General features: G+C 44.1%; 2 protein-coding genes across 5 annotated transcripts; one reads left to right on the top strand and one right to left on the bottom strand.

The window, feature by feature from the left end:
• Window positions 1-51318: 51318 nt before the first annotated feature.
• fam13c (family with sequence similarity 13 member C) lies at window positions 51319-149705 on the top strand. 2 transcript variants are annotated; one of them, XM_033034341.1, is made up of 13 exons: window positions 51319-51364; window positions 61156-61314; window positions 85695-85805; window positions 97835-97907; window positions 109802-109937; window positions 118613-118823; window positions 126246-126384; window positions 131633-131714; window positions 135689-135891; window positions 138637-138732; window positions 142093-142295; window positions 144790-144891; window positions 145890-149705. In XM_033034341.1, the coding sequence occupies exons 3-13, from the start codon at window positions 85699-85701 to the stop codon at window positions 146020-146022; spliced, it is 1485 nt and encodes a 494-aa protein (XP_032890232.1). In that variant the 5' UTR covers window positions 51319-51364; window positions 61156-61314; window positions 85695-85698; the 3' UTR covers window positions 146023-149705. The 2 variants fall into 2 exon arrangements, with proteins under 2 accessions (XP_032890232.1, XP_032890231.1); XM_033034340.1 differs by lacking the exons at window positions 51319-51364; window positions 61156-61314; window positions 85695-85805; window positions 97835-97907 and adding an exon at window positions 110810-110872 and having other exon boundaries at window positions 109432-109937.
• phyhipl (phytanoyl-CoA 2-hydroxylase interacting protein like) lies at window positions 149693-218411 on the bottom strand. 3 transcript variants are annotated; one of them, XM_033034342.1, is made up of 6 exons: window positions 218329-218411; window positions 208292-208533; window positions 162327-162523; window positions 159702-159876; window positions 156489-156606; window positions 149693-150713 (listed from the first exon to the last, which is right to left on the bottom strand). In XM_033034342.1, exons 2-6 carry the CDS (start codon window positions 208395-208397, stop codon window positions 150179-150181), a joined length of 1131 nt encoding a protein of 376 aa, XP_032890233.1. In that variant the 5' UTR covers window positions 208398-208533; window positions 218329-218411; the 3' UTR covers window positions 149693-150178. The 3 variants fall into 3 exon arrangements, with proteins under 3 accessions (XP_032890233.1, XP_032890234.1, XP_032890235.1); XM_033034343.1 differs by lacking the exon at window positions 218329-218411 and adding an exon at window positions 208704-208718; XM_033034344.1 differs by lacking the exons at window positions 208292-208533; window positions 218329-218411 and adding an exon at window positions 167329-167333.
• Window positions 218412-218640: the final 229 nt, after the last annotated feature.

Here is a 218640-nt window from a genome sequence, read left to right on the forward strand (position 1 = left end):
GGGTGGGAGCAAGATTGAGATAAATTGTGATGGGATTTTTTCCTGTTATCATCGTCCTCAAAGTGGCCCAACACTTCTGCTTTATCACCATCATCCTGTGAATGAAACGTACCTGAAGACCTTGGGAAGCAAGTAGAATATTGTTGAAGGAATAGGTGCCCTTACTGCAACAACATTTCTGCTGCAACTTACCCTGAGATATATGTTCATGTTTGGCATGCATCTGCTATACAAAAGCATAAATGGTCATTCAGCAATTGATGTGCATTCGAGCACTCAATTATATTATGTATCTCAAATCCTTTTACCCACTTTATTTATACATTCTACAGTAGATTATGGTCAGGCATCATTATTTAGTTTCTTAAGCCACAACTGCTCTTTCAAACCCTTGTATGAAAGATGCTTCCTGACTTAGAAGTACATTTTCTGACATAGAAATGTTAATTTTCTATCCCATTTTTATGACTCTGCATTGCAAAGGGAATAGTTTATCATTAATCTTTTTAAATCAATTAATCCCTCGGTGAAATCGCCGAGAAATATCCCGCCCCAGGTGAATTTATAAAATATCGCTTCTTAGAACTTGGGCTTAATTCAGTTTCTCAAATCGGATTCCCCTAGATGGAAGCTTATAAGCTTTGTCTGTTGCATCACAACTTACACTCACACCTTTGTATTTAAATCCATTATCTCCCCACAATTTATTAGCTTTGCTCATAATATTGTTTAAAGTTTAATTTATATTAAGAACTGTAGTCAATTTCTACTGCTTTTTCATTTTATCCCAAAGTTCTTCAGAGCTCATTAATATTATGCAGGGAAACCAACAGTGACAATCTTGGTTTTCACTTTGAAGAAAGAATGGTGTTTGAAGACCAAGAACTCAAAATGGAATTAGTTGGATTATGTAACTCCATGCATTCTATTACGATCAATGGTGAAATTGGAGGCTGGAAAATGGGCATTGTTTTGGACAGAATGTGCCCTAAAGTCAAAAATTGCACATGTTTACCGGCCAAAATGGGCTTGGTGCCATAGGGCCGAATGGCCTACTCCTGCACCTATTGTCTATTAGAGAAGGCTATCATTGACAAACAGTGAATGTAAATATGAAGACCAGAAAGATATACATCATTATGTAATGATAATTTGACATTAGGGCTCGACCTTCCAGCTACCACCCACTCTTACCCATGCATGGGTGGACACCCTTAGATGAGTGTGCAGTTCATAAATTCATAAGTTATAGAAACAGAATTAGGCCATTCAGCCCATTGAGTCTCTTCCGCCATTCAATCATGGCTGACCCACCTTTCCCTCTTAATCCCATTCTCCTGCCTTCTCCCCATAACCCCTAACACCTGTACTAATGAAGAATCTGTACATCTTAGCCTTAAAAAGTGTTCATTGACTTGGCCGCCATAGCCTTCTGTGGCAGTGATTCTACAGATTCACCGCCCTCTGACTAAAGAAATTTCCCTCCATCTCCATTCTAAAGGTACATCTAAGGCTCTGGCATCTGGTGCTAGGCTCCACCACTGGTGGAAATATTGTCTCCACATCCACTCTATCCAGGCCTTTCACTATTCGGTAAGTTTCATTGAGATTCCCCCCCCTCATCCTTCTAAACTCCAGGCCAAGTTCCGTCAAAGTTCCAGCAAATGTTCACCCACTCGTTCCTGAGATCATTCTCGTAAACCTCCTCTGGACCCTCTCCAACGCCAGCACATCCTTCCCCAGATATGGGGCACAAAACTGCTTACAGTTTGATTATTAAGAGGAACTTCCATGCCTTCCAGGTTTGCCAGTTTGATTGGTGCATGTTCTGCCTGCTTTGATGGTGATTTCAGGACCTGGAAGTCTACAGTGGGCGATGTAGCTGTTGAATGACCTGATTTCTACACAAACCATCTGCTTTGGGCAGTGGATTTTTGCAGGCATTCCCCGAGAAGTCTTTAGTGTCAGTGAGGAAAAGAGAAAAGCGGGTCAAGCTGCAGGAGTCGTTGCACCTTCAACATACACAGTGGCGGCACGGTGGCGCAGCAGTAGAGCTGCTGCCTTACCGCGCCAGAGACCCGGTTTCGATCCTGACTACGGATGCTAGTCTATATGGAGTTTGTAGGTTCTCCCCGTGACCTGCATGGGTTTTCTCCGAGATCTTCGGGTTCCTCCCACAATCCAAGGATGCACAGGTTTGTGGGTTAATTGGCTTGGTGTAAATGTAAAATTGGCCCCAGTGTGTGTTCGATAGTCTTAATGTGCAGGGATCGTTGGTCGGTGCAGACCTAGTGGACCGAATGACCTGTTTCTGCACTAAAGATCTCTAAACTAAACTGTTCATGAGTGCTCCACAGAAATATAGGCTTGGGTCTCTTCATGCTTGAGATTCTGGAGGAAGTTATGAACCCGGAGATTTTAGTACCGCAAGCCCTATCAAAACTGGCATGATTTGGTTGGTATCAGAAGAGGTAACTTATCTGGACAAGCAGGCGTAGAGAGAAAAGTTTCTTACTGGGCCAATATTTTCAGGTTAGCTGTCAATAATCTGCAACAATTTGATCATATTAAAGTGTTGTGAAAATCCTAATTGTTGAGATGTTTTCGCCTTATTCAAGGAAACTGGTTTCCCAGCCAAGTCACATTTGAGTTTGAAGAGTGTTGCTCTACTACAGAGGATCACGATGGCCAAATTAAAACACACAATGCTGTTGTCTAGAGCCTGGAATGCCAAGACTCTACAGATACTGTCTGACCTTTTTTTACATCAGATTTTTGCTATCTTAATAGTTTTCCTAACTTCTGTTTTACCGTGTAAACTGCAGATCAGGGATTAAAAAAAAAGAAAAATAATCCTCTTTTATCTTGGCTTACTTTTAAATATCAGACATAAAATTGGCCTGTCAACACAAATTCAGGTTAAGGTTTTGAATGTTGAATTGCCCCAAAGCAAGGTACATGTCCAAGCATCCCACTTTCCCATGCACAAACATCCCTCTTTCCCATGCCCTTCCCACCGTCCAAAATGAGTCCACAAAGATTTTTGTTTAAGAAGGAACTGCAAATGCTGGAAAATCGAAGGTAGACAAAAATGCTGGAGAAACTCAGCGGGTGCGGCAGCATCTATGGAGCGAAGGAAATAGGCAACGTTTCGGGCCGAAACGTTGCCTATTTCCTTCGCTCCATAGATGCTACCGCACCCACAAAGATTTTCCACCTGTTTCCATATGTACCAAATTTGTTAGGCTTGAGAGTCCCAACACATAGTTGTGGTGCAAGAGAAACTAAAATGTTAGGCTGTTGTAAGTGTACTCGCATTGCAGGGATTCTTTCCACTTTGGATAGAGACAATTGAGTTGCCTGTGACCCATTAATTTATGTACATGAATTTTGCTGATGAAGCCTCTTGCATTCTTACTGGACTACAATATGGGGATCACATCTATCTATTATCCCAAAGCCCAACAGTCCCCGGCCAAACATGACAGCCAACCTCGTTACACTAATCCCCTTAGCCTACATTAGCCCCATGCTTCATTTCTCCTTTCCTATTGAAGTATTTGCACAAATGCTCTTTGAACACTTCTTCTTGCGTATGGCGTGCACAGCCTAAAGTTGTAGGACAACTTGTTCTATTTGATCTTACTTGATTGTGCACACCAGGTTGATTGCATTCGTCGAAACAGGGCGGACCACGTGAAGGTTGCAATCTCCCACCCCTCTTTGAACACTGAATGTTTCTGCCTTTACCTCCTGCTCTGACAGCCCATTCCAGACAACCACTACCTTCTGTGTGGAAAAGCTTGCCCCTTAAATCTCCCTTAGGGTTTTTCCCTTTTGACACATTGGGGGAACAGTAGATGAGATGCACGTGAACTATGTGGTATGTAGTAGAGACTTAAAAGTAGGAGAAAGGGGATTGGAGAGATAGCTTATGACCCAAGATAGATACTAAAAGCTGGAGTAACTCAGCCGGTCAGACAGCATCTCTGGAGAAAAGCAATAGGCGACGTTTCGGGTCGAGACCCTTCTTCAGACCCACCTTTTTGCTGCACCATGTCTATTATCCTATATCATTTACGATGCGATGCATCCCTGGAGGGAAATTGGTCTGCCGACAGTTAACACACAACGTACACAAAAACATGAAATTAAAAGTGAAAACAAAAAGAAAAAGACTGTTGGCTGGCTGCCAAATGCACAGTGCCGTCACCAGAACAAACAGACTTATCCCCTGGGCAGAGGATTCTAAACTAGAGTGCCCCCCCCCCCACCCCACACTGCTTTGGCCATCGGTGTTGAGTATATAACAGAGCCCTGGAAAAAATATTAAAACCATGTAGGTCAATCCTTATCAAGTATTAATGATGGAAATAAGGCCGAGCGTTTGATACAATCTATAATTTGTAGCTTCTCTTCACCACTTGCGAATCTAAATGGGTCTAAATGCTCCTAACCTAAAAGATTTGCCTTGATTTTGGCGACAAAAATAATTGCAACTGTCGGTTTTATTACAAAAAATGCTGCCAATGAAGTTTTGAGTTCAATTTAGTGTGCAGAGTTACGATGCGGATAATTTTAGCTTTGGAAGCTAAACATTTTGCCCATCCTTCAGAAAATATGTTGAAATACGCAAGTAACTTTTCAACCCAAATCTATGCAGGATGGAGGGGCCGGACAGTCAAAATGTGACGAGACAAGCTGATGCATTAGTTTGCAAGAATCTTTTTATATGCAGCCACATCTATTATTTTATTTTATTTGTTTATTTGTTCCGAACAAGTAAAGACATAAATAGGAATAAATAACAACAACAAAATCGAAATAGTCAAACATTTGGACATTCCAGGCAATATTTGCAAAGCAATGAAAAGCATAAAGCAAAATTTAAATGTCCAACACTTTCTCTTTACAAGCTCGAATTATGCAATCTAATGTAGTTTTATATTTAAGTGATATCCAAAGGGTTTTTTTTGGTGATTATATATTATTTGGACTGGAAATTGTGAAGCATTTCAGATTTTTGATAGTTCTTTTCAATATTGATGCTATCAAATGCTCTTCTGTAATTGCTAATCATTTTCAATTTTGGGTTAGAAGTGGAATATCAAATACGGTAGATGAGTCGGTCACGAGTTCTGGACTCTCGTCTGTATTCATAATCCCGTCATATAATTGAAATAGCATGATTTTTTTTTTACACTAGTTCGATAATTTTCGCTGATAAAAGGCTGATGAGACTTTGTCCCAGAAAATGTCGAAAAAATAATTGTTGATTTTTTTGAATGCTTGTGCTTTAAGTGACAGTATTTAAATATGATATCTCCACTGTAAAATAGTATTAATTTAAATCTGAGAGTTGCCCATATTTCTGGATCTTCCTAATCAATATTATTCAATGGGACAAAACTGCATCTGTGATATGCATGAGTTGCTAAATGGGCCTACATTTCTAAGATTGAAGGCTTGGGTAACATTTAACAAAGTGGCATAATGTATTTCATAAATCAGAGTTCTGTCTTTTGTAAGCTGAGAAGCTTTAGAATGTATTTTACCTACTAGTAATGCGTAAAGAAAATAAGACATGCTCATTAACCTGTGTCTCCTGTTCAATAAAATAACTTGAGTCTGTATAGCTCATCTCATTCAGAGGCAAACAGCTTTGTAAGCAATTGCACCACATCTCTTGCCATGCAGACAAACATAAGGTCATGAGGAATAGGAGTAGAATTAGGCCATTCGGCCCATCAAGTCCACTCCGGCCATTCAATCATGGTTGATCTATCTCTCCCTCCTGACCCCATTCTCCCCATAACTCTGACACTTGTACTAATTAAGAAATATCAAGAAATCGACTTAGTATAGCATGACCTTTTTCCAAAGTTGAAGAATTTACTTTTGAAATCTGCTGGAACTGAATCATATTCTTGCCTGGATCAGCAGTGGTAGAATCGATTCCTTAAAAATATGAGTAATCCTGCACTTTATATGCACGTAGAAAATGACATCTGACCAAAAATATCATAAGTCCTGTTTTGCACTTACACAAATGATTTTGTTTTTGGTTAATTGTATTTTAAATCTGCATCTTTCATTTCCCTTAGTCATACAGCGTGGAAACAGGCTTTTCCGCCCAACTTGCCCACGTTGATCAGGATGCCCCATCTGCCTGGGTTCGGCCCATATCCTTCTAAACCTTTTCTATTTGTGTACCTGTCCAATCTTTACTCTGAAGCCAAAAGATCTGTTATCTGTCTAGTACAGTCCTTGCTCCAAACATTTTATAAATGAATACGGATGTAATTGTGTTTTTTTGAAAAATAGAAGTCCCAAGTTGAGGCATCAGGTGCGGGAATCTACAGCAAAACACACAAATGCTGGTGGATCTCAGCGGGCCAGGCAGCATCTGTGGAAGCAGACAAAATGCTGGAGTAACTCAGCGGGCAGGCAGCATCTCTGGATCCAAGGAGTGGGTGACGTTACGGGTCGTGACCTGTCTGAAGAAGGGTCTTGACCTAAAATGTTACCCATTCCCTCTAATCAGAGGTGCTGCCTGTCCAGCATTTTATGTGTACAGTGTAAACCAGCACCTGCCGTTCCTTCCTACACATATGGAGGTAGTGTCTGTGTCACTGTGCTGCCCAAATATTAAATTTTCTGCCACACAGACTTTCTTCCACCACTGCCCCACCCCTTCAATGTTATGCTTGCTCTTTGCACTAAGTTTAATGGGTGTGAACATGTACTGTAGCAACTGATCTCGCTGCGGTTGAAACATGTCCATTAGATAAATACAAGTTGGGGCAAATTACTGGTATCATTGTTATGCACCTGCATCCAGGCTAAGTATCTTGAGTACTGGTATCAAAAAACTGCAAATGTTGCCAAATGCAGAAATGTTATTTGTTTAAATAACAAAAATGTATTTCGTAACCGTTGAGCATAACTTCTGATCATTCTGAACAAACTTGGTCATGCTCTGAAGATTTTTTGAAGTCTTCAAAATTAAAACAGTTGAGATTTTAAACATATTTTGGAACATAAGAGCATTTTTTCCATCATTTCCATGTAAAGTGACAGGCTAATTATACCTATTGATGAGTATTGCAAATGTACTTCTCAGTAGTTGGCCTAAAAGATTAAACATTTTAATTGTATTAATGATGCAGTCATCTGCATTTTGATTAAACCCTTATAAATAGCATCAACTGAACTGCAGTATTTGTTTAAATTAACAGACTCCTTGTGTAGCTGATGCCACGTTAAGACGACCCATGTATGAAACGAATGGCTTTTGTAACTGAAAATGCTAATGAAAATTTTCAAAATGCTATAATGAGAACCATATCCTCTATTTTAATGTAAAATAGGCTATTGGCTGTTTTACTGGGGCTAACGACATATTGATGCTTTTATCAATAGACTAGTTAATAACTGTAAATGTCTGCTGGATCTATTCCTGTAGTATGAACCAAAATTCTATTTAATACAGAGAAATGTAACGTGTTACATTTTGGGAAGTCTACCATGGGCAGGACCTACACAGTGAATGGTAGGGCTCCGGAGAGTGCTACAGAGCAGAAGGATCTAGGGGTGCAGGTACATAGTTCTGAAGTGAAGTCACAGCTAGATAAGGCTTTTGGCACATTGGTCTTCATCAGTCAGAGTATTGAGTATAAAAGTTGCAGTTTTATGGCATCGGTTAGGCCGCATTTAGAGTACTAGGTTCCGTTCTGGTCACCATGTTAGAGGAAAGATGTTGTTAAACTGGAAAGAGTACAGAAAAGCTTTACGAAGATGTTGCCAGGAGGGTCTGAGCTGATAGGGAGAGGTTGAGTAGGCTGGGACTCTATTCCTTGGAATGCAGGAGGATGAAGGGTGATCTTATAGTGGTGTATAAAATCATTACAGTCCCTTGCCCAGAGTGGGGGAGTTAAGGACCAGAGGGCATAAGCTTAAGGTGAAGGGAAATGATTGAGTAGGAATCCGAGGGGTAACTTTTAACACAAAAAGAGTGATGGGTGTATGGAAGGAGCTGCCAGAGGCGGTAGTTGAGACTGGGACTATTGCAATGTTTAAGAAAAAATGAGACAGGTGCAGGTGCTTGTCCCTCTCGCAGGCAGGAGGGACAAGTGTAGTTGGGATACGTTGGTTGGTGTGGGCAGGTTGGGCCGAAGGACCTGTTTCCATGCTGTATGATTCTGTGACTGACCAGTCCACAGTTAGATCATAAGGTGTAACACAATGCTCATTAAAATTTTATCTTTTATTTTTGTAACTCTTTTTTTTTGTAAAAGTGATCTTGTGTTTGGATGATCACTCAAGGCAAAAATAACCAGAACCAGGGGCCACAGTTTAAGAATAAGGGGTAAGCCATTTCGAACGGAGATGAGGAAACACTTTTTCACACAGAGTTGTGAGTCTGTGGAATTCTCTGCCTCAGAGGGTGGAATCAGGGGATCTGGGGAGAATGGTGGTGCTGGCTCGAAGGGCTGAATGGCCTACCCCTGCACCTATTGTCTATTGTCTAATACTTGGAAGTGAATTATATATGCGGCCTAAAGATGTAAACAAAATTCATAACAATGCAGCCGCGGTAAATGGTGCAACTTATTATTGAACTGGGATGAATGTTGAACGATAATGAAGGCTAGCTGGGAATCTGCAATACAATCACTTTAGACTTAATGAGGGTACACAAAAATGCTGGAGAAACTCAGCGGGTGCAGCAGCATCTATGGAGCGAAGGAAATAGGCAACGTTTCGGGCCGAAACCCTCTCTATTTCCTTCGCTCCATAGATGCTGCTGCACCCGCTGAGTTTCTCCAGCATTTTTGTGTACCTTCGATTTTCCAGCATCTGCAGTTCCTTCTTAAACACTTTAGACTTAATGAGCCTTGGAAGGAAAATTGTTAGGCAATCACCTTGATTTTAAGGCATTTTCCTTGGTGTAAAACCTTTTGACATGTATGCATATTTGGTTCAATATTAATCAGATTATTTTGAACCAAAATGTTTAGACAGTCATCATCGATTTTTATTAAAAAAAGGAAATTGGGCTGCAACATCAAACAACGAGCATGCAAAAAAAAACCTCTGAAATCAAGGAGCTATCTTGAGTCCTCGGAAGCTAAACTCAAAGATACCCAAGGAAATCAATATTGGAACACATACTGTAAAATGCTGTAAAGTTCCTACCCACAATGTCCATTAAACCCATCAGAAAAAATGAAGGCATGCTCATTAAGTGTACGTAAATTTTTAATGCAGTAAGCCTTAATTTTTGTAAGCCACGTTATTGACACTGAAATATAAAATTAGTAAATGAAGTCACTTTCTTCCAGATTTCAGATATAATATTGGATTGTTTTAAATAAATGTTCTTAATTCTTTTTTTTGTGCATTCTTAATTCTTTATTTCCTTTTATTTTCTTTTGTGTACATAATAATTATTAAATTATCTACTCCCTAAAATATGTGTTTCACTTGTGGTTATGTGATGTGCGGTTGCTTGTCTTATTCATACAGGTCCCAGATGCCCTGTTGAGGCTGCTGTATTAAAATGTATTTAATGACCCAAAGTTCCAGTGCATAAGCTGAAATGTTTCCCAGGTAAGCCTAATGCAATGAGTGAGCATTTGATATACATAAGTTCTCGGAGCAGAATTCGTCCATTCGGCCCATCAAGTCTACTCCGCCATTCAATCATGGCTGATCTATCTTTTCTTAACCCCGTTCTCCTGCCTTCACCCCATAACCTCTGGCTAATACCCATACTAATCAAGAATCTATCTACCTCTGCCATAAAAATATCAATTGACGGTCTCCACAACCGTCTGTGGCAATGAATTCCACAGATTCACCACCCTCTGACAAAAGAATATTGACTGAAAAATCGCAGCCATTATCCATGAGATGTTTGCGGGCATATTTTACCTCAGAAAAAAAATTCTAAGGCAGTCCCATGGGCCAGTGAGTCAATATGATGAGCAATCAAGGCAGTTAAGATTGCCTTAATGCCTTTCCTGCAAAGGCTGGGAGGCTCCTTGAAGATGAAATAAACCTTTGAACTGGATCTTGATGCAAACCTGCCGACAAACCTCTTTTAGAATTGGCCATTTTCCTTTCTTGCTCCGAGAGTATACATATGACCTTGTAATGACTGAGAATGAAGTGGGGAAAGGTAGGAAATGTAGGGCACCCATCATTGGGTTGGGGGGAGTTGAGCAATTGGAGGAGGTGATGGGGCCCATTGGGAGTGGTGGGGGGGGGGGGGGGGTCAGCAGGAGGGGCGCACCTAGATCTTGCCTAGTCTACACTTGTCTCACCGATGTGGAGGAGGCCACATTGAGTGAACCAAATGTAATTGACCGTGCATAGTCTAGGATGGTGACCATATTACTAAACACTTGCGCCATTTGGCCAGGGCATGCTGGAGCTATCGTCTGCAAGCCACTGTAATTCCTCTTCCCATTTCCTTCTCATCCTTTCTGTCTTGGACCCCACTGCGAGAGCGAGGACCAAACTGTGTATTCCACCTGGGTAGCTTACAACCCTCCTCCCACCCAGCTCCATGTTTCCAACATGCAATTCCTTTCCCCACCTCCCCCTCCATCCACTCATCTCTCACCCTTCTCTCCACCTGTTCCCATCCACCCACCATCTCTCCCTTTCACGTAATTTTCAATCCCTCTCTTCTTTCCTTATCAGATTCCACCATTTGCACCTTTTTGCCTTCTCCGTTTATCACTACATCCAGACGCTGCTGAGTTTTTCCATTTATTTAATCGGTTTCCTTGATTGGAGAGTCTAGTCTCTGTGAAGGGATAGTCATCGTGGCACATGTGGATAGTCTCTGAACAATATATTGGCTATTTGATATTGCTGAGGAAAGATTTCCTTCACCCAGTGAGTTGCAACTCTTTGGAATTCTGTTGGAATGCTATGGGTGCTTTGCCATTGAACATGATCAAGTCTGTAATCTATACCGAGCGGTAGACACAAAATGCTGGAGTAACTCAGCGGGTGAGGCAGCATCTATGGAGAAAAAGACTGGTCAACGTTTCGTGTCGAGACCCTTCTTCAGACTGAGACTAATCTATACCGAACGTTGCGTATGTAGTCCAGTACATTGTGAGGAAAGGTTTTTCACCCAGAGAGTGGTATGAGGAAAAACCTTTGTGTTGTGAGTTGTGAGTCTGTGGAATTCTTTGCCACAAAAGGCAGTGGAAGACAATTCACTGGATGTTTTCAAGACATATTTCGATATAGCTCTTGGAGCTAATGGAATCAAGGGATATGGGGAGATAGCAAGAACTGATTTTGGATGATCAGCCATGATCATATCGAATGGCAGTGCTGGCTCGAAGAGTCAAATGGCCCATTTTCTATGTTTCTATCATACGGACCAAACAAAGAAAAGTCTCGATCCGAAACGTCACCCATTCCTTCTCTCCAGAGATGCTGCCTGTCCCGCTCAGTTACTCCAGCTATTTGTGTCTATCCCCACCATCGATTCCATCTACACTTCACAGCGCCTTTGAAAAGCAGCCAACATAGATTTGCCCCATCCCGATCATTCCTTCTTGCTCCTGTCCGGCAGAAGGTACAGAAGCTTGCAAGCGCACACCACCAAACTCGGGGACAGTTACTTTGCTTCTGTTATCGGGCTAATAAGTGATCTTTTCATCAACTAGGATTCTGTCCGAGTCGCCTCTATCCCATTGTGGCCATTGGTCTTTGACAATGCTGAGAACTATATCCTGTACTTTGTATCTTCCCATTTGCTCTATCTATAGTACTTCAGTTTGACCTGATTGTATTTACATATGGTAATTTAGTTTCAAGATACAGCGGGGAAACAGGCCCTTCGGCCCACCGAGTCCGCACCGACCAGCAATTCCTGCACATTAACACTATCCTACACACACTATTGACAACTTACACTTATACTAAATCAATGAATCTACAAATCTGTACGTCTTTGGAGAGTGGGAGGAAACCAAAGATCTCGGGGAAAACCCACGCAGGTCACGGGGCGAACGTACAAACTCCGTACAGACAGCACCCAAGTTCGGGATTGATCCCGGGTCCCTGGCGCTGTAATGCGGCTTTTTCACGGGGCGACTTGACGCAAGAGTTAACCAGAGTTTAACATCGTGGGAACCTCGTGCGATAACAGTACGGCATTCGTGGACCACCGTGGTCCACCGTGGCGCTAACGGCAGGTAATCGTGTAACTTGGTGACTCGGGAGAAAATTCAAGCAAGTTTGAATTTCTCCAAGAGTGACTTGTACACTTGTGGTTGAGTATTGCAACATTATATGAACGAAGTGGCCAGTGCGATATCCGTATTAACTCTTGCGGTTACCGTGGGAACTCCTGCGAACGGTAAACCCGGAAGCTGGACAGAGGGGACAGAAGGTGAGTAAAAAAGGTGGTCCCAATATCGACAAGGGAACATGTGTCCTTCGAGGACGTCCCACCTAATTGTCATTGTTGGATAATCTTTTTAACAGGAACACTTGCAGAGATGGCTCCCAGAAAATCTCAAAGAAAGGGGGTAAAGCGTGTCAGAGATGTTTTTGCCATGCAGGAGAATGAGGAGGAGACGCAGCAAGAGAGACAGGTGGAGAGGCAACAGGAGATGCCACAGATACCACTGCCTGTGGGCTCCTTGGAGCAGGGACAGGGTGAGCAAGGTGGATTTCAGATTGCCTCCCCAGTAGCTGTTGTAGGAATAGCTTCTGCAGACGCTTATGTAAAGGGAAGATGGCAGAAGGTAAGGCCATATTACTTCACCAGGGGACAAGAGGGGGAACTTGTAGAATGGTACCAATTTAACGAGATTCTCTACGATAAATCCAGAGAGGATTATAGAAACAGGGAGAGAAAAAGGAACCTGCTGGAGACGAAGGCTGCCGAGTTTCCCGGGTGCTCATGTGAGTATATATAACGATAAATTAGTTCATCAAGAGGAGAACCATTTAATGTTATCCAAGATTTAAAAACATACATTGCTATTGATGTAAAAGTGCTGTTTTTGCAGTTAACTTAAACTTCTCTTATAAGTCTGTCCGTGCCCTGCAGCTGCAAAGTAAAAAAGTCGCAGACAGCTTTTACACCCTCTGTGTTTGAAGTTGGAATTATGTCTCTAAGAGCCATAAAAAGAATTATGCATGAGGGCAGGCAATTCTCACTTGTAATGCTTGCCTTAAAAAAGGCCATCTGTATTTACAAACTTGTGCTCAGGTATCCAAGAAGCACAAGAAATAGCACATTAAATGTGGAGGGCAGGCTCTTAAACAGGCCTCTATTTACTGTCCAGAACTTTTAATATAACGGAATACATCCAATGCTTGAAGTTCTATTTAATTCCACCACTCTACTGTAATGCAGATGACCAACTCATGCAATGGTTCACTAATCAGAGGACCATCTATGGAAAGGTCACCGCACTTGGGACCAGAACAGGGTCAGCTGGCAGCACACTGACAGAGAGGAATAGGTGGATCGAGGAGAGGTGGCGGTTCCTATCGGGGCATATTGTGCGTGTAGTGACCAGGACTAGCGCACCCAAGGTACTTTTATGACAACAGATTTTTGACGTCATGAGGCTCTGGACACTATGTCTAAATGGTTTTATGTGATTCCTACAGGAACAACACATCATTGACCATGCGTTGGATGATCCTCAGGAAGGGACTCCCACGCCGAGCCCATCCACCAGCCAACAGCACCGCAGTAGGCACATTTGCAGCATCGACCTCACCACACCCGGAGGTGCTGAAGAAGGGACAGATGGAAACAGCATTAAAAGTGTGAGTATATGAACTTGATGCTTATTGGACAATGCACCCACCCAGCATTTTTCTGTTCTTTATATTTGCGCTGTGAATTTTCAGCTCCATAATACTGTTCGAGACGGTATAAAATTGTTGGAGGAAGGACGCCTGAGACCAAACAGCTTTACGCAGAGGGCATTCGACTTCTGTCAAGCTATGACGGAAGAAGGAATCAATGAGGGAGATTGGGATTTTGTATGGAATATGATCACTGGGGCAATCACTAGGCGAAATAAAATGGTATAGATCTATTCTTAATCTTCTTCTCTTCATTCAGCGTTTCTGTTAAAACTCTTTATTTCTCACATCATAAAGCAACATAGTTTTAATGTCTGGTGTTGTTTGTGCAGTTAATGGAAGCACGTGTACCTGAGGCGCAGCGTCCACTGGTTCCTCAGCCTCGCCAGCCTCACTTCTATGACCAGGTATTTAACAAATATATGTGCGCTTCCCAAACTTAATTCATAATCTGTCTTCTTTTTATGCATTGACTAATACATCACTCTGTGATTCGAAAGTATACAGATACAACATATGGATTGCCGCGTGCAATGGGAGCACGCCCACCATTCCGTGCTGAGCAGGTAAACAATTGTGTTTTGTGGGATAGAATTTAAAAAATAAAGATTTGCATCCCCATATGGACAACAACTTATTCATGAGTTATGTTAATGAGATTCAAGAAAAGAACTCTAATCTTTAAAAGGGACTTTAATGAAAGGTCCCGCAATTTTATGGTCCGTGAGAAAATTTTCACATGTACTTCTTAATTTCCTTCTAGAGACACTCACCATCGCCACTGATGTTTACAGAGCAGCAGCCTGCTAGAAATTCACCTTTGCCTTTCGTTTACGGAGAGGGCCGTGCACAAACACCAAGAAGGGGCAGATGGTTTCGCTGACGTCATTTAGTCCAGTATAACCCTCGGACGTTGAGAATTATTTATGTGGTGTTTAATTCACCGTTTGAGTTTAAGTTTATTTTAGTTGTTGGCCACTCAACATTTGGTGTGACATCTAGAGTCCTTTATAAATGTCTGTATGTTAATATGTGTGTCTTTTACTCTTGGGCATTACTTAGTTTCTGTCGGTGGCTCCACATTTTATGATAGCCTGAAGTGTGATAAAGCTTTTACCTCAGCAGTTTGATTGTCAGTGCTTGTTTACCTCATTGTTAAATAAATATAATTTTTACTATCAGCTTGATGTCTGCAATTCTTCATTAACACATCACTACAAGATGAATGTCTCTAATGTTATAATCCCTCTCATGCTGAAACACAAAATAGTTGAAGGGAGGTGATATAATCACATGTTCATTAATTTTCAGTTTTGAATGTTCAGGTCCATCAATTGTTGAGCTATTTAAACGTTTGAAAGTTTCACCTCTCGGTAGAAAATAAAATAAGCCAATCAGCACGGTAAATGTGAGACAAAGTCTTTATTCCTATTTGACAATATAAAAAGACGACTTCTTGCACATATTGAGAGAAGGTGCATCACACCAAACATTAGTCTATAAAAGGGCCTCGCAAACACGAAAATCAAAAAATTAGGCACGCTAGATTATTTTAAACACATTATATTAATTGACCTCCGCAACAAGCCTAAACCCAGGCATTAAAAGGGACAATGCAATGTGCTAAATGGCAGGTTTTGCGGACGAACATCTTATAGGAAGCACTTTTCAGAGGACAACACTAGAAAGTCAGCTTATTTGCGATGCATTTCTGCTAACATGCAGTAGTGTTCCTGTGGTCGGCTACCCATCAATAGAGCTGTCCTGCCATGGCACACTCCCCAATTGTGAATTGTAGTAAGCGCAGAGATGGCCTCTTTGCTCTTTCACACTGGATGTGCCCGAGTTACCTTTGAAACGCTGCAGTGGGACCATTTCCGACTTGGTCACACCACTTCTCCATGTCCCTAGTGTTATTCCCCCTGTGTCACTGTCCACTATGTCACCGTCCTGGATGGATGTTGCTGATCCTGCAGCTGCACCTCTCATTCGGATCAGGTTGTGCAGAACACATGCTGCATATACTATACTCTCCACATTCTTGGGCTTCTGCTCCATTTTCTTGAGCAAGTATCTAAATCTGTTTGCCAAGATGCCAAAATAATTTTCTACAACCCTCCTGGCCCTTGACAGCCTGTAATTGAAGATCCTCTGTTCGCTAGTTAGATTCCTCTGTGGATATGGCTTCATAATCCAGGGCCGTAGTGCAAATGCTTCGTCAGCAACCATCGCATATGGGATGTCCGGGCTGTCTTCTCCTGGCAGAGGTTCTGGATCAGGCATGCCTGCTGTTCCACCTTCCATTTTCTTTCCAAGCCAGGTTTCTTTCCAAATCCGGCCATCACCAACACTTCCAGGTGTGCCCACATCCACATACAGGAAGTTGTAGTTATGATCAACCACCACCAAGAGTACAATTGAGTGGAATTTCTTGTAATTGAAATAATTTGAGCCACCTCTGGGTGGACAACGAATTGCCACATGCTTGCCATCCAAAGCCCCACATGTGTGAACAAAGTTCCACCTGTTTTCAAACCCCAGCGCCACTCTCTTCCAGGCATCTGGTGTACTGGGGCATTCCATCACTTCAGCTGCATAAAATTTGATGATCGCCTCACAGGTTTCTCGGACAATAACACAGATGGTGTTGGTGGCGACAAGAAAGTCGTAAGATAGACTTGTATAAGAATCGCCTGAGGCCAAGTAGCGGAGGGTGATTGCTATGCGCAACCCTGGTTCCAGTGCCTTTCTCATCACAGTGTCAGTCTTCTTCAGCAGAGGTCCCAAATTATTCTTCAGCTCATTAAAGAGCTCGGGTGAAATTCTGACAAAGTTTGTGAATGCACTTTTATCCTCTTCGCACATCACATTAACCAGTTGATCATATTGTCCAAATTGAGGTCTCCGTTGAAAGATGGGCTTCACCCAGTGAGACTTCCTCTTAATTCTCTTTTTAATTAATCTCTCCCTTCTGCCTTCACGCAAGCGTCCTCGATGCACATAGTGGGCTGCTGCATGCAGCGCGTCAATGAAAAAACCACCATCCTGTACTCGAAACTACTTAGTATAGGCATGTCTCCAAATGAGCCAATTCAACCAAGGGAGGATATTTATAGTGTGTGAAAAAAAAAGTTGCATCATTTGTGCCACGTGTAGTTCACAATGTTCATTCAAGATTTAACGGGAAAGCTCGGGAGACGGACAAGTCACTCGCACAAATAACGGAAATGCCGAGTACCGTGGGAACTCTTTATCTACCCCCCGTTATATCGTGTGATATCGTGCTAGACCACAACCACTTCACTCTGGTTACATCTTGCGTCAAGTCGCCCCGTGAAAAAGCCGCTTAAGGCAGCAACTCTACCGCTGCGCCACCGTGCCGCCCTGCATCAAATCTGTTTGGGTAGCATGGAAAACAAAGCTTTTCTCTGTATCTCTATACACGTGACTGGTAGTGTGTTTGTTTTATCTTCTGTGTCTAACATGGAACATGTGGCAAGTTCTTTTCCTTTGCACCCTCACGTAGACAGTGGTTGTGCTGATTTAGTTAGGTGAATCTGGAAGCTATTTGGCTAAAAGCAATTCAGTGAAATAGTCTTCACCCTTCTGACCCGCTGAGTAGTTACTCCAGCTTATGTGGTTGGCTAGGAAGGGGAAATGGTGCCATCATGTGGCGAGATGGTGCAAGTGGTCAGAAACAAGAAAGTCTTGCACTGCCGCACAGTGTGCCAGTTCAGAAGGATGGAAGAACATTTGATTAAGTCCAGATTATAACTTTTAACAGATAATTTTTATTTCCCAGGCTTCTCTTATACTGGCTGGGCTTCACAGGTGAGATGAGAAGAGCTGTGGGTATATCTTACCCAGCTCTGACTCATTGTCTTGGTTTAAAGCCTCTGCAATCCTTTTAGTTTATATGTTTACTCACATCTTTTCTCCCACTTTACTACGTCTAGACATCCATTGTTCATAAGACATAGGAGCAGAATTAGGCCTTTCGGCCCATCAAGTCTATTCCGCCATCCAATCAAGGCTGATTTATCCCTCTCAACCCTATTCTCCTGCCTTCTCCCCATTACCTTTGACACCCTTACTAAACAAGAATCAATCCATCTCCACTTTAAAAATACCCAAATAACCTGGCCTCCACAGCAATCTGTGGTAATGAATTTCACAGATTCACCACCCGCTGACTAAAGAAATTCCTCCTCATATTTCTAAAGGGATGTCCTTTTACTCTGAGGCTCTGCCCTCTAGTCCTAGACTCTCCCTCTAGTGGAAACATTGTCTCCACATCTACTCTATCCAGACCTTTCACTATTTCAACGACGTTTTCCTCTCATCCTTCAAACCTCCAGTGAGTACAGGCCCAGTGCTATCAAAAGCTCTTCATACGCTAATCCAATCATGCCTGGGATCATCCTCATGAATCTCCTCTGGACCCTCTTCAGTGCCAGCCCACCCCTCCTCAAATATGGGTCCCTAAACTGCTCACAATACTCCAAATGTGATCTAACCAGTGCCTTATAAAGCCTCAACATTACATCCCTTTTTTTTTTAATATTCTCATCCTCAAAATAAATGCTAACATTGGCATCTGACTTCCCTACTACTGATTAAACTTGCAAATTAACCTTTTGGGAATCCTGCACTCTCAAGTCCATTTGCACCTCCAATTTCTGGATTCTCTCCCCATTTAGAAAATAGTCCATGCATTTATGTATTCCTACTACCAAAGTGCATGACTGCACGTATTTCTATGCTGTATTGCATCTGACACTTCTTTGCCCGCTCTCCCAGCCTGTCTAAGTCCTTCTGCAGAGTCCCTGCTTCCTCCACACTACTTGCCCCCCCCCCCCCACCTATATTTGTATCATCCACAAAGCCTTCAATTCCCTCATCCATATCATTGATAGACAACGTGAAGAGTAACGGCCCCAGCACCTACTATCCATGCTGGTATTTTACCTCTCATACTTTGGGCTCTCATCTTGTTTAGCAATACTTGTTCCTTGTTATCAGAGTCTCAACAAAATCAGCAAATTCTTGATAGACTCAGTGACATATGAGATGAGAAAAGGTATTTTAGGTCACAACCTTGCTCCAGTGTGTTCATTGATATGAGGGATTAACTTATTCAGTGTATTATCAACATTTTATATTGTTTAAGAAAGAACTGCAGATTCTGGAAAAATCGAAGGTAGACAAAAATGCTGGAGCAACTCAGCGGGTGAGGCAGCATCTATGGAACGAAGGAATAGGTGACATTCTGGGTCGAGACCCTTCTTCAGACTGATGTGGGGGTGGGGGGTGGGAAGAAGAAAGGAAGGCGGAGACAGTGGGCTGTGGGAGAGCTGGGAAGGGGAGGGGAAAGAGGGAGAAAGCAAGGACTGGGTCAGTTTGTGGACCTTTCTCGCAAAGGGTGGTGGGTATATGAAATGAGCTGCCAGAGGAGGTTAGTTGAGGCAGGCACTATAATGGCATTTAAGAAACATTTGCATAGGTACATGGATATGAAAGGTTTAGTGGGAGATGGGGCAATGGGACCAGCTTAGATGGGGCATCTTGGTTGGCATGGACGGGCTGGGTCAAAGGCCAAGTTTCTGTACTCCGTGACTGTAACACTCTTTAACTTATCTAGTTAACCACAATCGTACCACATCATGGACATTTTATTCTTCCAGTGCATGCAAGTGAAAATTGTTATATCCTTTAGGAGGGAGATGAGGAATTTCTTTAGTCAGAGGGTGGTGAATCTGTGGAATTCTTTGCCACAGAAGGCTGTGGAGGCCAAGTCAGTGGATATTTTTAAGGCAAGAATAGATTCTTGATTAGTACGGGTGTCAGAGGATATGAGGAGAAGACAGGAGAATGGGGTTGAGGAAAAGATAGATCAGCCATGATTGAATGGCGGGGCAGACTTGATGGGCCGAATAGACTAATTCTGCTCCTATCATTTATGAACATATGAATATAGATTGTTCTTATCTATTGTACGGTCTTGTTATGTATTATTTGAGTTTCTCAGTCAATTTGCCTCCCCTGACTCCATAATTTCAGTAAATTTAATATTTTATAAGATTAAATCGTTGACCAGTTCAGTTTCAGTTCAGTTTAGTTTATTGTCAGGTGCAGTGAAAAGCCTTTGTTGCTTACTACCCAGACAGTGGAAAGACAATGGTACACAAAATTGCTGGGGAAACTCAGCGGGTGCAGCAGCATCTATGGAGCGAAGGAAATAGGCGACGTTTCGGGCCGAAACCCTTCCGGAGAGAGGAGGAGAACTTCTTCAAAGTAGGCATACCTTGAGGAGATATCGCAGTGAAGTAGACAAAGTGTTCAAAAGGGAACTGCAGATGCTGGAATATCGAAGGTACACAAAATTGCTGGGGAAACTCAGCGGGTGCAGCAGCATCTATGGAGCGAAGGAAACGTCGCCTATTTCCTTCGCTCCATAGATGCTGCTGCACCCGCTGAGTTTCCCCAGCAATTTTGTGTACCTTCGATATTCCAGCATCTGCAGTTCCCTTTTGAACACAGTGGAAAGACAATACATGATTACAATCGAGCCATTCACAGTGTATAGATACATGATAAGGTAACATAATTCGCATCAATACTTGCATATCATCTTTAGTCAGTACGAGAGAATGTTTCACTAATTAACCCTGTCTCCTGGGACAAATGCAAGTGATCATTATTGCATTTTCTCCTTGTGCTTCTTTAGGTTGAGGTGCACAAGGCGTAAGACCGCTGTCGCATTGAATCCGATCTCTGAATTCTTCTGGCCCCAATGTCATTGTCTGTGTGGTTCCCAGTTATCGTCCCTCTTCTGATCATAAGGTATCTTTGTACGAACAATGTTTCCAAAAAAGAGGGACAGCTCCTCATATTTCGTTTAAAGCCCAGCGGTATGAATATTGACCCTGAGAAAGGATGTCGACCAGAAACGTCACCCAGTCCTTCTCTCCAGATCTGCTGCCTGTCCTGCTGAGTTACTCCAGCATTTTGTATCTATCTTCGGTATGAATATTGATTTCTATAACTTCAAGTAACTCTTGCTTTCCCTCTCTCTCCGTCCCTCCCCCACCCTAGTTGGCTGACTAGTTTCACTGTCCTTCTGATTAATGTTACTGATGTTATGGACTGTAAACTCCTATCTCACCAGGAACTAACTTTACTGAACGTTTTTCCTACCGCCCACAATATTTAATATGTAAAAGAATATGTGATTGTGTGTATAGTTTGTTTGGTTGTTTGTTTGTTTGTATTTTTGCACATAGTCCGCGAGCATTGCCACTTTTCATTTCACTGCACATCTCGTATGTGTATGTGACGAATAAACTTGACTTGACTTGATTGTATGCCTCATTATCACCTTCCCCTCAGCGAACAATGAACTATTCTACATTTCCTTATCGTCTGCTTTGACCTGCCGTTTTCACACCATGCCCTTCCATATCTCTGGACTCCCTCTTCCCTGAGTCTCAGTCTGAAGAAGTATCTCGACCCGAAACATCACCCAATCCTTCTCTCCAGAGATGCTGCCAGTCCCGCTGAGTTACCCCAGCATTTTGTGTCTGTTTCCAAAAAGGTTTCGCTTTGAGCTTCAATTTGCCCCCTTTGCACAAAACTGCAGAATGTCATTCTGCATGGGCCCCAGCTATGCCTGGGCATTCGCATGGGCCCTAGCTAGGCCTGCCTCTTTGTTGGGTATGTCCCCAAACCCTATCCCCGAACTCTACCTCCTCTACATTGATGACTGCATTGGTGCTGCCTCCTGCACCCATGCAGAACTCACTGACTTCATCAACTTCATGACTAATTTCCATCCTGCACTCAAATTCACTTGGACCATCTCCGACATCTCCCCACCGTTTCTGGATCTCACCGTCTCCATCACAGGAGACAGACTATTGACCGACATCTAATACAAACCTATTGACTCCAATAGTTATCTAGACTACACTTCTTCCCACCCTGCTTCCTGTAAAGTCTCTATCCCCTACTCCCAATTCCTCTGTCTATGCTGCATCTGCGACCAGGTTGAGTTTTTCCATACTCGATAATCAGAGATATCCTCATTCTTTAGGAAACAAGGGTTACCCTCTTCCATTATAGATGACGCTCGCACTAGGGTCTCCTCGATGGCCTGCAGCTCCACTCTAGCTCCCCCTCCCCCCCATTCGCAACTTGGCTTCACCTTCCACCCCATGCAGCATATAATCCTATAACATTTTCGCCACCTCCAACGGGATCCCACTAATGGCCACATCTTCCCATCTCCAGCCCTTTCTGCTTTCTGCAGAGACTGTTCCCTCCGCAACTCCCTGGTCAACTCGCCCCATCCCACCCAAACCACCCCCTCCCCAGGTACTCTCCCCTGCAACCGCAGGAGATGCAACACCTGTCCCTTTATCTCCCACCTCGACTACATCGAAGGACCCCGACAGTCTTTTCAGATGAGGCAAAGGTTCACTCCTCCAAACTCATCTACTGTATCCGCTGTTCCAGGTGTCAACTTCTGTACATCGGCGAGACCAAGCGCAGGCTTGGCGATCGTTTCACTGAACACCTCCACTCAGTCCACCTTAACATACCTGATCTCCCGGTTGCTCAGCGTTCTAACTCCCCCTCCCATTCCCAATCTGACCTTTGCGTCCTGGGCCTCCTCCATTGTCAGAGTGAGCTCCAACACAAATTGGAGGGACAGCATCTCATATTTCGCTTGGGTAGCTTGCACCCCAGCGGTATGAACATTGACTTCTCTAACTTCAAATAGCCCTTGCTTTCCCTCTCTCTCCATCCCCTGCCCCTTCCCAGTTTTCCCACCAGTCTTACTGACTCCGACTACATACTATCTCTGTCCCGCCCACTCCCCTGACATCAGTCTGAAGCAAAGATCCTATAGCAGAGCTCCGCTATAGGATCTTTGGTCTGAAGAAGGGTCCCGACCCGAAATGTTACCCATTCCTTCTCTCCAGAGAAGATGCTTCCTGTCCCGCTGAGTTACTCCAGCATTTTGTGATCTACCTTAGATCACCAGAAACCAGCATCTGCCATTCTTTTGTACACACCATGCAGAATGTAATTCTCAGCAACTGTCCCAGTGGACAAGATTTAGTGTAATGAATGGCAAGAACCTTTCATAAATAAAGTGACTCAGTTATGAATCCTGATAGCTTCCCAAATATTTCAAGGCACTTCATAGCCTCGGGCCAAAGCACGGACATTTTGCGTACAGTAAGTTACTACAAGCAATGGGAGTAGTGAGGGGGGGAGGAGCATGGGGACTGGAACAGGTTAGTCCTGGGCGGAATATGTTTCTAATCCTTTAGTCAGACATGAAAGAGCCTTGGAGGAAAAGATGCTTATGTTGGGCAATAAAAATCGTTGAACGAATAATTTCAGACTGTTAATTTAATATATGACTATGATATGGCAAGTGAAGTTTCATGTGTCTGCTACTGAAAGCGGTACATCTCTGTATTGCAACGGTTCTTGTACCTGGCATTAGAAAGACAAATCTTGAATATTGGTTCCACAGTAGTGTAAATGACTTGGACATTTGGGGGAATCTATAGAGTTGATGAGTGTGCTTGTGACAATACTGCTTTCATGTAAGGATTTGGGGTGAGTAGTGGCGGCATGGTGGCGCAGCGGTAGAGTTGGTGCCTAACAGCGCCAGGGACTCTGGTTCGATCCTGACTACAGGTGCTGTCTGTAAGGAGTTTGCATGATCTCCCTGTTACCACCTCACCTACTCCCTGTTTTCTCCAAGCTGTACAGGTTTGGTAAGTTAATTAGCATCTGGGGATTGCAAATTATCCCACGTGTGTGTAGGATAGTGTTAGTGTACGGGTTGATTGTTGGTCTGAGCGGAGTCAGCGTGGCTGCAGCTATAGCTGTATACTTTAGCTATAACAGGCATAGAAACAGGTCCTGCAGCCTGCAGGACCTGTTTCCATGCCTGTTATAGCTAAAGTCTAAAGTCCTCTTTAAATCACCTTGGTGCATCTGTTGATTGTATAGACAGCAACCACTAGGTGCCACTAATGGAGAGAATAATTGCCAGGCACCACTGACTGGGGTGAGCAGCAGCTCCATTGCTCCAAGCTGTTTATGTGTCAAGTTTCTTGAACGGTATTGCAAAAACATTCCTCTAAATAAGTGACTAGTTTACCAGCCAACATTTATTTTAAAAGAAGCTAACGTATTTTACATAGATACATAGACACATAGACAATGGGTGCAGGAGCAGGCCATTTGGCCCTTTGAGCCAGCACCACCATTCAATGTGATCATGGCTGATCATCCACAATCAATACTGACTTCTCCCCATACCCCTTGATTCCGCTAGCCCTAAGAGCTCTATCTACCTCTCTTTTGAATGAATTCTATTGCTTAGTACGTCAAAGTGATAGATGCAGAAAGAGGAGCAGAGAAGAAAGTCGCTCAAAATTTAGATTTTGTTTCTTTGGTGCTCAGGAAAACAAAACCATGTAGATTTTGGAAACTCCCAATGGAGACACATTTGTGGAAATAATTAGGTGACGTTTTGGGTCGAGATCCGAGTCGTGTTTCGGGTCGAGGCTGAAGTGGGTCTCGACCCAAAACGTCACCTATTCCTTTTCTCCAGAGATGCGGCCTGTCCCGCTGAGTCACTCCAGCTTTTTGTGCCCATCTATGCAACAGTCCCTATGCAATGCTGGAAGAGAAGGGAAGATTTGTTTGGTGACAGTGATCCACCGTATGATTTATCCAGCATATCTTATCACAAGGCTTCTGACACCATTGGCAATCGTGTTTCTGCAGTGGTTGAAGCGGAATGTGTTTCTGTAGACTGCAACCTTCCTCTGACAATTCTACTCCCACCCTGGATAGATTGAATCCACTCATAACTGTCTGACCTTTCCTTTGCAACTCCAAGCCCCTGTGTATTAACAATAGTGGAAATCAGACAAAGCAGTAGTATCTGTCTAGATGGACACAAAGCTGGAGTATCTCAGCGGCACAGGCAGCATCTCAGGAGAGAAGGAATGGGTGACGTTCGGGTCGAGACCCTTCTTCTGACAACTATCTAGTTTATGGTGTAGGAAAGAACTGCAGATGCTGGTTTAAATCGAAGGTACACCCAAAATGTTGGAGTAACTCAGCACTTAAGAATATCCATTGCCTTGGGCTCCATGGCCTTCTGTGGCAGAGAATTCCACCGATTCACCACCCTCTGACTAAATGGTACGGGTGACTTGGAAGCTTTTTACCACTGAGATATTCGTTTTGCCAAATGTACATGAAATTATAATAATTAGCTGCTCTGATAACTGAATAGTCTCAACATTGTGTGGCACTGTCTAAGGGGGTGGTGGATCTGGAAGTCATTGACCTGTAATGTCTCTCTGGACATGGGGCTTGACCCACTGAGCATTTCCAAGAATTTCCATTGCTAGATTTTGGCCGGTGAACCGGATTTTTCTTTTTCATTTTGTACTTATTTAAGATTTTAATTCTTATAGCTTTCCAGGCCTTGGTTGTGACGATGGCATTCTTAGTTTACACTCAATCATAGAGCAGAAAACTGCTGGAAGATCCTACAAAGTAAGAAAAGCCTTTGTTTACTTAGGTAGACACAAAAAGCTGGAGTAACTCAATGCGCCAGGCAACATCTCTGGAGAGAAGGAATGGGTAACGTTTAGGGTCGAGACTCTTCTTCTTCCTCACTTTGGCCGGCCTGATGATGATTTCAGTACCACAAGAGGGGCCGTGGCTTTTGCAACGGTTAGAATAGTTCTTCAGCCCTTCTTTCTCACAAATTAATTCTTAATAAGGGCAGCATTCGTTGCCTTGCCTAACTCCCCACACTACCTGTGGTACGTGTGTATGGAAGATAGACACAAATGCTGGAGTAACTCTGCGGGCCAGGCGGCATCTCTGGGGAGAAGGAATGGGTGACGTTTCGGGTCAGAGCCCTTCTTCAGCGTGAAAGAGAGAGAGAAGGCCAGAACAAAACAGGGCTGGCATCAGATGACCTCGCGAAGGGTGGAGTCCATAATGGCCCATTGTCGGCTGGGGAAGAGGTGCTAAGGACAGGGATACAAGGATGCGAACAGTGGAACTGGTATGACTCTTTGGGGGGGGAGAGGTGGTGGTGGGGGGGGGGGGGGGGTGGGGGGGGGAATAAATGCAGGAGTTACTTGAAATTAAATAAATTTTCATTCATACTGCTGGGTTGTAAGCTGCCCAAGTGAAATATGAAGGTAGACAAAAATGCTGGAGAAACTCAACAGGTGAGACAACATCTATGGAGCGAAGGAAATAGGCAATGTTTCGGGTCGAAACCCTTCTTCAGAAGTCTGAAGAAGGGTTTCGGCCCGAAACGTCGCCTATTTCCTTCGCTCCATAGATGCTGCTGCACCCGCTGAGTTTCCCCAGCAATTTTGTGTACCTTCGATATTCCAGCATCTGCAGTTCCCTTTTGAACAAATATGAGGTGCTGTTCCTCGTATTTGCATGTGGCCTCACTCTGACAGTGGAGGAGGCCCAAGACAGAAAGGTCGGTGTGGGAATGGGAACGGGTGTCGGAATGTTTGGCAACTGGGAGATTGGCTCGGCCGAGGCAGACTGAGCTTTAAGTGTTCAGCAAAATGATCGCCGAGCCTGCGCTTTGTCGCTGATATATAGGAGCCCACATCAGGAGTACTGGATACAGTAGATGAGGTTGGAGGTGGTGCAAGTGAACCTCTGCCTCACCTGAAAGGACTATCGGGGTCACTGGATGAAGTGGCTTGGTCGTGTACATGTACGGTATGATTTCACTGGATAGAATGAAAGCAAAGCTTTACCTTGTATCAGTAGACAGGACAACAATAATAAACCAATTCAAATACCATTTCAGAGACATGCACTTAAAAAAAACTTAACAGTTAGTCACCAACATGAAGATTCAGATTGCCTAAGCAGATAGCAATGACTGGTTTCCTTTCTACAACACATCAATATTTCAATTGCACTTTTAGGGCAATCTGGCAACCTGCAGTCCTTTCATTCGATTTATTTCCCTTTGTTTCTATATTAAGATTTATATTGTAACTGTCGCAATGGATTTGCATTTGGATTGTGAACTATTTTCTACCCAACAAAACAAAATCAGCTGTTCGTTGCAATCTATTGCGTTGACTGGGAAGTAATCCTGTAATGTATCAAATTATCTGTTTGGACGAATTAGAGAACCAGTTGGCCTTTTAGTTTGGTCATGAATAAAAGCTGCCAAAGGGGAATTGAAAAAGTGAATCCAATTACCCAAAGGTGCTCCAATGTTCTGCGGTCCAATAAGGTGGGAGGAGGGGTGGGTGGTGGGGGTGAACTTTGGGCACAAGGTTCCCCTTCCAAGCTCTAATGTGCTACTTGGTTCTGGTGTCCATTTTATAATTTCCATGAGCTTCTAAATCACTGAGGTAAATTAAATATTTATTTGGGGGGATTTTGATTAATAGTCCCAGCAGCATTGGGTATTTGGGGCTTTGTTGCAGAAATCATTGCAACCCCACCTGCACAGTGAAAAGGAAGGAAGAAATGAGGCTGATGTCTGTGGCGCAGCTGGTAGTGCTGCTGTCTTGCAGCGCCGGAGCCCCAAGTTCGATCCTGACCTCGGGTGCTGTCTGTGTGGAGTTTGCATGTTCTCCCTGTGACCGCGTGGGTTTTGTTCAGGTGCTCCAGCTTCTGCCCGCATCCCAAAGACACACTGGTTTGTAGTTTAATTGGCCCTCTGTAAATGGCCCTTCGTGTGTTGGAATGGATGTTAATGTGGGATAGTAAAGAACTAGTGTGAACGGGTAGAAAGAAACTGCAGATGTTTCTTTACAGCATGGTGATCGATGGACACAAAGTGCTGGAGTAACTCAGCGGGTCAGGCAGCATCTCTGGAGAAAAAGGAATAGGTGACGTTTTGTGTCGGAACCCTTCTTCAGATAGGTTCCGACCCGAAACGCCACCTATTCCTTTTCTCCAGAGATGCTGCCTGACCCGTTGTGATACTCCAGCACTTTGTGTCTATCTTTAGTGTGAATGTGTGATAAATGGTAGGCACGGACTCAGTGAGCCGAGGGGCTTGTTTCCATTCTGTATCTTTCAATCAATGTCCATCAAAAGTGAGATTAAAATATAGGTGCACAGTACACTGAAAGGGAAAATAGTCCGTGGAAAAAAGGACACGAAAAAAATATTGATGTCAGTTCTTGATGGAGGACTCTGCCATTGAGAGTTTCCAGTAACTTTAACAAAACTGAGAGAATCTTAACTCTTTGCATTTGCAATACCAATTTTCAAATCCAAGTGGATAATTGCAGAATCAATAGAGTTTTAGGGATCATCCTCCACACTTATCCCATTCATTTTTAAAACTGGAGGAACGTTTTTGCATCCAGAAGATTTGCCTTTCTTTAACTTTTATTAGTTAAGAATCCATTTAAAGTTTTATTAAATGCAGTTCAGTCCTCTGATCTATTTTTAATTTTACTTCTACCTCTGATATTTTATCCCTGTCCTCTAAAATGTAGACTAATACAACGTTTTTAAGTAAATCTGCTTTATATTAATTGTCAATAAAATCCTGGAATACTTATCTGTCATGCACAGTTTGTGGTCAGGTTTCTGCGATGGTCCCTACATTATGTCCATATTGGTGCAATTTGTCTGAAGATCTTTTCTCCTTTCAGCTAAGGTATTCCCTTCAGTTGGATTCAATGGGCGCCATTCTCAATTTATGAAGAAGGCTCATAACCCAAAACATCCCCATTCTTTATCTCCTGAGATGCTGCCTGACCCATTGAGTTGCTCCAGCACTATGTGTCTATCTACAGTTTACCATTCACACATTGAACTAGTTGCCTTCACCTATGCTGCCCGCAGGTAATGTGCAGCCATTGTGCATTCATTCCCATCAAACGAATGTTAAAAATTGGCTTCAGAAGATCTTAGGATCTTGTCAGGGCCTCAAAGGGATATGAGCAATGAATATGACATAAAAATGTGCATTCATGCTGTTTCTTTTATGAGCAGCAATTATATAGATGATTTAATGGGTCTGTAATTGGATAAGTTGGAATGAGGGAATTTTAATCGGGTGTCCAAAGTGAACATAGTTCTATTTTATATTTTCCCAAATCATATTCTGGTGCCATATCTTTGCCTGCTCACATACCCAACCTATTTCCCTCCAAAACCTCCTTCAGTCCCCTTCACCCCCACCCCCCCCTCCCCTGCCACCCCCACCAACCCCCTTCCAAACCCCCCCCCCCCCCCCGCCCCCCTGCTCCTAAGAGAGTAGCTCTACCGCTCCACCACCATGCTGCCGTTTTGTCTCCAGAGATGCTGCCTGACCCGCTGAGTTACTCAGGCACTTTGTGTCTATCCTTGGTATAAAGCAGCATCTGCAGTTCTTTGTTTCTGAATACTCACTGTGATTGACTGGAATGTTGAGTTGAGGACACAGTCCGATTAGGTCTGAGTTTATTAAAATGACAAAGCAGGGAGCAGACATCAAGTGCCAGATGGTTAATCTTGCTAATCCTCCTGCATGAATGAGATGTGTCACATTCCCATCGGTATTCAGAGCCAAAGCAATTAATATTGCAGGTGTATCTGCAATGATCAAGGGAAAAACCGTAATCCCGCTCGGAATATTATTGTATGATGTTTTGTGCTGCGGTCCCATTTAGGACTATCTGTTGCATAACACTGCACCTAATCTCTGCATCAGTGCAATTATCCTATTCATGAAGGACATCGCCATTCCTTTCCCTACAGTTTTGCACTAATTCTATTTTTTTTTACGGTAGGTCTGTTCTTCCTGTACAAACTAGCATTTAAATTAACCATGAAGTGTTCCTTCCCCCTTTGCGGCCTAACAACGTTGAGTGGTGAAGACTTTCCTGGAGACCGGCCCGGAGCTTCAAGCCGCGGGCGAGGCGCGGACTTACCATCGTGGAGCCGGGTATCCTTTGCCGAGGATCGCCAGAAGAAGAGCTCCGACCGCGAGGCCTGTGGACTTTAACACCGTGAAGCCCGCGGTCTCCGGTAAGTTTGCCTTCCGTATTGCCTTCCATCACAGTGAGGAATGTTGATTCCACTGTGGTGAATGTTCATGTTAAATTTATTTTATGTGTGTATTGTGTTCTTTTCACCTAGTATGGCTGCATGGTAACTCAAGTTTCACCGTACCTTGGTTGGTTAAGTGACAATAAACGCGAACTTGAACTCAATTCTCAGCAATTCTCGACAAAAGCAAAACTTTTGCTGAAAGCCACACACTGTGCCAATTGTAACACTGACCTGATGGATCTGTAACTTGATGGTGTCAGCCAACAGGAAACAAGAGGCTAACAGGTTAGACACTCAAAAAATACTTCCCAATGTCTAGGAAGGTACTGCAAATGTTGGTTTACACTGAAGATAGACCCAAAATGCTGGAATATCTCAGCAGGACAGGCAGCATCTCTTGATAGAAGGAATGGGTCTCGACCCGAAACGTCATCCATTCCTTCTCTCCAGAGATGCTGCCTGTCCTGCTGAGATACGCCAGCATTTTATGACTATCTTCCCAATATCTAGTTTTGTTGTTGCACCAAACAATCATCACTGTAATCTTCTGACAATTTGCCATTCCATATATGTTGATGTCTTCCATTAGAAACATTTCGTATGTAATATTTCATATGGCATGGATAGGAAAGGTTCACAGGGATATTGGTCAAATGTGGGCAGGTGGGACTGTCGTAGATGGGGCTTCTTTGGGGCCTGTTTCCGTGCTGTGTGACTCTATGAATCTACGATGTCTATGCTAGCTCCCCTATGAATCCCATCCCCTTACTTACTGTACTTTCTTGCACACTGTTCCCCCTTGTATGCCCATTAGCATCCTTCCACCCCCTCTCCCCAGGGGTAATTTATAGTAACTGAACAATCAGCATGTTAGAGGAAACCAGAACACCCTGGGTAATCTGAAACATCGTCCGTCCATTTTCTCCATAGATGCTGCCTGACCTGCTAGGTTACCCCAGCACTTTGTGTCTATCTTTGATACAGACCACATGATGACTGATATGCCCGAGTGTTTTTATCAGATTAACCTCGCCCAAGCAACTAAGAAATATCATCAGAAAAATTCTCAAACAGCATGAGACTTGCCTTCATGATTCAATACCTTCAAGGACTAGTGTACTATGTTTACATACTCTGTGTAAGAAGGAACTGCAGATGCTGGTTTAAACCGAAATAGACATAAAATGCTGGAGTGAGTCAGCCTCGCTGGAGAGAAGGAATGGGTGACGTTTCGGGTCGAGACCCTATAGATTGAAGAAGGGTCTCAGCCCAAAGCGTCACCCATTCCTTCTCTCCAGAGACGCTGCCTGTCCCGCTGATTTACACCAGCATTTGTGTGTCCGTCTTATGTTTACATATCCTGTTGTGCTGCTGCAAGTAAGAATGGGTGAGGCGGTGGGCGGCGCGACTCTCGTCAGCAGCGGCCTCTGCAGTCCGTCTGCGTTTTTATTATTTTATGTCTATGTTTTTATGTAGTTTTTGTTATTTTTTGTTGGGGTATGTGTGTGGGGGGGGTGGGGGTGGGGTGGGAGGGAGGGGGTAACTTTTAAATCTCTCCCTGCACGGGAGACCCGACCTTTTCTTTGTCGGATCTCCGTTGTCGTTGGGGCTGCAACGAGGAGCGGCCTCCAACAGGAAGACCGGGGGCTCTGGTGCCGACTACTCACCTCACCGTCGTGGAGCTGGCCGAGTCCAGAGCGGGTGGAGCGGTGGTGGAGCGCTGCTGCGGCCCGACCTCCGGAGCTTCGGAGGCTGCAACTGCGGGTCTGGCGGACGGCGGCACCGGGAGCCCGCGGGTCCCTGGAGGGAGACCGCCTTTCAGGGCTTCCGCAACGGCGACTTCTCCCGCCCGAGTTGCGGTGTTGAAGAGCTCCTGGAGCGGGGCCTTACATCATCGCCCCGCGCAGCTTGGAATGGCTGCGGGACTCTGCGAGCGCACGCCGGGGGCTCTAACATCAAGAACCCGGTGTGCAACCTTGCATCACCCGGCGTGGCTTTAATGGCCGCGGGACAATTCGCCATCGCCAGCCGGGGGCTTTGACTTTGACTCTGACATCGGGGGGGAGAGTGCAGTGGAGAGATAAGTTTTTTGGCCTTCCATCACAGCAATGTGATGGATGTTTATGTAAATTATGTTGTGTCTTGGGTCTATTTGTTTGTAATGTATGGCTGCAGAAACGTCATTTCGTTTGGACCTCAAGGGGTCCAAATGACAAATAAATTGTATCGTATCGTATCGTAATGTCACGGTTCTGTCTGGGACATATGACAATAAAACACAAAGATAGACACAAAATGCTGGAGTAACTCGGCGGGACAGGCAGCATCTCTCGACCCGAAATGTTACCCCTTCCTTCTCTCCAGAGATGCTGCCTCTCCCACTGAGTCACTCCAGAATTTTGGTCCATCTTCGGTTTAAACCAGCATCTGCAGTTCCTCCCTGCACATGACAATCAAACACTCGGCTCTTGAATAATCATCTTTGTTTTCTCATTGTTTGACACGCTTCAAGCTCCTTAAATATACCAAACAATGGTGTCGTTCCAATGAGTGTTTTAGAAAGGAATTCTATCTTTCACTTTTTTTAACCATAAAAGGCAGCGAGACAAATTCATTACCATTCTTTGGATTTTGTTCGTACGTTGGTAAAGGTCTAGAATAATGGAGAGGAATTAATTGCTTCAGTAGTGTAACTATTTGAGATGAGATCCTGATTCTTGAATTCTACTTACCAGGGGGAATTGCGGAGACGATTGGCTATTTCTTCTCTCTCTCCCCCCCCCCCCCCCAAGCTGACCTCTTGCACAAATTAAATTTGGGCAGAGAAAGGCCTGAAAGAAATGTATCGCCCTATTTTAACTGTGACTTAAGGCAGGACGATTTCAAGATTCCGGTTGCCAAGAGCTGGAATCCTGATTATAGGAAGACAGAATTATTAGTTGCTTTGAAGGTTCCTGTTAGTTATGGTTCCTGTTGTTCTTCAAGAGAGAGATGTATTCAAGAGAGAGTTAGATATAGCTCTTCTGGCTAAGGGAATTAAGGGATATGGGAAGAAAGCAGGAACAGGTCACCGATTCTGGATGATCAGCCATGATCAAATTGAACAGTGGTGCTGGCCTGAAGAGCCGAATGTCCTACTCCTGCACCTAATTTCTATGTTTCGATGTTTCTATGTTTCTACTTCTGGCTTCGCAAGAGTTTGTGTAACCTCTGTCTGTCCCTGTTGGTGCATCTATTGCCCACTCACCTGCATCAGTCCTGGCCACTTACCACTGCCAGTAACTGTTTCCACCACCCGCTCTTCAGTACATCAGTGCATTAGTAGTTATGCTTCCCTTACCACCCATCCCAAACCATTCATTTAACTTTTATAGCCTCTTTCCCCTCCCATTCCACCTATATCCCTCCTCCAGCTGACTCCTATTCTCCTCTTATCTGACACACCTTTGTTTCTTCTTTTACATCTAGCTTTTGTCACCTGCAAATAATCCCTCCCCCCACCTGTACCCACCTATCAATTGCCAGACTTTGTCCTGGGCCCACCTCTCTTTTCCAGCTTTCACCCCTCCCCACTACCATCAATCCGAAGTAGGGTCCTGACCTGAAATGTTGGTTGTCCATTTTCTCTGTAGATGCTGCGTGACCTGGTTGAGATCCTCCATCACTTTGTGTTTTGCACAAACTTCCAACATCTGCAGTTCCTTGTGTGTCCACAAGTTGTCATCGCTAGGACAGACACAAAATGCTGAAGTAACTCAGCGGGTCAGGCAGCACCTCTGGAGAGAAGGAATGGGTGACGTTTCGGGTCGAGACCCTTCAGTCTAAAGAAGAGTCTCGACCCGAAATGTCACCCATTCCTTCACTCCAGAGATGCTGCCTGTCCTGCTGAGTTATTCCAGCTTTTTGTGCCTATCTTCGGTTTAAACCAGCATCCGCAGTTCTTCCCTATACGCTTGTATTCTCTGGAGCCTTGCACTAATACAGTGGCGAATAGATTCTATATTTTGCAAGCGCAGCCCATAGTTTTAGCCCAGATATTGTTTTGTGCAGATAAATGTTGTGAGGTGAACGACCTTGTTTGATCATTGCTTATCTCAAAATCTTTGTTTTCTATTTGGTGTTGATTTAGGTTCACCTCTTCTTTCCAGAGGTTATAAAGATATCTATTCTCATCTATCCAAGGACAATATGAATATACAAACATAAATCATATGATGTGAGCTATGCAGAAAAGCCGTTCACACACGAGAGAGTTAGCTGTGGGAAAAAGGCATAAAACAAATATCAACAATTGCCTGGTTTATATTTGGTCAGCGTATATAATAAGCCCACAAAAAGCTGGAGTTAGAGCAAAAATAAGCCACTTGACTGCAACATAGAATGCTATTAATGGTTTTATGTCTATCTTATTCTTGTAACGTTCTTTCCCACGACTGGCACTCTCACTGTTTCTACGATGAACTTAGAGTGACTGTCTTTAAATGGCTGATCTCGTCAGCTCAGTTTGTCAATACTTTTGGGTGTTCTGCACCATGTGGACTGTTGCTTTCCAGGCTTTTGAGAGAGTTTTTTTCAGTGATATAAGGAGAGATTAGGTATTAAAGTCGTAAAGCACAGAAGTGGGCCCCACGCTTTACCTTGCCCATTGGCCATCTACACTAATACCATTTGCCTGCACTCCGTAGCCTTCCATGTGCCTTGTGTAGGAAGGAACTGCAGATTCTGGTTTCAACCAAAGATAGGCACAAAAAAAGCTGGAGTAACTCAGCTGATCGGACAGCATCTCTGGAGAAAAGGAATAGGTGACGTTTCGGGTCGAGACCAGGGAAATGAGAGATACAGACGGTGATGTAGCATGATATAGAACAACCGAATGAAAGGTATGCAAAAAAAGTAACGATGATGAAGGGAACAGGCCTTTGTTAACTGTGGCCAAGGTGAAAACGAGTTAGACAATGAGACTCAACAAGACGGCTTTGAAACTAGTACAAAGTTAGAGAAATCAATATTCATACTGATGGGTCTTATCTTCTATGCCTTGCTTGTTTAAGTGCCAGACCAAATGTCTCGTACACCTTGTGATTATATCTGAGTCTACCGCCAACACTGGTAGTTCCATACATTAATCACCCCCTCCCTCCATAACTCCTCTCCCCTCCTTACACCCCTGACCCGTTGGGCCCTGTTCCCCATCACAATATTCCACCACTCACCCATTCCCCCAATGCAACCTGTTTCCACCACTCACCCATTCCCCCAACGCAACCCGTTTCCACCACTCACCCATTCCCCCAACGCAACCCGTTCCCCCAACGCACTATTCCATCACTCACCCATAGCCCGCCACTGCGCAGGCACGGCTCATTTCCCCCTCATCCCCCAACACTCTCTCTCCCTCCTTTTCACCCTCCTTCTTTGCTCTCCTCTCCTTCTCCCCTCCTCCACTTCCTCCCTCATATCTCCCTCCCTCTCCTCTTCCCTACCCTCAGTCACTCCCTCCCTCCCTCCCTCCCTCCATAGCCCCTCTACCCTCCCTACCCCCTCCTCTCCCTCTATCCCCCTGCTCCCCCACTCCTCACCTCTTCCCATCTCACTCCGCCACTAAATACAATGTTTAAATAGCATTTCTCCTCCTCCCCTCCCCCACTCCCCCCCCCCCCCCCTCTCCTTACAACAATGTAACAAATCCCTCATTGCACTTGGTGGAACACTGTTGACGGGAAGTTTATGTAAATGAGATCCCATTGTGACATTATACGTTGCTAACTGCCAGTGGAACACTGCTGGTGGGCAGTTTATGTAAATGAGATCCCTTTGTGATTTCATAGCTGCTAACTGCCAGCGCAGATGGAAGAAACTTATCTCAAAGTGGGATTTTGTTAAGTAAAAAATGTAAATAACTTGTAAAATATAACATCAATCTGAACAAAACTTTTATACACCATACCACATGACAATGGTGAGTAAGGTGGTCCAAAAATTGTAGCTCTATTCTATACCGTTTTGGCGTAATTCAGGGCATGACAGACACACACGCGCACACACAAGATGAGAGTTTTAGTAATATATGTAGATAGATAAACTTCAATCAGGTCACCTCTTAACCTTGATAGATCCATGGAAAACAAAACTATTCTATCCGATCTCTTCCAGTAACTGAAGTTGTCCAATGACACGCGTATTGAGAAGGGGGAGTAAAAGCATGACAAATAGCTCTGCTGTTATACGACCAGCAATCCTCGCATTTTAACACGACCCTACACACATTAGGCACAATTTGACATTTTATACCAAGCCAATTAACCTGCAAACCTGTACATCTTTGGAGTGTGAGGAGAAACCGAAGATCTCAGAGAAAACCCATACAGGTCATGGGGAGAATGTACAAATTCCGTACAGACAAGCACCTGTAGTCAGGATCGAATCTGGTCCTCTGGTGCTGTAAGGCAGTAGCTCTACCATTGCTCCACCGTGCCACCCCTGTGTTATAGAAAATCACATTATAAAAACAATTGTGTCAATGGGGAAAAGGGGGTGAGAGGGACTAGAGGGTTTCAGACGCACAATAACAGTTATTTTTCCCTGCAGGATCTTCAAAAATAAATGTATTTTTAACAGCTACAAGTTTATTGTTGTTACTGCAAGCTAAAAATACTAAATGCTGTGTGTTACATTGTTTAATGGAGCATTGTTTCACAAGTGCTCATAGAATCGATCGCTGGTAAGTTTCAATGGCCACACTTGGTGAAAGTGTTGTTAAGATTCAATGGTTCTTAGTTTAGTTTGGTTTATTGTCACGTGTACCGAGGTACAGCGCAAAATGTTGTTGCGAGCTATCCAGTCAACGGTAAGCCAACACATGATTACAACCGATCCATTGTGGTTCTGATTACTGTGTGGGAAGGGAACATGTGAACCTTTGCCAAGACTCCTTTTTTACTGCTTGGCAAGCAGCTTTTAAGATGTTCTCATGTTCTCAATCGGAATCACGTTGTAAACAAATACGATACAATTGAACTTTATTTGTCCCAGGAGGGAAAGTGATCCGCCAACAGTCATAAAAACACAACAAGATGCATGGAACATGAAATTAAAGTGACGAGAAAAGTCCAGGATTGGGGATGTACAAAGATTGGGGGAGGGGAGGGGGGGGCGTGAAGGGGAGTCGGTCTACCCCACGACAGAAGGGGGAGGATTTGTACGGTTTGATAGCCACAGGGAAGAGGGATCTCCTGTGGCGTGCTGTCCTGCATCTTGGTGGAACCAGTCTGTTGCTGAAGGTGCTCCTCAGGTTGACCAGTGTGTCATGGAGGGGGGGGGGGGTGGGCTGTATTGTCCAAGATGCTCTGCAGTTTGAGGAGCATCCTCCCCTCCAAGACCACCACCCGTGAATCCAACTCCACCTCCAGGACGGAGCCAGTCTTTCTGAGGAGTTTGTTCATTCTGTTGGTGTCCATAGCCTTCGCCTATAACACAAATGGCTATATTGTAATCATGTATTGTCTTTCCGCTGACTGGTTAGCACACAACAAAAGTTTTTCACCATACCCTGGTACATCTGACAATAAACTAATTTGAGACTGACTGAACTGGTGTCCCCTAATTAATCGGTCGCGTGATATTTAATTTGCCTTCTGAAAGCGGATGCAGCAGAACTACCTGTACAGAAAATAGAGGATGCAATTGAATCCCTTTTCCAAGAGTTGGCACAGATATATTGTGTTGACTGGCCTCCACTGCTGAAAATAACTTATTTTTAATTTTTTTTTGTTTCATTTGAGAATTAGTTGATGATCAGATTCATAGATCGACGCAAGATGCTGGAGTTACTCAGCGGGTCCTGCAGCACCTCCGAAGAAAAATAATAGGTGATGTAAAGAGTGGAATAAGTTTTTGGTTGGAACCATCGTTTCAGCAACTTCAGTCTGAATCTTCGTAACTCGCTCCACAAAAACAGTTTCTCATTTCATCGCTCGAGTGATACAGTGTGGAAACAGATCCCTTCAGCAGAGATGGAAACCACTTTCAAAACATGGAGGGGACCGGGGGAGCAGGGGGGACACAATTTATTGGCGGCGGCCGCGCGCGCGCGCACACATACACACACACACACACACACACACACACACACACACACACACACACACACACACACACACACACACACACACACACGCGAGGCATCGGAAGCTTCAGCCGTGCGCCCTGTGAACGGTAATTAGCTCGGGATTCTTCCAGTTTCCTGCCCCGTGACGTGGATGCTTCTACTACGGGGCCGTTACCGTTAGAATGAGTCAATTACTGCAGATCTGTACCACAGATTTAAAGCTTGTAACATGAGGGGGACCGTCCTCCACCTCTGAAGACATTGAGGGGACACGTCCCCCCTGGCCCCCCCGGGTTTTCTGCCAATGCTTCAGCCCAACTTGCCCACACCAGCCAACATCTCCCAGCTACACTAATCCCGCCAGGCCGCGTTTGGCCAATATCTCTCCAAACCTGCCCTATCCATGTACCGGTCCATCTACTTCTTAAACATTGGGATAGTCCCCACCCCAGCCACCTCCTCTGGCAGCTGGTTCCATACACCCACCGCCCTTTGTGTGTAAAAGTTGCCCCTCGGATTCCTATTTAAACCTTTTCACCTTCGTGCTCAACCCATGTCCTCTGGCCCGCAAAGTGGACCCGATTGCTAGTTACCAAGTTACCAAGCAAGGTGAGCAATGTTAAGTGCAGTGGACCTGTGGCCATGAATGAATATCTACAGATTTCCACCTGTAGATTCTTTTTGCCTCAGCCCAAAGTCACCACAGACACCTAACACTCTGTTCCACTGAGTTACGTGTATTAAAACACAAGCAGGCAGCCACTTCAGTGTTTTTAGAATGAGCATTGATTTGTTTGGATTAATAGACAATCATTCTCTGTTTTAAGTAATCATTAAACAGTAAATATATTTGCCAGCAGTACAAAGGGTAATCCGCTGGTGTAAATTGGCTGGCCTGGTATCGGTTAATTCCTGGAAATGGATGATTTAAACAACTAGATTAAAACTGCGATCAAGATTGTAACACCGCCTCAGGGTGATGATAATTTGGTCTGGTCATAAATGATCGGAGCAGAATTAGGCCATTCGGCCAGCCAAGCCTACTCCGCCATTCAATTATATAACCATATAACCATATAACAATTACAGCACGGAAACAGGCCATCTCGGCCCTACAAGTCCGTGCCGAACAACTTTTTTCCCTTAGTCCCACCTGCCTGCACTCATACCATAACCCTCCATTCCCTTCTCATCCATATGCCTATCCAATTTATTCTTAAATGATACCAACGAACCTGCCGCCACCACTTCCACTGGAAGCTCATTCCACACCGCTACCACTCTCTGAGTAAAGAAGTTCCCCCTCATGTTACCCCTAAACTTCTGTCCCTTAATTCTGAAGTCATGTCCTCTTGTTTGAATCTTCCCTATTCTCAAAGGGAAAAGCTTGATCACATCAACTCTGTCTATCCCTCTCATCATTTTAAAGACCTCTATCAAGTCCCCCCTTAACCTTCTGCGCTCCAGAGAATAAAGACCTAACTTATTCAACCTATCTCTGTAACTTAGTTGTTGAAACCCAGGCAACATTCTAGTAAATCTCCTCTGTACTCTCTCTATTTTGTTGACAAATTGTGTCTGATCTATTTCTCCCTCCTAACCCCATTCTCTTGTCTTCTCCCCCGACACCCGTACCAATCAAGAATCTATCTATCTAAAGTGTGTGTGTACATTAAATATAACATGAATCCATTTATTAAAAATCCTATAGTTTAAGAAACAGTTGGACAGGTACATGGATAGGAGAGGTTTGGAGGGTTATGGACCAAGCGCACGAAAGTGGGACTAGTGTATCTGAGACGTTGTTGGCCGGTGTGGGCGTGTTGGGCCGAAGGGCCTGTTTCCACACTGTATCACTCTTTGACTCCATGTGCAACGTTGAGATTGTCCAACTGACCATTTGCACTTTGTCCCATGGCATGGAGGAAGCATTTGAAAGGAACACCTATATTTCAGCAAAGTTACCTTATTTTAACTATTTCGAAAAAAGATGATCCCATGGAATGTGTCAAAATGTACAACTTCTAGCAGCCCACAGGTGCTGAGAATCTGAAATAAAAGAACATTTTGGAAATACTCAGCAATATTTGTGGAGAAGGAGCGAATGTTTCTGGTGGATGACTTTAAACTTGGACTTTAAAAATACAACGTGGAAATGGGCCCTTTGGCCCACCGGCCCAGCGATTATCCCATACACTAAAGTGCCTGTCCCACCAGCATGCGATTGCATGCGTCTTGCGCGACCAAACGTGGTTGCTTGAGGCGTACGGCCACACGGGGCCGATCCCACATCAGACCGCGGAGGCGTATGGAGTTGTGCAGGGCTGGTCCCGACATCGCGCGGAGCTCCGAAAATCCTGCACTGTCCGAAAATTCCGCGCGCCAACGGCCTATCGGCCCGCAGCGCATTGAAGGCGTACGTAGCGTTTTGACGGCGTACGCAGCGTCTTCACGATTTACGCAGCATCTTGACGGCGTACGCCTAGTGCGTGGCGTTGCGCAATTACGTCATGGCCCGGCGTGCCGTTGCATGATGACATCACCGCCCGACGTCCAAATTCAGTCGGCCAACCTCCTGCTCAGTTGATTGGTGAGTATGATGTCGGGACCAGCCCCGCACAACTCCATACGCCTCCGCGGTTCGAAGTGGGACCAGCCCCGCACGGCCGTACGCCTCAAGCGACCACGTTTGGTCGCGCTAGACGCATGCAATCGCAAGCTAGTGGGACTGGCCCTTAACACTATCCTAACAAACACTAGGGACAATTTACAACTTACCAAAGCCAATTAACCTACAAACCTGTACGCCTTTGGCGTGGGGGAGGAAACCGGAGCACCTGGAGAAAATCCTCTTGGTCAAAGGGAGAAGGTACAAGCTCCACGGACAGCACCTATAGTCAGGATCGAACTTGGGTCTCTGGCGCTGTAAGACAGCAACTCTACAGTGCGCCACTGTGATGCCCCAAGTGTCAGGCTCTTGTGAACAGTCATCAACTGGAGAGCGTTCACTGTTTTTCTCTCCACATGACCTGCTGAGCAATTCCTGCTTTTATTACAAGGAGTGACTCATCAGCTGGTTGGTAGCTTTGTGATCAATAAGTGCCACATCCATTTTGAGGAGAATACAAAGTCTCATCTGGATTAATATCAGGCTTTTCATGTCATGGATGCAATACGTATAAATGTGCTTCCTGCATTTACAGGCATCATTGATTTTTTGTTTTTGTTTTGTAAGATGCTGCATGGGATCAGGCCCTTCAGCCCATCGAGGCCAGGCCACCATCAATCACGAAGGGTCTCGACTCGAAACGTCACCCATTCCTTCTATCCAGAGATGCTGCCTGTCCCGCTGAGTTACTCCAGCATTTTGTGTCCATCTCATTTGTTCTATATTATGTCACTTTTGCATTCACTTCCTCTACGCGCTAGTTTGTAGACCCGGTTTAGTTTCTAGCTTAAAGATACAGCATGGAAAAAGGCCCTTCGGCCCACCAAGTTCACGTAGGCCATTGATCATCCATTCACATTATGTCTATGTTATCCCATTTGCTTGCCCACTCCCTGCACACAAGGGGCAATTTACAAGGTAAATTAACCTACAAACCTGCAGGTCTTTGGTATGTGGAAGGAAACTGAAGCACCACGGGGGGGGGGGTAAAACATGCAGTCATGGGGAGAACGTGCAAACTCCCCAAAGACAGCACCCGAGGTCAGGTCTCTAACGTTGTGAGGTAATAGCTCTACTGCTGCGCCATCGTGCTGCTTGAACGAGTTCTAACAGTGGAGCTTCCCACAGGCCTTGTTGGAAAACATTCCCACTCCCAAGATCCACTTCCTAGCTCTATAAACCGTCATCAGGGGAGAGGAAGATGGACAAAATGCTGGAGTAACCCTGCCGCTCGGGCAGCATCTCTGGAGAAAAGGAATGGGTGACCTTTCGGGTCGAGGCCCTTCTTTGGGCTGAGTCAGAGGAGAGGGAAAGTAGTCAAGTCAAGTCACATTTATTTATATAGCACATTTAAAAAACAACTCTTGTTGACCAAAGAGCTTTACATTTGTTATAACTAGAGATATGTAAAGGTATTTATGGCAGCACGGTGGCGCAGTGGTAGAGTTGCTGCCTTACTGCGCCAGAGACCAGGTCGATCCTGACTACCGTTGCTGACTGTATGGAGTTTGAACGTTCTCCCTGAGACCGCGTGGGTTTTCCGCGGGTGCTCCGGTTTCCTTCCACACTCTAAAGGAGTAACGATTTGTTGGTAAATTGGATTTGGTAAAGATTGAAAATTGTCCATAGTGTGTAGCGTAGTGCTAGTATTGGTCGGTGAAGACTCAGTGGGCCGAAGGTCCCGTTTCCGTGCTGTAACTCTAAACTGAACTAAACTGATGATTGCCTGACTCTGTCCCAATTTGCTCCTTGGCCAGGAGGCTGGAAAACTTGCTAAGGGGATATATTTTTGCGAAAGGTTTTCTCCGACATCTCCGGTTTCCTCCCACGCTCTAAAGATGTACAGGTTTGTATGTTAATTGGCTTGGTATAAAAAGTAAAATTGTCTTTCGTGTGCGTACGGAAGTATTATTGTGCTGGGATCGCTGGTCAGTGCGGACTCGGTGGGCCGAATGGCCTGTTTCCGCGCTGTATCTCTAAAACTAAACTAAAACTGAAACTAGACATTTCTTTAACCTTGAATGACAGAACATAACCAAATAGTTCCATAAATACCGACTTGTTATTTTTTGGTGCAGCGTTGGGCAAGTCTATACAACATTATGCAGTGAGATACTGAGACACAAGTTCAGTGTAACCAGTTAAGGAATGCAGCATTCAGCAGCCTTGAGCACTGTTGGAGATAAGAGTTGGAACTGCAAATTCACAGCCTCCTGCCAAAGCCTTCTGCCGATTCGGGATCAGTGTCAGTTGCAAACAACGAACGTGTGCGTGGAGTTCCATTTCAATATTATTACTTAAACCCTCCATATTAGAAGCAGCCTGGAATGATGGTCGTCGGGGGCATTGCCCGATGAGCTTGCTTTTGGTGAGTGTGGAGGAGGAGTGCTCTCTGATAGTGTAAGTGTGTGCTGCGTTCAGTCCAACATGTCCAGAGACCATGGTGGTGCAGCGGTAGAGTTGCTGCCTCACAGTGCCAGAGACCCCTGGTTCGATCCTGACTACGGGTGCTTGTCTGTACGGAGTTTGTACTTTCTCCCCGTGACCGTGTGGGATTTTCTCCGAGACCTACGGTTTCCTCCCACGTGCGGGTTTGCCGGTTAATTGTCCTGGTATCATTGTAAATTGTCCATACTGTGTGTGGGATAGTGTTAGTGTGCGGGGATCGCTGGTTGGCGCGGGCTCTGTGAGACGAATGGCCTGTTTCCACCTTGTATCTCCAGACGCTTCACCAAAATCTGATTTAGCTCTAGAGCCTTAATTCATTGTTTGTGTGACGTGGACTTTCCTCACGGATTCACAGGGCACTGAAAGCACTTTGATGTGTGTTTTCGGGGACGGTCAGCTGCTAAGGCCTGGTAAGTTGGCGAATTCAATGTAGGCCCAGCACCTAATTTCAGTGTTGCCACCCCCTCCCCAGGTACTTTCTCTTGCAACCGCAGGAGATGCAACACCTGACGCTATACCTCCCCCCCTCGACTCCGTCCAAGGACCCTGACAGTGTTTTCAGGTGAGGCAGAGGTTCACTTGCACCTCCTCCAACCTCATCTACTGTATCTGCTGTTCCAGGTGTGGACTCCTGTATATCGGCGAGACCAAGCACAGGGTCGGCGATCGTTTTGCTGAACACCTCCACTCAGTCCACCTAAACCTATCTGATCTGCCGGTTGCTAAACGCTTTAACTCCCCCTCCCATTCCCACACTGATCTTTCTGTCCTGGGCCTCCTCCGTTGTCAGAGTGAGTACAAATTGGAGGAACAGTACCTCATATTTTGCTTGGGTAGCTTACAACCCCGTGGTATGAATATTGACATCTCTAACTTCAAGTAATCCTTGCTTTCTCCCTCTCTCCATCCCTCCCCCTCCCAGTTCTCTGACCAGTCTGACTGTCCTCGGCTACATTTTATCTGTTTGCTTTGTTGTTAGCTTCACCCAGCTGACAATGATCTATTCTACATTCTCCTTGATCTCCATCCCCTTTGTCTTGTTTTCACACCTCGCACTTCCTTATCTCTGCATCTCCCTCTCCCATGAAGAAGGGTCCCATACCAAAGTGTTGCCCATTCCTTCTATGAAGAGATGCTGCTTGTCCCGCTGAGTTGCTCCAGCATTTTGTGTCTAACTTGGGTTGAAGCCTTCACACACAATTAACCTACAAACCTGTGTGCCTTTGGAGTGTGGGAGAAAACCCACATGGTCATGGGGAGAATGTAGAAATTCCATGCAGCCAGTACCCGTGGTTGGGATTGAAACCAGGTCTCTGGCGCTGTAAGCTATACAAGGCATATTAAGGGGTTGGACAGGCTAGATGCAGGAAGATTGTTCCCGATGTTGGGGAAGCCCAGAACAAGGGGTCACAGTTTAAGGATAAGGGGGAAATCTTTTAATAATAATAATAATAATAATACATTTTATTTATGGGCGCCTTTCAAGAGTCTCAAGGACACCTTATAAAAATTTAGCAGGTAGAGGAAAAACATGTAAGGGGATTGAAATAAATAGTAGAGACATGACTAGTACACAAAGTAAAGACAGAATTCAATACAAAACACAATATGAGGCAATTAATGCACAGATGAAAAGGGATGGGGACGTGGGGCTAAGGATAGGCAGAGGTGAAGAGATGGGTCTTGAGGCGGGACTGGAAGATGGTGAGGGACACGGAATTGCGGATCAGTTGGGGGAGGGAGTTCCAGAGCCTGGGAGCTGCCCTGGAGAAGGCTCTGTCCCCAAAACTGCGGAGGTTGGACTTGTGGATGGAGAGGAGACCGGCTGATGTGGATCTGAGGGACCGTGAGGGTTGGTAGGGGGAGAGGAGGTCAGTGAGATATGGGGGGGCCAGATGGTGGAGGGCTTTGTAGGTGAGGATCAGGATTTTGTAGTTGATCTGGTGGGAGATGGGAAGCCAGTGAAGTTGTTTGAGGACTGGAGTGATGTGATGCCAGGATTTGGTGTGGGTGATGAGTCGGGCTGGCTGCGTTCTGGACCAGTTGGAGTCGGTTGATGTAGGTGGAGCTGATGCCAAGGAGAAGTGAGTTGCAATAGTCCAGTCGGGAGGAGATGAAGGCATGGATGAGTCTTTCAGCAGCGGGAGGTGTGAGAGAGGGTCTGAGTTTGGCCGATGTTGCGGAGATGAAAGAAGGAGGTTTTAATGACATGGCGGATGTGAGGCTCAAGGGAGAGGGTGGAATCAAAGATCACGCCAAGGTTGCGGGCCTGGGGAGATGGGGAGACAGTGGTGCCGTCGATGGTGAGAGTGGGGTTATTGATTTTGCTGAGTGTGGCTTTGGAGCCTATGAGGAGGAATTCTGTCTTATCGCTGTTGAGTTTGAGGAAATTATGTTGCATCCAGGTTTTTATAGCTGACAAACAGGAGTTGATATGGGAGAGGGGGGGGTTGTGGGGGGATTTGGTGCCGAGGTAGATCTGGGTGTCATCAGCGTAACAGTGGAAGTCCAGGTTGAAGTGGCGGAGTATCTGACCAAGGGGGAGGATGTAGATGATGAAGAGGAGGGGGCCGAGTACGGAGCCTTGGGGAAAGCCTTGAGTGACTGTGGCTATAGCAGAGGTGTGGTTGTGGAGAGAGATGAAGTGGGATCTGTTGGAAAGGTAGGAACGGAGCCAGCTGAGTGCAGAGCCTTCAATGCCGAGGTCTTTGAGTCTGGTGAGCAGGATGTTATGGTTCACTGTATCGAAGGCTGCGCTCAGGTCGAGGAGGATGAGGATGTTGAGGGAACCAGTGTCAGCAGAGGTGAGGAGGTCGTTGAGGACTTTGAGGAGAGCAGTTTCTGTGCTATGGAGGGGGCGAAAGCCAGATTGGAGGGGTTCAAGTAGGTTATACGCAAGGAGGTGGGAATGAAGTTGCGACGCAACGATACGCTCCAGGGTTTTTGAAAGAAAGGGGAGGTTTGAGATTGGGCGGTAGTTAATGAGAGAGGAGGGATCAAGACCAGGTTTCTTTAAGATTGGTGTGACAGCAGCAGTTTTGAAAGTGGAGGGGACAATTCCTTGGGACAATGAGGAGTTGAAGAGATTAGTGAGGTAGGGGCAGAGAACGGGGAGGCAGGACTTCAGCAGGGGAGTGGAGAGAGGGTCGAGGGAGCAGGTAGTGGGTTTGGAAGAGCTGATGAGTTTGGAGATTTCAGTAGGGGTGACCAGGTCAAACTGGGAGAGGAAGCAGTGTGGAGGAGGGGTAAGGAGGTCAGTGGAGATGTTGAAAGGAGGGGCATTGGTAGGTGGTGGAGTAGATGCTGGGGAGTAGGGTACAGGGGATAAAGATTGATAGATGGTGCTGATTTTATCAGCGAAAAAGTGGAGGAATGAGTTGCAGAGAACCGGAGTAGAGGTAGGGAGAGTGTTGGCTCGAGGCTTGAGGAGGTTGCCCACTGTGGAGAAGAGGGTTCTGTGGTTTAGGCAGGGATCGGTGAATATGGAGGAGAGGTAGGCAGATTTTGCAGCAATGAGGGCATCTTTGTAATCAGTGAGGTGGAGTTTGTAAGCTTCAAGGTGGACTGTGAGAGATGATTTCTTTGTGAGTCGTTCAAGTCGGCGACCAGTCTGTTTCAGTTTACGAAGTGCAGGTGTGTACCAGGGTGAAGATGTGTTGAAAGTTACGGTTCTTGTTTTGAGGGGGGCCATAGTGTTAAGGGAGGTAGACAAGGTGGAGTTGAGATGGTTTGTGAGATCATCAGGTGAGATATGGGTTGAGTCCAGGGGGAGAGTGGTGGAGAGGAGGTCAGAGAGATGGTGGGGATCGATGGATTTTAGATTACGGAAGGTGATTTCTCGGAGGAAGCGGGGGCGAGGTGTCGGAGAAGGGATGGTGAACCGTATAAGCTTATGATCAGAGAGGGGGAAGAGGCATGGATGGAGGTCGAGTACCGGTTGATTTGTGGAGCAGACCAGGTCAAGGATGTGACCTTTGTCATGGGTGGGAAAGGTGACGTGCTGAGTGAGAGAGAAGTTGTCAAGTAAAAAGGCGAATTCAGATGCGAGCTTGCAGGTGGGGGAGTCCATGTGAATATTTAAGTCACCAAGTAGCAGCAGACGTGGGGAGAGGGATGAGGCAAGTGTGAGGAGTTCAGTGAAGTCAGATAGGAAGGAGGGGTTTGGTTTATGTGGCCGGTAAATGAGGATGACTGTCATGGAGGAAAGGGCTTTTGAAGGCGAGGAATTCAAATGATGCTACTGGGGGGAAGGTGAGTTCAGTGATACGAAAATTCTGGTTGGAAAATAACAGCTAGGCCACCTCCATGGCGGGATGGGGCGGGGCTTGGAAATGTAATTAAATCCAGGTGGGGATGTTTGATTGAGGGAGAAGAAGACATTGGGTTGTTGCCAGGTCTCAGTGAGCAGAAGGAAGTCCAGAGTGTTGTCAAGGATTAGTTCATGTAGGGCAAGGGCTTTGTTGTTGAGCGACCTGGTGTTGAGGAGGGCAAAGTTGGCATTATGAGAGGGTGGGGGGATGGGGGCAGGCTGGAGAGATCTGAGGTTGTCCCGGTTGACAGTGCGTGCGGTCAGCTGGGATGGGGGTGACGCGGGTGAGGGGGGGGCAGAGCGTGGTAATGAGCAGACGGATGGAATGGAATGTCCGTGGTTGAAGCAAACACGCCTGCGCCGAGAGCCTCTGTGGATGAAACGGGGTCGATGCAGAAGTCCAAGCTGTTTAACGACCTGGATGCAGGATGGGATGTTGTTGTTGCAGAAACCAGCCATCTGCACAGTTGAGTATTTGAGCATGATGATGAGGGTGCAGAGAGGTGTCCAGCGGTGCAGGTGCAGGTGGAGAGAGTATCCAGCGGTGAGGGAGTAGAGAGGTTGTCCAGCAGTGCAGATGCAGCGAGGTGTCCAGCAATTGAGGGAGCAAATAGGTTGTCCAGCAGTGCAGGTGTAGAGAGGTGTCCAGCAGAGCGGGTGCAGCGAGGTGTCGAGCAGTGAGGGAGCAAAGAGGTTGACCAGCAGTGCAGATGCAGCGAGGTGTCCAGCATTGAGGGAGCAGATAGGTTGTCCAGCAGTGCAGGTGTAGAGAGGTTGTCCAGCGGTGCGGGTGCAGAGAGGATCCAGCTCCCTCACTGGTGCAGGGAGGTGTCCAGCATCGATGGTGCACAGGCACAGGAGGTGTCCAGCATCCAGCATCGATGGTGCACAGGCACAGGTACAGGCAGGGAACAGACAGGCAGGTAGGTAACAGGTAACAGGTAGGTAACAGACAGGGGGGGGGGAACAGCAGGCGGAGAAGCGGCGAACAGTCAACGCCAGCGTCCTCTCTGGGCAGCGTGCAGGGATTCTAGCGGTTCTGGCGGCTAGCAGCTAGACGCTAGCAGTATAGGCCGCAGGGGGACGATCGTTCAACGGCCGAAAACGGCCAAAAAACACCACAGACCACCGCAACCGGAGCGACCCTCCAGTGGTCCCACGTCAGGTGGTAAGTCAAGACCTCGTCCAGGATGGAAATAAACCGCAGTCGGCAGATGAAGCCGATTCGCGGTAAGGGACCGTTGTTAATTTGAATTTCTCGCCGCCGCCATTTTAACCCATTTTAGGACCGAGATGAGAAAAAAAAATTCACACAGAGAGTGGTGAATCTCTGGAACTCTCTGCCACAGAAGGTAGTTGAGGCCAGTTCATTGGCTATATTTAAGAGGGAGTTAGATGTGGCCCTTGTGGCTAAAGGGATCAGGGGGTATGGAGAGAAGGCAGGTACAGGATACTGAGTTGGATGATCAGCCATGATCATATTGAATGGCGGTGGAGGCTCGAAGGGCCGAATGACCTACTCCTGCACCTATTTTCTACGTTTCTATGTTTCTAAGGCAGCAAGGCAGCAACCACTGCGCCACTGTACAGCCCTGCCTTAGCAATACAACAGATAAACTGCTTCATGATCAACCTCTCACTCCAGGTTTTAGATTGTTAGACTGGAAGTATTGTAAATGCAACCTGCCGTTCCAGTCCTTTACGCAAGCCTATTCAATTCATGGTTAGGATCTTGAATGCTCTGAGATTGTGAAGGGTGCAAAATAATCCTGTAAACCATTGCTTTTCTTTTGACTTTCAGCCATTCAGTAAGATCCCCATCCAAAGTGCTTCTACCCCTTCGAGTCCATCCCAGTATGTATCTGGAGCAGTTTCCATATTTTGGTAAGTGTCAAAGCTCTGTGAATTATTGCGATCAGCAAACATGTTTGGGCTGTCTCTGTTGCCACTATGGGTCACTCCCTCTGCATGTACTTCAAGGTACGGCACGCTGGCTCAGCGATAGAGTGCCAGAGACCTGTGCTCCATCCTGACAATGGGTGCTGTCTGTACGTGGTTTGTACGCTCTCCCCGTGACCTGCGTGGGTTTACTCCGGGTGCTGGGATGTCGGGACTTTCATATGAAGAAAGACTGGATAGACTCGGCTTGTACTCGCTAGAATTTAGAAGACTGAGGGGGGATCTTATAGAAACTTACAAAATTCTTAAGGGGTTGGACAGGCTAGATGCAGGAAGATTGTTCCCGATGTTGGGGAAGTCCTGAACAAGGGGTCACAGTTTAAGGATCAGGGGGAAATCTTTTAGGACCGAGATGAGAAAAACATTTTTCACACAGAGAGTGGTGAATCTCTGGAACTCTCTGCCACAGAAGGTAGTTGAGGCCAGTTCATTGGCTAAATTTAAGAGGGAGTTAGATGTGGCCCTTGTGGCTAAAGGGATCAGGGGGTATGGAGAGAAGGCAGGTACAGGATACTGAGTTGGATGATCAGCCATGATCATATTGAATGGCGGTGCAGGCTCGAAGGGCCGAATGGCCTACTCCTGCACCTATTTTCTACGTTTCTATGTTTCTAAGGCAGCAAGGCAGCAACCACTGCGCCACTGTACAGCCCTGCCTTAGCCTACTTCTATGTTTCTATGTCTATGTTTCTATGTGCTCTGTTTTCATCCCACACTCTAAAGACGTCCAGGTTTGGAGGTTAATTGGCATTGGTAAAATTGTAAATTGTCCTTGGTGTGTGTTGGATAGTGTTAGTTTACGGGGATAGCTGTCCCGTGAGGACTCCGCTCTGTATGTCTAAACTAAACTAGACTACTTGATGTGAGACATATCTATCATACAGGTCTCGAGGCAATGCAGCATTCCCGAAACACACAATCTGAGGAAATGAGGAATGCTGCCAGTTCTAAATCCATCCACTTTTCTTAGATTTCGTTTTTCATTTCAGAGATACAGCGTGCAAACAGGCCCTTCGGCCCACCGAGTTCACGCTGACCAGCGATCACCCGTACACTAGTTCTATGTTATCCTACACTCTAGGGGCAATTTACCTACAAACCATGCAGTTCTTTGGGATGTAGGAGAAAACTAGAGTACCCGGGGAAAATCCTAGTCACAGGGAGAACGTGCAAACTCCGTACAGATAGCAGCCGTAGTCAGGATCGAACCGAGGTCTCTGTAAGGCAGCAACTCTACCACTGCACCACTGTGCTGCCCACAAATTCCAACTATCCCAATTGTGGAAAAGGAAGGGACTGCAGATGCTGGTTTAGACCAAAGATAGACACAAAAAGCTGGAGTAACTCAGCAGTGACAGGCAGCATCTCGGGAGAGAAGGAATGGCTGACGTTTCGGCTCGAGACTCTTCTTCAGACTGAAAGTCACAGGAAAGGGTAACAAGATATATAGACGGTGATGTGGGGAGATATAGAACAATGAATGGAAGATATGCATAAAAGCAACGATGTCAAAGGAAACAGGCCATTGTTAGCTGTTTGTTGGATGAAAACAAGAAGCTAGTGCGACTTGGGTGGGGGAGGGTTAGAGAGAGAGGGAATGCAGCGGCCACCAGAAGTGAGAGAAATCAATATTCATACCTCTGTGCTGTAAGCTGCCCAAGCGAAATATGAGAATCTGTTGCTCCAATTTGCGTTTAGCCTCACTCTGACAATGGAGGAGACCGAGGACAGAAAGGTCAGTGCGGCAATGAGAAGGAGCATTAAAGTGTTTGGCAACCGGAAGATTAGGTAGGTTCAAGTGGACTGAGCAAAGGTGTTCAGCGAAACGATCGCCCAGTCTGCGCTTGGTCTCGCCGATGTATAAGAGTCCACATCTTGAACAACGGATACAGTAGATGATGTTGGAGGAGGTGTAAGTTAAACTCTGCCTCACCTGAAAAGACTGTCGGGGTCCTTGGTCAGAGTCGAGGGAGGAGGTATAGCAACAGGTGTTGCATCTCCTGCGGTTGCGGAGGAAGATACCTGGGGAGGGAGTGGTTTGGGTGAGAAGGCATGAGTTAACCAGGGAATTGTGGAGGGAACGGGGCTCTGCGGAAGGTGGAAAGGGATAGGATGATGTGATTTGTGGTGGGCCCCCGTTGGAGGTGGCAAAAATGTCAGAGGATAATATGTGTATGTGATGGCTGGTGGGGTGAAAGGTAAGGACTAGAGGGACGCGGTCTCTGTTGCGACTAGGGGGAGGGGGAGCAAGGGTGGAGCTGCAGGGTACCGAGGAGACACAGGTGAGGGCCTCATCTATAATTGGAGAGGAGAACCCCCATTCCCTAAAGAATGAGGACATCTCAGATGGTCCAAAGGTACTGCACTTATGCGGTTGTCTGGAACTCGGAGGGGGCATTGGGTTTAGAAGCTGGAACGTTATGTTGCAGTTGTACAAGACCTTTCTTAGGCCGCACTGAGAATATTGTTTTCAGTTGTTGTTACCTTGCGAAATAAAATATACCACTAAGTTGGAAAGAGTGCAGAGAAAAATTGAGGGTGTTGCCAAGACTTGAAGGGCTGAGTTATAGGGGGGAGATCTTGGGCAGGCAAAGACTGAAAAAGGGTCTCGACCTGAAACGTCACCGATGCCTTCTCTCCAGAGATGCTGTCTGACACGCTGAGTTACTCCAGCTTTTTGTGTCTATCTTTGGTGTAATGCAGCATCTGCAGTTCCTTCCTGCACAAAGTATTGCCTGGAGTGCAGGAGGCTTAGAGCTCTTCTCATTGAGATGTATAAAATCATGAGGGCCGTACTCCAGTTTTTCTCACCATGGTTGGGTAATAAATAACTGGAGGGCATGGGTTTCAGGTGAGAGGGGAATGATTTCATCGGAACCAGTGGGTCATTGTTTTCTCACTGAGGGTGGTTGGTATATTGAAAGAGCTGCCTGAGGAAGTGATTAAGGCAATAATATTTTAGTTTAGTCTACAGATACAGTGCGGAAACAGGCCCTTCGGCCCACCAAATCCACAGCAACCAGTCTTCCTCTTATCTAGAGGTGGGCAACATCCCAGCCAGGTTAACCTGGCGGGGATACCAGCACTGGTATCCCATCAGTCCAGACAGGGCTGTTAGTTAACCCGGTGAGACAGGCAGTTGAGCTGCATTTAGCACTGGATTGAGCCTCCGAAGCCTCGCGCGCGTGTGTGTGAGTGTGCGCATGCGTGCGCGGCCGCCAAAAAATTGTGTCCCCCGTCCCCCCCCCATGTTTTGATAGCGAGTTCCGCTCTTGTCTTGTTACAAATGTTGGCCTCGCTGTCATGGTCCATCCTGAAAAGGGCTCAAGCTTCCGGCGACAATCAGTGGAAGCCATCACTTGTCGCAGTAGATGATGGTGGTAGCAGAATTAGCTCAGGATACTTCCAGTTTCCAGCCCCGTGACGTGGACGCTTCTGTTCTGGGGCCGCACCAACCTGTGACACCTGCACATTAACACTACCCTACGCACACTAGAGACATTATTATACAATTATACCAAGCCAATTAACCTACAAACCTGTCCGTCTTTGGGGTGTGGGAAGCAATCAAAGATCTCAGAGAAAACCCACTAAGGTCACGGGGAGAACTCTGTTACCTTCACTCAGCTGACAATGATCGATTCTACATTCTCCTTGATCTCCATTCCCTTTGTCTTGTTTTCACACCTCACACTTCCTCGCCTCTGCATCTTGTGCATCTCTGTACGAACTCCGTACAGACAATCAGGATCAAACCCGGGTCTCTGGCGCTGTGAGGCAGTAGGTCTACCGCTATGCCACCGTGCTGCCCGTAAAGGACATTTGGACAGATCCATAGATAGGAAAGATTTAGAGGGACACGGGTGCAAAGGCAAGCGAATGGGACGAGGATGAATGGATGTTTTGTGTGGCATGGACGAGTTGGGCCGAAGGGCCTGTTTCCGTGCTGTGTGACTCCGTGACTCTAATCAATGAATGATTTATGTTGCAAGCTTCTTCCGAGCGTAACAATTCCAGCAGGAAGTTGGGAAACACCGTTTGGATCATCTCTTCCATGAAATCTGGCTCGCTTTGAGCACATATTAACTATATTACAGTATATACAACAACAAAAAAACGACTCCACATTGGCACTTTGGTCTCTGCACCCATTGTTCAGAGGTGGTGGGAACATACAGGATAGGAAGAGTGGATGGCAGCCACCAGACAAGTCCGGCTGTGATCCTTGTCATTCTTGAGGGTTACCTGCATCATGTTATAGCTTTCTGCATTGTGAGTAACTAAACAAGACTGTGATTCATAATTCACACCGAGGTCAACTCGCCAAGCAACATTAAAGCCTCCTGACTGACATTGCATCTGAATCTGGCAGAACCACAGGAGAGAATCTTATTTTTAGCTGCCCGAGTTAAATTAAAATATTGTCACAAGTTCACAAGTTTTTGGAGTAGAATTAGGCCATTCGGCCCATCGAGTCCACTCCGCCATTCAATCATGGCTGATCTCTGCCTCCTAACCCCACCTTCCTGCCTTCTCCCCATAAACCTTGACACCCGTTCTAATCAAGAATTTGGCCATCTCTACCTTAAAAATATCCACTGACTTGGCCTCCACAGCCCTCTGTGGCAATGAGTTCCACAGATTAACTATCCTCTGACGAAAGAAGTTCCTCTCATCTCCTTTCTAAAAGAGCACCCTTTAATTCTGAGGCTATGACCTCTGGCCCGAGGCTCTCCCACCAGTGGAAACATCCTTTCCACATCCACTCTGTCTATGCCTTTCATTTTTCTGTAAGTTTCAATGAGGTCCCCCCTCAACCTTGTAAACTCCAGCGAGTAGAGGCCCAGTGCTGTTAAACGCTCATCATGTGCTAACCTACTCATTCCTGGGATCATTCTTGTAAACTGTCTCTGGACCCTCTCCAGAGCCAGCACATCCTTCCTCAGATATGGTGTCCAAATGTGCTCACAGTACTCCAAATGCGGCCTGACCAGCGCCTTATAGAGCCTCAGAATCACATCTCTGTTTTTGTGTTCTAGTTCTCTTGATATAAATGCTAGAATTGAATTTGCCTTCCTCACTACCGATTCGACTTGCAAATTAATCTTTTGGGAGTCCTGCACCAGCATTCCCATGTCTCTTTGCTCCTCCGATTTCTGGATTCTCTCTCCATTGGGAACTAACTGTACTTGGCATAGCATATACAGTTTAAAGTCTGAAGAAGGGCCCCGACCCAAAACATCTCCAATCCTTTTCCTCTAGAGATGCTGCATGACCTGCTGAGATACTCCAGCACTTTGTGTCTATCTTCGGTATATACCTGTATCTGCAGTTCTTCTCAACACAGTTCAAATCAGAGATCAGTGCCGAACTACTATCTACCTCTTTGGTGATCCTCGAGCTATCCTTGATTGGACTTTGCTGATTTTACCTTGCACTAAACGTTATTCCCTTATCATGTATCTATACACTGTAAATTATCTGTTTATATACACTGTAAATACACTGTGTTGTCTTAGCTGCTGACTGGTTAGCACGCAACAAAAGCTTTTCACTGTACCTCGGTACACGTGACAATAAACTGAACAGAAATTGAAACTAATATTGTCCACGGACTGTACTAGTCACAGCACATACAGTTTAAATATATTCAATAATTTATTAGTCATGTATGTAAACATCCAAAGAATTTGATTTGCCAACAGTCATACAAAAAATCAACAATATACATAATCACGTAAAAATTAAACATGGACTTAAACAGCCAGGGCACACAGCATAAGCGGAGACCCACAGCCATCAGTTCAATGTCCGGACCACACGCACGCTCCTTCACCGTGATGTGAGCAGAGTTGTATCGACCGCTGTCACTCTCTCTGCAGTCCCTGTCCGCCCGAACAGTCAGAAAGCCGTCCACACTCGCACTAGACCTCGGGATGTCTTCACGGAGTCATGCCCCGCAAACACCAAGATCACTGCACTCCTCCCGAGTCCTCACCAGTGCAGGAAGCAGGTCCATCTTGGTTTTTTTTGGCGACCTCACATTGTGATGGAAGGCAAATAACTTATACCTTCTTTCCACCTTTTCTCCCGCAGTCAGAGCAATCAGAACTTCCGCAGTTTGCAGTCGAAACTCCCGGATCGGGGCGAAGCTCCTGCGGTTGGAGCTCCCGCAGTCGATCCCCAACAAAGGGACCACCAGCCCCATAATGTTAAAGCCGCAGTGCGGACGGAGATACGATGAAAAAGTCAAATCTCCGTCGAGGAAAGAGATAAAAAAAGGTTCTCCCCAACCCCCTGCCCCATCCTCCACATGAAACAAAAACTAAAGGTACTCTAAAACATACAAACACAGACCAAAACAAAGAAGAAAAAGAGGTGACAGGTTGTTTGCACGACTGCCGTGTACCTATTGTTACACTTGTGGTCAAATCCTTCCAGGGACTTGATCTCTCAGTCTCTGCAACCATCTCCAATTCTACTTAGTTTACTTGATTGCCTTCATCCAATCAAGATTGCTTTGCCTGGATCATGTGTCGGAAGGAACTGCAGATGTTGGTTCAAACCGAGGATAGACACAAAAAGCTGGAGTGACTCAGCAGGTCCGACAGCACCTCTGGAGAAAAAGAATAGGAGGCATTTCGTGTCGGGTCTCATTCTTATTCTTACCACTTATTCTTAAACTGTGACCCCTGGTTCTGGACTCCCCCAACATCAGGGACATATTTCCTGCATCGAGCCTGTCCAATGCCTTAAGAATTTTACCTTTCTATAACATGCCCTCTCATCCTTCTAAATTCCAGTCACTCCATTCTTTCATCCAATGTCAGTCCTGCCATCCCAGGAATTAACCTGCTGAACCTACGCTGCACTCTCTCAATAGCAAGAATTTGGGGCTAATGTGGGCTCAAGGGATTAGTGTAAATAGATCGGCTATCATCGATGGCTTGGGAGAGTTGGGCTGAAGGATCCATTTCTGTGCTGTCTTCTTAGGCCCCCTTCGGTTTTGCCTGACCATGGATGTCTCCAGGGTGCTATTCCCTATATGGAGGACACCTGTGCGTGACTTTGTTTAACATGGGGAGACTAGTGCACAGCCAGCCACCATACGGTCCTTGACAGATCTGGGTCAGGATCCAGTGGCATGGAGTCCAAGACGACCGGAGACCCTTTTCTGCTGCAGCCTTCATCCGCCTTCCCAGCCGTTGTGACGCTCCACTAAGGTCAGCCATCGTCCTCATCCTGTTCCACCGTTGAGGTCTTGGGTGGATTGCTCTTTGTCAGGGACCTCCCCCTCGACCTTACCGCAATGGGTGGCCCTACCAGGGGCATAGCTCCAGACGGCATCGCTCACAGGATCTCAGGTCCACACAAGCTTCTCCACCACAACAAGGTGACAATCTATGTAGGTTGAGCTGTACAACTACATAATCTATGGCTATTATCGCCTGCTGCCTGGAAATGATGGTGTTAATTGTTTCGATGACATCGAAGCAGAAGGATGCCCCTTTAGTCCCATGAGCTGTTCTACCATTTATTGAGATTTTGGCTGATCAGTCACCGCACTCGTAACACATCTTTAGTTAACAAATATATAAAAGTTAACAATTGACTGAGCCATCCATAATCATTTTTTTTTCCAGAGGTTTTGCAAACTTCTCTCGCACTTGACAAATGGAAGAGTTTCCTGACTTCCAATGGCTGCTTCTAATCTTTTTGTTCGTGGCTCCAGTCCAAGACACTCCATCCAGCTGATAATTTTTTTTTCTATTCATCCCATTAGTTTAATTTTAATATTTAAAAATTCCAATCAAATCACCCTTAACTTTGGTGATTCAAGTGAATGGATCCCATGATCGTATTTAATCTCTCCACACTATCGCTAGTCTTCAAGATTTATATTATGGGTTTATATATCCTGGAGCCTGGTTTATAAATTCCTGTTTAATGTACTCATTTATTTATTTTCAGATTAAAAGTTGTGCGCTGCTGAGATACAAATGCATGATTTCTCTTGAATAATGTGCGCCTTTAAGTGATCTAGTGTGATAAATACAAATGGTGCCCGATAACAATGCAGATAATCACTGTTTTATCAGTGCTGATGTTGGCTGGAGTTGAATTCCAACCTCTGTTAGGCCTCCTCAGTCTCGATAATATGTGTGACTTTGGAGTACGAACTTGATTGGTAACTTCACCTGTGACCACATCCACACTAGTCGCTACTTACAATGGTTTTGTTTATTGTCACGTGTACCGAGGTACAGTGAGTGCTAACCAGTCAGCGAAAAAACAATGCCATGGAACTCATTGCCACAGAGGGCTGTGGTGGCCAAGTCGGTGGATATTTTTAAGGCAGAGATGGACAAATTCTTGATTAGAACGGGTGTCAAGGGTTATGGGGAGAAGGCAGGAAGATGGGATTAGGGGGCAGAGATCAGCCACGATTGAATGGCGGAGTGGACACGATGGGCCGAATAGCCTAATTCTACTCCTATAACTCGTGACCTTGTGAAGTCATGATCACAATCGAGCCATCCACAGTGTACAGGTAGCATAGTTTACACTAAAAAAAAGTGCTGCCTCAGTAGAGGTTTAAAAAAGTTGAGCGATTGTAATGCCTGATTGTAGATCCACTTCTGTGACCAGCACATGAAGAGTCGCCTGGCTTGGCCGCCATCTTGGATTACTTAAAAAACACTTGCCCTCACAGTCGCCTCTAACTGAGCATCATTGTTGTAGCATTTGCTTCCTTTTTACTAATTCCTGAGTCCAAATCTTTCTCCTGTAGAGCATCTGTTATAGTTGACAATGTTGTCTTGTATTTTCTCCTATTCAGTACCTGATGGAAAGGCAAGTTTGGGTTTTCAGTCTGTGCCCCCCCTTTGTTAAGGAACCCTTGCAACTGTTTGGATAGGTCACCCCATGACATCGGGTACTCTAGGAAATTGAGGGGATAACGTCACAATGGTTAACCCCAGCTGCTCTGGAAACTCTCTAGACTTTCCCGAGATCACCTGCAGCACATCAGTTATAGAGTCATAGAGTGATATGGTGTGGAAACAGGGCCTTCGGCCCATCCATATCCCTCCAAACTTGTCCAGTCCATGTACCTGTATAACTGTGTACAGGGAGAACGTACAAACTCGGCACAGACAGCACCCGTTGTCAGGATCGAACCTGGTCTCTGGTGCTGTGAGGCGTCAACTCTACCGCTGTGCCACATTGCCGCCCTATTTATTTGCTGAGGAAACCACCAGCAGGCTTGACTGTCTCTTGCCCCAGGCTTTGGCACTTACATTCGGGGCAAATTATTTCATTCTGGCTCAAGGATTTTGCTGAATATTTTTAGGATTTTGTCGGGACTTTTACCTCCGAATCGCTGATTAACCAGCTGTTCTTGCACCCAGAACCCGTTGTAATTGTCATTCTGGTCACCCTCGCTGTCCATCTCAAGGGTGTAACGTGTAGTGCTGCTGCACCACAGTTCCAGTGATCCAGGTTCAATCCTGTCCTCCACTGCTGTCTATGTGGAGTCTGCACAACCGCAGTTCTTCCCACGTCCCAATGACATGGATCGGTAGGTTATTTGGTCGCCATATATCACTTCAAATGTGCAAGTAAAATCTGGGGGCAGTTGAGGGGAATGAGGGGAGAATAAATTTACGATCATTGTTAAAATCCTAATATTTGTAGGATAATTACAATAGTGTAATAATCCTATTAATCGTAGGATAATTACAATATTGTCCTACGTTGTAATATAATATTGTACAACATTTTTATTTCGTTTTTAGTTAATATAGAGATACAGTGAAGAAGCAGGCCCTTCGGCCCACTGAGTCTGCACCGACTAGCGATCCGCGCATATTAACACTACCCTGCACACACTAGGGACAATTTACAATTTTACCTAAGCCAATTAGCCTACAAACCTCTGTGTCTTTGGAGTGTGGGAGGAAACCGGAGCATCCGGAGAAAACCCATGCCAGTCACAGAGAGAACGTGCAAACTCCGCACAGGCAGCACCCGTAGTCAGGATCGAACACGGGTCTCTGGCGCTGTAAAACAGTAGCTCTACCGCTGCGCCGCCGTAATTAATTGTAATTAATTGGGTGCTTAATTTTTGGCATGTTCTTGCTAGGATGAAAGGCCTATCTCTGTGCTGTATGACTCTAACTCAAAGTAGTGGTTCACTAGGGCAGCACGGTGGCACAGCGGTAGAGTTGATGCCTTACAGAGCTTGCAGCGCCGGAGACCCGGGTTCGATCACGACTACGGGCGCTGTGTGTACGGAGTTTGTACGTTCTCCCCGTGACCGCATGGGTTTTTTCTGAGATCTCCGGTTTCCTCCCACACTCCAAAGACGTACAGGTATGTAGGTTAATTGGCCTGGTGTATGCGTAAATTGTCCCTGGTGTGTGTGGGGTGGTGATGATGTGCGGGGATCGCTGGTCGGTGCGGACTCGGTGGGCCGAAGGGCCTGTTTCTGCGCTGTATCTCTGAACTAAACTAAACTAATAGTTACTTTCAGGTAATCACTCACCCCTTTAAGGACGGTGTCCCCTCATTCCCCTCAACTGCCCCCAGATTTTACTTGCACATTTGAAGTGATATATGGCGACCAAATAACCTACCGATCCATGTCATTGGGACGTGGGAAGAACTGCGGTTGTGCAGACTCCACATAGACAGCAGTGGAGGACAGGATTGAACCTGGATCACTGGAACTGTGGTGCAGCAGCACTACACATTACACCCTTGAGATGGACAGCGAGGGTGACCAGAATGACAATTACAACGGGTTCTGGGTGCAAGAACAGCTGGTTAATCAGCGATTCGGAGGTTTTTGTGTTTTGGTGTTGAATGCTATGTTGTATTTTTATTAGTGTGCTGCAAGGATATCTGAATTTCCCCTGAATAAGGGGATTAATAAAGTAAATCTAATCTAATCTCATCTAAAAGTCTATGGTTTGCAGCAACTCTTGCGGAAAATTCCAGAAATAGTTGTGATGAACCTTCAAATTTAACCACACACACTTTGTTTAAATTTATCACGCTTCATGTCAACAAGCCCCTACATCTTGCAATGACTTTGTTAGAGGTCACGAGTCCGTTCAGTGCACATGCTGCACAGTGTTGGTGACCTTGTAAACATTGGAAGCTGTCAACATGCCAGTTGTCACTGCCCTTATTAGAATGAGTGAGTAGGGGCAGGTTATTGGCAGTGCAAAGTGCGAAAACAATGGCCTAGATGGCTTGAAGCATGTAGATTGGAAGCAGGCCGTTCTTTCTTAGTTTAGTTTAGTTTAGTTTAGAGATACAGATATTCGGCCCATCGAGTCCGCTCCGCCATTCAATCATGGCTGATCTCTCTCTCTCCCTCTCAACCCCATTCTCCTGCCTTCTCCCTGTAACCCTAGTGGAATTCTTTGCCACAGAAGGCTGTGGAGGCCAAGCTAGTGGATAATTTTAAGGCAGAGATTGATAGATTTTTGATTAGTACAGGTGTGTCAGAGGTTATGGGAGAAGGCAGGAGAATGGGGTTAGGAGGCAAGGTAGATCAGCCATAATTGAATGGCGGAGTAGACGTGAAGGGCCAAATGACCTAATTCTACTCCTGTTCCTTATGACCTTATGACCTGATGATCCTGACAACTGAGTGCAACATGTAACTGGGTTTCCGTGTCTTTGATCATTTAGAAGCAGCGGAAAAGGCCTTGGAGGGTGCCGGCTGCCAGAGGACTGCCAGGACCTTGCGTGCATGGCATGAGCGGCCCTCTCACTGCTGACAGTGCTGCGCTTCCCCAGGCGTTGCCGCAGTGACACCGGGAGAAGGCTGGAACTGCACCATTGTCACAGGTAAGCCTGACCTCGCGGCTCTTAATACGGGTTTAGTGCAGTTTAGAGATACAGCACGGAAACAGGCCCTTCGGCCCACTGCGTTCGCGACGACCAGCGATCCCTGCACTCTAACACAACCCTACACACACACTGGGGACAATTTTACACTTATACCAAGCCAATTTACTTACAAACTTTGGAGTCCGTCTTTGGAGTGATCCATTTCTCTCCTGATGTTGTGTACCTCTGTAAGATCGCCCCTACGCTGCAAGGAATTGCTGCCTTACATATGTTGCTGACAGACACACACACAGACAGACACACAGACACACACACACAGACACACACACAGACACAGAGACAAACAGACACAGACACACACACACACAGACACACACACAGACACACACACAGACACAGAGACAAACAGACACAGACACACACACACAGAGACAGACACAGAGACAGACACACACACAGACACAGAGACAAACAGACACAGACACACACACACAGACACACACAGACACACACACAGACACACACACAGACACACACACAGACAGACACACAGACACACACACACAGACACACGCACAGACACAGAGACAAACAGACACAGACACACACACACAGACACACACAGACACACACACAGACACACACACAGACACACACACACAGACAGACACACAGACACACACACACAGACACACACACAGACACAGAGACAAACAGACACAGACACACACACACACACACAGAGACAGACACAGAGACAGACAGACACAGACACACAAACAGAGACACACCCAGACACACAATTTTACCGAAGTCAAATAACCTACAAACCTGCACGTCTTTGGAGTGTGGGAGGAAACTGGGGATCCCTGAGAATACCAACGCTGGTCACGGAGAGAGCGTACAAACTTCATACAGATAGCACCCGTAGTCAGGATCGAACCCAGGTCTCTGGCGCTGTAAGGCAGTAACTCTACGTCACTTAAAAGGTATTTGGATAGGTACATGGATGGGAAAGGGTTTCGAGGGATATGGGCCAAACATGGGCTATCTTATATGGGCCATGTTGGTCAACATGGACGAGTTGTGCTGAAGAGCCAGTTTCCATGCAGTGTGACCGTGTCTCTGACAGTTTTTATACCTTTACTGAAAATTTCCCTTTGAGCATAGCCATTATGAACATATGAAGACCATGCCAGAACGTATGTAGCTTTATGTTAAATCTTAAATTGTCCCGTGTTTTCCCATGTAATTGTATCAGAAGGTGTTCGTTACTACAACTAACATTTGAGATCATTGATTTTTCCATCAGAATATCAGAAGAACTTTTACAGAATAAGTAAAAAATTATCTCTATCCAATCACTTTGCCTGCAGTAAATAGAAAAATGTGATAATAAGTAGCTTTGCCTGATCAAATCATCAAGACCCGGGTTCGATCCTGACTACGGGTGCTATTTGTATAGAATTCATACAGATGAATACTAATTCTTGAATGGACAAAGATCTAAACAACGTTACCATATTATTCTATGATTTAATTTAAATTGCCAGAATAGTTCAATACTGTATTAGGTGTGAATGACAAAATATCCTTCAGGATTGCACCAAATACAGAATCATTTCACATGGGGCCTGTTTCAATGCTCCATGTCTCTCTGACTTATAAATTTCATTTCTAAAAAAAAGGAACTTTGTATTGAAGATAAACACAAAAAGCTGGAGTAACTCAGCGGGACAGGCAGCATCTCGGGAGAGAAGGAATGGGTGACGTTTCGGGTCGAGACCCTTCTTCAGACTGAGAGTCAGGGGAAAGTCTGAAGAAGGTTTCGACCCAAAAGGTCACTCATTCCTTCTCTCCAGAGATGCTGCCTGTTCCGCTGAGTTACTCCAGCTTTTTGTGCCTAACTTCGGTTTAAACCAGCATCTGCAGTTCCTTCCGACACATAGTATTATCTTGATCCTTCTGTCATTCTGACTAGTGTTAACTTGTGTGTATTCATCATTACAAATGCATCAACCAGAAATTCAGGTGTTAAACTAACAAAAGGTTAAACAAAGACAACCATAGGTAATGCCCACCTTGAACAGAGGAGAGGTTAGTTATGATCAAACAGATAAGTTTTTGTTTAAGAACACGGGCTAATGCTTAGAATCATGCCACTTAAAGCATCAGAACTCTGGTGTTCATCTAGAAGCTGGTGTTATTTCCAAATTGTAAACACCTTAACCTAATGACAACTAAGGTAAGATATTGTTATCTTTATTACTCTTTCCTGAGCCATCCGCATTACTACTGTAAGATAAGCAACTAGGTGTTAAATGTGTGTAAAATTGAATGCTTTGGACGTGACATGTCATTTTATGAGTTTTCAGTAACATGAGGTCAAGAACTGTGATTCATATATCCGTGCATGTGTTGGAAGGAACTGCAGATGCTGGTTTAAACTGGGTAGACACAAAATGCTGGAGCAACTCAGCGGGTCAGGCAGCATCCCCGGAGAAAAAGAATGGGTGACGTTTCCAGTCGAGACCCCACTTCCGACTGAGCGGCAGGGGAAAGGGAATGAGAGATACACGGGTGCTGTCTGTACGGCGTTTGTACGTTCTCCCCGTGACCTGCGTGGGTTCTCTCCGAGATCGTCAGTTTCCTCCCACACTCCAAAGACGTACAGGTTTGTAGGTTAATTGTGGAAAAAAAATGTCCCTGGTGTGCGTAGGGTAGGTAGTGTTATTGTGTGGGGATCGCCGGTCGGTGCAGATAACCACTTATGAGGTGTTTGCGCAGTAATCAACCAGAACCAGACTTGGTGGGCCGAAGGGTCTGTTTCCGTGCTGTATCTCTAAACTAAACTAAACAAAATATCAAATTGTTCATGGATTGTTGATTTACGGAAAGAAGCAGAGTCATGAGAACTGGTTGCGTTTAATAAAGGAAGGGGCTATCCAGTCCTTGGAATGATGGATTACATTCCAAATATTCGCCGATACCATCTTCTGAACGTGGTCATTGTCTCAGATCAGAGCTGGTACAAATTGTTCCTGATGTCATGCAACTGGTTTGCGTGGCTGCTCATCGGCCAAATGGCTTGAAATCTCCCAGGCAGTGTTCAGCATCATCGGAGTTCTGAATCCCCCACTGCTTCCCAGAATATCATGGCAGTGTCGTGGGTGTAATAGTTTCATTGGACCAGAGATCCCTTGCCGAGAATTGCTGACTTGTTCATTGTAATTATTTTTTTCGGATTTCTGAACATTGATAGGATTAACCTTTGACAAACTTATTGCTCTTCTCTGGTGATCTCCCTCCTCCCCCCCCATCACATCCTTTCTTGTCTGGCACCTACATAACATTTCTCTGAGAGTGGAAAATTCCCTTCACTGCCCAACTTGAATCATTGACTTTGCGATTTTCATGTTGTGTAACCCCCTACAACATCGCTAAATTGTCAGGGCAATCCAGAAGTTGCCAATGCTGCTGCAGATGACTAATCTTTCCTTCATAAGTAAGTAAGTAAGTAAGTAAGTATGTTTATTGGCTAAGTATTCACATACAAGGAATTTGCCTTGGTGCTCCGCCCACAAGTAACAACATGACATACAGTGACAGTTACGAGTGACTCAGAAAACACTAAACATTAATAATAATAAAACATTAATGATGAAACACCATTGATCAAGCATGTGAACCAACAAAATACCAGATCAAAGGGAGTCTACAGATTTTTGGTTATTGAGTAGAGCAACTACTCGTGGATAAAAACTGTTTTTATGTCTGGCTGTGGCAGCTTTGACAGTCCGGAGTCGCCTTCCAGAGGGAAGTGATTCAAAGAGTTTGTGGCCAGGGTGAGAGGGGTCAGAGATCTTGCCCGCTCGCTTCCTGGCCCTGGCAGTGTACAGTTCATAAATGGAGGGAAAGTTGCAGCCAATAACCTTCCTGTATGAAAAGTTAATAGCACTAAGATATCTATGGACAGACACAAAATGCTGGAGTGACTCAGCAGGACAGGCAGCATCGCTGGAGAGAAGGAATGTTTGACGTTTCGGGTCGAGACCTTTCTTCAGACCCTTCTTCTCGATCCGAAACGTCACCCATTCCTTCTACCCAGAGATGCTGCCTATCCCGCGGAGTTACTCCAGCATTTTGTGTCTATCTACGGTTTAAACCAGTTCCTTCCTACAAGATATCTAATAGAAGAACTGGTGCAGTGAACTATATTCTGCACAAAGTGCTGGAGTAACTCAGCAGGACAGGCAGCATCTATGGAGAGATATTGACCAGTGTTTTGGGTCAAGACTGAAGAAGGGTCTCGACCCGAAACATCACCCATTCCTTCTCTCCAGAGATGCTGCCCGTCCCGTTGAGTTACTCCAGCACTTTGTGTCTACCTTTGGTTTAAACCAGCATCTGCAGTTCCTTCCTACACTATATTTTGCACTCTGTAACTTCCCCTTTGCTCTATCTATTGTACTTGAATTTGACTTGATTGTACTTATCTATAGTATTATCTGATCTGATTGTTTAGGTTAGAGGTACAACGCAGAAACCAGCCCTTCGACCCACCGTGTCTGTGCCGACCAGCAATTCCCACACACTAACACGATCCCATACACACTAGGGACAATTTTCAATTTTATCCATAAGTGATAGGAGGAGAATTAGGCCATTCAGCCCATCAATTCTACTCCACCATTCGTTCATGCCTGGTCAATCTCTCCTTCCTAACCCCATTCTCCTGCCTTCTCCCCATAATCCCTGACACCGGGACTAATCAGCCAGCAACTGAAAGTGGTCTTCAGTCTGAAGAAGGGTCTGGACCCGAAACGTCACCCATTCCTTCTCTCCAGAGATGCTGCCTGTCCCGCTGAGTTACTCCGGCTTTTTGTGTCTATCTTTGGTTTAAACCAGTATCTGCGGTTCCTTCCTACACAACTGAAAGCGGTTGAATGTTAACCACAGCAGTGGTGAGTAGAGGTTGTTTTATATTTAGGAAATAATCAGTACAGTGCGGCTATTAATTTACCAAGTATGCACTTCAATCAGCATCTTTTGTTGACACAAGCTTATCGCTTGTCACAGTTACTGGGATGCAGACAAAGGCTTCTCTGTTCAGAAGCTTGATTCAAAGGAGTTGCAGCCTTAGTAGAGTCAGAGTCATAGAGTGATGAAGTGGGGAAACAGGCCCTTCAGCCCGACCAGGAATGAGTAGGTTAACCTATGATGAGTGTTTGTCGGCACTGGGCTTGTACTCGCTGGAGTTTAGAGGAATGAGGGGGAACCTCATTGAAACATACAGAATAGTGAAAGGCTTGGATAGAGTGGATGTGGAGAGGATGTTTCCACTAGTGGGAGAGTCTAGGGCTAGAGGTCATAGCCTCAGAATTAAAGGATGTTCTTTTAGAAAGATGAGGAGAAATGCATTTTTGAGGCAGAGATGGATAGATTCTTGATTAGTACGGGTGTCAGAGGTTAAGAGGAGAAGGCAGGAGAATGGGGTTAGGAGGGAGAGATAGATCAGCCATGATTGAATGGCGGAGTGGACTTGAAGGACCGAATGGCCTAATTCTGCTCCTATCACTTCTGACCTTATCACATAAAATGCTGGACAGTTTACAGAACCCAATGAACCCACAAACCCGCACGTTTCTCGGGACGTGGGAGGAAACTCACGCGGTCACAAGGAGAACGTGCCAACTCCACACAGACAGCACCGCCGAGGTCTGTCTCGAGCGTGGGTCACTAGCGCTGTGAGGCAGCAGCTCTATCGGCTCTGCCACTGTGTCGTATCTTCTTCCTCTGCAAATTGTCACTTTACGTATCTTTATTCAATTCCCTTTTCCAAGTTACAATCAATAATATATAATTGTTTCTGAGGTAGAGATGGGTTGGGCTGCTGAGAGCATATCAGCTTTCACATCCATAGATTAATATCAGTGTCAGATCCTTGATTAGTACAGGTGCCAGAGGTTATGGGGAGAAGGCAGGAGAATGGGATTAGGAGGGAGAGATAGATCAGTCATGATTGAATGGCAGAGTAGATTGTAGGGCCGAATGGCCTAATTCTACTCCCATCACTTATGATCCCTGACCTCATCTGTACTTCGGGAAAACGGTCCACACTATTCAAGGAAATCATCACCTTTCACTTTTATTTTCAATGAAGACACCTCAGACCGTAAACCTTGATAATGACTCGGGAGTAATAAAAAAAAACTCACAATTGCCTTGTGTTAAAACATTCGGTGTCTGAAAGCTTTAAAATGCCGTGGTGTTCTTGCCACTGCTGCCTGTTGGTCTGTTCAAAGCAAGACTACAGCAACTCGCAGGCAACTGATGGGGTAGATGCTAGTCACAAGTTCACAAGTTATAGGAGTAGAATTAGGCCAATTGGCCCATCCAGTCCACTCCGCCATTCAATCGTGGGTGATCTCTTCCTCCTAATCCCAGTTTCCTGCCATCTCACCATAACCCTTGACACACGTTCTAATCAAGAATTTGTCTCTCTCCGCCTTAAAAATATCGACTGACTTGGCCTCCACAGCCCTCTGAGTTCCACGGATTAACCACACTCTGACTAAAGCAGTTCCTCCTCACCTTTCTAAAAGAGCGCCCTTTAATTCTGAGACGATGACCTCTGGTCCTAGACTCTCCCACCAGTGGAAACATCCTTTCCACATCCACTCTATCTATGCCTTTCATTATTCTGTAAGCTTCAATGAAGTCCCCCCTCAACCTCCTAAACTCCAGTGAGTAGAGGCCCAGTGCTGTCAAACACTCATCATGTGCTAACTCAGTCATTCCTGGAATCATTCTTGTAAATCTCCTCTGGATCCTCTCCAGAGCCAGCACATCCTTCCTCATCTATGGGGCCCAAATTTGCTCAGAATACTCCACATGTGGCCTGGCCAGCACCTTATAGAGCCTCACCATTACATCTCTGGTTTTTTTTGTACTCCAACCCTCCTGATATAAATGCCCGCATTGAATTTGCCTTCCTTCCTACTGATTCGGACAAATGCCAGGAAGGCAATGAATGATCCTGATTGAACTTTGTGTGATGCATTGCACAACCTGCAGTGTTTTGAAACACTAACGATAACCCTGCCCAGCCGCAGTACTTGGACAACTGCCAGCGAAACTATCCTGAAGTACTCGCTGCCCGTGGATCTGCTGAGATCCTGGCCGACGCTGGCTTCTGGGACGACAGCTAAGGTGACCTCTCAACGTTGATGATCTTGTGAACGTGTCCAAATAGGGATCCACTGCCAGCCCGATTGGAGTTTTAACACTGCCCTGAGTGCTGTGGTTTACTCTCCAGCGCCGAGACGATCTGGGGCAAGAGAGCCTGCGTAAGGTAGGATTTCCCATTTGACCTGCCATGACATTGACAACTCCAGACCTCACAAGGGTAGTGTTAAGCCACTGTCCCACTTAGGAAACCTGAACGGAAACCTCTGGAGACTTTGCGCCCCACCCAAGGTTTCCGTGCGGTTCCCGGAGGTTGCAGGTGGTTGCAGAAGGTTGCAGGTAGTGGAAGTAGGTAGGGAGACTGACAAAAACCTCTGGGAACCGCACGCAAAGTCTCCAGAGGTTTCCGTTCACGTTTCCTAAGTGGGACAGGGGCATTAGGAAGGAACTGCAGATGCTGGTTTAAACCAAAGGTAGACGCAAAATGTTGGAGTAACTCAGCGGGGCAGGCAGCATCTCTGGAGAGAAGGAATGGGTGACGTTTCGGGTTACTCCGACACTTTGTGTCTATCTTCCGACAAGGGTAGTTTTGTTCTCAAATGTAAGCTCTCCCTTCTTTTCATACCCTGAGTCCTCTGCTGCCCTCCCCACACCCTCTGTCAACAAGCTGAATGCTGTATGAAGGCCGTGGGCTGCCTGACCTTCACAAAGCTGAGCTATAGGGAGAGGTTGGTCAGGCTAGGACTCTATTCCTTAGAGCGCAGGAGGATGAGGCGCGATCTTATGGTGGTATCCAATATCACGAGAGGAATAGATTGGGGAATCGAGAACCAGGGGATATACGTTTAAGGTGAGGAGGGGTGGGGGGGGGGGGGGAGGTGTATCATCCTGAGGGGTATCATTTTCACATAGGCAGAGAGGTGGGTGTATGGAACAAGCTGCCAGAGGAGGTAGTTGAGACAGGTACTATCGCAATGGTTTAAGATACATTTGGACAGGTACATGGATAGGACAGGTTTAGAGGGATCTGGGCCAAAGGCAGGACTAGTGTAGATGTGATATGTTGGCCGGTGTAGGCAGGTTGGGCCAAATGGCCTGTTTCCACACTGTGAGACTCTATGACCATGATTCTAAACATTATTTTTCTACCCGAGTTAAATGGGGGGCCCATGTATTTTACCTACTTCATTGTAAGCGATGCAGTGGGAAATTGCCTATTGCATTATCTTGACTGTCCGGTGAAGGAAAAGTGCCCAACGTATTTCCTGTAATTATGGAGGGAGAGGTGAAAGCATGAGCAACAAAGCACTGGATGCATCTATTGATGGTGAAATGTTGTAAGGTGAGCTTAAGCCCTCCTTACAACAAAAGCACAAATATTTTTTTTCTTGCATCTTGTTCGTACCTCTCTGGTTTCGCGTGCATTTTGTGTCTATCGCTCATATCCATGCATTTTGCTCCGACCAGTCTGGCTGTCCGTGCATTTTGTTCTTGCTACTACGGTTTCCATGCATTTCGTTACCAGCACTCCAGTTGTTTAGTTTAGTCAAGTCAAGTCAAGAGAGTTTATTGTCATGTGTCCCAGATAGGACAATGAAATTCGTGCTTGCTGCAACACAACAGAATATTGTAAGCAAAAATACAGAGCAGTTCAGTTCAATATATACATGAATAAGCAGATAAAGTGCAATAGGCTGTTACAGTTCAGAGTCTGTTTGTTGGCGCGTTTAATAGCCTGTTAGCTGTGGGGAAGTAGCTGCTCCTGAACCTGGATGTAACAGATTTCAGGCTCCTGTACCTTCTGCCCGATGGTAGCGGAGTGATGAGTGCGTGGCCAGGGTGGTGTGGGTCCTTGATGATGTTGGCTGCCTTTTTGAGGCAACGACTGCGATAGATCCCTTCGATGGTGGAGAGGTCAGAGCCAATGATGGACTGGGCGGCAGTGTTCACAACTTTCTGCATCCTTTTCCGCTCCTGGACCCTCAGGTTGGCGAACCAAGCCACGATGCAACCAGTCAGTATTGTTTATTTTAGAGATACAGCATGGAAACAGACCCTTCGGCCCACCAAGTCTGTGCCAACCATGGGAGCACCGGGCACCGGGAGAAAACCTATGCGGTCACAGGGAGAACGTACAGACTCCATACAGACAGCACCCGAGATCAGGATCAAACCCGGGTCTCTGGAGCTGTAAGGCAGCAACTACACTGCTGCACCTCATTAGTAATCTACAATTTATATCTTTAGAGGTCCCAGTTTTCAACGTAACACCTGACTGCTTGTATCCTTAACCTAGACTCCTTGCCTCCTTGGTTCTGTGTCGCTGTTCACAATATGCTTCATCCTCTTTCTGCACCTCAGCAAGTTGGATCCTCTTCCAACTTCCACTGTTGAACCCGTTTAGATATCGCTTCAGATATCGCTCATCCCAGTTCGACCAAGTGATCTGGGACCATAACAATCCCTCTTGTTCAGAGAAGAGCTATGGACAATGGAGGTCCCGGTGTGGGGGGACAGCCATGGGGGGGGGGGGGGGGGGAAGAACGAAGGGGGAATTGGGTGGGGGGGTGGGTGATTTGTAACTTTGTAAACGCCCTTTATGGGCGACTATTGGCATACCTTTGCAAGGTACGTAAGCAAAGAATTTCACTGTGATTTGTCACGGGCAATAAAGTATTTAATTCAATTCATGAGTTGAGTAACTCCAGCCGAGAAACGTTTTGTGAACGTTGGGTCACCCATTCCCCCCCAGCAACATTCCACTTCATTCATGATTCATTTGAAGGAATGATCTGATTCATGGCAGGTTGCTGATGATTAGTATCGGTTTATTATAATCATGTGTGCTGAGATACTTTGAAGAGCCTCTGCCATCCAATTAAACCAGATCACACTCTGCATTGTTGTGTCGCAGTTCCAGAGAAAAAAGTTCAAAGTCTACATTGTGGTTGGTTGGAAGATCAGGGCTTCTGGGAGGATTGTTCGTGGGCTGATAACATTGGGGAAGAAGCTGTTCCTAGGTCTGGTTGTGTGTTCTTTCCAGTTTTTATATCTTCTGCCTGGTGGGGAAGTGACCGGGGTAAACAAAGGTCCTTGATTATGTTAACTGCTTTCCAGAGGTAGTGTGGTGTAGATGGAGTCGGTGGTGGGGAGTGGTTTGTGTGATGGACCAGGCTGCATCCAGAATGATCTGCAATTTCTTGTGGCTTTGGGACAGAGTTGTTTCTAAACCAAGCCGTGAGGCATCCCGACAGTACGCCTTTGTTGGGGCATCTGAAGAGGTTGAGCTGAAACATCAAGTTGGGCCACTGTTCTTGGGGTGGGAAGGCAGACAGATTCTTGGTGGGTAGGAAGGAACTGCAGATACTGGTTTAACCGAAGATAGACACAAAATGCTGGAGTAACCCAGCGGGACAGGCATCATCTCTGGAGAGAAGGAATGGGTGACATTTCGGCTCGACATCATTCTTCTGGATTCTTGGTGGGAGTGTCTTTGGCCCACAAACCTCCAATCTAAATGGGTGGATCACTTTTAATGTGGAACAAGAGGTGGAATTTTCTGTTTTCGTCAGCTTGGTGCATCATATAATTCTGCAACGAGTCAATCATTCCTCAACCACTCAGGTCATTTGAGCTGACTTGGTTGTATTTTTTTCCCCTCTAATCCCTTTATCCCACCAGCCAACTTAGTGCCTTTAATCAAGGAATCACAATTGAGTTACTTACAACATGTGTATTTATTAATAAGGGAAGTAAATAAGCTACGGTTTACAGGCAACCTTGTGTTTCAGGGGATTTAATGAGCAGACGAGGTGATAAAGTCATTAATTTCACAATGGCACATGTAACCACCTGAATTATTGAAGATAGACACAAAATGCTGGAGCAACTCAGCGGGACAGGCAGCATCTCTAGATGGAAGGAACGGGTGACGTTTCGGGTCGAGACTTTTCTTCAGGCCGAGAGTCAGGAGAGAGGGAGACATAGATATATGGAAGAGTGTGGTGTGAAAACGAGAGATCAAAGGGGGCGAAGCTCAAGGAAAATGTAGAATGGATCATTGTTAGTGGAGGGGAAGGTGACAACGAGGCGTACAATCAGTAAAATTTAATCAGGGGGACAGTGAAACTAGTCAGAGAACTAGGATGGGTAGGGATGAAGAGAGTGGGAAAGCAAGTGTTAGAGAAGTCAATATCAATGGGTTAACTGGCAGAGGCTGTGAGGAATGCAGAGAATATATATTTATCAAAATGTTAAAACTTGGCTACTTACCGGTATATTTTGAGCTTTGACTATGAACGTGTCTTAGCCTTTCCCTTTGAGGGACCAGCACCTGAATCCTATGAAGCACCAAAGCGTTAACAATGTGAAACTGTCCAGTTGGCATCTGTTCTTTGATATATGTTTCGCAGTGCACTAACCTTTTGAACTGCACGCCCTTTGATCGGCGCGGTGCTGAAACGATGCCGAACACACAAAGTTCAATCTTCATGCCACAGTTATCATGTGTTGTTGAGTAAACACAGCTCCAGAGTAACAGCGGAGAGAACACCCCCATCAATTATTGTTTGCTGTTGCTTTTAAAAGCAAAACAAAATTAGCTTTTAAAATTGAAAACTAGGGGGGTTTGACTAATAAAAACTGTGCTTGACTACACAGGAATACTTTGCAACAGCACGGCACTTCATGTGCTCTGTACACAAAGTACCCGTTCTGGTATTTGATAACGAAATACATGATAAAGAGAATATCTTCAGCCTGGTGTGCTTTGTCAGCCACTCCTGGGCGATGTTTCTCCCAGAGTCATTTTGTTTTTCTCCCATATGGAAAAAGAAGCCAAGGAATTCTCGGGATTAACACATTCACAGAGAGAAGGTGAAGATTCAGCACACACCATATTATAAGTGCGATCAATGTCCAGCCACATCAGAGCTTTTATTATTTAATCATTGGTGGATCAAACAGAAATTTAATTAAATGGCAATTGTAGATGCAAATAATAGTGAGGCATTACTTAATTAAAGGAATAGGTGACATTTCGGGTCAGACTGAAGAAGGGTCTCGACCCAAAATGTCACCTGTTCCTTTTCTCCAGAGATGAATGAATGATGAATAGATGAATAAGTTTATTGGCCAAGTATTCACATACAAGGAAATTGCCTTGGTGCTCCACCCACAAGTGACAACATGACATACAGTGATGCTGCCTGACCTGCTGAGTTACTTCAGCTGTTTGTGTCTATCTTCGGTGTAAACCAGCATCTATAGTTCCTTCCTACACATGACCTAATTAAATGTCACCATTTCAAAGGGATCAACAATATAGTGCTCCAAGTGAAAACACTTTCCTATGTTTACAACCTTATATAAATTAATGTAATAAAAAGGAACTGCAGATGCTGGTTTATACCAAAGATAGACACAAAATGCTGGAGTAACTCAGCGGGTCAAGCAGCATCTCTGGAGAAAGTGGATAGGTAACGTGTCAGGTCAGGACGGTTTTTGCCATTTTCGCCAGAGATGCTGTCTGACCTGCTGAGTTACTCCAGCATTTTGTGCCTATCTTTACCACATATATTTTGTCTCTTTAAAAAGTTAGTTGAAGCGATTTGCATGGTCGATCATTCTACGCCGATTACCAGATTGCTTGATGATGATCTTTAGATGTCAGTGGCAAGACCAGCATTTGTTATCCATCCCTTATTTATACTGAATTTCGGGGCATGTCACTTCATAGACCACTAAATGTCATCACCGGTGTTTCTAGAATCCCATGGATGTGAAATTGAGTAAGAACATCACATTTCCTCCCCTGAAAGATATAATGGAAGAACCAGCAGTGTCTTGTAATCTTTATTGATGCTAACCTTTTATACCCAGTTTCAATGATGAGAATTTGAATTCTCGGCTGCCTGGCAGAATTCAGACGTGTCTCTAAACAGTAAGTCTTGGCCCCTGATTAATCCAGTAACTTAACAATACATGATGAGTAGAAGTATTATAACGTCTCCTCCTAAAACTAAAAATCTGTTTGAAACGATATCACAGTGGCTCAGTGGTAGAGTTGCTGCCTTAAAGCGCTCGCAGCGCTAGAGATCCGGGTTTGATCCCGACTACAGGTGCTGTCCGTATGGAGTTTGTACGTTCTCCCCGTGACCGCGTGGGTTTTCTCTGAGATCTTTGGTTTCCTCTCACACTACAAAGACGTACAGGTTTGTAGGCTAATTGGCTTGGTTTAAATGTAAATTGTCCCTCGTTGTGTGTACGGAGGTCGGTGGGTCGAAAGGCCTATTTCCGAGCTCTATAGCTAAACTAAACTAAACTGAACATGACCATTGAAACCATGGACATATTTCATTTTTTTTTTAATGTTGATTTACATCATGCTATCTCTAAATCTGGGCCAACCTGATAATATTTAGGCATTTGGCAAAGAATTTGGTTTCTATTTATGCCCTTTGCATGTGACGCGTCGTCATGTAAAAGATTATTTAAATGCCCTCATGGAAAAATAGAAACTGGCGCACTTGAACTTGGAGGTGAGCCAGCCCGGATTTACTTGCTTCAGAACAGGTCAGAAGCCAGCAGAAATATTTCATCTTTCTCAAAGGTTACTGCAGAGCGGTAAACATTCGGAGAGGTTGAGAAGCGTGTGTGAAAAATGCCAACTTAAACTGACAGGTGCGCTGACGAAATGTAATTGCTTAAACATTGAATGTTCGACTAAAAGTTCAGATATGTTGTTTGCAGGTTTCTGCTGATTAATATTGTAAAACGCCGTGTAAAATGATCTTGGGATCGACTATCTTGTTTGATTTACTGCTGGGTAGAGCAATAAATCCCGCAGTAAATTAAGAAGGATCAATCTTTATAAGATTTGTTGTTGTTATACGATCAACTTGGAGTGCAAGTGGACTCGTACGTTATGCTTGGTATTAAATTAGGTCGTTCCTCGTTGACTGTACAAGTTGATTGCAACATGAAATGACATGCAGTTTTGGATGTTGTTGCTAAGTACTTTGGCTGTGTGTTTCAGAGCATGTCTGAGATTTAGTGCTTAGGAAACTGACCTCATTAAATTGCCAACAGGTTGATCGAAACATTTGTGCTAATAGAATCATATTACATATTCGAACAACTTTGTACATACTTGTTTTGTGTAAGTTTTCTACTTGATTTATTTCTGCACATGAATGTAACTCTCTTCATGAATTTCTCTCTTTGGTGGTGTGTTCAGGAAATGATTGCATAAATAGTCTGGAGGTCAAGCACAGTGATAGGAGGTTTCAAGTGAACATTATCTTTCACTTCATAAATGAAAGAATTAATGGCTTGATAACTTTTATCTTCAGAACCTTGAACATTAACAATCCTTAAGTCATCAAATGAACTTAAACTTGTACGGATCGACCATTGGCTCGGACTTATTTTGGTACATTGCTACTTGTAGTTTACACAAGGTAGAATGACTTTTTTTAAAGGGCAGCACGGTGGCGCAGCGGTAGAGTTGCTGCCTTAACGCGCTTTCTGCGCCAGAGACACGGATTCGATCCCGACTATGGATGCTGTCAGTGTGGAGTTTGTACGTTCACCCCGTGACCCGCGTGGGCTTTCAGCGAGATCTTCGGTTTCCTCCCACACTCCAAAGACGTACAAGTTTGTAGGTTAATTGGCTTGGTATAAAAATGTAAATTGTCCCAAGTGTGTGTAGGATATTGTTAAAGTGAGGGGATGGCAGGTCGGTGTGGACTCGGTGGGCCGAAGGGCCTGTTTCCACGTTGTATCTCTAAACTAAAATAAACGAAAGTAATTTTCTTATTAGCCAACAAATCTTATGAGTCGGGACTAAATGAACATTTGCAACTGCAAGCGTTAAAACCTAGTGTTGGTGTTGTAGGAGTATCATACAAGTTATTAGTTGGACAGTCAGCCCATCTTTCAGTGCTATCTCTGCAGTTGAACCCATCCATTGTAATGAAAGTAGAAAATGCTGGGATAATCCACAGGTCAGGCAGCATCGATAAAGTGAAAAACATAATTAACATTTCAAATCAATCCTCTTTCACCTGGAACTTATTAGTAATCTATTGTAAATCCATTTTCCTGAATTCTCCCCAAATAGGTACTTTCCCCAAAAAATGTAATTAATGTTCCCTGTACTAATTTTTCCCAAGTATTAATTCCCCCTCAAAATACATCATATTCTTTTACGGGATATTGACTTTGCATTAATAATGATTTGTAATATTCGTATTCCGATAATCTGGTGTATGCTAAAATGAACTAACCGTCCTCCAGTACCTAGTTGCCAACTGGTTTTTACTTCATTGTACCCTCACAATACATTTCATTGCTTTGAAATATCACAGGAGCTTTTCTAATCTATACCATTTTCATAAATATGCCTGACTTTTGAGTCAACAATAGATAATAGCCTCTTTCTTGGCAAGTTCTCTCTGTGATTCAATGGATTCCTCCGGTTGCCCCAGATTCCTCCCACTTCGTGCCCGGGTGGCGCAGCGGTAGAGTTGCTGCCTTACAGCGCTTGCAGCGCCGGCGACCCAGGTTCTATCCGAACTACGGGTGCAGTCTCTTACGGAGTTTGTGCGTTCACCCCGTGACCACGTGGGTTTTCTCCGGGATCTTCGGTTCCCTCCCACACTTCAAAGACGTACAGATATGCAAGTTAATTGGCTTGGTGTATGTGTTAAATGTCCCTAGTGCGTGTCGGATGGTTTTAATGTGTGGGGATCGCTGGTCGGCGCGGACTTAGTGGGCCGAAGGGCCTGTTTCCGTGCTATATCTCTAAACTAAACCAAACTAAAAAAATCCCATCAATGCCTAGCTTGCAGTAAGCGAGTAAGTTACTTGTTTACTGTAAATCGCACCTAATTTTTGTTTAGTTTAGATATACAGTGCAGAACCAGGTCCTTGGGCCCACTGAGTCCATGCCGACCAGCAATCCCTGCACATTAAAGCTATCCTGCACACGCTAGGGACAATTTACAATTATATCAAGCCAATGAACCTGCAAACCTGTATGCCCTTGGAGTGTGGGAGGAAACCGGAGAGCCTGGAGAAACTCCAAGCATGGCACGGGGAGAACGTGCAAACTCCGTACTGACAGCACCCGTGGTCAGGATCGTGCCCGGGGTCTCTAGCGCCGCAGGGCAGCAACTCTACCGCTGCGCCACCGCACATGATGTAGGTGAGGGGTGGAATCTGGGGGGAGTCAATGGAAATGTGTGGAGATTAAAATGGGGTCAATGTATTCAGAAACCCTGATGAGGACTAAGTGTCGATATTCATGCTGTATGTCTGTACGAAACCAACTACTGGAATTCATACTGTGGATGCAGGCAGAGCAATCCTGAAAACACCAGAGGTGTGTGCAAGGCCCTTTGTTTAACATCAGCACCATGATGTTAAACTCATTATGTTGGTTTACTGGTCACGTGTACTGACACAGTGAAAAACCGTACGTGCTTTCCAGTCAAACTGCACTGTACATTCATACATCCAGGTCTTGCAAGAGAGAAGTAACAGAATGACGACCGTAGTGTTACAGCGACAAAGTGCAGATTAAAAAAAGTGCAAGGCCCGCAATGAGGTAGATAGGGAGATCATAAGTTCATGCTTGACATGTGAGAGGTCCGTTCAAATGTCTGATAACAGCGGGAAAGAAGCTGACCTTGAATCTGGTGGTAGATGCAAAATGCTGGAGTAATTAGACGGGTCAGGCAGCATCTCTGGGGAAAAGGTTTTGGATCGAGACCCTTCTTCAGACTCTGGTGGTACGTCTTTTTGACCTATTGTATCTTCTGCCCGACGGGAGAGGAGAAGAGAGAGAAAGACTGTGGTGTGAGTGGTCTTTGATTATGTTGGCTGCTTTCCCAAGTGTAGATGGAGTTGGTGGAGGAACTGGTTTACATGAAGGACGGGGAAGTCAAGAGTCAAGTCATGTGTCCCAGATAGGACAATGAAATTCTCGCATTGCTGCAGCACAACAGGATATTGTAGTCATAAATACACATCAGATCAGTGAACACAGTGAATACAGATACAGTAAGTGAACACAACTCTCTTCAATCCTTACACTGAAACTGAAACAACTTCTCTCCTTTCCTAATCCTTACACTGAAACTAAAACCACTTCTCTCAGTGGAATCCGAGAGAAGTGGTTTCAGTTTCAGTTTAGTTTATTGTTAAGGATTGAGATGAGGAAAAATGTTTTCACCCAGAGAGTTGTGAGGCCAATACACTGGATATTTTCAAGAGAGAGTTAGATTTAGCTCTTAGGGCTAAAGGAATCAAGGGATTTGGGTAAAAAGCAGGAACGGGGTATTGATTTTAGGTGATCAGCCATGATCATATTGAATGGCGGTGCTGGCTCGAGGGGCCGAATGGCCTCCTCCTGCATCTATTTTTCTTTGTTTCAATGTTTCTATGTCCCGTGAACCGAGGTAAAGCGAAAAGCTTTTGTTTGCGCGCTATCCAGTCAGCAGAAAGACAAGAAGGGTTTCGGCCCGAAACGTCGCCTATTTCCTTTGCTCCATAGATGCTGCTGCACCCGCTGAGTTTCTCCAGCTTTTTTGTGTACCAGCAGAAATACAATACAGGGATGCAATCGAGCCATTTACAGTGTATCGATACATAATAAGGGAATAATGTTTAGTGTCAGGTAAAGCCAGCAATGTCCGATCAAGGATAGTCCAAGAGTCACCAAATAGTAATTCAGCACTGCTCTCAGGTTGTGGTTGGACGATTCAGTTGCCTGATACCAGCTGGGAACTGACTCATCCTACCACAACAGTATCTGCCCACCACTATCCATGAGTGTCGTTTCAGAAGTTAACGCCGCTATGATTTTGATATGGGTGATTTCCGAGCCAAGGTTGTAAATGATCTGCCCAGCAGACAGAATGGCCCGTAGACTGAGAGGTGTCGTGAGTAGTTACGTAGTGAGGTTTGGGAAATCCTTTCGAATGTCAACAGTTCTTAAAATAGCGAAGCGGAGATTTTGAGTGTTTGTTTAATACACCGACCATATGACTAGATACTAACTTTTCATTGAATCTAGAACCTGTGGTGCCATTTCAGGTCTTTAATTGCAACACAGGGGGAATGCAAATGACTGTGGTAATGGTGAAGATGAAGTGACAAACTACACAAAGGCAGTCGAGTAATTGCTGCTTCAATTCTTGGAACAACTGAGCTCAAGTTGAAAATGATCATTAACTCTGCATGCCAGTGGCAGGAAAAGCCCCGTATATATTTGTACAGTTATGGAGAGTTCCACCTTTGCAAATCAAGTCCATCTTATTTCTCACTTCGTTTCTGTGTCTCAGCCTTACTAGCGCTGAAGATAGACACAAAAAGCTGGAGCAACTCAGCGAGTCAGGCAGTATCTCTGGAGAAAAGGAATAGGTGACATTTCGGGTCAAGACTACCTTTTCAGAAGGGTCTGAAGAACGGTCTCGACCCAAAACTATCTCACCCGTTCCTTTTCTCCAGACACGCTGCCTGACCTGCTGAGTTACTCCAGCATTTTGTGTCTATCTTTGGTTTAAACCAGCATCTGCGGCCACCTATTCCTTTTCTCCAGAGATGCTGTCTGACGAGCTGAGTTACACCAGCATTTTGTGTCTGTCTACACCTTCCTACACTTACTAAAGCAGTAGGAAAGAACTTCTGTCCTGGGCCTCCTCCATCGTCAGAGTGAGGCCCAGCGCAAATTGGAGGAACAGCACCTCCTATTTCGCTTGGGTAGCTTACACCCCAGCGGTTTGAACATTGACTTCTCTAACTTCAAATAGCCCTTGCTTTCCCTCTCGCTCCACCCCTCCCCCTTCCCAGTTCGCCCACCAGTCTTATTGTCTCCGACTACATTCTATCCCTGTCCCGCTCACTCCCCTGACATCAGTCTGAAGAAGGGTCTCGACCCGAAGCGTCACCCATTCCTCTCCAGAGACGCTGCCTGACCAGCTGAGTTGCTCCAGCATTTTGTGTCTATCGTTGTTTATATGCAACTTGGTTTGTTTATCTCTAAATATATTTTTAAAAGTCTAGACTCGGTCAAGGTTTGGTCTCCTATTGTCTGGTGGAGCATCAATCTGGCTTAATAATCTATAGCCTTCTACATTGCAAGCGACCCGAAACGTCACCCATTCCTTCTCTCCAGAGTTGCCCGCTGAGTTACTCCAGCATTTTATGTCTATCTAGGGACAATTTACACTTATACCGCGCAAATTAACCGACAAACCCGTACGTCTTTGGAGTGTGGGAGGAAGCCAAAGATCTCAGAGAAAAACCCACGCGGTCACGGGGAGAACGTACAAACTCCGTACAGACAAGCTCCCGTAGCCGGGATTGAACCGGGTTTTCTGGCGCTGTGAGGCAGCACCACTACCGTGTGCCACCGTGTCGCCCAATAGTGAAATACTAGTGAAAATACTAACAGTGAAAATAAATATTGTGCCAATTTACAGTCCTCGTGGAAAGCACAGCATTTTGCAAATTAACCGTTGCTGTTTGCCAAGCCCTTGGTTATACCAGCAATACAGCTTTGTCAAGCTTGTGTCATTGCAGCAGCAGGTTTGTGGCGGCCACGGTGGCGCAGCGGTAGAGTTGCTGCCTTACAACGCTTGCAGCGCCGAAGACCCGGGTTCGATCCAAACCACGGGTGCTGTCTGTATGGAGTTTGTACGTTCTCCCCGTGACCCGCGTGGGTGTTCTCCGAGATCTTCGGCTTCCTCCCACACTCCAAAGACGTATTGGCGTACAGGTTAATTGGCTTGGTGTATGTGTAAATTGTTCCTAGTGTGTGGAGGATTGTGTTAATGTGTGGGGATCGCTGGTCGATGCCGACTCGGGCCTGTTTCCACGCTGTACCTCTAAACTAAACTAAACTAAGGGTTGCCAAACTAAAAATATCCAAGCAACTGCAAGCAAACATCAGTGTCCCCTCTCCTTCTGCCCCTTTCTCATGGCCTCCATTGTCAGAGCACGAAGCTGCATTTATTCTGCTACATTTATTACAAATCTGGTTGTACACATTGTGCATTAAGTATTGTTCATCAACCTTTCTTTGTATCTATCTGTAATAACAAGGAACTGCAGATATTGGTTTATATCAATGATAGACACAAATGCTGGAGTAACTCAGCGGGTCAGGCAGCATCTCCGGAGAAAAGTGGATAGGTGTTGTTTCAGGTTGAGTCTGAAGAAGGGTCCCGACCCAAAACGTCACCTTTTCATTTCCATCGGATATGCTGCCTGACCCGCTCTGAGTTACTCTGGCGTTTTGTGTCTATCTTTTGCATTTGTCTATCCAGTTCAATTTGCAAATAATTTCTGGCAAACAGCGTATATATATTAGACATCCAGCATCTGCAGTTCTTGCTGTTTTAGATAATATACGGGTCATTTGGTCAATCTTCAAATTGCAAGATGCCAACGAGATATATATACACCCTCCAATAGTTTTATAATTGAGTTGTCTCTTTATGATTTAATGCTTAACTCTTTTATTAATTCAATGATACTGATGCCGGCCGGCACGGTGGCGCAGCGGTAGAGTTGCTATCTTATGGTGACGCGGGTTTCGATCCTGACCACGGGTGCTTGTCTGTACGGAGTTTGTCCGTTTTCCCTGCGACCAATGTGGGCTTTCTCCAGGAGCTCCGGTTTCCTCCCGCACTCCAAAGAGGAACAGATTTGTAGGCTAAGGTACACAAAATTGCTGGGGAAACTCAGCGGGTGCAGCAGCACCTATGGAGCGAAGGAAATAGGCGACGTTTCGGGCCGAAACCCTTCTTCAGACCCTTCTTCGGCCCGAAACGTCGCCTATTTCCTTCGCTCCATAGATGCTGCTGCACCCGCTGAGTTTCCCCAGCAATTTTGTGTACCTTCGATATTCCAGCATCTGCAGTTCCCTTTTGAACAGGTTTGTAGGCTAATTGGCTTCGGTATAATTGCAAATTGGCCCTAGTATGTGCAGGGTAGTGTTAGCGTGTACGGGGATCGGTGGTCGGCGTGGACACGGTGGGGCGAAGGGCATGTTTCCGCACTGTATCTCCAAACTAAACTAAACTAAACTAAACCAGACGGCAGTCGTGCCCTCATATAATGGACCAGTCCAATATGACATCACTCAAGTAGTAGCTTGTCATTGACTTGTCTAAGCCAATGGGCATACAATATGCTAATATGCGGTGAGTGGCCATGATGAGAAGTTGCACATTGTGTTGTGGACGTCACCAACTTGTGAGCTCCTTGGTACGGGTCCAGTACAAATTCACCAACATCCCTCTCTGCTTCCATGCAAAGGTACAGCTTCCATCTAAGACCCACCGTTTCTATTCGCGTGAACGACCCCTCAGGTTCGAGCCGTTCCGGGTTCGGGGATCTGGAGAATTGATTTTTGTTCTGCTCTCCGGCGAAGGTGTGAAGGTCAAGTTGTCCGAGTTGCCCAAGGGACGTCTAGCATCTCCGACAATCAGCGCCGGCTAACGGTCGTTGGAAGGTCCAGACCCAGGTCCCAAGGCTCACTCATCTACTGCTGCCAATCAACGAGTGGTGACGACAGCAGAGCCAACAAGGCCATGAGCGCAGGTTCAAAGAAATGTAAGATTGATTATGCGTATATTGGTGCCCGATTTCACACCCTCGCTGGATATGCCCTCGGGTTCCTTTCACAGGTTTCCCTAGACTGCAGACCCTGAATTCCATTCACCAGCAGCTCCTAATGTTACTGTCCTACCACTGAAGGCCCAATGCCTCAGCACAGGTACTGCTCTCCTACGATTGACTCAAGAAGCTGGAGTAACTAGTTTAGATATAAATAATAACCAGCTTCCCCATGCATCAAATTTAAGTTGCTTGCAATTAATATGCTGCCTGGCCTGGCAAGTTCCTTCAGCACTTTGTGTTTTGGTTACTGAGGTGTCAGAACTTACATATGAAGAAAGACTGGATAGACTCGGTTTGTACTCGCTAGAATTTAGAAGATTGAGGGGGGATCTTATAGAAACTTACAAAATTCTTAAGGGGTTGGACAGGCTAGATGCAGGAAGATTGTTCCCGATATTGGGGAAGTCCAGAACAAGGGGTCTCAGTTTAAGGATAAGGGGGAAATCTTTTACGACCGAGATGAGGAAAACATTTTTCACACAGAGAGTGGTGAATGTCTGGAATTCTCTGCCACAGAAGGTAGTTGAGGCCAGTTCATTGGCTATATTTAAGAGGGAGTTAGATGTGGCCCTTGTGGCTAAAGGGATCAGGGGGTATGGAGAGAAGGCAGGTACAGGATACTGAGTTGGATGATCAGCCATGATCATATTGAATGGCGGTGCAGGCTCGAAGGGCCGAATGGCCTACTCCTGTTTTCTATGTTTCTATGTATTCTTTGCGTCTCCACATTAAAACAGTGAATAGACACAAAATGCTGGAGTGACTCAGCGGGACAGGCAGCATCCCTGGAGAGAAGGAATGGGTGACGTTTTGGGTCGAGACTAGACCCTTCTTCAGACTACGAGCTTTAGTCAGCCACCGCTTGCTCCACACCTCATGCTTTCCCTTTCTCTATCACCGCTTTTATTCGCTGCTTTTTATTGGTGTACCATTGGTGACCATGTCTTCCGCTACCTAAGCCCTCAAATCGAGAATTCTCTTCCTGAGCTTTTAGACAAGCTTTTTCTGCAAACAAGTCTTTAAAATCCATGACTTCAGTTTTGGGTTTCTTATTTATATCACATTGGCCTCCCCGTTTCTGACCCCACCAAAGATTGCAGTCTCTTGAAATCTAACAATTTCCAGACTTCTGCGTCTGTAGCCCTCTGGGACAACGTTCCTTGCCAAATAATTGACGATCATCGTAAGGCTTTCAACTGCATTTTCCCTGCATTCCCTTGGGATCCCCTACACATGGGTTAGTTGAAGGTGACTTCGAGTGAAGCCTGCTGTCCTTTGGACAATGGAAACTGAGTGAAGAAAGAATCCCAATGGAATTGTCATGGCTTGCTGTGCAGTTTCCCAAACATTGTTCCACTTTAGTTGAGTTTACTTTAGTTTCGATATACATAGTTCAAGCGCTTTTGATTGCAACATGCACCTTAATTTAGTTCAAAAAAGAAATTGACAAGTTACTAAAAAACAGGCCCTTCGGCCCACCGAGTCCACACCAACCAGCGATCCCTGCACATTAACACTATCCTACACAGACTAGGGACAATTTACACATACACCAAGCCAATTAACCTGCAAACCTCTACATCTTTGGAGTGTGGGAGGGATCCAAAGATCTCGGAGAAAACCCACGCGGTCATGGGGAGAATGTACAAACTCCGTACAGATAGCACCCGTAGTCTGGATCGAACCCGGGTCTCCGGTGCTGCAAGCGCTATAAGGCTGCAACTCTACCGCTGCGCCACCATACCACCCGGCCTTATAGAGTCATAGAGTGATACAGTGTGGAAACAGGCCCTTCGGCCCAACTTGCCCACACCGGCCAACATATCCCAGCTACACTAGTCCCACCTGCCCGTGTTTGGCCCATCTCCCTCCAAACCTGTCCTATCCAGTTTAGATGAATGAGGGGGGACCTCATTGAAACATACAGAATAGTGAAAGGCTTGGATAGAGTGGATGTGGAGAGGATGTTTCCACTAGTGGGAGAGACTATGACTGGAGGTCATAGCCCCAGAATTAAAGGACATTCTTTTAGGAAGGAGATGAGGAGAAATTTCTTTAGTCAGAGGGTGGTGAATCTGTGGAATTCTTTGCCGCAGAAGGCTGTGGAGGCAATGTCAGTGGAAAATTTGAAAGCTGAGGTAGATAAATTCTTGATTAGTCACGAGTGTCTCAAGGGACAGGCAGCATCTCTGGAGAGAAGGAACGGGAGACGTTTCACGTCGAGGCCCTTCTTTAGACAAATCTTCAGACAATCCTTAAACTAATCTTCTCTGCCCCCAAGTGATCCATATCCCTCTGTACACTGCATTGTCACGTGCCTATCTAAAAGCCTCTTAAGTGCGACTATATTATCTAGCCTCCGCCACCACAACGGCAGCACGTTCCAGACACCCACTGCTCTCTGTGCGAAATAAAAACCTTCCCCCGCACATTGAAGCCAAACCTTTGGAGCCGGGGTGAGGCAGACATTGATGGTCTGTTACTCTTTCATTCTGCAGGAGAATGGAAAGGGGTTATCTTTCGCTGGCAGACTGTCGGAGGAGTGCAGAGAGTGGCCTGGCCGTACACACTGAAGAGATGGCTCTAAAGCAAAGGGAACAATACAGGAGGTAGGGTTGCAGGCTGTTTGGCCGGCAAGGATATAGCTGACGAAATATGTGAGAAGGAACTGCAGATGCTGGTTTAAACCGAAGATAGACACAAAAAGCTGGAGGAACTCAGCGGGTCAAGCAGTATCCCTGGAGAGAAGGAACGGGTCTGAAGAAGGGTCTCGACCCGAAACATCACCCATTCCTTCTCTCCAGGGATGCTGCCTGTCCTGCTGAGTTACTCCAGCTTTTGGTGTCTATCTAAGGATATCGCTGAGGTTTTCTGAGAGAATAAACCTCCATTGCCCGTGATCTTGTGTCCATTACAAAACTAGCGTGATACTAACAATGTCCCCACTGCTGTCAGATTCATCATGTCATGGAGTGATACAGTGTGGAAACAGGCCCTTTGCCCCAACTTGCCCACTAGTCCCACCTGCCCGCGTTTGGTCTATATACCTCCAAACCTGCCCACCTGTCCTATCCATGTACTTGCCTAACTGCCTCTTAAATGTTATAGACAATAGACAATACACAATCGGCGCAGAAGTAGGCCATTCGGCCCTTCGAGCCAGCACCGCCATTCAATGTGATCATGGCTGATCATCCCCAATCAGTACCCCGTTCCTGCCTTGTCCCTATATCCCCTGACTCCGTTATCTTTAAGAACCCTATCTGGCTCTCTCTTGAAACTCTAAAGACATGCAGGTTTGTAGGTTAATTGGCTTTGGGTAAAATTGTAAATTGTTCCTAGTGCGTACGAGAGTGCTAGTGTACGGGGTGATCGCTGGTCGGCGCGGACTCAGGGAGCCGTAGGTTTCGTTCTCCATTTCTGAAGTCTTAAGCCCAAATGAATCTGAACGTGAACTTGGTTAATGATGTGTTCTGGGAGATATCAGACCCCAAGTGTAAAAATGTTGTATATTGACCAATTTGCATAAGGTATTTTGATTGTCCGATTGTAGTGAAATCATCGCTGTGTTCATTGTGTTCGGACAATTGGAATCATGTGACACGTGCTCAGTGAGTTCTCTGCAGCCCGATGCACGTGACACTCCCTGCGCACAAACAAGCACGCACCCTTGTTCAAGCGCTGCTCATAGACAGACTCTGGAACTTTCTGTAACCAGTATATCAAGCTCAGTGAACCATTAGTCACCTGTCTCAGTGCAAGGTAAGAATTATTGTTCGCAAGCGACATTACATTTTCTTTTATAGCTTTGTAAATGAAGTTTTGCTAGTTACACGCTCTAGGAAAATAAAATATACAAGCAGTCTTGAAAAGTTATTGTGTAGGAAAGAACTGCAGACGCTGGCTTAAATCGAAGGTAGAACACAGCATGCTGGAGTAACTCTGCGGGATCTCTGGAAAGAAGGAATGGGTGATGTTTTGGGTCGAGACCCTTCTTCGGACTTGAAAAGTTATTGTTTAGCATCAGGATTGTTTCTGATGCTGTCCGGGACAAATGGGCTCAGCTTTTCTTTTTCGTCCAAGATTGCGTCGGAATGTGGCAACTCTTTGCGCGCCAATCCCAGAAGCGAGACACAAAAAAACGGAGTAACTCAGCATCTCGATGCTGCCTGACCCACTGAGTTACTCTAGCTTTTTGTGTCTATCTTCGGTTTAGATAGATTCTTGATTGGTACGGGTGTCAGGAGTTATGGGCAGAAGGCAGGAGAATGGGGTTAGGAGGGAGAGATAGATCAGCCATGAGCGAATGGTGAAATACAGTGCAGTGCAGCGTAGGTTCATGAGATTGATCCCTGGGATGGCGGGACTGTCATATCAGGAAAGATTGAAAAGACTAGGCTTGTATTCACTGGAGTTTAGAAGGATGAGGGGGCATCTTATAGATACATATAAAATTATAAAAGGACTGGACAAGCTAAATGTAGGAAAAATGTTCCCAATGTTGGGCGAGTCCAGAACCAGGGGCCACAGTCTTAGAATAAAAGGGAGGTCATTTAAGGCTGAGGTGAGAAAAAACATTTTCACCCAGAGAGTTGTGAATTTATGGAATTCCCTGCCACAGAGGGCAGTGGAGGCCAAATCACTGGATGGATTTAAGAGAGAGGTCTAGGGGCTAGTGAAGTCAAGGGATATGGGGAGAAGGCAGGCATGGGTTATTGATAGGGGACGATCAGCCATGATCACAATTAATGGCGGTGCTGGCTCGAAGGGCCGAATGGCCTCCTCCTGCACCTATTTTCTATGTTTCTATGTTAAACTTGATGGGCCGAGTGGCCTAATTTTATTACTATTCCTTAAGACCTTATGGCCTTTAAACCAGCATCTGCAATTCCTTCCAACACTGTCCCGGAAGAGAATCTGCTATCATCCATTCCAGTCGTTCCACTCTTCTCCTTAACTGTATACTGTGGACGGCTTGATTGTATCCATGTATACTTGTCTCTTTGGCTGGGTAGCAGGCAAACAAAAGCTTTTCACTGTACTTTGGTACACGTGACAATAATAAATGGAACTAAAACTAAACTTTCATCCTTGCTCGAGAGAATTAGGGGGAACTTCATTGAAATGTACAGAATAGTGAAAGGCTTGGATAGAGTGGATATAGAGAGGATGTTTCCACTAGTGGGAGAGTCTAGGACTAGAGGCCATAGCCTCAGAATTAAAGGACGTTCTTTTAGGAAGGACATGAGAAGATATTTCTTCAGTCAGAGGGTGGTGAATCTGTGGAATTCTTTGCCACAGAGGGCTGTGGAGGCCAAGTCAGTGGATATTTTTAAGGCAGAGATAGTTAGATTCTTGATTAATACAGGTGTCAGAGGTTATGGGGAGAAGGTAGGAGAATGGGGTTAGGAGGGAGAGATAGATTAGCCATGATTGAATGGCAGAGTAGACTTGATGGGCCGAACGGCCTAATTCTACTCATATCACTTATGACCTTATAAAATCCACATGGTCACGGGGAGAACGTACAAACTCTGTACAAACAGCAACTCTACCTCTGTGCCACAGTGCTGCCCCCGATTAGTCAGCTTCAGATTAATGATCAGGTGTACCAGGGTGCAATGAAATTCCTTGTCCGCCTGAAGCTCAGGGTAAACATGATAGGTTCAGTAATGATAAAAGCAGCAATAAGCACAAGTGCAAAGCTGCAGAATGGTGCATGATTGTAGTGAGAAAATACAGTGCAATATCAGAATAACTGAACGAGGGAGAGTTAAGGGGGAACGATAGAAACATAGAAAATAGGTGCAGGAGTAGGCCATTCGGCCCTTCGAGCCTGCACTGCCATTCAATATGATCATGGCTGATCATCCAACTCAGTATCCTGTACCTGCCTTCTCTCCATACCCCCTGATCCCTTTAGCCACAAGGGCCACATCTAACTCCCTCTTAAATATAGCCAATGAACTGGCCTCAACTACCTTCAGTGGCAGAGAATTCCAGAGATTCACCACTCTCTGTGTGAAAAATGTTTTCCTCATCTCGGTCCTAAAAGATTTCCCCCTTATCCTTAAACTGTGACCCCTTGTTCTGGACTTCCCCAACATCGGGAACAATCTTCCTGCATCTAGCCTGTCCAACCCCTTAAGAATTTTGTAAGTTTCTATAAGATCCCCCCTTAATCTTCTATATTCTAGCGAATACAAGCCGAGTGTATCCAGTCTTTCTTCATATGAAAGTCCTGACATCCCAGGAATCAGTCTGGTGAACCTTCTCTGTACTCCCTCTATGGCACGAATGTCTTTCCTCCGATTAGGAGACCAAAACTGTACGCGATACTCCAGGTGTGGTCTCACCAAGACCCTGTACAACTGCAGTAGAACCTCCCTGCTCCTATACTCAAATACATGGCAGCACCTTTGGAAATCGGGTGTGAAAGAGTCACGCTGACCCTGAATGTTCCTCACACGGTTCCATGGATTCAAAGCGCCGAGAAGTGCCTTCTGAAGAAGGGTCTCGACCCGAAACATCACCCGTTCCTTCTATCCAAAGAGTCTGAAGAAGGGGCTCGGAATATTAAGAATGAGAAATCTCTAAAAGGTCTGGCTGTCCACTTTTTTTTTTGTTCACCCTGCTGAGCTTGTGCAAGAGTCTCTTCGGGCAACTATTCCCAAAGTGAGGGAGACCATTTCCGATCCTTAGCTATTGGCTCCTGGTCGACCTGCCAACGTGTCGGATCTGACTGTTTGATAAATAAAGAGTTGCACCCAAGGTTTTAGAACAATGAACATAGAACAGGCACGGCGGTAGAGTTGCAACTTTACAGCACCAGACACCCGGTTTACATCCTGACTACGGGTGCTTGTCTGCGCTGAATTTGTACGTTCTCCCCGTGACTTGCGTGGATTTTCTCCCAGATCTTTGGTTTCCCCCCCCCCCACACACTCCAAAGACTTACAGGCTTGTCGGTTAATTGGCTTGGTATAAATGTAAAATTGTCCCTAGTGTGTGTAGGATAGTGTTAATATGCGGGGATCGCCGGCCGCTGCTAACTCGGTGGGCCGAAGGGCCTGTTTCCGCGCTATGAATCTACACTAAACTAGACAGCGTTACGTTTTCTCATATAGGCAACAAAAGAAGGATAGATTGAATGAATGTGCAACTTACGGGCTCCTGAAACCATCCATGCGGGAAGAGCATCCCTATTACAGCAGTGAAGGTCGAGAAGAGATAAAGTACTGAAAATTGAAGGAGGTTTGGATATGACATTGAGGAAATGCTTAGTGCAGGCAAAACAGTAGCCAGTGAAAACTTAAATGGAAGATGATTAAAGGGCATTTTAATTTCACACATTGAATTAGCCTGGGATTGTGTTTGGCATGTACACTGTGGGCTGAAGGGCCTGTTCCTGGGCTGTACTGTTCTATGTTCTATGAATAACTAGAATCTGCTGTGCTGAGAGAGGGGTGAACTAGTTTAGTTTAGAGATACAGTGCGGAAACAGGCCCTTCAGCCCTCTGTGTCGACCTGTGACCCCCACATGCTATCACTGTCCGACACCCACTAGGGGCAATTTACAATTATTCCAAGCCAAATAACCTACAAACCTGTGTGTCTTTGGAGTGCGGAGGGAAACCGGAGAAAACCCACGCAGGTCACGGGGAGAAAGTACAAACCCCATACAGACAGCACCCGTAGTCGGGATCGAACCCGCGTCCCTGGTGCTGTAAGGCAGCAACTCTGCCGCTGCCCCACCGTGCCACCCATGCGGCTTCATTAGCTACCTTTGACAATTAGGGATAGGGGAGTTCATGCAGGTGAATGAGCATGTTAGAGTGTGGATTGAATTGGAGTGGGCGTACAGAGAGGCAAATCACCACAATCTCATGTGATTTTAAGCCAACAATGCCACCTCACATAATATTCACCATCATAAATGTTCATCGCCACTAAGCAGCTGAGGTACTAAATCCCAATAATCCTAATGTAATTCTAATAATTCCAAATTCCAATAACAAGCACAAATTCTTCAGTTCAGTTCACGATGCGAGCGATTGATATCCCCATTTGTGGTATCAGTGAATCACTGAATATAGAACCAAGACGACTGATTAAAATATTCTTACGAAGCATTAATTGAGCATTTGTTTGGAAACAAGATGATTCCGAGTCCCCATTCCTAATCGAAGAGACGTGGAATGATTTTGTTTCCAGAACTCTTTCGATTTGTCACTCATAATATGTGGAGGCAAGGAACTGCAGATGCTGGCTTGTACCAAAGATAGACACAAATGTGGTGGAGTAACAACTCAGCAGGTCAGGCAGCATCCCTGGAGAAAGAGAATGGGTGACGTTTCGGGTCGGGGCATGTCTGAAGAAGGGTCCCAAATCTGTGGGGGGGGGGTGGTTGTGGGAGAGTCTAGGACCAAAGGTCAAAGCCTTAGAATTAAAGGACGTTCCTTTAGGAAGATAAGGAGGAATGTATTTAGTCAGAAGGTGGCAAACATGTGGAATTCATAGTCACAGAAGGCGGTGCAGGCCAAGTCAATGTATATGTTTAAGTCAGAGATAGATAGATTCTTGATTAGTACAGGTGTCAGGAGTTATGAGGAGAAAGCAGGAGAATGGGGTTAGGAGGGAAAGATAGATCAGCTCTGTTTGAATGGCGGAGTAGAATTAATAGGCCGAATGGTCTAATTCTGCGCCTATCACTTACGAACTGATGAAGTTATGAAATGTCACCCATCCTTTTTCTCCAGAGATGCTCCATGTCTCACTGTGTTACTCCAGCACTTTATGTCTATCTTTTGTTACACACAATATGTATTTACTGTAGGGGCTAAAAAACGTCCTCAAATTTCTTGCCTTCATTTTAAATTCTCAACGTTAAAAGGAACACTGATTATTTATTCATATGGCACGGGTATTGTTGGAAAGGTCGTCATTAATCACCCAACTTGAAATTCCCTTGGGAAGGGTTGCAGAACTGCTGCCTGTATTTGGTTGGACTTTCAGAGATGCAGCGCAGAAACAGGCCCTTCGGCCCACCGAGTCCGCACCAGCCAGCGATTTCCGCATGCTAACACTATCGCTATCCTACACATACTAGGGTCAATTTTACATTTATACCAAGCCAATTAACCTACAAACTTACACGTCTTTAGCTCCTGGAGAAAACCCCTGTAGGTCCTGGGGAGAACGTACAGGCGGGGACCCGTAGTCGGGATCGAACCCGGGTCTCTGACGCTGTAAGGCAGCAACTCTGCCACTGTGCCACATATATAAACGACTTTATAAATGATAACAATGTTGACGTGCTTTTGGGGGCACCCCAACCATGGACTGTTTACCCTCCTACCATCCGGGAGGCGCTACAGGTCTCTCCGTTGCCGGACCAGCAGGTCCAGGAACAGCTTCTTCCCGGCGGCTGTCACTCTACTCAACAACGTACCTCGGTGACTGCCAATCACCCCCCCCCCCCCCGGACACTCCTCCCACAGGAAAAACACTATGTCTGTATATATGCTAATGTAAATATTTATTCAAATCATATACTATGTCGCTCTTCCAGGGAGATGCTAAATGCATTTTGTTGTCTCTGTACTGTACACGGACAATGACAATTAAAGTTGAATCTGAATCTGAATCATGGTGGTGTGAAGGCACTTGGGTGCTGAATGAAGCTGCATGCAGCTAAGTGGAGAGAACCTGCCCTGTGCCTCGCAGGTCATGAAATGCAGTAGCCAGTCAGTCTAGGTGTTTGCTGCAGGAAGACAAGCCTCTGTCCTGCTCAGTACTAACTTTGCTGGTGCAGTGGTGATGCTCAGAGTGTTGGTGTGGGACCTGGTGAATGTCAAGGGTGATGGTTTCAGCAATTTTATCGGGAAAGGAAAGTGTGTGTAGTTTGGCACTAATGTTACTCATCAGCCATTGCCCACATTGATTGATTGATACTTTATTATCGCAAGTGACCAGTCATAGCAACATTCTTTGTTTTGCGTACACGGTGCAAAATATACAAAGAGTAGCCACGTATAAAAGTTACAAGTTGCAAAGATGCGTGTTCAAAGTAGTCCCAAAGGTCCATCTTTGTTCTCCGCCTACCCCCTCCTTCCCTCACCCTCCCCCCACGCCAGGCCCCTCTTTGTTCATCCAGGCCTTGTTGCATACAGGAAGAAAGGTCCCGACCCGAAACGTCACCCATCATTTTTCTCCAAAAATGCTGCCTGGCCCGCTGAGTTACTCCAGCACTCAGTGTCTCTCTTAAATAGATTCTGTTTGTCACAGAGTGGACACAGGCCCTTCAGCCCAACTTGCTCACACTGACCAATATGTCCCACCTACACTAGTCCCACTTGCCTGCATTTGGCCCATAACCCTCAAAACTTGCCCTATCCACGTACCTGCTGAATTGTTTCTTAAACATTGTGATCTTTATTCTCTTTATCTACTTCAGGTAAAATTTGTGAGTTGTATACTTCTGGACTTGGTTAGCGGTGGAGCTACTGAGTTATTACTCAGTGTTTGACATTGAAGTCATCCACTTAGAGTCCTTTCTATTTTGCCTATGAGGCCCGTACTGGCACGGTGGCGCAGCGGTAGAGTTGCTGCCTTCTGGCGCCGGAGACCCGGGTTCGATCCCGGCTACGGGTGCTGTCTGTACGGAGTTTGCACGTTCCCCCCGTGTCCTGCGGGATCTTCGGTTTCCTCCAACACTCCAAAGACGTGCAGGTTTGTACTGTGGGTTAATTGGCTTGGTGTATGAGTAATATTTTCCCCAGTGTGTGTGTAGGATAGTGTTGGTGTGTGGGGTGATCGCTGGTCGGCGCGGACTCGGTGGGCCGATAGGCCTGTTTCCGCACTGTATCTCTAAACAAGACTAAACTCAATGCTTTCAGACAGCGTTCAATTTGGAGAAATGCCAGTTCGTGGCTTGAGGGAAGGCGGTAGTGCGCAAACAGGATTTCTGTCCCGTGTTTGGGGAAACCGGTGCAGCTTATTCGTTGCTAGGTGACAACAACTGCTAGCGGCCACTGGCTCGGATCTCACAAAGGAGCCGTTGCAAAAACTATTGAGATCAGAAAAGCGACCGACAGGCTGAGCATGTTTCATTCAGTTTTAAAAGGAGTCAGCAGGAAACATTCTGCTGGGGGATACTCTGCAGGTCGAGCAGCATCTGCCGGAGGGGGAGTGTAGAGGATCCGTCAGTGTTTGCCGGTCCAAGCCCTCCTTCGGGACTAGGGAATGGAGAAGGTGGATGGAGCCAGTGATAAAGACGGGGAGGACGGGCAGATCGAGGCAGGTAGGGGAGGGAGAGTGGTGTGGTTAGCAGATTGTGAGGTGGAGGGGGACAGAGAGATGGAGGAGGGGGGGGGGGGCAGACAGAGAGATGGTGGGAGAACACAGAGGGAGGGGGAAGACAGATGGAGGGAGGGACGGAGAGAGGGGGGATGGGACGGAGGGAGAGGGAGGGGGGGATGGGACAGGGAGGAACAGAAAGGAGGGGGGACAGAATGCAGGGGGGAAGGGACAGGGGGGAGGGACAGGACGGAGGGACTGACTAACGAGGTTGAAAAGAAGGAACATAAAGGCTCCCAGTGGTAGGATCTGATAAGTATAGAAAGTGATAATGGGAACCATTAAGAGCCTGTCCCACTAACACAACCTAATTCACGACTTCTGTCGAGTTTGCCCTTGACTCACACTCGCAGGATCTTTGCTCGCAGCATGGTCGTCAGGAAAGTCGTAGGAAATCGTAGGTAGGTCGTAGCAGGTCGTGATCCTAGTCGTAGGTGCTCGTGGCATCAAAGTAGGTCGGGACGTTTTTTCAACATGATGAAAAATGTCCACGAGTAAAAAAGGTCGTGAATTAGGTTGTGAAAGTGGGACAGGCCCTTTCGGGAAGAGGTGAAGGGTAAATGAGACCAGAACCATAACCAGATAGTCGAGAGGAGGGATCCTACCGGTCAATTGTGTGGGTGACGTGTGGATAGAACCAGGAAGGGGAAGGGGACAGGATGGTGTGTGTGTGGGAGGGGGGAGGGGAGGGGGTTGGGTTGGATGGGAAGTGTGGGAAAGGGAACTTAAATGGGAGGAGTGGAGTTGGACGACAAGGAGGTGGGTAGGAGCGGGAGGTAAAGAAGCGTACAGGAGGTGGTACAAGTTATCTGAAATTGAAGTAACTGCCTGTATTCATTCGCTGGATGAAATTGTCAAAAGCTAACAATTGAAATTGAATCTGTGGCTCGTTGAGATGTAAAGGACAGATCTTACAACCTTTTGTAGGGTTAGCTTGTCTAAACGCTAGTCTGCGCCGACCAGCGATCCCCGCACACTAGCACTGTCCTACACACACTAGGGCCAATTTACAATTGTACCAAGGCAATTAACCTACAAACCTGTACGTCTTTGGATGTGTGGGGAGGAAACCGGGGGGAAATGACAAATTCCGTACCGACAGCATCCGTAGTCAGGATGGAATGCGGGTCTCTGGTGCTGTAAGGTAGCGACTCTACCGCTGGGCCACCGTGCCTGCCGCACGTCACGGCAGATGGTGCAATTTGCCACACCACTGTTATAATGCAGAAAATGTGACGGCTGATTCGTACGTGATACGACCACAGATTTCGACAGAGTTGTGACCATACCAAGCGCAGGCTCGGCGATCGTGTGGCTGAACACCTCCGCCCAGTCCGCCTAAACCTACCTGATCTCCCGGTTGCTCAACACTTTACCTCCCCCTCCCATTCCCACACTGACCTTTCTGTCCTGGGCCTCCTCCATTGTCAGAGTGAGGCCCAGCTCAAAGTGGAGGAACAGCAGCTCATATTTCACTTGGGCAGCTTACACCCCAGCGGTATGAACATTGACTTCTCTAACTTCAAGTAGCCCTTGCTTTCCCCCTCTCTCCATCCCCTCCCCCTTCCCAGTTCCCCTGCCAGTCTTACTGTCACCGACTACATTTTATCTCTGTACCGCCCACTCCCCTGACATTAGTCTGAAGAAGGGGTCCCGACCCGAAAAGTTACCCATTCCTTCTCGTCAGAGAAGCTGCCAGTCCCGCTGAGTCACCCAGGCATTTTGTGTCTATCTTTGTTGCAACTTGGTTTGTTTATTTCTAAATATATTTTTTTTAAAGTCTAGTCTCGGTCAAATATTGTCTGGTGGCGCGGAGCACATGAACATCAATCTGGCTTAATAATTTATTGCCTTCTACATTGCAAGCGACGACATGCAGGGGAGAAAAATTAACTCGAATTACTGCTGGAAATAATTATATTTAGAAAACTGAACATTTCCATGGCACAACCTGGACCTGTGGAGGAAGAAACTTAATGTTCGGGCCAGTCACCTTTCATCCTTGAAAGGTCAAGATGCACGGCTTTTTTTTTTACTAAGTAAGGATCCGTGGACAGAGTAGGGCTTGGGGCAGAGTAAACAATGGGCAGGTTTGGAATAAGGCAGAGGACAGGAGATATTCAATATAAATGGGGAGACGTTAAATGGAACATGAATTAAAGATGATGCTAACGAGAGCTGTGAGCTGTTATAGCAAAGCAAGCGAATCGAAAGTGGAAACAAGGAACTGCAGAAGCTGGTTTATACCAAAGATAGACAAAAGGTGCTGGAGCATCTCAGCAGGCCAGGCAGCATCTCTGGAGAATAAGGTTTGGGTGATGTTTCGGGTTTATTTTAGTTTAGTTTATTGTCACGTGCACAGAGGTACAATGAAACGCTTTTTTCACTGTCTGCAGAATGGCCGTGACCCGAAATGTCGCCCATCCATTTTCTCCAGAGATGCTGCCTTAGTTACTCCAGCACTTTGTGTCTGTCTTTGAACCAGTGGAAAGGATTGAAAGGGCGGTAGTGTTGATGGTTCCTGGGGAAGCAGATTGTTCTGTTTGCTGTTATACTAATCAGGCATCCTCACTGCAAATACTTCCTTGAGTTGCAGTCATTCTGGTGTCGGGACAATTTGGATTTTTACCAAAGCCAATTAACAATTCTTACCAATCCAATTAAAACATGTTCGTCTTTGGAGTGTGGGAGGAATCCGGAGTTCCTGGAGAAAACCCACGCAGGTCACGGGGAGAGCGTACAAACTCCGCGCAGACAGCACCCATAGTCAGGATCGAACCCGGGTCTCTGATGCTGTAAAATGCCCCTGTCCCGCTTAGGAAACCTGAACGGAGACCTCTGGAGGCTTTGCACCCCACCCCACCCAAGATTTCCGTGCGGTTCCTGGAGGTTTTTGTCAGTCTCCCTACCTGCTTCCACTACCTGCAACCTCCGGCAACCACCTGCAACCTCCGGGAACCGCACGGAAACCTTGGGTGGGGCGCGAAGTCTCCAGAGGTTTCCGTTCAGGTTTCCTAAGTGGGACAGGGGCATAAAAAGACAGCAACTCTACCACTGTGCCACCGAGCCACCAAAGTCTCGTTAGTCTTGTTGCAAGAAAGTGACCTATATGATTTCCCCCCGTACTAACAACGCCATCTCAGTGCCAATAGATGTGTGATTTTGTTATCTTCGATTAATATCTGTATGTTTCTCAGTCTTGTATAGCTTTCCCCATAACATCTCAGTGACACTATTCCCTCGCGACTTGATTATAAACTCAATCTCATCTCTGTTCCAGAGGGAAGATCAACAACATGTCTCCAGTGGAAGTGGGACAAGAAACCTCAGCCGTTGTGCATGAATCCAGTGAGGTACGTCACAAGCAGTAAAGCTATTCAGTGTCGCCACTTGTATGCAGTCTTCCGAATTGTTAAGAAGCCATTTTAGAATACAAAGTCTGGCATGTTTCTCAGACCACTGGTGCTTCCCGTGTTGTATTCACACTGTGCCATCAAAGAGATGAGTAATATGTTGTGTTGGCATAAAACCCCACGTTCATGTCGTCCAGCTCTGATGACAAAGAATAAAGAACATTATTTCATAAGATCATAAATTCTCGGAGCAAAATTAGGCCATTCGGCCCATTAAGTCTACTCCGCCATTCAAGCATGGCTGATCTATCTTTCATAGAAACATAGAAACATAGAAAATAGGTGCAGGAGTAGGCCATTCGGCCCTTTGAGCCTGCACCGCCATTCAATATGATCATGGCTGATCATCCAACTCAGTATCCTGTACCTGCCTTCTCTCTATACCCCCTGATCCTTTTAGCCACAAGGGCCACATCTAACTCCCTCTTAAATATAGCCAATGAACTGGCCTCAACTCCCTTCTGTGGCAGAGAATTCCAGAGATTCACCACTCTCTGTGTGAAAAATTTCCCCCTCAACCCAATTCTCCTGCCTTCACCCCATAACCCCTGGCACCCGTACTAACCAAAAACCTGTCAAATTCCAGTAGTCTGAAGAAGGGTCTCGGCCCTGAAACTTCACCCATTCCTTCTCTCCAGAGATGCTGCCTGTCCCACTGAGTTACTCCAACATTTTGTGTCTATCATAGTGAGAAGGAATGCTAACTGAAACGGTCGATAAGACATTGGACATAAATGTCTAGACATAATAGGACAGTCAAAACTGCGAATGGGTGTATACAGGATATAACATATCTAAAGAAGGTCAAGTGAAAGAAAACAGCATAGAATAGTGGTGCATAAGAGGAACAATCTAATGCAAGAAAGAAGAGAACCACAAAAATAGCACTCCATGTAGATTGAGTAAACATTGTAAAGAAAGTTTTGATCATCCGAATAAGTAAAGTCTACAAGTCACTAAGTAGTGGAAAAGAATCAAGAAAGAAATTTGGAGACGACATGATCATATTGAATGGCGGTGCTGGCTCGAAGGGCCGAATGGACTTCTCCTGCCCTATTTTCTATGTTTCTATGTTTAAGATATTGGAAACTAAAATAGCCAACAATGTAGGAATACAACAGAAGCTTTTAAATGATTGTAAATGTATATTTAGGCAAATGGAATTATGAACTAATTATTTGCATGATTTAATGAAGGGAAGAATCGTAGGTTTATAGTGCCAGAGGACTGCATGATAAACTGCATGCATGCAATCCTAACCACCAGGAGTGATGGATTATTCAGTGTCTAGACTATACGGGTCCACCATAGCTAGCACTTGCGAAGCAACTTGACCCTTCCCTCCAAGAAATGACCAGGGGTGACTTGAGAAGAATGACTAGGAACTTCTTATCGAGTCCACATCACAAGATTAGAAATTGTTCAGCCAGAGCTGAGCACACTCCTCGGCATCTGCATACAATGGCATCTTGCTCTTCTAGTGCTCCTTGCGCTTCTTACGCATGGTGGAGGAAAGATTGGTGGAGACAGGGCCGCGCGACGTGAATGCTCTTTCCTTGACACCCACTAGGAACTAATTGACCACAAACACAAGGTGTGCTTAGATTGGAAATTCCAACGTATCTCAAGCGAAAAGAAAAGCAGTTCTCTTGGCATCTGAAGTGAATGCAACACTTCTGTTGTCTTCTAACATTGTTGGCTACTCTATTTTCCAATGTTTTATTCTGAGCCATCAAAATAAACTATTTCCCTGACCGATGAATTTAACTGAAAGAAAAAATGAACTAAAGCACATATTGTAGGCTTAAGGGGCTGTCCCACTGTACGAGGTAATTCAAGAGTTCTCCCGAGTTCTCCCCTGATTCAAGCTTGTGTAATGTACGTAGCAGGTACGTAGGGGCTCGTACGAGTAAAAAGTAGAAAAATTTTTAATCACAAGTATTTTTTTATTCGTGGACATTTTTGAATTGATTCATCACAGTGATGAAAAAAAGGCACGAGTTTACCGGATTTCCCGAGTACCTATCTTTACTCGTATGAGGCGCTACGTGACATTCACGAACTCTTAAGTACCCGCTACGTACATTACACGAGCTCAGGAGAACTCTTGAATTACCTCGTACAGTGGGACAGGCCCTTTAAAGAGTCCAGGAGGTCCAGGAGCTCGCTGGTAACCATTAATTATACAATACAATACAATACAATTCAATTTACTGTCATTTGGACCCCTTGAGGTCCAAACGAAATGCCGTTTCTGCAGCCATACATTACAAACAAATAGACCCAAGACACAACATAATTTACATAAACATCCATCACATTGCTGTGATGGAAGGCCAAAAAAACTTCTCTCTCCACTGCACTTTCCCCCCCGATGTCAGAGTCAAAGTCAAAGCCCCCGGCTGGCGATGGCGAATTGTCCCGTGGCCATTAAAGCCACGTCGGGTAATGCAAGGTCGCACACCGGGTTCTAGATGTTAGAGCCCCCGGCGCGCGCTCGCAGTCCCGCAGCCATTCCAAGCCGCGCGGGGCGGTGCTGTAAGGCCCCGCTCCAGGAGCTCTTCAACCCCGCAACTCGGGCGGGAGAAGTCGCCGTTGCGGAAGCCCCGAAAAGCGGTCACCCTCCAGGGACCCGCGGGCTCCCGGTGCCGTCCGCCAAACCCGCAGTTGCAGCCACCGAATCTCCGGGGGTCGGGTCGCAGCAGCGTCCACCACAGCTCCACCCGCTCTGGACTCGGCCAGCTCCGCGACGGTGAGGTGAGTGTCGGCACTGGAGTCCCCGGTCTTCCTGTTGGAGGCCGCTCCTCGTTGCAGCCCCAACGACAACGGAGACCCAACAAAGAAAAGGTCGGGTCTCCCGTGCAGGGAGAGATTTAAAAGTTACCCCCAACCCCCCCACACCACCCCCACCCCCCCACACACATACCCCAACAAAAATAACAAAACTACATAAAAACATAGACATAAAATAATAAAAACGCAGACGGACTGCAGAGGCCGCTGCTGACGAGAGCCGCGCCGCCTACCGGAAGTTCTTTCTAATTCTTTCCTAATTACAGCAGACCAGGAGGTTGTTCGGCCCAATGGGCTCATGCTGGCTCCCAGCAAAGCAATCCCATGGGAATGCCTAAAAGGATAAGAAAGATTACAAGGGGAATAGAAAAGAAGTGGGGGAAATAAATCACGGAGGGCCAAGAAAATTTGTGTGCTTAAATTATCAAGGAATACATAATAAGACATTAAATATTTTACGAACGCATCAATAAAAAATGTCAGATGGCAGTAGAATAATTAAGGGTTTGAAAGAATTATGCCATAGGCAACAACCGGAACAATACTGAAAGATTAAATCATTATCTTGCTTCAATATTTACCCAGAAGGTCGAACATGCAGACATTGTAATAGGAAGGGAAGGAAGTGTGCCCTTAAAATAAAATAAATAAAAGGCGATGTAGTAAACAAGCAAATCAACCTGGAAGATAAAACCGTTGTCTGCATTGATTAGCAGCCATCCATTTTAAAAGAATCCCAAGGAAGAGATTATTTCTGCATGTTTCGTGGTTATGTATAAAATGATGTACGCCAGAGGGCTGGTGTATACCTAATGCGATTCCTACATTAGGACGAGGAACAGAACATGTTCAGACAATCATTAACCAGTCAGCTGAGAGGTAGTGGAGAGAAAAATAATGTAATTCCCACCCAAGGATCGAACAGAAGAACATTGAGTGTCAAAAAAAGTGTGATAATGAATAGAGAGAATGGATTTCAAAACTGCAGATGCTGGTAAAATCGAAGGTAGACACAAAATGCTGGAGAAACTCAGCGGGTGAGACAGCATCTATCTGTCTGAAGAAGGGTCTCGACCCGAAACGTCGCCAATTCCTTCTCTCCGTAGACGCTGAGTTTCTACAGCATGTTGTGTCTACCAACCTACAAATCTGCACGTCTTTGGAATGTGGGAGGAAACCGGAGCACCCTGAGAAAATCCACGGAGGCCACGGGGAGAACGTACATAACACCGTACGGAAAACATCTCTAGTCAGGATTGAACCCGGGTCTCTGGCGCTGTAAGACAGCAGCTCTACCACAGCGCCACTGTGCTGCACTAGATGCAATTCTGGATGTAATTTATCTAGAATCTCAAAAGGTTTTAATAAAGGGTAACCCCCAATAGACGAATGAATGGCATCACGCAACCAGAGATTATTTGGCAGAATGGGTCTTAAAGCAAAGGCAAAAATTGTAGGAAATACTCAATGGATGGAGAGAGTTAATACTTCCAATCGGTGTCCTTTGATCTCATGGATTGCTGGTTGATTTAAAGACTGACAGCAGGGTGGGAGTAAAGACTAGCTGTTCACAGTGGAAGTGGCAGTGGTGCTCCACAAGTACTAAGGAGAATGGTAATATATTATGTGAGGGCATTAATAAACTTGTAGAATTAGCAAGTAATTGGGAAATGATCAACACAGTTAAATGCATGCTGGGTCATTTTCATTGTTAGGTCGAAAGAGATTACATTTCTTGTATCTCATATTCCGCTTGGGCAGCTTACAACCCAGTGGTATGAATATTGATTTCTCTAACTTCAAGTAACCCCTACATTCCCTCTTTCCATCCCTCCCCCCCCCCCCCCCCCCCCCAAGTCGCACCAGGTTCCCGTTCTCAACTAGCAAACAGCTGACAGCCTGTTTCCTTTATCATTGTTACCTTTTTGTATATCTTTTATTCATTTGTTCTATGAGTGGTGAATCTCTGGAATTCTCTGCCACAGAAGGTAGTTGAGGCCAGTTCATTGGCTATATTTAAGAGGGAGTTAGATGTGGCCCTTGTGGCTAAAGGTATCGGGGGTATGGAGAGAAGGCAGGTATAGGATACCGAGTTGGATGATCAGCCATGATCATATTGAATGGCGGTGCAGGTTCGAAGGGCCGAATGGCCTACTCCTGCACCTATTTTCTATGTTTCTATATCTCTCTACATCACCATCTTTATCTCTAGTTTAGGTGTCCTTGAGACTCTTGAAAGGCGCCCATAAATAAAATTTATTATTATTATTATTATTAGTTTCCCTTTCCCCTGACTGGTCCGAAGAAGGGTCTCAACCCGAAACGTCACCCATTCCTTCTCTCCAGAGATGCTGCCTGCCCCGCTGAGTTACTCCAGCATTTTGTGTCTATCTTCAGTTTAAACCAGCATCTGCAGTTCCTTCCTGCACATTTCTTGCCAGGTGAGACTCTGAACCAATGAACAGCAGATGACGGTTTACAAGAAAAGATAAAGTGGAGGAGTAACTCAGTGGGTCAGGTAGCACCTCTGGAGCACATAGAAAGCTGACATTTTAGGTCGGACCTCTTTTCAGACTGATAGATTTAGATAAGGAGAGATGGGAGGTTACAATTCAGATGGTGATTTTCAGTCGAATGATACGGGCAAACCAAAGCATACTGTGAACTCATCCAATAGTTTCTTCAGTTGAAGGAATAATCCAAAATTCTTCAACTCAAATCCAAAAGGAATAAATTCTATAGCTAAGATAGACACAAAATGCTGGAGTAATTCAGCGAGTCAGGCAGCATCTCTGGAGAAAAGGAAAAGGCGAAGTTTCGAGTCGAGAGCCACCGAGTTACTCCAGCTTTTTGTGTCAATCTTCGGTGTAAACCAGCGTCTGATGCTCATTCCTACAAATTCTATATCTAATCCAGCGGTTCCAACTCCGGAAATGTTTCCCAGAAAATGTTGAAGCAAGGTCCCATCCATGAAACTGAAAAACGCACATTTGTGTTTAGTTTAGTGATGCAGCGCGGAAACAGGCCCTTCGGCCCACCAAGTCCGCACTGGCCAGCGATCCCCGCATGTTAACACAACCAACCCTACACACTAGGGACAATTTAACATTTATATTAAGACAATTAACCTACAAACCTGTATGTCTTTGGTGTGTGGGAAGAAACCGAAGATCTCGGAGAAAACCCATGCAGGTCACGGGGAGAACGTACAAAACTCCATATAGACAGCACCCGTAGTCAGGATGAAACCCGGGTCTCTGGCGCTGTAAGGCAGCAACTCTGCAGCTGCGCCACCATGCCTTTGGAGAGGAACAAGTCCAGAGCTATAAATTTGACGACCTTTCAGGCTCTTGGACGATGTTTCCTTCTTTGAAATATCCTAAAGAAAGAAAAGATGCAACTGCTGGAGCTGCTGTCTCACAGTGCCAGAGACCCAGGTTCGAGACTGACCTCGGGTGCTGCCTGTGTTAGCACGGTGGGCCAAAGGGGCTGTTTCTATCCTGTATCTCTCTACGAAACCAAACTGATTCAATATTGCCGTATAAAAGCAGCATCTGTGATGACATAGAATTCCTGCACACCATGCTCAGATCATGAACCTGCACACACAAGATAGTTCACTAAGTCACAGCGGCCACAGTAAAGAAATAAGGCAAGGATTATTTTAATTCCCTTTTTACCAAATGTGAAAACTATAGAAAGATGGTCACTTGGGAAAAGTTGCAGTGAATGCCAGACGATTACTGTTGATAATTTCATATAAAGATAAATCCAGAGGGAACTATCAATTCAATGGGAAATCCATAGAAATCTTTATTTGAACAGAATGGCTGAATTCCAGGACTCTCATCTATAAAAGGCACATTTTCCCAAAACATTGGAATGGTTCCCATCACTACTCCAGAATTCTCTGCCACAGAAGGCAGTGGAGGCCAATTCACTGGATGTTTTCAAGAGAGAGTTAGATATAGCTCTTAGGGCTAACGGAATCGAGGGATATGGGGAAAAGGCAGGAACAGGGTACTGATTTTGGATGATCAATCATGATCATATTGAATGGTCGAGTTGGCTCAAAGGGCTGAATGGCCTACTCCTGCAACTATTCTCTATGTTTCTACTCCACTTATCCATGTTAGCAGTGTTACACTTTTACACTGATCACTTGACGTTACTGTAAGCATTGCTACCAAGTGGAGTGGCTTAAGTCTGTATTTGGGGCCATTGTTTGCAGGTAGCTTAAGGTGGGAAGTAGGCATGCAGGTGCAGCAGGCAGTGAAGAAAGCGAATGGCATGTTGGCCTTCATAACAAGAGGAGTTGAGTACAGGAGCAAAGAGGTCCTTCTGCAGTTGTACAGGGCCCTAGTGATACCACACCTGGAGTATTGTGTGCAGTTTTGGTCCCCTAATTTGAGGAAGGACATTCTTGCTATTGAGGCAGGAACAGGGTACTGATTGGGGATGATCAGCCATGATCTCATTGAATGGCAGTGCTGGCTCGAAGGGCCGAATGGCCTACTCCTGCACCTATTGTCTATTGTCTTTCCACAGGTAACTTAAATAGCATTAAACAGTTATATTTACAAAACTTGGGACTTGAAAATGGCGCCAAATTGGTTATTATATATCGTCTCAGTGTAATGCCTCTATACACTTGTGCTGTAACTAAGATACCTATCTAATATAGAAACATAGAAACATAGAAAATAGGTGCAGGAGTAGGCCATTCGGCCCTTCGAGCTTGCACCGCCATTCAATATGAGCATGGCTGATCATCCAACTCAGTATCCTGTACCTGCCTTCTCTCCATACCCCCTGATCCCTTTAGCCACAAGGGCCACATCTAACTCCCTCTTAAATATAGCCAATGAACTGGCCTCAACTACCTTCTGTGGGAGAGAGTTCCACAGATTCACCACTCTCTGTGTGAAAAAAGTTTTCCTCATCTCGGTCCTAAAAGATTTCCCCTTTATCCTTAAACTGTGACCCCTTGTTCTGGACTTCCCCAACATCGGGAACAATCTTCCTGCATCTAGCCTGTCCAACCCCTTAAGAATTTTGTACGTTTCTATAAGATCCCCCCTCAATCTTCTAAATTCTAGCGAGTACTAACCGAGTCTATCCAGTCTTTCTTCATATGAAAGTCCTGACATCCCAGGAATCAGTCTGGTGCACCTTCTCTGTACTCCCTCTATGGCAAGAATGTCTTTCCTCAGATTAGGAGACCAAAACTGTACGCAATACTCCAGGTGTGGTCTCACCAAGACCCTGTATAACTGCAGTAGAACCTCCCTGCTCCTATACTCAAATCCTTTTGCTATGAATGCTAACATACCATTCGCCTTCTTCACTGCCTGCTGCACCTGCATGCCTACTTTTAATGACTGGTGTACCACGACACCCAGGTCTCGTTGCATCTCCCCCTTTCCTAATCGGCCACCATTCAGATAATAATCTACTTTCCTGTTTTTGCCACCAAAGTGGATAACCTCACATTTATCCACATTATACTGCATCTGCCATGCATTTGCCCACTCACCCAGCCTATCCAAGTCACCTTGCAGCCTCCTAGCATCCTCCTCACAGCTAACACTGCCCCCCAGCTTCGTGTCATCCGCAAACTTGGAGATGTTGCATTCAATTCCCTCGTCCAAATCATTAATATATATCGTAAATAGCTGGGGTCCCAGAACTGAGCCTTGTGGTACCCCACTAGTCACTGCCTGCCATTGTGAAAAGGACCCGTTTACTCCTACTCTTTGCTTCCTGTCTGCCAGCCAGTTCTCTATCCACATCAATACTGAACCCCCAATACCGTATGCTTTAAGTTTGTATACTAATCTCTTATGTGGGACCTTGTCGAAAGCCTTCTGAAAGTCCAGATATAACACATCCACTGGTTCTCCCTTATCCACTCTACTAGTTACATCCTCGAAAAATTCTATAAGATTCGTCAGACATGATTTACCCTTCATAAATCCATGCTGACTTTGTCCAATGATTTCACCACTTTCCAAATGTGCTGCTATCCCATCTTTAATAACTGATTCTAGCAGTTTCCCCACTACCGACGTTAGACTAACTGGTCTGTAATTCCCAGTTTTCTCTCTCCCTCCCTTTTTAAAAAGTGGTGTTACATTAGCTACCCTCCAATCCTCAGGAACTACTCCAGAATCTAAAGAGTTTTGAAAAATTATCACTAATGCATCCACTATTTCTGGGGCTACTTCCTTAAGTACTCTAGGACGCAGCCTATCTGGCCCTGGGGATTTATCGGCCTTTAATCCATTCAATTTACCTAACACCACTTCCCGGCTAACCTGGATTTCGCTCAGTTCCTCCATCTCATTTGACCCCCGGTCCCCTGCTATTTCCGGCAGATTATTTATGTCTTCCTTAGTGAAGACAGAACCAAAGTAGTTATTCAATTGGTCTGCCATGTCCTTGTACCCCATGATCAATTCACCCGTTTCTGACTGCAAGGGACCTACATTTGTTTTAACTAATCTTTTTCTCTTCACATATCTATAAAAGCTTTTGCAGTCAGTCAGTAATATATATCTAAGTGCTTATGTATAGTGATACTCGTACTGAACTGTATACAAAAGTGAATTTCTGTACAAAGGTACATGTGACAAAGTACCATACTTAAACCAATTTTCTTAAACATTGATTTAAAAACACAAAATATTTGAATTCATTCTTTGAACCTTCAGGCCAACAGCACTTGGTGGGTATTTTCTGCTTTGAATCATATTAAAGAGGCCACACAAGGAAGGGAGAAAGTTAATGGAATATTCTGATTGAATTGTGTGAAGGGAAATGGGAGGCGGTGCATGTGGGGTATAAACAGTGGTGTGCATGAATGGTCTGTGTGTGTGTTGGTCATTCAATGTGGAGGGTAAAAGCTCGGATATTTTATCACTAATTTAAATCAATGCATCAGATCCTGAGGGCATTGGGATGAAAGCAAACTAGCTAGAGAGCTGAGAGTGAAATGGACCTTGTGTCCTGGCAGGCCAGTGATAGCAGAAGGATTTTGTGCTTGACAGTGCTAACATGAGGACAGGTATTTGTGCTATGGACTCTCAGTCTCGCCATGCCCTTAAAGTGGATCTCAATAGTGGACAACTCAATACTAGGGTACTGTGGCGCAGCGGTAGAGTTGCTGCCCTACCGCGCCAGAGACCCGGGTTCGATCCTGACTACGGACGCTGTCTGTGTGGAGTTTGTACGTTCTCCCTGCGTGGGTTTTCTTTGGAATCTCTGTATTTCCTCCCACACTCCAGAGGTGTACAGGTTTACAGGATCATTGGCTTGGTATAATTGTAAATTGTCCCTAGTGTGTGTAGGATAATGTTCGTGTGCGGGGATTGCGCGGATCCAATGTGCCAAAGGGCCTGGTTCCGTGTTGTATCTCTAAACTAAACAACGATTAGGTGCAATTTACAGTAAACAGATAACTTACTTGACATACAGGTTCTGCGGTTAATTGGCTTTGGTAAAATTGAAAAATTGTCCCTAGTGTGTGCAGGATAATGGTAGTGTGTGGCGATTACTGGTTGGCGTGGACTCGGTGGGCCAAATGGCCTCTTTCTGTGCTTATCTCTAAATTAATCATCAAACTGCATTTGATGTCCTAGCAAAGATATCAAAAGGAAAATAGAACAAATAGAAAGATATGCAAAGCCAGATATCTTTCGTTAATTTGTTCGTGTGTATCTTTTCATATCTCTCGTTTCCCTCTCCCCTGTCAGTCTGAAGAAGGGTCTCAACGCGAAAGGTCACCTATTCCCTTTCTCCAGAGATGCTGCCCCACCCGCTGAGTTTCTCGAACATTTTGTGTCTAACTTCGATGTGAACCAGCATGTACCGCAGATCCTTCCTTCCTTCCTTCCTTCCTACACACGCTTTGAGTTGAGTCTGGTTGCAGACTGGGATGGATTGGGTTGCTGCTGCTGGCGTGGGCGCCGGGATGAAGACGTGCTGTAGTACACATAAACCGACACGCGTTGTGCAGGTTCCCCCCCACCTTTCCCCCTCCCCACCCCGACTGAAAACAGCCGTGCACGACGCTGTGAACAGCTTAACACACTGTCCTGCACTGGTCGCTCGCCTGTATTCGAGCAAAACGCTTTAAAATAAAACAGCTGTCTGAGCTGTTTGCACAAGGACGTACAGAATGCAGGGCGGGCTTTAGGAGCTGTCGTGTAGGTAGCTCCATTTACAATACTGCATCGAAATGGGTGGAACATTTGAAAAATCTCCTCAGTCTGAAAAAGGGTCTCGACCCGAAACATCACCCGTTCCTTCTCTCCAGAGATGCTGCCTGAGTTACTCCAGCATTTTGTGTCTATCTTCGGTTTAAACCAGCATCTGCAGTTCCTTCCTACACACACACACACACAATCTCCAGCTAATGGCAGCTGACGCGGGTAGATCTGAGCCCACAGAGCCGAAACAACGGTCAATAATTTATTTTTTTGCCCACTATCAATTTCCTGCAAAGACGTACTCTCCGGGAAGATAATCCTTTGTCTGATTCATTTTTTTTTCGCAGAGGCAGCAACTGCACCTGATCTGTGTGTGTGTGTGTGTGTGTGTGTGGTTTTGTGAATGAGCTGCGCTGGGAGGGGCGTATTGTCACCAGAGATGATGTCAGAAGCTAACATGAAACTACAGCGCCCAGGATAGGGTTTGATTTCCAAGCGCGGCTTTGTTAGATTGGTTGGCGGACAAATCACGGGCTGCTGACGGAATAGATGTTCCCACTGGACTCCGGTCACGATTCAGCCCTGATGCAAAGATGTGCTTCAACTGCGGAACCCAGAGCAACACGTTAACCCATTAGTCATCCTGGTTAGATGGCTTTAAGAGCGACCCGGCGCCGCTGGCCATCACCACACAAGTGTTGTTGCAGGATCTCGCCGCGGACTCCCCTCGCTCCGGGGCCAGCAAGGCGGCAGCAACAGCAACAGCAACAGCAGCTGAGGGCAGGCTCGCCGGCGTTGCATGGCATCACCATGTTCTGCTTTTGTCTGCAGAACTCCCTGATGAAGCTGCAAGCTCTCGACGTCGATCTGTGCTCGGCTTTTACGCCCAGTCCGGAGGAAAATCCCGCGACACAGTGTAGCAAGGAGCTGCCTCGGAACGGGCCACCGGACGAAGGCAGCAGCGGTGGTAAGATATTCCACATCTCTCCGACCCACTCTCACTGCCCCCCGGTTACATTTCGTTCCCGTTTGCTTTCTTCTTACCTGCTCCTAGCTAACAATGGTAATAATAAAGCCAACCAGATAATAATAATAATAATAATAATTCTACATTTTCCTTGAGCTGCTCCCCCTTTGATGTATCGTTCTCACATCTTACTCTTCCTTGTCTCTGTATCTCCCTCTCCCCTGACTCTCTGTCTGAAGAAAGGGCTCGACCCGAAGCGTCACCCATTGCTTCTCTCCAGAGATGCTGCCTGTCCACGCTGAGTTACTCCAGCATTTTGTGTCTTCAATCTTGTACATTTCCTTGATCACCGTCCGCTTTGATATTTCCTTTTTCACACCTTGCATGCTCTTTGCACCCTTCCATGTCTCTCCTCTCTCCCCTCACCCTCAGTCTGAAGAAGGGTCTCGGCCCGAAATGTCGCCTGTTTATTGATTCTCTCCAGAGATGCTGCATTTGTGTTTCTGTCTGTGATATGTTTTATTCTTGTATCTGGAACGGTGTGCAATAATTCGGAAACTATGGCACATACATACTGTGTAACAGATCTTAAGTCCTCTGGAAGAAAAACTGGGCAGGTAGATGGGCAGGAAGGGCTTAGAGGGATATGGACAAAGCTCGGGAAGGTAGGACTAGTATAGATGGGGCAAGTTGGGCCGAAGGGCCTGTTTCCGTGCTGTATGACTATGACGCTCCAGGGGCTTTCATTCGTGTCCCTTTTACGTTCAATTCGTTTTACCATTAATAAAAGTGCAATTTAAATTCCCCTCGTTATTATAAGCAAGGTTTGCTGCATTCTCCTTTATTTTTGTACATTGTCTTTGTTTTGTCAGAACACAGCATCATAGCCCCTATCATTGATTTCAAATTAATGCATCAGCAAAGAGATGGTGATGGTGAGTACATTTTCACACTTTCAATTAAAAAGGCACTTTTTCTGAGATCTGCCCTTTAAACCAGCCGTGACATTCCCTTCGAAGATAGACACAAAATGCTGGAGTAACTCAGGCATCATCTCTGGAGAGAAGGAATGGATGACGTTTTAGGTTGAGACCAGTCTGAAGAAGGGTCTGGACCCGAAGCGTCACCCATCCCTTCTCTCCAGAGACGCTGCCTGTCCCGTTCGAGTTACTCCAGCTTTTTGTGTCTATCTTCGGTTTAAATCAGCATCTGTAGTTCCTTCCTACTCTTGATAGTCCCTTCCACAGTGGGAAGTGCGTGCGAGGAAATAACCATGTTTATTCCCGCAACAGTCAGTATCCAAGGCTAGAGGGTGGTTTGCTTGTTCACTGACAACACCCGCGGCAAATTGTCATTTCTGATTAATATCGACCTACATTCTTGATCGAGTTAGTGATATATTTGCATTGGATGAAAATTGCTGTTTTTATCCCATTTGGGAAGGTTTGTAAGCTCGGCTGGGATATGGTCATGGCTTCTGTCAATGGGTCTTACAGAACTGTTGCAAGGGGGGGGGGGGGGCATAGACAGGGTGAATGGACGTAGTCTTTGACCCAGGGCATGGGAATCCAGAGCAAGAGTGAGAGTAGTGTAGAAACAAGGAACTGCAGATGCTGGTCTATGGGGGGAAAAAGACACAAAGTGATGGAGTTACTCAGCGGAGATAGACACCAATGCTGGTGAAACTCGGTCTAGAGGAGAGGAATAGGTGACTTTTCGGGTCCAGACCCTTCTTCAGTCAAGGGGAGAGGGAAAGGAAGGTACAGAACAAAGCAGAGCCTGCACTGATGACTGGAAAGGTGAGCCCACAAAGGTCCACTGTTTCCTGGAGACAAGGTGAGAATGAAGGGTTACAATCAGTCGCAAGCCGACTAGGGTGGGGGAGGGATAGAGAGCGAGGGGATGCAAGGGTTACTTGAAGTTAGAGAAATCAATTATTCATGCTGCTGGGGATAAGCTGCCCAAGTGAAATATGAGGTGCTGTTCCTCCAATTTGCATGTGAATAACCGGTGTGAATGCCTGAGTAATTCAGCGGGTCAGGCAGCATCCCTGAGACAAGTTGAGAGTGGGAAAGATCTAATAGGAACCTGAGGGGCAACCTTTTCACAAAGAAGATGATGGGTAAATGGAATGAGCTGCCAGAGGAACTAGTTGAGGTTGGTACAATGACAGCATTTAAAAGTCAGTTGAGGTACATGGATAGAGAAGGTTGTGAGAGAGACGGGCCAAACACAGGCAAATAGGACCAGCTTGAATGGGGGGGGGGGTCTTGGTCGGCATGAAGGAGTTGGGCCGAAGGGCCTGTTTCTCTGCTGCGTGACTCAATGACAAATTACACCACTGTCTTCTCTTTGGCCGTCCCTTGTGGTTAAGCCTGACCTAGTGGAAACTCTAGGTCGGAGGCTGCTGAACCAATGTGGGACCCTGCGACCAAACCTCGCTGGGGCAGGCCGTTGTTAATGTGGCAGGATGGATGGATGGGCAGCTTGGGAGGTGGTGCATGTCATCTGAGATTTACACCATTCTTAATGCCATCCCATTTTCCTGTTTTGTGCCGTCCAGGGCCAGGGACTCCCACAAATTGGTGGGCATGTTAGACGTTTCCAGGTGGCTTAGAGAACACCCTCGAACTGTTTCCTTTGGCCAGCTGGTAATCTCGTGCCACGATGGAGCTCGGAGTTACAGTCATGTTTGAGGGATCTGTGTCAGTGTCTGCCTAGGGGCGCCGACTGAGTTCCATTTGACCCTTGTTACTGGAATGTTGAACTGTGAGAGAGGCGGCTTGTTTGTTAAGTCAATGGATTTGGAAGACTTTGTGGAGAGGTGCCTGCTGCTGATAGTCCATGTCTCAGAACTGTAGAGAAGTGGAGGTTTGTTTCAAAATACCTAGTCAGAGAGTCGTACAGTGTGGAAACAGGCCCTTCGGCCCAACTTGCCCAACTTGCAAATCTGTGCGTCCTTGGAGTGTGGGAGGAAACTGGAGCTCATGGAGAAAATCCACTAGGTCGCAGAGAGGCCAAACAAACTCCGCGCAGACAGCACCCATAGTCAGGATCGAGCCCGGGTCTCTGGCGCTGTAAGTCAGCAACACTACTGCCGCGCCACTGTGCCGCCATTGATCAAATGTAAATTGGACAAGGAATGCACAAAAATCACACTTGACCTGACTAAACACGTAAGGATTTGTGTAAAGAGAAACTAGTTTGTTGATAGCAGAGCACCTTGGAAGCTGGGGCGTCAAAGAAGAATGAACTTATTGCAGACTCCCACTTGTAAATTGAGAGTGTGCATTTAGTTAGTTTATTTTAGAGATGCAGTGTGGATACAGGCCCTTCGGCCCACTGAGCCCACGCCGACCACCGATATCCGACACAATTTTACTGGAGCACCTGGGAAAACCCATAGAGGTCACGGGGAGAACTACAAACTCCATGACAGACAAACACTTGCAGTCAGCATCGAACCCGGGTCTCTGGCGCTGTAAGGCAGCAACTCTACCGCTGTGCCACCGTGCCAGTGATGGCTGGATTCATGTCGCATTTATGCGGCTATTAGGTTCTTTGCGACTCGGGTCTGAGTGGTGCGAACTATCGTTTCAAGAGTACTGGGAATTTATATTTAACCTGGCACAAAAGAAGAAAGCGTTTTCACTGGAGTACTCCATGATTGTAGAGTGCTTTGTATATTTGAAAGAGCAAAGGAGGATTTTTTTTTAAAATCAGATGCAGCGAGCACTTTACTGAAAGGGAAGCCACTGGCTTTTAAGGTCCAGACAATGCCTGTCATTGTCAGAGGGTTTGAAGTGGATATTTGAGGAGAAGGTTCTATACAAGACCCCATTTAAACCTGAAACTGTTGGCGGTGAAACATATCATTCATGAATCAAAGGTACACAAAATTGCTGGAGGAACTCAGCGGGTGCAGCAGCATCTATGGAGCGAAGGAAATAGGCGACGTTTCGGGCCGAAACCCTTCATGAATCAGATAGGTTGCCAGGCTTAAATTAGCCGAGCCCATTCAGAAAGAAAATAATCATTAAATGCTACAAATGCTACAATATCCTACGACTGTTTGAAATTCCGAGGACTAACAGAAGGTGGGAGCCGGAGTCTATCTGGGGTCATGGTGTCACAGTTGGCACGGTGGCGCAGCGGTAGGGTTGCTTGCAGCGCTGGAGATCTGCATTTGATCCTGACTACGGGTACTATCTGTACAGAGTTTGCACGTTCTCCCCGTGACTGCGTGGGTTTTCTCCGAGATCTGCGGTTTCCTCCCACACTCCAAAGACGTACAGGTTTGTAGGTTAATTGGCTTGCCATAAGTGTAAATTAACCATATAACAATTACAGCACGGAAACAGGCCATCTCGGCCCTACAAGTCCGTGCCGAACACTTATTTTCCCCTAGTCCCATCTACCTGCACTCAGACCATAACCCTCCATTCCTTTCCCATCCATATACCTATCGGGACGACAGATGGCACAATGGGCTAAGTGTTCGGCTGGCGACCGGAAGGTAGCCGGTTCGAATCCCGCTTGGAGTGCATACTGTCGTTGTGTCCTTGGGCAAGACACTTCACCCACCTTTGCCTGTGTGTGAATGTGTGTGAGTGATTGGTGGTGGTCGGAGGGGCCGTAGGCGCAGATTAGCAGCCACGCTTCCGTCAGTCTGCCACAGGGCAGCTGTGGCTACAGAAGTAGCTCACCACCACCGAGTGTGACTGAGGAATGTATGAATAATGCGATGTAAAGCGCCGTGAGTATTCTAGAAAGGCGCTATATAAATCCCATCCATTATTATTATTATTATTATTATTATTATCCAATTCATTTTTAAATGATAAAATTGAACCTGCCTCCACCACTTCCACTGGAAGCTCATTCCACACAGCTACCACTCTCTGAGTAAAGAAGTTCCCCCTCATGTTACCCCTAAACTTCTGTCCCTTAATTCTCAAATCATGTCCTCTTGTTTGAATCTTCTCAATTGTCCTGAGTGTGTGTAGGATAGTGTTAATCTACGGGGATTGTTGGTCGGCACGGACACGGTGGGCCGAAGGGCCTGTTTCCGCGCTGTATCTCTAAACTAAACTATCCTGGAGGAGAATCAGCACAAGGAATCCAGCATCTAGTGGGAGTGGGGAAGGCAAAGACTTTGGGATGGGGGACTACCATCCTCAATATGACTCGGGAAGGATGTGGTCACCACTAATTCAGCATGTGTCAGGTTTCCATTTACAGGTGCAGGTTTAACACAAAACACAAAATGATGGAGTAACTCAGCAGTTCAGGAAGCAGCTGTGGAAGGAATGGATAGGTGACGCTTCGGAACGGGACCCTTCTCCAGTCTGAAGAAGGGTCCCAACCCAAATTGTCGTCTGCCCATTCCTTCCGCAGATGCTGCCTGACCCGTCGAGTTACTCCAGCACTTTGTCTTTGACACAGAAGTCTAGCATATGCAGTTCATTGTGTCAGCATGTTGGCTGCAAAAATTCTATTAAAAACAAATAGTAATTTTATTTGATTGGATTCCATTTTAAATTTAAAGCTTTATCTCGTATTGTGTCTTGTTTTGGACAGGTTTTCTGATCGTGCATAATATCTGCCAATATTGATGGGTAAATAAGTGAGGCCACGCTTGTGTGTAAGAGAGTAGGGTTGAGATCGATCATAATGTACACTCTGCCCTTGAATCCTATTTGAGATTGAGTTTCTCTCTGATCCCCAGTGTATTACAGTTCATTATGTATTGGATGGAGCTGTTGTAACCTGCTGCCTGCTTCATGCATGCCCGAATGCTAAATTTAGCTCAAACCAATAATCTCACTCCAGGAAGTATCTCCAAATCAGCATGTGCGTTTTCTGAGTTTAAAGACATTTTGGACCCATTCCATCCTCTCCATCTGTACTGCAGAACATTCGTAACTTCATGAACAGAACCTATCTACATTTCCAAATTCGGGTGATGTTTTTTATTTTTGGTGTTTCTTCCTGGAGAACCTATTCCATGCACCTACAGCTCATAAATTCATAAATCACAGAACCAGAAATAGGCCATTCGGCCCATCAAGTGTACTCCGCCATTCAATCATGGTTGATCTAGCTTTCCCTCTCAGCACCACTCTCCTGTCTTCTCCCCATAACCCCTGGCACCCCTGACTGTGGGTGCTGTCTGTACAGAGTTTGTACATTCTCCCCGTGACCTGCGTGGGTTTTCCCCGAGATCTTCGGTTTCCTCCCACACCCCAAAGACATACAGGTTTGTAGGTTAATTGGCTTGGTATTAACGTATACAAATGTAAAATTGCCCCTCGTGTGTGTGTAGGGTAGTGTTAATGTGCGGGGATCGCTGGGCGGAGTGGACTCAGTGGGACGAAGGGTCTCTTTCTGCACTGTATCTCTAAACTAAACTAAACAAAACCCGTACTAATCAAGAACCTAGCAATCTCCACCTTAAAAATATCCATTGACTTGGCCTCCACAGTCTTCTGTGGCAATGATTGCCACCAACTGGTGATGTGATGCAAATTTCCTTACAGTAACTGGCTTTGCGTTCTTGTGCATGCAGTTCATTAACTGTAGGTTGCTTACTCCCTCCTGATATGTGTTTGACCCCACAATCTGCTAGATTATCCTTTAGCATTTACTATAACTGGCTGTTATCAGGCAACTGAATCATCCTACCACAACCAGAGAGCAGTGTTGAACTACGGTACACAAAAATGCTGGAGAAACTCAGCGGGTGCAGCAGCATCTATGGAGCGAAGGAAATAGGCGACGTTTCGAGCCGAAACCCTTCAATAGGCGATGTTTCGAGCCGAAACCCTTCAGTGCAGTGCAGTGTTGAACTACTATCTACCTCATTGGTGACCCTCGGACTATCCTTGATCGGACTTTGCTGACTTTACCTTGCACTAAACATTGTTCCCTTATCCATGAATCTACATTGTAAATGGCTCAATTGTAATCATGTATTATCTTTCTGCTGACTGGATAGCACGCAACAAAAGCTTTTTTCACTGTACCTCGGTACACATGATAATAAACTAAACTGAACGTAATTACAATAGAACTCCATCGTGGAGCATTGCCCATATCTTTGGGACACAAACGTGTAAGTGCAGGAATGGAACTCTCTCAAGGATCCACAGGGGGAGAAAGACAAAATGAAGGAAAAGCCTGGGTCAAAGCCTGACGCTGGGCAGTTGTTTTCATCGGAGACAGATTTCCTCTTGCTTTCTTGACCAGACAATGAATCTGTATCCAAGATCCCAAGGATGGTTGTGGTGCAGTATTCCAGGGTGGGTGAGACCCGGGTGTTCAGGAGGCAGGATCTAAAGTGGGAAGTCGCTGCCTTGAGAAGGACACCCAAGGATAGTCTGAAGAAGGGTCTCGACCCATTGGGCCCCATATCTGAGGAAGGATGTGCTGGCTCAGGAGAGGGTGCAGAGGAGGTTTACAGGAATGATCCCAGGAAAGAGTGGATTAGCACATGATGAGTGATTGACAGCACTGGGCCTCTACTCGCTGGAGTTTAGAAGGGTGATGGGGGGGGGGGGACCTCGTTGAAACTTACAGAATAATGAAAGGCATAGATAGAGTGGATGTGGGAAGGATGTTTCCACTGGTGGGAGAGCCTAGGACCAGAGGTCATAGCCTCAGAATTAAAGGGCGCTCTTTTAGAAAGGAGGTGAGGAGGAACTTCTTTAGTCAGAGTGCAGTTAATCTGTGGAACTCATTGCCACAGAGGACTGTGGAGGCCGCCTGTGGCAATTTCTAAGGCAGAGATAAACATTTTTTTAATTAGATCGGGTGTCGAGGGTTATGGGTGAAGGCAGGAAAATGGGATTAGGTGGCAGAGATCAGCCATGATTGAATGGCGCAGTAGACTCGATGGGCCGAATGGGGTTTCGTCCCGAAACGTTGCCTATTTCCTTCGCTCCATAGATGCTGCCTCACCCGCTGAGTTTCTCCAGCACTTTTGTCTACCTTCTACTCCTAGAACTTGTGAAAACGTCACCTATCCATGCTCTCCAGAGATGCTGCCTGACCTGCTGAGTTACTCCAGCAGTTTGTGTCATTTGGTGTATTAACCTGCGTCTGCAGTTCTTTGTTTCAACAAGGATACCCCGAGACCCTGGATAGAGTGGTCCGTGAACGAGTTATTTATTGTTGTGACACAAGAGAATGACGATGCTCTCTGCCAGCTTTCTCCCATCTACCCCATCCGTTTGAAGGTTCTCCGCCCAAAACGACGTCCGTCCATTTCCCTCCACAGATGCTGCCTGATCGAGCAGTTTGTTTTGTTTTTCATCATAGTCATTCATACATCCTGGGATCAGTTGTCAAGGGGGGGTGACTGCCGTGAGGGAGGGGGAAGAATAATGGACAATGGAGGACCCTGTGTGGGGGAACTGCTGTGGGGGAGGGGGTTGGAGTGGGTGGGTGGGGGGAGGGTAGAACAAAGGAGAAGCCGGCGTGCTTTGTCAGTCGGTGGCCTTAGGAGGTCCCAATGCATTTAGCATGAACATGATTCTGACTATGCAAGCATAATGCTGCTCTTGTTCCCCCCCCCTCTCCCCCGTACAGGATGATTATTGATCTGATAACGTGATGCAACCACACCAGGGCGTGCATTGAACCAAACCTCATGATGTCTGTTTTGAATGTTGCAGAACCGATTCCGGCCTTTGAGAGCTGGCAGAGCGAGCTGGAGAACGGAAGAGAAGCCCATCGATCGCCGGGGGCTGGCAGGCTGCTGCACCACGTTGCTGAAGGGGACAATCCGCTTATATCACCACGATGCTCAAGTTTCAGCAAGAGCCAAAGATTTGTACTGGACACAGAGGCTGCTCCATCCCCGCCGAGTGCTCAACTCTTCATCATGTGAGGGCGGGAGAGGCTTCCTCCTTTTATTTATGCATTATATATATATATATATATCGCGGTTTAGTTTAGAGATACAGCGCGGAAACAGGCCCTTCGGCCCATCGTGTCTGCGCCAACTAGCGACCCCAGTACGTTAACATTATCACACACACACACACACTAGTATTTTTTGCATTTATACTAATGCCAATTAACCTGCAAACCTGTATGGCTTTGGAGCGTGGGAGGAAACCGAACATCCCGGAGAAAACCCGCGCAGGTCACGGGAAAAACGTACAACCTCCATGCAGACAAGCACCCGTAGCCAGGATCGAACCCGGGTCTCTGGCGCCGTAAGACAGCAGCTCTACCGCTGCGCCACCGCATGTCTTTGCAATGTAGTAATAATTTAAACTGTTTTACCCTGTGCAAAGTTTGTGGGTTCACCGTGTCACCGCGTGGGTTTCCTTGTGTGCTCCTCCTCTGTACTCCATCAGCATTGCCTCTCCTCCTCTGCTGTTGATGAGACCCTTGCGATGCTTTCACTGCCTCTAGCCTTGAACTGATTCGTCAAATACTTGACTGGCGTTCAGTTCCACCAGTCTCCTCTCAGCCATCAATGAAACAATGGAAAGTGCTGTTGACAGTGTTATCACTGGCAGTACTTGCTCACCAGTACCCGTCTCACTGGTCCTTGGATTGAGTTTTGCCAGGAAGCAATCAATCCGCGTAAATACTCCTTTCATAAGGTTATAAGTAATAGGAGCAGAATTAGGCCATGCCTTCTCCGCCATTCAATCATGGCTGATCTATCTCTCCCTCCGAACCCCATTCTCCTGCCTTCTCCCCATAGCCCCTGACACCCGCACTAATCAAGAATCTATCGATCTATCTCCGCTTTAAAAATATCCACTGAATTGGCCTCCACAGCCTTCTGTAAGTAGTGCAGTGGTGTACTCCTTTAAGTAGCGTAGCTATCTAATTAGCAGAATGGGATGATAACAGTGTATTAAGTCGGGCAGTGAAAAAGCATTTCCCGAAAGGGTTAAATATATAGTGGTCTTTAGTTTCATTATTATCATCTGGTTTTTCAAAAGTTCTTGAGCAATTGAGGATTCCGCCTTACCTCTTAGACAGTTGGGGACATGTTGAATGTCTGCAAATGGAGATCGTGTGATCGCATTTCTAACCCAATTATTATAAAATGGAATTATGCAGTTGGAAAGAGAGCAGATGAACTCATCCAGGTAGACGATCTCCAATAACTGTCAGGCAGCCCGCAGCGCAGGCACCAAATTGTCCATGAAATTGAGTCAGATCACTGACATGCCGTCAGAATCGACATCAAAGTAATTGCACAGTGTTGCCTGTGAGCAGTAATGTTGTATTCAAGAGAAATCTTCTGTAACGCGGGACGCTTAACTCATAGATTGCCCTCGTAATGTAAAAACCCCCCTCCACATCTTTCAGAGACCCTGCAGGCCATACCTGCTGTGAATTGTGGACGCAGCCCAGACCATCACACAAACCAACCTCCCTTCTATTGACTCCCATATATACCTCAGGCTGCCTCGGCAAGGCCAGCAGCCTTGGAATCACGGACGAGTCGCACCACGCCCGCTCCCTCTTCTCCCCTCTCCCCTCTCCCATCGGGCAAAAGGTATAGAAGTGTGAAAACGCTCACCTCCAGATTCAGGGACAGTTTCTTCCCAGCTGTGATCAGGCAACTGAATCATCCAGCCACAACCAGAGGGCAGTGCAGAACTACTATCTACCTCTTTGGTGACCCTCGGACTATCCTTGATCGGACTTTGCTGGCTTTACCTTGCACTAAACTTTATTCCATTATCATGTATCTATACACTGTAAATGGATCCATTGTAATCATGCATTGTCTTTCTGTTGACTGGTTAGCACACACCAAAAGCTTTTTACTGTACCTCGGTACATGTGACAATAAACTAAACTGAAAGAAAGGGTAGGGATTTTGCATGCACTGCCTGAGGTTGTTGGAGATGTTGCATTAAACTGTTGCATTCAGAAGGGGGTTGGATAGGTACAGGAACAGGAAATATTTGTAAAGCTATGAGGAAAAGGGTGAGTGGAGCAGATTCCAGCTCAGGTTCCAGACCTCCCAGTTCGGACCCAGCCCGATTTACAGATACCTGCAGCCAATCCCCGCTTTATGCAACAGTTTTCCTTCCATGCACCGCGTTCCACACGGGCCACCATGCACCGGAACCAGCAGACCCTTGCCCTGTCTCTCCCGCAGTTCCGGGCCTCGCTCACCCAGACCTGCAATGGACCCCGACTTTACTCCATTCTACGCCAGATCCACGCCCTCAACAAATGCTTACCTGGACGCTCCTAAGGATCACAAGCTTGCCCGCCTCCAGACCGGTCCCTCCACCGACACTCCTCGACTCGACCGCCCGCAGGGGTTCTTTGTACCTTTTCCTACCTCTAGTTTCCCTCTCCCCTGACTCTCAATCTGGGCCAGTTTCCCTCTCCCCTGACTCTCAGTCTGAAGAACCCAGAGCGTCATCTATTCCTTCTCTCCAGAGATGCTGCCTGACCCGTTGAGATACTCCAGCATTTTGTGTCTATCTTTGGAGTGTAGACAGTTGGATTGCTCTTCTCTGCTCCTCTGGTGAGGTCTTAGTTTAGTTTAGAGATACAGCACAGAAACAGCACCTTCGGCCTAACCGAGTCCGCGCCGACCAGGGATCTCCGCACACTTGCACTATCCTACACATGCTGGCAACATTTTACAATTATACCAAGCCAATTAGCCTACAAACCTGTTGGTCTATGGAGTGTGGGAGGAAACCAGAGATCCGGGAGAAAACACATTCAGTTCACGGGGAGTACATACAAACTACGTACAGACAGGTCGGGATTGAACCTAGGTCTCTGGCGCTGTAAGGCAGCAACTCTACCTCTGCGCCACCGTGCCGCCCAACTCCTCCCGTGTTGTGACTGTGTGCAACCTTCTAAAGTACTCACCAGCCATGAGACGTACAGTTCGTCCTTCGAAAACTGAGTCTCTAAAATTGAAGGCTCCCTGATTCTTCCATTTGCCCTTTAGTTAAATGTTATCAAATTCAAGCAAAGACATCTGAGGAATAAATTGAGACTAATTGCCATTAAAACAAAATCTGTGCAACACAAAATAACCACATGTGATCCGTAATTCTCCAATTAAGTTTTATGTTGGTACATGAAAATAGCTTTATCGGTCAAAAATTCCCTTAGTACTCATTAATCTTTTGTTATCTCAGTGCATGAAGATGGTAGGGAACATCTCTAAGCTGCTGAGGCAGCACATCTATCTCTGCATTACTGTAGAAGCACAGACACAGAACATAGAACAATACAGCACAAAAACTGGTGCTTTAGCCAGTGCTGTCTGTGTTTAACATGATGCCAATTTAAACTATTCCCGTCAGCCTGCTCGTGATCTATGCTCCACTTTCTTCTGCCCCCTCGTGTTCTGTCTAAATGCCTCTTAAACATTCCTATTGTGTCTACTTCCACCACCTCTCCTGGCAGCGCATTCCAAGCAACTACCATATTCTGTATTAAAAAAATGTTGGAACATCCCTTCCCATCTGAAACCCTCTAGTGTTTGCAATTTCCACCATGGGATGAAGGCACTAGTCTACCTATGCCTCTCATCATTTTACCTACCTCCATCAGGTTGCTCCTTAAGGGCCTGTCCCACGAGTATGCGACCTGCATGCGGCAAGCGCGACCAAACCGGAAGCGGGGGCCGCGCGGAGGTCGAGTGAGTGACGTGAAGTTCGAGCGAAGTCCGCGGGAAGTTCGCGCGTGACGTACGGCGTCGAGACGCTGCGTGTGCCCGTCGAGGCGGTGCGTGCGGCGTTGAGGCGGCTGCGGGCCGACAGGCCGTTGCCGCGCCGAATCTTTGAACACGGTCAGTTTTTCGGAGCCCCGCGCGATGTCGGGACCAGCTCCGCACAACTCCATACGGCTCCGGCGATCGAAGTGGGACCGGCCCCGCGAGGCCGTACGGCTCAGCGACCACGTTAGGTCGCGCTTGCCGCATGGAGTCGCATGTTCGTGTGACCGGCCCTTAAGCCTCTGGTACCCCAGAGAAAAAATCATCCACGTTTGTCCAATTTCTCCATACAATATCTCTTTACAACATTCTGATGAACCTTCTCTACACCCTTTCCAAATCCTCCACATCCTTCCTGTAATCATAAGGGCAGAAGTGATAGGAGCAGAATTAGGCCATTTGGCTATTCAAGTCTACTCTGCCATTCAATCATGGCTGATCCCTTTCTCTCTCCTCACCCCATACTCCTGCATTCTCCCCATAATCTCTGACACCCTTACTAATCAAGATATGTTTGTAATAGGGTGAACAGAACAGCACACGATACTTCAAATGTGGCCGAGCCAAGGTTTTATGAAGCTGCACCATGACTTCCCAATTTGTTCTATTCTAGGGCCAGGATCTCGAGGTTGTAATCTAGGGACCAGCACTTGTGCTCCATATTGGTGTGTTTATTCCGTGTCTTGTTTAGCTCAGATTGGTTTAGATTAGAGAAACAGGTCCTTCTGCCCACCGAGTTTGCGCCAACCATTGATCCCTGTACAGGGAGAATTTACATTTATACCTAGCCAATTAGCCTACAAACCTTTGGAGTGTGCGAGGAACTGGAGATCCTGGCAAATACTCACGCACGTCACGGGGAAAACATACAGACTCCGTACAGACAAGCGCCCATAGTCGGGATCGAACCTGGGTCCCTGGCGCTGTATGGAATCAACTCTACTGCTGCGGACACGTTTCTAATACAGGTGTTGAATGCTGACTTCCAAGCAACAGTATTGCTGATTCCAATACTCCTGTCAGCCCTGGCACATCTATGCAGCTTCAGTCCAGGTCACTCTATCACTCAAGGCCAGCTTGGTCCGAAACCCTCCGTGTGACACAAACTAACTCTCAGCAATCAGCTTAATCTATTCTTACAGCACACAGAGAGATGAATCCGTTTTACTGTAATCAGCTAATTTGTAACTAAGTTTGCGCCTAATCCACTCCTTTTCCAGGAAACCCATTCATAATCATTCTTACACAACCTCCAGTCTCTTAACTCACGCTGCACCCTGCCTAGAAGAGAGCTGTTGGCATACAGTGAGTTGTTTAGCTTGAAGAAGGCTCCAACCCGAACCGTCGCCCAGAGATGCTGCCTGACTCGCAGAGTTACTCCAGCACTGTGTGTCTTGTTTTTTTTTTTTGTTTTTTTTTTGCAAACCAGCATCTGCAGTTCCTTGTGTCCAGTGAATTTTCTCGTACTTCGATGATGCACTGCGGACATAATCTCACTTCACTTTTCATTCCAAGGACAATATTTTCTCCTCTTGAAAAGGTCACCTGCCTTTCCATTGATGAACAGTTGGACTCTTTCCAACAACACCCTGCTACGTTGGAATGAGTTTCCTTGCAGTGACTCATTTCCCTTTGAGTGGAATTATTGCACATTCAACCCGTTGCGTCTCGGCCAGATCCCTGATGGGAAAATTTGTCAGTCCTGCTCACTTGCTGCTTCAACATTACCTTGTAAATGATTCTCTCTCATGTTGTATTCAATTCCCCTTTGGAGCCAGTCATTGATTCTATCGCTTTCATTTGGTTTTGGGATTGTAACTGTTCCCTGTGCTTAAGAAGAAAAATATGTTTTGCCTTCACGTTCTGTTCTCTGCATACAATTTTGGATCCATGCCCCCGAAACCTTTCACCATCCCTCACTCTATTCCAATTAAACTTAATCACGGTGGTGCAGCGGTGGAGACACTCCCTTACAGCGCTTTCAGCGCCAGAACCCAGGTTCGATCCCGACTACGGGTGCTGTCCGTACGGAGATTGTGCGCTCTTCCTGTGACTGCGTGGGTTTTCTCCGAGATCTTTGGTTTCCTCCCACACTCCAAAGACGTACTGGTTTGTAGGTTAATTGGCTTTCTATAAAAAAATGTAAATTGTCCCTAGTGTGTGTTGGATTGTGTATTAATATGCACGGACTCGGTGGGCCCAAGGGCCTGTTTCAGCACTGCATCTCGAAACTAAAGTAAACCAAACAATGTACTTACTTTTATAAGCCTCGTGCCTTTATCACCTTTATCACTCATTTCCCAAACAAGTGTCTTTTCCTATTTGCTCCAGGATTCATTCTACACAGAGTCTGAAATCAAATGAGACTGTAGGCATTCGGGACGGTGCAAGATGTGCAGCACACGGAAACAGACTCTGATTTTGTTTTTTATTGCAAATAAATCCGGAAACAGCAGTCACATAAAACACTTAAAAAAGGTTTCTCTTGTTCATTTGAATGAATTATTTTTCATACATCGTGAGGAATAAGCCACCGATCCTTTTGAAGTAATTTTGACATCAGAATCATTTGGATGATGTGCCTGTGATTCTTTCTGCTTTGTGAGAAGATCCTTTGGGATGGCTCATAAATGTTAGATGGCTCCATTGCTTTGTCTATAAGCAATGAATTGATGTTAGATTATGCAACGCCATAACCTATTTGCGTTTAATAACTGAAGCCTCACTAAATTTCGAAGCATAAAAGCTTCTTCACTGTCTATAAAACATGACGAAATATTTCCTGTGCTATATTTTAAAATCGGTGGGAAATTAATTCCACTGGAGTTAACTGGAAGGTTCAGGACATCATGTAAAGAATGAAATGGATAAGGTATTTAATATTCAGCACGGGGATTTGATGAAATTGTACATTGTTCAGGAAGCTGAATTTTCTATTTCAATGTGTCGCCTGGAAATGTAGTGGGGCATCTTTATCCATCAGTCCATTTTGTTTTGTGGAAATTAAGGTGACCTATTATTCTCCAGACAGCTAGGAAAGATGATTTGAAAAAAAATGATATTTAAGTCCAACAAAATGGCCGGCACGATGGTGTAGTGGTAGAGCTACTGCCTTACAGCGCCAGAGACCCAGGTTTGATCCTGACCACGGGTGCTGACGGTAAGGAGTTTGCACGTTCTCCCTGTGACCTGCGTGGGCTTTCTCCCAGATCTTTGGTTTCCTCCCACACTCCAAAGATGTACAGGTTTGTGGGTTAATTGGCTTGGTATAAATGTGTACCAAGTGTGTGTATACCCTAGTGTGTGTAGGGTCGTGTTAATGTGCGGGGATCGCTGGTCGGTGGGCCGAAGGGCCTGTTTCCGTGCTGTATCTCTAAACTAAACTAAAAGTATCCCTGCAAAGCTTGTTTACTCTTGGGTACAAGCGTTGTTGAAAAGTTTTTTTTTTTTTGTTTTGTTATGAGGAAATATTTAGAGGAAGCTTTGATAGGAGGAAGATTTAAGCACACATGAAGAATGTTCCAAACCTCCGAACAAGTATGGTTTAAATTTACCCTTCACTTTACTGTTCTCTTCAGGCCGAGAAACTCTTCACTGGTCAATTCCGAAGCTGAAAATGGCCCAGTGTTGGTGATGCAACTGACCAAACAGATCCAGAATTTGAGAAAGAAAATACGAAAATATGAAGAAAAATTTGAGCACGAAAAGAAATATCGGGTACGTGTTTAAAAGAAAATCTGATTTAATAACAATTAGTACATTTCACTTTGAGGCTCTCTAACATATACTCTTAAGGTTTGCTCCACAATTCACTTTTGTAGTTATTCAGTGCCTGAAGTGTTTCCGTGTTTCCGTAGAATCATGTACTTAAAGTGACAGTGAATCAGCAGCCTGGGATTATTAAATTGGTAAATGGTATATGGTATGTGGCATTTTATTTGTCACATGTTTCCTGGTACAGTGAAATTCTTTTTTGTATACAGTTTAGTACAACTATCACTGTACATAAACACTTAGATACATATTAGATAAGCTTCTCAGAGACAGTCCAAGTGTTTAGCAGCGATATACTGAGACTATATACAGTTGCCAGTTTGGCGCCATTTTCAAGTCCCAGTTGTAAATAATGCAGTAGAGCTGCAGAAAGGGATACATCTTCCAAAAATAATTGTATAAATGCATGGTTGGCGAAAAGGTAGTTTCAAAATTGACGCTTCTGATTAAAACATCTCTCTCTGTGACTCTACTGAAAATAAATTGATACATATGGTGATATGCAGAGATGCCGTGGTACAGGGCAAGGCTATTTGGCTTGTTGTGTTATTACTAAGAGCTGTACATTCTCTTCCAATCCTTTAAATTTCTCCCCTTCGAGTATTTATCCAATTCTCTGTTGATTACTATTATTGAATGCCTTCGCTTTCAGGTAGACCTCACCCTTCTACCCATGAAACCATTACCACCACCACTGAAGAAGGGTCTCGACCCAAAACTTCCCCCGTTCCAGAGATGCTGCCTCACCCGCTGAGTTACTCCAGCATTTTGTGTCTACCACCACCAACATCCTTTTTGCCAGTCATCATAAATCCATATCTTCTTGCGATCATCCCTCCTTCAGTTAGCCCTTACAGATTCAGCATCAAACTCTTTCAGGATTTTGAATGCCTTTAGTTGATCTTCCCTTGGCCTGAGAAGAACAAACACAGCTTAACCTTGCCTCTTGGCATCACTGAAGCCACTTGTCCACAGTGGGGTTCCAGATTAAATCTGTACACCCCCTTTTTGACACCTTAACATCATTCCAAATCTTTGAAGTCCAGAATTGCCCACAGGTCTGCAAGCTGGGAGAGTTTATAAAGGTTTAGCACAGCTTCCTTATGCATTTTTAAATTCCAGGCTCCCTTTCAAGCCAGTCTGCCTTGCTGCTCTTCAGCTTTTTCTGCCACTCAGATTTCTCAGTTCATTCGTGAATTTAAAAATTACACCTGATGCAGCACAGAAACAGCCCTTCAGCCCAACTAGTCCTTGCTGACCAAGACGCCCCATCCAGGATAGTCCCACTTGCCGACTGCTGACTCATCCCTATAAACCTTTCCTATCCATCTACTTGTCCAAATACATTTGAAATGTTGTTATTGAACCTGCCTCAACTATGTCATTTGGCAACTCGTTCCATATATCCACTACCCTTTGTGTTAAAATGTGTTCCCTTAGTTTCCTATTAAATCTTTCCCTTTTCACATTAAACCTGTGGCTTCTAGTTCATGATTCTCCAACCCTGGGGGAAAAAGGCTCTGCATTCACCCCATCTATTCCCCTCGTGATTTTATACACCTTTATACGATCGTCCCTCAGCCTCCTGCACTCTGAAGAATAATGTCTTAGCCTGCCCAACCTTTCCCTATAGCTCACTCCCTAAAGTCCTGGCAATATCCTTGTAATCATCTCTGCACTTTTTCCAACTGAAAGGTATCTTTCCTATAGCGGGATGACCATAACCAAACACAATACTCCAAGTGTGGCCTCATAAATGTCATGTGCAACAGAACGACCCAACTTCTATACTCGATTACCTGACTGATGAAAGTGAACATGTTAAAGGGCTTCTTCACTGTCCTACATGCTTGTGATGCCACCTTTAGGGAACTCTCCACATGTATTCTTAGATTCCTCTGCTCTACAACACTCCCCAGGGCCCTACCATTCACCGTGAAAGTCCTGCTTTGGTTTTAGAATCTGCATTTAGACTCAATTTGCTATTCCCCAGCCTCCTTGTCCATCTGATCAAGATACCATTGTAATACCATTGTAAAGAGTTGTGAATCTGTGGAATTACCTGCCACAGAAGGCAGTGGAGACCAATTCACTGGATGTTTTAAAGAGCGAGTGAAGGGCCTGTCCCACTTTGGCCAATTTTTCGGTGACTACAGGTGATTTTTTTGGCGACAATTTTTGCTGTGGCAGGGTGGTGTAGGTTGTCATAGGTGTTGTCGTAGGTTGTCGCCAGATGTTGTAGGTGAATTCCATTAAAGCTAGTCCCTGGCGGTCGCCTAGATAGTCGCCTAAATGGGACAGGCCCATTAGATATAACTCTTAGGGCTAACCAGAATCAATAGATATGGGGAGAAAGCAGGAACTGGGTACTGATTTTGGATGATCAGCCATGACCATATTGAATGGCAGAGCTGGCTCGAAGGGCTGAATGGCCTACTCCTGCATGTATTTTCTATGTTTCTATGTTTAATTCTTGATAACCATCTTCACTGTCTGAGATACCACCTGTTTTAATGTCATCTGCAAAGTTACTAATCGTGCCTTATACGCACTCGCCCAAATCATTAGTGTAGACGACAAGCGCCAATCCTTGAAGCACACAACTAGTCACAGGCCGCCAGTCCGAAAACAATTTATACACTGCAAATGGATTGATTGTAATCATGTGTGGTCTTTCTGCTGACTGGTTAGCACGCAACAAACGCTTTTCACTGTACCTCGGTGTACGTGAGAGTAAGCTAAAGTATAAACTAAAGCGAAACTATGCACTAAACTAAACAATCCCCCACAATCGCCTCTGCTTCCGACCATTAAGCCGATTCTGTATCCAGTCAGCTAGCTCGGCCTGGATCTAATGCGATCTATAACCATATAACCATATAACAATTACAGCACGGAAACAGGCCATCTCGGCCCTACAAGTCCGTGCCGAACAATTTTTTTTTTCCTTAGTCCCACCTGCCTGCACTCATACCATAACCCTCCATTCCCTTCTCATCCATATGCCTATCCAATTTATTCTTAAATGATACCAACGAACCTGCCGCCACCACTTCCACTGGAAGCTCATTCCACACCGCTACCACTCTCTGAGTAAAGAAGTTCCCCCTCATGTTACCCCTAAACTTCTGTCCCTTAATTCTGAAGTCATGTCCTCTGGTTTGAATCTTCCCTATTCTCAAAGGGAAAAGCTTGTTCACATCAACTCTGTCTATCCCTCTCATCATTTTAAAGACCTCTATCAAGTCCCCCCTTAACCTTCTGCGCTCCAGAGAATAAAGACCTAACTTATTCAACCTATCTCTGTAACTTAGTTGTTGAAACCCAGGCAACATTCTAGTAAATCTGACAACATTCTAGTAGATCTAGCCTTGCAGATCTGCCTACTATGCAGACCCTTATCAAAGGCCTTGCTGGTCCACTAAATCGATGGCCCTGTCCTCATCAGCCTTTTTAGTTACTTCTTTAAAAAACTCATTCGGATTCTTAAGACACGATTGCCCACGCACAATATCATGTTGACTATCTCTAATCAACCCGTGCCTTTCCAAATGCATGTATATTTTATCCCTCAGATCTCTCTGGTAGCTGTCCCACCAGAAATGTTAGGCCTACTGATCTATAGTTCCCAAGCACTTCTTTGCAGCCTTTCTGAAATTAAATTAATATAAAAAGTATAATAAGTATAAAATTAGGCACCCTCCAGTTTTCTGGCACCTCACCTGAGCCTATCGATGACTCATATATCTCAGCCAGGGCTCATGCGATTTCCTCTCTAGCCTCCCACAGTGCCCTTGGTTATATTTTAATCTACCTGTTGTGCCCTTCAGTCTAACAGGAAAATACATACCTTTCACCAGGGAGAGCAGCGTAGGTTTACCAGGTTAATTCCCGGGATAGCGGGACTGACATATGATGAAAGAATGGATCGACTGGGCTTTTATTCACTGGAATTTAGAAAGATGAGAGGGGATCTTATAGAAACATATAAAATTCTTCAGGGATTGGAGAGGCTAGATGCGGAAAAATGTTTCCGATGTTGGGGGAGTCCAGAATCAGGGGGTCACAGTTTAAGAATAAGGGGTAGGCCATTTAGGACTGAGATGAAGAAAAACGTTTTCACCCAGAGAGTAGTGAATCTGAGGAATTCTCTGCCACAGAAGGCACTGGAGGCCAATTCACTGGATATATTCATGAGAGTTAGACATAGCTCTCAGGGCTAATGGAATCTAGGGCTATGGGGAGAAAGCAGGAACTGATTTTGGATGATCAGCCATGATCATATTGAATACGGTGCAGGCTCGAAGGGCCGAATGACCTACTCCTGAACCTATTTTCTATGTTTCTCTGTAACTCTACCACACTTTTAAAAGCATCCCACTTGCTGGACGTTCCTTTGCCCGCAAACAACTGCTTTCAATCAACTTTGCAAGTTCCTGTCTAATACCATCGATGCTGTCCTTAACCCAATTATAGAACATTAATTTGTGGACCAACCCTGTCCTTATCCATGACTATTTAAAAGCTAATAGAACAGTGGTCGCTAGTCCAAAGTGTTCACACACTCACTTGCCCTACCCTAAGTGTAATTCAAGCTTTGCCCTGTAAACCTCCCTTTATTTTTTCAACGTGAATCACTTCACATTTGCACCTGCCTTAAATTGTCTACCCACTTACACGTCCCTGTACTCCTGTGGTTTGTTGCAATCCTACTCTTTGGTTAACACATTTCTGAACTCTATGAGAGATTTTTTTTTAAGTCAAGAGAGTTTATTGTCATGTGTCCCAGACAGGACAATGAAATTCTTGCTTTTAGCTGTTTAAGCTTTTAGTTCTCGAGATACAATGGTACACTTTCCCACAAAATGGTGTGTGAAGAGTTAGACTTTCTCAGGCATAGTGCACAGGTGCAAAGGCATCGCTGGGAGACAGTGGGTTCAAATCTTGCTTCCGAAGTGCTGCTCATTTACTGTCGCTGATCATTTTAGCTGAAATTGTCTGTTTACCCCTTACACCACGGTGCGTGTGTGTGTGTGCGAGTGTTCATGTGTGTGTGCGTGTGCGAGTGTTCGCGTGTGTGCGCGCGCGCGTGTTCGTGTGTGTGCGCGCGCGCGTGTTCGTGTGTGTGTGTGTTACATAAGAATAAAGAACTAACCATTTTAAGAATAACTCCCAATTGTTATGTTTTTAGCCCTCCCATAGTGATAAGGTTGGCGATCCCGAGGTCTTGAAGTGGATGAACGATCTAACAAGGGCCCGTAAGCAGTTAAAAGGTACAGAACCTCACTGCCTCATGCGGTTGCATGCAGTTTGTGAAGTAATCACTGTTAGTGGTGAAGTTCAACGCACCAAGTGGCACATCGCCAGGGGCAAGTTTCTAAAGAGGTCTCCGCATTAGGCGGATGGAACATTCCGTTCTTGGAAAATTGTCATTAGTTGCAAATCTTCTAAAAAAAGCCTGAGAAAGCTGACTGGTCTCATGGTGCATGGAAAACAAAGTCGGCTGCGTTATGGGTGGGCGCTGCTGGTACACAGCCGAAATATTCCAGGACAAAGCTGATCAGTTCAGCTGGCAGACAGACCCCAGATTCCTACTGATGATTGTAGCTACGGTTTCTGAATGTGGCGTGCATCACGATCTCTTTATTGAATCGTACATCGTAGAACAAGTCCGTTCATCCGAAGGTGAAATCCGTGAAAGCATAATCCATTCGGTCTAAATTCTTAAGATAGACACAAAATTAGAATTTAATTTAGAATCAAAGGACGCTCTTTTAGGAAGGAGATGAGGAGAATTTTATTTTGTCAGAGGGTGGTGAATCTGTAGAATTCTTTGCCACAGTAGGCTGTGGAGGCCAAGTCAGTGGATATTTTTAAGGCAGAGATAGATAGGTAGATTTTGGATTAGTACAGAGGTTATGGGGAGGAGGCAGGAGAATGGGATTAGGTGGGAGAGATACAATACAATACAATTTATTATCATTTGAGCCTCAGTGAGGCTCAAACGAAATTCCGTTTCCACAGCCATACAAACAAAGACAATTTCCTACAGACATACACACAATTTAATTCACACAAACATCCATCACAGTGGACCCACTGTGATGGAAGGCAAAGTCTTTTCTCTCCCCTGTTCTCCATGTCTCTCCCGATGTCCAAGCCCCAGGCGGGCGATGATATGTCCCACGGCCATTTTAGGCCGTGCCAGGCGATTTACGGCCCCGCTCCCGGTCTAAAAGTCACAGTGTTGGAGCCCCCGGCGGGCGCTGGAATGTCCCACGGCCATGAAGCCGCGCCGGACGATGTACGTCCCCGCTCCGGGTCGTTCCAACCCCGCGACACGGGCTGGAGAAGTCGCGTTGCGGGAGCTCCGGGAAGTGGTCTCTCTCTCCCCTCGGACCAGCGAGCTCCCGATGTCGCAGTCCACCGGACCTGCGGCTGCGTTGCTGGAGCCTCCGAGCCCCAGGAGTCGAGTCGCAGCAGCGAGTCACCACGCTCCGAGGGCGTCCAGCCCCACGATGGTGAGTAGTCCGCAGCTCCGCAGTCTCCCGAGCCCCCGGGTCGTTCAGGTTGGAGGCCGCTCCACGGTGCTAGGCCCCAATGACAACGGAGACCCGACAGGGAAAAGGTCGGGTCTCCCGGACAGGGAGGAGATTTTAAAGTTTCCCCCGCCCCCCACATATACACATTTAAAACCAGTATTAAAAAACACCAACAATACATTTAACTAGACAAAAAATAAATAAAAAAGACAGACAGGCTGTAGGGGCCGCTGCAACGGGTGAGTCACGCCGCCACGGGGAGATCAGCCATGATTGAATGGCGGAGTAGACCTGATGGGCCGAATGGCCTACTTCTGCTCCTAGAACTTATGAACTTATGTTCTTTACAGTTCACCGGGTCACAAAGTTTTGTGACATCTGTAAATGTCAAATATGTGCTTTTAAACCAGTGAAGTATAAATATTGAAGACAGACACAAAAAGCCAGAGTAACTCAGCGGGTCAGGCAGCATCTTTGGATAAAAGGAATAGGTGACGTTTTGGGTCGAGACCCGAAACATCGCCTATTTATTTTCTCCAAAGATGCTCCCTGACCCACTGAGTTACTCTGGCTTTTTGTGTCTGTCTTTGGTTTAAACCTGCATCTGCAGTTCCTCCCCACATGTACTATGTGTATCAATTTATTTTCTGTAGAGTCGGAGGGAGAGATATAGTAATACAAGCTCTCCCGGGGTTTTGAACAGCTCACCTATGAGCACATGCAGAGTGGGAAATGAGCACAAACAGTGTGTGGGAGAGGGTCACAGAAATGTGCGTGACGGGAGAGCAGGCAGGCAGAGCGGGACGTGTGGTCACCAGCCAGCCTCACTGCCTCAGTGAGCGAGTGGCCGAGGCTGGTCAGCGCACCAGGCTCTGCTCAGCTCAACTCAGCCTCTGTTTGGAGTAGTTTGGTGGGGAGAGAACGCATGTGGAAATACCCAGATCCTATCCAGCAGAAGATGCCTGCAGCCACACAACTGTGGGCAGATCCATTCCCCTTCCATCATGCCGTTCTCTGCATGTACTCAGTGCCCATAGATTTGCTGTTCAAAACCCCGGGAGAACCTGTATTACTAAATACTTGATTAGTACGGGTGTCGGAGGTTATGGGGAGAAGGAAGGAGAATGAGGTTTGGAGGGAGAGATAGATCAGCCATGATTGAATGACAGAGAAGACTTGATGGACCGAATGGCCTAATTCTACTCCTATTCCTTTTGACCTTATGACCTAAATCTCTCCCACTGACTGTATATAAAATAAATTGATACATATAGTTAATGTAAGGAAGAACTGCATATGCAGGTTTAAACCAAGGACAGACACAAAATGCTGGAGTAACTCAGCGGGTCAGGCAGCATCTCTGGAGAAAAGGAAGAGGTGACGTTTCGGGTCGAGACCCTTATTCAGACTTGGATTTATAGCTTCGACTTAGGAATCAGAGAACATCAAAAAAGAAAGGTTTGCCCTTATCTGCTCTCTCATTGCATCTCACCGTCGTTCAGAAGCATGAGACAGTGAGCTTGAACCATTTTCTGTCTGCAAGCAGCAAACTCGCTGAAAGATCAGCTGGCCTATTTTTAGCAGCCTTGGCTCTGGGGAGAATGTCAGACGTGAGAGCGGTTGAAATTCTGGCTTGTCTATAAAAAGAATCACTGAGTCATCCGTGCCCACAGGCCAACATCAAATGAGCTGCGGCTCCAATCACGGAGACCGTTCCCAACAGATCTCCAGGAAGCTTTCTGTCGAGGGAGTCCTGAGAGTTTATCAACTTGTGTGATCCTGATTGACTTGTGACCTCTGCTATTTATCCATTATCAACAAATCAAATTTAAGGCAACTTTTTTTTTAAGCAGCATTCAGCAATAAACTCATTTATCGCTATTCAAAGCGCAGGGTATCACATCTCTAAAAATCCCCAAGAGCGAATTGGTTACAACAATAAAGCTTTGTCTGATAATAGGTAGAAACAAAGAACTGCAGATTCTGGTTTATACCGAAGATAGACACAAAGTGTTGGAGTAACTCAGCGAGTCAGGCAGCATCTCTGGAGAAAAAAGATATGTGACGTTTTAAAGAACTGAGATGAAGAAAAACATTTCCACCCAGAGAGTTGTGAATCTGTGGAATTCTCTGCCACAGAAGGCTAGAGGGATAGAGTTAGATGTAGCTCTTCGGGCTAATGGAATCAAGGGATATGGGGAAAGAGCAGGAACGGGGTACTGATTTTGGATGATCAGCCATGATCATATTGCATTTCGATGATCAGCCATGATCATATTGCATTACAAATGCATTTCGTTGTCTCTGTACTGTACACTGACAATGACAATTAAAATTGAATCTGAATCTGAATCTGAATATTGAATGGAGTGTTCAAGAAGGAACTTCAGATGCCGGAAAATCGAAGGTAGACAAAAATGCTGGAGAAACTCAGCGGGTGTGGCAGCATCTATGGAGCGAAGGAAATGGGCAACGTTTCGGGCCGAAACCCTTCTTCAGACTTATTGAATGGAGTGCTGGCTCAAAGGACCGAATGGCCTACTCTTGCACCTATTTTCTATGTTTCTGTATTTTGAGTTGGGATCCTTCAGTCTGAGTTACACCAGTACTTTGGGTCTATCTGATGAACAATTGCCTATGTTAATAGGCACTAGCTGTAAGGTATTATTATTCACTGCTGGCATTTTGTATGCTTGGTCTCGTAGAACTGAAGCTGAAGATCTCTGAGGAGGAGAATAACAGAAGGCACAGGCATCGAAGCAACCTGTTGTCCGTAAACTCCAGACAGGACAAAGAGAATAAACAGCATGAGTTGCAACAGAAGCCAAGTGTTGAGGAGACTGTGCAAATTGTCATGAAAAAATTGAAAGAAAAGCAGGAAATACTTGGCCTTCCGGAAGATGTCAAGGTACCTCGACTTTTAGCGAATGGTTCTGTAATTGAGTAATTTGCAATGAAAGATAGATATTTGAACAGTCTGACCAAAACAATTCAACAATATCTTGCACAGGAAATGACACAAAAGTAACTGAGGTTAGATAAGGTCAACATGCAAAATTGCCTATTGCATTTTGAAAGCATTCATGGAAGACCGGTATGTATTCAGATAATGAACTAGAAATGTAATGATACAAAGTTAATCTCATCAGTGGGGTCCTGAGTTGTAAAAAGTAATTTGCAAGCAGAACCCAAAGATAAGGTTATAGTCGTACCACAGTAACTCTACTCTTGTTTTTTCATTATTCTAAACTATGGGATTCCATGCTTAGCTCTTTGATCTGGCTAAAAGTATTTTGATGAAAAGTATGCCTGTCAACCTGTTCGTAGAAAATAGTGGCTGCACATCATTGCAGTTGAATCTCTGGAATGTAAACACATAATTATCGCCACTAGATAGACACAAAGTGCTGGAGTAACTCAGCGGGCCAGGCAGCATCTCTGGAGAAAATGGATGGGTGATGTTACGGGTCGGAACCCTTCTTCGGACTGTTTTCTCCAGAGATGCTGCCCGACCGGCTGAGTTAATCCAGCACTTTGTGTCTTTCTTGGGGATGAACCAGCATCTGCACTTCCTTTCTGCACGATTATTGCCATTAACTGTTTGTAAGGAACAACAAACTTCCATGTCCTTGATAGAAACAGAGCACTGGGGAAGTGAACTGTTAAAACTGGCTGCATCCGCTCTCCATGTCCACAGAGAATGGTACCCTAATGTATTAAAGGTTTGTCTGATAATACGTAGAAACAAAGAACTGCTGTAACAATATCACCTTCATAGAACATAGAACAGCACCACACAGGAACAGGCTCTTTGGCCCACAATGTGTGTGCTGAGCGTGTGGCTAAATTACAAAATATACAGGTTATCCGCGCCAGGTCCTACCCCACCCCCCTCCCCCTCACGGAGGTTCCCCCACACTGGGGCCTTCATTGTCCATTGTTCTCACCCCTCCCTCACGGAGCTCCCCCCACGCAGGGTCCTCCTTTGTTCCTTCCCTCCCTCAGCAGCAGCGACCTCACTGCACATGGCCCATCCTTGTCTCTCTGTCGGTGCCCCCATTACCTGTCGTGTCGACCTCTCCTCTAATGACGGCGGGTCCTTTCCGGACAAAATAAGTGGAAGGAATAAGCTTGGTGCTGGAATTATGTTTATTTCTTTGTTTAGTTTAGAGCTACAGCGCGGAAACAGGCCCTTCGGCCCAACGGGTCCGCGCACATTAACACTACACACACTAGGGACAATTTACACTTGTACCGAACCAATTAACCTACAAACTTGCGCGTCTTTGGAGTGTGGGAGGAAATTGAAGATCTCGGAGAAAACCCACGTGGTCAGGGCCGAATGGCCTAATTCTACTCCTATCACTTATGATCTTACCTCAGAGGGCGGTGGAGGCCGGTTCTCTGGATGCTTTCAAGAGAGAGCTAGATAGGGCTCTTAAAAAATATTAGAGTCAGGGGATATGGGGAGAAGGCAGGAACGGGTTACTGATTGGGGATGATCAGCCATGATCACATTGAATGGCGGTGCTGGCTGGAAGGGCCGAATGGCCTACTCCTGCACCTGTTGTCTATTGTGATCTCTATTCCATCCTTCTCCCTTCTGAGCTCCAGCCCTTGCTCCTGAACACTACCTCTTGGTATTGGCTTGTTGTTGCCCCAGGAACCGAGTTGCAGCCAAATGCTTTGTTTTGCGTACTATACAGTCAGATCATATCATATATGAGTACGTCAGGCAGTGCAAGCGGAGAAAGGAAATCAGTGGCAGAATGTGGTGCGATGGTCACAGAGAAAGTGCAGATTAAAAACATGCAAGTGACGCAAGGATGTAGATTTGAAGATTGGTTATTCATCCCTCGCTCGTGAGCGGTCTGTTCAAGAGTCTGATAACAGCGGGGAGGAAGAAGCTGTTGATGAATCTGATAGTAAGTCCTTGCAAGCTTTTATATATTCTAGCTGTTAGGCGAGAAGAGGCGAGAATGTGTGAATAGTCCTTGATTATGTTGGCTGCTTTCCTGGGGCAGTGTGAAGTGTAGATGGAGTCGATGATGGTGGGGAGGAGGCTGGTTTGCATGGAAGAATGCATTTCTTTCAAAGCTCACTGTAGGGTTTTTTTGTGGTCTTGGGTAGAGCACCCGCCAATCCCAGTTGGTTTCCATGGCGATCTGCAAAATGTTCATGTAATTGCAGCCGTTATTGCTCAGTCATCTGGAAGGCTGGCTCCGTCCTAGGGGCGGAGTTGGATTCACTGGAGGTGGTCTTGGAGGGGAGGATGCCCCTCAAACTGCGGAGCATCTTGATCAACACAGCTCACCCCCCCCCCCCCCCCTCCATGACACAGTGGTCAACCTCAGGAGCACCTTCAGCCACAGACTGGTTCCACCAAGATGCAGTACAGAACGCCACAGGAGATCCTTCTTCCCTGTGGCTAGCAAACTGCACAACTACCCCCTCCCCCTTCTGTCGTGGGGTAGACTGACTCCCCCCCCCCCCCCCCCCCCCCCCCAATCCTTTCCACTCGTCACTTTAATTTCATGTTTCACGTATCTTGTGTTTCCCTCCTGGGATAAATAAAGTTCTATTGTATCGTATCGTATTGTAAAGAGTCACTGATGATCAGATTCAGAACTTCAGTATGTTTTTGTTTGCTTAGGTATCCAAGCAGGAAAAACTGCTGATGAAGCCACTCTATGACAGATACCGAAGCATCCGCCAGCTCCTCTCACCTGTAGCTACAATCCCCACAATTGTAAGTAGATCACAAAGGCAAATTAAATATAGAAACATAGAAATTAGGTGCAGGAGTAGGACATTGGGTCCTTCGAGCCAGCACCGCCATTCAATATGATCATGGCTGATCATCCAAAATCAGTACCGCGTTCCTGCTTTCTCCCCATATCCCTTGATTCCGTTAGCTCTAAGATCTATATCTAACTCTCTCTTGAATAGTACGGATGTATAGTATGCTGAATGGAGCGATTCTCCTTGCTCTTTACATTGTGGTTCCCGGCTCACAAGAAAGACTTCAATGCAAACAAAATGACATATTAATTTTATACAATGCTCCTAGTTTAGGTTAGAGATACAGTGCAGAAACAGGCCCTTTGGCCCACGAGCCCGCTCCGACCAGCGATCCCCATACGTTAACACTATCCTGCGCACACAGGGGACAATTTATACATTTATACCAAGCCAATTAACTTACAAACCTGTACATCTTTGTAGTGTGGGGGGGAAACCTGAAGTTTTCGGAGAAAACCCACCCAGGTCCTGGGGAGAACGTACTAACACCTTACAGACAGCACCCGCAGTCAGGATCGAACCCGGGTCTCTGGCGCTGTAAGGCAGTAGCTCTGCTGCTGCGCCACCGTACCGACCCCCTTCATGTTGCAATGTGTGTAGAGTATAGGCAGAGCAAAAATGATAATAATTCAAAGAATGAGTCAGTAGCACAAACATTTGATTGTAAAAGTAGGCAAAGAGATTTGCGACCAAATTCAACCCGAATGTTAGGGGCTTGAACGATAAAATGCATATTTACTAATGGTGAGTGAAGGAAGGGCTAAAGTTGAAATTAAAGTATAAAACATTTCTGTGGCTACACCCAAGTGTATGAAATGAATTAACATTGTGTTTTCAGAGGGTTGTTGGCTGTAGTGGGTTCCAAGGTTAGGGTGCGGGAGGCCATGTAGAGGAGGTAGCCATTTAAAAAATAAGAGTTCTTGTAAATGTCAGGCACTGCCTCAATCTGGTATTAATGTAGATCAGTGAGTACATACATAAGATGGATCAATTTGGGGGTGAATTGGCATGTTTTGGCATTCCTTTTGGAAGAAAAGTTTAATAACCTGTGGGGGAGAGCATTGGTCAACAAAGGCAGAATGGTGATTTTCAGCTTGAATGAGCTGGCTCTTGGGTGGAAACCAATGACACTATATAAGTGGAACAAGTACCACACCAGAGATCGACACAAAATGCTGGAGTAACTCAGCGGGACAGGCAGCATCTCTGGAGTGAAGGAATGGGTGACGTTTCAGGTTGAGACCCTTCTTCTCTAGAGACGCTGCCTGTCCAGCTGAGTTACTCCAGCATTTTGTGTCGAACTTTGGTTTAAACCTTCATACACAAGTACTACACCAGGTCAGGAAAAATGTTCCCAAATGTTAGGCGAGTCCAGAACCAGGGGCCACAGTCTTAGAATAAAGGGGAGGCCATTTAAGACTGAGGTGAGAAAAAACCTTTTCACCCATAGAGTTGTGAATTTGTGGAATTCCCTACCACAGAGGGCAGTGGAGGCCAAATCGCTGGATGGATTTAAGAGCGAGTTAGATAGAGCTCTAGGGGCTAGTGGAATCAAGGGATATGGGGAGAAGGTAGGCACGGGTTATTGATTGGCCATGATCACAATGAATGGCGGTGCTGGCTCGAAGGGCCGAATGGCCTCCTCCTGCACCTATTTTCTATGTTTCTATGTCAGACACATGCGCAGGGTGAAATCATGATTCTATGTCTTACTGACACTTTGACCTCATGTGCTGCAATGGCTGTTTTTTGCAGTGAGTTTATGCCCAGTCATAACTGGTCCACAAACTAATTTCACATGGAATCCTCAAATTCCAAGGTGATTTTTCTCGCATCTTAGGACAAAAGTCTAAACCAAAACTAAAATGCTGGAAATAATCGGCAGGACAGGCTTGCCTCTGTGTGAAAAGAAACAGGTCCATTATATCAGGTATTGGAAGGAACTGCAGTTGCTGGTTTACACCGAAGATAAGACGCAAAATGCTGGAGTACCTCAACGGCACAGGCAGCATCCCTGGAGAGAAGGAATGGGTGACGTTTTAGGGTCTGAAGAAGGGTCTCGACCCTGCCGGTGGTTCTGAGTCACTCCAGCAATTTGTGTCTTTCTTCCATTATACCAGGTTTCAGGTCCCTTTGTCAGAACTTAAAATGAGACAATAGATGCTTGTGCAGCTTTTGGGATATGCCCTACTCACCACCACCGCATCGAACCCCTCCCCAACTTTACCAGCTGCTTTTATCTCCTTTTCAGTTCTGATGAAAGGTTTCCATCCTGAAACACCGACTGTTTCTCTTCACACAGATGCAGCCTGACCTGCTGAGTATTTCTGCCATTTTCTCTCTATGTTTTAGATTTCCAGCATCTGCAGTATTTTCAGACAATGAGTCTGAAAAGGGTCCCAAACTGTCACCTATCCATGTTCTCCAAAGATGCTGCCTGACCCGGTGATTTTTTTTAAAGTGATTATTTTTTTAAAAACAGGCCCTTCGGCCCATCGAGTCCACACTGACCATCAATCACCCGTTCTATGTTAACTCACTTTTGCATTCAACACACCAGGGGAAGTTTATGGAAGCCAATTAACCTAGGAAACTACACGTCTTTGGAATGTAGGGGGAAACCAGAGCACCCGGAGAAGACCCATGCAGTCACGGGGAGAACGCACAAACTTCAAGTAGACAGCACACAAGATCAGGATCGCATTCGGGTCTCTGGCGCTGTGAGGCAGCAGCTCTACCGCTGCTCCAGTGTGCCGTCACCAGCACCTTGTGTCTTAATCTGCAGGTTTTTACTGACTTCTCTAAAGTCTAACCTATTGCACCTGCAGGCGCCTGCAAAAACAGTGGCAGTTATCGGCAGTCGTTAACTATATGGCTCAGTAGATCTAAATAAAGACCTTGATCATTGTTTAGTTTAGTTTAATTTAACGATAAAACGTGGGAACAAGCCCTTTGGCTCACCAAGTCCAAGCCGACAAGCGATCCTCGTTCACCAGCACCATCCTACACACTAGGGACAATTTACAATTTTTACTGAAGCCAATAAATCTACAAACCTGTACGTCTTTGGAGTGTGGGAGGAGACCGGAGGTCCTGGAGAAAACCCACGCGGTCATTGTCTGTATAGGCAGGCTCTGCCTGTACAGACAGCACCTGCAGTCAGGATCGCATCCGGGTCTCTGGCACTGCGTGTGGTACTGCTACGCCACTGTGCCACCCATTCTGTTTTAAAGTAAAGTAGCCATTAGTTATCATCTATAATGCGTGATTGCAGAATGTAATAAAGCTGGAAATTTGACTTCCGCAGGAAGAAGAAGGTTCAGATGAAGAAACCATCATGAAGGGATGTGAAATATCTTGCAGACCAGCAGTCGACTTGCCATTCCAAGAATTTGTAGACAATGTAGGTCATCGAGATGAAGATCGAGAACCAGGATTTATGCCCCTAGACGAAAAGAAGGATGCAAGGCAACTCACAACTTCACTGGCCAATTTACACGAAGCCTCCATGTGAGTTTCCATACTTTTGAGCATTTTTCTTTGAATGATTCCACTCAAATTAAATTGCACGAGTCGATTAATGGTTTGTCAGGAATTTGATGCTTGAATGGGGGACTTTCACAGTGGGGTTTGCATGATCCGTTGGAGGCTGAGAATTTAGCAAACTGTTGACTTTCCTGTATGTGATTTAATTTATTTATGTTTTGTTCAGGAAATGTAAAATCAAGAATTGTTGAGGCAGATGCAAGACATGGTTTATAAATATGTTTCTACATTGTACGTGAATGTTAGCCCCAATAATGTCTTTTGTAAGTCAATCTAAGGTTATGTATTTCTCATAAATCTGTAAATCTAGCTAATGCCCAATCTTTCAGAAATGTGGTGATATAGCAAGGGTCAATACATTTGCCAGATATAACACTACATGTAGGATTAGGTGTGGCACAGTGGCTCAGCGGTAGAGTTGCTGCCTTACAGCACCAGAGACCCTGGTTCGATTCTGACTAAAGGTGCTGTCTGTACGGAGTTTGCACGTTCTCCCCGGGACTGAGTGGGTTTTCTCTGCGTGCTCCAGTTTTCTCTCTTATTCCAATCTTTTTCCTGAGGAAAAGGATTCTGACTGTCTACCCTATCTATGGCCCTCATAATTTTATATTCTTCAATCAGGTCTTCCCTCAACCCCCAGCGTTCTAGAGAAAGCAGTCTAAGATTGTCCATCCTCTCCTTGTAGCTAATACCCTCTATTCCAGGCAGTGTTCTGGTAAACCTCCTCTGCACCCTCTCCAAAGCCTGCACATCCTCCCAGTAAGTGGCAACAGCAAACCACCACCTTGAAAGCTGGTCGCTCTCATAACCCTCATGTTCTTCCTTTCCACTTGCAACTGGGATTCTGATCAAATTTGACATTTTAAATTGTCACCACACTGGAATATGGCACCCTTGTGCCCCTGTCCCACTTAGGAAACCTGAACGGAAACCTGTGGAGACTTTGCGCCCCACACAAGGTTTCTGTGCGGTTCCCGGAGGTTTTTCTTTTGTCTTACCTTCCACTACCTGCAACCTCCGGCATCCACCTTCAACTAGCATCGCAACCGGTTTGGACTAAAAAATCACCGATTTTTAAAACGGCAACCTATTTTTAGTCGCGGCCAGTTTTGAATTTTTTGAAATAATCGCCGGAACATAGAAGAAGCGGAAACCACTTTCGCACGGAAACTGGGTGGGACGCAAAATCTCCAGAGGTTTCCGTTCAGGCTTCCAAAGTGGGACAGGGGCATTAGTCATCATTCCTTTCCCAATAACAGAGATCTGAAATGTACTGTGTGAAGGGGCGGCGGTGGTGGGTTTGGTGTTAATTTTCAGAAGGCATCTGGATAATTCTGTGAAAAGTAATAAGCAAAATTGTGAAGCATGCTGGAAAGAGCAGGAGAGTGTGATTTAGTGCAGAATGCTTGAATTGCCTCATATTGTGTTTTGAATTGAATTCTGTCTTTAATTTGTGTACTAGCCATGTCTCTATTTATTTCATTCCGCTTAAATGTTTTTCCTCTACTTGCTAAATTTTTGTAAGGTGTCCTTGAGACTCTTGAAAGGCGCCCATAAATAAAATTTATTATTATTATTATTATTATTAGATTGGATCAATCCAATTGGACCGATTGGTTCTCTATTGATCGATTTTACATTTTGTGCAGGCGAAGGCAATGAAGAATATTGTAATGAAGCGACTTGTTAAGCTTGGAGGAGACATGGACATGGGCACCCAAAGGCCTGGTTTATGATACGATAGAACTTTATTTATCCCGGGAGGGAAATTGAAACAGTCGTTAAAATACATGAAACATGAAATTAAAGTGATGAGTTGAAAGGATGTGCAAAGATTTGGGGAAGGGGAGAGGTGAAGGGGAGTCAGTCTACCCAACGACAGAAAGGGGAATGACTTGTACGGTTTGATAGCCACAGGGAAAAAGAATCTCCTGCAGCGTCCTGTCCTGCATCTTGGTGGAACCAGTCTGTTGCTGAAGGTGCTCCTCAGGTTGACCAGTGTGTCATGGAGGGGGTGAGCTATATTGTCCAGGATGCTCCGCAGTTTGAGGAGTTGCTAAAGTGCTTGGGTCCGTCGTATCTCTGGCTCGTCACTCCAGCAACCTGAACATAAGATCTATGCTGCATCTTCAGCGTACTAGTGAGGACGATTGCACAAACAGTGGTGTTGTCTTTTGAAAGAAATATAGAGTCCCCACTGCCTTCTAAGGTAGATACTTATTAAAAAGGTCCACAGCTGTGGCATTGTCCCCGAGGGTCTTGGTCACGGTTTCTCTTTCAACTAACAATGTTAAAAATGCAGATGACTTGATCATTATCTCATTGATGTCTGTGGGACTTTGCCCTGCACAATTTGGCAGCTAGACCCGCTACTTTACAATAGTGACATCCTTAGAAAACTGCTTTCTTGGCTGTAGACTGCTGCTATATACTTAATGTCTGTTCATTGTTCGTACAGGCCTGAACTATTGGAACATCTTCGTGAAACTAGAACAGAGAAAAAGAAACTCCGTAAAACTCTCCGAGAGTTCGAAGATCAATTCTACAAACAAACAGGAAGGTAAATTAGACCAACTGTTAGATGCGCATGAATATATTGCCCAATAAATTAGCCAAGTCATTCAGTAAAATGGAGGGGGAACATCTGAGGATCTTGTTAATTTAAATATTATCAGTGAAACAAGCTGCGAATTATTAATTAATCCGAGGATGTGTTCAGCAATTTTATTTAAAAATGCAAACCATAACCTTTAGAGATACAGTGCAGAAACACACCCTTCAGCCCACGCCGACCTGAGATCACCCCATACACTAGCACTATCCTGAACTCTAGTGTCAATTCACAATTTACTGAAGCCAATTAACCTGTGCGTCTTTCGAGTGAGGGAGGAAACGGGAGCACCCGGAGAAAACCCATGTGGTTACAGGGAGAATGTACACACTTTGTACAGATAGCACCCGTAGTCAGGATCGAATGCCGCTTTAAGGCAACAACTCTACCACTGCGCCATTGTGCTGCTCCTTGTGCCATTATGAAACTGAAAACCTGATATGATTTTTAGTATTACAGTAATTAAAATATAAATTGCTGTTTCCCTGAGTTTGTATGTTCCTCCCGTGACCTACGTGGCTTTTCTCCGGGAGCTCCGTATTCCTCCCACACTCCAAAGACGTACAGGTTGAAAGGTTAATTGGCTTGGTAAAATTTTAAGATTCTCCCCAGCATGAGTAGGATAGTGTTAATGTGCAGGGATCGCTGGTCGGTGTGGTCTCGGTGGGACGAAGGGCCTGTTTCCGCGCTGTATCTCTAAACTAAACTAAGAATGGTAGAACCAACAGTGTTTTCCTTTGCTCCTGTGATGCTGGATAATGGGTCCGTTTGATTCCAAACAAAGTGGCACATTATCTTTGCCCTCACTTATTTGCCTGATGGCAGAACTGCGAGCCGTCTCTGGGGAAAATTCCAAATTCACACTCGCATACTCTGTGGTCCGAAATTTAGTTTTGGCCAGGTTATTTCCTGTAAATGGTAAATAGTTGCATCCACTTGTATTGCAGGAATGTACAGAAAGAAGATCGCATACCGATGGCAGAAGAATACAACGAGTACAAACACATAAAAGCCAAGCTTCGATTGTTGGAGGTGCTCATTACTAAACTGGATGGCTCAAAAACTCTTCCGAGTTCTTAAAAAAGAAATCTTTCTTTGAACACTGTTTTCTCGTCCTGGCAACAAGCAGAGGAAGTTATTCAATCCGCCCACCCCCCCCACCCCCCTAAAGCTCCTGAATATTTGTGCCATAGAAACTCTTGGCTACACTTTATTAACTACTGACATCTCGACATTGCAACAGTGACAGTGAGAATGAACACAAAAGTTGCTGAGCAACTAGTGAAAGTCACCGTTACTGAAGGACAAAACTTTACAAGATGCACTGATATTTTTGAGCAGCTAGCTTTGAGAATTTTATTAAATAGAACTTTTTGGACATTGATAAACAATGTTTGAATTAATATCTGGCAGGAGAGATGTTTTGGATGGACTCAATTATTGATGGTCTCTGGTTGAGACACCATGGCACTTTATTTGTATCATTGTGGACTGAAAAGGGAGGATCATGTACAGTGATAAAAGTCTGCATATTACTCGTTTTTTTATGATTTCAGGTTATATATGAAGTAGTTGCTTGCAGTTTTAATACAATCAAAGATTATATTTGCTTGATAATGGAAGAAATTCAAATTGAATATATAGTTGTTTGGACACAATCCCTATTCTCGAGATCATTTAAAGATGCAATTATTTTATCCATTTTAAATACCTGGGATTACCATAACTTATACCGTTCACTGAATATGTTGTCATTTATATTTTTGGATAGAATACTAAAAAACATTTGTAATGTTTTGTAAGTTTCATAATTTTCATAAATCACATTCTGAAACACTAATATTTTAGCATGCATAATATTTCTGCAGTGCTTTATGGATCTATGTGCATTATGCAATGATTGTCTTAAACTACCCCAATCAATCCTTTCGAAAGATGCATGTGGACAAGGAAAGTTTGAGCCATCTTACTTCATAATTTAAAAGAACTCCAAGCTATTTGGAGGGGATGGTGCAGTGGTAGAGCTGTTGCCTTACAGCACTAGAAACACGGGTTCGATTCTGACTACGGGTGCTGTCTGTATGGAGATTGCATATTCTCCCTGTGACCGCATGGGTTTCTCCGGGTACTCCGGTTTCCTCCCACACTCCAAAGACATACAGGTTTGTAGGTTAATTGGCTTTGGTAAGTTGTAAAATTGACTCTAGTGTGTAGGTTAATGTGCGGGGTGATCGCTGGTCGGCACTCCCTCTTTGGGCCGTAGGGCCTGTTTCCCCTCTGAATCTCTGAAGTCTAAAGACTTTATCACTGTTTTATTTTAAGTAGCTCCTTGGCTAGCTCATAACAAATCTCTCCATAGTTAGGAATTAACCATGAAATTATGCACCCAAGATGCCATTATATATTTGAAACACAGTTCCATATAATCCCACTCTAAAATCCCTCTTCTAATGCATAACAGCAGATATCTTCTCTTCAGTAATTTCTCACTTTCTCGGTCAAACTTTAATATTTAATTACTTTTAGCAATGACTTTTTGTCAGATACCTTTTGGAAATAGCTCATTGCGACAAGGTATGCTTCAGTCCACTTAGAATGCCACTCCTTCAAATAGAAATTCTTGACTGCTGTTCAGGGTTAGTACTGTACAGATAATCTTAAAGCTGATCTTGGTAATGAATTCCACTATTTTCTGCTAGGAACGTAAAACCATTAGCCGAATCTCGCACTTTTTAAAAAACATTTTAATAGGGCTTCCCTCGAGTTCACGATCTCCATCAGCATAAATCGGATCTTATATTTTGAGCCCATGTATGTCACTGACATTCATATCATTGATAATGGCTCGATCTTTCTGTTGATCAACAAACCGTGCAGTTCCTCAGTCTGCTAAATATGGCCTTACCTGGAAAATGTCCCGAGATATGAACTTCACAGCTCGTACTAGATTGTCCCAATGCTGAACAAGGTTGTTCCAGTTTGAAATGACCAGTACCACCCCAGAATTGCCTTTGTAGCTGGTTAAACTATGACTCGAAGCTTACCAGCTGTTAAAAACTCTGGTTGCATGAGGACATCTTGGTTTCTGACTCACTATTTTTAAAACTACTAAATATCTTTATTGGCACAATTAACATGAATAAAATTTGCATCAGCAAGTCTTGTCCGTTTCAGTCTGGATACAGTTTTAAAGATGAAAATTAATTAAGTTTAAATTAGTCAACCTCACTAACATGAAAATCTAAATTTATGTGGAACAAGAATGTAAAAATCTAAATTTGCATTGGCAAATCTAACTAATGCAGTCAGTGTAGGATTCGATTTTTGAGCTAATGATTTTCTAATTTGACTTTAATCCCTCTAATGAAAGCAGCAGTTGCACCTCCCTCCCACCTCATATTTTATTGTAACGTTTATAATATGCATTGCTTAAGAAAAATATATATTTGTGAGATTTATTCTGAAATCTCAAAAATAACGTTTATTAAAAGGGGAGTTGTGGGCTCACAGGAGTTTAAGTTTGGCTGCTTTTGGAGAGGGAGAGAGAGAGAGAGAGAGAAAGAGAGAGAGAGACATTGCCCTGCTGATCCCCATTTGCACATCCTTTCAAAACTATTTTCCTTAACCTTGTCCCTCGCTTGCATTTTAAAAAGATTACGCATCCCTTGGCTCTTGGAGCTGCTAAAACCATAAGCCTGGAACTTTTGACATTCTGTTGGTGCTACCACATAAAAGTTATCAATGTCTGGTTGAGGTATCGTTATGCATTTGAAGTCACTTGTAATGTTTATTTGAACTCTGAAGGCAGATACAAAATGCTAGAGTAACTGAGCAGGACAGGCAGCATCCCTGGAAAAAAAATAATAGTGACGTTTCGGGTTGAAACCCTTCTTTGGTCTGAGGAAAGGTCTCAACTCGAAACGTCACCTCTTCCTTTTCTCCAGAGATGCTGCCTGATCTGCTGAGTTACTCCAGCATGTTGTGTCTAAATTCGGTTTAAACCAGCATCTGCAGTTCCTTCCTATACGTTTATTTGAACTGAGCTCATTTGGAATACATTTTGCAATTCCAAATGAATGTACAGAAATTTTAAATCTTTATAATACATGATCAAAAATGTAGTCATCAGAAATATTTGCTGAATTGGAACTTCTATGTAAAATGGAACAAAAATTTAAATTTGCCTGCTTGGTTCAGGTATTATTAACTGAAGCAGCACAAAGTGTAGCTTTATCCTTGGATGGAAACATTTATTTAAAATCGTACTGGCAGTGTAAGAATTTAACTCGGGTTGCACAATTGGAACCACAATCTACAATCTTCTTATTATACCAGATAAAGATATCTGATTTGTGAGGAGAGTTTTAAATGCAGTGTTAAGTTGCCACTCTTAAAATGATAACTGTTGTTTTGAAAAGATTCATCCCCCTTCCTCTAAGAACATTCAATAACCGTGGTCACTGATGCAAACTATATGGATTTTTTTTTAAAGAACGTAAATTGTTTGCTTAACACAATGTCACTGGTTGTATTTCTTTGCAGGTAACTGTTTATCAAATTGTGTATGTTTGCAAAAAGAAGAAGAATTGATGATACAAATCTTAAGATCAGTGTTGGAATGTAATAAATAAGATAGGTAATAGCTGCATTTTACAAGCATTTAATTTTTCATAACTCAAATTACTACAAAAATGTTCTATAGTTAATCATACACTGCACTGTAAATCTTTGAAGAGTACAAATACAAATATTTTTCTATTGTATTACGTTTATTTTCTTCAAATACAGCAATTTTAAATGTTTTGCAACTACCGTTACCTTCTGTAATTAGTTGTGTCAGATATTGTATTTATCTTGCAAGATAAGGTCATGCTGCAAAAGCACCTTCATGCTTGTTCCTAGTGGTAGTAGTCTATTTTTTTGTTAAATATCTCTTAGAACACTATACAAGATAACATCTTTGCTTTGCAAGAGCATGTAACATTAATTATTTTATTTTAAAGCAAAACATTGTTGTAATTCTTAAAGCGGGAACGTGTGATTATTAGCTTTTATTTTGAACTTTGCAACAACATTACCAAGTATCTCACAAGAAACATACATTTACATATTTCAGTAAGTAAAACAACTAGCTGTAAGCTTTTGATGACAGGCTGCACAATATGCTTCAAGAGGGAAACAATGGAATAACTGAAAACGATATTAATGTCACAGGTGTGGAACTGTGCACTTTCAGTTAACGTCCAACACTAATATTACAGGTCTTGCAGCTAGGATCTTTTTTTGCATTTGCTGTGGACAGGCTCATCAACTGATGGCCACGGATCTCAGCCACGGTACCATGAGAAAGATCCACAGGGTCAGTGTAGATTATTTCTAAAATGGCATCCTGAACATGGTGATAAACTGGCCTACCATCCTCCTCGGTGCATGTCAGGAATTTGTTGTCTGCTATGTTTAGCTGAGGAAGTCGTTGCTTGCAGAATTCATCTCCCGCGGATCCCACCGGCGCAATAACAAGGATAATATAGTGGTAAGCCGTATACATACAATAAAAATCTCCAAAGTAGAGGTTTGTGTTTTGGTTGAAGAGTTTGTCAGCAGGGATCTGATAGCGAATTCTGCCGTAAGGTGAGTCGTGTGGAGGTTTCCCAGTGTTGAATTCAATGTTGCAGCTAAAGCAAATGCCTTCTAGTTTCCCACTGATGGGGGAACCGTGACTGCCACTGTTATCTTTGGAGGATGGTTGCATTAGTGTTCCATGTTTCTCCCTGAAAGTGATTTTTATGTAATTAATATAACTTATCTTTCACAAGTACTAAGCAGTAACTATTACAGGCTTGGATTGTTGATTGTCATGGTTTACAATGCTGGAATATATGGTTTGTCCTTTTTGTTACTAAATTGTTCGACAAGGAATTTGCTTCAAGGTCGGCAGAGGAGCGGCTGGTGAAGGAGTGAGTGCGGGAATTGGCTGAGAAGGGGAGCGGCCTTATCGAGGGAAGTGGCCTTGTGAGAAAAGTGCGAGTATGGCTCAAGGGTCTTCGGCAAGGAGGCTGAGACGCTGTGAAGAAATGAAAGGCAAGCTGATTCAGTGTGATGCTTGCAGGATGTGGGAGGTCAGGGACGCTGCTGGTGCCTCTGGCTGCTACAACTGTGGAAAGTGTGTCCAGGTTCAGCTCCTGAAAGACTGTCGGGGCAACTGGATGACCTCAGGATCATCCGGGACAATGAGAGTCTCCTGGACAGGACCTACAGTGAGATTGTTACTCCAAAGCTACCGGAAGAGAGAAGGTGGGTGACGATGAGGAAGGGAAGGAAGCGTGGAGTACAGGAGACCCCGGGGTATGTACCTCTTGAAAACAGGTTCACCCTCTTGGAAGCTGTCGGGAGAGAAGACATTGCCATTCTGGGTGGAGGACAGGTCTGCGAGTCAAAACGTGGTGCTGAAGCAAATCCGAAGAGGCAGACGTCAGGCAGTGCCGTGGTAGTCGGGGACTCCATCGTGAGAGGTGCAGCAGGGGTTTCTGCGGCAATAGGGATTCAAGGATGGTGTGTTGCCTCCCTGGTGCCAGGATCCAGGACGTCACGGGCCGAGGGGCGCAGCCGGAAGTGGTAGTGCATGTCGGCACAAATGACGTCGGGAAGAAGAGGAAAGAGATTCTGCAGCATGACTTGAGAGAGCTCAGAAGAAGGCTGAAAAGCAGGACCTCCAGGGTGGTTATCTCCGGTTTGCTTCCAGTTCCTCGTGCTGGTGAGGGCAGGCACAGGGAGATAGGGGATCTGAATGTGTGGCTGAGGAGTTGGTGCAGGGGACAGGGATTTAGATTCTTAGACCACTGGGATCTGTTTTGGAGTAAGGGTAAATTGTACAAAAGGAACAGGTTGCACCTTAACAGGCGGGGAACCACATTTTGGCAGGCAGGTTTGCCACAGATACACTGGCGGGTTTAAACTAAATAGTGGTGGGGGGGGGGGGGGAGACAAATTGGAAATACAAGGATGAGTTAAAGGGAAAGAGAGTATAGGAAAAGTTAAGAAAGACACCAGAGTTAACGGGGCAAGTATTTCTGGGTATAATTCAGAAGATGTAGGATAATTTCATTCCAAAGAGGAAGAAAGATTCTAAGGGGAGTAAGAGGCAACTGTGGCTGACAAGGGAAGTTAGGGATGGAATAAAACTAAATGAAAAAGGTGTATAACATAGCAAAGAGTAGTGGGAAGCCAGAGGTTTGGGAAACTTTCAAAGTACAACAGAAGGTAGCAAAAAGGGCAATACAGGGTGAAAAGATGAATACGCTGGCCAAGAATATAAAGGAGGATAGTAAAAGCTTCTTTCGGTATGTTAAAAGAAAAAGATTAGTAAAGGCAAATGTGGGGTCCCTTGAAGACAGAAACAGGTGGAATTATTATGGGGAACAAGGAAATGGCAGAAGAGTTGAACAGGTACTTTGGTTCTGTCTTCACTAAGGAAGACACAAACAATCTCCCAGAGGTACTAGGGAGACAGAGGAACTGAAATAAATTTGCATTAGACAAGAAATAGTATTTGGATTGAATGCTGATAAATCCCCAGGGCCTGATGGTCTGCATCCCAGGGTACTCAAGGAGGAGGCTCTAGAAATTGTGGACACATTGGTGATCACTTTCCAATGTTCTAGGTTCAGGATCAGTTCCTGTGGGTTGGAGGGTAGCTAATGTTATTCCACTTTTCAAAAAAGGAGATAGAGAGAAAACAGGGAATTTTAGACCAGTGAGCCTGACATCAGTGGTGAGGAAGATGCTGGGTTAATTATTAAAGAAGTAATAATGGAGCATTTGGATAGCAGTAAAAGGATTGGTCCAAGTCAGCATGGATTTATGAAGGGGAAATCCAGCTTGACTAATCTGGAATTTTTTGAGGATGTGACAAGTATGGGTGAAGGAGAGCCATTGGATGTTGTGTATCTGGACTTTCAGAAAGCCTTTCATAAGGTCCCACACAGGAGGTTAGTGGGCAAAATTAGAGCACATGGTAATGGGGGTAGGGTATTGACATGGACAGAGAATTGGTTGGCAGGCAGGAAACAAAGAGTAGAAATAAACGGGTCCCTGTCAGAATGGCAGGCAGTGGCGAGTGGAATGCCGCAAGGCTCGGTGCTGGGGCCGCAGCTATTTACAATTAGATGATGGGATTAAAAGTAACACTAGCAAATTTGCAGATGACACAAAGCTGGGTGGCAGTGTGAACTGCAAAGAGGATGCTAGGAGATTGCAGGGTGACCTGGACAGGTTGAGTGAGTGGGCAGGTGCAGTATAATGTAGATAAATGTGAGGTTATCCACTTTGGCGGCAAGAACAAGGAGGCAGATTATTATCTCCATGGTGTCAGATTAAGAAAAAGAGAAGTGCAACGAGACCTGGGTGCCCTTGTACACCAGTCACTGAAAGTAAACATGCAGGTACAGCAAGCAGTGAAGAAAGCTAATGGCATGTTGGCCTTCATAATAAGAGGATTTGAGTATAGGAGTAAAGAGGTCCTCCTGCAGTTGTACAGTCCTCCTGGTGAATATTGTGTGCAGTTTTGGTCTGCTAATTTGAGGAAGGACATCCTTGCTATTGAGGTTCACGAGGTTAATCCCCAGGATGGCGGGACTGTCATATGAGGAAAGATTAGAAAGACTGGGCTTGAATTCACTGAAAACGTATACAATTATAAATGGACCGGACAAGCTAGATGCAGGAAAAATGTTCCCAATGTTGGGGGAGTCCAGAACCAGGAGCCACAGTCTAAGACTAAAGGGGAGGCCATTTAAAACTGAGATGAGAATAAACTTTTTCACCCAGAGAGTTGTGAATTTATGGAATTCTCTGCCACAGAAGGCAGTAGACGCCAATTCACTGGATGAATTTAAAAGAGAGTTAGATAGAGCTCTAGGGGCTAGCAGAATAAAGGCACAGGTTACTGATTGTGGATGATCAGCCATGATCACAATGAAGGGGGAAATGGCCGCCTCCTGCACCTATTGTTTATGTTTCTATGAACACTGTGCACCTTTTGATGCACATACCTGAATATCTGTGTAGATTTAATTACTCGTGTCTGCAACAATTGGTAATATAAGGATTGTATTTTCCATCTTTGGCCACCTTTCTGATCACTTGACCCAGCTATCAATTCACTGCTTAGCTATTATTGAGCAGATGTTGTATTATATAATAATCAGCAGTGTAGCTTTCTATGTTATCAGCAAGATGTCAGAGAATGCAAAGTAAACGAAAGCCTTCGAAGCTGAACTCAATGTTTGTAATTTATTTATTTTTCAGGATGTGAGCATTGTTGGTGAGGTCAGCAGTTATTGCCTATCCCCAATTGTCCCTGAATGGAGTCATATAAAGCCAGGCTGAATAAGGTTCAGGCAGGAATACTTGCAAGGTATTAGAGAATCATTATATCCATAGTGGAATGCCATAATCGTAGACCACAATGGAATCAGTTTTTTCCTCACTGTTGAACCAGAATATTTCAGTGACATCAGTTGAGAAACTCTGCTTTCAGGTTAATTGCAGATCGTCTTTTCTCAGGTCAAATAAACCATCCACATGATGCCAAGTTAAAGAGCCTGCACCAGCAACCCCTTCCCAGACGGGTAGGAAGGAAATGCAGATGCTGGTTTACACCAAAGATAGACATAAAATGCTGGAGTAACTTAGCGGGTCAGGCAGCATCACTGGAGAAAAGGAATAGGTGACGTTTCGGGTCGAGATCCTTCTTCAGACCGAGGGAGGGTTTTGACCTGAAACGTCACTATTCCTTTTCTCCGGAGATGCTGCCTGACCTGCTGAGTTACTCCAGCACTTTGTACCTATCCCCTTCCCGGATCTGGATTAAGTCTAGCTCCTTTCGCCTTTGGGCAGACTCCCGGTGAAGAAATAATATGCCTTAAACCTAAGAATGATGCACTCTTATGTTCAAATTTGAGTCAACCTTGTATTCCCCAAGCAGTACAGAGGAGAGAGAGGGGGATGGGGAGGGGGAGAGAGAACAGAAATATGGCAGAAGGAATTTGGTTCCCTCAAATGTATGTGCTAATATAAGCTGCAAAAATCCCGCCAGAAAATTCGGCATTACCTAGATTACATGCAGCGTATATAGTTGTCTACAATGGACCAAATATCTCTTAATATATTTTGCTGTAGAAACAAGAACAAATCTTCCATCGAAACAAGGAACTGCAGATGCTGGTTAATACACAAAAGGACAAAGTGCTAGAGTAACTCGGCAGGTCAGTCAGCATCTCTGGAGGACATGGATAGGTGACGTTATGGTTCAAGACCCTTCAGACAGATTGTAGGGAGAACTTGTTTAAGAAGGAACTGCAGATGCTGGAAAAAAAGGTAGACAAAAGTGCTGGAGAAACTCAGCGGGTGCAGCAGCATCTATGGAGTGAAGGAAATGGGCAACGTTTTGGGCCGAAACCCTTCTTCAGACTGATGTAGGGTGGGGGGTGGGCGGGAAGAAGAAAGGAAGAGGTGCTAGAGGGCTGAGGGAGCGCTGAGAAGGGGAGGAGACAACAAGGGCTTCCGGAAATTGGAGAAGTTAATATTCATGCCGCTGGGGTTTATACCCCAGGAACTTCTAGCTTTTTTTCCCCACCCCCCCTCCCCCTTCAATCAGTCAGAAGAATGGTCTCGACCTATCACATCACCCATCCATGTTCTCCAGAAATGTTGCCGGACCTACTGAATTACCCCAGCAATGTGTTCAAAATTTCATAGCTCTCTAATGCTTGGGGAAGATCCCCACATCTGCCAGTTTGCTCAGTATTTCCCCCTCTGCTTCCAGAGTAATTTGTAACAGATTTCCATGCTCTACAACCCCAATGAAGGTCCCTATATTGTGTTCTCTCCTACCATTCAGCTCTTAGGTGCTGAACCCTACTGTAAGTTAAAATGCTGTTGGCATTTTATTAAGTGGCCCAATATGGGATTCAATGAGAAAATAATAAACAGATGAATTAATCATAATCACATTATCCTCTGGAAAAAAAAAATCAAGTTATAAGTTAATTTCATGTATATTTAGTATGCAAGTGTAGCAAATTAAGCTTGAATATCTGGAATCCTCCTTCCCCGAGAAACAGGATTGTAATATTTGGAATTTTTACATGTATTAGGCAATAATAAATCAGGAAACACCCCAATTAAAACATTTTGCAGTTTCCCCCAACAATCATTTTACGAATTAAGTATACAAACATTTTGCATAATTTAGTCAATAATTTAAAGATTTCCAAAACCATTTTCACTTTTTTAATTACATTAGGACACAATTAAAGTTACATTTATATGTTCTTATTAAATCTTATTAGATTATTCACCTTTTAGGTATATGCCTTGCTTAATGTTCAGCTATAAATATTTATGTATGTGCAGAGTTTATTTTCTCCCAATAATATCAAATTTTAAGGAGCTGATTAGCAATTTTAAGATGCTGATTAGCATTTTTTAAATAAAACGGTGTCATATCAAACTGCAATTTAAATAATAAACATGATTTTTCTTACCGAACATAATCAAAGTATTCTTTGTGCTGGTTACGGTAGAAAACTGAAAACGTCAACATCCGTCCTGAAATTGCTTCTGCTTTTCCCATCAACTGCGTTAGGTGAACTTTGGAATAATCTGCAGAAAGAAAAAAAAAGGCTTTCTATTAGTAGTATTGCAATGTTTCAGTTTTATTTCAAATATCCAATAATTATTTGTTATGCAAGATAAATATTATTTAGCCAAAATAGATATGAAAAAAAATCACCTTCAGGGTGCAAACTTTCAAATTAACTCTTAGTCAAAGGCATTTTCTGTTGTATTCAAATATTGAAAATATTCATGCTTTTCTTTAAATTTACTTCAGATACTTTTCATGCTCATCAAATAGCTGTGATCAAGATTTTAAGAATGTTGAAATGTGGATTATTTGGATTGTTCCAGCAGAGACAAGGGTCAAAAGGCCTCCACAATAAACCGTATGTTGTAAACTCTATGCAATATATCACAATTCCGACCTTAGAACACAAAAGTGTTCATTTAGCCTGTCAAGAATGTGACAGATTTTCAATTTGCTGCCTGGGTAAAACTAAAACTGATGTTATAGAATTCATTGTGGCCTAGCTGTGTTATAGATTACTGTGCAGACATAGCCTGATTTCACTGTCATTGAAAAATGGGAATGAATTGTGCAAAATTGGTCCCTCTCTGTGCTGTTGGATAGATTCCTGGATCACAATACACTGGCATCTTGCTTTCACCTCAATCTTTTACCAAGGTCTCAGCTTCCCATAGATGTGCTGACTCCTGTTTTGAATTTCACTGCAGTGCAGTTTTTCCTGCACTGAACTGTTCTGCTGATGGGCTGGTTGCTACTCGTCAGCTTTCACCTCCAGCTTGCAATTTAGCTCCTGGTTTACCATAGTCCTTTAAGCTATTAGGACACTATGTTCTTTCTCAGGGCAAACATCCTATTCTTTTCCACTGCTTCCACAGGTGATTTATTGCCAGCTTATGATCCATACTTTACTCCTCTAATGGACAATGGATAATTTTCTTCCCCAATGATTAAATTATCCATAAGTTTATGTCATAGGAGCAGAAAGAGGCCATTCGGCCCATCAAATTTACTCTGCCATTTAATCATGGCTGATCTATCTTTCCTTTCCCTCTCAACCCTATTCTCCTGCCTTCTCCCATAACCTTTGACACCCTTACCAATTAAGAATCTGTAAATCTCCACTTTAAAAATACCCAAAGGCTTGGCCTCCACAACTGTCAGTGGCAATGAATTCCACAGATTCACCACCCTCTGGCTAAATAAATTCCTCCTCATCTTCTTTCTGAAGGCATGTCCTTTTATTCCGAGACTCTCCCATGAGTGGAAATATCCTCTCCACATCCACTCTAGCCAGCTCATTCATTATCCATCAACAGTTATTATTATTATTTAAAAAAAATAGTCATCTCCATTCTATCTGAGCAACCGTAGCGGGTCACCGAAATTCTGGGATTAATAAAAACTAGATATTAATACTTTGCGGATACCGTCCGGGATTTTCTTCTTCCGAGTTCTGCAGCTGCTAACAATGGAAATCTTGCTGGGCAGGTTTCTGGTTGTCAAGTCTTGATAGTGTACCTGGCCAGTTTCTCGTCATCGGTCCCATAATGGCATGCCTGGTCACATTGTAAACACTTGCATAGGCCAAGTTAGGTTTAGTTTAGAGATAAAGTGTGGAAAGAGGCCTATCGGCCTAACAGACCATCAATCACCCATATATTAGTTCTATGTAATCCCATCCTACCCACTAGACCAAATAACTTATAAACCTACACGTTATTTGGAGTGTGGGAGGAAACTGGAGCACCCGGAGAAAACCCATGCATCGCAGGGAGAATGTACAAATTCTGCACAGATTGCACCCGTAGTCAGGATCGAACCCATGTCTCTGGCGTTATGAGGCAGCAGCTCTACCGCAGCACCACTGTGCCGCCAAGTGGTTGGAGTTTTCACAGACATCTTCATTCTCTCACAACTACAGTCCGAGGACCCCACCTACTGAAAAAGCACATCCATAATATCGATGTCCAAGAGGAGCGAGGTGACATGCCCCAATTACTACTGACTGGTGGCACCCATGCCCATCCTGCTCAAGTGCTTTGAGAGATTAGTTATGATGCATATCAACCATGCCACCTTTAAATTTGCCAATAATACCACTGTTGTTGGAAGAATAACAGGTAATGTGTGGAGAACAGGTGGGGGAGATTGATAATCTGAATGAATGGTGCCAGATTAATGTTGGCAAGACCTAGGAATTGGTTGTTGTCTTCAGGTAGGGAAAGCAGAGCAGATCCATAACCTGTCTTAATCAACGGGATGGCAGTGAACAGAATCTATAGGCTCAAGTTCCTGGGCATACACTTCTTTGAAGATCTGTCCTGGGCCCAGCACCAATCACCGACAATGCCCATTAACACTTCTGATTCCTTGGAAGATTGAACTGATTCCGTATATCACTGAATACTCTATTGAAATTCTACAGTTGTACAGTAGAGAGCATGCTGAGTGGTTGCACCAACCATTGGATGGTTCAGTAATTTGACAGCCCAAAAATAAAGGCGGCTGCAGAAAGTGGTGGGTTTTGCCGGTTCAATAATGGGTATCAACCGTCCTAGCATTGAAGGGATATACTAGAAATATTGCCTCTAAAAGGCAGCTAATATCATTAAAGACCCACAGCAGGCTATCATCTTGTTGCTACCTTAGAGATGGTACCGGAGCTCGAGAACCATAACCTCTGGGTTCAAGAGCAGTTTCTTCCCATCAATTATCAGGCTCTTGAATTGCACTGCTCAACCTTTATCACAACCCTATCTCAACATTGCTCTACTTGCGACTTTGTTTTGATTGCACTATGTACTTTGGTCTGCACTATTTTAGTCTGGTTACCTATTATTGATAAATTATTGTATTATAGATTTTTTTCTCTATTTATTTGTTGTGTTATTGCATTAATGAGTCCGTAAAGCTGAAACATGTAAGAATTTTATTGTTCTGCTTATAACAATAAAATACTGTTCCATTTCATTAGTCATTCATCAATATTTGATGCAGTGGTTGGTAGGGCTGCAAAGTCACATTGGAGGCGTTACTGAAGAGTTGACCTTGTTGACCGTATGATTCTGAGTAGGTTATTATATAACGTTGAAAAATTCAAATAGTACTTTACCTGCAGTGCAGAATTCCACAACTTCACTCCAGTCAGAAACAGCATAATCTCCATCACCTTGCTTTGAGGCAGTCTGAACAGCTACAGTGTATTCTGTTCTGGGACTCAAGAACCAGTGACCACGCACAGTCATTGGCAAAGGAACTGCTTTGGCCACCAGTTTTGTAGGAACATCCTGCAGAATAAAATGAAATTGCAATCTGTCAAATAAACTAAGCATTAATATGACAGCAAAATGCTCATGATTAAAACTATATTTCCTTAAGTCACAAAAATATTAATCTCAGAAAATAATTCACCACCAGGTGGCCTTCACCACCGAGTGGCGCCCGTAATGGCCGCTTCGCCAGCAGTCTGTCTTGTCCCTTATCTGTTTTTATTATTTTAAGTATGTCTTGAATGTTTGTTCTAATGTCTCTTGGGATGTATTACTTGGGGGGGGGGTGCATGGGGGGGGACTTACCATCGCGGAACCTGGGATCTTTTGCCGAAGATCGCCCGTGTTGGAGCTCTGACTGTGGGGCCTGTGGACTTTAACACCCTGAAGCATGGTCTCCGGTAAGAAGCGGCCGACTTGGGAGCTCCATCTGTCCCGACGCTGGAGTTTCGATCATCCCGACGAGATGGCTTGAACAGCGGACTGTCGGCAACGGCCGCGTTCAAAGGCCCCGACCCCGGGTGAACAAAGGAGGAAGATGACTGAACTTTATTGCTTTCCATCACAGTGAGGAATGTTGATTCCACTGTGGTGGATGTTTATGTTAAACTTTATTTTATGTGCTGTGTGTATTTTTGCTTTTTACTTAGTATGGCTGTATGATAACTCATATTTCACTGCTCCTTAATTGGTACATGTGACAATTAAATTGAATCTTGAATCTTAATATCTAAGATTTTTGCAATCCTTATTCAAAATTTGTTTCCAAAAACAATGACTATGAATGCAACACCACTGAGTGCCATACACAGTCAATGATGAAGTACTGAACCTTCTGGAATTTCATTGTGTGTTTTCATGTCATCTTGGATTATAAGGAAGCTACAGCAAAAAAATCCCAGGTTTAACTGAAAGCAAGAACCAAGTTACACTTCTTGGGAAAGCTGTCCAACCACTACTCCTCAGCATAGAGGGTTATGGATCACATGCACGCAAAAAAGAGTAGTTTAACTTGGCATCATGTTCGGTACAGACATTGTGGGTCGTACTGTGCTGTTCATGTTCTACTGTATATTAAATAGAAACATAGATGTAGCATTTCACCGCGTGTGATAATGATCCCTCAATCCTGTGAGGGATCCTCAAAGGAGTGAAAAAGTGACAAAAATGAGCAGGAACAACACTGCTGACCAAAGGTTTGGGTGATTTAATCGGACTGGTGAGCGTGGCTAATAAGAACTAAAATCCTGCACCGTCCTATTTCACTGAGAGACTAAATTGACAGCAAAAAGGCGGAAATTATAGGAAATTTGGAATATGGTGTCATTACAGCAGCTTCATTGTTAATCTCCCAATCCCTACCACATGAAAGATGCAACTACAAAGGAACCAATTCCACCAGACCCTACGTTGTCCACTTTCCACTGTCATGTGAACAAAAGTTATGGTTGTTATGGGAGTGAAAGTTACAGCCCAGATGGTCTGTTAACAGCAGTCTTGAGTAATGCATTTATTATATTCATCAATAAGTGTAATTACACGTTGATGGAGCAATTGTTACCTGAATTGGCTTTTAACATAGGCAACGAGACAAACTTGATAAAATTATCACAAGCACGAACTCAAACGTGAAATAGGCTAACTGGAAATTATAATTCTTGTATATAGATTTTGCCTGCTACTTTGTTCAACCTTTATTGCTAGTGATTTGCATCACAAACTAGTACATGATGTCACCTTTGGACTTTAGGCTTCTTTTGTGCTTTACATGGAATCAATGGCCTCTTCCTCGTATTGTCTAGTTTAGTTTAGAGATACAGCATGGAAACAGGCCCTTTGGTCCATCGAGTCCACGCCGACCAGCGATCCCCGCACACTTACAATATTCTACACACACTAGGGCCAATTTACAATTACACTAAGCCAATTAACCTACAAACCTGAATGTCTTTGGAATGTGGGAGGAAACCGAAGATCTCAGAGAAAACCCACGCAGGTCACAGGAAGAACGTAAAAGCACCCGTAGTCAGGATCGAACCTGGGTCTCTGGCACTATAAGACAGCAATTCTACCGCTGCGCCACCGTGCCGTCCTTGCCTTTGATTCATTCATTCATTTTTCCTCGTCCATTTGCTCCATATTGTCCTATTGCTCAAGGGATAGTTCTGTTTCTTGATCCTTTTGATACCTTTGGAGTACATACTACTGTACTCGCATCAAATCAGAAGCTCTTAAAGCGCAGCGTTAGGAACAAGTGGAGTAACTATACAGATACCATTTCAATTATGCATTAATGAAACAATATAATTACCCTTTAAAACTAGAAACTGCCTTATCAAGCAGACATCTGACTTTCACCAAAACGAATTTAGAAATACTTAGTAAAACAACTCTAATCTATGAAACATTAAATAAACATTGTGGCTTTAACTCATGAAACTAGATACATATTTTCAATTATATTTTACCTTGTGCTTGAATTTATTGGAATTCTTGGTTTCTTTCTTGTTCAGATCAATAAAGTAATGCGTGATACGATCTTTATATTTTGAATCCATACTCCATGAGATTTTGAAAGAATCACATGTGATGTTACTTATTTTTATGTTGTGAGGAACAGCAAGCTCTTCCATCTCTGCAATGCCACTATCTTGTGATTTGTTTCCTGTATAAAATATAAGTATTTTTCAAAGTATTAATGACATGATTACGTGGCTCAGAATAATTTAGTCACCAGGGATTAGCAAGATATTTCCAGATCCCAATTCAAGCAATAAAAATTAACTGCAGATGCTGGGTTAAATCAAAGCGGGACAGAAAATTTTGGAGTAACTCAGCGGGTCAGGCAGCATCTCTGGAGAAAATGGATAGGTGACGTTTCGGGTCAGGACTAAAGAAGGGTCCCAACCCGAATCGTAATTTTCTTCAAAGATGCTGCCTGACCCGCTGAGTTACTTCAGCACTTTGTGTCTATCTTCCCAATTCAAGCATTTGTCTGCCATCTTGCAAAAACATTAACCATTTTCCATAGTCAAAAGCCTTTTTTCCCAGATATTCAGCCAAAAAACATTAAATTTATTTTATCTTGAACTCGGCTTCCATTTATGATACGAGAAGGACATTCAGCCCATTGGGTCCCTGCTAACACCCAGGGAACCAATCCTATGAATCCCATTCTCATCGCCTTATTTCTTTGCATCCCTGCGACTTAGCCTTTACACAGATGCCCATCAACTCCTCTTTTAACTTTTTTGCCATTAACTAAATTTAAGGGAATATTTATGATATTGAATTAACCTATCAGCAAGTTTCAGGGATAAGGGAGGAATTTGCATGACTTGGAGGAGAGCGATGCTGTCATGATTTAACCCTCATGATTTAATCCTGTGAGCTGCAATGCAGCAGCATTAACCACTGCTTCACTAATCTGCCCAAATCCTCCTCCAGTCAACCAGCCGGGAGTACTGGAACACGAACATGAACACAAACACACGGATAACATTTTTAAACTTGAAAGCTGAGGCAGCTCAGAGTCATGTCAAGTTGCAAAGGAGGAATAAAGGGGAGGCCATTTAAGACTGAGGTGAGAAAAAACGTTTTCACCCAGACAGTTGTGAATTTGTGGAATTCCCTGCCACAGAGGGCAGTGGAGACCAAATCACTTTATGGATTTAAGTGAGAGTTATAGAGCTCTAGGGGCTAGTGGAATCAAGGGATATGGGGAGAAGGCAGGCACGGGTTATTGATTGGGGACGGTCAGCCATGATCACAATGAATGGCGGTGCTTGCTCGAAGGGCCAAATGGCCTCCACCTATTTTCTATGTTTCTACGTTTCTAGGAAGAACAAAGCTTTAGTCATCGAGTAGATTTGATTATAAGCTTTTTTAGAATCATACAAGATGGAATTGTAGCAACAGTCTGGGACTTAATCAGACAGTGTCTAGGACAGTAATGAAGTCATTGGGTAAGAAAAGTGATTTATTATGGCAGGTATCATGGAAGAAATTTGCCAAAGCTGTGACACAGCGGGTAGTGCAGCTGTCCCCCAGCTCTAGCAAATTGGGTTTGATCTTGACATTCGATGGTGTCTGTGGCGAATTTGCACAAACTTGCCATATCCCTGTGACTGAGGATTTCCCCAGATGCTCCATTATTCTCTTGCATACCAAAGATGAGCTGATTAAGTTATTCTTGCAAGTGACTAATGGGGGAAATGAAAGGCTACTAGGAGAATTGACAGGGGAAATTGATGGGTATGCAAAGCAGAATAAGTTAAGCAGAAATAAGTGGGGGAAAGGGATCACTCTGAGGAATGGCATAAACCTGGTGGGTTAAATAACCCTCTCCTATTGTATAAGGATATAAATATTGCAATATTGGCCAGCAGTTGTGCCACATTCATCTTCACTGGAAGGCTTAATGGGTTATTTAGGCTTAATAACCAAAACTACTGTGCGCGCGGCTATGTGCGTCTAACATAACCATTAGGTTGTACCAGAATCTCCCAGCTAGTGTTTTACAGAGTCCATTCACATCAAATTATAATAATAATAATAATAAATTTTATTTATGGGCGCCTTTCAAGAGTCTCAAGGACTCCTTACAAAAATTTAGCAGGTAGAGGAAAAACATGTAAGGGGAATGAAATAAATAGTAGAGACATGACTAGTACACAAAGTAAAGACAGAATTCAATTCAAAACACACTATGAGGCAATTAATGCACAGATGAAAAGGGAGGGGGACGTGGGGCTAAGGATAGGCAGAGGTGAAGAGATGGGTCTTGAGGCGGGACTGGAAGATGGTGAGGGACACGGAATTGCGGATCAGTTGGGGGAAGGGAGTTCCAGAGCCTGGGAGCTGCCCTGGAGAAGGCTCTGTCCCCAAAACTGCGGAGGTTGGACTTGTGGATGGAGAGGAGACCGGCTGATGTGGATCTGAGGGACCGTGAGGGTTGGTAGGGGGAGAGGAGGTCAGTGAGATATGGGGGGGCCAGATGGTGGAGGGCTTTGTAGGTGAGGATAAGGATTTTGTAGGTGATCCGGTGGGAGATGGGAAGCCAGTGAAGTTGTTTGAGGTCTGGAGTGATGTGATGCCAGGATTTGGTGTGGGTGATGAGTCGGTCGGCTGCGTTCTGGACCAGTTGGAGTTGGTTGATGTAGGTGGAGCTGATGCCAAGGAGAAGTGAGTTGCAATAGTCCAGTCGGGAGGAGATGAAGGCATGGATGAGTCTTTCAGCAGCGGGAGGTATGAGTGAGGGTCTGAGTTTGGCGATGTTGCGGAGATGAAAGATGGAGGTTTTAATGACATGGCGGATGTGAGACTCAAGGGAGAGGGTGGAATCAAAGATCACGCCAAGGTTGCGGGCCTGGGGAGATGGGGAGACAGTGGTGCCGTCAATGGTGAGAGTGGGGTTATTGATTTTGCTGAGTGTGGCTTTGGAGCCTATGAGGAGGAATTCTGTCTTATCGCTGTTGAGTTTGAGGAAGTTATGTTGCATCCAGGTTTTTATAGCTGACAAACAGGAGTTGATATGGGAGGGGGGGGGGGGGGGGGGGGGGGGGGGGGGGGATTTGGTGCCGAGGTAGATCTGGGTGTCATCGGCGTAACAGTGGAAGTCCAGGTTGAAGTGGCGGAGTATCTGACCAAGGGGGAGGATGTAGATGATGAAGAGGAGGGGGCCGAGTACGGAGCCTTGGGGAACGCCTTGAGTGACTGTGGCTGTAGCAGAGGTGTGGTTGTGGAGAGAGATGAAGTGGGATCTGTTGGAAAGGTAGGAACGGAGCCAGCTGAGTGCAGAGCCTTCAATGCCGAGGTCTTTGAGTCTGGTGAGCAGGATGTTATGGTTCACTGTGTCGAAGGCTGCGCTCAGGTCGAGGAGGATGAGGATGTTGAGGGAACCAGTGTCAGCAGAGGTGAGGAGGTCGTTGAGGACTTTGAGGAGAGCAGTTTCTGTGCTATGGAGGGGGCAAAAGCCAGATTGGAGGGGTTCAAGTAGGTTATACGCAAGGAGGTGGGAATGAAGTTGCGACGCAACGATACGCTCCAGGGTTTTTGAAAGAAAGGGGAGGTTTGAAATTGGGCGGTAGTTAATGAGAGAGGAGGGATCAAGACCAGGTTTCTTTAAGATTGGTGTGACAGCAGCAGTTTTGAAAGCGGAGGGGACAATTCCTTGGGACAATGAGGAGTTGAAGAGATTAGTGAGGTAGGGGCAGAGATCGGGGAGGCAGGACTTCAGCAGGGGAGTGGGGAGAGGGTCGAGGGAGCAGGTAGTGGGTTTGGAAGAGCTGATGAGTTTGGAGATTTCAGTAGGGGTGACCAGGTCAAACTGGGAGAGGAAGCAGTGTGGAGGAGGGGTAAGGAGGTCAGTGGAGATGTTGAAAGGAGGGGCCTTGGTAGGTGGTGGAGTAGATGTTGGGGAGTCGGGTACAGGGGATAAAGATTGATAGATGGTGCTGATTTTATCAGCGAAAACGTGGAGGAATGAGTTGCAGAGATCCGGAGTAGAGGTAGGGAGAGTGTTCGCTCGAGGCTTGAGGAGGTTGCCAACTGTGGAGAAGAGGGTTCTGTGGTTTAGACAGGGATCGGTGAATATGGAGGAGAGGTAGGCAGATTTTGCAGCAGTAAGGGCATCTTTGTAGTCAGTGAGGTGGAGTTTGTAAGCTTCAAGGTGGACTGTGAGAGATGATTTCTTTGTGAGTCGTTCAAGTCGGCGACCAGTCTGTTTCAGTTTATGAAGTGCAGGTGTGTACCAGGGTGAAGATGTGTTGAAAGTTACGGCGGGGGGCCATAGTGTTAAGGGAGGTTGACAAGGTGGAGTTGAGATGGTTTGTGAGATCATCAGGTGAGATATGGGTTGAGTCCAGGGGGAGAGTGGTGGAGAGCAGGTCAGAGAGATGGTGGGGATCAATGGATTTTAGATTACGGAAGGTGATTTCTCGGAGGAAGCGGGGGCGAGGTGTCGGAGAAGGGATGGTGAACCGTATAAGCTTTTTTTCATGAACAAATTATGAAAATTCTTTCATGATGAAGACTATTTATCCTACTCTAATTTATCCAATCAGAAGTGTCAGAAAATGTTTGCATTCAGTACTCTGACGGGAAATCTATTCAGAGTATTAATTCCTCTTTAATAGCAGTTTTCAAGTTTGCAAATGTTTGCTGTCACAGAATTGTTGGGGAGGGAGTTCCAGGATTTAGAGCCAACAGTATAAAGGAACAACAGTATTTTTGCAAGTCAGGATGATATATGACTTTGAGGAAAACCATTGGAAGTGGTATTCTCACAAATAATGCTGCTGACTGCAAAGAAAAGCTTAGATATACTCACCTACTCGTACTTGCTTCCCCTAATATATGATGCTTCTCTGTTTTTCACCTTCAGAATTGTATCCATTTCTAAGTTTTACCCCGTGACTTCAAAAAGTTTTGATATTAGCCAACAATATTTCTTATGGGCAACCACAATACCTTCTCCATCAAGTGTTAATACATGCCATAACATTTATTTCAGTTCACCCGGGATGAAAAAGTCACAGTAAGCGAATCAGTGAAAGATGCTGGTAAGGTTGAAGCACGTTTAATTTGGAAGAGGCATGAAAATGCTATCTTCTCGGTGTGCTTGGATTTACAGAGATGGGGCTTACATACAGGTCAGGATCTGTTGGAATTTAAGAAAGGGACATCATATATTTGGAAGAAGAATGCACAGTTGTGAGTGAACAAGCCGTTAGAAGAGTTGGTGTCTGCGAAGTGTGGTAAACATAGAAAATAGGTGCAGGAGTAGGCCATTGAGCCCTTTGAGCCAGCACCACTATTCAATATGATCATCGCTGATCATTGAAAATCAGTACCCCGTTCCTGCTTTCCCCCCCATAACCCTTTGATTCCATTAGCCCAAAGAGCTAAATCTAACTCTCTCTTGAAAACATCCAGTGAATTGGCCTCCACTGCCTTCTGTGGCAGAGAATTCCACAAATACACAACTGGTTGAAAAAGCTTTTCATCATCTGAGTCCTAAATGGCCTACCCCTTATTCCTAAACTGTGACCCCTGGTTCTGGACTCCCCCAACATCGGGAACATTTTTCCTGCATCTAGCCTGTCCAATCCCTTAAGAATTGTATATGTTCTATAAGATTCTATAAGGTAAAATACTTTCTATAAGATAAAAGTAGATACAAGGAACATACAAACACGGCAGTGGGGGCAAATTATTTAATCCCTAGGGCCTGTTCCATCTTTCAATGAGATCATGGGTGATGTGACTCAATCATTTACCCATCCTTACCCTACATTTCCTGATATCATCAGTGATCGAAAAATCTCCTCAGATTTAAAGTTACCAACATTAACCAATATTAAGTGGCATTTTTCAATTTTCTAGAACCTGTTCATATGTTTCCAAACTTCACTATTAAAAGGCATTCATCCAAACTTTAGATCAGCCTGATGTTTGATAGAAGATCCAGGTAATGGGAAACCCCCCTTAAATCTCAATAGCTTGAAGCTCTCAATTACCCCTTATCAATATACATATCAATAACTTATTTCTACAATCTCTCTTAGGCTGTGGGCCGAGCATCAAAAATGTGTCTAGAAATCAGTTTTCGTGACCCAAGTCATAAAACTACATTACATTTTCCACAGATTTAGATGAAATATAATTGAGATGAAGTCATAACTCGTCATTGCCGAAAGTTGCACATTAATTAATTAAACTAATTAGAAAATGAGATCGGGAAAGTAAGCGCCATCTAGTGGCCAATGCTCATATTACACGATGGGCAGCCTATTTCCGTGTTGCAGTCCATTTAAACTATATATCATTACACCTATATATATTCCAGAGAGTAATATAGGTATAATAATATAATATATTAATAATATAATATATTATTATACCTATATATATTCCAGATAGTAATAATTATATATTATTATACCTATATTCCAGATAGTAATATAGATATAATAATATAATATATTATTATACCTATATATATTACAGATAGATATATTCCCCCATTTTCCTGGAAACGGCCGCTATGGACGGCGCTATGGACGGCACTATACACCACACCCCCCACCCGCGGAGAAGATCCGCGGCTCCGCGTTCGCGAATTGACCGCTTTTTAATTGAGACCACGGCTTCACTATGTTAAATACCTAGGCCCCGCGATCGGAGCACCTTTTCCCAGTAAGTTATCGCAGGCAGCGCCGAGATTAGATGATTAAGACTTATTACTCTACAACAAGCTGGCATTAGTGAAAATGTTTAATTTACCTTGTTATTGATACATACAGTTTAGGCCCTCAACTTCATGAATGAATGAATAAGTGAATGAGTGAATGAATGAATGAATGAATGAGTGAGTGAATGAATGAGTGAGTGAATGAGTGAGTGTACAGCCTCCAAATCTCATTTTTTTCACATTATAAAGGGTGCAATTAAATTAATTGAAGTCCATACAGATTAATTTTCATAAATTCAGACTTTAGATCTTACCTTTAAGTTTGAGCCTTAAAAACAGCAGTGATCAAGCCCCTATTGAAGAAGCCTAATTTGGATGCCTCAGCTATGAGCAACTACAGGCCCATATCTAATTTAGCATTTTTGGCAAAGATTATTGAAAGGGTAGTTTACCAACAAATTTACTGCTTTATGACCCAAAACAATATTTTTAATGTTTTCCAGTCGGGATTTCGGCCACATCACAGCACCGAGACTGCACTCACTAAGGTCCTAAACGACATACATCTAAACAGTGATGCATCAAAAGCTTCTGTTTTGGTACTTCTAGATCTCAGTGCTGCTTTTGATACGGTGGACCACAACATACTGCTTGACAGTGGAGAAGTGGGTGGGACTCTCTGGTTCTGTGCTGGACTGGTTCAAATCTTACTTGAAAGATCGGGATTATTTTGTTTCCCTTGGTAATTTTGAATCAGAACGTACATAACTCACATGCGGGGTTCCTCAGGGCTCCATTCTTGGACCCATTTTGTTCAACATTTATATGCTCCCCCTAGCTCAGATCATAGAGCATTTTAACATATCCTACCACACTTATGCCGATGACACACAACTATATATCGCAGTGTCACCACATGACCATAGTCCCCTACACTCACTGAGCCAGTGTGTCAAACATATCAATGAGTGGATGAACCAGAACTTCCTCCAGCTCAATGCAAATAAGACAGAAATTATTGTCTTTGGTCCCAAAAAAACTAGGCTAGAGGTGAGTGCTCAACTCGACTCAATTGCACTGAAAATCACAGACAAAGCCTGAAACCTTGGTGTAGTTATGGACTCGGATTTGAATTTTAACAGCCATATAAAGACCATTACCAGATCTGCCTATTACCATCTAAAAAATATTGCAAGAATCAAGGGATTTCTGTCCAAAGAAGACACTGAAAAACTTGTTCATGCATATATTTTTAGTAGGTTAGATTATTGTAATGGCATCTTTACAGGTCTCAATAAAAAATCAATTAAACAATTGCAGCTTATCCAAAATGCCGCTGCCAGAGTCTTGACCAACACCAAGAAAATGGACCACATTACACCTGTCCTTAAATCTTTGCACTGGCTCCCTGTGTGTAAGAGGATAGATTTTCAAATTCTGTTACTGACCTACAAGGCACTGAATGGTCTAGGTCCAAAATACATCTCTGACCTACTTGTTGTATATGAGGCGCCTAGACTCCTCAGGTCTTCAGGGACAGGTTTACTCTGTGTTCCCAGGGTCAGAACTAAAAAGGCTGAAGCAGCATTCGGTTTTTATGCTCCACACCTGTGGAACAAGCTCCATGAACACCTGAGGTGTGCACAGACTGTAAGCGCATTTAAATCGGGCCTAAAAACACTGTTGTTTACTATAGCTTTTCCATAACCCGACATGCAGGTAATCTTAACCGTTAAATTTTAACCCTTTTATGTGCTCTTTAAAATCGTTTTATTGTTTCATTGACGTTGTTTTATTATTCATACATTTGTCGTCTTGCTTATTTTGCAATTTTTAATTATTGACTATTTTATTTTTTCTTTCCTGTAAAGCACCTTGAATTGCTTTTTGCACGAATGGTGCTATACAAATAAATTTGCCTTGCCTTGAGTTGATTCACAAAGTTTCACAACTTTGTGAGCATCTCAGTAGGGACTTTGCTTTCAAGACTTTCTTCCACTTCTATCCACTTAGCTGCACATTTTTCAGACTTCTTAATGCTTTTCTCACTAAATTCAATTACCCTGCTGCAAGTTTCCACGACAAAGAACCTTCATCGGAATCTCCAGTAAAACAGGCATCAGTGAAGCCCTCTCAGCTATGATGTGTGCTAGCCTGAAACAAAGCGCGTGATTGGCAAACAGGCAGACAACTCAATGTTAAACGTGCTTTGATTTGATTAAAAATACCCGACATTTTTCCGGTTTTTCCCTAATTGAATAAAAAATGTGCAAGTCTTGTTCATGACGAGTTTCAGGGGTGATTTATATATATTTTTTACACAATAGGTGAAAATTTCATGTAGTTCTGTGACTTGGGTCACGAAACACTGGAATAAAGCTCCTCGACCCACAGCCTATCTCTCCAGGGTAGGCCTTGCAGAGTATTATTCTGGTACATCCACATTGCACGGCTTCCAAGGTTAGTATATCCTTTTAATATGTGCTGGGATCAGGAAATTGTAGGTCACGAGGTTGGAAGTGTCATTAGTTCATAAAAACACAAAAAAAATGTACATAGTCACAAAAAAAGTTCCTGAATAATGTGATCAGCACATAAGTTTAAAAAAACGTCAATTATCACGATGCAATATTACTGGAATAGCTAACATTACTGCTCATTATTAATCACCTTTGAAAACATGATGGAGAACAGTCTTCTTTATCCATCACTACGGTCTATGTGATAAACCTATCTATCATGTTAGATTGGGAGATCCAGAATATTGAATCAGCAATGATATGTGAAGGGCCAAAACTCAGAAGTTTTGGTGTTCTTACGCACCTGCAGACTCTGACTTTCTAAGCTGTACACATCATGAGTTGGAATTGTGCTGCAGTACATATTCTAGATGTTGCATGTGGCAGTCAAAGTACTGGATGGCAGTAGTTGTTAGATGACATCAAGAGAAGCAGATACATACTACCTCTGCACTGTTGAAATCAGAATTCAAATGGAATACGATGCAAAAAGCAAGCTCCCATACCCAGTTGGAAGCTGCAACCATGGTTCTGTCTAAGTGATTCTTCCATAAACCTCTAATACAAGAGGGACTGGAGAGATAAGAATACTGTCCAGAAAGGTCCTTGTGGAGCTGTTCACATTGGATCTTATTCCACTGATTGTCACCCTTTTTTTAAATATCCTGGGGATATAATTCAAAATGTTCATTATACATCAACTATAAATTATAAACCTAACTAGATTTGTTATTTCATGGACTTCAGGTAGGCTGATTGCAGGTGGCAGATTTATCACCAGTTGTTCGGCTCTGTCAAATAAGAATTATATTCCCACATTAAATTTATATCCCTCATGGATACCTAAATCGATTAAAACAGGCATCACCATGGCGAGCTTAACCACCTGGGCTTCTGCTGTTTCTTGCTTCGAGATCTAGGTATATTTTGCAGCATGAATTCTGGATAACAGAGCTTCAGCTATATCATTATTACTGTACATTAGAAATACATTACTTAAAATAAGTGAAAAAAGTCTTGGTTGATTATTCATTTGACAGCAACTAGTTTATCTGGAGGGATAACTAAGAATATAAGAAATAAAAGTAGGAAAAGGACATTAGTCTCCTCATGCCGGCTCCATCAATATTATGACTGCTTTTACCACAGCACCATTTTCCTGCATTAACCTCATATCTCTTAATATCTAAAGGTTTATCGATCTTTTTTGAATTACAAAGATTCACTAACTCATGGAAGAAATTTCCTCTCATCTTTGAGATAACGTGACGGTGGGCCCTGGTTCTAGACATCATTGCCAAGCTAAATATAATCCTTAAATGTATCTTGTCAAATCTCTTTTGTACATTTCAATGTGATCACCTTTTATTCTATTCAATTTCAGAATTTAATTTCATTTAAACCAGCCTGCTTAATTTACCCTATGACAAATCTACCATGCCGAGATTCAACGTGGTCAATCTTTACTCCACTCCCTCAATCGCAAACATCCGTTTTCTAGAAGGGAGATCAGATATATTTACAATATTCCAGATGCTGTCTCAGCAAGCTTCAGGATAATTGAGAACACTTGAACTCCTCTTGCAAGCAAGGCCAACACACCACCTGCCTTCTTAATTGATTGCTGTGTCAGCTTGTTAACTTCTGTGATTTGTGAACAAGGACATCCAGTCCTTCTGAATCCCAATACTTTTCAAGCTCTCATCTTTTAAAGAAATTCTCTGCTTCAATGTCTCTACTAAAGTAGACGACATCACATTCTTCCACGTTATATTCCATCTGCCATGCGCTTCCCCTTTCATTTAATCCGTCTACATCTCCCTGAAACTTTTCTGCATCCTTCTTACAGCCTCTACTACCATCACCTTTCCATCAACTCAGACTAAAATATATTATAAGTGATCGCCTCATCTAAATAATTTAAGTAGATTGCAGACATCTGGGGCCTGAGCAGCATTCCCCACCACATCACAGTAACCACAACTTCCCAATCCCAAAACTGAGGAATCAAGTCCTACTTTCTGTTTTCTATCCATTAACCAATTCCCAATCCACATTGGTATCTTACTCTCAATTACTGTACAATCAAGTTTCACAATTACTTGCATCGCACCATCTATCAATGTTCCCAATGTTGGGTGAGTCCAGAACCAGGGGCCACAGTCTTAGAATAAAGGGGAGGTCATTTAAGACTGAGGTGAGAAAAAATGTTTTCACCCAGAGTTGTGAATTTATGGAATTCCCTGCCACAGTGGAGGCCAAGTCACTGGATGGATTTAAGAGAGTTAGATAGAGCTCTAGGGGCTAGTGGAATCAAGGGATATGGGGAGAAGGCAGGCACGGGTTATTGATAGGGGATGATCAGCCATGATCATAAGGAATGGCGGTGCTGGCTCTAAGAGCCAAATGGCCTCCTCCTGCACCTATTTTCTATGTTTCTAAAGACTGTCTGAAAATCTATGTATATCATGCCCATTATTTCATCCTTATCCATTCTGCAGTTTAAACCTCAAAAAATTCCAATAGATCTGTCAAATACAATCGCTCTTTCATAAAACCATACTGACCTCTTCCCAATTCTATTATTGTTTCTAAGTATCCTTTTGGATTTGATATCATGTGATCCCAAAACATTCTGACCCTGAACAATGCCAAAACAGTACACGATAGCACTCTTTTTTTTTTTGCACCTCCTTACTCACAATTGTCCTGTGGTGGCTTGTGTCAAGTTTCGTTCAGATTGATGTTATATTTTACGTTATTAACATTTTCAAATTTACAAAACCCCAATTTGAGAAAAAATTCTTCCCTGTGCGTACAGCTATGACATCACAATGGGATTGTAGCCCTACTCACAACAAAGTTGCTATCCCAGTACACCGAGTTCTGCCAGCTAGCAAGTGCAATTGCATTTTTAAAAAAACAAAATGAGGGAAGGCGAATAAGGCGAAATGATCCGCAGTTGTGAGCTATGGGGAGTGGTGGAATATTGCGTTGGGGAACGGGTTGCGTTGGGGGACCAGGCCTCCATTGGGGGCTATGGGTGAGTGGTCGAATGTTGCGTTGGGGGAACGGGCTGAGTTGGGGGACCAGACCTACTGTGTGACAGGGACCATTTGGTCTAGTTTTCTTTAGAACTCAGCAAATTGGATTTCTACAAGCGTGCATCAAAACAATATATTCAGTTCCAGAATGAAGAGATTGTATACCCAATCTATAGGGCAAATTTCTAATCGAAAGAACAAAAACAAAGACTAAATCTGCAAATATAAACTTATTAGGGAATTATTTCTTCAAATCACTGAGCATTTGCAAGTTTTAAGTTCATTTTTAAATCAAGAAGCTTTGTTAGAAACAATGCCAGTAACATACTTGCAAGGGTTTATCTTGTATGCAAGGTATTTGACAAGATCCCTGTATGGCAGGCTTGCCCAGAAGGATAAAGCATATGGAATCCATGGAGAGCTTGCAAATTGGATCCAAAATTGGCTTAGTGAGAGAACGCAGGTCATGGAGGATGGCAATAAAGTTTGAATCTGAATCTGAAGGATGCTTTTCTGATTGGAAGTCTGTGACCAGTAGTGTGTGACCCTTGGTTGTTTATGGTATAATGACTTGGATATAAATGTTACAGGTATGGTTAGTAAGATTGCTGATGATGGTGTTGAGGATGGCGAGGAAGGTTATCCAAGAATATATCAAGATGTAGATCAGTTGGAAAGTTGGGCAGAGTGTTGGCGGACAGAATTTAATCCCAATAACATAGACATAGAAAGTAGGTGCGAGAGTAGACCACCAGGTCCGTCGAGCCCGCACCGCCATTCGCTCATGGCTGAACACTAAACAGACACACTTACCCACAAACAGTAGACACAAGACACAGAACACAAGACACTACCCTCCCCTTTATACCGCTATCACCCCTCTCCAAGTGCCAAGGCAATGCATTTTGGGAAATGAAATAGTGGTACGACATATATACTTTAAATCAGGGGTCGGCAACCTTGTTCTGCATAGGAGCCAGGACTCATGTCTGTGAGTGGATGGTGGGCCACATCTATCGCCATAGTTAATAAAAAATTAATGATAGTTTTAAAAAATCGCAACAAAAACGTAACAAAAAGATAATTACCCCCGCGCCAAACTACTGTGCAAGTGCAACACTGTGGCCGGAGCGGAATTCCACACCGCCCCCGCAAATGCTTCGCTTTACTTCTGCCCGCCCGCTGCAGGGCTCCAGAGGAAACCTCTCAGCCCGCTTCAGTTTCACACATGCCGCGGCACAGACGTTGGGGGGCGCTTTCACTCCAGGTGGTCGGGAGGATGGAAGGTTGGGGGGGAGGGGGGGGTGTAGGGACAAATAGAGACAGTGAATCGACAGGTGTTGTGATATGGAATTGGCTCTATGTGTGTGAGAACTACTCTCGGATAAGTGTTGTGTGCGTTTTGTGTTACGCCTGCGGGCCGGATGATTTCGGGTTGCGGGCCGGATCCTTCGTATTATAGAGTCTGCAGGATGTTGCCTGGATTGGTGGACTTTAATTATGGGGGGAGATTGAGTAGGCTGGGCTTGTTTACCTTGGAACGAAGGAAGAGGAAGTATACCCTGACAGAGGTATATACAATTCCAAGAGGCATAGACAGGGTAGATAATCAGAATCATTTCCCCACAGTAAGAGTACCAAAAACATGAGGATCTAACTTTCCAGACCAGCTTACCATATAGTAAGTATCTTGTCAAAGGCCATGCTAAGGTTCATGTCATTTGATCCATGGTAAATACAGATGAGAAATACTGATATAATGCCTTGTCTGCTCTAAATATAGATGACCTCATTAAGGATGAAGAGGGAATTTTAAAGGGGATTTGAGAGGAAAGTTTTGTTTTACATAGAGACTGGTTATTATGTGGAATTCGCTGTCAAAGGAATGCGTAGATTCAAATATAGTCACTATTTTAAAGTTTTTTTAGACAGGCACTTAAACAGATAATTACATGGATTAATGCAGGCAAATGGGATTAGGAATGATGGGTTAAATGGTCAGGAAGGACATGGTGAGGTACAGGATCGTTCCTGTGCTGGTCCACTCCATGACTATATAAAGATTATTTATAAATAGACAGTACTGTTTTGCTTTAATGAGGGATTTGACAGTGCCTGTTAATGCCCAGAGAACAAAGTCCTCTGACATCAGTGTGAAAATAAATCATATGGTCTCTCCTCTTAGCTTGCATATGACGTGTGGTGTAACTGAAATGAAATTTAAAAAATACAGCAATGAAAATATGGAGGCCTATACAATGTCTCTGAATCTCCGACCTGTTTAGTCCAGTTTACTATTGTCACGTGTACCAAGGTAGTGAAAAGCATTTGTTTGCGTGCTATCTGGTCAAAGAAAATACTAGACATGATTACTATCAAGCTGTCTACAGTGCACAGATAAAGGATAAAGGGTGTATCATTTAGTGCATAATAAAGTCCGATAAAAGATAGTTCATCGGTTAGTGGCCTGATAACAGCTGGGAAGAAACCGTCCCTGAATCTGGAGGTGTGGGGTTTCAAGCTTCTGCACCTCTTGCTTGGTGGGAAAAGGGAGAAAAGGAGAATAACCAGGGTGAGAATGGTTCTTGATTATGCTGGTGGGCTTGCCGAGGCAGCGTGAAGTGTAGACGAATCAATGGAAGGGAGGTTGGTTTGCGTGATGGTCTGGGCTACATCCACAATTCTGCAATTTCTGCCGGTCTTGGATGGAGCTGTTCCCAAACCAGGCTGTGATGCATCCCAAAAAAATGCCTTCTACGAAATGCCTTAATGGAAAGAATAAGTGCCAAGGCAATGCATTTTGGGAAATGAAATAGTGAAATGAAAAAAATGCCTTAATGGAAAGAATACTTAGAGATAATATATATAAGCATCTGGATAAACAGGGTCTGATTAGGAACAGTCAACATGGATTTGTGCCTGGAAGGTCATGTTTAACTAATCTTCTTGAATTTTTTGAAGATGTTACTCGGGAAATTGATGAGGGTAAAGCAGTGGATGTTGTGTATATGGACTTCAGTAAGGCCTTTGACAAGGTTCCTCATGGAAGGTTGGTTAAGAAGGTTCAATGGTTGGGTATTAATGGTGGAGTAGCAAGATGGATTGAACAGTGGCTGAATGGGAGATGCCAGAGAGTAATGGTGGATGGTTGTTTGTCAGGTTGGAGGCCAGTGACGAGTGGGGTGCCACAGGGATCTGTGTTGGGTCCACTGTTGTTTGTCATGTATCATGTATCAATGATCTGGACGATGGTGTGGTAAATTGGATTAGTAAGTATGCAGATGATACTAAGATAGGTGGGGTTGCGGGTAATGAAGTAGAGTTTCAAAGTCAACAGAGAGATTTATGCCAGTTGGAAGAGTGGGCTGAAAGATGGCAGATGGAGTTTAATGCTGAAAAGTGTGAGGTGCTACATCTTGGCAGGACAAATCAAAATAGGACGTACATGGTAAATGGTAGGGAATTGAAGAAAGTAGGTGAACAGAGGGATCTGGGAATAACTGTGCACAGTTCCCTGAAAGTGGAATCTCATGTAGATAGGGTGGTAAAGAAAGCTTTTGGTGTGCTGGCCTTTATAAATCAGAGCATTGAGTATAGAAGTTGGGATGTAATGTTAAAATTGTACAAGGCATTGGTGAGGCCAATTCTGGAGTATGGTGTACAATTTTGGTCACCTAATTATAGGAAGGATGTCAACAAAATAGAGAGAGTACAGAGGAGATTTACTAGAATGTTGCCTGGGTTTCAGCAACTAAGTTACAGAGAAAGGTTGAACAAGTTAGGGCTTTATTCTTTGGAGCGCAGAAGGTTAAGGGGGGACTTGATAGAGGTTTTTAAAATGATGAGAGGGATAGACAGAGTTAACGTGGAAAAGCTTTTCCCACTGAGAGTAGGGAAGATTCAAACAAGGGGACATGACTTGAGAATTAAGGGACTGAAGTTTAGGGGTAACATGAGGGGGAACTTCTTTACTCAGAGAGTGGTAGCTGTGTGGAATGAGCTTCCAGTGAAGGTGGTGGAGGCAGGTTCGTTTTTATCATTTAAAAATAAATTGGATAGTTATATGGATGGGAAAGGAATGGAGGGTTATGGTCTGAGCGCAGGTATATGGGACTAGGGGAGATTATGTGTTCGGCACGGACTAGAGGGGTCGAGATGGCCTGTTTCCGTGCTGTAATTGTTATATGGTTATATTATATTATATGGTTACGACGCATCTGCAGATGTTGGTGAGGGTTGTTGGGGACACGTTGAGCTTCCTAAGCCTGCCAAGGGAGTAGAGGTGTTAGTGTGCTTTCATGGCCATAGGTTCCATGTGGCTGGTCCATGACAAACTGCTGGTGATATTTATTCCCAGGAAGTTGACGTTTTCGACCATCTCTACTTCGGCACCTTGCATACAACGGATGTGTACTGCTGCGCTTCCTAAAGTCAATCATAATCTCTTACTGACATTGTCTTGCTGACATTGAGGGAGAAGTTGTTGTCTTGGAACCAGGTTTAAAGGTCCTCAATCTACTTTCTGTACTCAGTCCTGTCGTTATTTGATATCCGGCCCACTTCGATGGTGTCGTCTGCCAACTTGTAAATTGAGTTGGATTGGTATTTGGCAGCATAGTCATGAGTGTATAAGGAGTATGGTAGGGGGCTGAGAATACATCCTTGCGGGGTACTTTGCACTGGTATCGTGTAGAATGATTTGTCACCTATCCTCACTGATTGTGGACTGTTGGTCAGGAAATCGAGGATCCAGTTGCAGAGTGGAGTACTGACTCCAAGTTTCATGTGTTTGGTGATAAGTTTGGTTGGGATAATGGTATTGAAAGCAACAAGATAGTCAATCAATTGCAGGCTGACATACTGTAGGTGTCTTTCTTATCCAGGTGTTCCAGGGATGAGTTTTGGGTCAGGGAGATGGCATCATCCATGGATCTGCTGTGGCAGTGGGCAAGCTGCAGTGGATCAAGAGTGTTTGGTCAGCTGGAGTTAATGTGCCATAAGCAGCCTATCGAAGTACTTCATGATTTATTTTCGTCGGTATTCACCAAGGAGAAGGATATTGAATTATGTGAGGTAATGGAAACTAGTAGAGTAGCTATGGATACTATGAGTTTCAAAGTAAAAGAAATACTGACACTTTTGAAAAATATAAAAGTGGATAAGTCTCCAGATCCTGACAGGATATTCCCTAGGACATTGAGGGAAGTTAGTGTAGAAATAGCCGGGGCTATGACAGAAATATTTCAAATGTCATTAGAAACGGGAATAGTCCCCGAGGATTTGCGTACTGCGCATGTTGTTCCATTGTTTAAAAAGGGTTCTAAGAGTAAACCTAGCAATTATAGGCCTGTTAGTTTGACTTCAGTGGTGGGCAAATTAATGGAAAAGATACTTAGAGATAATATATATAAGCATCTGGATAAACAGGGTCGGATTAGGAACAGTCAGCATGGATTTGTGCCTGGAAGGTCATGTTTAACTAATCTTCTTGAATTTTTTGAAGAGGTTACTAGGGAAATTGACGAGGGTAAAGCAGTGGATTTGTCTATATGGACTTTAGTAAGGCCTTTGACAAGGTTCCTCATGGAAGTTTGGTTAAGAAGGTTCAACTGTTGGGTATAAATGCAGGAGTAGCAAGATGGATTCAACAGTGGCTGAATGGGAGAAGCCAGAGGGTAATGGTGGATGGTTGTTTGTCGGGTTGGAGGCAGGTGACTAGTGGGGTGCCTCAGGGATCGGTGTTGGGTCCTTTGTTGTTTGTCATGTACATCAATGATCTGGATGAAGGTGTGTTAAATTGGATTAGTAAGTATGCAGATGATACCAAGATAGGGGGTGTTGTGGATAATGAAGAGGATTTCCAAAGTCTACAGAGTGATTTAGGCCATTTGGAAGAATGGGCTGAAAGATGGCAGATGGAGTTTAATGCTGATAAATGTGAGGTGCTACACCTTGGCAGGACAAATCAAAATAGGACGTACATGGTAAATGGTAGGGAATTGAAGAATACAGTTGAACAGAGGGATCTGGGAATAACCGTGCATAGTTCCTTGAAGGTGGAATCTCATATAGATAGGGTGGTAAAGAAAGCTTTTGGTATGCTAGCCTTTATAAATCAGAGCATTGAGTATAGAAGCTGGGATGTAATGTTAAAATTGTACAAGGCATTGGTGAGACCAAATCTGGAGTATGGTGTACAATGTTGGTCGCCCAATTATAGGAAGGATGTCAACAAAATAGAGAGAGTACAGAGGAGATTTACTAGAATGTTGCCTGGGTTTCAACAACTAAGTTACAGAGAAAGGTTGAATAAGTTAGGTCTTTATTCTCTGGAGCGCAGAAGGTTAAGGGGGGGACTTGATAGAGGTCTTTAAAATGATGAGAGGGATAGACAGAGTTGATGTGGATCAGCTTTTCCCTTTGAGAATAGGGAAGATTCAAACAAGAGGACATGACTTCAGAATTAAGGGACAGAAGTTTAGGGGTAACATGAGGGGGAACTTCTTTACTCAGAGAGTGGTAGCGGTGTGGAATGAGCTTCCAGTGGAAGTGGTGGAGGCAGGTTCGTTGGTATCATTTAAAAATAAATTGGATAGGCATATGGATGAGAAGGGAATGGAGGGTTATGGTATGAGTGCAGGCAGGTGGGACTAAGGGAAAAAAGTTGTTCGGCACGGACTTGTAGGGCCGAGATGGCCTGTTTCCGTGCTGTAATTGTTATATGGTTATATGATGGTGGATGTCAAGGCTACTGGATGGTAGTCATTCTCAGATCTGAGAAACAGTTGCTCCAGTTGTCAAAGGGCATTGCTTTTCTCTTGTTGCAATTGACTCTGTTCTGCAATGCCAACTCAACTTGGTTGCAGATGCAGATAGAAACATAGAACCATAGAAAATAGGTGCAGGAGTAGGGCATTCGACCCTTCGAGCCTGCACCGCCATTCAATATGATCATGGCTGATCATCCAACTCAGTATCCTGTACCTGCCTTCTCTCCATACCCCCTGATCCCCTTAGCCACAAGGGCCACATCTAACTCCCTCTTAAATATAGCCAATGAACTGGCCTCAACTACCTTCTGTGGCAGAGAATTCCAGAGACTCACCACTCTCTGTGTGAAAAATGTTTTTCTCATCTCGGTCCTAAAAGACTTCCCCCTTATCCTTAAACTGTGACCCTTTTCTGGACTTCCCCAACATCGGGAACAATCTTCCTGCATCTAGCCTGTCCAACCCCTTAAGAATTTAGTACGTTTCTATAAGATCCTCCCTCAATCTTCTAAATTCTAGCGAGTACAAGCCGAGTCTCAGATCAATCTCATGGATCGGAGCAGAAGGTCACGGAGATGTTTTGATCTCAAAACTGCGCACCTCCTATGCCTGCGCGTTTCATGATGGGTTCAATGTAATATTCCCACCTATAATTACGAATATGTCAATGCAGAGCAGTCAAATCTAATTGCTGATTCCCTCCCCAAAGCTCATTTTACTGTCCATCACATTGATGTGTCATATCCAGACAAAATTCTTCTTCTGGTCCATGCTGACCAGACAGCTGTCATCCCCCTCCTGCACATAGAGAATGGTATCTCTATACAGCGCAAGTCGGTCAAAGATTTTCCTGCCGGGTACAACACAGGCCTGATTCAGCTGGCAATGAACGTGGACAGTATTTTGGACTCCACATTCAACTATAACATGGGTTTCCATTCAACATGTCCTCCTTCTCCCCCTTCTACTTGTAGTTGAAGGTAATACTGCCCTTCCTCATAGAAGTCAACAAGCTGCCACACAGAAATATAGAGGTGCAGTGCACACTTGCAGCGAGTCTGGGCCAGTCCCTGAGAACCAGGTACGAGTTCCCTTCTGGGTGTTTTCCCCGTATTGAACCCTGGTGTGCAGATACCGAGAAGGAGGAGCCCCGAGTACAAGGCTCAGTGAAGTTTACAATCTTTCAGAGCGAGCCTAGTCTGCTCATCTCACAAGAGTAGTATTTAAATCAACGACATAAGTATTGAGATGTTATTAAAAAGTTGTCGATGTTATAAAAATAAACTGAACGCAAAGATATTCTGTATTTTAAGTGAGCAAAGTACAACAAACTGAACACAAAGCTTGTGAAATTTGCTGTATAAACCATTGCTTAGAGCATCAATAAGGATTGAGTCGTATTAAAGACAGTTGAGGCGCCTTTTGTCCAGTTGACATCCTGTTAAAGTAAAGTGTCTGTCATCACCCTGAGCTTCCTGATGATATCCACTGGAGTTTTGTCAACTGCTCCTCTGCTACACCTTTCATGGAGTCCAGTGACAGGTTGCAAATCACCTGCAGTTCCCAAGTATTTGACTGAGGCTTGTGATCCCTGAACTGCCACAGGGTAGATATAGAACAAAAACAGCAACTCTTTCATTCATACCGAATGTTGTGTCCCATACGGGACATATTTTCAAATTAAATTTACTGAATGTTTCAGTGGTTAGCAAAGCTGGGGTTGGGTGCTCAGCTGTTTTCAGATTGTTCTAATCCAGCACCTGATGAAGTTTACATCCCCAAAGTACTTCATCGGGCCTCAATGATAAGGATCTGGACAGCTTTTTGCAAATAATTCTCTTGTGCATCTGCTCAAAATAAGTGTGGATTTAGTGGGTAGATTAGAAAATGTAAAAGGTGGCAGTCTCGTATGAACAGTACAACTGGAATATTTTAATTCCACTGATTCAGGCAGACAGAGTGTCAGTTTCAGATCTCAGCCAGGAGATATCAGCAATGCAGAATTCATTCAGTGAAGCACCAAAGAGCCAGGGTTTTAGCTGCAGGCTCAAATCATATGAAGAAATTTTAATCTATGACATCCAAAGAAAGGTAAGAGTACTGCTCACCAGTCATATGAAGCTAATGCATACAAGTTAAAAGGAGCACCACGACTTCAAATTTCACATGTGTATTTTGAATAAAATCGTTGAGAATTCGCATTACAGTTCAATTTATATGAAATTCTTAGTGCAATTGCAGAGAGACAATAGATCGTGTTCTCAAAGTAATCCTAACCATAGTTGGGCATAGCCATTGGCAGAAATGCTTTGTAGCCACTGGCAGAAAAGAATAGCAGATAAAGCCTTTGAAAGTTAATTACTATAAAATAAAACCAGTCTTTATGAAGAAGATGAATGAACTAATCCTTAAATCATATCCATTTTCCAATAAAATTCACATATTGTCAAATAACCAATGTTCTTTCCTTGAATTCTATTTTCTTTCGATGAAAGCATTCATATAACCCATGCCAGAAAAAATGATGAATTGCTGTCTTAGACAATTGGAACAAAAGCTTCATTCATGTTGCCCCTTTCAAACACGTCTAGAAATTATTGTTGATGGAAAGTTTGAGATATAATCGATAATTTTGACATAGTAATCAGAAAACTAGAAAGCCAGTCTATGGAAATTAATACAAGATTTTGGTTCACAAAAATTGCTTTAGTTTGGATAATGGAACTACAAACAGTAGATTTAGAGAGTTGAGAGATTAGGGGGGGGGGGGAGGGGTTGTGGAGTTAACTCAATGCAATTTTAATTGATGTTCAGATTTTTCATTAGCAGAAAGGAAAAGGTTAAGCATAAAGGAGAGGGGGAGATGTTAGAGAAATCAGTTTCATGAATATAAAGGAATGGAATTGATAAAATTGACAAATTCTGCAGAGTGCAGGTTGCAACACCACTATGGTTGCCAATGTGGTAAAGAAAGAGTTGGGGAAGGTGTTAGAGAAGGTTTGGAACAAGGACTGTTCCATATTCCCAGAAAAAAGACAGGCACAACTGTAGTCTATGCGATCCCCTGCACTATGCCTTTGATTTGTAGAAAATGGGAGGAATTGATAGAGAAGCTGCTGAGAGTAAGAACAACTCTGCAAGAGGATGAGGGCGTTAGCATAGGGCGTTAGCATGAGCTGAATCTTTGTTCCGGAAAGAAGCAGAAGGCCCCAAGACCTTGCATGGTGGCTGCGAAGCAGTTGTGGACAGACTACCTAAATTCGTTAAGGATGGGAGACAAACTATTCACCAGTATCCGCCTATTTGGAAGAAATCCATCAATATTTACTTTGAGAGTTGCGAGTGCAGGTGAGAAAGAAACTAAATCGGCTCTTGGATCCTTCTCCAGGTTACACCGACATAAATGTATGGTAAGTTATGGGGGGTAGTCAGCACATCACACCCTGGCTGACGAGGAATGGATTTTACATTAATTTCTATTTCACAGCTCTTTAACATTACAGGTTTTAGGTCCTCAACTGCTTGTCTAGGTATAATTTTCTTTAAAAAAATATGGTGCTGAGTTTTTTCTCCAACACCCATACAAGAGTGTGTTCCCCCCCCCACACTCCACTCCCCCTCCCCCCCCACACACTACTTATTGACGCTAATATTTTTTTTCTCAAGTCCTCTCTAATGCATCTAGCCAATTAATGTTAATCGATATCCTCAGTAACTGATTTCGGTCCCAAGAGAAATTCGTCCTTTCTGCTTTCTGCCTACCCAGGCTAGACCTTTAAAAAAAAAAAAAAAAGTGTACACTTAAATCAGTTCATTTTCGTCTGTCCATAAAAAAAAAAAAACCCTCACTTTGACAGTTTCTGGTTTCTGATATATCATGGTTTTCCTATTCGGACAATATCCTCATAAATCTCCCCTGCACCCTCTCTAGCGTTTTCACATTCTTGTCTAACTGATGCTATTTTCATTTCTACCATAATATACCTGTTCTTATATTCTGCAATTGATCCAAAAACGGATACGATCCTGTATATCTTCTTAACCACCTTTGCAACCTGTGTTTTGGGGACCCGTGGACATGCTCTCAAAAATGTTTCTATTCCTCAAAGTTCAGTCATACACCACCATTTACTGTATATTCACACACTACACATTTCATGACCCCATTGATTTTAATGGGAATCGTAGGACTCTAGGGAAGAAAAGTAAGCTCCTTTATAAATTATGTATTCTGTTTGAAATGAGAAACAATTGCTTTACCCGGAGGGGAATAAATCTTTGGAATTGTCTACTCTTGAACATTGTGAAGGCTCAGTTGCTGAGTATATTCAAAACAAAGTGATATATTGATTTCTGGATATTAAAGGAATTAAGGGATATGGGGTCAATGGCACTGAGATAAAAGATCAGCCATGCGCTCAATGAACAGCAGGGAACGTACAGGGGGCAGATGGCCTACTACTTTTAATTATGTGTGTTTTTCTCATTTGATCCTTTTTTTGATTTGTTAACATAATTTCACTTAATTAAGCTATTTCAAAAATTTGATTTTTACAATTTATAACGTTTTGATGGCCAGAAATGCTGGGGGGGGGGGGGACAGGTTTTGCTTTCAAAGCTGTCGGGGAGGTTTTGGCAATGGAACTTCTCGAAGGCATTATTCTTGCACCTGCTCCCACTCAGACCTTCATTGCTGGATCCTAGAATACTTTTGGCCAAGGAACTAAGATCTCCCCAGCTGATTTCCGGCAACAATTGCAAGCAGTTTCATGTCAGCAAAAAACAAATAAGGAACTGAATATTCTATCATCCCCAGTTTACCAAATTATTTCATAACAAATTTCTGGTTAATGAGTTTGAAAGAATGAGAAACTAAATTGTGCTTTTATCACAAACAAAAATATGCAGGAATAACCTTTCAAAATACAAGACAATATTATTTTACATTTTCTCATTAAAAGAAACCACGCCAGCAGAATCTGAAACTGAACTCTTGTGCAATTTGCTTGTCTAGCTTACCTGTAGTAAATAATAAAAATTCTCCCTAATGTAAAAGTTGACATTAATAGGAATGTTCTGACGATTCCCAAGACATAATTTTCCTGTGCTCTTGAAGCACAGGCGAAGTATGAGCTGCTTTGTGGAATAATTTACGGGTACGAATGTATGTAGTGTAATGCCAAGAGTTCTCGTTAGTTTTTGCAAACAAATCACCAATATCCATATTTGCTGATTCAGTTCCAAGGAGGGGAACATGTTTCCTTATGACTTACCAGAGCAATATTACTGCATTTCCTAAAACATTCAGAGTCTATCTTGATGCCGTGCAATCAAACAACAAAAGCAGCAAACAATCTACATACATTTCCATTATGCTCCCAATTAAATCAGTTCTTCACTCTTACCATACACAAGTTAAAAGCTGTAATGTGCTCCCTACAAACTATATAGGCTGTAACAATTATTCAAAGCACATGAACACACAACATGATAAAATTGGTGAAAAGAGAACATAGTCCAGCTGGTCCATCTCTTATCATCCTGCTAATCCCCTGATACAATTAATCATGGCAATCAATCTTTATTAGTGAGTCTACAATGGGTCTAGACATACGGTATAAGAGCTTTGCGAACCACTATATCTAGGTCAGGAACCCAAGCTTGAATATGTCAAGTATCAAAGTATTTATTATGATGTTATTTACATTATTTTCCTAAAGAAATCAATCTAATTTACATTTGAATGAATATAGCTTGTGTCCATTGTCTCCACAGGGAGTCTGGTCCATTCATTTACCACTCACCCACCACAATATTGTTTCTATTGATCATTTTGGAGATATGACCCTCTGAACTTGACTCCTACTGTTCTGGGCCTACTGAAAATGTCATCTTCCCTTTAGATTCTTGAAACAAAAATCAAATCGTCTCTTGGTGTTTTCCATTTGTGGTGAGAAAGGTCAATTTACAAGATCATTATTCAGAATCCAATTCCTCCTCTCCTCATTCATTCTGACAGTTGTGGCAAGAAAGAATCTAAGTGCAATTACAGCAGTGAACTCAATGGCTTAATGTTGACATAATTTATTCCAATATCTGATTGCTTTATCGCTGAACATTTTTTGCAACTGGTTTGATTTATGGTGTGCAAAAAACAAAGTGCTGGAGGAACTCAGCGGGTCAGGCAGCATCTATGGAGGAAGTGGACAGACGATGTTTCAAATCGGTATGCTTTTTTCAGACCGATAGAGTGGGGAGAGAAAGCTGGAAGAGAGGTGGGGGTGGGATAAAGCCAGCCAGCCGACGAAATTGTCACCTAGTCCACCCTTAGCCCAACCGATGTAAAGGAGGTCACATTGGGTGAGCTGATAGCACGAGGCAATGTTAGAGGAGGTCTCACCTGGAAGGGCTGCTGGTGTCCCTGGATGGAAGTGAGAAGGGTATAGTAAGATGTGGTACAGTTCCTGCTGCTGCAGGGGAAACTGCCCGGGGAAGAGGCAGGTTGGTGGTGAAGAATAAGCGAACCAAGGAGCTGCAGAGTGGTCTCGATGAGAGCAGTATGGTCGAGAAGATGAACATTCTCCAATTTCAAATTAGATCACCCTACCCTCCTCCCCACCATAGTCTCCTGCCCTCATCTCCACCCTGCTGCACATCTATTTCTACTATCCATAGTCACCATGCTTCTTCCCCCTCCCCCCCCCCCCCACGCTCATCCCTCTTCCTCACATGCCATATTTCCCTTTATCCCATTTTCCATCACCCTTTTCCCTAGCACCCAGATCCCTCCCTCTCACTTTACATTTCGCTTCTCCTCTTCTTTCCTTATCCGACACCCTTTTGTCCCCTTTTCACATTGCCTTTGTCACCATCTCCACCCATCTGCCAATCCTTCCCCTCTCACCTTCATCTACCTATCACTTGCCAGACTTTGCCCTGGTCCACATCTTTGTTCTAACTTTCTCCCCACGACTCCATCAGGCTGAAGAAGGATCCTGATCTAAAATGTTGTCTACCCATTCCCTCCATAGATGCTGTCTGACCCACAGAGTTCTTCCAAAACTGTTTTTTTTTGCTTAAGAATTAATTATCTGCAGTTTCTTGTGCATGGATTTATCATGAACCTGATTTCACATGTAGTTTTTTTACTTGTTAACGTTGGTTTCCTGACTTTCCTTTGTCACGGTGTGATTCATTTCTCCATACTGAATTTCAAGTGCTCTTTAGTTCCGTTGGTCATCCAATTTCATTTTCATGGGCAAATATTCCCAGTCAATCTTCCCTTTACCTATTTCCAGTAATAACCAATGTCTATTTCTTCAGCACTAAATCTACCACTGTAGCACCATAGAGGTCACGAACAGCACGGGTTTGGTAATATCCCCACCTGCTGGTTCTCTCCAGGCTACAAACCAACTTGATTTGGAAATGTATTGCATTTTTTCAGCATCATAAAATCCTGCAACACCTGATATAACATCAACTGGAAGGATTGCAGAGGTTCAAGGCAGTAGCTCACCACCACCTTCTCAAAGGCTGTTAGGGATAGATAACTATTGGATTCACATCACAAAAATAAATTAAAAAACATATGCCTTCCTTCAAAATATTACTACATATGTTTAATCAAGGTACAGTGAAAATCTCTCATTTACATCCTATCCAGTCAAAATACATGATTATAATCTGGCCACAGTGCAAAAATAAAGTATAAAGGGTACAACATTTAGTGCAAGATAACAGTTGCAAAGAAACCGTCCCTACGCATCTTCAAACTTGTGTACCTCATTCCCGATGGGAGAGGCAAGAAGAGGTACTGACTAGTCCTTAATTATGCTGGTGGCCTTGCTGAGACAGCGTGAAGTATAGATTGAGTCAAAGGAAGGGAGGTTGGTTTGTGTGATGATCTGGGCTACATCCACAGCTCTCTGCAATTTCTTGCAGTCCTGAATGGAGCTGTTCACAAATCAGGCTGTGATGCATCCCGATAAAATGTTTTCTACCGCCCATCTGTACAAGTTGGTGAGGGTTGATGGGAACATGCCGAACTTCCAAAGCCTTCGAAGGAAGCAGAAGCGTTGGTGTGCTTTCTTGGCCATAGCTTCTCCAGCATCTGGCTAGTCCAGGACAAATTGCTGGAGATATTTATTACTAGGAACTTGGAGCTTTTGACTATCTCTACTTTGATGCCCTATATATTTTGTATCCCAGGGTGTGTGTATTGCTTTGCTTCCTGAAGTCAATGACAATCTCTTTTGTCTTGCTCACATTGAAGAAGTGGTAAGACAATTGACAATAGATAATAGGTGCAGGAGTAGGCCATTCAGCCCTTCGAGCCAGCACCGCCATTCACTATGATCATGGCTGGACTTTGGAAGGAGTAGGAGGGGGACCCACAGCCCCATTTATATCAACGGGTCGATGGTTGAAAGGGTCAAGAACTTCAAATTCCTGGGGGTGCACATCTCTGAAGATCTTTCCTGGTCCGAGAACACGAACGCAATTATCAAAAAAGCTCATCAGCGCCTCTACTTCCTGAGAAGATTACGGAGAGTCGGATTGTCCAGGAAGACTCTCTCTAACTTCTACAGGTGCACAGTCGAGAGCATGCTGACCGGTTGCATCGTGGCTTGGTTCGGAAATTTGAGCGCCCTGGAGAGGAAAAGACTACAAAAAGTCGTAAACACTGCCCAGTCCATCATCGGCTCTGACCTTCCTTCCATCGAGGGGATTTATCGCAGTCGCTGCCTCAAAAAGGCTGGCAGTATCATCAAAGACCCTCACCATCCTGGCCACACACTCATCTCCCTGCTACCTTCAGGTAGAAGGTACAGGAGCCTGAAGACTGCAACAACCAGGTTCAGGAATAGCTACTTCCCCTCAGCCGTCAGGCTATTAAACCTGGCTCGGACAAAACTCTGATTATTAGCAACCACTTTCTGTTATTTGCACTACCAGTTTATTTATTCATGTGTGTATATATTTATATCATGGTATATGGACACATTTATCTGTTTTGTAGTAAATGCCTACTATTTTCTGTGTGCTTAAGCAAAGCAAGAATTTCATTGTCCTATACAGGGACACATGACAATAAACTCACTTGAACTTGAACTTGATCATCTTTGCTATGTTATACTTTTCTTATTTTTACACTGTCCGTGACTTCCCTTGTCAGCCACAGTCGCCTCTTATTCCTCTTAGAATCTTTCTTCCGCTTTGGAATGAACTGATCCTGCACCTTCTGTATTGTTCCCAGAAATACCTGACATTGTTATTCCACTGTCATCCCTGCTAGGGTCCCTTTCCAGTCAACTTTGGCCAGCTCTTCCTTCATGCCTTCATTGTCCCCTTTGCTCAACTGCAATTCTGACACTCCCGATTTTCCCGTCTCCCTCTCAAATTGTAGATTAAAACGTATCATATTATGGTCATTACCTCCTAATGGCTCCTTTACCTCGAGTTCCCTTTTCAAATCCAGTTCATTACACAACACTAAATCAAGAAATGCCTTCTCCCTGGTAGGTTCCAGTACAAGTTGCTATAAGAATCCATCTCGGAGGCACTCGAGAAACTCCCTTTCTTGGGGCCCAGTACCAACCTGATTTTCCCCAGTCTACCTGCATGCTGGAATCTCCTATAATCACCGTAGCATTACCTTTGCTAAATACTAATTTTAACTCTCGATTCAACTTGCACCATATATCCAGGCTACTGTTTGGGGGCCTGTAGATCAATCCCATTAGGGTAGTTTTACCCTTACAATTCCTCAGTTCTATCCATACATAATCTACACCTCCTGATTCTATGTCACCCCTCGCAAGGGACTAAATTTCATTCCTCACCAACAGGGCTACCCCACCCCCTCTGCCCACCTGTCTCTTTTCGATAGGACGTATACCCTGAATATTCAGTTCCCATGTTGCCTTTTCTTGAAAAAATATTTTCAATAACAAGTCAGAATAAAGTACATTGCCGTCCATAATGTTTGGGACAACGACCCATCATTTATTTATTTGCCTCTGTACTCCACAATTTGAGATTTGTAATTTAAAAAAAATCACATGTGTTAAAGTGCACATTGTCAGATTTTATTAAAGGGTATTTTTTATACATTTTGGTTTGACCATGTAAAAATCACAGTTGTGTTTATACATAGTCCCCCCCATTTCAGGGCACAATAATGTTTGGCACACATGGCTTCACAGGCGTTTGTAATTGCTCAGGTGTGGTTAATTGCCTCCTTAATGCAGGTATAAGAGAGCTCTCAACACCTAGTCTTTCCTCCAGTCTCTCCATCACCGTTGGAAATTTTATCAACATGAGGACCAAAGTTGTGCCAATGAAAGTCAAAGAAACCATTATGAGACGGAGAAACAAGAATAAATCTGTTAGAGACATCAGCCAAACCTTAGGCTTACCAAAATCAACTGTTTGGAACATCATTAAGAAGAAAGCGAGCAGTGGTGAGCTTACTAATCGCAAAGGGACTGGCAGGCCAAAGAAGACCTCCACAGCCGATGACAGAAGAATTCTCTCTAAAATAAAGAAAAATCGCCAAACACCTGTCCGACAGATCAGAAACACTCTTCAGGAGTCAGGTGTGGATTTGTCAATGACCACTGTCAGCAGAAGACTTCATGAACAGAAACAGAGGCTACACTGCAAGATGCAAACCACTGGTTAGCCGAATAAATAGGATGGCCGGGTTACAGTCTGCCAAGAAGTACTTAAAAGAGCAACCATAGTCCTGGAAAAAAGGTCTTGTGGACAGATGAGACAAAGATTAACTGAGTCATGGCAAGAGCAAAGTATTAAGGAGAGAAGGAACTGCCCAAGATCCAAAGCATACCACCTCATTTGTGAAACACGGTGGTGGGGATGTTATGGCCTGGACATGTATGGCTGCTGAAGATACTGGCTCACCTATCTTCATTGATGATACAACTGCTGATGGTAGTAGCATAATGAATTCTGAAGTGTATAGACACATCTGCTCAAGTTCAAACAAATGCCTCAAAACTCATTGGCCAGCAGTTCATTCTACGGCAAGACAATGATCCCAAACATACTGCTAAAGCAACAAATTAGTTTTTCAAAGCTAAAAAATGGTCAATTCTTGAGTGGCCAACCCAATTGAGTATGCCTTTTATATGCTGAAGAGAAAACTGAAGGGGACTAGCCCCCAAAACAAGCATAAGCTAAAGATGGCTGCAAATCAGGACTGGCAGAGCATCATCAGAGAAGACACCCAGCAACTGGTGATGTCCATGAATCACAGACTTCAAGCAGTCATTGCATGCAAAGGATATGCAACAAAATACTAAACATAACTACTTTCATTTACATGACATTGCTGTGTCCCAAACATTATGGTGCCCTGAAATAGGGGGGACTATGTAAAACACTGCTGTAATTTCCACATGGTGAAACCAAAATGTATAAAAATGGCCTTTATTAAAATCTGACAATGTGAACTTTACTTACATGTGATTTTTTCTATTACAAATCTCAAATTGTGGAGTACAGAGGCAAATAAATAAATGATGGGTCTTTGTCCCAAACATTTTTGAGGGCACTGTAAAGTACTAGAATGATTTATATCAGCAGTATGCAAGTACTGCATTAGTATTGCTAAATAATGCTGCATAATATACTACACCAGAGGACTTAAAGCTTATGCGATTTTACAAACACTGCTAAGTATAACAGTGCATAAATTTACCTGGACCATTGGGTAGAATTACATAGCTGCCAGTTAAGAACACAGGTTACTTAGAAAGGTTTTAACACATCTTTGTAAATTTCAAAAATATGCAGTGCAGCTTCATTTAATTCAGCTCCTTCTCTCTTCTACCCACACCATCATCAAACAGTTCAAATGGCTTCTTCACTACCACTTAGTGCTGCAATATATCTATGCTAGGTTCAGTACAAGTGACACTGCTGAGGAGACATCATCCTTTTAAATATCATTATTTTCCATTATAAATGTATGTTTTACAGTTCATGCAAGGTTTATTATTTTGAAGACACGAACTCCCAAAAAGTCAATGTGCGAAGCACAAGTTGAAATAAAGTGTCATTTTATTTTATTTGTGCATGGGATGTGTGCTTAGTTTGCAAGGCCTTTGAAATGCCAATGGTGAGCACTTTCTTAAAAAACTACAGTGTGATTAAATTGCAACCAGTGATTTTGGGTTGTGATTTCCAGGGCTTTTGCAACAATAGCAACGAGGAAGCAGCAGCAATGTATTTCCAAGCTGGAGGGGGTATGTAACCAAGAACATGGAGGAGTCCCTGGTTACACACCATCCCATCTATAGAAGGTAGAGTTCTCAGATTGGGGTGCTTTAGTTTAATTTTTAGTTTAGAGATACAGCACGGAAACAGGCCCTTTGGCCTATGCTGATTAGCAATCCCTGTACACCAACACTATCGTACACACCAGGGACAATTTACAATTTTCAGCTAAGCCAATTAACCTACAAATCTATACGTCTTTGGAGTATGGGTGGAAACTGGAGCACCCGGAGAAAACCTATGTGGACACGGGTAGAATGTACAAACTCTGTACAGACATCCGTAGCCAGGATTAAATCTGCGTCTATGGCGTTGCAAGGCAGCAACTACCGCTGTGCCATCATGGTTTTATCAAAGCTTTGGAAGGTTGCTGTAAGCAGATGTCGTACCTATCGCAATAATTTTCTATTGATGGGACAAACAATAGCTTAAAATGGATTGCAGAAATGGAAGAGCTTTAAAGATGTGATACATGAACATTTCCAGCCATGGAAATTAATTACGTGACTCATCAGTTAATTTTTTGCTGATCTCCAGGATATTGATTTAGGGCAATTTAGTAATGGTACCAATATCAATGCCAGGTTGTTAGGCTCTTATCACATTCAAAATAGTCATTTTATGGCTTAAATGGTACTCAACAGTTTAACAGCCCAAACCTGAATGTTGACGAGAGAAGCAAAAGACGGAAATGTTAGTTTCTGGAGCAACAAACCATCTTCTGGAGGAACTCGGTAGGACAAGCACAGTCTTTGGCTGAAAGCGATGGTTTGCTTTTCAGGTCACAAACTGGCATCAGGTATGTGTGGAAAGGGAAGACAACCAGTATAAAGAGGAGAGGGGAAGTGGCGAGACAGGGGCTAGTGGGTGATTGGTGAACTGAGGAGGGGTGAAGGATGACAGGCAGATCGAGCCAGGCAGGAGAGGGGGAGGGATGGAGTCGGGACACAAGGGCAATGGATGAAAGATTAAATCAGAAAAAAAAGCCAATTACAACCAGGCAGGTGGAGCAAGAGTGAAGGAGGGGAAATGTAGGTGTCTTCACCATCCCCCTCTCCTCCCTTTGCCTAAATGTTGACTCACTATTTCCTCAAGCAGGCACTGATTCAATAGGTTTAAGTTAAAAAAATTAAACTGAATACCATGCATTAAACAGTGAACATCTGCTTCGTGTTAATGAATACTGATACAATTCAGCCATCAATGAACACTTGCTTCTGAATTTATGATGGAGGTAAAGTGATTGATTAAGCAGTTGGTAGGATCTTTGTCCAGGTTTGGAGCAAGCACTGTGTGATTGAGGTATATTTGTGCCAAAATCCAAAGGCAGGGTCAAAAAGTAGGTTTTTGGTGATTACATGCCACTGAATATCAACAACATATTTCATCATTTGGGTTAGGAGTCAGACAGCGCGAGTAGATCAGTTTAGATTTATCCTGATGCTTCCGCACAATAGTACTCACCAGGGTAATTTTTCATTTATTGAGATAAATGCCAATTTTCCGATGAACTTGTCAGTAATAAAGCGGGTCTGCACCATGCATTCAGGGTTGAAGTCGGGATGTTACTAGAACCATATTGCATCAATTGACAAGGGCACCCACACACAGTCATACATTTAAAAAAAACATTAAAAAGAGTCTTAATTTAGTTTAGAGATACAGCACGGAAACAGGCCCTTCAGCCCACCGAGCCTGCATCGACCAGCGATCCCCGCACATTAACACTATCCTACACACACACTAGGGACAATTTACACATACACCAAGCCAATTAACCTACATATGGAGAAATCCAACGCAGTCACGTGGAGAACGTAAAACTCCGTACAGACAACGCCCTTAGTCAGGACCGAACTCGGGTCACCAGCGCTGCAAGCGCTGTAAGGCAGCAACTCTACCGCTGCGTCACCGTGCAGCCCTATTCCACCCTAGTATTCTACTCACTCATCATAGATCCTACAAGCTGCCACTTATCTTGAGTCCTGACTCATCCATCCATCCATCCATCCATCCATCCATCCATCCATCTATCACAAAAACTCTCATCTTGTTTGTTTCTACGTCTGTCTGTCTGTTCATCTGCTCCCGGAACTACGCCAAAATGGTACACGATAGCGCTATAATTTTTGGACCACCTTACGCACCATTGTCCTGTGGTGTACTTTATCAAGTTTCGTTCAGATTGATGTTATATTTTACAAGTTATTCACATTTTAAACTTAAGAAATATAACTTTTCACTTTAAAAAAAATCAAATTCCATTGCTCTGCCCGTTACAATGTTACAAATGAAAGGACACAGAGTCCTGTCATTTGTAACATGCAGGAGCAGGGCATGGGAATTGGATTTTTTAAAGTGAAAAGTTAGTGAATTTTTTTTAAAGTTTAAAAAGAGGGAGGGTGTAGAGGAGGGGAGGGGGTGCTGGGGGATGAGGAGCCACGCCTACGCAGTTGGGGGCTATGGGCAAGTGGTGGAATATTGTGTTGGGGAACGGGTGAGTGGTGGAATATTGCATTGGGGGAACGGGTTGCATTGGGGGACCAGCCCTCCTGTGTGTCAGGGACCCAATGGGTCCCACTTGGTCTAGTTATTTTTTAAATATACCTCAGATGCAGCTTTTGCCACCTTTTGTATATTTCCAAGCATATGCAACTCAATCTTATTTTACATGCCTTTTCTCAAATTTAAATATCAAATTCAGCCATTTATGATTATTATTCACAGGATGTCTCGAGTTAACCAATCTTATTTTAATACTACCAAAAAAAGAGAAAGGTTTTAGCATTGGATGTCAATTAATAATTATTAGTGCTCAAACAACAAAGGGATATTACTGTATATTTTTAAATTCTTTAAATGAACCTCTTGACATACATACACAGAATCGCACATTTAGAAAAATCCCACTCGCATCTTACATCCTGAATGCACCCACTTACTGTGAATTCTCACTACATTCCTTTCTATCTTTGGATTCTAAACAGCGTTTAAAAACCAAGTTAGAAAATTGCCCTCATGAAAATAAATTGGATTTTCTACCATTATGTAACCCCAATAATACGGTGCCTCAGCTGCCTAGTGTCAGACAAGAGAATCCATTGTTGAAATATGCCTGACAAAGAAAGATTACATACAATCAGTATCATTTTTTACTATCACATTAAATAGATTTGCTGTATCATGGTAACTGGTTTTGAAGAGATAAAGAGAGAAATCGAGAGTGAAAGGTGTTTACAGAGACACACAAACTAGAGGGACAGATACAAACAGAGAAGAGAAAGAGAGACAGGCACAGACAATCGAGGGATCCAAAGAGCAAGAGGGGATGAGATTGATAAGATAAAAGGTGCTGGCGGTTACGTTAACTGCAATACAGATCGTGATTTACTCAAACAAAAAAATCATTTAAATCATTCAGCAGCCATATTTTTTATATTCTCTTGCAGGTTCTTAAATGCTCTATTGACATTGAAAATACCCTTAAGTTTCCCTTGTCAGTTGAGCTATTTTATGCCTCAGTCTCCATTTAAAAGCAAATCTCATTATAATACGGAGCTGCTACATGTCTATCTGATTCCTACATTTAATTTTTTTTCGTGCCTTGACAATAGTTATTTCGCCCTACATCTTGCATTCCTTGCTGCTCCTCAGTCCTATTTAGTACTTTAGTCACTTGTAACACTTGCTGATGCTCTTTCTTTCTACTGCAATGATGTTACCAATATTACCATTATTTCTTGTTTGCCTGATCTTAGTTAACAATTCATAGCCTAGAATATTTAGCCCAGCTTGGTCAGGTCTCTGAATCACTGAGTACATCATATTCTTGAAGATTAATTGAAACTTCCAACCAAAAAAGTTTTAAGTTTACGTATTATATTTTGAATTTCATATATTTGTGTACCTAGTAGTTATTGTGCTTACACCCTAATCGTGAAGTTCATACAGTTTTTGATCCAACATGCATTTTGTAAATCATCGATCTCATACATACACTCTGGATATGCAGACATTACACCAATTTCTCAATTTCACAAGTATAGAATTAAGCCATTCGGCCCATTGAATCTCCTCCGCCATTCAATCATGGCTGATCTCTGCCTCCTAATTCCATTTTCCTGCCATCACTCCATAACCCTTGACACCCATTCTAATCAAGAATTTGCCTATCTCTGCCTTAAAAATATCCACTGACTTGGCCTTCACAGCACTCTGTGGCAGTGAGTTCCAGATTAACTACCCTCTGACTAAAGAAGTTTCTCACCTCCTTTCTAAAAGAGCGCCCTTTAATTCTGAGGCTATGACCTCTGGTCCTAGACTCTCCCACCAGTGGAAACATCCTTTCCAAATCCACTCTATCTATGCCTTTCATTATTCTGTAAGTTTATGTAAGGGATGTGTTTCTGGAAAACATATTACAAATGTGTTACTAGTGTTCAGATGCTGGTGGCAAATCTGGACATGGAGTCTGCATTTTTCATGAAACTTTCAAACTAGCCAAGGGTGGCCTTGAATGTACTAGTGCCCTTAAAAACCCCCACATCATGCTCCACTATTTGTTTCTAATCTTGCCTTAATCATCACACTATTTTGCATGTCATCAAATTCATGGGCACATTATCATTGATTCTGATCTTCTAACTGCATTCATAGTCTTTTCACATGTTTTACATTGTAACATCCATGCCCTTTGCAATGTGTAATAAGCTTCCAGGTTAATTAAGTTCTATTTTCACAGCATCATCAAGGATTTTTTGTATAGTTGATGCTAAACGATTTAATGAATAGCTAATATATATTCATGTTTTTCACATCCATTTGCTACATTCAGCATATTAATGGCAGGCACATGACTTGCAAATGGTGCTCTACAAAAAAGGACAGAGTGCTAGAGTAACAGTGGGTCAGGCAGCATTTCTACTGATACTGCTCGACCCGTTGAGTTACTCCAGCACTGTCTATTTGTAATATTAATGGTTATTGTTTGCTGTGATTTCTTAACAAAACCGTATTCTTTAGAACTGTTGGGGTGTTTTGAATCCATTTTGAACAATGCACTAAATAAATTGCAATAATATCACTAAAACAAGCAGAGCACTAATATCTTTATGAAAGCACAATGGCATGGGATGATGTGTGAAGCACATTATGGCCAGACAGTGACACACTATTCACTATGGCGAAAAATAGCTTTGCATATTTAAGACACGTGCCCCAAGGTGTCAATGTCATTATTGGAAAAATGTAAATTGTAGTCATGTTTTATTTCAAAGTCATTTTAGTTATACTGGCATTTTTATGATCTAGAATTATGTAATATTTTGCTCCTTTTCCACTTTGACCTTTTATCTCAGTCTTACACAAGATATTAAAACAGATCATGCATTCAACTAAACTGCACTTGGGTTATGTTTCTTATGTCTCCCAATTATCTGAGCCTTTAAGGATATCTTTCTAGTCTTCTTTCTCTTATTTGCAACATGCACATCTTGACAAAGCAAATTCATAGCAATTTAAGACACTTCCAACATATGTTGCCATTTTTGACACCATATTTAGATTACATTAATATAACCACTTCCATTACTAAATTATCAGGTGGACTTAATATGCTGTCTATTAATTATCTTAATTAAGTATAGTTAGCATATTAGGTTAACTCCCTGCTTGATTGATTATATGAAATATTGAAATGCACACTAATTCACAAAATATTAAATATTTTTTATTTGAACCCTATCACTCCTATCACTGAACTCACTAGGTAGACAAATGTGCTGGAGGAACTCAGCAGGTGAGGCAGCATCAATGAACTCACTTATCTGTTTGAGTTTGAATTATGTCAAATCCCCTCTTAAATCTTCTTCAAGAGTCTACTTCAAAACAATGCTTTGCATTTGATAATTGATTAATAATGCTTGATATGTGTCCTGAAACATGTTAACGTTCTTATCTACACTTGGAGGTCTTGGTAGTAAAGACCAACAGCTTTGGCGAATATCAATAGAGAAGCCTTGGTGAGTAACTGCAATGCAGTTTTTAAGACAGGATCCAATGCCAACATGGTCTATCAATAGTGGAAGGAATGCCAATCAAGTAATTTTCTGACATGCCTTGCAGATGGTAGAAAAGTTTTGGAATGTCAAAAATAAATCACATGTTGGAGGATACTCAATATCTCACGTACTCATGTTATTTATATAGCTAGTCAAGTTTATTTTTTGTTTGCCAAGAATATTGACCCAAGGCTGTTGACAGTAGAGGACTCAGCAACAACAATATCAACAAATGTCAAGTACTGGTGGTTAGATTCCCTTCATGGAGATGCTCCTTGCTTGGCATTCAAGTCACAAAGTAGCAAGTATGCCATATATCAGCTCAGTTCTGAATGTTGATTATAATGTTGATTATAATGTTGACTAGATTTCTAAAGAGATATGAATAGAATTGAATACTGCATAATCATTGATGGGCCAGAAAAACTCCTAGTGATGTCCTGGGCCTGGAATGATTGACCTCCAACATCCACTATTTCTTTTGTCTTGACAATTTTTTTCACCTTAATACCCACTGACTTCAGGTCCTTTAATACTATTCCCAATCAAATGCTACCCTGATGTCAAGGACAGTAAAACTCACTTCATATCTAGAATTCATATTATTTCAATTCTAATTATCTACAAAGCTAACTGTTCCTAGTCAAATCCAAACTGAAAATTGGTGAGTCGAGTTTTGTTCAGTAGATGCTGCATGATTCAAATGGCAATGACACATTCTGCCATTTTACTGATAATGGAGAATCAAATGATTGCATGGTATTTGCTTGGATTGAAATAATCTTAATTTTTGTAGATAGATATTTCTCGGCAACTTTCCACATTGTCAAGACAGGTGCCAGAGTTAAAAATGTACAGGAACAGTTTAATGAGAAGAATAAGTCATTCTGCAGTACTATAGTCGGGGCATAGTCTTGTTGAAAAAGGCCTTTATTTTCATTCTTATAATGCTTCCTTGATATCATATGAAGGGAATCAAATCGTCTTAAAATGGTCTGCAATGATGGTGGCAATTTCAGTAAGAACCCAGTACAGCCCACCCACTTGGCACTTCTCACTGAATGTTTCTGCCACTTCTTTAGCACTTATTTAGTGGCCCTCACCATCATTGAGATGGGAACGTTCTTTGTAGAAACGTTATTTCTACAATTAGATGGAATGGGACTGTAAAATGTTGAATCATTCATCTTATACCACTTAGTTCTATCTATTGCTTGCTGTTTTACTGTTCAGACATATGAATTTCTATGTTGCAACAGTGCCAGGATGGGACAATAACTTTAAATACATCTAAAGTTTGCACCAAACTTGCCTTTCTTCATTCCAGGGTCTATTCCTTGAATTAATTGTCTAGATAAAGGAAAATTCCATTCCATTGGATTATAAATTGAGGCGACGTTCAATTTAAATGGTCCTGATGATTCTCAGTACCTCATGGATATCCACTTCTGATCCAACAAATGTCAAGTACTTTCATGGAGATGCTCCTTGCTTGGCATTGTCACAAAGTATCAAGTATTAAATCGTAATGGAATGGAATGTGTCGTCCGGATAAAGACAGGGCTTTGTCTCCACAAGAGCTATGCAGAAGCCAGCCATATTAATGCTGTCATGGACGTGTGCATTTACAGCGGTAGATGGTTGATGAGGTCAAGATGTTTATCCCTCATTGGTTCCTTCAATACCTCCTCTAGACTCAGCCCCACAGCTATCTGGTCACTAGTAATGCAACTGTGGCAGCCTTGATGATAGACACATTAGTCTCTCAACCATGGTACATATTGTATTCATCCTTATCCTATTGTATCCCAGCTGAGAGATTGAAGTGGGAGGCATTAAAGAGATTGTTCCCTACCTCAGGGTTATATAGCCAGGAAACAGGTCCTTGAGCCCAACTCGTCCGTGCCAACCAAATGCCCCATCTAGTCCAGCCCATTTGCCTGTATTTGGCTCGATTCTCTCCACACCTCTCCCATCCATTTATCTGATAAAATGACATGCAATTTCTGTCGTATTTGAAAGCGAGTAGTCATACTAATATACACCTTAAAATAAATCTCCTGAACTAGATGTAATAAACACAGAATTTGTAACTCACTATTCTTGTGCAATTTATGCCCAATCCACAATGACAAAAATCTTCTAATTTTGCTGATCTGCAGTCTTTCACCTGCAGACTACAACCTGAAAAATCTAAGGACTAATCAGTTACAATAAACTAAACTACGTTGTGAAATAATTGCAACTCGGGTTTCATGACATAGGCAGAAAACAAGACTACATTGCAGGCTCAAGATTAAACATCCAAGATCAACCCATAGGGCCTGTAACCAATTATGATCAGCTAGTTCATATCGTGCACTCATTTTAAATTACATTATTTTACTGTTAAATGAGGGTGGGGTGAGATAGATGAAGGGATGAGGTAATAAAAGTACTTGTCCCAAAGCTATTTTGTATGAACAATTAAAATTAGGTGAGGTATGGTTACCAAGCATGTAAAGAAGCAGGAAAACTGCAATTGCCATATGATAAGTTTAAAAGCAAAATCAACCATCAAGGCTATTCCTTTCAATAGTTACTTTTGAAATAATTTTGTCTTTACTATCTTATCAAGTAGAACATTTAGTCATTATAAACTTCCACGTGCGCATTTCATGCCTGTTGCCATCAAACATCTCAATTCATGACCTATAAACCAGCTCAGCACATTATAAATTAAACTTGCTTCTGGATTCTGATTTATGTTAGCAGGCCAAGGTCCCTAATTGTGATAATGCACTTACTGGGGAAACACAAGGTGCCAACCACATTTTTATACCACTTTTGAATGCAACCATTTACATGAAAACATGAAAAAAGGAGTAGTCACAAATCGCTCATGCTTTCAAGGTGTTCTGATTGCAACCAATTACCGCATTCCAATTGACCGGTAGTAACCTTTCAATTATTTTCCTTGTCTAAAATCTATCTCCCTTTTCCTTCAATTATTCAAAGCCTCTGCTTCAAGCACATTTTGATGAAGAGTCTCAATTGTAAGAGAGAGAAAAAAAACTTCCCTTATCTCAATCTTGAATGGACGATCTTGAATAGACAATATTGAATAACACTTGAATAAGATAGATTCTTGATTAGTACGGGGTCAGGGGTTATGGGGAGAAGGCATGAGAATGGGGTTAGGAGGGAGAGATAGATCAGCCACGTTTGAATGGTGGAGTGGACTCGATGGACCGAATGGCCTAATTCCTGCTCCTATTACTCATAACCCCTTATTTCTGAACGGTGAGCATTCATTCTAGATAGATGGCCAAGCAAAAGGAACCATCCTCTCCACATCTCCCCAACCATAACTTCTCAGAGTCTTACATGTTTCAATCAAGTGACCTTTTGCTCTTTTAAACTGCAGAAGGTACAAGCTATGCTTCTTCAATCTTCTCATCTAGACCATTCCGAGTGTCAGTCTGGTAAACCTTCTCTGAAATGCTGCTAATGGATTTATATCCTTCTTAAGGAAACAAATACTGTACACAGTATTCCACATGCATTTTCACCAATGCACTATAAAACTTCAACGTTTATATGCATTTCAACTCATAATAAATGATACAATTCTGTTAGCTTTCCCAATTACTACATCTACATCCTTTTGCAACATGCTTGGGCTTCTTTAGAAATTATTTTATTTTCCATGTTTCTATCATTAACAAATTTACCAATTATATTTACAGGTTTTTTATATATAAAATATATATAAACTGATAAATTGAGGTCTCAAGGTTGATTTCCGTGGCACACCTTTCATTGTATCTTGCTTACTAGAAAAAAACGTCTTTATGCCTGCTCTTTGCGTGCTGCTGGCCATCCAATTTTCTATCCATCTGTGATGCATATGTAATATAAATGCCAGTGCCCCTTGAGGCCAAAAGCAGAAGCTGGCAAATGTGCCTGTGCCTCGTGACGGAGGTCAGGTGATGTTCTAGACATTTCCTGGTGCAGATTAAATTCTTCTTACAAGATGTTGGACGTGTATTCATTGTGCTAGTCACAACAGGGTCTTACAGAAGACATTACATGGTGTCAGAAGAGTACGCAGTAATAGTGCAATTGACAGACATGACGTCACATTCGGTGATACACGAGATGACGGGCATGTTTGCCCGGAATGGCATTCCTGACTTGGTGATGACAGATAACGCGAGAAAATTTGACTGTGCTGAGTTTCGTAGGTTCCAGAATGACTGGGAATTTGCCCATATCATCTCAAGTCCCATATATCCACAGAGCAACGGGCAGATAGAGCGCTGTGTGCAAACTATAAAAAGTATTATGAGGAAAGCCAAACGCAGCAGCCGTGACCCAATGTACGCCATCCTCGAATACCGCAACACCCCCTCTAAATTATAGCAATTTTTAGTGAGCAATGGATATAGTGTGTCTGCTCATACAAAAAGATTTTTGATATATCATACATGAATTGTTAGACATTTAGAATTCATAAGATAATATGAATAACAGCTTGGTGTGAAAGTAAGGCATGGGCAGGAAGCAAGCAAATTGCAGGGGATTGCAGGCAGATTAATTGAATGAGCAAGAAAATGGTGAATGGTGTACAATGTGGGGGAAATTGAGGCTATTCACTTTGGCATGAATACACACAAATTATTTAGATGCAAATGTAGAAGGCATGATCAGTATGTATGACAGTAGACTAAGACTGCTGAGTTGTTGACTGTGGAAGATAATCTAAGGCTACAGCGTAATATCGATGTCCTGGTGAAAGGTTCAGAAATGGACAGCACGGTGGCACAGCGGTAGAAATGCTGCCTTACAGCGGCATAGACCCAGGTTCAATCCTGCCGACAGGTGCTGTCTGTACAGAGTTTGTAGGTTCTCCCAGTGACCGCGTGGGATTTCTCCGGGTGCTCCGGTTTCCTCCCACACTCCAAAGATGTATGGGTTTGTAGATTAATTTGGCTTCCGTTTAAAAAAAATTTAAAAATTGTAAATTGACCCTAGTGTGTAGATAGTGCTAGTGTACAGGGTTGGTGTGGGCTCGGTGAGCCAAAGGGCCTGTTTCTGTGTTGTATCACTAAACTAAAATGGTCGATGGAGATTAGTCCTAGTAAAGAGGCAAGAACATACATGGTAAAATCCAATGGTGTATTGAAGAACAGAGGGATCTGCAATTCGAAAGATTTTTAAAGATGACAGAGCATGGGGACAACATGGTTAAGAAGGTATATAGGATACTGGCCTTCAGGGCACTGAATATGAGAGCAGGGAGGTTATGCTCCAATTTTATAAAAGTTGACCTCAGCTGGAGTACTTGCTTTCTGCTCAACACAAGGATGTGATAGTGCTGGAGAGGATGCAGATGAGATTTACTAGCATGTTGCCGAGGAAAAAGCATTTTAGTTATTAGGAGAGACTGGGGAGGCTGGGGTCATTTTCCCTTGAGTGGATGAGATTAAAGGGTCTGTCCCACTTTCACGACCTAATTCACAACCTTTTTTACTCGTGGACATTTTTCATCAGGCTAGAAAAACACCCCGACCTACTTGATGCCACGAGTACCTACGACTAGCATCACGATCTACCTACGACCTCCTATGTGTGAATGTGTGTGAGTGATTGGTGGTGGTCGGAGGGGCCGTAGGCGCAGATTGGCAGCCACGCTTCCGTCAGTCTGCCCCAGGGCAGCTGTGGCTACAGAAGTAGCTTACCACCACCGAGTGTGACTGAGGAGTGAATGAATAATGCGATGTAAAGCGCCTTGAGTATTAGAAAGGCGCTATATAAATCCCATCCATTATTATTATTATTATGACCATGCTGCGAGTACGAGTCAAGGGCAAACTCGGCAGAGGTCGTGAATTAGGTTGTGAAAGTGGGACGGGCCCTTAAGAGGGGACAAGTACTGATTGAGGCATATAAAATTATGAGAGGTGTAGATAGGGTCGATTGCAGGAATCTTTTTCCCTTATCAGACGTGAATAAAATTAGAGATCATCGATACAAGGCAAAGGGCAAGAGATTCATATGGATCTGAGGGGAACCTTTGTCACTCCAGAGTGATGAATATCTGGAACACATGATACACTGCCAAAGAGAATGATGGAAACAGCATCGCTTACAGCACTTAAGAGGTGTTGAGATGAACACTTGAATTGCAGTTATTTTTTGAATGTTACAGGTCAAATTCTGGAAGGTGTGATTAATTCTGCACATTGATGTTGTGAGCCAAATATCCTCTTTCCATGCTGGATAACTCTAATGATTTACTTACCCGTGTTCAATGCTGTATACATGCACTAGATTGGTTCCAAGGATAAGTAGGTTCAATGCACTGAGAGCATGTGAGATTAGCCTATGCTTAAAGTTAGAAGAATTAGGTGATCTTAGTGAAAGATATGGGCTTCCAATGACAAAATTACAAGATAAACACCAAGAGGTTATTTCCTAATTTTGAGTGGAGGTACATGCGAGCCACGTTTCAAGTTAAGGAGTTGGCCCTTTACGAATTAGATTAGAAAGAAAAAAATCCTTTGTAACAAAAACAAATATTTTCACACTTTGTGATTGATAATATTCAAAACTGAGACCAATAGTTCCATGGATACCAAGGGGTTAAGTGAATATCAGGGTCAGATAGCAAGATACACAAGTCACAAGACCAGCAAAGAGTTGCAGAGCCTTTAGCTGCTTCTAGTTATGTTAATTTTTTAATCACTTGACATCCATTGAAGAATGATAGTCGACTGTGAAAAATACTCATGTTTCTAATTATAAAGTAAAGCTGAAGATTCTGGAAATATTCCACGTCGACTGGAAACAGTGTAATAATTTCAGTTGTTTCAGACAATATCACTCCAGAGATGCTGCCTGTATTGATCAGTATTTCCAGCCGTTTATGTTTATTGAGATTTTTTTTAGCAGCCACAGAATTTTGCTTTTCTGGGAGTACTTTGGAATGATTTTGATTGCACAAGTTCCATCATTGAAACAATGTGATAATTGAAGAATATCGTGTAGCAGTACCATTTTATGTACAATTATACACTAAAGATTTATCAATATGAATTTCATTTCAACTGTGTGCTGTTCAAATCTTATACATTTCAAATTTGAAATTAAAGCATTGGTATCTAAACAGTTCAGGCTTTTCAAATATGGTATAAATCAATATTAAATGAAATCCTACTCGCCACAATTTGTTTCAGACTGAACCATGTAATAAGCTTCTCATAAATCTTAAAAGTACGGACTTTGAAACCTTGGTTGGCTGACAAAGTACTTCAATATCTATTTTCTGAAGTTCACAGAAAGATAACACAAGGTGCAAATTGCACTAAATAGAGTCCAAAGGGTTTCTCTTTCTGGACCTACAGGTAACAAATCTTCATTAAGCAGTGATAGAGTCTATTGGCACGTTTGAAAGCCTTTAGTTTTCAGAAAGATGTTCCCTATTATTTTCTTTCATTATGTGGAAAATGTATCCATATATATTCTGTTGCTTCCTTTCTTTTATATTAATGTTCTTTAAAGTTATATTCTTTATTTTCTAATTTAGGAAAATAAACAGTCAAGTACTCTCCTCGGATATAAAATATTAATAGTCATACATTTAATATAACCATTTACATAGTTAGTACAACTGTTCTGTTTTACATTATTGCATTCAGAAAAGAACAAAAATGTTATTTAAATATATTCTATTACCTGAGCAGGTCTAGCCAGTTAGAATTTAACTATTAATGGAATTAAATTGATTCAACAACAATCTTCTACACCTGGTTTGAGCCTTTTGAAATATTTCTTGTTGAAATCAAGTTATGTTTCAGCTTGACTATTAAAGTAATGCTTCACATTTGCTTTGGCTATTCTGTGTAAGATAATAATTAAAGGCATCGGTCATTGCATCCATGTGGCTAAAACGATCGCCTGCTAACAACTAAACATTAATCTTAGCAATCCGTTTATGTATAGATTCGTGTTTTATTCAAGAAAGCAAAGCAATTTGATTAATACAAAAGGCAAGTCAACTTGAATGCCCTGACTGAATCAACCATTGTGTCCCACAGCCGACAAGTACAGTGCATCTATTTTCTTTGACCGTTCCCTGCAGTGGACAGAGCGACCCTGCCCCATCTTGTCCATGGTGCTGAAAACAATTAAAAATACACCGAATTTTCTTTGCGTTTTGCGAACTGTTTCACCTATCTGACGACCCGTTGCTCACTTTCGATTTAAAATACGAGATAATGAAGATTGGAGCACCCTGCATAATTAAATTGATCAGATAGGCAATGTGCAAAGCTGACAGGCAAACGAAATACATGCAAGAACCGAACACGCCTCGGATTCACTGTACGGAATTAAAAGCGAGCTGCCATGCTGCAATGGAAATTGGGCTGAAACCGAGCAATTGGCACATCCACCGGTGAATTTAAATCCCATCTACTTGACAATGAACGCTCACAGGCACGAGCCAACAGGGTAGTTTTCCACAGATTGGCTTGAATTTTTCCTTCAGAATCAACCTTACCTTCTCTGTCACACAGTTGTATAGCCTCCAAATTACTGATATTTTTCAACATGTCATCACAGGGGCTGGTCGGACTGTTAATACTTTGAGCAAGATGTGCATCCATTTTGCAGTTTAACGAGAGGATTTTGTTTTTGTTCTGCGCCTTCACCTTGAGTGTCGGGTAGTTTGCTCGGGCGCTTTCACTGGCGAGGAAGGGGAATAGCGTCACCGACAGCTCCAGACTCAACTATTGCAGACCGCTGTGCAGGGGAGAGAAACCACAGCAATCAGCAAACCCGAGAGCAACACGCGGCCAAAGCTGCGCAAACAATTCAGGTTCAAGCCGCATTTGTTAATCTGCATTCATTCATCATCCCCAATTCGAAAAAAATATCCCCTTCACATCCAATCTACAATTTCAAATCATTACCAAAGGTCAGAGACAACAACCCGGACTGCTCTGCACTGCGATTACCCGCGAGTGCCCTTAGCAGAGGGCAGAATTACAGCGCTTTGCTGATTTACCAAGCATTCGTATTCACTGCCTGTGCTGCCATTCAGTAAATTGATGGCAGAAACTTCCAGAAATTAGCTTACTAGCTCAGGCTCCCCTTCAACTTCTCGTCTTCCGCCTCTGCACAAGATTAGCTTTTTTTTTTAATCCTTCGACCCGAGGCGTGGGACCCTTGCTGCCCCTCAGTCCCCGACATTTGCCCAGTTCTGCCCTTGAATATGGGACAAGTAGCAGCTCTTCGGCCCCTCGAGCCTGTTTTAACATTTAAGTTTTGGTTGATCTGTAACATATCTCCATAAACTGACTTTCTCTCCATTCACCCTAATCACCATGGTTAACACATATCTATCAATTTAATCATAAAATGAACAATTGATCTAACAGCTGGCGATGCAGTAAGCGAAAATGACTCCAAACTTCTATCATTCTCTTCGAGTAAGTAACGTTTAACTTTGTTCCTGAAAGGCCTAGCTGTAGTTTCTAAGACCACACCCTTGGTCCTGGGTTCATTAAACCAGGAAAATAATTTCTCCCTTTCTACCGTTGTTTAAGAACTGCAAATACTGGAAAAATCGAAGGTAGCCAAAAAAGCTAGAGAAACTGAGCGGGTGAGGCAGCACCTATGGAGCGAAGGAATTGGTGATGTTTCGGGTGAAGAAGAGTTTCTCCAGCTTTTTTTGTCTACCTTCTCTCTTTCTACCAATCACTTCCTGATTCCCTTAAAGTAAATGACACCTTTAAGTGCCAAGGAACACACTGAGAGTTCCTCCACAATCTATTTGTGACTCAAGGATGTTCAGCATGTCTCCAACAAATCTAACCAACTTCTTCAGATGCACAATACAAAGCATATTATCGGGATCAGTTTGGCAATAGTTCTGCAAAAAGTTGTGGTTGAAGCCCAATCCATTACACAGACCTCCTTCCCCACTCGACTCCATCTACACCATACTGCCGTGGGGAAACAGACAAAATAATCAAGGATCTTTTTTACCCCAGTCATTCCCTCTTCTCCCTTCTTCTGTCAGATATAAAAGCTCGAAATAACATACTACCAGATTCAGGAACAGCTTCTTCCTCACTGCTATCGGTCTACTGAACGGTCCTCCCATAAATTACTGTATAGTTCTGATCTTTCAAACAACTTCAATGCGGACCTTTGGACTTATTTGCTAATGCTACAATGCTCCAACACTATATTCTGCACTCTGGCATTTTTCTCTTTGCGCTACATGTATGACTTAATTCACTGCATCTCAGCACATGACAATAATAAAGCAACACCAATAATTCTCTTTAGACCTCCACTATTTCTAGCTTTCCACCATTCAGGTTATTGTACTGTAGGTCAAAAGTGGACTTCATTCACCACAATATTGTCTAATTATTTAATATATTATGTCCATCATTTTATACATTCATGTACACTGTTTACACAGCTTCCTACCTTTGAATCAGCAGTTATGAATTTATCATTTTCTATCCCATCATCTAAGTCATAAATAAATATAGATAGCAGGTGTGGTGCCAAAATGATTTTTGTAGAATTCAGTCTGTCAATAAAAGAAAACCTGCTCATAGAGTTGTATACAGCACAGAAACAGGTCATTCAGTCTAACTTATCCATATCGACGAAGATGTCTACATATACATCCTATTTGCCGGTACTTGGCCCATATCTCTCTAAATCTTTCCATTCAATGCATGCTGTTATACCCACCACCCTTTTCATGCTCCCTAGATCCCCTTTAAATTTTCACTCTCACATTAAAGCTATGCCTTTGAGTTTTAGACTTCCCTATCGCTTGGAAAAAGACTGATTATCTACCCAATCTATGCACCTCAATTTTATACAGTGTGATTGATCCGCTCTACCATCTCCACATACACCTGGATCTCCTGCCATCAGGCAAGAGATATCGAAGCATCAAAGCCCGGACTACAAGACTGCTAAACAGCTTCCTACCACAGGCTGTGAGGCTGCTAAACAGTCACTCTGTACTCACAATCACTTGATTCTGCGGCTTGGCACGGACACTTTAATAACTAGCACTGGCCACTTTAATAACTGGCACTGGCCACTCAAATCAGCTGCCCCGGACATTTTTTATGATTGGTTTTATTGTATTTTAACGTTGTGTTTTTACCTGCTTTTAACTATTTATACTATTTATACTGTTCCATCAGGGACTGGATGTTTTTAGTGTTATTATGTGTGAAATGTTTTAAATTTCATGTGCGATGCTCCGCTATTCCCTGGGAAACGTCTTTTCATTGTGCACTGTACAACTGTTGCTTGCAAGATGACAATAAAGGTTGATTGATTGATTGATTGATTGATTGATTGATTGATTGAAATATTCAGACCCCTTCACTTTTTCCACATTTTGTTAAGTCACAGCCTTATTCTAAAATGGATTAAATTATTTTTTAATCATCAATCTACACACAATACCCCACAATAAAAAAGCGAAAACAGGTGTTTAGAAATTTTTGCAAAGTAATTAAAACAAATTAGCTGAAATATCACATTTACATAAGTATTCAGACCATTTCCTCATTACTTTGTTGAGGCACCTTTGGCAGCGATTACAGCCTCAAGTCTTCTTGGGTATGACACTACAAGCTTGGCACACCTGTATTTGGGTAATTTCTCCCATTCTTCTCTGCAGATCCTCTCAAGCTCTTGTCAGGTTGGATGGGGAGCATTCGATGCACAGCTAATTTCAGGTCCCTCCAGAGATGTTCGATTGGGTTCAAATCCAGGCTCTGGCTGGGCCACTCACGGACATTCACAGACATGTCACAAAGCAACTCCTGCGTTGTCTTGGCTGTGTGCTTAGGGTCGTTGGCTTGTTGGAAGGTGAACCTCTGCCCAGTCTGAGGTCTAGAATGCTCTGGAGCAGGTTTTCATCAAGGATCTCCCTGTACTTTGCTCCAAAGATTCTAGAGGAGCAAGATAGACCACTCCTCCGAAATCCAATGGACTGGCGTGTAGTACATAACGAACGTCACGGCTGTCATTTGTTTATGCAAAACACAACATCTTTGGTAGCAGGGACGGACTCCACAGTTATACAATCTGCGCTTACATCAGGTCACAGGGAAGAGCAAAGATACTAGAGGCTCCTCTAGTATCTTTGGGGGAGGAGGACGTTTCCTCCACGCCTGAGTTGATCCAGGAGTGATTCTCGGTCCCCCCGATACCAGATGAAGGCGGCTGGCACTAGGCTCTCTGTACGGCGGGAGAGCCTCAAGCGTCAGCCCTGCGGTCGGCGCTCCCGAGACAGCGGGCAATGCTCCTCTAGTATCTTTGGTGTAATCCGTTTCAAAGATTGATCCGCTCTACCATTTTTGGTGTAATCCATGTTGGAGGGAACAGTGTTTTATATAGCATCGATCACTTCACATATTTAGTTAATATTATTGTAAATGTTATTAATATTATTGTAAATTGCAGCCCAATAAAATGGCGCCAACAAGCACCCATGTTATACTATGCTTTTTTTGCAGAGTGGCGCATTTTGCTCTACTCTATAATCTTTGCTTTGCTCTGTTCATCTTTCCCTCGATCCTGACTAGTCTCCCAGTTCCTGCCACTGGAAAAACATCCCCACAGCATGATGCTGCCACCACCATGCTTCACTGTGATGAACGGTGCCTGGTTTCCTCCAGACATGACACTTGGCATTCACGCCAAAGAGTTCAATCTTGGTTTCATCAGACCAGAGAATCTTGTTTATCATAGTCTGAGAGTCTTATAGGTGCCTTTTGGCAAACTCCAAGCAGGCTGTCAAGTGCCTTTTACTGAGTGACTTCCGTCTGGCCACTCTACTATAAAGGCCTGATTGGTGGAGTGCTGCAGATATAGTTGTCCTTCCAGAAGGTTCGCCCATCTCCACAAAGGAACTCTGGAGCTCTGTCAGAGTGACCATTGGGTTCTTGGTCACCTCCCTGACCAAGGCCCTTCTCCTCCGATTGCTCAGTTTGGTCGGGCGGCCAGCTCTATAAAGAGTCCTGGTGGTTCCAAAGTTCTTCCATTTAAGAATGATGGAGGCCACTGTGCTCTTCAGGACCTGCAATGTTGCAGAAATTGTTTTATATGCTTCCCCAGATCTGTGTCACGACACAATCCTGTCTCGGAGGTGTACGGACAATTCCTTTGTCTTCATGGCTTGGATTTTGCTCTGTGGGACCTTATAGACAAGTGTGTGCCTTTCCAAATCATGTACAATTAATTTACCACTGTTGGACTCCAATCATATTGTAGAAACATCTCAAGGATAATCAATGGAAACAGGATGTTGCTCACTGTCACGGAAACAGAAAGCTTAATGTTGAATGTCATAGCAAAGGGTCTGAATACTTATGTAAATGTGATATTTCAGTTATTTCTTTTTAATTACTTTGCAAAAATTTCTAAACACCTGTCTTCGCTTCTTCATTCTGGGGTATTGTGTGTCGATTGATGATAAATAAAAAGAATTTAATCAATTTTAAAATAAGGCTGTAATGTAACAAAATGTGGAAAAAGTGAAGGGGTTTGAATACTTTCTGAATGAACTGTACATTTCCACAGTCACCCACAGCCTCTTTTGTTCCGGGGAAAAGCTCCAGCCTATTCAATCTCTCCTTATAACTCAAACTCTCCAGTCCACACATCATTCATGTGAATCATTTCAGCACCCTCAATAACTTAATCACTTCCTTCCTATAGGCAGAAATGCACACAATACTCCAAGTCCGATCTAACCGACCATGATGTCCCAACTCCTGTGATCAATTTCTTGGCCGATGACGGTTAGCATACTTGTATCATACACCTCTGCACCATTCCATCTAACTGTTATTGCCATCTTTAGGAAACTATTTGCCTTGACCTCCCTCCGGATGCTGCCATTCACATGTATGTCTTGGCCCCATTTAACTTCTCATTAAATGAGTAAGTAGCCTCACATCAGACAAAACAACAGTTCTAAGTAGCTACCTAGGGATGATTGTAAAGTTTTGATCTGTCAGCATGCCCACCTCCCATAAGCGAATGAAAACAAATACATAAATTATAGGAGTAGAATTAGGCCATTCGGTCCATCAAGTCTACTGTGCCATTCAATCATGGCTGATCTATCTTTCTCTCCATTCTCCTGCCTTCTCCCCACAACCCCTGACTCTCTTACTAATCAAGAATCTATCAAACTGCACCTTAAGGATACTCAGTGACTTGGCCTCCACAGCCATCAGTGGCAATAAATTCCACAGATTCACCACACTCTGATTGAAGAAATTCCACATCTCTTTTCTAAAGGTATGTCCTTTTATTCTGAGGCCATGGCCTCTGGTCCTAGACTCTCCCACGTTGAAAACTAGTGCCAATATCCCTACTCCAGAGTTATTATGTTATCTTCCTACTTCCCCGAGTTGACAAAGTTTAGCAACTTCATTCAACTCAATAGTTGTAAATATGAGAGAAACAGGTAATTTTCACATAATTCAGATGTTTAAATGTTTGTTTTAACATTTAAACATCTGAATTATGTGAAAATTACCTATACAATTAAATACATTTTAGTTAAGTGTTTTACCTTTAAATGTATGTATCTTTTATTTAAAAAAACTTAATCTTTGTGACCATCAGAAGCATTAAAAGTTTTTTTTCTGACAAATTGAGGGCATGACTTAGCCAATTACTATTTTCAGTGGGGAGGCCATGCGATGTACAGCACTTCTCGAATCATGAGCTAGTTTTGAAAGCCATGTTGCCAATTCAGGCAAGAGTGCATAGCAGAGCATTGAGCCAGGAACTTGGCCTTATTAGCAGTCAAAACTATCAAATAACTTTCTCTGTAAATGTTTGTTATTTCCAAAATTCATTACATATTAATACATTAAATTTAAATAATTAAAAATTCCTTAACATCAAAAATAAAACACTTAAAAAGGATCTTGCCCTTGGGATCCTTGGTTAGTCATCAGGGAAATATAGACTGCAAGATCACTATTTACATAAAGACATGTGTAAGATTGGAGCTGGACTTGTCATTTCAGGCATGTCTGTCAACAAGACGAGATTTTGTTTATCCATCAGTTTCCTTCTGTGTGCTGTCCAATCAAAATCTTCATCAGAGTGCTCTGGTACAATCTCACCAAGCAAGAGCTTGCTACATGCACGAACTTGTCCTGGCTGCAGGCTACTCGCCCAATGATTCACTATTTACAGATTCTTTATCTAAGATATTAAGTGTGCAGCATCAAAGAAGGGTCTCAAACCGAAACTTCACCTATCCATATTCGCTAGAGATGCCGCATGACCTGCTTAGTTTCTCCAGCACTTTGTGTCCATCAGTATCTGAACTGTGAGCAATATATAAGATGGAATCTATGGAATTCATTGCTACAGAGGGCTGTGGAGGCCAAGGCATAGGGTAGTTTTAAGGCGGAGATTGGCAGATTCTTGATTAGTAGGAGTGTCAAGGGTTATGGGGAGAAGTGGTTCTCAGGAGAATGGGTTGAGAGGGAAAGACAGATCAGCCATGATTGAACGGTGGAGTAGACTTGATCGCACGAATGGCCTACTTCTGCTCCTATGACTTATGAACTTATGATACAATGGACGGTCATATTGAAGACCCGAAGGCTTGGTGGATCACGGATCCAGGAACCCGCCCGAAGGCTCGACAGACCGCGGTACCGGGAACCCGCCCGAAGGCTCGGCAGACTGTGGTACCAAGAGGAAACCCCTGGAGATGTTGCATATGAGGAGCAAGGGCCAGTAGGAGGGTGAACAAGGGTATTGCTTCCAGCGCCTTTAAGATCAGCTGCAAGAGGCGCCCCCGGGACACAAAGATGGCCGGGCGAGGAGGGATGTCAGTTTGCTGGTCGATCTGGTCGATGGCGAAGGAAGAGGACCCTGCAGGGGCCTGGGGCTTACCAGGATCAGGAACTGCTCCAGTAGACCAAGCGAGCGTCCAGTCCGGACTTTGTGTCTAGCTTTGGTGAAAACCAGCATCTGCAGTTCCTTTTTATTATAAAGAAGCGCAGGCCTTGTTTCAATTAACTGCTCACAAAGGTGGACCTCATGGATTTTCACTCAGGTGCCAAACAAGACTGACAACACTTTATTTCTTCCAACAAGACAAACATGGGTTTTTTTAAATTCATTATGATGTCAAAGCATATTTTTCAACACCATTCAATGTATTCCCTTTCTCCTGTTGACCACCTAATTTCCCTGTAAGTTCAATAATTTGTCATATATTTCAAAATATTTCTGAACATACTCTGAAAATAAATGACAACAGTTAGTACCTGAAAGCAATACAAAATCAAAGTAAAAATTCCCACATTAATATTACATGCTTGCCTAATCCTTTCATTTACACAAGATGATCAGAATACATATGATTAGACATTAAGTGACACAGCTGCTATTTGGTGGTCCTATACATATCTTACATCTTTTCCTATTTTATAATTCAAATGCCAAATTATCTTCTACATGCTTACTCCTTATTTTATCCTCATCTATTCTGCCCTACCCTAATCACTGGTGTTATGCTAGCTCCTGTACTATTTTCCTTGGGTTTCATGTTGATCCTAAATTCTCAGCCCTGGGCAATTTGCAGCTAAAGCTACCTGATCATACGCTCCAAGTTAATCTTTCCATCCAGTGTTTTTTCAAGCCAATGTAATTTGGCTCTCATCCTGTCACCATGCAAATTTGGCCTCTTTATTTTATTTGCAAATAATGCAAAGAATGCAAATGTTAGACAGAGACACAAGAGATTGCAGATGAAGAAATTCTGAGCAAAACACAAAGACCCGAGTCTGAAGAAGGGTCCTGACCTGAAATGACATTAAAGTGATGCTACCTGACCCGCTTAATTCCTCCAACACTTTTGTGTTTTGCTCAGTGCAAATATTAGATTTACAAACTTGCAGGCAATACTAAACTAGATGGGATTATGGGTGTGGAGGAGGTGTCCAGCAATAAGCTGGTTTGCTTTATCATCACCACTTCCTTCCTTAGTAGGGATATCATCTTGTATCACCCCTACCTACATCCAATTATTGGTATGCCCATTTCATTTTTAAAGAAAAATAGTTTATTCAGCCCATGCCAGCCATTGATCACCAGTCATTTCTAGCACAGTGGAGCAGCGGTAAATTTGCTGCCTTACAGCGCCAGAGGCCCGGGCTTGATCCCGACTACAGATGCCGTCTGTATGGAGCTTGTACATTATCCCTGTGATTTCTCCGGGTGCTCCTGCTTCCTCACACATTCCAAAATTGGGTTAAAAAATTTGTCACTAGTGTGTAGGATAGAACCAATATACGGTTGATTGTTGGTCGGAGCGGACTCGGTGGCCCGAAGGCCTATTTCCACTCTGTATCTCTAAATTACACTGAACCCTATACGTTACACCCCAATCATCATTAGAAAACCCCGAAAACCATGTACACTCATGTCATGTCCAAAATCTTAACCCCCAAAGTGTTGCACACCCATCATCCAAAAACTTCCAGTTGTGTTCTGCACACTCAAACATTACCTCCACGACCTTACCCAGAAAGTATTGCACATCCATTCATAAATTTTCCAAAGCCGTGTTACATACTCATCAGCATCCCCACGAGCTTAATCCCGAAAAATTGTGCATCCATCATCGAAGAATCATGTGTTGAACACTCAAAACCTCCACAACCATCACATCTACAATCTTAATCCCCCGAAACACGTTACCCGTTTTCTAATAACTGGTAAAGCCACGTGTTACACACTCATCCCTCCTCGCTCCATCTCACTCACTTCCAGGTGTTGTACACTCGTTCTCTAACCACAACCTCCAGGCGTTGAACACCCGTTCTCAAAGCACAACTCCAGAACAACTCCAGGCGTTGCACACCCGTTCTCTATCCACAACCTCCAGGCGTTGAACACCCGTTCTCTATCCACAACCTCCAGGCGTTGAACACCCGTTCTCCAACCACAACCTCCAAGCATTGCACACCCGCTCTCTAATCACTACCTCCAGGTGTTGCACACCCGTTCTCTAACCACAACCTCCAGGCGTTGAACACCCGTTCTCTAACCACAACCTCCAACCATTGCACACCCGTTCTCTAACCACAACCTCCAGGCGTTGAACACCCGTTCTCCAACCACAACCTCCAAGCATTGCACACCCGTTCTCTAACCACAACCTCCAGGCGTTGAACACCCGTTCTCCAACCACAACCTCCAAGCATTGCACACCCGCTCTCTAATCACTACCTCCAGGTGTTGCACACCCGTTCTCAGAGCACAACTCCAGGCGTTGCACACCCGTTCTCCTACCACAACATCCAGATGTTGCACACCTGTTCTCTAAGCACAACCCCCAAGTGGTGCTCATCCCCATTAGTCTGAAGAAGGGTTTCGGCCCGAAACGTCGCCTATTTCCTTCGCTCCATAGATGCTGCTGCACCCGCTGAGTTTCCCCAGCAATTTTGTGTACCCTCATCCCCATCAAGCCGCCTGACCTCGGGGAAGGGCGGGACTCACCAGACCACCGGCCGCACAGGTGATGCCCCCCCGACCTCCGCCGCCGACGTCGTCGCCTCTGGCCGCCAACGGCCGCCCGCAGCCCCGGATGGCGGGCACGTGGGCGGGGCCCCGGCTCGCTCGCTCACTCGCTCCCGCCGCGTGACTCCCGCCTGTACTGGCCGCCAACCGCCGACCAACCTCCGGGCCGCGAACACCACCAACTGCAAGTCCCCGTTTACTGACTTTATGTGCAGGAGACAACGAAAGGCAGCTCACAACCCATTGGTATGAAGAAGTGTTCAAGAAGGAACTGCAGATGCTGGAAAATCG

Source organism: Amblyraja radiata, chromosome 15 (assembly GCF_010909765.2).
Source record: "Amblyraja radiata isolate CabotCenter1 chromosome 15, sAmbRad1.1.pri, whole genome shotgun sequence".
Classification (NCBI taxonomy): Eukaryota; Metazoa; Chordata; class Chondrichthyes; order Rajiformes; family Rajidae; genus Amblyraja; species Amblyraja radiata.

Coding starts and splice junctions, on each gene's coding strand:
- fam13c (XM_033034340.1), top strand. CDS start 109,622: ATGGCTTTAAGAGCGACCCGGCGCCGCTGGCCATCACCACACAAGTGT. Junction 118,824..126,245: donor AGTGCTCAACTCTTCATCAT/GTGAGGGCGGGA, acceptor TGTTCTCTTCAG/GCCGAGAAACTCTTCACTGG. Junction 126,385..131,632: donor AGCACGAAAAGAAATATCGG/GTACGTGTTTAA, acceptor TTATGTTTTTAG/CCCTCCCATAGTGATAAGGT.
- phyhipl (XM_033034342.1), bottom strand. CDS start 208,397: ATGGATGCACATCTTGCTCAAAGTATTAACAGTCCGACCAGCCCCTGT. Junction 156,607..159,701: donor TGTGGAATTCTGCACTGCAG/GTAAAGTACTAT, acceptor TTCTTTCTGCAG/ATTATTCCAAAGTTCACCTA. Junction 150,714..156,488: donor GAATACTTTGATTATGTTCG/GTAAGAAAAATC, acceptor AATCACTTTCAG/GGAGAAACATGGAACACTAA.